The 274125-nt window shown below is 60.6% G+C and overlaps 8 protein-coding genes across 25 annotated transcripts in view; 3 read left to right on the top strand and 5 right to left on the bottom strand.

The window, feature by feature from the left end:
* Window positions 1–4338, top strand: part of LOC142079774 (cleavage and polyadenylation specificity factor subunit 1-like) — a 25877-nt gene extending 21539 nt beyond the window's left edge. Inside the window, exons 30-43 of the mRNA XM_075144520.1 lie at window positions 56–141; window positions 270–322; window positions 415–520; window positions 614–756; window positions 860–896; window positions 1000–1103; window positions 1924–1962; window positions 2073–2114; window positions 2402–2446; window positions 2533–2645; window positions 2816–2881; window positions 2987–3074; window positions 3186–3248; window positions 3478–4338. Coding sequence (XP_075000621.1) covers window positions 56–141; window positions 270–322; window positions 415–520; window positions 614–756; window positions 860–896; window positions 1000–1103; window positions 1924–1962; window positions 2073–2114; window positions 2402–2446; window positions 2533–2645; window positions 2816–2881; window positions 2987–3074; window positions 3186–3248; window positions 3478–3624 — 1132 coding nt within the window. The 3' untranslated portion in view covers window positions 3625–4338. The remainder of the gene's footprint in view (window positions 1–55; window positions 142–269; window positions 323–414; window positions 521–613; window positions 757–859; window positions 897–999; window positions 1104–1923; window positions 1963–2072; window positions 2115–2401; window positions 2447–2532; window positions 2646–2815; window positions 2882–2986; window positions 3075–3185; window positions 3249–3477) is intronic.
* Window positions 4339–5891: 1553 nt separating this feature from the next.
* Window positions 5892–31793, bottom strand: LOC142078462 (casein kinase II subunit alpha-like). Of its 3 annotated transcripts, none has more exons than XM_075141007.1 (13): window positions 31684–31793; window positions 19340–19475; window positions 16985–17096; window positions 15170–15271; window positions 12944–12994; window positions 11875–11934; window positions 10730–10813; window positions 8990–9100; window positions 8359–8460; window positions 7283–7383; window positions 6916–7064; window positions 6514–6603; window positions 5892–6403 (listed from the first exon to the last, which is right to left on the bottom strand). In XM_075141007.1, exons 2-13 carry the CDS (start codon window positions 19438–19440, stop codon window positions 6288–6290), a joined length of 1179 nt encoding a protein of 392 aa, XP_074997108.1. In that variant the 5' UTR covers window positions 19441–19475; window positions 31684–31793; the 3' UTR covers window positions 5892–6287. The 3 variants fall into 3 exon arrangements, with proteins under 3 accessions (XP_074997108.1, XP_074997109.1, XP_074997110.1); XM_075141008.1 differs by having other exon boundaries at window positions 31629–31774; XM_075141009.1 differs by lacking the exon at window positions 31684–31793 and adding an exon at window positions 18840–18927 and having other exon boundaries at window positions 19340–19427.
* A 7313-nt stretch (window positions 31794–39106) lies between these two features.
* Window positions 39107–44965, top strand: LOC142079786 (uncharacterized). 3 transcript variants are annotated; one of them, XM_075144532.1, is made up of 9 exons: window positions 39107–39331; window positions 40302–40357; window positions 40601–40651; window positions 40847–40885; window positions 41056–41091; window positions 41612–41758; window positions 41850–41894; window positions 42293–42337; window positions 42464–42836. In XM_075144532.1, exons 1-9 carry the CDS (start codon window positions 39315–39317, stop codon window positions 42469–42471), a joined length of 444 nt encoding a protein of 147 aa, XP_075000633.1. In that variant the 5' UTR covers window positions 39107–39314; the 3' UTR covers window positions 42472–42836. The 3 variants fall into 3 exon arrangements, with proteins under 3 accessions (XP_075000633.1, XP_075000634.1, XP_075000632.1); XM_075144533.1 differs by lacking the exon at window positions 40847–40885 and having other exon boundaries at window positions 39270–39331; XM_075144531.1 differs by lacking the exons at window positions 39107–39331; window positions 40302–40357; window positions 40601–40651; window positions 40847–40885; window positions 41056–41091 and having other exon boundaries at window positions 41324–41758; window positions 42464–44965.
* A 3121-nt stretch (window positions 44966–48086) lies between these two features.
* HSF1 (heat shock transcription factor 1) lies at window positions 48087–119900 on the bottom strand. 10 transcript variants are annotated; one of them, XM_075140992.1, is made up of 15 exons: window positions 119715–119780; window positions 118902–119187; window positions 100466–100574; window positions 94245–94381; window positions 92246–92370; window positions 70398–70473; window positions 69918–69979; window positions 68406–68502; window positions 64496–64632; window positions 62546–62779; window positions 58812–58898; window positions 53328–53433; window positions 53084–53149; window positions 50074–50143; window positions 48087–49233 (listed from the first exon to the last, which is right to left on the bottom strand). In XM_075140992.1, exons 2-15 carry the CDS (start codon window positions 118905–118907, stop codon window positions 49028–49030), a joined length of 1518 nt encoding a protein of 505 aa, XP_074997093.1. In that variant the 5' UTR covers window positions 118908–119187; window positions 119715–119780; the 3' UTR covers window positions 48087–49027. The 10 variants fall into 10 exon arrangements, with proteins under 10 accessions (XP_074997093.1, XP_074997084.1, XP_074997094.1 ...); XM_075140983.1 differs by lacking the exon at window positions 118902–119187 and having other exon boundaries at window positions 119715–119890; XM_075140993.1 differs by lacking the exons at window positions 118902–119187; window positions 119715–119780 and adding an exon at window positions 110849–110994.
* Window positions 119901–120575: 675 nt separating this feature from the next.
* Window positions 120576–192451, top strand: BOP1 (BOP1 ribosomal biogenesis factor). Of its 2 annotated transcripts, XM_075140979.1 has the most exons (16): window positions 120576–120704; window positions 120889–121056; window positions 135191–135301; window positions 185704–185858; window positions 186118–186235; window positions 186341–186442; window positions 186792–187004; window positions 187602–187763; window positions 188163–188243; window positions 188702–188771; window positions 189930–190062; window positions 190525–190705; window positions 190824–191112; window positions 191274–191358; window positions 191820–191927; window positions 192147–192451. In XM_075140979.1, the coding sequence occupies exons 1-16, from the start codon at window positions 120696–120698 to the stop codon at window positions 192298–192300; spliced, it is 2139 nt and encodes a 712-aa protein (XP_074997080.1). In that variant the 5' UTR covers window positions 120576–120695; the 3' UTR covers window positions 192301–192451. The 2 variants fall into 2 exon arrangements, with proteins under 2 accessions (XP_074997080.1, XP_074997081.1); XM_075140980.1 differs by lacking the exons at window positions 120576–120704; window positions 120889–121056 and adding an exon at window positions 130333–130555.
* On the bottom strand, window positions 166883–177108 carry SCX (scleraxis bHLH transcription factor). Its single transcript, XM_075141005.1, has 2 exons — window positions 176527–177108; window positions 166883–166985 (listed from the first exon to the last, which is right to left on the bottom strand). Exons 1-2 carry the CDS (start codon window positions 177043–177045, stop codon window positions 166947–166949), a joined length of 558 nt encoding a protein of 185 aa, XP_074997106.1. The 5' UTR covers window positions 177046–177108; the 3' UTR covers window positions 166883–166946.
* Window positions 192452–194762: 2311 nt separating the features above from the next.
* MROH1 (maestro heat like repeat family member 1) lies at window positions 194763–255705 on the bottom strand. 4 transcript variants are annotated; one of them, XM_075140970.1, is made up of 43 exons: window positions 255616–255705; window positions 254221–254616; window positions 252043–252188; window positions 251503–251634; window positions 250562–250724; window positions 249574–249672; window positions 244163–244314; window positions 243543–243683; window positions 242705–242797; window positions 241356–241434; window positions 239826–239939; window positions 239394–239467; window positions 238594–238713; window positions 237488–237598; window positions 236307–236451; window positions 236131–236171; window positions 235379–235520; window positions 234977–235029; window positions 234175–234282; window positions 233019–233138; window positions 229529–229651; window positions 228300–228446; window positions 228089–228115; window positions 226494–226616; window positions 223473–223552; window positions 222818–222953; window positions 221497–221592; window positions 220858–220962; window positions 220538–220673; window positions 219891–220003; window positions 218328–218480; window positions 216708–216862; window positions 215671–215836; window positions 214708–214904; window positions 207172–207309; window positions 205667–205781; window positions 203407–203553; window positions 201483–201671; window positions 200137–200289; window positions 199886–200020; window positions 199512–199614; window positions 198469–198534; window positions 194763–195463 (listed from the first exon to the last, which is right to left on the bottom strand). In XM_075140970.1, the coding sequence occupies exons 2-43, from the start codon at window positions 254240–254242 to the stop codon at window positions 195378–195380; spliced, it is 4944 nt and encodes a 1647-aa protein (XP_074997071.1). In that variant the 5' UTR covers window positions 254243–254616; window positions 255616–255705; the 3' UTR covers window positions 194763–195377. The 4 variants fall into 4 exon arrangements, with proteins under 4 accessions (XP_074997071.1, XP_074997072.1, XP_074997073.1 ...); XM_075140971.1 differs by having other exon boundaries at window positions 237488–237595; XM_075140972.1 differs by lacking the exon at window positions 228089–228115.
* Window positions 255706–256657: 952 nt separating this feature from the next.
* On the bottom strand, window positions 256658–261604 carry HGH1 (HGH1 cochaperone). Its single transcript, XM_075140997.1, has 6 exons — window positions 261067–261604; window positions 260871–260971; window positions 260050–260148; window positions 259879–259970; window positions 257392–257514; window positions 256658–257178 (listed from the first exon to the last, which is right to left on the bottom strand). The coding sequence occupies exons 1-6, from the start codon at window positions 261594–261596 to the stop codon at window positions 257005–257007; spliced, it is 1119 nt and encodes a 372-aa protein (XP_074997098.1). The 5' UTR covers window positions 261597–261604; the 3' UTR covers window positions 256658–257004.
* Window positions 261605–274125: the final 12521 nt, after the last annotated feature.

Below are 274125 nucleotides of genomic sequence, written 5' to 3'. Positions count from 1 at the left end.
GGGGGGGGCCCACCCGGCTTTGGGAGCCGGCTGCTCAGCCCCCCCCTCCGCGCAGGTACGGGATCCTGGTGGACCCCATCCAGGTGGTCTCCCTCTTCCTCAAAGACCCCTACAGCTGGCCCTCCCTCTGCCTGGTCATCGGTGAGTGCCCCCCGGCCCCCCCGCGGCCGTGGGGATGGGGGGGGGGGGCTGGCGAAGCCTCCCCGAGTCGGGGCTGTGGGGCCACGGTCCTGCCTCCTAACACCTTCCTCCTCCTCCTCTCTTCGCAGTGGCCAACGTCTTCGTGGTGGTGGCCCTGGCCGTGGAGAGACGGCTGGCAGCGGTGAGCCCCCGGGGGTGCTGGGTGCCCCCTCCCCACGCCAGGGGGGGGTCCCGTGCCCCCCCCTCCCTCCATCTCACCCCTCCCTCCCGCAGGGCTCCCTCTCGGAGGGCGCGGGGGCCGCCCTGCACGCCCTCAACCTCTTGGCCATCCTCTGCTTCCCCGCCGGCGTCGTCCTCGTCGTCACCTCCATCACCCCAGGTGAGGGGGGGACGGGGGCCAGGCTCCCCCCGGGGTGGGGGGGGGCCAGGGTCTGGCCTTGCCCCTCCCTCACCTCCTCTCCTCTCCCCGCAGTGGGGTCCATCTTCGCCCTGATGGTCTACACCATCATCTTCCTCAAGCTCTTCTCCTTCAGGGACGTCAATAAATGGTGTCGGGAGGGGAGGGAGGCGAAAACAGCCCCCCCGGCCCCCGGGGAGGGCTCGGCCGCAGGTACGGTATTGGGGGGGGGGGGGGCAGGGGGCTCGTCCCGCCGTGGGGGGCTCACGGCTCCCGTCCCCTCCCCCAGCTGCCGAGAAAGCCAACGGGGACCTGGGGGAGAACGGGGTCACCTACCCGGCCAACCTCACCTACAGAAGTAAGTGCTGCCCACGGACCTCGGGGGGGGGGGGTCCCCAGGCCCCCGCGGGGGTCCCCGGGGCTGCAGCCGCCCCCCCTCCCCACGCGCCCCCTCCTCGCAGATCTCTACTATTTTCTCTTCGCGCCCACCCTCTGCTACGAGCTCAACTTCCCCCGCTCCCCCCGCGTGCGCAAGCGCTTCCTCCTCCGGCGCCTCTTCGAGATGGTGAGAGCTGGGGGGGGCGGGGGTCCTGGGGGGGGCCGGGGGGTCTGGGGGGGTTGGGGTCCTGTGGGGGGGGTCCTGGGGGAGCGGCCGGGGGGTCTGGGGGGATTGGGGTCCTGGGGGGGGGTCCTGGGGGGGCGGCCGGGGGGTCTGGGGGGGTTGGGGTCCTGTAGGGGGGGTCCTGGGGGGGCGGCCGGGGGGCCTGGGGGGGTTGGGGTCCTGGGGGGGCGGCCGGGGGGTCTGGGGGGGTTGGGGTCCTGTGGGGGGGGGTCCTGTGGGGGCGGCCGGGGGGTCTGGGGGGGTTGGGGTCCTGCTGGTGGGGGTCCAGGGGGTCCTGGAGGGGGCGGCCAGGGGGTCCCGCTGCGGGGGGGGCGGTTCAGGGAGTCCTGTGGGGGTTGGAGACCTGCTTGGGGGTGGGGTCTCTCTTGGGGGTGGGGTCTCTCTTGGGGGTGGGGTCTCTCTGGGGGGGGACCAGGGGGTCTTGCTGGGATTGGACTCCTGATGGTGGGGGGTCCAGGGTCGTGCTAGGGGGGAGTCCAGAGGTTCCTGCTGGGGTTGGGGTCCCCCTGGGGTCCCTGGGGTGGGAGGGATGATGTGGGGGGGATCCCTGAGGTGGGGGGGATGATGTAGGGGGGGGTACCTGAGATGGGGGAGCTGGGCTGGTCCCTGAGATGGGAGGGATGGGGGGGGGGGATCCCTGAGGCGGGGGGGATGGTGGGGGGGAATCCCTGTGGCAGGAGGGGATGAGGGAGGGGAGATGGGGGGGGTCCCTGAGATGGGGGGGCTGCCAGTCCCCCCGCTGACGGCTCCCTCTGTCTTCCAGCTCTTCTTCATCCAGCTGATGGTGGGGCTGATCCAGCAGGTAGGGGGGGAGTGGGGGGCTTCACCCTGCCAGCACGGGGGGGGTCCGGGGGGCTCCCCCCCTCCCCGGGCCGGGGCTGGCGCCGGCTCCAGCCGCCTTTTCTGTTTCAGTGGATGGTGCCCACGATCCAGAACTCCATGAAGCCGTTTCGGGTGAGCGATGGGGGCCCCCGGCAGCTGGGGGTCCCCCAGGGACTGGGGGGGGGGAGCGGACAGAGGCTCCGGCTCCCCCCACCCTGGGGCCTCAGTGGGGCAGAGGCTGCCTGGCCCCAGAGCAGCGCCAGGATCCGGCCAAGCTGCCGTCCCCCCCTGCCCGCGTCCCCGGGGACAGCCCCCGCGGGCCCCCAGCCCCCGCCCGCGCTCCTCCCTGCCCCCTGCCCCTCTTCCCGGGCTGGCGCGGGGTCTGTGGGACAGGGGTGACGGGAGCCGCTGCCTTGCAGGACATGGATTATTCCCGGATCATCGAACGGCTCCTGAAGCTGGCCGTGAGTAACCCCCGCTGCCCCCCGGTCCCCCTGCCCCGGGGTGGGGGGCAGCCAGCCCCCCCCTCACGGCCTCCCCCCCTCCCCAGGTCCCCAACCACCTCATCTGGCTCATCTTCTTCTACTGGTTCTTCCACTCCTGCCTGAACGTGGTGGCCGAAGTGATGCAGTTTGGGGACCGGGAGTTCTACAGGGACTGGTGGTGAGTGGGGGGGGGGGGGCGGGCAGCGCTGTCCCCTCCTGTCCCCGAGCAGGGGCATTGGGCCGTGCCCAGGTGTGGGGCATTTTTGGGGGGGGGTCCCTGCGGTGTGGGGCGGCGCAGGGGCACGGCAGCTCCCCCGGGACAGGGCTCACTGCCCGCTCTCCCCCCAGGAACTCGGAGTCGGTGACCTATTTCTGGCAGAACTGGAACATCCCTGTGCACAAGTGGTGTCTCAGGTACGTGGGGGTCACGGGGGGGGGACTCTCCCGTCCCCCCCAGCCCCGCTCTGGAGGGGCTGCGATGCTCCCGGGGCTCTGTGCTAACAGGGTGCTGCTCCTCAGGCACTTCTACAAGCCCATGCTGAAGCGGGGGGTCAGCAAGTGGACGGCCCAGGTGGCCGTTTTCCTGGTGTCCGCCTTCTTCCACGAGGTCAGTGCTTCCTCCCAGCGCTGGGGGCTGCCTGGCCCCCCAACCCTGCCCCCCCCCCGGAGCTCGGAGAGCTCCCACCCCGGGGCTGGAGCTGAGGCTGTGTCCCCGCAGTACTTGGTGAGCGTCCCCCTGAAGATGTTCCGGCTCTGGGCGTTCATTGGGATGGCGGCTCAGGTGAGCGGAGCCCTGACTCGGTGCTGCTCGGCTCCCCGCGCCCGGGGCAGCACCGGTGGGTCCCCTGGGAGGGGAGGGGGGTGGGCAGCGGCCTCGGGAGGACGAGGGCTTGGAGCTGCAGGAGGGTCCTGCGGCCCCTGAGGTTGAGCCCCACGGGCCGGGGCAGGTCCCAGGCTGCCGCCGGGCTTTGCCGGCAGCCGCGGGGCTGACGCTGCCCTGTCCCTTCCAGGTGCCGCTGGCCTGGTTCGTCTCCAAGTTCCTCAGGGGTACCTACGGGAACGCGGCCGTCTGGATGTCCCTGATCATCGGGCAGCCCATCGCCGTCCTGATGTACGTGCACGACTACTACGTGCTCAACTATGAAGGCAACCAGTGAGGCGGGGGCCCACCGGCCCGGCCCTCCCGGTGCCCCCCCCCCCGCCCCGGGACAGCGGGCGCAGGGGCCCTCGGACGCTGCCAGCGCCGTGGCGGGCAGCTGCCTTGCGCCTTCTTGTTTGTGTAGGGAAGAGCCCTTCCCCTTGGTGTGAATTGAATGTCGGATCAATGCAATAGCCCCCGCCGGGGGAGGGGACGGCCCCCGCGCTGCCCTGGGGACTGCGTGGCCTGGGCAGGAGGGGAGGCAGGAGCCCGCGGCCGCCCCGGGGCTGCGGGGAACCGGCCTCCGGCCCTGGCTGCCCCTCAGCCCCCAGCTTTAAGCGGCCGCCTGCCCGGCAGAGCCTCCTTTAGGCACTTTAAAGGACTGTCCCTGGACTGTGACTGTCCCACCCGTCCCCGCCACGCTCCCCCGGGATGGGGGGGGGGTCTCGCCCCAGCTCTGCCGCCGCCGGAGGCTCTGGGTGGCCGCGGCACAGTCCCTGCCCGGAGCTCACCGCCGTGCTGGCCGTGAGCCCCGGGCCCTGCCTGCTCCGTCCCTGGGCAGCTGCCCACGCAGGCAGCTGCCCGTGGCCCTGCCCTCTCCTTGGAGCGGGGCGGCCGGGTCCTGCTGCTGCCTCCGGCCTCGCTCGGGTCTCACTCAGCCACTTTTTAACCCTTCTGGATTGTATCTGTCAAGCGCCCAGTGATTAAAGTGTCTTTTTTTTTTTTTTTTCCAGCCCTGTTCCTCCCTCCCCTCCGCTCCCCGCAGCCCAGGACCTCCCCCCGCCAGCCCTGCTCCCAGTGGGGCTCAGCCCTGGCCGGGGGGGGGGCTGGGGAGCAGTTTCTGTCCCACCCTGAGTGGTTCCCCCCACCGTGGAGGGCTGGGGAAGCCAGTTTGGGGCAGGGGGAGCAGCTGGGACAGGCTGGAGGGTGCAATGTGTCCCCCCCTCCTGTGGTGCTGGGCCAGGGCTGATTCGGCTGCCAGGGCTTTGCTCCCAGGGGGCTTCCAGCTGCAGCCGGAGCCTGGCCAAACCCCCCTGGGAAGGAGCCCCCCCCCGGCCCCCTCCATGTAGCTCAGCTGCAGGGGAGAGGGAGCTCAGGGCCCCGAGACCTCCAGAGCTGGGAGGAGCAGCCAGGAGTGAAAGCAGCAGCAGCTCCCACCCCCTTGCTGCCAGCATCTGGCTCCCCCTCGAAAGGTCCCCGGGCTCTCCTGGGATGGTGACACCACAAGAGATGGGTGACACCACCGGGACCTTCGCTGTGCACACAGCCCAGCTCACCGAGCGGCCCGAGTCGCCCTGCAGGCAGCTTGCAGCCCCAGAAGCTCCTGCCCTCGCCTGTCAGAACCGTTCAGGTGGGAAGGGACCTCCAAAGCTCATCCAGCCCAACCCCCAGCGTGGGCAGGGACATCTCCAACCAGATCAGGGTGCTCAGAGCCCCGTCCAACCTGGCCTTGAATGTTCCCAGGGATGGGGCATCCACCACCTCTCTGGGCAACCTGTGCCAGGGTTTCACCGCCCTCAGCGTAACAAACGTCTTCCTTGTGTCCAGTCTAAATCTCCCCTCTTTTAGTTTAAAACCATTCCCCCTTGTCCTGTCGCAACAGGCCCTGCTAAAAAGCCTGTCCCCACCTTTCTTACAAGCCCCCTCTAAGCACTGAAAGGCCGCAATCAGGTCTCCCCGGAGCCTTCTCTTCCCCAGGCTGAACACCCCCAGCTCTCTCAGCCTCTCTCCACAGCAGAGCTGTTCCAGCCCTCGGACCATTTCGGTGGCCTCCTCTGGCCCCGCTCCAGCAGGTCCACGTCTGCCTGGTGCTGGGGCCCCCCGAGCTGGCCGCAGTGCTCCAGGGGGGTCTCACCAGAGCGGAGCAGAGGGGGAGCATCCCCTCCCTCGCCCTGCTGGCCACGCTGCTCTGGGCGCAGCCCAGGAGACGGGTGGCTTTCAGGGCTGCCAGCGCACGTTGCCGGCTCACGTCCAGTTTGTCACCCACCGGAGTCCCCCAGTCCTTCCCGGCAGGGCTGCTCTCCATCCCCCCCTCCCTGGGGCACGGCCCCGACCCTTGCGCAGGACCCTGCGCTTGGCCCTGCTGCGCCTCCCGAGGCTGAAGGCCCCCAGCCTGTGGGGAAGCCCAGGAGGCGAGCGTGGCGCGGAGCCCACGAGCCGCTGCCGGCCCCCACAGGCTCGTGCCGAAGGCACCAACCCCACCCCCTCGCCCCCCCCCGGGGGGCACCTGGGTCCCCGCCGCCTGCTGCCCCCACCCGAGAAGAAGCTGCTGCTCCTGCCGTCCTGTTAGGGACATAGAAAATAAATTTTATTATTCATTTTAGATCTCTACACTGTAGTTGCATCACTAACCATGATCCTCATGAGAAGAAGGCAGCCAACTCCGTACCCCGACACAGACACAACAGAGATCAGCCTTGGTCCATCGCCAGAGCGCGCGATATTGTTACTGCACAGAGAAAAAAAAGGAACCTACATTTTTTGCTCTTTCTCTTCCATACTCAACAGAAATAAAAATAAAATTCCAGAGTGCCCCCCCGCCCCCCACCCCGGTGCTGCCTCGGGGCAGGGGCCGCCGGCGGGCGGCCGGAGCCCGTGGCGCCGGAGGGGCAGGCAGGAGGGCGGAAGGCAGGCGCGGCCCCGGCCTCGGCGCTGCGGGAAGCCGGCGGTCGAGAGGCGAGTTCAGGGCTGCACGCCGGCGGCGGCGGGGACCGGCGAGCCCAAGGCGTTGGGAGAGGAGATGACGGGCGAGGCAGCCAGGCTGCCGATGGGCTGGGAGGCGGACATGGAGGTAATACCTGCGGCGGAGAGAGCGAGCGGGTCGGCAGGAGAGCTCGGGGCCGGCGGTGCTCGGCCCTGGGGGGGTGAGGGGGTCCCCCGTGAGAGCCCCGCCGGCTCCAGCACCCACCTGCCAACATACTGGAGGAGCTGACGGGCGTGTTACCGGCAGAGAGCCCAGCCGAGGTGCCGATCCTCGCCGGGTCTTTTGCTATGGGATCTGCGGGGGCAGAGGGGAAGGCAACAGGCGTCAGCGATGGCCCCCCGCACGCCGAGGGGAGCGCGGGAGCCTCGTCGCCCCCCCCCGCCCCCACGGCCCCCCCAGAGATGGGGCAGCAGCCTCACAGGGGGACGGATGGGCAGCCAGCAAGGACGGAGCTGCGCCACGGGCACTGCCCACATCCCAATGGATGAGGGGAACCGTCGGGGTGGTGCCGGGCAGCGAGTGGTGCCAGGAGATGGGTCCTGGGCAGAGGGAGGGGAGCCGGCAGCCCCTGAGGGGCCGGGGAGGCAGGAGTGCGGGCAGACGTACAGAAGTAGGGGTGCTCCATGGCGTCCCGGGCAGTGAGTCGCGTCTGGTGGTCGTAGCGCAGCAGCTTGTCCAGGAAGTCGAGCGCCTCGGTGCTCACGAGATGCTGGTTCTCGCTGTGCACAAAGCGCTCCCACCGCTTCCGAGAGTGTCTGCGAGGAGGAGGAAGAGGAGGAGGAGAGAGCTGCATCAGCGGCGTGCCCTGCCGCTCAGCTCCCACGCCGCCCTCTCCTGCTCCGCGCCCCGACGTGGGACCCCACCAGCCAGCGCCGGGCCCGTCCTCAGCTCCGGGAGGAGCGCGGCCAGGCCGCGGGGAGGGAGGATTCGGGGAGGAAGGCCGAATCCAGCTCCCCGCTGGCCGTGCACCCACCTGCCGAGGATGTCGTTGAAGCGGGGATCGAGCTCGATGTTGTATTTGTCGATGTAGTCGTACAGGTCCTCCGTCCCCAGCACTTTGGCGATGCGCACGAGCTGGCGGAAGGGTGGGAGAAGCGGCAACGCTGAGGGCGATGGCGGAGACGGGGCTCCTGCCAGCCCAGCCACAACCCCGCAGGTCCCGGCCCCCCCGCCGTCCCTCGCTCCCCCAGCGAGGACGCAGCTCAGCGGAGCTTCGTGGCTGGGGAAGGATGCACTCCCAGTCCTCTCCAGTGTGAAAGGTGAAGGCAAGGCCTCGCAGCCCTTCCCTGGGGCAGCTGGAAGCCATGCGGAGGCGTGCCGTGCTCCTGCTCTCTTGGCAGGGAAGGGCGAGGCGCTCCGGGGCTGGCATTCCAGAGCTGGAGCGGAGCCAGAGCCTCATTTCCCCTCCTCGCCCCGAGGGCGGATGCAGCGGGGGAGCCCGGATCCCACAAACGCGGGTTCCTGCAGGCCCTTCTCGGGGCTGCGGTGGGGGCAGGGCCCGCCGGGCACGCTGCGTTCGCTGGCTGAGCTCGAGGGAGCCACACAACCGGGAAACTCCAGCCAGCTCCGAAGCCGCATCCCACGAACCCCACCGTGGCTGCGGCATCGTTTGGAGTAACCGAAACGGTGCGCGCTGCTCCTGCAGTGCCTGAGCTGCACCTCGGCTACTCAGCGCGGGGGTCAGGCAGGTGGCTCCTGTTAGCACCTCCCAGTACAACCAGTGCTTTGCTCCCCTGCCCAGTCACCCCCAGATTCAGCTCCCAGCTCACCCACTCCTCCCTCAGACAAAGCAGGGGGACAGGAGGCGCGGGGAGCACCGAGACCCGAGGGGATGGAGAGACGGGGCAGGCTGCCACGCCGGTTCGGTGCCGCCGGTTCGCTTCATGGCGCGCTCTGGGCTCGCCCAGCGCCCCCGGGAGGGTCTGCGGGAGGAGGGGGCGACGGGGGAGCGGGCAGGGGAGGGTCTGCGGGAGGAGGGGGCGACGGGGGAGCGGGCAGGGGAGGGTCTGCGGGAGGAGGGGGCGACGGGGGAGCGGGCAGGGTGCTCACTTGGTCGTAGTTGTCGTGACCGTGGAAGAAGGGCTCTTTCCGGAAGATCATGCTGGCCAGCATGCAGCCTAAGCTCCACATGTCTAAGCTGTAGTCGTACATCTGGAAAAGCCGAGAAGAAAGAGGGGAGGTCAGCGAAGCTCCGGGAGCCAGCAGGCTGCTGGGACGGCCCAGGAGGGGGGAACGCGCCCCGAGCCCCCTCCGAGAGGAGGGCAGAGCGGAGGGTGGGTTTCCGGAACGGCAGCCGGCAGGTCCACGCTTTGCCCAGGAGCGTCCCCAACGCAGGCTTCAGGTTCAGACCCTGAGCTGCGGGCGGTCGCGTCGGTCACGGGCAGAAAAGGCGACCGGGCAAGCGCGGCCACCCCAGGGGCTGTTTGGAGGACGGCAGATGCTCTCTTTTACTCTCACCTTCCCCAATTACTTCACCCCTGGGCACAGATTCACCCCGGGCAGGTTACACCGATTGCTCAAGAGCCTTTCCAGCCAGCACAAGCTGTAGCCGGGCCGTCCCCCGGCTGTAACCCAGCGGGGCGCAGGAAAGCGGGAGGCTGCAGCCGCAGGACCGCCAGCCTGCGTCTCCACACCCAGGCTCCGCTGTCGGCACGAGGGGCCGGGCCCTGCCGGGACGTACCTGGTAATCTACCAAGAGCTCGGGTCCCTTGAAGTACCGCGAGGCCACCCGCACGTTGTACTCCTGGCCGGGGTGGTAGAACTCGGCCAGCCCCCAGTCGATCAGGCGCAGCTGGAGAAGGGGGGAGAGCAGATGGGGCAACCCCGCAGGCCCCAGGCCCGCCGCTCGCCTCCCCGGCAGCCCTCCAGGCGTTTGCAAGCACTAAGACGCCTCTCCTCACCCGCCCCGCCGCCCCGACACGCAGCGCTCTGCTGCGGCGGCGCCGCGCCACAGCGACGCCACGCCGGGGAGAGGTGACAGGCGCACCTCGGGGGCGACGGCACGGCTCACGCGGTCCGGCGCGGCATCCTCCCTCCCGACGGCACCGCTGATGCTCCCCCCGTACCCTCACCCGGCTCGGGGCCCTGCGACGCCCGTCCTGCGCCCGCCCCCACGACTTCTCCTGCCTCCGACTCAGGTTTTGCATTTGCCCCCTCAGGAATTTCACCCCGTTTTTCAGATCTTTTCTCAAACTCGTCAGGATCGCTTTCGACTCCAGGGGACTTGCCGCCCTCCCCGGTTTCGCCCGTTAAACCTGCGGACAACGCACGCTCTCTGCTCCGTCAGCCAGGTCATTAACACTGACGAACACCAGGCCTAGGACAATCCCCGTGGAACCTGTGCCGCGCTGCCTTCCACTCTGACAGCAAACCACCGATAATTACTCTCTAATTACAGCTTTCCAGCAGCTTTATTCCTACCGTACAGAAAAGGCATCTAAGCCCGGTTGGCTCATGCCAGAAGACTTATTAAAATCGAGATATATGACATCTACCGTCCACAAAGAGCCTCTCCGGTGGTTTTAATGTTAATGTGGGGAGAAGGAAAGATTGGCTCAGCTCAGATGTCTGCCAGCATGGCGGCGACAACGAAACGCAGCCGGTTGGACGCGGGGCGACACCGGGCTGCGACAACAGAAGATTTCAAAGGGCACGGCGCCCAAGGGGCACCGGGGGGTTTGGCCGGCCCCCCTGATAACGGGGGCGTTCACCGGCTGCAAGAGGCTTTGCCCGTGCCGCGGGGAGACGCCCAGCCTCCCGCTCTCCGAGCAGCCGCCTTTTGAAGTCCTTTTTATTTGAGGTCCCAGCTGGCCAGCTGCTAGAGAGGTGCTGGAAGAAATCTAAAGTAACATTTACAAGCCTAAGTTACCGACAAGCAGGTGGCAAATAAAGGGAGTTTACTGGACGCAGGTGCGGGTTTTACGGTCACCTGTGTCTCCAAACAAGCAGCTGCAAATTCAGCCCCCTCCCTGCACTGGGGTCTGAACCTAACGAGGGGGCCCAGATCTAACGAGGGCCGACCGGGATTTAAAGGCGACGCTCTCCGGCCTGAGTAAGGGCTCGGGAGCGCTGCTGGAGATGGGCAGGACCACGCGGCATTAACTGTGCCGGGGAAGTTTCGCTGTTGAAACCGCAACCGTCCGCAGCAGCTGAATGCGGGATAAGTCTGTGCTGGCCTGCAGAAACAGGAGCACGAGGACGCGGGTAAAAGCTGGTTCTCTTGCCAGCGAAAAGGCTCTTCGCCAGGAGCTGAGCGGCTGGGAGAAGAGCTCACGGCCCCTGCTCACCCCTGCCGGGGCAGCGAGAGCGGGAGCTGGCACAGCACGGCTGACCCTCTCCCCTCCGAGAGGCAGAGGCAGCCCAGCGCTGCCCCGCAGCGTTCCCCTCTCCGCAGGGAGGCGGATCCGGGGCCTCGCCGTACCTTTCTGTGCTCGTGGTCAATCATGACGTTGTGCGGCTTGACGTCTCGATGCATGACCCCCATACTGTGACAGTAGTCCAGCGCCTGCGGACAGAACGGGCGCCGTCAGAAAGCCTCCCTCCGCCTGACAAGGCAGCGGGATCGGGCAGAGAGCCGGCAGCCAGAGCCGCGGTGAAGGACAAGACCCAGAGGCTGTTCTGGGACGGAGCCAGCCCAGCCGCCTCGGGCAGCGCCGAGGTCAGTCTCCGCTTCGGTGACGCCCGTCCTAAAAGCTACGGGCACGGACACGTTCCCCAGGGATCACCTCGGCCCTCTTCCAGATCCAGCGCAGTCACCTCTAGCGCGGACCCTCCCCGGTGTCCAGCACGCACCGTCACCTCTCCTGGGAGGAGACCGCCAAAATCCCGCCGCACAGGTCTGACCAGCCTGCCGCGCCGCAGACCCGTGCGCCGGGCTCTGCCCCCCGGCACAACCCCTTGAAGCCCAGCCCAAACCCAACGGCTGGAGCGTGACCGAGCGGCGGCGAGGCGGCAAACCCCGTCTCCCTGTGCCAGCCCCGCCGGAGGAGACCTCGCACCGAAGGAGACCTCGTTCGAAGGCCGCCGGTTCCCTGCTCCAACTGAAGCCCCGCGGACGGGACACTGCAGTCCATCCCGGCCAGTCTCTGCTGGTGGGGATGGCTGGGACAGGCAAGGAGAGCTCTGGGAGAGGGTTTCGGCGCCCTCGGACCCCCCCTGACCACCCGAGCAGGCTCCAGCACGGCCCCGGCCCCAGAGGCAGCTTCCAACCAAAGCCACGTCCAATACCAGGTCCCAGCGGAGGCCGAAGTCTTGCAAGAGGATGCGGGGGAGGTAAATAAGACGGCTTCGGCTTCTCAAGGACACGGTGACCTTGCACTCCGAGCCGCTCGCTAACACACTCCACAGCCACCTGCCTCTGGGCCTCCCCTCGCGCGGTGGCCCAAGAAGCCATCCCATGTGGACGGCCGGGCAACGGTCCAGCAGGGTTCAGTAGCCAAATGAACTCCACCCTCCACCTCCCACTTCTACGTGCAGACTCCCCAGGGGAGATTTAGCAGCCGGTCTCTGCTTGAGCGAGGATTTTCTTAGGGACTGCGGATTTCTCAGCCGTCCCCGGGAGCTTACCTTTAGGATTTCGTACATGTAGAACCGTATGTCAAAATCGGATAGCGTCTGGTACAATTGCTGGAAGAACGAAGGCAAGAAGCAGATTAACAAAACACAGCACGTTTATCCCCTGCTCCTGTGTCCAGGACCCGGGCTCCTCGTGGAGGCACCAGCCGTCTCTGCCGGCGCAGAATAGATGCTTGCGGAGCCACAGCTCGGGCCCAGAGGCACCAACCAGCCAGACAGCGCGCGGGCAGCTTTGTACCCCGAATTTCCCCACCTGGGAACCCCCAGCACAGCACAGGGAGCGCGCATGTGCCCTCCCTGCTTCCACCCAGGAGGGGAGCAGGGAGCTCCGAGGCCGCGCTGAGACCCAGCGCCTGGAAGGATTCACTTTCCCATCCCGAGGACGGGGTGAGGATGACAGCATGCCTCACCGCCCTCGCAAAACCCAGAGAGCAACTCCCGAGGCAGCCCAAAGCCAAGCTCTTGTCCCTTCTTTGGGACACGAATCGGGTGGGAAAAGGGTCACATCAGGACTTCCAGTGCGTTAATTACTCACTGAAAACAGACCTGAGCAGCCACAGGCAAAGCAGCTGCTGGGTCGCTAACTCCTGCAGCCTGTCTCGATAACCCTCCTCATCGCCCTCCGCTCAGCCCAGGCTCCGGGGACACGAGGCTCAACTAATCCAATGTTTCAGCCAGCAAATTGGCCAACACCAGATTGCGAATACAAGCCAATGTGGCCAACTGCTGGAGCAACGTGGCCGGGAGGAGAGAACGTGGGGGACAATCCCTAACACCAGCACTGTGCCCCTGGCTCTGCCCTTAACTGTGAAATGCGGAGGAGAGCAGCTGGCTGCAGCCCCAAATCCCCTGGCCCCTCTGAGACAGCGATGCCAGGCACTTCTGCGACGCCGTGCGCCTCTGAAATAGAGGACCGTTCCCTCCCCACCACGCGACAGCGTCGGAGCGGGTCGGGAATGCCTCTGGCAGGCAGGGCGCGATGCCTGCTCTGCAGCAGAGCCCAGATACTCCGCACCATCGTCGGATTCGGGAGGTGTCTGCAACGGCGGTGGTCGCTCACCTTGAAGTCTGTGTTGTTGACATGCTCAAAGACCAGGGCAGGCGTCCGAGACTGCAGGGCAGCGGCATCAGTTCGAGAGGCAGAAAGAAGAGAGAGAGGTTTAGTCTTCCTCAAGGCGGGAGAGTGCAGAGGGGGGCGGGCAGGCGGGCAGCTGCCCTGCGTCCAGCCCAGGGCCCTCCGGCACCCGCCGGGAGCTCCTGCCCTCGGCACGCCGGGCCCTGCCCGTACTGCAACACGCACGGCTGCAGGAGCTGCTCTCAGGAGCGCTGCCCAGCATTCAGCCGCATCCAGCGCGTTGGGGGCAGCATCTTTACACGGCCACACGCGCACGTGCTTTGCACGTACCCATTCCAGGGGCCTGATCGATGCACCCACCTCTGGGTGCTGAATGGGACCCAGCGAAGCTGGGTCAGGGCGAGACGGGAAGCAAGGGAGCTCTTGAGGTCTGGTTTATAAGAGCGGTGCCTGCCGGCATCGCTGGAGCGAGCTGCGGTTATCCCCTGGGAAGGGGCTCCCACGTCTCGCCTCAGCTGGCAGCAACCCGATCTCACAAAGACCTCGCAGAAACTCCGGCAGAAAGGAGGAGGAGGCACAGCCCCGGCCACCGCACCCCTCCCCGCTGGCCCGGCCGGGACTGCCCGAACTGCCGCAGCCGAGCAGCGTTTTCGGAGACGCCGTAGGTGGAGGAGGCGCGCAGCCCCCCCAGGAGCCGAGCGAGCTGCTGCCGCAGGTCTCACGCCACGTTTTCTGGCTTGTTTTTGTAGGGCTTGTTTTTGTAGGGCTCTCCCCACCCCTTCCCTTCGCCTTTGATCTCCTCCTCGCAGCGGGACGCTGGACCTCCGGGCAGGACTCCCAAGGTCTGCGTGCGGGGAGAACCCCCCCTCCCCGTCTGCGCAGCCCCTCCCGAATACCCGCAGGAGACCGGGTCAGCCCTTTTGGCCAGAGACCACCCTGAGCGCTTGCGCGGAGGCCGTGCCCTCAGCAGCCCCGCCAGTCCTCTGGCCCGCTGCTCCCCGAAACAGCCGCCCGCCCCGAGGCGAGAGCCTGCACCCCAGCTCCCGAGAGCACGGCCCCGCTCCCCGGCCGCGTAACCCGCCCGCCCTCCTTCCCCACAACGTGATCTGTCACCTCGAACGTCACCAGCGTTGCAGACCCCGTCTGGAAACGGAGCAGCGGAGCGAGAGCCTGTCCCCAGGGTCCCCGCTCGCCGCTATCTCCCCACAAACAGCTGCCTCTCACGGCCCGTCAGAGGATTAAGCCCGGCTCGAGTACGCCCTGCTAATTCGTCCTAATGCCGCTTTTTAATCAGAACGGCAGGCGGTACGAAGTCACGGGCCTTGGAGAAATTCAGCCGCGCTACACAAACACCACGGCTTTTATCAGTCTGCCCGTGTAAAGCCCTCGCCTCCGCTGCCAAAAGGGGGTTTGCCAAGACCCTCCGGGTGCTGCCGAGCACCGCCTGCCCCCCTGCCCGACTCAGGGCAGCAGAACTGACCCGAACTGGCAATCCTGCCCGGATCACACCCGCCGGATTAGAAACCAGCGGGGACAGTGGGATACCCCGGCTCCGCAGGGATAACAGAACTAAAAGCCACCCCTGGGCAAGAGCCGGGAGACCGGCCAGCGCCACGAAGGGAACGTCGTCTGTTTTTGGGAGGAGTGAGGGATCTCAGCACAGCGCAGCGCAGCGAGGCACGAAGGCGGAGGAAAGCCTCCCTCTGCCTGACGGGTTTGACGACGGCACAACCCCAACCTCCTCCCGCTCTCCGCCGGGCTCACCCACATCGGCCGCTGCCCGTCCTGCTCCTCGGCCTTCGCAAAGGCACCCAGCAAACAGAGAGCAGCCTGATGGTGCACGAGGCCAGGGTGGTTTGAAAGCCAAACAGCCCCCGGGGCAGAAGGCATCCCTTGCTCCCAGCCGTTTTTTCGGGACTGAGAGCAGACGGCGCCGTAGGCACAGCCCTCCTCCACCTGCCGCTGCTGGGTCAGCCAGAAATATCTCCTTCCGTTTCTACCCTCTCCTCTACTGTCTCAGCAGCGCTCGAGCGGGGAACACGCGCAGAGGTCTCCCCGGGCTGATTTCAGCTGCCGGGAGGATGCCAAGTGGGCCGGGGAGTCAGCCCGAGCTCAGAGGGAGACGTAACTCGCGGGGTGGGACGGACTCCGAAGGGCTCCCTCGCACCCGGCCAGCTGCGGGTGTCAGAGCTGCCCCTTCCCCTTCCTTACCACAGGGTCTTTCACTATGTCTAGCAGGCTGATGATATTGGGGCCTCCTCGGAGATTCTCCAGGATCTTAATCTCACGCTTGATCTTCTTCTTTTTCACAGGCTGATAAAACAGAAAACGAGAGCCGTTACCAGCAGACAGACCCCTCCAGCCGCGCCGGCACGACGGGCTGTACACGCAGCAGGGGACGGCGAAGGCGCGCGTGGTTCTTCGGTCGTGCAAAAGAAACGGTGATGAGCGGGCACCTTCTCCAGGTCTGCACAGCCCGCGTCCGACCCCCAGCAGCGCAGCCTCTCCCCTGAGAGGGCACCCAGCGTCACCCGGCCTCGCGCCAGCTCCGTGGGAGAACGGCGGGAGCGTGATTCCATGCCCGAATCACCCACATCACCCCGGAGAACGGCATCCTGTGAGCTCGTCCGTCTAACAGCTCTCCGCTTCCAAAGGAACGGAGTTTCCTGCGTTTGGGAGACCGTTGGGAGATTATTTTACCACAAAAAAACCCTGTTTTAAAGAGCAAGCTTAGTTTCTCCAAGTCCCGGGTTAAATCTTTGACTGAAACTTTGGAAACGGTTACCCAAGAAAAGCATAATCCAGTGAAAGGCCTCTAGCAGCGCGCCCCTCCCTGTCTCCGTAACTCCTCGGCGCTGCCTCCCACGCAGCCCCCAGCCCGAGCTGCCCCGGGAAATGCCCCACGCTCGCAGAGCGAGCGTAGGGACAGCTCTGGGTGCGCTCAGAGACGCCGACCCGAGTCTCGCTCCTGCCTCTGACGAGGGGATGCTCTTTCCGCCTTTCGAGCTAGCTTTCTGCTTCTCCATCGCAGGCTGGGCGAGATACGGGGCAAATACGTCAACGAGGACATTTCTCACGCGTAACCTGCCCCGAGCTTTTCTTCTCGTGTATTTCTGTTGTGCTCCTTATTGCCGTTCTCCTCCACCTTCGCTGCTCCTCTTGCAAAGGCAATGCCCTCAAGACCGTCCCCACGCTTGGCGACTCACGCATCCTACAGACTGTAATTACACACGGCTTGGTGACACCACAGAAATTAGCTGGCCACCACAAGCTGACGAGCCTAAACGCAGCTTGTGAGCCTAACGAGTGACGAGACCGGAGAAGCAGGACGGCCGGCTGCCCGTGCTCCGGGGAACCCGTCTACGCCGGGCCCAAGCTCCCGGGACACGCGGGAATCATCCCCAGGGCAGGAATCGGCTCCAACTGACAGGCTGAGACATCACGTGCTGCAACGACCTCCGCTGCAAGATGCTGGTCTGCTCATCCCGGGAAAGATCTCTGGGGTCCCGTGCCCTCGCTGGGGCGGGGAGCTGCACTCCACGAATCCAGCACGGGAATTTTATGAACTTGGATCAGAACAAGTACTTGTGCTGAACTGGTGAGATTGTGACCTGAAACGGGCCCAAGGAAAGCCTATTCCCTACAGCATCCCTACTCCCGGAGCGCCGCTGAGACGCAGCCACCTGTCAGGAGGTCGCCACCCACCGCAACCTCGCAGCGGTGACACCAGCGGGTGACAGAGAGGGAGGGCAAAGGGGACGCACGCAGAACGTCCGCGTGAGGACTTTCCTTCTGCCTCCACGGCACGTAGGTGATCCCCTGCCCGCCTGCTCCGATCTCTGGCTTGCTTGGGAAGGAGCCAAGCTGGCTGAAACTTTTGCCGTGGGGACTGACGTTTTCCTCAGCTAAGAGGAGATCACCCAAATAGCAACAGCGCGCTTCAAAGGGAGAGGGCAGGAAAAGGCGAAGGAGGGGAGGAGGCAGAAGCACCGGCAGAGGAAGAAAACGGTGAGCAAACACACCTACCTTGAGGATTTTCACAACCACTTTCTCATTGTTGGTGATGTTGATGGCTTCAAAGACTTCACTGTATTTGCCACGGCCGAGTTTCCGCACAAGCTGATAGTCATCTTGGTTGCTGTTTGAGAAACAGAGAAATAAGAGATGAAGAGATTGCACCTGGCTCAAAAGAGAGCACTGCTCGCTTTAGAGACACCACTTCTCCCACGGGAAGGTCGAGATCTGGGGCTCAGCCTACGGCAAACGGAGAGCCGGCAGTTTACCACGGTGCCCGGGGCTGGAGAGAAGCAGCTACCACCGCAGAGGAACACGCGAACGACCGGAGAGCACCGCTGGAGCGCAGCGCTGCCGGCAGCACGTGCGGCAGAGTGCTGGCTCAGCGGTTTCCACGCGGAGATGGACACCAGACCTCACGGGCGTTACGGGGAGCGCGGGGACATCCCCCTCCGTTTGCAGGCACCGCAGCCCTGCTCGCAAAACCTTCCGGCACGCCGAAAATGCCTCTGCCAACTCCCAGCACGGGCACGCTCCCTCCCAGCCTCAGCTCTCCTCCCAGCTCTGCTACGGGTGGTGCGGAGACGATGCCTTTCCACCTTTCCCTCTTCTCAGTTGCGAAGAGAGGCGGTGGGCGGCGAGGACCAGCTCGCCTGGAACTCCAGAGCCCACCAGCAGTTAGCTAATGGCAGAGACTGGCAAATTACCCGACACAAGAAGTCCCCTAGGACCCCTCCTTTACACCGCGGTGCCAAGGATCTCGCGCACCCGAGGATTTGTAAAAGTAACTATTCCGTACAAGCAATCGGAAGAAAATCAGGCAGCTCTCACCCGTCAGACCTCCGTGTGTTCCAAGGCACTAAGGTCTAACCAAAGTCACCTGAGGGGACCGAAGGGAACAGCAGAAGTATCGGCAATTATTTCTGCTACACCAAGGAGGGAAGGCACAGGGCCCCCGGGGATGTGATAAGGATAAACAAGTTGAGGAAAGAAAGGGAATTACAGGCTGGAAAGCTTGACTTCACAAGCGCCTAATTAGCAGAGACAATACAGGAGATGACTTGTCAGCACCTGAGGAAAGGAAGGAGAGTTCAAACGGGCAGCGGAGCTGCAGCGCAGCCCGCCCGCGCCAGGCCGCCTCGCCGCTTCGCCCGAGGTTACGCTCGGCAGATGCGCAGAGAGGGAGCGCGGGGAGCCGCGCGCTGCAGATGGGGAGGATTAACTCATCTGCGCTCGGAAGCAGACGGGAAGGCTCGGGGTCAACGTTAGGGAAAACATTAACTGCAAGGATTGCTTGGGTGAAAAAAAATGCCAGGGTGCTCGCAGAAGACACGGAATTACCGTCCCGGAGAGACTGCGCTCTGCCGGGCGCAGGGGATTTGGAAGTGGATAAAAAGCTTTTCATTTCTAGGTCACCGGTACCAGCGACCGGCGCGCGTTGCAGCTCGCCGGGGTTTGGGCGGAGGGGAGGGAGAGCACCGGGGAGGGCTCCGGATCCGGCCCCGGCAGCAACCCCACCGACAGCTCCTCGGGGCCCAGGCACCGGCTGACGCTGCGGCCTCAGATAAAAGCCTTATTTTACAGATTTTACCACAACTACCGAACAAAGAGCAGCCTCTGTCCCTGGCGGGCAGCGTTCCTTCAGCCCGAAGCGCGGGGCGCACGGCTCGGGAAGGAGGGTGCTCTCGAGCAGGGAGCGTTTCTTGCTGACGAGCGCTACGTTAATACCTGAGAAGTCAAAGCTGGCCCTTTGCCCAGCCCGGTGCCAAGCCAGCTGCCACAGAAAACAATCAACTGGTCGTCTTCCAGTGCTCAGAGACTCAAGTCCTCAGGGGAACTCCAAAAAAAATAGTCACGAGACTTTCACCTTCGTCCTTTCAAACGCCTCTTCACTCCAGGGCCACTCCCACGCTTCCCACCGTTGCTCCCCGTTACTCCCATCAGCGCGGAGCATCCTTCCCAGCGATAAAAACCAAACCCTTATCAGGCTTCGTTAATTAAGCGCTTGCTTCTGTGCTTAAAGCCAGGCACCCAGCTTTATTTTAAATGCTTAAATACAAGCGGCTCCACTTGCAAAGCTGCCAAGGAGCCGCAGGCTCGAGCCCGGGGCTCCCCAGGAAATCAGGCCCCCGCTTCCCACCCCAGGCAGCGCAGTCCCCTGGGCGGGCGCCGGACGGCAACGCCGAAAACCAAAACGCCGGTCCCCGCTCCGCTGGGTGCCACCCTCACACCGCGGCTGGAACGGAGGCTCCGCGACCTGCCCTGCTGCCTTCGGAAGGGTGTTCGTCCCCGCGCCGCGCAGGAGAGCGGCGGCAGCGCTCGCGCACGGGCCCTGGCGTAGGTCCCCCTCCTATCTCCCAGGCGTACCCCCATTCCACGACGTGCGACTCGTAGTCCCAGTACTCGCGGGGTCTCTGAGTGTTCACGTCTGCATAGACCCTGGCCCGACTCGGCACTGGCCCCGACATGCTTCCACGGCCAGAGGCGCAGTACCGCAATCACCCTAAAAATACAAACACACATGAATTGGGATGAGACCAAGGCACACTTGTGAGAGAAACAGGGAAAAGAGGGGGCGCGTGTCGGGGCTGCCGAGTGGAGGGGGGGCTGCAGGCAGCGAGGGCGGGCGGGAGGCAGCTTCTGACGGGCTCTCCGGCGCGGCTCAGCCCCGCGGGGAGCAGCCGGCAGCACCGCAGCCCGAGCCACCGGCCCGGTGGCAGGTCTCTGCCGGCGTCCGCGGAGCCAAGAGTTGGGCCGTCCTCTTTCGCGCCCCTTCCCAGCCCGGTCCTCTGCCCCCCCAAAACCGCGCTGCCCGCTCTGGAGGCCGCTTAAGCCGAGGGCAGAACCCCCCCGCTCTCCAGCTCCGAACGGCCCTGCAGCAGGGAGCAGCGAGCACCGCCAGGTCCTCCCTGGAGCCGCTAGCTTGGGCCTGCGCCTGCTTCCCCGACGGGAGGAAAATGGTAAAACAGAGACACCAAGGGAAGAAGTTGGCAGTGCCAAGACAGGGCCAAACGCCACAGAGCCGGGGGACGCACACGGAGAAACCAGGCCCATCCGGGATGGGGAAGGGAGCTCTGCCCGCCGGGAAGGCTGCGCCGCCCCAAAACGCAGCGCGGCTTTCCCGAAGGAGCAGCCCACAGAGGTACGGGGGCCGAGCACGGCCCCTCTCAGCCCGCGGCTGACGGCGCAGCTCGAGCCGCTCCTCCCCGGAGACGGCTCTCAACCCCCCCAGGAATTTCCCCACGTTCACCCCATCTCCACGCAGGAACAGCATCGGCTCAGCTCCTTCCACCCGCCGCCCCGGGCCGCTCCCCGGGGACCCGGCGGGGACCGAGGCAGCTCTCGGCGCCCGGCACGAGCAGAGGTTAGAGCCGGCCCTGGCAGAGGCCAGGGAGCTCCGTGCCAAACGCCGTCACCTCCCCAAGGACACGAGGACAACAAGCAGGGACGACGCGAGCCACACGGACCCCGCAGCGACACCTTGACCCACAACACCGGCAGCTCTCCAGGAGCCCACCGGCCCCGGTGAGCCCCCGCGCTCTCCTGCTGCTGGCAGTCCCTCCAGTGCACGCAGCAGGGCGGCTGCCGCAACGTGCCGGCGAGCCAGAGCCCTCCAGGCGCAACCGCGCGGTGAAATGCACCGCGTCAGCCAGCTGGGCCACAGAGGAGAGGGCCACGAGTCCCGCCGCGAGCCAGCCCAGCCGATCCCCCTCCTCCGGGCAGCGCCCAGGGAAAGGGGATACGCAGCCGTGGAAGAAATGTTTCGGCTGAACAACACAGGCCGGGAAACATGGGCAGGTGCCGAAACCGCGGCTCCTCTCCAAGGGAGGGGAAGACGCGGTGCTGAGCTGGCAGACGCCCGGCAGTCGGGCCGGTGGGCTTGGGAGGGACGTCCGGCCCTCCCACGACAGCGGGAACTAGCCTTACAGTCGGTCTTTTACCCAAAACAGAAAATATTCTGACACAGCAGCCCGGGCTCCGCTCCCGCCGTAGCAAAATCACCCGCAAGGCACGTCGCAGGACGGTCGGTGAGTCTAAAAATCAATACGGGCGCTGGCCAGGGAGGAGCACCGCGTATTTATACAGCCCTTTTGCATTTTTAATGCAAAAATGCCCAGGCTGCCGGCAGCGCTGGGGCTGGACGAACAGGATCCGGCCCCTCCGCCGCTGCAGAGGCTGCCCTGTGCTGCCCGACCCAGAGGGGAGGGAGCAGAGCTCGTTAACCCAGGAAAGGAGGAGTTTTCTGCCAGGTTAATGGGCTGCCACCAGCCCAGCCAGGACCCTGCAGCCCGGAGCGGGGTTTGGGGAGGGTGGAGGGGTGTAAAAACCACTCAGAAACTGAAAATGGAAAAAATCCACAGGGTCCCATCTGCAGCTACTCGGTGAAATGGCGTGCGCACAGATCCCGGCAGCGAGCGAAGACGTTCTGCTCGGCAAAGAGCAAAAAGAAAGCTGTTCGGAGGTAGAAAGAACATCCTGCCGTTCCGCTCCCCGCACCCAGCAAACATCCCAGGAAAGGCACGGCAGGAACAGCACAGGCTCCGAACGGACCAGGAGAGCAGGGGGCCAGGGAGAAGGGAGAGCCAAGGCCGCTGACTTCAAAGAGAACGTGCCGGGGCGCACGCAGCGTCGGCCGACGGACGCGGCGTTCCCATTTATCCTCCCGCAGCGCGGCGAGGGAGATCAGCCGGCACCGAGAAGCCAGCGCGAGGGGACGCGGCACCCTCAAGGCCGGCAGCGGGCAGGATCGGGCCTGCCTGCAAGGCCGACTCTGGCAGAGAGGTGACTTCTCTGCTGCGGCACTGCTGGCGTTGCGGATCGGGGTGAAAAGTGCTGACGGGGAGAAGAGAACAACTGCAGAGACGTTAGAGAGGGAGAAAAAAGAGCAGGAACCCTCCTCGGGGCAACGAGGCAGCGGCCGAGGAGACGGGCACAGCACCGCAGGCTCGGCACGACCCTCTGCTCCACGCAGGGGAAACCCACCCGCGACGCGCGGAGAGCAATCGCAGGGGCAGCTAACGAGCCTCGGCTCGGGGGCTGGGGTCAGCCCGGGGCGGGAGCGCTTCCCTGCTCCCATCCGCTGCAACACCGCTCACGTGCCGGCGCCGTCGATCTCCCTGCCGGCCAAAGCGGGCTCGCTCCCCGCGGCACGTTCTCCGGCGCCCGAGGCTTTCACACGTGAGGCTGGCGAAATGCGCCAGGAATCCTGTCATCCTGCCCCACTTTTCAAATATTTTTAACCTGAAGAGCTCGGGGAAAAAAAGCCAACCTCTCTGTTCTGTGCTAATTTCAGAGGGTTTTTTTCCCTCTAAAGGCTCTAATGGAAGCGGCGCGCTCTCGGGCAGCTTTCAGCTCCGTGCACCCCGGAGATGTCAACCACAGCTGGGGGCTCTCGGGCTTCCCGCACTTACCGCTTTTAACTCAAAACCACCGGCAGCAGCTCACCGGCTCCCCGTGCTTCCCCAGCACGGAGTTCGCCCCGGCTCCCCTCCGCAGGAGGGGATCTGTTGAGGATTTTTAAACTAAAATAACAAAGATAAGCGGGACGCAGCGTTCGGTCTCTCGTTAGAAGGGTGACGTCCTTCATCTTTTTTGGTAGCGCTCAGCGCCATCCCTCCTTCTCTCGGCAGCACGACCGAAACGTAAGGAGCGTTATCGGAGAGGTGTTGAGGTGCAAGGAGCCGGCGCACCTCCCGACGCTGGTTAAACTGCCCTCTGATGAAACGCGGGCAGAACAGGCAACACCCCTGCCTGGGCAGGCCCTTCCCCTCAGCACAGACACGTCCTGCGGCCGCCGGTTCCTCTGCCCCGGGCCGGCTCCGGTGCCCTCTGCCCGCTCCAACCCCCCCGTGCTCCCCAGAGGTGACTGGGTGGGTGAGACGCCGACTCCTCTCGCCCCAAATCCCCTCCACACGCGCTCTGCAAACGGGAAGCGGAGCAGCCCGAAACGCAGCGGCTCTCTGCCGTGCCCAGGTGGGTGACGGCACAACCCCGTCCCCCCAAACACCCCCCCGGGGCAGCGCTGAGTCCACCCCGGCTCCCCAACACGAGCTCTGGCAAACCGGTGACCTGTCACGCGCGGGGAGCTGTCAGCACGAAGCCGGGGACGAAGCTCCGTCCCCTCTCCCGGTCGCCCGCCCCGTCCCACGGCACACACCACCGCCCTCCGGCTGGCCCTGGCCGACCGCCGGTGGTGGGGGGAACCGGCACAGCCCTCGCCGAGGGCGCTGCCCTGAAATCCTCCCCGAGCTCGTCTCCTCTGCAAGGCAGCGTCTCTCCAAATCCCTCTTTGCTGGGCTTTTCCTGCTGCTCTCCTCGGCCAGGACCGTGCCTTCCGGGCTCTGGGAAAAGCCACAAGCCCTCATGGCACTAAATAACCTCGCAGCCAACAGGACTTCGGGAGGAGGCAGCAGAGAAGGGCGAGCCGAGCGTGCAGACACGGAGAGCAAGAGTTTGATATCCGCGTTTCCAGCTCTGGATAACAAACCGGAGCAACTCGGTGGACTGAAATGACGAGGGAAGCGGCTGCAGCCGAAACCAAGAGGACAGAAGCAGCCTGGAAACGACAGCCAGGCTGGAAGCAGCTCATTAACTGCTCCACATCCAACCTCAAAGCCTGGCTTCTCCGCTCAAAGGCAGGCTGCGAGCAGAGGGGAGGATCGGAGAAAGCCCGCTGCTGCCTCCCTGCCCGGCCGGCGCAGCTCCCGAGTGCCGCAGGCTCCGGGACCCTCCCAGGTCCTCCCCAAAACGAAGAGGAAAAGCCCTTCCCCACAGACAGGAGAGTTCCCTCTGGAAGCGGCCGCAGCCAGAGCGGCTTCCAAAAAAGCGGCAGCTGGATCCCACCACCACCTAAGGCAGGCAGCCGCGGCGAGGGCGGGCTAGGCGAGACCCAGCAAGGCTCCCCGTCAGCCCTAGCCCTGCGCGAAGCCGCGGCTCAAGGCAGGCGACGTCGAACCGAACTGCAGCACCGAAATACTCCTGTGCACGTGGCTTTTGCAATCTTGGGGCTGCTCTGGAGGGAAGACACACGGTGGCTACAGAATCACAGAATCATGGAGGTTGGAAAAGACCTTTAAGATCATCGAGTCCAACCGTTCACCCAGCACTGCCAAGTCCCACTACACCACGTCCCTAAACACCACATCTACACGTCTTTTGGATACCTCCAGGGATGGGGACTCCACCACTGCCCTGGGCAGCCTGTTCAGTGCTTGACAACCCTTTCGGTGAAGAAATTCTTCCTCATATCTAACCTAAACCTCCCCTGGCGCAACTTGAGGCCGTTTCCTCTCGTCCTATCGCTGTTACTTGGGAGAAGAGACCAACCCCCACCTCACTACAACCTCCTTTCAGGGAGTTGTAGAGCGCGATGAGGTCTCCCCTCAGCCTCCTCTTCTCCAGGCTGAACACCCCCAGTTCCCTCAGCCGCTCCCCATCAGACTTGTGCTCCAGGCCCTTCACCAGCTCCGTTGCCCTCCTCTGGACACGCTCCAGCACCTCCATGTCCTTCTTGTGGTGAGGGGCCCAAAACTGAACACAGGATTCGAGGTGCGGCCTCACCAGTGCCGAGTACAGGGGCACGATCACCTCCCTGCTCCTGCTGGCCACACCAGTTCTGATACAGGCCAGGATGCCGTTGGCCTTCTTGGCCACCTGGGCACACTGCCGGCTCATGGTCAGCTCCCACTTTCCAGCAGCTCCAAGGGAGCACGCATGCTCCATCCCGGCCGTACTGCCGGCACAGGACTGTCCACACAGCCGGCTCAACGCGGGCACCTGGATCCGAGGTCGGCGCAGCAGGCACTGCCCTCACGCTGCCGAGCCGCTCTCCGGTGAGACTTTAATAAGCATGGAGGCAAAGAGACCAACTTCACGTCCTCCCTTAAACTCATCGACAAGTTAGGAATGCTCTCGGGAGCATCTTCCACACACCACGCCAAGGGAGAATCCATGAAAACACTGGGAACACGATGAGCCAGGGAGGACGCAGGGAGAGCGGAGGCACGAGCAGGGCACGGGCGGGGAAAGGCAGCTTGGCCACAGCTCCTCGAATACCCGGTGGTGGGGCAAAACGGCACTGGCCAAAGCCCAAGGGCAGACGGCACAGCGAGAAGAGGAAGATGAAGGCCACCTTCCCCTCTCTGGAGGTCAGCACCACTCTGGTCTTGCCTCCTGCCAGCCTCAGGAGCTTTCAACTAGCCCCTTGACAGATTTAGTGGCCCCGTGGCACGCTCGCCCTCAGGGTTTGTGAGGACAGCCACCTCTGCACGCCCCAGGGAGCCAGGAGCCTCACGAGAGCCCGGGTCGCATTCAGGGGAATCCCGAAGGAGATCCCTGGGCTGCGGATGCTTTCCGATGCCACCATCCCTGCTGACAACCTGCATTAGGCTGCGATACAGAAACTGCTCAGAAACCAGCCGCTTGCCCCCAGGAAGGCGAGATCACGGTACGGAGGAGCAACAGCGGAGCCTCACCGGTTTGTATCTGAGCGGCAGAGGCAAAACGCAGCAGGAAAAGCGAGGACAGCTATTCCCAGGAGAGATGCTGCTTCCCCAACGGGGCCGATCGCTCCTCCTCCCGACTCTCCGGCTCCCAGATCCCGGAGCGGTAAGGAGCAGGGAAGAGCAGGGAAGTCCCTGCCCCGCGGCTAGGGAAAGGGAGGGTCACCCGCAAAGGAAGAAGCGCATTTGTTCTTCAAAGGGATACAGGGCTGATATTCAGCGCAGGAGTTAAGGATCCGGATCAGATCCGGCCCGTGGGGACAGAAAGCGATTTTCCTTCTCTTCCCAGCCGCTGCGCTGGCCTGACACACCAGCGGCTGCGGCGAGGGCACGAACGTCCTGCTTCTCCCACGTAAAGGGATTGCGCCCCGATCACCAATTAAAAACACTTAAAACGGCCACAGCATTTTTAAAAACCTGCCAAAGCCTCTCCTCAGCACCGGCTACTCAGGAACGGCAGGTTCGGGGTACGGGGTATGGGTAAGCCCTCGCTGGGCAATTTCAAGCCCCAACGTGGGAGAAGACCGTAACCTTTCTCTCCTGGAGCTCACCACCCCCAGCCACCTCTGCAAAGGGCTCACCCGACCTCCCCGCAAGCTGCTCCCCGTTTTTAATGCCCTCACGGTCCTTCTGGGGTCTTGAGAGAAGCGGCCGGCCCCGTCCGATGACGGGTAAGAGGGCTGGGGCTCCCGGCTCTAAATGCGGGCTAGGTGATCCCCCACCCGAGGTGGTCAGCAGGCCCTTGGGGACAAGCAGAAGAAAAGGAGCGTCCGTCCGGTTCCCATCCGCCCGCTCACCCCATCGTCGTGCCCTCAGCAGGGACTGGGGCTTCAGAGCCCTGTTTCAGCCCCAATTATTCTAAAATTCAAAGCTGCTCAACTCCAGAAGGGACTGCCAGACTCCCAGGCCTGTCCCCTCCTTGCTCAGCGGGCACCGCGCCCCCCTTGTCCCCTGCGCCGAGTAAAGCGACTTTTGTCAGGCTACAGCTTTCGCTCTCCGGGTGACAAAATTTTGCAGCCACAGCCAGAGAAAGCTGATTAAGCTTAATCCCGCCGGAGCCCTTGTCCCTCCCAGTGCGTCTCCGGCCCCATCGCTTCGAGGAAGGGCAATGTCTCTTCCCTCGCTCCAGCCACTAATCGGGCATCTACGCTGAAGGCACAGGCACGGTGCAGGCAGGGCAGCGCAGGCAGAAAGCCCGGCCTGTGTCTTCACCCGAGGCCCCGGGCAGCACCACCTGGATCGGGACACGGGACTGGGAGCCGTCTGGCCGGATCGGGACGCGGGCCTGGGAGCCGTCTGGCCGGATCGGGACGTGGGACCGGGAGCCGTTTGGCCGGATCGGGACACAGGCCCGGGAGCCGTCTGGCCAGATCGGGATGCGGGCCTGGGAGCCGTCTGGCCGGATCGGGACGTGGGACCGGGAGCCGTTTGGCCGGATCGGGACACAGGCCCGGGAGCCGTCTGGCCAGATCGGGACACAGGCCCGGGAGCCGTCTGGCCGGATCGGGACGCGGGCCTGGGAGCAGTCTGGCCGGATCGGGACGCGGGCCTGGGAGCAGTCTGGCCGGATCGGGACGCGGGCCCGGGAGCCGTTTGGCCGGATCGGGACACGGGACCGGGAGCCGTTTGGCCGGATCGGGACACGGGACCGGGAGCCATTTGGCCGGATCGGGACACGGGACCGGGAGCCGTTTGGCCGGATCGGGACGCGGGCCCGGGAGCCGTTTGGCCGGATCGGGACGCGGGACCGGGAGCCGTCTGGCCGGAGCGGGACGCGGGACCGGGAGCCGTCTGGCCGGAGCGGGACGCGGGCCCGGGAGCTGTCTGGCCGGAGCGGGACGCGGGCCCGGGAGCCGTCTGGCCGTTAGCACACCGCCGCACTGAAACTCCGCAGCCGAGCTGGCTGACTGCAGCCGGCTCAGGATTCCAGCATGAAATCCCAGCGCTGGCACCAGCGCACGGAGGGATGGACCCGGCGTTCCTGCTCGCCCAGGCAGACGTGCCCTTAGTCGTCCTCTGGACAGAGAAGCCTCTCGAGCCAGGCACTCAATAATGTACTTATTCGTTTAAATCACTATAATTGCTTCGTTACGTCCAAACCCACAGCAGCGAACCGTCTGGAAAGGCAACGGTTTAGGGTGAAATGGCTCCTTTGCCTGGACAGGGTGGGCTCAGCTGACTCCGTACACAAATATTGTCACGTTCACCCCATCGCTCACGAGGAACCGTGCCCCCTCTCCCACGGGATCGAGTCATTGAGGTCGGAAAAGACCCTTAAGATCATTGAGTCCAACCGTTCACCCAGCACTGCCAAGTCCCACTACACCACGTCCCTAAGCGCCACGTCTACACGTCTTTTGAATACCCCCAGGGATGGGGACTCCACCACTGCCCTGGGCAGCCTGTTCAGTGCTTGACAACCCTTTCGGTGAAGAAATTCTTCCTCATATCCAATCTAAACCTCCCTTGGCGCAACTTGAGGCCATTTCCCCTCGTCCCATCGCTGTTACTTGGGAGAAGAGACCGACCCCCACCTCGCTACAACCTCCTTTCAGGGAGTTGTAGAGCGATGAGGTCTCCCCTCAGCCTCCTCTTCTCCAGGCTGAACACCCCCAGTTCCCTCAGCCGCTCCCCATCAGACTTGTGCTCCAGGCCCTTCACCAGCTTCGCTGCCCTTCTTGGGACAGGAACCCAGCACCCCCGCGCCCACCCACCTCCAGCTCAGCTCCCCAACCCGTTCCCCCCCGGGGGGGAGCGGGGAGGGAGGCTCAAACGCCAGACCCCATCAGGCAGGAGCCGGCGTGGGACCGATCGCCTCTGCCTCCTCATCCTCCATCCCTCTTTCCACGTCCCGACCTGGACCTCTCGCCTCAAATCCTCTCCCTCCGCCCCGACCTCGCTCGCCTCCGGCTCCTCGCATCTCTCCCCGCTGCGTTTGTAACCACACGTTCACGCACCCTGCGGAGCGAGGCCCGGCGAGGCGCTGGGACGATACAAACCCTCCCAGCCCCGAGGAGCGGGAGCCATGCGAGTTGTCGCCGCATTTCGGCATCGTTGTCCCGTTGCCGAAGGACTTCTCCAAAGAGCCACGGGCACCGGAGCCGCGGGCACCTGCTGCCGAGTTTGGTCAACGCCGGATTTGGGGGAGGAGGGGAAGCAGCAAGGGGTTGATGTCCTAAATCAGACATTTCCACATTGCACGGCGAGTTTCAAGGCGGCCGGAATAAGCAGGGAGATTTCAGAGGAGGAATCGGCTAAAAGCTGTGGCAACGGCACCTTCCGCCCCACCAACGTCTCCCGCGGCCAGCCGGGAACCCCGGTCAGACCACAGACCGACAGCGCGGCACCCGTCAGGGCACCTCCCGGCAGCTACGGCTGCGTTTCGCTAACAGGTCACGACCGACCGCGCCGGGAAGGGCCCGGGCGGTCCCCAAAAGCGAGGTGCTGCACCCACCCCCCTGCCGCCCGGTCGGAGAGTAGAGTAGAATTTTTAGAGGAAAAGATGAGAATCTGGGAAAAGTAAAACACGGCGCCGGCCCCGGCCCGGCCGTACCGCGCTCGCCCGCCCCGGCCCCTCTCCTGGCAGCCGGCCATGCCCACACGCCATCGGCCGGCACCGACCGCTCGGCAGGACAACACGCCAGAGACACGCGTGGAGCCTGGCAGGCGCAGGCAGCGCAGGCAGGTGCAGGCAGCGGTGCCAGCTGCCCGTCCCTCCTCGCAGCCCCCCACGGTACCCCAGCCCCAACACGCACCGGCGGGTCACCGCCTCACCCGTGCAGGACAGGGGCCACCGCACAGTGCCGGGCACCTCTGCCCGCGCCACCCCCCTCCCCGCAGCGCTGCTGCCCTGCCCCACGCCCCCCACGACACGGGGCACCTCCCTGCCCACACCTCACCCAGGCGAGCCTCTCACGAAGGGGACCCCAAGGCCTGGCGGCCCACAGGGACCCCGGCAGCGGGGCAGGGACCCCTCTGACAGGGCCCCTGCACACGGCTGGGCACACCCAGACCCACACCCCCCCAGGGCTGGGCACGCCGGGACCCCTCGGAGCACTGCCCACGGGGTGCCCCCCCAGCGAGCCCCCCTCCCCACACCGCCGTGCCCCCCTGCCCCCCCGTCCTGTTGACACCCAGGTCCCACAGCCCCTGGCGTCCCCCCACCCCTGGGTGTCCTGCTGATGCACCCATCCCCTGTCACCCCCCTTCTGCACCCCCAGCGCCCCCTTCCCCCCCACACCCCGCTGCCCCCCACGCCTCCAGCGCTTGCTGCCCTGTCCCACACTCGCCCGCACACGCGCCCCACACGCACCCACACACCCGCCCATGCTCACCCTCACACCCCCCATACGCACCCACACCCACTCACGCTCACCCTCACACCCCCCACACGCACCCACACCCACTCACGCTCACCCTCACACACCCCATATGCACCCACACCCACTCACGCTCACCCTCACACCCCCCACACCCACCCACACCCACTCACGCTCACCCTCACAGCCCCCACACCCACCCACACCCACTCACGCTCACCCTCACACCCCCCACACCCACCCACACCCACTCACGCTCACCCTCACACACTCCACACGCACCCACACCCACTCACGCTCACCCTCACACCCCCCACACCCACCCACACCCACTCACGCTCACCCTCACAGCCCCCACACCCACCCACACCCACTCACGCTCACCCTCACACCCCCCACACCCACCCACACCCACTCACGCTCACCCTCACACCCCCCACACCCACCCACACCCACTCACGCTCACCCTCACAGCCCCCACACGCACCCACACCCACTCACGCTCACCCTCACAGCCCCCACACGCACCCACACCCACTCACGCTCACCCTCACACCCCCCACACCCACCCACACCCACTCACGCTCACCCTCACAGCCCCCACACGCACCCACACCCACTCACGCTCACCCTCACAGCCCCCACACGCACCCACACCCACTCACGCTCACCCTCACACCCCCCACACCCACCCACACCCACTCACGCTCACCCTCACAGCCCCCACACGCACCCACACCCACTCACGCTCACCCTCACACCCCCCACACCCACCCACACCCACTCACGCTCACCCTCACACCCCCCACACCCACCCACACCCACCCACGCTCACCCTCACAGCCCCCACACCCACCCACACCCACTCACGCTCACCCTCACACACCCCACACCCACTCACGCTCACCCTCACAGCCCCCACACCCACCCACACCCACCCACGCTCACCCTCACACCCCCCACACGCACCCACACCCACTCACGCTCACCCTCACACACCCCACACCCACTCACGCTCACCCTCACAGCCCCCACACCCACCCACACCCACCCACGCTCACCCTCACACCCCCCACACGCACCCACACCCACTCACGCTCACCCTCACACACCCCACACCCACCCACGCTCACCCTCACAGCCCCCACACCCACCCACACCCACTCACGCTCACCCTCACACACCCCACACCCACTCACGCTCACCCTCACAGCCCCCACACCCACCCACACCCACTCACGCTCACCCTCACACACCCCACACCCACTCACGCTCACCCTCACACACCCCACACCCACCCATGCACCCCCATGTTCACCCTCACCCCCCCACTCACCCCCCCCAAACACGCGCTCGCACACCCCATCACCCCACCCCCGCACACCCCATCACCCCCACCCCCCCACGCCCTCACACTCGCCCCCACCCACTCACACTCACACCTGCAGTGAGGCACCCCCACGCTCACACTCTCCCACCCCCACACTTTCACATCTCCCACCCCCACGCTCAACCCCCCCCCCCTCGCCCACGCACACCCCGCTCACCCCCCCCCACACTTTCAATCTCCCCCCCACGCCCCCCCCCCACGCTCACACCCACTCCCACACCATCCCACCCTCCCCCCCCGCACTCCCCCTCCCCTCAGGCCTTCACTCCCCCCGCCCCTCCCCCCCTCCCCTCACGGACCCCCCCTCCCCTCACACACGCGCTCCCCTCCCCCACTCCCTCCCCTCCCCCCGCTCACGCCCCTCCCCCACCCTCCTCAGCCCTCCCCCCCCCGCCCCGGGCGCAGTCCCCCCCCTCCTCCCCCGCGACGCCCCGCTGTCCCCTCACCGGTCGGGCCGGGGCCGGGGCGGGGGCCGGGGCGGGGGCCGGGGCCGGGGCCTACCTGGCCGAGCGCGGCGGCCCGGCGCTGCGGGGAGGGGCGCTGCCTCCCCTCCGCTGGGGGTGACAAGATGGCGGCGGCTCCTGGCGGCGGCGCCCTCGGACGGGCCGGGCCCCGCCGGGCCGACAGGGGGCGCCACCGCGCCGGCGCCTCGCCGCCAGGACGAGGCCGGAGCGCCGCCTCCCGCCCGATGCCCGCGCCGCGCCGCCGCCCCCACTGCGCCTGCGCGGGGCTCCCGGCCGGGAGGGGCGGGGCCGGGAGGCGATGGAGGGGCGGGGTCTGCTCCCAGCGCTCCCAGCGCTCCCAGTGCTGCCGGGTCTGGGACCAGTGCTCCCAGCGCTCCCAGTGCTGCCAGTGCTGCCGGGTCTGGGACCGGTGCTCCCAGTGCTCCCAGCGCTCCCAGTGCTGCCGGGTCTGGGACCAGTGCTCCCAGCGCTCCCAGTGCTGCCGGGTCTGGGACCGGTGCTCCCAGCGCTCCCAGTGCTCCCAGTGTGCCGGGTCTGGGACCGGTGCTGCCAGCGCTCCCAGTGCTCCCAGTGTGCCGGGTCTGGGACCAGTGCTCCCAGCGCTCCCACTGCTGCGGGGTCTGGGACCGGTGCTCCCAGTGCTCCCAGTGCTCCCAGTGTGCCGGGTCTGGGACCAGTGCTCCCAGTGTGCCGGGTCTGGGACCAGTCCTCCCAGTGCTCCCAGCGCTGCCGGGTCTGGGACCGGTGCTCCCAGTGCGCCCAGCGCTCCCAGTGCTGCCGGGTCTGGGACCGGTGCTCCCAGTGCTCCCAGTGCTCCCAGTGTGCCGGGTCTGGGACCAGTGCTCCCAGCGCTCCCAGTGCTGCCGGGTCTGGGACCGGTGCTCCCAGTGCTCCCAGCGCTCCCAGTGTGCCGGGTCTGGGACCAGTGCTCCCAGCGCTCCCAGTGCTCCCAGTGCTGCCGGGTCTGGGACCGGTGCTCCCAGCGCTCCCAGTGCTCCCAGTGTGCCGGGTCTGGGACCGGTGCTGCCAGCGCTCCCAGTGCTCCCAGTGTGCCGGGTCTGGGACCAGTGCTCCCAGCGCTCCCAGTGCTGCCGGGTCTGGGACCGGTGCTCCCAGTACTCCCAGCGCTCCCAGTGCTGCCGGGTCTGGGACCGGTGCCCCCAGTGCTCCCAGTGCTCCCAGTGTGCCGGGTCTGGGACCGGTGCTCCCAGTGCTCCCAGTGCTCCCAGTGCTGCCGGGTCTGGGACCGGTGCTCCCAGTGCTCCCAGTGCTCCAAGTGCTCCCGGATCTGGGACCAGTGCTCCCAGTGCTCCCAGTGCTGCCGGGTCTGGGACCAGTGCTCCCAGTGCTCCCAGTGCTGCCGGGTCTGGGACCAGTGCTCCCAGTACTCCCAGTGCTCCCACGGCTGCTGGGTCTGGGACCAGTGCTCCCAGCACTCCCAGTGCTCCCAGTGCTGCCGGGTCTGGGACCAGTGCGCCTAGTGCTCCCAGTGCTCCCAGTGCTGCCGGGTCTGGGACCAGTGCTCCCAGTGCTCCCAGTGCTCCAAGTGCTCCCGGATCTGGGACCAGTGCTCCCAGTGCTCCCAGTGCTGCCGGGTCTGGGACCGGTGCTCCCAGTACTCCCAGTCCTCCCAGTTCTGGGAAAAGTGCTTCCAGTACTCCCAGTGCTCCCAGTGCTCCCAGTGCTGCCGGGTCTGGGACCAGTGCTCCCAGTGCTCCCAGTACTCCAAGTGCTCCCGGTTCTGGGACCAGTGCTCCCAGTACTCCCAGTACTCCAAGTGTTCCCGGTTCTGGGACCAGTGCTCCCAGTACTCCCAGTACTCCAAGTGCTCCTGGGTCTGGGACCAGTGCTCCCAGTGCTCCCAGTGTTGCCAGTGCTCCCGGGTCTGGGACCAGTGCTCCCAGTGCTCCCAGTCCTCCCAGTTCTGGGAAAAGTGCTTCCAGTACTCCCAGTGCTCCCAGTGCTCCCAGTGCTGCCGGGTCTGGGACCAGTGCTCCCAGTGCTCCCAGTGCTCCCAGTCCTTCCAGGTCTGGGAAAAGCGCTCCCAGTGCTCCCAGTGCTCCCAGGCCTGGGACCAGTGCTCCCAGTGCTCCTGGGTCTGGGACCAGTGCTCCCAGTGCTCCCAGTGCTTCCGGGTCTGGGATCAGTGCTCCCAGTGCTCCCAGTGCTGCCGAGTCTGGGACCAGTGCTCCCAGTGCTCCAAGTGCTCCCAGGTCTGCGACCAGTGCTCCCAGTGCTCCCAGTACTGCCGAGTCTGGGAAAAGTGCTCCCAGTGCTCCCAGGTCTGTGACCAGTGCTCCCAGTGCTCCCAGTGCTGCCGAGTCTGGGAAAAGTGCTCCCAATGCTCCCAGGTCTGGGACCAGTGCTCCCAGTGCTCCCAGTGCTGCTGGGTCTGGGACCAGTGCTCCCAATGCTCCCAGTGCTCCCAGTGTTCCCAGTGTTCCCAGTGCTGCCGGGTCTGGGGCCAGTGCTCTGAGTGCTCCCAGTGCTCCCAGTACCTCCAGTGCTCCCAGTGCTGCCGGGTCTGGGGCCAGTGCTCCGAGTGCTCCCAGTGCTCCCAGTGCTCCTTGGTCTGGGAAAAGTGCTCCCAGTGCTCCCAGTGCTCCCGGGTCTGGGACCAGTGCTCCCACTGACTTGCGGAAACAATCCCTTGTCTCACCACTGCTCCCAGTGCTCCCAGTGCTCCTAATACTGTCTGGGACACCTGCTTCCAGTACTCCCAGTGCAGCCTAAGACCAGTGCTCCCCATCCTCAGTCCCACCTCCCCTTCCCCATCTCCTTCCCCCATCTCTGTGTCCCTGCACCCCTGTCCCCATCCCTGTCCCCATGTCCCCCTGTCCCCATCCCTGTCCCTATGTCCCCACCCCTGTCCTCATCCCTGTCCCCATCCCTGTCCCCATGTCCCCCTGTCCCCATCCCTGTCCCCACCCCTGTCCCCATGTCCCCATCCCCATCCCTGTCCCTATGTCCCCACCCCTGTCCCCATGTCCCCATGTCCCCATCCCTGTCCCCACCCCTGTCCCCATGTCCCCATCCCCACCCCTGTCCCCACCCCTGTCCCCATGTCCCCATGTCCCCATCCCTGTCCCCACCCCTGTCCCCATGTCCCCATCCCCATCCCTGTCCCCACCCCTGTCCCCCTGTCCCCATGTCCCCATGTCCCCCTGTCCCCACCCCTGTCCCCACCCCTGTCCCCCTGTCCCCATGTCCCCATGTCCCCATCCCTGTCCCTATGTCCCCACCCCTGTCCCCATGTCCCCATGTCCCCATCCCTGTCCCCACCCCTGTCCCCATGTCCCCATCCCCATCCCTGTCCCTGTGCCCACCCCGTCCCCATGTCCCTGTCCCCACCCCCACCCCGGTGTCCCCACACCCGGGGGCATCCGGGGACCCCCCTGGCAGTGAAACCCCTCAGGCGCCAGCACCCGAGGGGGGGACCCGTCCCGACAGCGGGGGGACACGGGGACGCCCGGGGGACGCGGAGCAGCACCGAGGGGTCGGGCACTGCGGGGCCGCCCGATGGCACCGGGGTGGGGGCCCCGTGCTGGCACCGCTGGTGAGGGCACCCCACGGCGGGGCACCCCCCGGTCTGGGGCCCCCCAGCAGGCGCTGGCACCCCCCCCTCGCTGGGACCCCTCCCCACACCCGGTCCCCCCCCAGCACCGGGACACAGCCCCAGTGGGGACCCCCAGCACTGAGACCCCCCCAGGCACTGGGAATCCCCCCAGTGGGACCCCCCCAGGCACTGGGAATCCCCCCCCAGTGGGGACCCCCCCAGCACTGAGACCCCCCCAGGCACTGGGAATCCCCCCCCAGTGGGGACCCCCCAGCACTGAGACCCCCCCAGGCACTGGGAATCCCCCCCCAATGGGGACCCCCCAGCACTGAGACCCCCCCAGGCACTGGGAATCCCCCCCCAGTGGGGACCCCCCAGCACTGAGACCCCCCCAGGCACTGGGAATCCCCCCCCAGTGGGGACCCCCCAGGCACTGGGATCTCCCCACAGGGCCCCCCCTCTTTGTGCCCCCCCACCCCCCCGGGCCCTCCCGCGGGGCTCTGGGACCCCCTGGGGCCCCTCCTGCCCCCTGCCCCGCTCTGCAGCACCCCGGGGTGCCCGGGGGGGGGGCGGCTGACGGCCCCACCGAGCACCCACAGCCCGGGGGGCCGTGGGGGAAGCACCCCGGGGGCGCAAAGTGGGGGGGGGCAGGAACCCGGGGGGGCAGAGCGCACCCCGAAGAGGGGACCCAGCCGGGGGAGCGGGGTGTCACCAGCAGAGCCCCGCTGCGGGGGGGCTGCCACCGCTGGCTGCCCGGGGGGTCCCGGCTCCGCGTCCGCCCGCTTTGATCCCCGAGGCGGCACGGAGGTGCACCGGGCCCCGGGGGAAGGGCCCTCGCCTGCCGGGGGCCGCTCCGCCAGCACCCCGGCACCCGCCGCGGCCGGGGTCCTGCGGCACCCACGCAGCCGTGCCAGGCGTTGGGTGCCCCAGGACCCCCCGCCCGTGGGGGCTGGGGACGGGTCCTGGGCATTCGGATGGGTGGGCTCTGCCGGCTCACCGGCTCTGTGCCGGCTCACCAGGGCTCTGCCGGCTCACCAGGGCTCTGCCGGCTCACCAGATCTGTGCCAGCTCACCGGGGCCGTGCCAGCTCACCAGGGCTCTGCCGGCTCACCGGGGCCGTGCCGGCTCACCGGGGCCATGCCAGCTCACTGGCTCTGTGCCGGCTCACCAGGGCTCTGCCGGCTCACCAGATCTGTGCCAGCTCACCGGGGCCGTGCCAGCTCACCAGGGCTCTGCCGGCTCACCGGGGCCGTGCTGGCTCACTAGGGCCGTGCCGGCTCACCGGGTCCGTGCCAGCTCACCAGGGCCGAACCAGCTCACTGGGGCCGTGCCAGCTCACCGGGGCCGTACCAGCTCACCGGGGCCGTGCTGGCTCACCAGGGCCGTACCAGCTCACTGCGGCTGTGCCGGCTCACCAGATCTGTGCCAGCTCACCGGGGCCATGCTGGCTCACCGGGGCAGTGCCAGCTCACTGGGGCCGTGCCAGTTTACTGGGGCTGTGCTGTGTCACTGGGTTTAATGGCTCACCAGGGTCATACTGGTTTACTGGGATGGTACCAGCTCACCGGGACTGTACCGGCTCACCGGGGCCGTACCAGCTCACTGGGGTTGGATCGGCTCATTGGGACCATTTTGGCTCACCAGGGTTTTACCGGCTCACCGGGGCGGTGCCGGCTTGCCAGCGCTGTACCAGCTCACCAGGACTGTACCAGCTCACCGGGACCGTACTGGCTCACCAGGACCATTTTGGCTCACCAGGACCATTTTGGCTCACTGGGACCATTTTGGCTCACCAGAGCTGTACCAGCTCATCACCACGGTGCCGGCTCACCCCCGTGCCGGGGCGAGGGTGCTGGTGCCGGGTTTGGGGGTGCAGGAGAGACCCCCCATCCGGGGCAGCTCACCCCACGGGGACGTGGGGCTGGTGCCGGTGCCAGGGACGGGCGATGCCGGATGCAGGACGTGGCCACACGGCCAGATTGTTCCGGTGCTCGGCGGCGGCACAAAGCCGGGATAAAGGCGCATTGTGCCGGCGGCAGCTGGGGCGCTGCCGTACCAGGGTGCCCCAGCGAGGGGGCCGGGGCCGGGGGGAGCGCGTGGCCCCGTGGCTGGCAGCACCCCAGCTCCCGCGGCCGCCCCGGCGCTGCCAACCCGCACCCCGGTGGGAGGGGGAAAGGGCCGGGAGCCCCCAGCCCCGATGGGACCCCATCGCCCCCCGGCCCCACCCGCAGCCCCTGCAACCGGAGCCGGGCCCTCGCCCCCCGCCCCAGCCCCGCAACCGGGGAACAAAGGGGCATTGAGCCGCCACAAAGGGCCCCTTGTTCGGGCGCCGGGGGTGCGGGGCAGGGACGGGACCCCCCGGCTCCACCCCAATCCCACGAGCCCGCCTGGGGGGCTGTGCGGGGCGGGGTGCCCCGGGAGGGGGGTGCTGCCTGCCTGGGGGAGCCCGGCGGGGTGGGGGTGGGGGTCCCCCCACAGCAGCCCAGGGGGACCCCAGGGAGAGGGGGCTGCAGCGAGGGGGGCTGCAGGGGGGCCAGGGCTGGTGCCCAGCACCCACAGCTCGGGGTGCCCAGCACCCTCACAGCCATCCCCAGCACCCCCAGCATGCCCAGCACCCAGCACAGGGTGCACAGCACCCACAGGAGGGCCAGCACCCCCACAGCCGTGCCCAGCACCCCAGCATGGGGTGCACAGCACCCACAGCAGGGCCAGCACCCCCACAGCCGTGCCCAGCACTCCAGCACGGGGTGCACAGCACCCACAGCAGGGCCAGCACCCCAGCACGGGGTGCACAGCACCCCCAGCGGGGCCAGCACCCCCAGCATGCCCAGCACCCAGCACAGGGTGCCCAGCACCCACAGCAGGCCCAGCACCCCCACAGCCGTGCCCAGCACCCCAGCATGGGGTGCACAGCACCCACAGCCGTGCCAGCACCCCAGCACGGGGTGCACAGCACCCACAGCAGGGCCAGCACCCCAGCATGGGGTGCACAGCACCCCCAGCGGGGCCAGCACCCCCAGCGTGCCCAGCACCCAGCACAGGGTGCCCAGCACCCCCACAGCCATCCCCAGCACCCCCAGCATGCCCAGCACCCCCACAGCTATGCCCAGCACCCAGCACCGGCCCCTGGCCCTGGCAGTCCATGCAGGGGTGCTGGTCCTGCTGCCCCGTGTGGGGGTGCTGGTGGCCCCCATGGTGCTGGGCCTGGGGGTCCCTGTGGTGGGTGCTGGGGGTCCCAGGTGTGACTCTGGGCCTGGGGGTCCCTGAAGTGGTGCTGGGGGTCCCAGCTGTTGCTCTGGGTTTGGGGGTTCTCAAAGTGGTGCTGGAGGGTCCTGGCCAGGGCTCCGGCTTTGGGGGGTCCCCAGAGCGGTGCTGTGGGACTCAGCTGTGGTGCTGGGACTGGGGGTCCCCAAAGTGGTGCTGGGGGTCCAGCTGAGGCTCTGAGTTTGGGGGTCTCCGCAGTGATGCTGGGGGTCCTGGCCATGGGTCTGGGGTCCCCGAAATGGTGCTGGGGGTCCCGGCCATGGCTCTGGGGTCCCCAAAGTGGTGCTGGGGCTTTGCGTTGGGGGTCCCCGCAGCAGTGCGGGTTTGGGGTGCTGGTGTCAGTGCGGAGCCCGATGTGGAGCCGCAGTGCCGGTGCTGGTGCCCGGTGCCCGGTGCCCGGTGCCCGGTGCTGGTGCTGGTGCAGAGCTGCAGTGCCGGTGCCCGGTGCCGGTGCCGGTGCCGGTGCGGAGCCGTGGTGCCGGTGCCCGGTGTCCGGTGCCGGTGCCGGTGCGGAGCCGCAGTGCCGGTGCCCGGTGCCGGTACCCGGTACCCGGTTCCGGTGCCGGTGCCGGTGCGGAGCCGCAGTGCCGGTGCCGGTGCCCGGTGCCCGGTACCCGGTGCCGGTGCCGGTGCCAGTGCGGAGCCGCAGTGCCGGTGCCGGTGCCCGGTGCCGGTGCCCGGTACCCGGTGCCGGTGCCGGTGCCGGTGCGGAGCCGCAGTGCCGGTGCCGGTGCGGCGGATTGGCTGGCCCGTTGCCACCTGGCTCCTCCCCAGCCCCATGCGGCTATAACGGCCCCGGGCGGCGCCGGGCCGGCTCCCGCAGCGCCGCGTCCCCCGCAGCCGCAGGCATGGCCGTGCCCCGCAGGTGAGCCCCGGCAGGCGGGGACCCCGGGGACCCTGGGGACAGCGGGGACCCCGGCTCTGCCGCCCCCGCCCCGGGCACGGGGGGCGAGGGGAAAGGGGGCACTGGGACCCCAACACTGCCCGCTGCGGGGGCCCGGGGGGCTTCTCCCGGCAGCGCCGGGGGGTCCTGGGTGGGCATCTCCAAGTAGCGCTGGGGGGTCCTGGGTGGGCATCTCCTTGGCAGCGCTGGGGGGTCCCAGGGCATCTCCCGGCAGCGCTGGGGGGTCCTGGGTGGGCACCTCCTGGCAGCGCTGGGGGGTCCCAGGGCATCTCCTGGCAGCGCTGGGGGGTCCTGGGTGGGCATCTCCTTGGCAGCGCTGCAGGGTCCTGGGTGGGCATCTCCTTGGCAGCACTGCAAGGTCCTGTGTGGGCATCTCCTTGGCAGCACCGGGGGTCCCAGGGCATCTCCCGGCAGCGCTGGGGGGTCCTGGGGGCACGTCCGGGATGTGCCCCCCTGCAGTTCTACTCCATACCCTAATGCCAGGCTGCCCCGCCGCTCCCCGGCTGGTTGCGGGGTCCCCTGGCACCCTCGGTGCAGCCGTGGGGCCGCAGCGTCTCCTGCCCGCAGGCTCGTGGCCCCCAGCTTGGCCCAGCTCCGTCGCAGGCAGGGACAAGGCCGGGACACGGGGTCCGCCGGGGCCGGGGGCTGCGGCACGGGATGCTCTGTAAAGGGGCCCCCTCCTCCAGGCACCTCGCGTTGGGTCCCCTCCAGCCGGGCAGCCCTGCCCGGAGCTGGGGTGACGCCAGCCTGGGGACGGGGACCACGGGGGCTGCAGGGGCCCGTAGGAGGCAGGGAGGGGTCCCCAGGAAGGGGCTGGTGCGGGTGCTGGGGTGGCCAGGGGGGCCCATGGCGGGAGTCTGTGGGGGGAGTGGGAGCAGTGAGGGGTGCTATGGGGGTTCAGGGGTCCCCAAATGCTGTGTCTCCTCCGCAGGGCCCCGGCGCTGGCTGCGGCCGTCCTCCTGGTCCTGGCCGCTGTGACGGCCGATGGTAAGGGGGGTTGGGGGGCCGTGGGGAGAGGGCTGGGGGCACCCTGGGTGCCCAGGACAGGGGTCCCGGGGTGTGCTGCTCCCCCAGCAGCTTGGGGGGATGCCCATCTGGCTGAAGGGAGGGGGTTCGGGCTGTGTTCACCCCAGAGGGCTCCTGGGGACCCCCACCCCGTCCCCAATCCCCCGGGGCAGCGGTGTCCGGGATGTGCTCCCTGGCCCGCATCTGCCCCCCGTGTCCCCGCAGAGCCCGTGAGCACCCTGGACGTGTCCCTTTCTGCAGAAGGACAGACGCCAGGTAGGGGACCGGGGCTGGGCCAGCGCTGCGGGGGGACCCTGCCCCACGCAGCCCCCCAGCGTCGCCCAGCCGGGAGCTGGGACCTGCCTGCTCCGTGCCTCAGTTTCCCTCCCAGCCAAGGCCTGGAGGGGGCTGGCAGTGGGGGGCAGAGTGTGGGCGCCCTGGGGCTCAGGTGCCCCTGCTCGTCTCTTCCAGAGCCCGTCAGCCCCGCCAAGCTGGAGGCCTCCGGAGAGAGTGAGTGTCGGCACGGGAACGCGGGAGCCGGATGGGGAGGCAGCCCTCGGCGAGCGTCCGCGGCCTGCAGAGGGCAAGGGGCGGCCGGACCCCGGCTGGGCCACGGCTGGGGGGTGGGACCCCAGGGTCTCTGCCCCCCGGCTCCTCCTGACGCCCCTCTCCTCCCCCAGGTGATCTCACCACCTCGGCACAGCGCCTGGGCAAAGGTAGGGCTGGGGTCGGAGTCAGATGGCACGGCCGGGCACCGGCACAGGGCTGTGCCATGCGGGTACGGACCCTGCCCAGCAGGCACAGACCCCCTGCCCTGTGCACCGGGACCCTCCAACATGGGCACAGACCCCTGTCCTGTCTGCAGAGACCCTTGCCCTGTGCACAGGGACCGTGCAATGCAGGCACTGACCCCTGTCCTGCGTGCCCAGACCCCCGCCTTGTGCGCAGGGACCATGCAACACAGGCGCAGACCCTTGCCCAGTGTGCACAGACCCCCGCCCCGCGCATGGCGACCACGCAACGCATGCACTGACCCCTGCCCTTTGCACAGAGAACCTCCAACACGGGCACAGACCCCTGCGCCGCATGCGCACGCTTCCGCCTTGTGCACCGGGACCGTGCAACGTGGGCACGGACCCCTGCCCGGGTGCGCAGCCCCATGCACCGCACACAGGGACCATGCAACGCCTGCACCGCCCGGCGCGCGCAGCCCGGCCGTGCTCGCCTCTCCCGCAGGTCTGACCTCCGTCAGCTTCGAGGGCGCGGAACGGTCACCCGCGGACGACGTGACGCGGGAGTCCCTCAACAGCGACTCCTCCAGCCTCGACACCCTCAACAGCGGCTCCTTCAGCATGGACGCCCTCGCCGGGGAGGCCCGGGGCGGTGGGTGCTGATGCTCCACCCCGCGCGCGGCCTGGGGGTCCCGGCTCCCATCCCGTCGGGCGCTGACCCCGCGCTCTCTGCCCTCCTGCAGGTCCCATCGTGGATGTCCCGGCCCAGTCCCACGAGTCGGAGGAGGGTGAGGCCCCGGGGCTGCGTCCCCCCCGTCCCGGTGCTGCCCCCGACCGGCTGAGCATCCCCTGGGGCTCCCTGCACCCGGCCCAGCACCCAGCCCAGGGCTGCAACGGGGGGGCTCGGAGCCGGGGACGTGGGGCCATCCTGAGCCTCCTGGGAGGGGGGGAGGTTGTCCCGGTCCCCTGTGGGTTGCTGCAGTCCCAGGGGTACCCCGTTAGCCAGGGGTGCCCCATCGGTTGGGGGTGTAGCATTAGCCAGGGGTACCCCCTTAGCTGGGGATACCCCATAGGCTGGGAGTGCCCCGTTGGCGGGGGATGCCCCGTTATCCAGGGGGCTGCACCATGGGCAGGTGGGGGCCGTGCCGGCGCCTGCCCCAGCCCCGGCACCTCCGCTTGCCTGCAGGAGTGGACCGCGACGTGGACTCGGAGGAGGCCCTGGCGTCCCAAGGTGACCGCGGGGCTGGGGGTGGCGCAGGGTGGGGCGGTGGGAGCGCTGCTGGCGCTGGCCGCGGGGACCGGCGGCACGTGGCAGGCGCCGGCTGCGCGGGGGCTGACGCAGCCTCTCCCTCCCCAGGGATCTGAGACGGCCGAGCCTCGCCGGAGATGCCTCCTGGGACGATGTTCTCTCCCGAGCTTTCCTGCTGCCTCCCCATGTCCTCCCTGCCCCGGGTCCCTCCGTGCCCCGCCAGTCCCCGCCGCGGCCCCCGCAGCCTCGCCCCAGCCCCACGGCCCAGCCTGCACCCCGTGGTGGGGTGACCCCCCACTCTGCTGGGGGTTCGCTGGGGGGCTGGGGGCTGCGGGATGCCCGGGGAGCGGGGTCCGCTGCGGGGCAGGGGCCGTGGAGGTGGCCGGACCCCTCCATGCGCCCCCAGGGTGGGGGCTGCGAGCAGAGCAGCCCCCGGCCGCCCGCGCCCCTCCGTCCTCCCCCAATAAAGGTCCCTGCAGCAGCCGCGTGGTGTGGTGGAGCGGGGCGCTGGCACCCCACGGCCGCCTGGGGTGGGAGCAGCGTGGCCGCAGCCCCTCGCCCGGTCAGCACCCTGGGGGGATGCACGGGGGTGCAGGATGGAGGTACTGGCCCCCCCCGGGCATGGAGCTGGGGGTCGGATGGACACGGCTGCTTGACACCAGCTGGTCGGGGAGCAGCGAGGTGGGGTGCTGGGTGCAGCCCCCCCGGCGAGGCCCCAGCTGCCGCCGGCACGGCTCCGCTACGGCAGGGCTCCCTGTGAATCCATCCTGCGGCCGTGGGAGACTGGGGCTGGCTCTGCCCCCAGCCCTTGGGCGATGGCACCGCGGTCCGTCATAGTCCCCGTGGCTCCAGCATGGTCCCCAGCAGCCAGCCCCCCTCCCGGCGGGGGCACCGTCCCCTCCTCAGCACGTCTCCCCTCCGCTGCGAACGCCCCTGCCCCAACACCGGCCCCCGGCATGCTGCGCCAGCGCCGCTGCATGCGTCGCACCAGGGGAGCCCCGGCCAACGGCAGCACTCGTTAACGGGCTCTTCTGCCAACACCTTTAATAAAGGTGTGAAACCCCATCCCCGCGAGCCCCCCGCCCAGCCGCGCCGCCCGGGCGCTAATCCCCGGCCCCTCCGGCGCAGACGCCCGTTCCCCGCCGGCAGCAGCTCCGGAGGCCGCCCGGCCCTGCCCTGTGCCCGCTCTGGATGCCAAAAGTTAACATGGGTTCAAAAAAAACACGATTAGGAAGAAATTTGGAGGGAGGGGGGGGAATCTATCAAGGGCTATTAAACACCTCGGTCCCACCTCCGGCGCGGGGCCCCGGCCGCCGTTTGCTGGAGGTGATGAAGTGTAGCGGGGAATTAGCGCCGTGTGTTTGCATTTCCCGCACACCTCGCCCGTGGCGGTGGCTACCGGCACGGCTGCGGTCGGGGCCGCACCAGGGCTCATTGCCCGTGCCCCTGACGGCGCCCGGCCCTTTGCCCCGCGCCGGGGATGCGGCTCTGCCGTGTCCCCCCGTTATTTCTGGGCCCCAGGAACCGTTTGCTGTCGCTGGGGCTGAGCTCAGCCCGGCTCTTGGCAGGTCCCTCCCCGGTGTCGTGTCCCCGCTGGCTGGGGCCCTTCCCAGCCCCCTCCCGGCTGCCCTGGAGCCCTTCCCCGGCAGGGATGTGTCTCCGTTACCTGCAACTTGAAGGCCAAAAAAGCTTTTTAATGATTTTAATGACGCCACCTCGGTCCCTACCCCGGCTGACGCAGCCCCCACTGGTGCCTCCCCGCCCCACGCTCAGCCCAGCCTTGGCTCCATCCGCCGGGATTTTCCACAACCATTTTCCAGCGTTCACGGGGGCCTGGGTGGGGATGACCCCCAACGTTGGGGATGGTGGGATGAAGGTTACTGAGGGGCCACCCCCGTGCAAGGGGACCCCCAGAAGCTCCTGCGCTGCCTCCGAGCTAAACTGGGGGTTCCTCATCGGGGTCCCCTCCCGGCACCGGGAAAGTGCCACCATCCTCCCCATGGTGATGGGAATCACCTGGGGGACCCTGGGGACCCCGCGCCCCGCAGGGCTGTAAGTCCGTGCAGGGGTCCCTGGGGGGTTACTGAGCAGCCCCAGCGGGTCCCGTCCACCACCGGTACCCCCAGCCCCATGTTGCAGCCCCTCTACGGGACCCCCTCCTGGCCGAGGGTCACCCCAGGGCCGAGCGCGGTTCATCGGGGGCGGCCCCGCAGCAGCAGCGCGAGGGGCCCCATCCCCCCGCACCTCATCAGCAGCTCCGTCCCCCACGGCGCTGCCGGCGCGGTGCTCGGTGGCTCCGGTTACCGCGGGCTGGAGCGGGCGCGAGGGGGATGCAGGCGTCTTCAGCGGCGGGTGATGAATTACGGGGGGAAGTTTCCAGTGGCGGTGCTCAGCCCCGCCAGACATTTACCTCATTAGGCGGGATGAGATCATGCGAGCTGGCCGCCTGTGTCACACACGATTAGTTGGATCATTACGGCCCGCCTGGAGCGAGGGGCTCCCGCAGCACTCGGGGGACCCCCAGCCCCGGGGCTGCGGAGGCGCCACTGCCCCCAGCCACCCCCTGCACCACGCAGCCGCGGCGGCACCACCATGACCCCCCATCCCGCGGAGAGCAGGGCCATGGGAGGGAAGAGCTTTACCCCAGATGTTGCCCCCAAATGTGGTGGCACCGCTGGGACCTGCCCAAAGGCTTCCTGACCCTTCGCGCTGCCCTCTGCCCCCAGCAGCACCCGGCACCCAGCCAGGAGCAGAGCCTGCCCAGGCGGGTGCCGGCGCCAGCATCTCCGCCATCTCCCATTCCAGCCGACTGCCGGCTCCAGTGCAATGAAACCCCCCAGCCGCGGGCACCCACCGGCGCACCCGGCTGCACAGAAGGACCCTGCCCGAGGTCCAAGGTGGGGAAAACCCCAAAACCGCCAAGCGTTGTGCACGGCATCGCACGCTGCAGCCACCCACGCGTCCTGCCGAGTCCTGAGCACAGACCACCCCTGCTCCCCGCTCCCCACCACGTCCCCCCACACTGCAGCGGCTCCGGGAGCTGCACAAGGGCCACCCCGAGCTGGTCCCACTGAGGTGACACTCAGGACACCTGGGAAGTGCCCGGTCTGGAGAGAGCGGGGAGCACAGAGCCGTCACCCCGGGCACCCTCGGGCAGCTGACGGCGTCCGAGGGGAGGGCACCGACCCACGCCAAGCCCAAGCTCCTGCCAGAAAGGCGGCCGGGCCGGGCCGACGGCGTCAGGGAGGCAGGTCCGTCACTCCAGGAGTCAAACACCGCGGCGTTGGAAACCCGATTTCCCGCGTTGAACTCGTCCGTCTTTAGCTTCCGGCTACCGGTTCCTGCCCCGACGCCCCGGCGCAGGCGCGAGCGCCGCCTCCCTCGCGACACCCCGCGCGGCGGGCAGCCCCTCGCTGGGAAGCGTTACCCCCAGCACGCAGTAATTTTGTTGGCTCCTACACTTTCTCCGTGTTTATAACGACCTTCCCCAGGAACAGGATCGTTTCCAGCCGCCGCATCGATCCTGAAGGCAGGGCACGATGCTCCCTCGCCCTTCTCGCCACGTGCCCGTGCAGAGCGGCTTGTGCGGCTGCTCCTGCCGCGCGCTCCGTCCCGCGCCCAGATGTCCTCCATCCCGCGGGACTGTCCACCTCCCCATCCCTGGCACCCCACTGACCGCACGGCGGCCATCCCCGCGGCTCCCTCAGCGTCCCCGCGCCCCTGGTCCGTCCATCGGTGCGACCACACGTGGAAACGCTGCACGGCGCGGGCTGAGCCCCGGTCCCCGCAGGGCACCCCTCCACGTGGACGCTGTCACCCAGCCCATTCCCAATTCCTTAATTCCGCCCGGGCCGTTGAAGGAAGTTGCGTTCTGCTCGTCGCCAGACACACGACTCTTGGTCGAGCACTCCCGCACGCCGCAGAAGCAGGCGTTGATCCCGCAGAGCCGAGGGGCCCCCGCGCGTCGCCCCGCTGTCACCACAGCGGTGAAGGGCGGCAGAGCCACGGGGTGGGGGAGCGGGCCGGGGCCCTCGGCCACAACACGGGCCGAGCTCGCGGCACCACGGACCTGCAAACCACGCCAGTTTGGGGAAACGCACCCACGGGTCTCGTCTCGAACGCGACATCCTCCTCTGGACGTGGTAATTCCCATCTCCTGGCACAGCTCTTGCTCCCGAGGATGAAGCCAGCGCTGGCAGAGCAGACGTCCCCGGGGTGACCAGTTCGGTCCTGTGGGGTGGACAACCTCGGGGAAACAACCGACAAACCAAACCCAAAGGCAGAACTTGGAGAACGTCGGAAGCGGAGAGATTTCAAGCGCTGATGGAGAGGAGGAGGAAGGGCAAGCGTCTGGCATGAACGGCAGGGAGGGAATGAGGGAGACGGGTGTCCCGGGGAAAGGGGGCTGGCCCAGCGGCTGCGGGAGCGGGAGGTGTCACCTCTCGCCCGGGAGAGGCGGCAGCGGACCTGAACGCAGGACAGGCCACCACCATTCGGAGGGGACAACACCTCTGAGCAGGCCAAGCCAGGCCAGGTTGAGCTGGAGAGGGGGTCCAGTGCCGAACGTCCCCCGCCCCATGGGATCGACACTGCTGTGCAGGGACATCTCTGCCCGCAGCTCAAAGGGTAACGGCAGAGCGGGCACCGTGACTGCCCCGGAGCAGGCGGCACGTTCACGTGGACAGGAGATGCTCAACGGCACGAACAACCAACCTGACTCAATCCGACACGATGGTGCATCAAGATACGCTGGCGCCGTGACACATCGCCCTGTCCCCTTCCCTGGGTCAGACCCCGAGCAGCAGAGGGGTCAGCGACAACTCGGCCCCAAATCTGCTTTGGTGCCTCACTGCCGAGTGAGGGACAGCGGGGACTTCACCTACGAGCCGTGCCTGGGGCTCTGCACCACCACACCGGGTCCCCGACGGTGCATTTCAGGGTGTGCGTGACACCCGCGGGACCCCAGCACGCCCGTCCCCCCGGCAGGCGGGGAGTTCCGGACGCGAGGCACTGCCTTTCGGGCAAGGTCACGGTGACCGGTTGACCCAGCGCGACTTCTTGTCTCGTTGGGGAGGGCAGTAACCCGCGACGGATCTCGGCTAGACCGGCTCCGGGACGCTGCCACCGCGGCCCTCGAAGACTGAGCCCACGCGGCAGAGGCGGCGCTGCGGCGGGCACCGGCTTCTCCCGACGCCCACCCGGCGTCAGCCCTCACCTGGAGCACGGCTACGGTCGAACCCCAACGCCAAGAGGCCTCCGTGCCTTCGAGGTGACCAAGCAGCACGTGCGACCCCCCCAGAACGGAGGAGAGCGGGACGGAGGGAGGTTCGAATGCTCTGAACGTAACGATGAAGATTTTTTAATTCCTCTTATAAAACAAAAAAGCACCCCTAAAGGTGTGCACAGCGTCCACCACACCTCCGCGCGTCAGCGTGGGCCCTGCTGCAACCTCCTCCTCTGAAACATCCCGGAAAACTCAGCCCCGGAGCCCAGCCCCGGATTTAGGCAGGGGAGCCCAGGATTCGAACACCCCCACGCGGTGGTGGCTGCCGCGGGAGAAGCACGGCAACACCTCCACCTCCCGCACGGCCGCCGCCGGCGCGGGCACCGGCACCGGCATCCTCGCCCCACAGCGCAGGGCGTCCTGAAGGGCAATTCCTGGGCCTTTATCCCATCCGCTTCCCGAACAGATGACAAAAATAAAGCTTCCAACCATAGAAAAGCCACCAGGTGACAGACCATTTGTTTTATATATATTTGTATGTATATATATAGAGAGATATTTATATATATATAGATAGAAGTGGGTTCTTCTTCTCTCATGTAAAAATTCAAAATACAGTTTTTACTATTAACAATCTGAAGTGTAAATGTACAAATTTTTACTGCTAAGCAAAAGGAAAACAAAACCAAAGGAACAAATAAAAAGAAACACACAGAGCAAGAGGAAATAAAAAGAGAAGATAAAGCCGGGCTTCGGGGCGCCCCGGGGCAGACGCACACACGGAGACCCTTGGGGACCAGACCGCAAGGCAGAGACCACAACGGGATCCAACCCACCGGCGCCAGATCGGCAAACTTTTATTTCTCTTTTAAAAACCATCGCATCCGCCTCTCCGGGGGCGAGGAGGGAAGGGACAGGGGTGGAGGGGGAACTCCCTTCCTCAGAAAAGCTACCCCGCCTGCACACCCGGCGAGCGCCCCGCTCCCCGGCCGGGAGGAGCGCCCCGCGGCCGTGCCCCCGCCGGTGCCTCGCGGGGGGCACGGCGGCCGCCCTGGGCAGGGGCGCGAAACGGAACGCAAACGTCACGGAGCGGCCGGCTGTTCCGCGGCCAGCCGGGCTCTCCTGCCCGCTCACCGGCGCCGCGGCGGTGCCCGTCCGAGCCTCCGCGGCAGGTCGGGCGACGACCACGCGACGGGGGGCTCTTGCACGGCTCGGCCCCCCGACGGCCGCCAAACTGGAGGAGCGCTGGGTGGCTAGAATCTAAAGCAGATTTCAAAACACCTCATTAAGCACACACACACATGAAATCCTCACAGTGCCGGGGGAAGCAAACATGAACCAGAGGGTGTTTAGAGCTTTCAATGTCTGTGCAAAGCGAGGAGGCTGACGGCTGGATTTCCCTTTAGTGCGTATTCTTTCTCTTCCTCTCTTTCACCCTGCCCTGGGCCTTAGGATATCGCAGGGTCCTTGGGTTTGGACTGCTCAGTCCCCGACAAGAGGGAGATGGTGGGATCTTCCGAGTACTCGTCTCCGTCCGTGAAATAGGGCCCTTCCCCCAGCTCGAAGAATATCGGCAGGTCTCCGCTCCCCATGTCGACAGCGCTCGAGTCCACCAGGAAGAGGGGCTGGGCTGTGTAGTGCACCAGCTGCTTCCCTGCAACGAGAGTTTGCGCCGGGGCAGCACCCCGCGGGAGGAGGGCGGCCGGGCTGGGCCGCAGGGCCAGCTCACCGAACGCCGGGCGGAGGAACAAGAGCGACAAGGTTCCGCTCTTGAAACCGCCAGCATCGACGGCTTCCTCGCTACTTGCAAGAAGAGCTCCTCGCCACTCAGGCGATGAGACGCCGGGACCCGGGCAAGGCCTTTTGGCACATCAGCGAGGAACAAGGATTTGGCCGTAGCAGGTCCCAGCCCACCCTTTGGGACACGCAGTGAGGGACCAGGGGCTCTTCTGTGCCTCCGTGGACACACAGACAGCACAGGGAGAGCACCCGGACCGGGCTGTGAGATGCAGAGCCCACAGCTGGGTGCCGGGGTTGCTGCCACGAAGGAAGAGCAGCACCGTGACAGCCCACGCGATCCCGCGCAGACAGGAATCCCGCGGGCTGGGGCCGGCAGGGACCTGGCCCGGGCAGGGTCAGCGGGAGCAGGCTGCCCAGGGCCGTGTCTGAACACCCCCAAGCCTCCCCGGGCAGCCTGTGCCAGAGCTTGACCACCCTCAGGGTAGAAAAGCGCTTGGAATTTCACGTGTTTCAGTTTGTGCCATGGCCTCTTGCCCGGTCCCTGGGCACCGCTGAGGAGAGCCTGGCTCCCTCTGCCTCGTTCCCTCCCGTGTTTGCACATACAGCCAAGATCCCCCGCCACGCTTTCTCTTTTCCCTGCTCAACAGCCTCATCCCTCTCAGCCAAAAACGCTTTTCGGGAGGAGAGAGTATTTTGCCACAGCCTCAATTCTCGCGCCACTGAGTCACTGAGCGCCGAGACGGCTGCCTGGTACCTGTGTCTGCTGTGCCGGCCTCTGTCTCCGTGGGTTTCTGCTGCTCCTGGGATGAAAGGAGATCCTGAATCTGCAGAGAGAAAGGTTGGGTTGGTAAGAGCCTGCACGGGTCAGACGCGCGTGGGTCCTCCCTGTGCCCACCTCGGGCGGACCCAACACAGGCACTGCGCAGAGCGCGCCGTGGTTTACAGTCTCGAAGCCGCACTGAGGCAGACAGCGCCGTCCTCGGAGGTTTACAAGGTTGTCAGTGAGCCCGCAGGGACCCCGGTGCGGCCTGTGCGGGGTGCTCCAGCTCCCCGGTCGCGACCGCGGCCGGTTCAGGCAGCGCACGGCTCCCCGGGGCCAGCCTGGTTTCGCCATCCTATACGCAAAGGTCCTGCTCTGCAGCGCTCCCTTTGGTCACAGCATGAAGCTTTTCCGCATCTCGGGATCTAAAATCCCGGGGAGAGCCTTCAGGACACATTTGTAATGAGCCGATTTATTTTTATTTATTGAAAGTCTTATCGCAGCTAAAGCGCCTGAGAGCTGCAGGTCCCGGCGAGCTGCCAGAGCGACCCGGGCTGTGGCTGAGGACACGATCCCGTTCCACGTCCCTCTCCCACAGGCACGACTGGGCTGGAAAGGCCAAGAAGTGAGTGTTAAAGGGAGAAAAACTTTGGAAGCAGGAGAAACCGCTCTGCCCGCCCGAGCAGCGCCGCTCACTGCGAAGTCAGGAGGGAAGCCCCGCCAAGCCCCAGAGCTACGTCATCCGGGGAACACGGCGCTGAGCCGAATCCCAGACCGCCGAGCGGGATTCCCCACCGGTGCCGCTGGGAGGACAACGCTTGAGCAGAGACTCTCCTGCAGGATCACTTTCCCTCTCTGGATTTACAGTGAGCTGATAATCCCGTGGCTATTTATTACAGCAACCGCTGCCATGGAAAAGTCACCTTAGCAAGTGTTTAAATGCGTACCCAGCATTTTTTGTTAGCGCGTAGCAACTGGCGCTAAGCGAAAGCAGACCACGCGTGAGCCCACAGACCGTCCGGCCACAACTGGGGAACCCTGCAGCTCGACCCACCGCCAGCACGAGGATTTCGTAGCGTGAAGCCCGGGTGAGGACAAAGCCCAACAACACGCTCCTCCCACCATGACAGAGAAGAGAAAAAGAACAGACCAGCGACCTTGATCCAAACACCACCTGAGCTGAAGAGCTCAGCTGTGAATTCCACAGGACACCAGTTAAGACTCCTTTAGTAAATCCTGCTTCCAGCTTTTCTACGGCGTAACTCTCGGCTCAACGACATGAAGTAATTAATTTTTGAATTCCTGAGTCTTCACTGTCCACGCTCTTCTCCCAAATCCCGCTAATCCCCTGTCCTGCTCTCCCTGCCCAGCCAGCCCCAGCCCCGGCCGCTGCAGCAGAGCCTCGAGTCAGTAGGAAACTCGGTTAAAAACTCGGAGGGTAGGTATTTGCCTGCACATGTGTAAAACAGTACCCTGCCCCTTTGCACTCCCCCTGCAGCCCTTTTTCCCTGCCAAATCCCAAGAACTTGGCTAGCCATCGGGCGTCTGCGCCACGCCACTGGGCAGCAGGAAGAAGCAGAACGGTAGAGAAATGTCCAGCAGGAGACGCGCACCAGAGCTGCTGCAGGATTGTAACTGTGAGCTCCTGTTCTGTATTTCACCCCACATCCCAGGGAAGGTGTACCCCAAAAGAGCTCGTGGGAACTGTTTTGCTTAGGGAAAAGCCACAAGGTCTCTAAAGGTGTTCTCTGGAGAGGGGCATGGTGCTGTCCGTGCTCTCCCTGCTCCGAAAGACCGGCATTAACACCTTCTTCACAGCATCCCAGGAGCGCACGTTGTATCACCTGTGGGCCCACAAGGTCCCCAGCAAGGAGACTGTATTTGGGCTTTCCTGTTGTGCAAAAACTTTCAAGATGTTTCCTGTTCTGCACTGGGGGAAAAAACACAAGATCCCTTTGTGCTTTTTCAGATAAAAAAAAAAAAAGAAGCGGGGAGGAAGAGGGGTTAGAGACTAGCCGAGGTCTCTCGCTCGCTGTATCAGCTGGAGCAGGACGCCCCTGCTCGGTCTGACCTGGACTCACTCTCCTGCGCTCACGGCAGCATCCAAGCTGTTGCTGGTCTTGGTCTCCCTCTCAGTTTTTCTCACAGAGTTGTTCCATTTTGTGCAAATACCGACACACGTCCCAGGGCGGAGAAAGGCCAGCGCCGCAGCCCTGGAGCTGGAGCGTGCGCGGGGCTGGCACAACACCGGGGCTGCCGACGCTGCTCTGAACCGGGGCAGGGAGAAGGACTTGGCTCTGCCCCAGCCCGGGAGCACTCCAGTCGTCAGGCTACCGGCTACTCTGAGGGTCTGGGACCCTCCGGTTTTGACCGTAACTTCCACCCTGCTGCTCCAAGCGCCTTCTCAGTGCAGCCACAGAACGCTGTGTTTGACTAATCATCGTTATCTAATGAAAAAACCATTTTATCAGGCAACACTGGCTCTCGCAAGGAGAGTCTGTATTAGTGCCTTGCACAGCATTCAGCGCTGATGATACGCAAGTAAATAAAATAAATAACACAGCAGATGACGGAGCTTGCCTTGAGAAAACCCCCTGACAATTTAAGAAAGTCAGAAGGAGGGTTTATGGAAACCACATGCAGCTCTCCAGGCTTCAGTGCACTTCCACGTTCAGGGGGCAGAGCTCACATGAGAGATGGAAGTCTCAGCACCTAATTAACCGAGTATGAATGATGAAGTAGCCCTGCTCTCTGTATGAGCTGCTCAGAGAAAGCCGCAGTGCTAATTGAATTATTTCCCCCCGGTGGCTCCCCAAGCCTGCACAGGGCTCCGCGTTCCTCCTCTCTCCCACATCCCCTCCCTTCGGGCTGGGGCTGGCCTGGACACTCTTCAGAGCCTGTCAGAGCCTTCCTTTAATCACACGGAGAGGCTGCTGCGGAACAGCAGGACACACTTCATTCTGGCAGCTGCGTGTGCATGGAGGGATTTTTAACAGCTACTCACACTGGCAAGGCTGCTGTCCAGGTCGGGAAGGTTCATGTCTGTAACCGTCATTGAAGGGCTAAACAGCTGCCAAAGGAAAGAATGATTAGTGCAGGGAAAGAAAGCAAACCCAGGCGTGCTGTGGAAATTCATGGTTGAAGCTACCGTGGTCCATCTGCCACCGCGAGCCACACGCACATGGTACCGCGAGACGCAGCTGGGGCCCGGCTCCTGGAAGGACGGGCAGGAGGGAGGAGGTACTCACGTCCAGCAGCGCGCTTGTGTCTACGCTGAAGCCGTGTGTGGTCAGCATCGTCTGAAGGTTATCCAGGTTGGAGTCGATGGTGTCCAGATGGTCATTGAGTTCATTCCTGCGCAAAAGAAAGAGCGCAGGCGATGAATGCTGAGAAGCCTCTCCCAGGTCCTGGGCTACTAAGGGGAATTTATCCACCCACGGACTGCAACCCCCCTACAACCCGAGCAGGCGAGCGGGGCTGGGATTCCTGGCTCGGCACGGGTGCCAGCGCCAGCTGCCAGCGAGCGCAGGTGTGCTGGTGCGACGCTGCAGCGACGTGCTCGTCCTCCGCCCTGAGCCCGGGGACACCGCGAGGACTCTTCCTCCCGAGAGGTCCTGAGCGACCCAGACGAACGAGGCACAGCGAATTCCTTACGAGCCCCGGGATTTCTGCAGCCGCTCAGGCTCTGCGCTTAGGGTCTTGGTAACCGCCAGCCACCGTGGGCTGGCAGGGATCGCGGTGCAGCTGCGCCTTTACAGTAGGTAGCTTTGGACCCTTTTTCAGTCCAAACGCAAGGACCGCCTCTGCTTGTCACATCCCGGTTGCGGACACGTGACAAAAAGGGTAACCAACCTTCTTCCCCGCAGCAACTTCTTTTGGGGGAAAAGTTTCAGCGGGCTCGCTGCTGGCCAGAAAAAACCTTCACATCTGAACTGGCAATGGGGAAAATACGATTTGTTTATCGAGAGATGCGGTTTCTCGTAACAACGGAGAGAACTAAAGCTGCTTCCGTGTACCTGGGGAAACAAACCTTCCCACTGCATCCCGACCTGCGCACCTCCCTGCACGGCGCCGGCAGCCCCGGAGAGCGTAGCTCCGCACGGTGGCACGGGGGAGGAGCACCAAGCTCCCACGTAGGTCACGGCTCACTTGCCGGCAAACAGCTAGTCCAGGAGGAGGACTAACGGTGTAATTCATCTCAGCCACCAAAAACTGGTGTTTTGTCAAAGCCAGGCTGCCTCTACAGCCACCTGGAAACCGGACACTGTGCTGGGATGGACGGCACCGAGGTGCCAGCCCCACAAGCCAGGCCATAGGACAAACCAGGCTCCGAGGACACGGCTCGTTCCCTCCCACCGAGCTCTGGGGTAACTTCGCAGGCCAAGGTGGATGGCAGAGCATGAGCAATCCTGGCGAAGATTGCTTTTAACTGGCTTAGGGCTGCGAGACTGAGCCCCAGAGAACGGTCACCTGGATGACAGGAGGACAGCAAGGGCTGCAGAGGTGATGTGAGGTGGGGAACTGACCCCACACCCTCTTACTCGCCAGTTCCACGGCGCTCGTGGTGCTTGTGTTCATGACGCTTCAGAAAGCAGAAGAAAAGCGGATGACAAAAACCTGGTGGTGCTACCAAAAAGCCTACAAGGCTCTCTGAAGAGCACTCGTGGGAAAAGCAGTCATGTTTGTTTGTTAGTAGCCTGGGGTCTGACCCATGAGAAGCCCCCGAATTTGGCAACGTTAGCAGCAGCAGGATCAGTTTATTGCACAGTCGTCCGTTCCGGCGTGGCCTCACGTTCCATCCACCGTGTCCTCTGTCCTAGAAAGGCTCTTTTTGGCTACTGAAGGTGCTCACGAGGGACCAGCGGTGCAGGTCCCACACCGGGAGACCCAGAACTGGCAGGTGAAGAGGAAGACGTCAGAGAGGCACAGGCAGACGTGCACAAGCACAAGGCAAAGTGAAGCTGCAGTTTTCAGTCTCACGTTAGAAAAAGATACTTTTTTTCTTGGAGGGTCTGTACCTGCTCTGGACCTTGTCCCCCCAACTACCGCTGCCACCGGCATCCCGCAGCGGACGTTCCTGCGATGATCCCTTTGGGAGACCGACCATCCCCGAGCCCGCGCGCTGCTGCAAACACCCGGCTGCGGGGGTGCGGACTCAGCCACAGCCCGGGCAGGGCCAGGTCCCCGGCCGGCTCAGCTGCCCACGGGCCGGCACACCTCGCAGGAACCCCCCGGCTCGCCACGCCAGAGGTTTTACATGCTCTCATCCCACAGCAGCAGCAGGAAGATTACAAAAGCAAGTCTATTTTGTCATTGCTGCAGAAAACGAGCAGAGGCCGCAAGGTCACGCTGCAGCTCCGAGCGCCTAGCAGCAGAAACGAGCATCCTGCCAGAACAACAAATATCCTCATTCTGGGAATACTGTGCTTGGGGCCACAGGAAAGCTGGCTGCAGACACAGCCCATGAACACATTCCTGCCTCACCTCTCCCGTGCAGGCAAGCGGGAGCTGCAGAGATCTCTAACTCGTTTTTAGAACTAAGATCCACGAACATACTGCAGATAAATTACTTATCCAAGTTTGTGCTTTTAAATGACTTCCGAAGTCCTCCCTGCACAGCACCCGAAATGCTCTGATGGATTCAAGATACTTTCAGCAATCCCACAATTAGGAACACCCAGCGGCGTGGAAGGGACCAGTGCCAGCCAAGGTGTCATTAGAAACCCCACCTGTGACAAGCTGGTCCTTCCACCCCAAGGGGACGGCGTCCAAGCAGGGGTATGACCCAGATCACGCAAAAAGGGACACTGGGATTAGACTACTTACAAACTCCAGACCTTCGAAGCAAGTCTCCCTGTTTCTTTGCAGAAGGAGAGAAGGGGCCCCTGAACCACTGTTTTCGACGTTGAACTGGAAATTGGTAGCTGCTGCCTGGCTCCCAGCCCTGCTGGCAGGTAACTCTCCCCGCGGGTCCTGCTCTGCTGGGCTGAGCTACGCCCGACACCAGGCTAGGTCTGCCGGCAACAAACACTCGCAGAGCAGGGAAAAAAGAGGGAGCGCGGTTCTCGGGAGCAAGACAGTTTTTCTTAACTTTCCAAGTGCGTTGTGGGTTGAAGCAAGAGGAACCAGTGTCTCCAGGAGAGATAAGAGGTTGCTGCACACGGCATTGAGATGCAGGGGGCTGAGGGCTCCGTAAGGTCTGCGCGCGCGTCCCTAAAGCCCGGCAGCCCCAAAGGAGCAGCCCGAGCCAAGGGCGCTGAGGAGGGAGGCCAGGAGCTCTCCGTTCCCCCGCGACAGGCCAGGCTCTGAAGGCGAGGAGGCCACTCCGGTGCTGAGAGATCAACACCTTCTCTTCAGAGCCGATACTCCAGCAGAAGGCCTTCCCGACGCCTGCAGCCCACGGAAGAGCAGGGCATGCTTTCTGGGAACGGAGGAGCCAGCAGCAGCACGTGCTGCAGCGCCTGCCGCCCCGCAGCACCGGGCTGCGTCGACCGGGGGCAGGGACAGGGAGCTCTGACACGAGGGTCCCGTCGGATCGCTGTGTCTCGCCTAACCTGCGTCGAGCCCCGCAAACTAACAGCAGCAGCCCTGGAAAACGTGACGGACGCAGGATTGATGATACAGGATGGGTGACTGACGCAGAAGAGCTTTGCCTGTCCCCAGGTACGTGGATGCGCACGGAAAGGGTGACTGGAAAGCTTTTGGAGAATAACCCTGTCCGAAGCGCACGCCCTGGCTCTGCTTTCCCTGTCACACCGGCCATGCCCTCACTCAGTGCATCTTTGCGGAGGCTCCCCGGGTCTCGCTCCGCTTTCTGGCTGCCAACCACCTCGCAAGAATAACAAGCCCCGGCTACGCAGCGCGCCTCGCTCCAGCGCCGCTTCCTCGGCTCCCGGGGCGGCCCCGCGGAGCACGGGCTCTCGCGAGACCCTCGCCGTCTGCGTTTCTATCTGATGAAGTGATGAAAGTCAGCCTGCGCGGTGTGGTCTCGCCCTGTGTGGGCTGTTTTACAGTCTGAGAAGTAGCTATGTAAAAATAGCACCTTCTTACTAAACAGATCTGCTCTCCGTGGGTCTGCCTCTCTCCCCCAGCAGAAAGATGGGTTTCAGACCGATGCCACGGCGGCCCCGGACACCGGGCGAGCGAGCCAGGGCACGCTGTGCCAAACCCACTGCCAGGGAAGCCCGATCCTTGTTATGACTGATGGAGGCACCAGAAAGCCCGCGACCTGCCTCTCCCTCCGCTGCGAACCAGTTGAGCTGGCAGTCAGGAGCAGCAGCTTTTTCTTGAGGAAAAGGCACATTTTGAAATGGATGCTGATTAGAAAACTCCATCTGCCAGTCCCTCGCGATGCCTCCAGCGCTGCCTGCTGCTGCGCCTGCACGTGCGTTATGGCAATGCGGCTGCCTGCAAGCCCAGGCACTGCCCAGCACCACTGCTCGCGCCAGCGTGATCCACGGCCACGAGGAGAACATCCCTCCCAGGAAGGACCTGGAGCTCCTGTGGAGCTCCTGAGCTCCAGTGCACGATTCTCGGGTCTCCATCAGCCAGTGCTGCGGCAGAAGCAGCTCCCAGCGTCACCAGCCTGGCTCCCCTCCCTACCAGAGCTGCCCGTCCCTTCTGATCCTTAACCCTACCAAGTACGGGCTGCTGGCTATTTCCTAAAACAACTGGCTGGGCACCAGACACTTCTAGGCGACAAGCAACGCCCAGTCCTCTGAATTTGAAGCACTGAAGATGCACAGAGCTGTTTTTCTTCCCTGTATTGCTTTCCTTTTCAAACGTTCCATTTTCTAAAAGCAAGAAGACAGAGCAGCTTTGCAATGATTACCACGTTTACGTAGGGAGAAAGCAGTCCCCTGGGCTCTCTCGGGGCCATCATGCGGCTGCCTCTTCGTAGCTGGGAAAGGGGCTCGGGGTGTAGGACAGCAGGGCCCAGGTCCCACCAGCCCGCAAACAACAACCAGAGCAGTAAGCAACGATTCCTGCAGTGACCACCTCTGGCGTAACCCTTGGGGGGGGCGAGACACCAATTTAGAAATACATTTTAGCTCAAGACGTATTACATTTGTCTTTTGCATTATTCTGTACGTTAGCTAAAAGCATTTAAGGGTCATAGTTCAGACGGTTTTTCCTAGGCTTCTGTGGGAGACAGGATACTGGCCTAGATGGATTTTGTCCTGATCGGGGATGTTTTTTATTACGGAAAAGCTTTATTAGAACAGCATCTTGGTGCGCAGTCAGGTTTGCAGTGGGAAGTTTCATTGTTCTGTCATTATCATAAAAACGGAAAATGCATCAGAAAAGTCGTTTCAGCCCTGAGCTCCCATCGCTTTCCAATGCAACCCTTTGTTACTGAGGTGCGTGAATTTTGTGCTGGCAAGAGATACCAAACCAACAGCTCTCAGGGCTGAAGTTTCCATTCATCAAAACCAGGTACAGCACGGACAACAGCAGAGCAGACTTCCCTCCCTTCCCTGCCAAGACCACCTAAAAGGATGAGAAGCAGTTTAGCCTCCGCTGGCCACTCAACATTTTTAGTTGCTGCCTTGAGTTGGCCAAGAAGTCTGCCACTCGGTGCCAATTTTGAGAGTGAGCTTTCTCCTTGTTGATATACTACCTACGAGGTCGGGAAAGCTACTTCGGTGCTCTGACAGCTCCCTGCTTAGTGTTCCCCTGCTCTCTTGCCCAGAATTGCAACGCTTGGGGACAGCGGCTATTGAAATGCTAACCCTTGCTGTGATCTGCAATGGAGTGAGGAAGAGGAAGAACTGGGGCAAAGACGAGTGACCTCTGACATCTGCGAAGTGCGAGTCAAACTGAAAAATACAAACAGAAGAGGATACTAGATTCAAAAGACTCACAATCAGGCACTTTCAGGCATGAAATGTTTGTTATGTTCAAAGGCAAGAACAGTTAATCGACCATGCTCCTGCACTTGAAGCGGCACCGCGCTGCAGTCACGGCGCTGCAGCGCCTTCGAAGCGGGCAAGCGGTTTCAGGCGGGCAGAATTGTTACCAACAACAAAAAACAAACACGAAAACAAACAGTCCTGCAAAAGCAAGTGAAGACAGCACAGGTTCTTTACAGCATAGCCAAGCTCAGTTAGCAGTTTCTCAGCAAGACAAGCTACTTCTGATGAGGGTCTGCTCATGTTAACTTCTGCAGGGTGGCACTGACGGGGACCGCAGTCGCTGTCACCTCTCACAGGGTGCCAAAGCTCTGGGAGAACTCAGGCGCTGGCACACAACGCTCCGTTTAGACAGACAGTGACCTGCTGCTCTGAGGAATATATACGTTATGTTAATAATATAGGTGTCAATGTTTTTCAGCACGTAGTGGGCTTTGGCTCTTGTAAAGTGGCTAACGTACGTCCCCGGCTGGATGGTGGATAATGTCTGGGCAACACCGTCAAGCGTTTCCATGCAAACATTCCCTTTTATCGCCTGAATCTTGGTACTGTCGCCTGCTGCTGAAATGCTGTGGGTCACACAGAGGTAATTCTCAGTTCAAATGAAATTCCCTTGGACAAAGGATGTCTTGTAGATTAAATAACAGCCCGCGTGGCTCACAAAGAGGCACTGCATGCCACGACCTGCAGTCTTACGGGCTGCTCTTCTCCGATAAATTTGAGAACACCACCACGTGAAGCATGCTTCACGTGATGAAAAACAGGTATCGCTGAGACTCCTTGGCAGGCTGTCAGTGCCTGGGTCAAGCCCTCGGCGGTTGGGCACCCCTGCCACACTGTAAAGTCACCTACCGTCAGTAAACCCTTATTAGCTGCATCTCAAAACCATGAGCAAACTCCTGGGGATTGAACAGAAGCCTCAGAGAAAGGGCGCTGCACAGCGCCACGTCCTCGGTGCAGCGCACCAGGACACGCAGCTCCTTCGGTCCCAGAGCCTGAGGAGCGAGCACCGCGTGGTGAGCTCTGACCGCGGGATGGGGCACACGGAGAGGCTGCGTCCCTCGCCTCGGGGCGCTGAGAAGACTCGGAAGCAGGGTCTGATACGCCCCTGGGGACGTGGCAAGCAGCGTGCTGCCCATCTAAAGCAGCGCATTGCCAGCACTTCCATCAGCAAGGCATCCTTTCTGCCTGTCCAGTATCTCAGGGCAATTCACGCTTCCCACTGGGTACCTGCCACTGCCGGCCAGCTTCCACTCCACTCAAGTGGATGCGGAGTAGCTCCAGTGACATCGGGAAAGGAGCCGAGTCCTCGGCACGCTGGGAATACCGACCTCCTTCTCTGAGTTTATATTCCTCGTAACATAACAGGATGCACGGAGTTCTGTAACCCCAACGAAAAAAACTGCACGCGGAGCTGCTGAGGCACAAAGCTAATACCATCCAAACCCAGAGAAGAGCGGAGGCTGGGGAATCCTTTTATTATTTACACTTTGCCTTCAAATTCCCTGGGGCAGGGACAGATTTCCTGTTAAATGGTTACGCTCTGTCCAGCACTGCGTGCCCACGGGGTCGACCACAGTACGCTACAGCTCCTCTTTTACAAATTCATGTGGCAAACAGCTAGGAGCTGAGAGATGGATACAGGGCTTCTGCACGGCTGGGAATCCTTACTGGCCAGATTCCTTCCTTCTGGAATGCCCTCTAAAGGAACTGCAAATAGACGAGAGAAGCACAGTATTGCTTCTAAAATGTGGGAGTAAGAGAGCACCAAAAGAAGAGGAAGCACAAGCCCTTTCTTTTAAATGGTTCTAAGAAGCTTTCTAAGATAAAGCGTGGAGCTCAGTCTCCGCAGAGGCAGGGGGCAAATCTTTTCTGCGTCCTTTGCCTGCTTCTGCACAGCCGAGAGTGCTTAATAATTCAGAGACGCTCTCGACAGCGCTTTTTCTTTTTCTTTTTTATTACCTTTTAAATGGCCAGATTCAGCTTCTGATGAGCTGTGCAATAAAATCTGTCTCTTTTTAAGGACAGCTGGTATCGGCGGGATGGATTGCAGTGCCCTGGACAGGTCTATAAATAGGTGAAGCTACAGACAAACATCTCCTCCAAGGCCAAGAGGAAGGAGTGAGCAGGCGTCTCCTGACTCTGCGTGACTCCGAGGCGTAGAGACAGCAAACCCTGCTCCGTTGCGCTGCCAAGAGGCTACAGACCCTGCTGTGGTGGGCCAGCCTTCTGCGCTCACTGCGTAATGCTAAAGGAAGAGGGCTTCTTCCACAGGGTTTGTCCCTTCTCCATCTAAGCTATGACACTACAGCTCTGAGAAGTGACAGCTAACAGAATTAATTAGAAGGGAAGTGCACGTCACACTATCATCACCTTGGGTGTGTGAGTCCATAGAAGCCTTCCTGCTAAAGGAGCTCTCTGCTGCTTTCCAGGACCCTGAAACTAAATGTGTCTTCTCCAAGTTGCTTTTATACTTTAAGGACAGAAAGTCTGTCCTGGCATTCAGAGGGAAGACCTTAATTCCGATACTCCGTTTTCCCCAGAACACAGGGAGAACGGGAAATGGCCGAGATCTGAGAAGTGGCTGAGATCTCAATACGGTCAAGGGAGAAGTTCTTGGCAGTTTGATAAGGACAAGCAACTTTCTAGTTTTTCATCCCAAGACTCGCAGTTGCATCTGTGAGCACCGTGTGGTGATAAAAGACGTAAGACTACACATCTGATCCCTGATAAACAGCTACCCATCAACTTTCAGCCTGCCATCCACTGAGTCCAGCCCAAGTTCGATGCCAGCTGTGTCCTAGTGAGTAAAGAGGCTGAGTGGGAGAATCTATTCACCAAGTCTAGAACTAGGTGGGCAAACAACAGTTTAATGCAAAGCTTCCTCCCTTATTAATTCGGAGGGCAGCTGGGACAGGCAAAAGCAGAGGACGGCACAGGGCAGTGCTATAGTGCACGCTGCCAGAGCGGGCTCATGCAGAAATGCTGCCCACAGCGGTTCCAAGTCTCACCTACAAGTAAACCCACTGGGATTAAAGCTTCTAGCAAGCAATACTGGAAGCTGCCTGCGCTGTCAGCTGCCTTTGGACTGCAAATACAATGCAGAAGCTTTTATACCGTGAGATGTGCTGGGCCTGAGATGAAACAGCTGATCGTACACTGACTCATTCCTACGCTGGAGGAGCAGGCAGTTTGAACGAGCCCTTATTTTTAGCACGGTAATTTTTATCCGTTCTTATTTTGGTTTCCCACGCGGCCCCTTGCAGCAGAGTGTTGGGTCCCCCACCCAGGGGGTTTGATTCTGTGCCTGGCGTCGGGTGGTGGGATACGCTCCTTGCTCCAAGCAGAACAGGAATGGGAGAACAAAGTATCTACCCCGGCACTTGCAGGAAGGGCTGCGGTCAGAGCCACGGGCGAGCTCCTTGGACAAATGACCACATTGCTTCCAAAGCTGGCTGGAAGCCCAGGTTGCTAGCATCGTTAAAGCTTCACAGTACAGAGCGGCGGGATGGCTGGCGAGACCTGAGCTGGGCCGGTCTCAGCACGGCACTTACTTGTCGAGGCAGGCAACGCTGAGGCACTTTTCCTGGGGCTGAGGCTGTGTGGTGCTGTCGCCGGCTGCAGCGGTCGTAGTGCTGGGTTCATTCTCCTGCAGGATGGAGTCAATGAACGTGGAGGGGGACAGAGGAGTTTCAACAGCAGGAGGGTTCCCTGGGCTGGCCTCCTCTATCTGCGGGCTGCGGGCGGGACTAGGGGGTTCTTCTTTGATACGGACCACAGGACTACTCCTGAGAGAAACGGAAAGAAAACTGGTAAAAATCTCGCACTAACACATTCTTGATTTGTAAGATCTGCTTCCACACAAGAGGGCAAAAAATCCTGGTGACTGCTGTTGCCTTTTCACATAGAAAGCCTCCAGAGTCAGCTACAAAGATGAGGTTGAACGAGTACCTAAATATTTCTTCTCTGATTCCGATGCTAATCAGCTCCCCTGACACATCAATGTCTTGCGCTGTTACTGCAATCTCAGCGTGTTTCTTGTGGCTAAAGGTTTGTGAGGCTGCTCAGTCCAGGACCTGCCATGCAGCCAGCTCTGTATAGGTAAAGTTATTGGAAGGAGGGTGTGATTTTTCTTGTAAGAACACAGTTAAAACAATACAGCTTTTGATGTGGACATAGTCTAAGCAGGACAGAAGTAGCATGGTGTATATACCCTTTTTTAAAGTCACCACTGAGACGTGCATGACATGATCACCACCACAGCAGAGGCTGTAGTGTTTTAACTGCTCCCACAAGGTCAGCGGAGCGACTCCTTCGTGCAGGCAGCGCCTGGGATCGACCTTTTACATAAGCACCCAGGCATTTTCAGACGCGCTATTTTTACGGGAAGGGAAGATAGCTTCTTTGGTCAGCCCGAATTCTACCACCCAAACTCACCGATTTGGGGGTGTAAGAGGCGCAATTAGTCCTACTGGAAAGGACAGCAACTACAAAAGGACAGAGAGAAGGGCCATTAAGCAAACATATGGCCTATATTTAAGAGCCAGTGTTCCTGGCAGAGGGTATTAGAGGCAATAAATGGCATTTGTGGGTGATTCAGCACCTCAGGGGAGGTGCCAACGCCAGGAATAACCTATTAAAGAGGAAGAAAAAAGGAGTTGGGAGACCACAAGGTGCTAAGGAAAGATGGGCCCTTCTTGCCCGGGGAGGCTCAGAAAGTTCCAGAGCCGCTGACGCTTGGTGGGAGCGGGGCTGCAGGGAGTAAGGGCTGAACAGCGATGCAGCGAGAGGCTCCCGCTGCTGCGGGATGGCGTCGGCAGAGGCACACAAGGCTGAGCATTACCTACGGCATCCGAGGACAGCGCTCACCTCTGCCAGGGCCTGTGATCTGGAGGAGTGGAAAACGCGGCTGCAGGGCGGCTGAGCCGCACCTGATACAGTTCTCAGCCTCCTCACCCCTGCTGCCTGGGACAGAGCTGCCGTCGTTATTCTCGGTTACTTGAGAAGGAAGCTGCTTTCTGCACCTCCTCCTCTGTGCAGCAAGTTTTAAGGGCAGGGCAGGGCTAACCCTGCTCCCAGGACGTCGGTAATTTCACAGGACGGAGCAGACGGCTTCCCCTGGGGAAACCAAACCGTGACCCACCCCGGGCAGGTTCACACTAGACGGGGCAGGCAGAGGAGCGAGCGTTGTTTGGAAAACAGAATTGAAGCTGAACAAAACCAACCAACCAACCACAAATCTGCTGAGACGGCAGCGTTCTGAACGAGACTATCCTGGAGGGACAGGCCAACTTTCCGTGAAGTCCTGGCAAGGCAAGCAGCATCGAGTTCAAACACCCCGAACGTTCCCTGTACCACCGGGAACTGCGCTGTTCTCCAGCTGTCGCTCACGGGGGATTCTTAACCGCAGAGGCACGTTATAGCGGCATTTGACTACTCAGCGCACTGGGAAACACATTCTCCCTACGCGGATAGCTTCAGATTTTACGAGAGCAGCGGCATACCTTTCATCGAGACTGCCGCTGGGAGATGCTGAAGGGCTGGACTGGGCTAGCTCGGTCACGTCAGAGATAATGGGACCAGAGTTGGCTGAAGAATCCGGGGAATACAGGTTGGAGCCACTATATGCTGGGGAAGAAGCCTGAAATGACAATCACAGCATTCGCGGTGTGAAGCACCAGGCACGTACCGTACGCTGTCCCACGTATGGGAGACGGAGCGGGAGGAGGCACATCAGAACAGTCCAAAACCTGACCCACCCGAGGAAGCAGGCAATGTGGGACTCAACACGATGCCTGGAAATACACTGTTGCCAACCCGAAGCACTACTAAAAAAAATAAAATTGGAGTTCTGTTCTGTAAACTTCATTTTCTTGGAAATAATGGAATTTTAAAAGTAAAAATATTGGATTCTTTTTCTGGATCATTCAACACGTGGGTTTTCAGAAGCCCAGATTTTCAGCTTTCCCCCTCCACTAAAACTCCGTTCTTTTTTTCTTAAATGAAAGCTGAAATTCATACGACTGAGACCTACAGATAAACAAGATTTCCATGCTGGTAACAGCAACATGGAATGGCTGCATTTTGGTATCGATCTTGCTAAGGAGCAAATTAACTGAGACATTTGAGTGAACCTGAACCCCCTTCCTCTTTGTGTGCCAGCGTTTGTCAGTCCAGGACACAAAGCAAACTGCAGATTGAGGATGCACCCAGGAGTCAGAAAACCACGGGGGACGAGGAGAATACAGGGTAAGAGATTCTGCTCAAATTCTCACAGCTGCCCTGAGCTTCGAGCTGATCCATGACCGCACTCACTCTCCTCCTCCGGAGCGACCTCCTGACGCTTCAGACAGTGATGGCCACACTGAGTGGTAGCCAGGGAAAACCCTGGTCCGTCCTTCCCTTCGGATAAATATTTGACTGTCTCTCCTTTAATGCTTGCCTGTACTGCACACACAGTAATTAGGCTTACGCCAGCACCACGTTAACCTTCTTGATCACCGCTTAGCACAGACAAGACCACAGCGCAGATACGCCCCCTCAGCTCCCTCACAATTAAAAAGAATACTAGAGAATAACCAAAAATAATTCCATCTCACTGCATGCCAGGTGGTACCCAGGGGCACGCGGAGATGCTCTGCAGACGCTCTGCCCGTAGGCTTGCTCCAGCCTTGCTTGAGAGGTTGGATGCCCACCGCCGTTCGCACGAGCCTCCTGCCCAGTGAGGAACCTGTCCTGCGAGCAGGAGCACTGCTGCCTGGCGCTGCGCTCACCGGCACATCAATAGAACAGGCAGCCACCGATTTGGAACTGCTATAAAACCCGAAGTGCCGGCAGCGCGCAGCCTGTGCGCTGAGGAGCGTGCAGACAGCACGCTGTCCTTGTAACGCGTGATTGTGCCCTGTTCCGGACCGTGACTTTTGGGCTACCTGTTGTTTCTGCAAGTCTGAGGTTGCGTTCTTGAAAAAAGGGTGTGATGATGTGGCAGCAGTTACACAGATGCAGCATCACCGGGGGCACGGAGCGAGCTGCTGCTTTGCAGCAGCGATGCGAGATAAGAGCCGATGAGCGGCGCAGGACTGATCTCGGCTACGTCACGGTCAGGACTGCCCACGCCTCACCCCCACTAAGGCCTTATGCCACGTTAACTGTCTTCTTGTGAAAACACCATTTTTTTTTTCCCTGCCGAAGCAGGGACTACGGCATGTCAGGATCCAGCGAGTTGGCAGCTCGCTCTGAAAAATTGCCCAACTATCGTTCCTCAGTTCTGTTTGGAGCTGACAATCATAAACACAAAAGTATGAGAAAAGGTGACCACCTGTGTTTCCCATAATTGGGACAATCCGGTAATACCTGGAAGAGCTCCCGGTGGTTCTGCGTAAGTATTTGCTGCATGCAAGAATAAAGGCACTTTTAAGAAAGAGATCACAGGATTAGACGGGAGCTGGAACGGGAACAGAGCGCTTCCACAGAGGGTGGTCTAACTGCAGGAGAGCTCTTTAATGGGGCTTAGCTATTTTGGTTCTCTGCTAAAAAATTCATCAGGATGACCTTGGCACACCAGGGCAGCTCGATGTCAGGAGCCAGCGGCTTGAATCCGCTGTCCCAAACAGGACGTCCCTGCAGCAGCACGGGCAGGATTGTACCCTGGAATTGGGGACAGCTTTTATTTTGCTGCAAACAGCTGGTATGAAAGCTTAGCTATGTTCCCAGCTGTAAAGCCTTGCTCCTGGACTACGGCCTTGCCAGAGGATCGGCATAAAGCAGCACATTGATTCACACAACAGCTCTGGCCAAGAAACACCAGCTGGCTTTCCCATGCCCGGCAAACAGGGGTGCCGCAGACCACGAGAGACGCCCCGAATTTAAGTGGTGCAGTTTCCCAGGGCGCACACTGATAGGAACCACATCCAACAGAGCATCTAAAATGAAAACAACCATGTCAAGGCATGAGATTTAGTGGATTAGCATAGGCCTGAGGTGACTAAAAGCAGTGACCAAATGTGTCACACCTCTCCTATCAGCAGCAAGCGCTGAGCCAGCCAGCTCGCCCTCAGGGAGCGCCACGAACGCGGCTTTTCAGCTCGTAGGGCACGGGATGAGTCTTCCAATCCTCCTGGTAAGTCGGAGCCCGCAGTTTGCAACCTGCACGGCATGAAGACGGGCAGTTCTCGGTATTCAAAGCATCGTGCAGCGTCACGACGAGAGGGCTGATGTGCGGGCACGCTGCAGCTACCAGGTCGGAGGGGAAGCAGCAGTATGAGCCACCCCGCGCCGCTCCCCGGCTTACGAGGCTGAGCAGACTCACCACGCACAGGCCGGGAGCAAGTCCGTAGCTCATCGGCAAGAGGATTCAGGGCCAGCATTAACGGGTTTGGAGGAGACTCCGTGTGTCCACTGGCCATGGAACAGTCAGGGGAAGCAGCTCACCAAAAGGTGCGTAGAAGGATGGGAGAGTATGGACAAAACCTCAGGATTCATCGGGACCCAGCAGCGATCCGAAGGACGGTCCGGAGCACACGTTTACAGACTCCTCCTGTGACGCCGTGTCACTGCGAGGCCACCTCCGGCAGGCACGCGGGTGAGGTGCGCCCTGGAGCGCACCGTGGGATGACTGCATGGCATTCGCCACCGTGACGAGGCCAAGGTCTGAACAACATCCACATCCAACTACGAACTCGTTTCTTCTGGACTATACATTGACGACGTCTTGCAGGAGATCCCTTCACCGCAAAAGCTGCTGCCTGCTCTCTCACCTCAAGTCTTTAACACCACACAACCTGACTGACTTCGGGGATTATTCTGTGCACAAGCACCAGCTGGCTTTGCTTCGCTCTTCCCACCTCGCTCCCTGCCTCCACGGACACAATTCAGCTCTGATCACTTGGGTCTTTGCTACTTCAGGCCTGTGTCTCAGCCGGGCTCTGACCCACGGCACCTTCCCTGACCGAAAGGAGGCTTCTTTGCAGGAATAATGCTAATTATGCATGGTCACACATTAATTAGGCAATACGAGCGAATGTTTAGCCGGGATTGACTGACATCAGATGCGTTTTGTTTGTGACAGAACCAAAACGTGGACCAAGTCAGCAGATGTAAGCTAAGCCAGAAGGCACCACTTCAACCCATCTCTGCTTTCCGCGGAATTCAGGTAACTCCTCGCTTGGTCTGCAAGCCAAATCCTCGGCCCCATCACAACTATCGTTGGGAATTACTGGCTAACAGCTCTCTCCCCGTTGGCTAAGCTAGAATGCAGCTGCCACCTTAAAATACTTTGCCAAACAAAACAAAGAGGTTGTGAGCAAACGGTTGTACAAAGGCAAGACCAGCTGGAGAAGAGCCTAAAACGGGTCCCTCCCCATGAAGCTGTGTCCTCGTCCCCCTCCCCAGTTCCAGCGGGCACGGCACACTTACTGCGTATGGGGATGAGCCGTGGACGTGCTCCAAGGAGTACTGGCGACTGTATTTCGGCATGGAATGTGCTGAACTGCTGTCGTTCAACATCAGGGGGCTACAAAAGATTCCCAAACACCACAGGAGTTACCGCGCTGCCGGCACCGGCTCTCGGGCACCACCTCTCCCCCGCAGAGCCCACTGCCCCAGCCCAGAACTGGGTACTTGCACCACCCGAGGGGCCAACGCACAACCGCCCCCAGGCCTGGAAGCCCTGGAGGGTCCAGCGGCCACGGGGGGGGTTGTGTCAGTACGGCAGAGCAGGCAGCCCCACCGCACAGAGGAACACATGAGCCCCCGTGACAGCCCCTGGGCTACATTTGGCAAGTCTATTGAGCAGAAATGTAAAACCTCAGGCCTCAGAGGACTTCTTTATAGTCCCCGGTCACCTCCTTCCGCAGGCCTGTATTGTCAGTGCTCTGCTTGGCTTCACTTCTCCATGGCCAACTGCTCCAGAGATGGATTACTTGTGGTCAGCTGTGACACAACCACTTCTGTGGCCCTTTTCATGTACTTGAGTACTGTGGAGAAACTCTTTCTCCTTACAAGATAAATCATTTCAGCATGTCTTGGACATTATCACCATATAAACCACTATCTTCATTAATAATAATCAAGCCTGCTGTGGTGTTGTCTGCCATATGGTGCTGCCGGGCACTGTTCAAACACAAAAGGACAGCCTCGCAATTCGGCAGGCAACACGGGACAAGGTGGGGGAACAGGCACACGCAGTGTCTGCCAGTTCACATGTGAACGAGTGCAAGAAGCCCGGCGGAGGAGGAGCCCGTCTCACAGGATGACGCTGGACGAGCAGGGCCCGTTCAGCCTAGCGGAGTGTCAGATGAGACACAACAGCAGAACCATCTGCAAAAGCTAAGGAGGGAAAAGTAACTGTGCCGCAGCACAATCCCGGGACAAAACCGAGTAACTATTAACTGGCCAAACCGAATCAGCCTGGAATTGTTCTTAATCGCTTACGGTACTTGAGTACCAAATGGTCATCCAGCACAAGTAGCTAGGGGCAAAATAACGCACAGCACATTTGAGGACAGGCTTGATTAGTGTGTGAAGGCGTCACAGCAGCCTGTGACAGCCGGAGGCTGGTCTGGATGGTCCAAGGTCTGCCTTGACGTACACCGACAGAAACGTCACGGCAGTGCCAGGAGACTGCTTTAACAGTGCAAGGCCCCAGCCCCCACTGCGTACGCTGCCACAGTGCAGTGGTTAGGTTCTGCACGGGCTTAGGTGGCCTGGATCGCAAACCCTTCTTGATACCAGTTGCATAGCAGCGTTAGCTGGTTTTGGCTGGAGCAAGTACTTGAAGGCTCACATGATCCCAATGACCGCTGTCCAGTCCTACCCCACTGGCCAGGCTGCTACAGAAGACAGAGATCTGGGGGACCCACTCTGCTGATCCTCTCTTTATTCTCTCAGACAGGGAATCTTTATCTGGATGTAGAAATGCAGACTTACATCTTCCTCTTCACCCCAAGAATACGGTTGGATTGCACCAATGAAATCAAAAACTGGATAAGCTGTGAGGAGAAAAAAGGAAAAGCTGTTACGGTGCGCACAGTACTTAGGTAAGCACGGACAGAAACAGCTCTGGGACCACTGGGTCCCTGTGCTCAGAGCCGAGCCAGAGCTGGGCACGGGGGACGGGGCAGCGCGCTGACTGCAACTCAGCAGAAAGGTGAAGGCCAGGGGTAAAACCATTACGTGGCAGCCAACTGCATTCTGCACTGCCACACTGCCAGCCCGAATTTAGCCTCTCCCCGCTGGATTTCCAGAATCTCATGGTAACAGGAAGAAAACACAGTCATCAAAATTATTCTGAAACAGAATTAATGCCACTGCATCCCACCGATCCCGCAGGTGCCCAGCCTGGTCGCTACATCACCGCATGCACCAACACAAGATCCCAATCCCTCCGTCTGGAGGACCAGGATTTACCTTATTGACAACTTTCTGCTGCTGAGCGTGCTTCTGCCTCAAGCTGGCTACTTCCCTCCACAACGCCTCATTCTCACTGCAAGAGAAGAAAAAGCCATCTGAGAAAAAAAAGCAGCCTCTCAGGCAGAGCAAATAAAGCACGGGGCAAGCTGGAAAACTGCAGCAGGGGATTTGCCGACATCTCCAGATACTGGCTCATTTACAACCTCCTGGGGCTGCGGGTGAAATTGTGTTCATTAACTTTGCTTTGCCATCATTTTAGCTTGCACGGCTCCAGGAACAGCAGCTATTCACACGTGGGCAGTAACACAGAGCCTCACCCAGAGAGAGCGAGCAGTTCACATCTGCTACAAACCATTACTGTGCCCTTGTGGAAAGGCCCCCGGTGACCGAGCTCAATCGCCTTGATCCAGCCCAGGTGCACGCAGGGCCGGTTATAAATCGGCTTCTCTAGAGACGGGGGGGGGAAGCCGAGGAGGAGCAAGCTCCGCACCCAGGCAGAGACCTGGGCTGCGTCGGGATGGAGCGCGGGCTGCGCAGCCATTGCACCGAGGAGCTGCACAGCACCTACCCCTCGGATTTTCTCCTGCAGCTGCAATTCCCAAACTCTACACACTTTTTAGAACTCCGTATTTGGCTTTTCTATGCATATAAAATAGCAATGAGTGGGTTTGTGCGTTCTGTGAACATAAAAGACAATGGAGAAATCAGCAATAAACCTGCAACGTTTTCTCTTGCTCTTAAAGCTACCAGAGCTCCAAGGAGCTCATAGGTGATATTGTTTAAGTTTTATGCTTATGTGACCGCAGCACTGATACGATCTCAATGCCAGAGAGTTACTCCGCAAGCAAACCAGCCATTTCAAGCTTTTTTTGGGGAACACCCCCCACCACCTTTGTGGGATCCTGACTGCTCAAGCTACGATCTCCCTTTCAGATTTTAATCAGAGACTTTCCCCTCGGGAGGGTTTTGAGCTAGCGGTGACAATCCAGAAGGGGCTAGACGGCTTCCCTTGGACTTGAGGGAAGAGGAGCAGGACGATGGCGCCTGGCAGAGCCCACCCAGAACGGGGCAGCCAGAGGCCCCCGCTTGTACTCGATTACGATACAAGGGCAAGACGAGCCCTCGGCAGAGCAGAAGGGTGGGTGACAAACACCCAGAGAGGGAAAACGCACAGGGAACCACTCCAACTTTCTCAAACCAGGCTATCGCTCGCAGACGCATCAGAAACGTCTGAGCAAAGAAAGCGTTCCCCCTCGGAGGGGACAGCCACCCCCAGCTGCCCGCCTGCCCGCAGCAAGGGGGGAGCTTACAACCAAGGGGCTGCGTTTCGGCTACGGCGAGGAGCGGTCGGTGCTTTCGGCAGCAAACCCAGGGCGTCCCTAAAGGCAGCGCAGCAGCCTGGGGACGCGAGGGGCCCCGGGGGTGGGAGCCGGTGCCTGGCTGGGGCGATGGGGCTGCCCTCCTATCGACGGGTACAGCTGCGGTTATCTCAGCTGCACCATCGCTCCCCACGCACCAGCTGCCAATTACGCGCACGGAGGATTGCTGCTCCGGGCCCCAGCGGGGATTTGGGGAGGTCTGTAAATTAGCCAAGCTTTCCCCGGCACAGACCATCTGAACACGGCTCCTCGATTCGCCTCGGGACAGAAAGGCGCATCGAGAAATTGCCGGGCCCCGGTGTTAGAAAGGGAAGAGCCGCAGCCCTGCGCCCGCTGCCGAAATCCCGAGGGTCCGAGGCAGAGATGGAGCTGTCCTCGCAGCACCGGCCGCTGCCGTGCCACACCTGAGCCATGCGGAGAGGTCGAGGTCTGGCGGATCAGAGCCAGCCATGTATCATGAAAGGCAAAGAAAGAAGGTGGTAACTGCTCATTAGGCAGCGGGAGAGAAACAGCTGGACACAAGGTCCCCAAAGGGTTAAACTGATCTGAGAGCAGCAAAAAGCCCCTTTAATACTTTTTTTAGCATACTGTTTTATGAGGCAATTAAATGCCGGTGAAGAGTTTACAAGGGCCGGTTTCAAACATTTCATTTCGGGAGTTATTAAAAGATCTTTGAAGCGTTTTGTTTATACGATATTTTACAGGACTGCATAAACCGGACCCCGCTCGCACCTGCCTCTCTTAAACCGCTGCTCCTCGGGGACACCCGGCGCGCCCTCCCTCGCCCTGCGCAGCCGGGACATTTCTGAAGCCGGGGACGAGGTCCGGCAGCCCTAGGAAAAGGTTTGGGGCTCGGGTCCACGAAGGGGCACGCCTCTCGAAAGCAAAGACAAGGGACCCCTCTCTTCTGCAGCGCGTGGGACCGGGCGACGAGCGAAGGGCTGCCTGTCCCCGGCGCCCGCTGCTCCTCCATCCGGAACAAGCACGCGCCCACCTCGGCTGGAAAGCTGCCTGGGCGGCTGCGCGCTGGGGGAGCACGGGGTCCGCAGGCAGAATCCCCAGCTAGATGCGTATTTTCCCCCCACAGACAACCAGTCTCCCCCAGTTTGAGACCGGAGCTGATGCGGGGCCGTTCCGAGGGAGCGGGCGCCTTCTCGCCGAAGCCCAGGGGCTCAGGACGCCCGCGCGCTTCTGCCAGACAGAGAATGACATTTGTTATCTCCCGAAGCCAGGAGAGACGCTCATTTATCACTGCGGCTGTACAAGGGTCCTCAGGAGAAACGTCCATCCTGCTTGAAAAACAGCCTTTCCAAAGAGCTTTAATTACCAGTATACACTCAGGAAAATGGTCGTTACTCTCCTTTCAGATAAAATTACTCTCGGTAAAAGCCGCGCTTGACTTCACAGCTAGCAATTTTTGAAATAAATGACTATTTTTTATCCAATACTTTGCCATTTAAAGAAAATGCAGTCTTGCAAGCTGTCACACTCCCATCGGGGCTGTGTTGCTGCTTGGCATTTTTCTTAAAACCAGGGTTTTACAATCAGGTAACTACAGGAGAGAGCCATCTTATTCTGTTTGAAGGTAAACTCCAGTACTCAGCTGCAGAAAGAAGGTCGCACCATACACACTCACCAAGAGCGTGCATCGGAAAAAAACCTCAATTCAAGTTTCTTAAATCTCCTGCTCTGGGGGTTTGAACCCTGGAGACTCACGCTAGAAAATACATGATTTTCAACTGCGGCATGCGATCGTGACCGTATAGGAACACACTTGAAGCCCACAGAGTTTGTACTTGAGCTTTTTTCTGTCCTACAATATTTTTATCTCCTGCCACAAGGTTCTTCAGAATTTATTTAGAATTGGCATTGCAGCAAGCAATGGATGCCTTCACCATGCAGTACACAGATGTTCTAGTACTTCAGACAACAGTGCGGAGAAAATAAAACTGGATTTTAATCAAGCAAACCAATCAAGATCTGAAGGGTCCTGCTACATCCATATTTGCTTGAAAAAACCCAAATGGGCAAAGATCTTCATTTAGGCGTAGTATGGGTCCAGAGCAAAGTTTAGGGTCACAGATGCTACGGCCTCACCCAAATTTCAGAGGAGCGGCGGTTTTCCAGCCCTCTTCATGCAACCTGCGTTTCCACGCAGGGCGATGCATCCTGTACAGCACTGCGCCCTGCCAGTGACTTATTCAAATGGTTTACAGGCCAGAACGACGCGAGGGTGGCTTTAGCCTTTGAGAGCAACACTGAACCCCCTCATTGGGGCTCTTAATGCACACCCGTGGATGATCTCAAAAAGGGCAGAAAGCCGGGTAATCTATGTTAGTTATGGCAATAAAAATGAGTGAGAGCAATACACTGTGGCAGATGAAAATTACCCGGAAAAATATGAAGCGGCACACATACGGAAAACCACAGCCCTGAGCGGAGCGGTGCTGCGCAGCGAGACGACCGTGACACGATAAATGAGCGGTTCTGTAAAGCACCGACCCGGTGCCCCACAGCAGTGAAGTCAAAAGACAAAGCGAAGGCGAACAGGCAGCAACTGTTCCCTCTCCCTCCTGATTTGAGGCTGGGGATATCAGCTGAAGTCAGCAGCTGGCAGATTCAGTACAAACAAAGGGACACGGTTCTCCAGACACCACGTAATTAAGATGCAGACCTCTGCTGCCAGATCCCAGGAGTCATCGGACAAAATCACACAAAGAAAAACAAATCTACTGAGGACCATTAAGGACCAGGGCATCACCTGTATCTCAGGAAGCCCCTAACCCACAACGCTGGTGCCAGGAGATTGCTCCAGGAGAGCAGCGCGACGTGCTCGCCTTGCTCCTTTCCTCCTGCCCTTTGCGAACGGCCTCGTCAGAAACGGAGCTGCAAGATCAGGACCTTCGATTCGACCTTGTAATTTTTAAGTCCTTACTCCACCCCTGCGTAACTCCTGCCTGCAGTTAAATCCTGACTCGGACCCTTCCTGCGGCGTCTTGCAACCTATCACTCTTCTTTGCTGAAACTAATTTTTAGGCTATCGTTTGAAGATCAATACTTGAGCTGTCAGTTCCTGGGCTTTCGGGACTGTGCTGCCATCCGCGATACCCAGAGGAAGATGCGTCGGGCTACGCAGGCGAGCGCAAGAGGGCAGGGTCCAGATGCCTCGAGGTACAGCACCTCCCCGGGGAACAGGCACGAGAGGGAAGGGGTCAGAGGCAGAGCTTAGGGCAAGCCAGACCAGCAAGGCAGAGCTCGGGATGCGCAGGATGAGGCACCGAGCAGAGACGCTCACTCCCTGCGATACCGGTTGTCCGGCGGAAGGAAGCAGCTGTAGTTTAGTTCGCACTACGTCAGCTACTAGACTAAAAAGCCATTTTGAATCGTGGCTCGAGTGCTATCAGCCTTTAACCTCCAGCAGGAATGACCTTTGGGGGGATTCACTCCTGGAAAAGAGTGAATAGCTGTAAATGGCTCTTGCTTTAGAGTCTGGAAATAGCTCAGGAATATGGAATGTTAATGACTGCCCCCACCAAGAGAGATTGTCTGCGTTCTGCTGACTAAACAGGGATGCAAACCAAACACAGCCATCAAACGGGTATCAGCACTGCTTCTGCCTTCTTTTTATTATCCCAGTGAGCTTACAAGAGAATGCAGCATTTCATTTCTGCAGACAACCGGGCTGCAAGTAGCAACAGACCGCAGAGGAAGCAGGTGTTGCAAGCAGCCAAGTGGCAACAGCACCCGCAGACACCACGGGTTTCCCAAACCCCAGGTACCTTGAACGCTGCCGCAGCAGGGAGCGGTGGCATCAGTAACTAGAGAGAGAAGTGGTTTTCAAAGCGTGTAATGTAACACACCCAAGACACAGAGAAAAGGTTTGGTTTTGAGACTGAGTCGCTTCCAATAGCAAACCCACTTCGGAGCAGCGAGAGATCCTGGCTTCGTGTTTGAAGTCAGTGCCCTAATACCTGCTGCCTAACGAGCCAGGCACAAAGACACAATTTTTTGTTGCTTTTCAGCAACATGAGAGGAGAGCAAGAAGACCTGAGCTTAAAGGAAAGTCTGACCTTCCTAATAAAAGTGATTTCCCTGTCTTTTACACTTCTTTCCTTACCTGGTTTCGCATTTGGTTGGTACCCACAGCGTCCATTACTGCAGCAGACCAAGATTTCTGGACCACGGGCTCAGGGAGCCTCTGATCTCTGCGCTTTCTCAAAGTATTTCGTTTCAGTTTTCCCCGCGTACAAGCTGGCATGGCCCCTGAAAAGCCACCCCGTCGTCTCGCCAGGGCACCCTCTCCTCCCTTACGCTAAGGCACGCGTTGAAGCCAAGAAGCGGGTCAGGGAACGGCGCAGGGTGTTTTGCTCTGCACGTCCACGACAGCGAGGACGGGGGATCGCTGCCTGGGGCCGCTCAAGGCTTTCATCTCTCCGGTGCCTGGCGTCAAGCTGCCCACTTCCATCCTCAAGAACACGTCCCGCACTCAGACATAAGAGAATAAAATATGATAGGAAGTTGAATTTCAAGGACCGCGAGCACGCGTACGTGGAGAAGTTCAGATCTGGGTCTGCAGAGTCCCCCGCAAGAGGGGACCCCGAGCCCAGAGAGAGCCCGGCCGCACCTCCCTGCTGCCAGCCCGTGCTGGAGGACGTCGACTGCAGCAGAGTTCGTAGAAGCCGCTTAGCCCACCTCGCAGTAACGAAGAGAGAACGGTGAGGACGGAGGAGCCTGCGGCTGCAGGTGACGGCATGCGTCCACGCGCGCTGGGAAGGGAGGTCTGAAAGCTTTTCTCTGGGAGGAGGGAAAAACTTACTTAGGTGGCCAAGAAGGCCAACGGCATCCTGGCCTGTATCAGAACTGGTGTGGCCAGCAGGAGCAGGGAGGTGACCGTGCCCTGTACTGGGCACTGGTGAGGCCGCACCTCGAATCCTGTGTTCAGTTCTGGGACCCTCACCACAAGAAGGACATGGAGGTGCTGGAGCGTGTCCAGAGGAGGGCAACGAAGCTGGTGAAGGGCCTGGAGCACAAGTCTGATGGGGAGCGGCTGAGGGAACTGGGGGTGTTCAGCCTGGAGAAGAGGAGGCTGAGGGGAGACCTCATCGCGCTCTACAACTACCTGAAGGGAGGTTGTAGCGAGGTGGGGGTTGGTCTCTTCTCCCAAGTAACAGCGATGGGACGAGAGGAAATGGCCTCAAGTTGCACCAGGGGAGGTTTAGATTGGACATTAGGAGAAATTTCTTTACTGAAAGAGTGGCCAGGCCTTGGAACAGGCTGCCCAGGGCAGTGGTGGAGTCCCCATCCCTGGAGTGGTGTAGATGAGGCGCTTAGGGACATGGTGTAGTGGCCATGGTGGTGTTGGGTTGACGGTTGGACTTGATCTTAGAGGTCTTTTCCAACCTTAATGATTCTATGATTCTATGATTCTATACTCTGCTCCTTTTCTCTTAACGAGACAAACCTTGTGTTCCTTTCACGGAGAAGGACACAGCTGTGGTTTAAGTGCGGTTCAGAAACTTCAGCTACTCTTTGCAGCCACAAAGGTTCACTCGTTTTGTAGATTTTTCTAAATACCGAGACATTCAGCGGTCCCCAAAAAGTGCCTGTTCCCAGTTTACCAGTTTCCACTTTTTCAAGACGCGTAAAGATAACAATTTAAAGAGTTTTAACCGCCTCTGCTCTACCACAGAAAATGGCATTTACTTTTCTGAGAGCAATGAGATAGGCATTTTTATACCGTATTTACAAGAAAAAATACTTTTTTGTTTCATCGAGGCTCAAAAGTCACTGTCTTCATCACAATCTGAATATTATGTAAAAAACTAGTGCCACGCAGCAACAGGTTGCGTTATTAGGTTGCTAGCTTGACAAATAAAAATCTATAAATAAGCTTTTTAAGTGTCTACGTAATTTTGTGGGGAGTTTAGATAACAATAACATCCTTTGATTATAGAGGCAAAAACCTTCTTCCGCCCTCCTCACTGATCAATCATACGAAGAAGTCGAAAGCAAAGGCGGCCAGGGAAAGAACAAACGATACCAGCGAATGACCCCCCAGCGCACCAGTATCCGAACACCATCCCCTGCTGTCATCGCTGTCGCTGATGTCGTACGGACTGAAAGGTCAGAAACCAGGGTGATGCGGGCAATCTCTGCAAGAGGAGTGACCACAGAAATGAGGGTTCTTCAGGCTTGGAGAAGAGATCAAAGGGGATATGTCAGAGCCCTATAAAATAGTGAATAATACGGAAAAAAGTTATTTGTTCACCGTTTCAAAATACGAATGAAGAGTCACCTGACAATAAGTTTTAAAAGAAGAGTATTTTCACTGCACAAGGCAATTTAATTGCAGAAGTCACAGCCCTCAAAAGTTTGCATCCACAAATAGGTAAACTAATGTATTGCAGGAACGCCAGAAACTATGAAACGCAGGTGCAGTCCTTGGCGCAGCAGCCTTTGAAGTGCTGGAGCTCCCTGAACAAGGCAAGAATCCTCCTCCTCGCCCCGACGCTAATACGCTTTCCCTACACATCTGTTGCCAAAGAGTTCCAGCAGGTAAATACCTGACCAGTAAACCTATTATACCCATAACTACTTCATGTTTTGAATTCACTAATTCTGTGGAAATCAACAGAAGGTTCAGAGAAATGCTGATGTCAAATCTGTCAGTCCTACGGCCAACACGGGCAAACAGACGCACAAAATCTGTGAGGTCCTCCTGGAGGAGTCTAAGAGAAATCATGAAGACTCTTGCTGCAGAGCAACAGTTTTCATCACTGCCCAGCAAGGATTTAATCTCAATTTTCAAGCAAAACATCTTGAAAGAACTCTGTGACATGCTGCAAACCGCCCAGGAGAACCTCTGTCCCAGGCAGAGCTGGTGACGAGAACAGGTCTTACACGGGACGTCTTCAGGACTAGTCACAAACCGGCGCCGAGCACGACAGCAAAGAAGTGTTGGTCCGGGTCACAAAGCGCAACGGGGGCAACGCCACGGTTCTCCAGATCTGCAGAAATCAGTGGATTTTTTCAGAAAGGTGACAGACAGATGCTCTTGAGCGTGAAAGGTTACTCCAAATAACAGTCTCTCGCTCATTAAGCCTGGGGTCTCGCAGAGGTGGATGGACTGATTTGGTATTAACTCACCTTTTAAAATAATTTTAACTACGGCAGAATATTCAGGTAGCGCCATTTCATCCAACCAGAGGAAGAGCCCATTCTTCTGGTCAATAAAGATGAACTGTCTGTCCAAATAAACTCACAGTTCAATTAAAAAGCTTGTATCTTGGGATCCTGGCACATTATCTTCCAACAGCCAAGAGCTCTCGGACTAAGCCAGCTACGGGCAGAGTGGCTCTTACACCACATGAAGCTTTTTAAAGAACTGATCCAGAAAAAGCAGTTCATGAAGACCTAACCAGGGAGATTCTCTTCAGTCCTGAGCGCAGGGTTAAGCCATGGTTGTGGCGAAGTATTTAAGATCCCTGTAGTGACCCAGCATAAAGACAAGCTTTGAACTTCAGCCACAGCAGCAGTAACACCCACTAGCACATTACTAACAAAATATAGATATAAATCCGACATCAAACCCCTTTTATTTAATACTGCACTCTTCCTCCTTTCCTAGTGAACCAGCAGAATCTGTTTCATTCAATACGTTGTTCTGAACCATTTCAGATGAGTATGGGCAGAGGGAACTGAATGCAGTTTTTAACTGTTCTCTGCTTTTCTTCTGAAAAAGTAGAGGATCGAGAGAAAACCAGACCAGTTTACTGCTCCTTAAGTGATTACGTGAACAGCGAAGTGACCTACTCCTGCCCGTCTCAAACCACCATCCCGACAAAGGTCACTAGAAGACTCCGAACAGCTCTTCCTCCAGAATACCTGGAAAAGCAAATCAGTGAAGGTGAGGCACGGAGAACAGGACAGCGCCGTGCAAGAGGCAGCCAGAGACGGTGCGAACCTGCTGCCGAAAGCCGGTGCCTCCACAACGGGCGAGACGCCGGCGCCTGCTGCCCAGCTGCAGGCACCCCAGAGCCCGCAGCGAAGAGGGTAAAACCCTGTAACAGACCGTATACAAACTGCTAGAAAGCAGCTTACGCTACGAACCAGGGTTAAGAGATACCAGTTGGGTTGAGTTATTTTAACATCAGTATGTCAGACCATAGCGGTAATTAATTTCAGATTTAGATCACTGCACTGAAAAACGAGTACTCCACAGGTCTTTAACCTATGGTTTGGAATGACCAATAAAACTGACTTCAGATGATCTCAAGCAGTGACTAAGCTCATAAAAAGCAGCAGCGTAGATAAAACACACAGATCCCACATTATACTCAGCATTATAAGCCATCAAAGCAATTTTAAGATCAAGCTGATGTTTGACTCTGAGCCAGCCCAGGTCCCCCAGGACCAGGCTGACATGTGGAGGCCACGGCAGGAGAGTTAGTGTTTTGGCCCCCATCTCTGAACAGCTGGAGCCTGTGCAACCTTTGCACAGGAAGGCCATAAAACAACACATTACAATTGTCCAATTTAGAGGTCATAAAAGCGTGGACCACAGTCTCAGCGCAAGGCTGGAAGAGCCAGAGTTCAGCCAACAAAACTCAAGCAGCGAGCACAAAAACGAAGAACAGCACACTTGCAAGCGGGGATACACGACAGGCGCTGCAGACCGCAGAAACCTGGCCCTTCCTCCGGTAGCGCCGCAGCCTTGCCTGCAAGTGGCCAGGTCCAGACATGCGGGTATCCTTTTCCTTTCTGGCTCTTGGGAAAAATTTAATTATGCACAGGCAGTCTTCTTTCCATAAAACCGGGCTTAATGGTAACGGAGCTCCAGGAGCCTCATTTCCCTTCCACTGCAAAAGCTCTTGCCACCTCCTTTTTGAAGTGGCAGATGCTCCAGCTGACGATGTTGGTAGCACACCTGCATAAAGGCAAGCCTCAATTTTGTTACTAGCGAAACCAAAAAGAGCGGCCTATCACCACCACCTCCATCTCCTTGCTCTGAGCGAGGCTGGGGACCATTTGTGGTAACAGATGGTCCTTCCTCCAAGCACAACCCAGGAACCGGGGCTCTGGTGAGGCTGAAGTCAGAGGTAATTGTTTCCTCAGATTACTGCAGCACACGAGGAAGCGGGACGATGGAAACCCTATTAACAGAATACAGCTGCTGGAGAAGACCACTTCAAGCACAAGCGTTCTCAGATGCCCGCTCCTGCAATCCCACCCTCGAGCGCGGGGAGCCTCTGCTGCACCCCCCAACCAAGACACTGCCGTGCTTCAAGATTTACTGCAGCTCGACAAGAAACCACTGCCTTGACAGTGATGTCTCACTCCCAAATCCGAACCAGGAGTACATCATTACTTAACTCTGCTCGCTGCATTCTCACATATTTTGAAAAGGAAATTCAGCAACAAAGTAAAACCGTAATCTGTTATTTCCAGACGGGTACCAGTGAAGTGAGAAGCAGAGCCCCCACAAAACTGCTTGATACAGGTTCTCGGCAACAGCTCTGTAATTAATCCTAATACCACTTCTTTCAGTAGGAAACAGCCAGTTAATAACAAGCAGAACACCACGGAGGAGGACACAGACCCTCGAACAGGAACACACAGATGCTGTCCAGCTGCCCGACCCTACAGAGTGCACAAAGAAAAAAGGCTCTTTCTGTGCAGACAGACATCCACGGCTGCTCAGCTGCACGGGGATGAGGCCCCTGAGGACAAGATGCTCCTTCATCTCGTTCTGATTCCAGCAGGCAGACCTGGTTCACAAGAGAATATAGATCACTACTGCCTCCAGAAGACTCTTTTGATAAAGAGGTTTGGCCACCCCGGCTGCAGACAGCAAAGGCACAGTCACATTTGTTTGCTGACAGCTGAGTATCCCTTCCTTTTTTTGCCCACGAGAAGCAGAGAAAGCATCCAACCCGCGCAGAGCGGCAGAAGGAAGGCTTTGCACGGTGACTAAACCACACAGAGGGGCGGAAAGCTGACTGCCTGGCATGCTTTCCTAGCGTTTCATGAGGTTTGGGGCAGAATGATCCATGGGCTGCCTCTTTGCCAGCTGCCTCTGTCCTGTCACCACGGACTGGATCTTCCTAATCGGCTTGCTTCCCGCTTCCCCGCAGCTCTGGGCAGGAGCAGGGTGCATGAGGAAGAGAACGCTTCTTGGAGGCAGTTTTTCACAGGAGAAGAAAATCGTATTTGTGGAAAAAGCCTTGGATTTATCGTATGGTGCCTACTCCACGTGGAATTTGCCCTGAACAACTGAAACTGCAGGACGCACCCCAGCACCGCGGTGACCAACGCCGAGGGTCTCAGACTGCAGCACCTCAGGTTTTGCGCGGCCGGCAGCCGGGCTGCAGCAGAGGCACGGTCCTGGGCTCAGCTCAGCTCGTCTCCAGGCACCGGGCGTTAGCCTCCCGTCTCTCCTAAGCGCAGCACCTCCAGCGCTACTCCGCTAGCTCAGCCTCCACGGCAGGCTCCCCTTCCCACGGTACATCCTTCGAAGCAGGTTCACTGCCCACAATGAATCTCCGCACGTTCGCTTGCGCTGCTCTTCCCTAGCAAAGATGCGGCTCTTTCCTAGCAAAGATGTTGTTAAAAAACACATACGCGAGAAGTAAAATGTTACTTGCTATCACTGCCCTAACCGGCACGGCTTGCTGGGACGAAGCCAGCGGGGTCTCTGAAGTACCTCGCATCGCTCCTGGGTGCTATTTCGAGGTAAAGGTCAAGTTTGCCTGTAAACTGCCTTGTGTATAGAAAACAAAAAGTGAAAACTTGGTTCAAACGTAGAGGGCACAGTAACCTGCAGTGCAAGCTCAAAAAGCGGCACAGAGATTCCAGTTCCGGCTTAGGAGACCACGTCCCCTCCTGCTCCGAAACACCGCGCGCCGCTCGGCCAGGCTGCAGGAAGAGGACACAAGATATTACGGACTCATAAAGCACGGTGTAAAACACAGAAAGTACCTGGCCAGCAACTTCACAGAAGATCATCTTACAAATTTTACGTCTTTGCTATATAGACTGGGCCTCATGTTTTCCACGCCAGGACAGACGTGCAGAACAGATATGCAGAACAAAACAGTTGCGCTCTCAGAGCTATTGAGGAGAGGTGAAGAGAGAAGCAGGGCTGCAAAGTTCTGCCTAATTCTAAGTCTAGGACTAAAAGCCATGCAGTTACTCATCTCCCAGACGACTTTAAGCAGCTTTTAACCAGAGCACCTTACTCCCCAAAGGTGGGAGGGCTTCTGTTAATGAGGCTTTTCTGAGTACGGTGACTAAACTTGGATATCACCTAGTTGGCTTCATTATGTCCTAGCTCAGCTTTTCTCTCACCTAACACCGATGAATTCAATCTTTTCAACAAATGTTCTAATGCAAACTCTATCCCCTTAGGTCAGTGTCAAACGATAATATATATGTTGCTTTTGGAACCCTGAAACCATAAAGCAAGCTACACGGGTCAAAATTATTTGGTATGATTTACTGGGGGTTTGCATACGGTAAACTAATTCTGGTAAAGAGGAATTATACTGCAAAAGGCCAAGTTCTTGTGTCTGTTTAGATTTATTTTTGTCAAGAGAAATTTTAACTTTTAAATTCTGTTAGCAACTGGGGCCTTGTAAAAGCGGCGGGGCCTTGTAAACAGAGCCTGGTCAGGAGGAAGTGCTCTCAGCGTCCCACGGCAGAGCTTCGTGCGCCGAGCCAAAGCGAACACAATCCCTGAAGGAGGCATGGAGAAAACCGATAAAAACAGGTGCAGACACCACGGCTAGCTTGCTGCTTTCAACAATCTGTTTAAAATTAAACTTACGGATACACTTGGGCTCCCACCGGACTCGAGCAGAGCCGATGAATCACCGGGAAGTGACAGCCTCCCCGTCTCACCTTCCTGCCCGCGCCTCGCACAAGGGCAGCAGCGCCCGGCGAGCTGCGGCCGGGGAGCACCGAGCACGGTCACTGCCGGGAGAGGCAGGCAGGCAGAGGTCTCCTTCCTCCCCGCAAAAGAACTCGTCAGGACAAGTATTTCCAAATCAAGAGACAACGTCTCCTTTTAGAGCGCTGGTTTGGTCTCTCCACCCCCCTCACGCAGCCAGCGTTCAGGCTCATTTTGTTACGCCTGTAAGGTTGGTAATTACTGCAACGCTTTTCCAGGCAATGCCACAGCTGCACAGAAACCCGTTGCCTGCCATCTATTCCTGCAGCAGACGCACACAGATAAAAAGAAGTCCAAGTGTTGTCTTCCCGAGTTGTTTACAGTCCGAAAAGACAAGCGTGCTACCGCACCTAAGGTTAAGCTAAGACCCTCTCCTTACAGAGCCGCAGGCAGGTCTCAAGAGATGAGGAATCGCAGAAAGACAGTGGGGCTGGGAAAGAACATTACATTCAGTTAAATGTCGCTGTACCTGACAGCTAATGCGGCACCACGAGAGCCAGCTTTAATTGCAATTGTCAGTTTAAAATCTAAACAGTTCCAAGTTAAAAAGCCCAGAAGAAAACATTTGGCTTAGATGAGTCACTGCTTCAGAAGCTAAGAAAGCAGAACGGAAGCCAAAAGAAACTGCAGACATTCTAGGCCAGTAACCTGCTCAAAATTTAGTGTAATTAATAACCACTCTTTGCTTGAAGACATCTCTGGAAGGCAACGGCCTCCCAGCCAAAGGGACGGAGTTCAAGCGGATGCCGTTCCCCCCCAGCTGGAGCCGGAGTGCCTATCCTTTCTCCCATGGTGGTTTCTGATGACTTTCCAATTTTAAAATACTAAGAGATAAAAGCAATCAGAAATAGAAAAGATATTAACAGTAACGCCTTTAACACAAAACTTCTCATGTGAGAAAAGCGTACTGGCTGTCGGTAAATTAAGCACGCAAGTTACGCAGCACCCTCTGATATGAAGGTGACTTATTAGAGTCAACCCGTCAGTAACTGTTCCAGCAAAGCCCCAGCGCCGATAAGAAACTGCGGATGGTGCTGCAGCGTAAAAAGCAATACTTCCCAAATATCAGCACAAAGAAGTTAGAGACGATGTTAAGTAACCGATGCTTAAACTGGGCAGTAATTATGTTGGCCCTGGAGGGAAAGGCGGCAGGAGTTGTACCGAAGCCTCGGTGCCCCAGCTCTGACAAGGCTCGCAGCCTTCGCTGGTCACCTTTGCTCTTCGCTTTTGGAAAAAACAAGTGTTCAAACTTGTCGTGGTTTAGCCCCAGTTGGCAGCTAAACACCACACAGCCGCTCGCCCACTACCCCCCTCCGGTGGGATGGGGGAGCGAATTGGGGAAAAAAAAAGTAAAATTCGTGGGTTGAGATAAAGACAGTTTAATAGAACAGAAAAGGGGGGGAAAATAATAATAATAATAATAATTAATAATAATAATAATAATAATAACAATAATGACAGAATATATGAAAGAAGTGATGCACAAGTGCAATTGCACCGCCTGCCGACGGATACCCAGCCAGTCCCCAAGCAGCGATCGCTGCCCCCGGCCAACTCCCCCAGTTTATATACTGAGCATGACGTCATACGGTATGGAATACCCCATTGGCCAGTTGGGTCAGCTGTCCTGGCTGTGCCCCTCCCCGCTTCTTGTGCACCTGGCAGAGCATGGGGAGCTGGAAAGTCCTTGACTATGTAAGCACTACTGAGCAACAGCTAAAACATCAGCGTGCTATCAACAGTCTTCTCATGCTAAACCCAAAACACGGCACTCTACCAGCTACTGGGAGGAAAATTAACTCTACCCCAGCCAAAACCAGGACAAAACTGCAGGCTCTTTCAGCCGCCGCGACCCCCGAGGAGTCCGCATGATGACAGGCTGCAGGACTGCCAGGCTGCGCGGTGACAGTTTCAAAGAATCACTGGACTCGCATGAGATACCACGCCTTAGAGAACAGGAAAATGACAGGGATGTGTTAGAACAAGCTGTTTGGAGTAGAGTACAAAACGGAAACCAAAACTCAAGGCCTCACCGTGACTTATTTAATCTGTACAGAACTGCCTGAAGGGGTTGTCTTCATACGCTCCAATAAATTTCACTTCATGATAAACAGGGAAAAAACCAAATCAGCAGAAGAAGTAATTTTCAGATGGTTAACTATCTGAAAAAAGCAGCTGAGAATAACAGAGGAGCACAACGAAGCCCCGTGACGCACTTTCAACCTCGACTCCAGATCCTCCCTTAGCTAGCTGGAGCGGGTGAAAGCTCTGCTGCAGCACCGGTGCCAGAAGGAAAGGTGACTCCTTGTTTCTTCAGCAAGAGGCAAGGGAGCCTCAGGCTCTACGTTCCCCAGAATGAGATGATTTGCTCTTTTTGCACATCTTGCTCCATGAGGTAACTAGAAGGACAAAGAAATCTGATGCAATGCAACCCTTAACTCCAAAAGCCAGAAAAGGCAGGAGGCCACAAAGAGCATTAAAATCTTCCCTAAAGGTCACGGCCATTTCAGACACTTGTTTCACCCGCAGCTTGCTTGCCCTTTTTTTTTAAAAAAAGAAATAAAAAATCTCTGGAGGCCCATAAAATACCTGGAAGAAGACAAGGGACTTCTGTTTTCCAGGAGAAGCCAAAAAACCCACCCTAAAACTAACAAAAAGCCCCCCAAAATATGTCAGACTCGGAGCAGAGAAGTGCAGATTAACCAAACCTAAACAGGTGAGATTCCCCCGTGCTCCAGGGAAGCGATGTCCTGGCTCACAAAACCTCAGCCCCTCGGGAGCACTATCCAGTCCTGCTGAAGGAAGAATAAATATTTTCATATCCAAAGTTCAGTTTATCTACTTTCCATCATTTGCTGCCAGCGCTAGAGACTGACAGCAAATTATCCAGACAGGCGTTATGACGTGACAGCGTATTGCTTAGTCTTTCAGGCAGACTTTTTGAGCTAAGCTGAGTCAATATGAGATTTGAGAAGGTCTGTTCACAGCTGCGCGATAAAAAGACATTTGCTATGCGTGTTATATTGGATATGCCAAAGATGATATCCAATTCAAACCAGTAAAACCCTCCAGAACAACGTTCTCTCTCCTAGCTTCAACCCATCTGCGTTTTCAATACGCTCCAAAGATCTTACTTCGACAGAAGACAAGCCGTGACCGTAAACGTTTTTTTATGCCAACAAAGCAGCTTAATATAAATTACACCTGGTGTGTTTAGCTAAAGCGAAGCCCCTTCCCCCAATTCAAAATACACCTTTAGACAGAAAAAAAATAATTAAGAACGGAGTGTTTCAGGCACTAAGAAACAGCTTTATGCTTCTGGCACCCTCTTCCCTTCGGAGACGACTGTCACCGGTTTGGGTAATACAAACCAGTTGTAATTTCCCACCACAACCGTGCAGAGACACCTCACCAGACGCAGGAGGCAGGCTGAAGGCTTCTGCGCTCAGCCTCGCTCAGACATCAGAGCTCTGTTGGAGGAGGATGACCGAGCAGATGAAGAACAGCGGGACTACAGACCCTCCTCCAGCTGCCACCTGCCCACCTGTGCAACGGGAACAACTCCCCGCTTCCACCGGCGTCCCCGCTCTGCAGCCAGCGGCGTTTCACAGGAGTGACTCCCGCGCTGCGGCGAAAGCACAGGTCTCCTCTACAGCAGAGCAAGTTCAGATCCAAGTTCAACACGGAGAACAAAGTCACGTTTACAGTCAGCTCACGTTAGTGCCTACTGACATACCCGTTCAAGGGGAAAAAAAGGCTTGGAATTGGATTCCTCAAAAACCTGCAAGATGGGGACAGGCCTATCGGCGAGGGGGAAGGAGAAGAGCGCTTGCAAGACACCAGAGACCGAAACCTTTCCAGAGCATACTTTCTGGCACCAGGTTTTCAAGCCAAAAAACCCCAGAACACTGTAATCATCCGGTCGGCAAAGCACAAGCCACAGCACTCACATGCGTTCATTCCTGCTTTGAACTCCAGTAGCTGTGGCTGAAATGGAGAATCTTGGATTCACATTTTCAGTGGTGAAGAAATCAACCGCAGTCTGCCAGGTATTATTCAAACACTTCTTTTCACTTAAGAGCACAGACCTTATTGCCACTCTAATTTTATCTATTTTCACCTCTGTTACTGCATGAAAAATACTCAAGCTACCGTTCCTCAGGCTGGAGTTACCTCCAGAGGTGGCACATCAGCATTCACCCACCTCCCTTTTCAGTAAAGACGGCGGAGCTCCTCCGGTCACTCGTTACTTTGCAAGTTTTCTATCACTTTAGTCATTCCTGCTTCTGTTCCTGAAGGTTGCTCAACAATTCAGCATTCTTACACTGCTGATACAAGACCTAGACACGCTGCTCTGGTTGTGGGCAGACCCACGTCTTTTACAAAGCCAACAGTTAACTGAGATCTCCCACCTATAACCATTAGCAGCAAAAGAGAATGAATGCAGGATCTTTTGGTCCCCTGCAAGCTCGTTTTCAGAGCTACCACTCCTCATTCATAGAAATCTTGCACTTAGCCAAACAAAAATATCCTGTTTTTACAGCAAAATTAACCTGCTTCTAACTCACAGTTGGAAAAACCTCAAAGTTCACTTCACACAAGTAACTTCGGCTAATCCACTCTGGCGTTGGAAGGCTTGGTGGTTTTCTCAGAAGTTAGGGCGTGTAAGACCAGTGCAAGGAAGTTTGAACCGCACGGTGTATTTCTGTGTAGAAAAACTTCAGGAGGTCACAGTTGCTAACCTTCTCCCTCAAAGACCAACGTGCACCGGAGGTTCGCCGACAGCTGCCCTCCTCCCCAACGCGTCCGAGCCCGCTGCAGCGAGCACGATTTTTTTTTCCAGCTCCCCCGCACACCGGTGGCTGCACAGCAATAGCGGCAGTCGTGTGTCTGCGTTAACAGCCGATGAAGCAGCAGGTCTGGAAGTTCTGCATCACGACTGAAGTCTCTTCCATCTCGTGCGGATACAAATGGTTCCTGTATTGAGCCATTAACGTATTTCAAGGCTTCACGCTGGAGCATTAAAAGCCATTATTCCCACGGAATTTGCAACAGAGACCTCTGCGCACTTTGTGGTGCGGTTAAGGCAGGAATCCAACAGGATTCTGGCTGCTGCCAGCTGCAGTGATTCACCGTGAAGCGGCAGCACAACAGGCACAAGCTGAAGGTCTTAATCCACACCATTTCACCTATGAAATGATCGCAGCTGAGCAGATGCTAGAGGAGGCTGATGTTGACATTGGTGTGGTGAAGGGGAAGGAGAAGAACCTGGAATAACCCTACTGCAGAGATGCAACATGATGTAAACCAGCAGGCCCTCAAGAACATATAAAAAACTTGTCAAGAAAACAAGTGATGATGATATGGTAACAACCAGCTGATGCTTTGAAGCACACCACAGATCCAGAACTAAAAAGACTAACTTAAGTGAATTGGATGTATTATTATTCAAGAAGCAAGAAGAGAATTTTTAACCACAAGTTCCTGAGAAAATGAAGACGTGAAAAACGGCTTGCAAACTCTGCCCTCCAGAAAAGGAACAGCAATCCAGGTACCGGGATCCGGTACTAATAATGGCGATGGGAAAAATTAAAGATAATGAAACACAGACCCAAAAGCTGTGTTTATTGAGAGATGCGGAGAACCTGCAGAAGACCAAAAAACCCAGTTACTACTGGCTGTGAAGGATGGAGAAGTAGCCAGGAAGAACGGAGTATATTCCAGCAAGAAGAGGGTATTATGCTATTACAAGCTACGGAGAGCTTGCAGCTGGATGTTCCATCCGCAGCCTGGCAGGGCCCCCACGCAGCTCGGCCCCGCAGCCTGTCAGGAGGAGCGGGGGTCCCTCTGCCCCGCGCTCCCCGACCTTCTGCTGAACCTGCCCCGCTCACTAGCCCCCCAGTTCTTTTTGATGGATCTTTTCTGTGGTGCTGGCAACCAAACCAGCTCTCGTGGCAGAGCGCCAGAGCCAAGGCCGGTACGGAGCGGGAGCACTCGCGCGGCGGCCGGTACGGTGGCGGGCAGCCGCCCTTCCGGGGAGCAGGCGGCTGGCTCAGCTGCTGCGGCACTTCTTCCAGGCATCCGTCTCAAGATGAAGACCTGCTAATAGGCCGCTGCACACCACTCATAGTTGACACAAATCGTTCCATTTTGATTGTCTTACAGGAGCCTATTCACTTGATAAGCTTTCAAAAAGTGCAAACCACATTTTTTATTAATTGGTCAATAACTGCCTTCCTGAAAGGAGGGAGGAAGCTTCTCGCTTTGAGAGAGGCTGTCGGTTCTCTGCTATTAGTAGAGCTCAAAGTACTGCTGTAGGCACTCCACCTAGTGGTTTACAGACCATTTATAATTAATAATGCTAATGTTTGCTTTAGTGAGAGCCAATGGAGCCGCCAGAATGCAGCCTAGAGACCTATAATGCATTTGTGAATGCTCTCATCCTTAATACAGGGGTACAACCCTAGACACTTAATCTCAAAACATGCCACAGGACTGCAAAAGCCATGGAAATTTAGATGAGCGCCACGCGCTGGGACCACAAGACTGGCAGCTGGGCTTAAAGATGGCTCTTGATCTTGCTTATTCTTCCTGCAACGGACAGAAAACAAACGTGCAAAAGCAGAAGCCTCCCACACGAACTTGTCGTGATAACGGCTGGGACCAGAGCTGCCAAAAGACACGACGGTGAGTGGCAAACTAATCGTTCTGATTGCTTTTCCTGGGAAGTGGAAAAAAAGGGCTTCCAATCCAGGGACACACAAGTTTATCCTGTTGTGGAGTTAACAGCGGGTTCATTACTGACAAGTCAGCTGATATAACTTGTACAACTGCCGGAGGACTAATGAAGATTTTGTTTTGGTTTGTTTTTTAGGAAAGGAGGGCAGCTGGCTACAAGGATATTGAGTATGCTTTGCTAAGGCAGCTTTTTGGTCACTCAATGTTGGCTGCACGTGAGTTTTTCATTCAAAGCCATGCTAGGCAAGTCACTTAGCTCACTTGAAAGGGAAACCAGAAAGAGCCACCTCTGCTGCCTATAGACCCATGAAACTGCAGTATCGATTATGGTGCACAAATCTTTTACCTGCCGCCATTTACCAACGGGTTAGAAGGACAATCTAATCAGTTTTTCTTTCTCCCCTTGCAAAGAGCCTGAGGAGAAGCACAGCCTAGATGTAAGGCTGGGCGCTCATACCTGGGGCAAATAGAAGATGAAGAGAATCATCTAGAATGACCTTGGAGACGAAGCAGGTTCTCTCCCCTCCCATGAACACCAGAGGTGCTAGAGAAGTGATCTGCAAGCACAAGACATAGTAATGAAATCCAAGAAAAGGGAGGCTTTGGAACACAGTGCGGAGGAAATATTTTTCCACTGTGAAACTGTCCCTTCGAAATCCCCCACCCTGCCTTCCTGCTTCATCAGCAAGAACGGAGGGCTGCGCGCTCCATTTTCCGTAAGACCCAGAACCAAATTCCTTAGAAACAATGGCAGAGATGAAGAAGCTAGGCACAAAACAAACTTCGCTGCTGTATGATTCACTCCACTTTGTGGAGAGGTAAACAAAAAAAAAAAAAAAAAAGAACTTTAAATCAAGATCTATAAAGGTGCCTAAGGGAATCAGCACCCACACCCCCATACCCATTGGCCTCAACAGGCATCTAAACTTGAAGACAACTTTGAGTCTCAGCGCAAGTCTGACGACTGGCAGATTCTGCACAGATCCTGCTGTCGGGGAGCGCAGCCAGCTCCCGGCGCACCGCCCGGAGGTTCTGGCTGGGTGACATTAACTAAATTCTTCTGTATGACCACCACGGGAAAAAGTCACCTAAGGGTGAGCAACAGTGCCCTGACCATCTCTAAAGGTAAGGCAGTATTAACTGGTGGGACTCAAGATCACCCGTTTTGCCTCCCAACCCAACAGCCATACTGGGTGAGCAGTATCCAGCGAGAACTGAACTGGGTGCAAGTAAGAAGTCAAGAGCCTGGAGGAAGAATACAGTATTAGAACAGAAGGACAGCAGACATTATCCCAAACGACTTGAATACCCTGGTGCAGCGTAAGACAAGACAGAATAGTTGCGCTTTGTGGGAGGAAAAGAAAACATCACAAGGAAAACCCAGCACCATGCATTGACTGAAATTTCAGACTGTCACCCCCGCGGCAGGGAAGGAAGTTCCCAAAGTCTTCACAGCCTTTCCAGCCGATACCTCCAAGCAGAGCTGTACTCCAAAGAAGCTTTACACTGGGTTTGGGGTCACAGCTCTGCTTGCCGTGACACCAGGTCTTTAATGGGTTTTAATCGTGTCCAAAAGGTCCCTCCACCACCCCTCCTGGCCCTAAGCAGAAAGCCTCTTAAAGCCCAGGCTATACTCCTGAGACAACTGGAAGCTGGGACAGAGAGCAAGCAAGCAGCAGCCAGCCTTCTCTCAGATGAGGTCTTAAAAATAACGTGTTCAGGAAAGAAATCACTGAGCAAACTCTCCTGCATTTGCTGCCACCCCCTCCCCACATACATACTGCTTCATGGCTATCAGCTTGGAGTCCATGCTCTCCTGCTTTCCTTTCATCACCTGGATGTCAGTCAGTAACTTGGTTACATTGTCTTGCCGAACCTTTATATCCTCATTCTTTATACTGGATACCTGGAGACAGAAAGGAAGATGTCAGTGATGTTTCCCTCCTACAAAATGGCTATTTAAGCTTCAGAGTTGATACTGCAAATAATTCATCTGCCCTCTCTAGACCAGCCGCTGCATTCACTCCTGGGCGCGTTGTGTCAAGGGACTAACACCAGCCGTCACAAGGCAAGTCTCCTGCAAGCACACTGCTATCTGAAAACATCAAATTCTGTCGCAGCCTAAAAAAAAATATCTTTTTGGATCAGAAATACAGTGCTCAGGTAGAAGTGAAGGCCTGCACAGAGCTGTTTGCCTACGCAAACCTTCAGAAAGGCAACGGGCCAAGAAATTCTGATCTATGACAATCCTAAAACTAAAACTTCGCAGCCACCAAGACCAGGGAGCACATTTGCACTGACGATAGGAAACAAACATTCTTCTCGCACACTTTCAAAAGGCTCTGCTGCGTGCAGTGAACTGAATATCGGTCTTAGCAATTAAGAAAGTCATTGGCCGATTTGAGAAAGAAAATCAGGAGAAAAAGGGCAGAGGAGCGCGCTGCAGCAGGAGGCCTGCAGGCGGAACGGGAAGCCTCTTCCAGAGATCCCCGAGCAGCAGCCGGTGGCTCGACATCCTCATCATTTCCACTACAAGTGTTAAAGCAGCTGAGGAGAAGATTCCGAGCAGATGATTTTATTTTTCTGATAAAATACTCAGGAGAAATGACACCTAGGCGCGCTTCACAAGAGCTGTACCACGTGAGAAGACTATGAATCTGCCAACCATTATAGGGGTTAACACATCTCACCTATTCAATAGCAGCTTCTCTCCACTTCACTTGCCAGCAGGTCATATATCTTTAAGATCTCTTTACATCCTTCTAACGCGTGTGCCCACTGTGAAAACGGCTAGAGGAACTAAATGCCTCAGTGAAAATGGCACTTACAGTTATTTGAGAGCACCCTGGGATAGACAGAAGAGTGAGCTCCTCTCTCTACACATTGCTTTGATTAATATTTGGAAAATAATGACAAAAACATGTTTCTCCAGCCCACGCTTCAGGACTAATAAATTAGCCTGGGAAGTTCATAAGCATTTTTGGAACTCCTGATACCAACTGTTGCTATGCCATGTCTTCAGTACGTGTACTGCAATTCTGTATTTCAAGAAATGGGGGCATATTTCTTAACTCACATCTGTGAGTTTAAAGGGAAAATGCATAAGTTTTTATTTGGGATACGCTGGAGGTTAACACATTTAAAATAATTCAGGTACCTTATGCTTCCTTTTCCTCCTTCCACTACTACATCTGACATGTCTTCATGTGTCTGTGTCTGTACGCATTGTATGGACGTATTTTTCATTTCTTGAGGCATTTTAAGTAAAGACTGCAGCTCAGCTAGTGATTACTCTCCCTCCTACTGAAAGGTACAATTGCTCTTCATTCTCTCCAGAGGACACAGCAAACTTCCCTCCATCAAGCTAAACTCAAACAGATGCTACTTGTTCAGAAAACCAGGAAAATTATAGTGACCTTTTTTACTGAACTCAGAAACAATTTGGTTTGCAAGGCCGGAGTGCTGGCTGCTTTCTGTTGGTGGTGTGGGAGAGAGGGCAAGTCTCGAGCAGTGCCAGAAAGAACCTAATGCTGAAAACGTTGAGAAAAAGACCCACGAACAGCAGGGGCTGGTGCCAAGAGCCTGACGCCAGCTGGCCAGCAGGACGGCACTGCAGCTTGTACCTGGTGAGAGGGCAGAGACAGCAAGAAGCGCTGCTGGCATAAAAGAATAACCGATGACGCCAATGTCCACCAACCCTTAGAGCACACCGATGCTTTTCAGATTAATCCTCTGTTTTTAAACAGTTTATCTAGAGCAAGATCTGTTGTATAAACTTACGCTGGTTACTTTCCTCTTGATGTTCTCCAGGAGATGTTCCTGGCCTCGGATGAAGTACGGATGCTGGAATTCAGTATCATCTTTCTCTGGCTTCACCAGTCCTCCCTGCTCAATGTGGACAACCTTTCGAAAGCCATCTGAAAATCAAAGGGTAGATATTGGAGAAAAGCTTAACAGGCTAAATGTGAACTTGAGAAAGCAGAAACTAGCACAAGTTACCCTGGTTTGCTTAAACACCCCGTGCTCTGTCACTGTGGTATTCCTTTCTAACCGATCTTACCCTAAAAATGCTATGTGGAATGAGAAACCCTTCCTTAAATCGACAGCCATTCGGACAGAGGCTTATGCTGATCCTCTCTAAACGGTCTGAACAGCAAGTGGTACGAGTCCTCTCCAGCCACCAGATCCTTCCCCTGCCTCGGTTTCTCCCCAGGAGAGCAGAGCCAGGCCACTCCTGCCTGCAGCCACAGCTCGACCCAGACGGCCGAGAAGATGGGATCCGCTTCGACACCCCAGAGTCATTTTGAAAAACACCTTTTGCTGCTCTCGCAAAACCAACTTATGCCGATGTTTGGCTGATAGCATGGGTCAGCAAGAAGAAAGGCTGAAATTACTGGAACTAAACCAAGAGTCTCTAACCTCACCATTCCTGATAAAAGCCCTCATTCATGGGGAACCGTGCTGTTCCATGAGTAAACAGCACCTTGCCTTTTCAATGCGGAGCAAGATAAGGAAAGACGTGTATTTCAACAAGACTCTTTTCAAGAATGCCACCAAAAAGAGACTCAAACATTTAGCACACGCTCCATGGAATCCCACAGGGCTTTTATTTATTCAGGGAATAAAATGGTTTCTGAGATCCCTGGAAGTATTTAAAAGACGTGTAGATGAGGCGCTTAGGGACATGGTGTAGTGGGCATGGGGGTGTTGGGTTGATGGTTGGACTTGATGATCTTAGAGGTCTTTTCAAACCTTTATGATTCTATGATTCTATTCTATGATTCTATACTAATGAAAATAGGAACACTTTGGAGACAAAACCATGCAGGTGTCCATCAGCACAATGGGAGATGAGTTTTTACTGCATTTAATTGAACTCCCAAGCCCCTCTGTTCTCCATTTCAGGACACTGATCCCTTCTTCTCGCAGCAGCACGTGCTACCTCACCCTACAAGTCCACGATGCAGACTACTGTAGCACGCCTGTAATAAATCTGCACATCCCAGGCACTGTAGGCACTGATCCTTAACCTGAAAATAAGGAGCAATTTTCTTATAGTAAAGGAGAGCCTAAGGCGCAGAAGGTAAATAAATGATTTCCCAAAGGCTTCAAAACCTTCCCAGAAAACTTCTTCCCAAGGGAGCTGTACCAGACTACTAAGACAGAGCTCACATTCTCTGCAAACAGGGTTACTGTCCCGAAGCAGACATTCGAGTTACCAATCTACTCACCTTTACGTTAAAGCCCAAAATTCTCTTTTTTACCAGTCTACTCCACCTTAAGAAATATAAGCCCACATAGTTTTTCTCGTTCTAATATATGATGATTAAAAACATCCTGGCTCCAAACAATTCCCCAGAACTACTGCGACATTTGTTATTCCTGCAGCAACACAACCTTCTGGTGAGGGTGACGGAGCAATTCCTCTGCTGCGCGGGGAAGGGAAGGGCAAGGCATGCCGGAAAGTGCTTCCTCACAGTTCAGGCAGAAGTTATGCACCAAAGCCTTCACAGGTACTCAAAACACCTAAAAGCCACTTAAGAACAGAGTGTAGCGCATCAAAGTATTTTTGGATCGCAGCATTTCTGTAAACCGCTAGGATAAATCAAGGGTGTTTTTTGAGTTGCTCAGACCACAGCTGTGGTAAAAAAAAAAAAGCTTCCTGCACTTGCAGCAGAAAGTGATTTAGAGAAATTACACATTATTGTAGTGATATTAGCCAGTTTTCGGTTATTCAAGTGATCCTTGAAAACTAAAGGCCCCGGTCACGAAGCACAGAATGTGCCCCACAGCTATTCAAAGAGCTGGTGTTGAAAGGTAATGAAAATGTCATCCTTTCTAATAACATCGGAATGCTCTCTGCAGCCCACATCTGGAGCATTAAAGTTAATCCCTGATATAACCTCCACGTGAGAGGCGTATGAAAGGCATCCTTTATGCTGCTGCCTATCACAAGAACCCGCAGCCAAAACGTAAATGCAGATCTGCGTGCACGGGGAGGAAGCCGAGCAGACTGCCGTGAAGCAACGTCTCTGGGATAATCCCAGAACGTTCCCGCTAGCTGGCAGGGAAGAGCAGCTACAAACGCACCCATCAATCTCGGAGCATTTACACAGTCAGGCAGTTCTCAATTTCCTCGCACATCCGAAGGGGAAGAGGAGGATTAAGCAGTGTAAGTTTGGAAAACCGGGAAGAGGGGACCATGGAGAAGAAGAATATTGCTTGATTGGTAGAGGGCAGGGAACTGGCAGCGCGGAGCTACTCGGTCAGAACAGCAAAAGCTTTGGAGCGTCCTGCGTTCGTTACTGAAGGGACCCACCTGAAACACCAACTCGGATTCAGTTTGCTCGTACAGCAACCAGAACAGGAGTAGAGGTGTCCCCAGACAAAATTTCCGTCTCAGCTCGCAGAGATTACTTTTTCCGCCCTCTGGGTGTGCCCAGAAAGGTGACCAAGGCTCAGCACACGCCACAGAACACCGGTTTTAGGGAATTTCATAACCCTCGCTCAGGTTTCGCATAGGGATCCACAGGCTGAAAGCCAGCTCAGAGGCACAATTCACGTTACTGGACTATTCACCCAGCCAGGATCATGAACTCCAAATTTCCCTGTGAACAGGCACTACAATTACGCTAAACACGAAGCGATTTGAGAAAAATGCAACAACAACTGCACAGCTGTACTATAAACAAGCAAGTCCCAATAAACCAAGCGTAGAAAATCATGTTCCATTTCGGGTATCTTTTTCTTTACTATATGTCCTTTAGCAATCCCTGTTCTTCAAGCAAAGAGGACAAGTAGTGCAGGGACAAACTCTGAATTTACTTTCAAGTTTGGCCATACATCTGCCACGTCACTCAGCTCTAAAATAAACTGAAATCCTCAAACCACCGCCAACCACAAGCTAAGAAATCCCCTTTATAATTCAAGTAAATCAAAGCCTCTGTAACACAGACTGGGGAGAACACGATCAATGTTAAAAAACAGATTAAGCATAGAAAAAAAAGTTATAAACACCTCAACATGGAAGTTACATTTACTCATTTTCTAGTGCAAGACGTGAAGCCTAGCTTTCCGTCACCTCAATACTGCATCATACTACCATGGCAGTGTAAACGAACACGTAAGAAAGACCCAAAAGTCTGGTCAAGGGCAGGAATTTTGTTTGGAGAACCCAACTCTCGAGGTCTTAAAAAAAAAAATAATCTCAGTTCCATTTCTGATCAGAACACCTTTTTTTTTCCAGAAATACTGAACCACTTGGGAAAGGTGTTGTTAGAAAGAACAGCCCTTCAGCCCTGTCTTAGCTTGGTCTTGGAGATTTATTACTTCTTCTCCCCCCCTTTTCAAAAGAACACCTTACCACTCAGATGTGCTTTTGTCCGACCACCTAATTCTGTCCTAGCTCCTCTATCCTGCCATTGGAAGGGGGAGCTGACACCCGCAATTCCCCCTGCCCTCCGCTGCCCCGTTAACATGACACACAGTGAGAGGGAACCGACCAGACAGCTTTCGTCTTCTTATCCCCAGTCACAACAGGGCCAGCCGGAGGGGCAGCCTCTGCCTTACTTCACCAGCTGATGCTCAGGTTGATCTTATTCAAAGCGTTCCAGGACACGCAAGTACTGCAGGCACCTGCGGACACGTGCTTCGGAGGGAAAGACCACCCTCCTCCCCCCAAATGCAAGTCAGAGGTGGTGACGGGACGGACGAGAGACGTGCAGCTGGAAAGGTCACTCGGCAGGGAAGCAGAGCTGCCGGAGGAGCCGTCCTCCTGCGGGGTCCCTCCCGTCCCCGCCTGCAGGCGGGCGCTGAGCCTCCTACCTGCCGGGAGAAGAGCGGCTTCTCTGTCCGCCAGCAAAAGAAACAGCAAGCAAGCCGAAAAGCACCGGAAAGCGACGTTCTGGAGGGGTCCGGCTGCCCCGTGCCGAGCTACACATAAGTACCCAACGACACCCTTGTTCTCCCGGCAGGTTTTGATATTTTGGGCGTACCGCTCCTCCATGTGATGGGAAATGGAGTATTCCCTAATTCTCTGGGAACCCTCGACCCTTCTCAGGGGGCTACGCAAGCAGGTGCCACTTTTCACGTACACACGTGCATAAGGACGTAAGTATACGTCAGTGTTATGCACGTGTGCATAAGAAAACCCCCAAAACAAAAACCAAACCAAAGCAAACCCAGAAGACAAGAAAAGGTCAGGCTAAACCAATTTAATTTTCTTCCATGACAGGCAGCAAGCTTTATCAAGAGAAAAGCAGCAGACATCTCAACCAAAGCAGGACATCCTCAAAGCAGGAAAATCAGCAAGATGAAACTGATACAGCATGGGTGTAAATCCAACAGAAAAAGCCCTGTTTAGGGAGCAGTTAGCAAAAAATATTCTAGTGCTGTGTTTAAGAGTGCGGGCATTGAGGGCATAAAGGACTGAACCGAGCATGTTTGCTAAACCGGCTGATAAAACACAGCTGGGAAGAGCTGCAAGGATGTTGAAAGACGCGACTGCAATTCAAAGTGATTTTGACAAGAGGAATGAAAGTCACCACCGACAAACACAGGGGACCGCTCTGAGGCAGGAATACAACCAGGCAAATAGGAGAGGGAAAGCCACTGGGTAGACAGCAGCTGAAGGTGATCTGAACGCTGTAGTGGCTCATGAGCTGAACCTAAGTCCACGTCACACTGCTGAGAAAAAGGCCAACGCCATAATGGTATCTACACAAAACTATCACCTTCAAGACACAGGAATTACTCTTTTTGTTCTATCCAAGGTGGTACACCCAACATTGGCCGCTGCACTTCAACAAAGAGATGGAACAAAGTCAGTTCAGAAAGGAATGCAAATGATTAAAGGCTGGAGAACAACATACAAGAATTAAAAAAACAGTCTGTTTACGCTAAAAAAAAAAAAAAAGAAAGAAGAGAGGACTGAGGACAGGTATCAAATTATCGAAGACACAAAGGCTGATGCAAAGGGAAAAGGAATAAATCTCTTTATATCGATAGCAGATAGGAAAGAAGTGGAGGATTTAAACTGTAGCTTGGAAGGTTTGGGTTAGACATAGAATCATAGAATCATTAAGGTTGGAAAAGACCTCTAAGATCATCGTGTCCAACCATCAACCCAACACCACCATGCCCACTAACCATGTCCCTAAGCGCCTCATCTACACGTCTTTTAAAGACTTCCAGGGATGGGGACTCCACCACTGCCCTGGGCAGCCTGTTCCAAGGCCTGACCACTCTTTCAGTAAATCAACATTCAGCAATCAACTCCACTGCTTCACTATCCTTACATTAACAGCGTTTCCTTGAGGAACTTATGGAATCTTGATTACTGGAGGCTTGGAAAAAATAGGTTAGATGCAAAGTCATCAGGAATATCACAGAGGTAGTTGATCCTGCCTTGAAGCAGAGAATTGGACTAAATGATTGTGAGGTCCCTCCGGCCTTATTCTGCTATGATTCTATGGATTTTTTTTTTTAAATAATTGCTGTTTAGAAGAGCAAGTTCAGACAATGCCTGCTCTACATGATGCTGGCAGCAACGTCCCCTCAAGAAAGTGAGGGGCAAGAAAGTAGAAAATGAACAAGCTGTCAGACGTGGGGGTCCCGCCTCGCCGGAAGCATTCCAGAGGAGGTCCTCCTTCAGGAGACAGGATGGCAGAGAGTGCCGCCGTCCAAACGTTAGTGATGGGCGAACACAGGGAAAGCATTCAGAACTCCTGCACTAACAGCCAGGGAATAGCTAGATAAAAGAAGCCTGAGAGTCTGAAGTTCTTTATATATAGCAGAAGTTTCTGGTTTTAGAAGTTGTTAATTCCTCCAGCAGAGGCCAAGCTTAAAACTACCACTGGTCCCCAAAAACTGAGAAATTGCAAAACTAGCAAATACTCCCAACTCAATGAAATGTCCCCCACATTAAACCTGGACAGAAGAGGGGAACCTTATTTCAGACGAACTTTACACTTTGCACTCCGAGCCGCCCAGAAGATACTTACACATATTGAGCTGCCGTACAAAGCTGGCCATGTTGTTATGTTTGAAGTACTTTGGAAGCACCTCCTTGGCAAATTGGCCTTGGTCAAACACATGGAAGCTGTTTCCACTCTGTCAAAAAACAAAACAAAATGAAACATTACCAACTACCGTTACACAGAAAGAGCGAAGCCCATCTGCCTTTTCACTTCACAAACATAAATTCTACGTCGCTGTGGGTGAGATCGGTGACGGCCCCATCTCGTGGAGTCCCTTAGCTGTAGGTAAGAACGCAGTATTAGCTTTGTTTGAAGCTGTTACCATCCGACGAACACAAGCTCCCTCCATTGGAGGACCTCAGCTGCACCCTTCAGCTCCTGCTGCAGTCAGCGCTTAGCGCGTCGCTGCGTCTCGGCGGAGCCGGGGTAGCTGCCCGCAGGAGCACGCTCAGCCAACGGGGGCTAAGTCACATTGGCTTGCACCCGCCCCAGAAGAACAACATGCATCGAGAACGGCAGACAGCCGATGACCCTTCACGCTGTGACCAAGGTACCAATGTGGAAGAACCTGCAGAGCACAGCTCCCCAGAGATTTAAAAATACAACCCAGGAGGTTCAGCGGGCGACAAAGATTAAACCTCAGTTTGCACAACTGCAAATCTATTAATTCCCCAACTTGTCCCAATTAACTTGTTTTCGTGTCTACAGCAACAGCCAACGATCTTCTGAGCAAATGAAGACAACCTGGCTAGTCTGACTTTAAACATCACCATCTGCAACCAAACGAAGACAATTCTGTGTCCCCAGCCTCGGGCAGCTCGCCGTGCCCATGCAGACGAGGTCCAGAGCAGCTGAAAGCAAGACGTGCTGTTGCTGGCAGAGCGAGAGCAACACTAACTAATGAGTTTTAATTTTTCACTGTGACTGATAAACATTTTCTATATGTTGATTTAAAAAGCAGGAATAGGTAGGAGACAGGAGGAAGCATTCCTGCCCTGCTAAACCCTGAGGTGCTTCTGCTGTCACATTTTGGAAAACGAGGGACATCTAGTTATTTTGACTATTATAACTACCTTGACTAGTAGTCAGGATCACATTTCAGCCACTTAGCTTTCAGGTCTGTGGTGCCATTTTATCAAGTGTGGTTTCTATTACCTTTCTGGCACGCTGAGCAGGAATTATACTGTCAACATAAGCATCTGCAAAAGAAGGGATTTTCATGCTGGCAAAGCGACACAAGAACTCCGAATGCGTTTTACAACCCGGATTTTCTTCCACGGCAAAGTCCTGCTCCTGATCCATCCCCCTGCTAATATCATCCCACGCACCACCCGCACGCAGCGCTGGCAGGAGCACCAGAGGACAAGATACTGACAAGTCACTGCACGGCCATGAAGCAATCAGGCTTTTTAGTTCAAAAGAAGAGCAGCAGGGCCAGGCCAGACCACCCACACGACAGCGGAGGGATGGCGCCTGCAGAGCTCCGAAGTCCCCTCAGTTCATGAGGGCGAATCAAGGAAAGGACCTTCACGGGCAGGAGCTGCTGCTCCGACATTAGACCAGGTCGCGCTGCTCGGGACGGTGTCTCCTGGCAGGCAGCGCCCCTGCACAAGGTCAGAAGGGCCCCCGCGCCCGTTACCGTGCTGAGCAACAAGACGAACACAAACCCACGAGCGCTCTGCAACCTCCAGAGTCAGGTCAGGGCTGCAGCTAAACCCCAGGCGCATCGGCAGACAGCCTCCGCGTCCCGGCACGAACCTCCCGGGGAAGGATGAGGTCGAGGTCTTCTGGACTGACTGGAGAGCACCAGACCAAATATCCACAGGACGTGATTTTCAGACACGTCTTACTTTTAAAGTTACTGGGCAAATTCAATGTAGCGTTAATCCTAAAGAGTTACTACTAAAAGAACCCCTCAGACTTTAAAAGAACCTGCCTGCCAATTAGAAAACCAGGTAAGGGCTTGTTAAAAGTTGACAGTTTGGGCTTTTTGGTCCATGGATGAGTTTCTTTACGCCTTCACAGGGTTCACCTGCATTTCAACCTTGTTTTCACTACGGTCCTTTACTCCTTATCCAATACTTACAAGTAACCTGAGTTGATTCTAATAGCAAAAAATGCAACGGAAAGATGGCAATGAAGGAAGGATGGGAACAAACTTCTCAGCAGGGCCTGTTGCGACAGGACAAGGGGGCATGGTTTCATACTAGAAGAGGGGAGATTCAGGCTAGACAAGAGGAAGAAGTTTGTTAAGCTGAGGGCGGTGAAACCCTGGCACCAGAGAGGTGGTGGATGCCCCATCCCTGGGAACATTCAAGGTTGGACGGGGCTCTGAGCAACCTGATCCAGTTGAAGATGTCCCTGCTCATGCTGGGGGTTGGGTTGGATGAGCTTTAAAGGTCCCTTCCCACCCAAACCATTCTGTGATTCTATGAAGGAGGCGCACACTAGCCGTCTCCCTAAAGATGGCAACCCACAATAAAGGAAACATCTCTGAGTCCCATTCCAAGCCTTTTTGTTTTGCTGGAGTTGTTCCACTCAAGAGTTCTTGCTTTTTTGCCCCCTAAAATAATGAAGTTTGCGGGTGGTCTCCTCTGGGTGCCCCACAGCACTACAGCCACGCGGTGCACGTCGCCGCACCCAAAATACTCTGCTCCCTTTACCTACGTCCAGATGCCCCAGCCTGCCCCCCACCTAACCCCGCTCCTGCCCAGCCCGGTGAATCTCCCCAGGTTTAGCTGCTCCACAGGGCTCTATCCACGCTGCTAACAAGCGTAACAGATTTTTCCCGTTTTCACAGAAGGATGGCTATTATGTCCATCAACTTCAAGGAGTTTCACCCAAGCCTCAACACAGCATCTGTTCCTTCCAGGAAGGGGGGAGGAAGAGGGAACTGAAGACAGGCTCTCAGCCTTCAGACATAATACTACCAGAAGCACCACATTGGTGATTTCCTTCATAACGTTGTTTGAGATTCATCCTAAAATTTGTATTTTTAACACTGCACCACTTAAGCATTTCTCTCCGCAATTACTAGAAATACTCCCATTTCCAGCTGTTTATGGCCGGCTCACACACATTTTCTTGCACTCACACCAACTACCTTCCGCTTAACCAGCTCTTCTCCCATCCTGGTGGGATGTCCAATGCCAATCGGCACGCACACAGGCCCAACACGCGGCTACCGCTGCTCAGAGCGGTAGAAGACTTGGGAGTAAGCTGGAAGGGCAGAAGTCTAAGGTATGCAAGAGGCTTACGGGAAAACCAACCTGAATTAAATTGTCTGTAAGTGACAGGATTATTTGCACAGTTAGGACTAAATCAACCCTGCGCAGGCGTTAACCAAATTCTGCCTCACTTCTATTACTCCAGTTCTCAAGGTCATCTGGTTTCTTCTGCGCGGCATCCCAAATCTTTGCTGTGTTAACAAAGCCCAACAGTGTTTTGTGAAAATTTTCTCAAGGCACCTAATGTGCCAAAGTCATTACAAAAACCGCATTCAAAAACTGTTCCAAGATTTCATCTTCGAGCAGCTCTGCCATGACCTCTCTCCAGACTGGAGCGACCCTCTGAAAACTAACCGTTGTCTCTGCTTTAGCCGGTTCCTCCCCCACAATTCTTGTATTAATCCTCATCTTCTCCACTTTCATTTATGATTTTCCACGTGGCAGAGTATCAAATGCTTTGCAGAAGTCCAGACACATTAGATCTGCCCCAATTCCTTTTTCCAGAAAAGGATTTCACATTCAGAGGAGAGGTGAGGAGGTACAATCAATTTTTGGTAAATCTATGTTGTATTTTATCCCATTTCCATTTACTTCTATGGCTTTAGTTATTCTCCTCTTCAGAATGATCTCCAAAGCACTTCAAACCATCAAGGTCAGACTAGCTAGTCATTAACACTCCTCTTAAAATCAAATGGCTTATACAAATGAGGTTAAGCATCTTTCTTGGGGTGACTGCTTATGTTGCAGAAAGGGGGCGAGGGGCCTCCTGTTCGAAATCCCACTTCTCCCTCACTGTTACGGGATGCAAACACAAGGATCTCAGCTGCCTGGACTGGAAGAAGCCCCCCCCACGCTGTTGGACACCTGCTCGCTTTGCTTGCTGGAACCACGCTCGGTGTCAATGATGTGACCCAAAGGGACAGCGCGGGAGTTGGACCATTTCCCAGCAGTTATCAGGGTTTGTTGAACGGGAAGAAACAATGCAGGCAGATCTCTTCACAAGGTGCTGCAAAAGTTATGACAGTAAATGAAATACAGCTTATCTGGCGTAATTTTGGTACACTTTCATCCTCATGTGTTCCAAGTCTAGCTCAGACAGCATCAAACACTTCAGCACAGATCAGGTTGTTTTGTCAAAAGCCTCAGCGCTCCCTCAGAGGGGGACAACATGAAGTCAAAGTGACTCATGTAACACTAGACATTTTCAAGGCGTTGGCCAGCACCATGCTCACTCCTAGTCTAGTCGGGCTCTGACCACCCACCGCACGCTCCAGGTCTCCGCTGGCACCCTTCCGCTCTTCCCGTTCTCCTCCTGCAAAGCCTCGCAGGCTTGAGACACATTTATTCTTCTGGCGGACAAAAAAGGGGGTGCCCCCAGAGGATTTTCTGAAACTGATGCTAGGGAAGGAAAGTCAGTTGATTAGGGAAAGCGGCTGAGTTTAGGCTTGGTGTGGAGAAGTCTCCTTCCTAGTCCGGGCGGTGCTTACAAGCCCCCGCGCACTACTTGCTTCTCTCCCTGCTGCCTGCACGGGCTCTGTAGCAGGACATTTAACAGAAACCCTCAATGACCTTTTCAGAATTAAGATTGCAGAAGAGCACTTGTGTTTAGCAAACATCTTTTCACCCTGCTTCAGCAGTAATAGCAGTTCTATCATGCAGCAGACTGCTCAAACCTGTTAATCGGTTCTTGATGGCACTTGAACGGCTGAGGTTAAGGGGCCAAAAATTACAGAACTGGACTGAGGATGAAGGCTGTAAGTTTTTTCACAGACAGTTACAAGTAGAGCTACAAATCTGAAAACATTAAAGCTGCCCACAGGGTGAGACCCCTCTGCAGCCCTCCCTTCAGAAGCATCGTGAGCCCCCGGCCCCAGAGCTGCCCCGAGCCCTCCCAGCCCCTCCAGCTCCTGGTACAGTCCTGCAGTTTCAGAGGTTTCACACCAAAATTTTGCTCTGTACCTTCTGCTCCTTCCCTCAGAGCATGTCATTTGCTATCTACGACAAACGGAATGCCCAGAGTAATCTTTTAGCCTATTCTTGCTGCCTCTCTCTGAACGGCCAGCTCCTCCTCTTCACCACCTTCACGCGAGTCCACCAGGAGCGGTCGGGCAGTGTCCCCGGCGCAGCAGCGGCCAGAACAGCGATCCGTCCAAAAACCAGCTACTGAAAAGCTACCGTCTCCTCCAGCTGACAATCCTCATCATCTGGCTTCTGCCTTTCCATCCTCCACGCTGTACGTGGAATTAAAGACACTGGACAGTGTACATTTAAGTACTTGCAGGCGTTCCCTCCCCCCCGTCAGACTAATTTGAGGAATCCCTCCGCTATCTGTCCAGTCGCTAACCATCACGTCTTCCAGCTCCTCTGCAGATAACAGGCTAGAAGTAACACTGCTCTAGAAATAACACCTATCGCCATCGGCAGGCAGGCCTCAGTTTGAAAACTTCTAAAGAACCGGTAAGGTTATTTTAAATATTTCTGATTACTGTACTGCTGAACATAAATTTTTTTCAAAAATAATAGAAAACCAGAAAGTTTAAAAAAATCCCTGCAGCCCTGCCCAGGCGAGCTGGAAGCTCCGATAACCCTGATTGCTCTGAAGCCCAACACGAAGCTGGCTTCAGCTCAGAGCACCGCAGAATCTGGGTCGCTTACCGCTGCATCGAGACAGAAAGAAAATCTAATTTCTAAAGTATAACTTAAGATCTTCTACATATCTGTACATTCAGTTTATAAGAGACTTAAGTCTGTGCAACAAGCAGGAAAATCCAGGAAAATACTGACTTTAGAGCCACACAGAAAGGTTCAATACTATTTCCCAACACCTGACACGCCAGACCTATTTTGAAAATGGAAATCCTGATCCCTGTGGTGCAAGCGTCGCTGCGTAGCGAAATCATCCAGATGGGAGGGACAGCAGCAAAACCATGACTTAGCACAAAAGAACCAAGTAATGTTATCGGAGTCTCATGAAGTCACACCAGAAAATGAAATCCTTACAAAATGAAAGCTGATCAACTATGGCAGGTATTTAAAAAAAATGGGATGACAATCTTAGTGTTTATTTTTAAAAACTTAATGTTCGAATTTGTGAGACTAGCACGAGATTCGACAATTCTCAAACACCAGTTTAAATCTCATCATTAAAATTATGAAAACCTTTATAGCTATCATCTGAGATATTAAAACAAAAAAAGAAAGAAAAAAAAACCCCAGGAACTTTCTGGCTCCACCACTGTTGACAGCAAGATTAACCCCATGAACTTCTCTTATGTCCCAGCAATGAAGATTAACTAGATGTTCCTCATGCCTCTCCAACAATGGAGTGACTTCGTTTAAGGCTTGGAAACCCAGGCATTAGAAAAATTTACCTGCTTGTTTCACCTTCCACCCTAGAGATGAGACACACTGTGAAGCCGCACTGTTCTGGACTGATTCAGAGCACCCCAGCTCCAGGACAGCTGTCGTTGATTTAACAACATTTAGACCCAGAGGCACGCAGGCTGCGGGGCTCCAGCCTGTCCGCAGGACACTCCCTGCCCGTTTCACGCGGGTACCACCTTACCGATCTCAAAACACCGCGTGTGACCCGCCAGGGCGCAGGCTTTGCGTCACAGGCAGCTCAGCCCTTGGACAGGCTGTCCCCGGCCCCCTCGCCGCGGGTCGGGAGCCCCGGGCTCGCACGGGCACGGGCTTCCCAGGCGGATGCTGCTGGAGGCAGCTTGCCTTCCCCGGCTCCTCGCCGCCGCCGTAGACCGGGCATCCTGGAGGTGCCGCCGAACCCAGGCTGCAGAAGCAGCTCGGGGAGTGCCCCGGCAAATGGAGGTGTTGGGAGGGGAGGGAGAGGGAAGGGAGGAAGGAAGCCATCTCCAGCAGAAGGACCACCAACGGGACGGAACAATCCCTTTCCCTGGCACAGCAACGGCACAGACTACACGACCGCAGCCTCGGGCACCGGTGCCAGCGCGGCAGGATCCAGACTGGCTCAGGAGCTTTCATCCCCTCGGGTTACTCAGCGTTTGCACACCTCAAGTGCCAACTAAGAAGCTCAACCAAACCAGAGCACCTGAAGGCTCCCGCAGCAGCGAACTGGTTGCCCGCCTAAAGCGGCCAGAGCTGACGGAGTGGGCTTCCCTGGGCTTCTCAAGGGACGTACAGACAGTTTCAGAGATGTTCAGATCACAGCTCGCGGGGGAAAAGGCTGACACCTCCTGCGCCACGGCCCGCGCCGCACACCCGGCTCAGAAGCACGCGACTGGGGGCTTCCCAGGAGGTGCAGCTACGACTGCCAGGGGCCAGCGAGGGAGAGAAAGCTGAGGAGACGAAACCCTGGTCCCAAGGCCAACAGCGAGACTTCCCAAGGAGGGGTGGAAGTGGCGGGAGCGAAACTGCGGGTTCTGGTTCCTGTTCCAGGTTGCTCACGTATTAATAAGCATTTGGATAAAATGCGTGGTGCTGGGGCCAGAGAAGACTCACAGTTTGCTGGGTGTCACTCCAAAACACCTATTCCTCCTGTTCCAAATACAGCAACTTTTGTGAGAAATCCAGCCCCGGGAGCCCGGCACTAACTGCTCTGTCTCACCAGAACAAAGCAGTTTGTCGCGCTGGCCCCGGCTGTGTAGAAGACCTGGGGGTCCCGGCAGCGAGCCCTTGCAAGAGGGAGGGGGCCAGCGGCAGCCTGGGCTGCACGAATCCACAGCCTGGGCAGGACAGGAGCGCAGCCAGGGGATCGCGGGAAGGGATCATCCCCCTCTACGCAGCACCCACCCAGTAACGCGGGTGTAGAGCCGGGGGCCCCAATACCACAAAGACACGGATAGACTGGAGCAAATTCGGCAGAGGTCACCGGGGCGGTGATGGGGCTGCAGCTCTTGCTGGAAAGGGGAGGCTGAGGGAGGAGGGCTCGGTCAGCCTGGGGAAGAGACCGCTGCGGGGCGTCGGGGAGCAGCAAGGACCAGCAGCTCTGCGAGGGAAGGCGCGACAGGAGCAGAGCACAGTTGTGAGGCAGGCACAAGCGGGGACCTCACCTACAAGGTGCTGGGATACAGAGGAGCAAGTTTGGGTCAGGATCAGAGCAACCCGGTTTGGCCCCAGAGCAGATCCTGCTCTGAGCCGGAGCTGGGACTAGAGACCACCACAAGTTCCTTCTCACCTGAATTATTCCATGATCTAAGTTTTTTGTCTAGTTAGTTTTAACCAGGACCAGTTCCCCAGCATAGTTACATGTGCAGCCCCACCACCCTGTGTCGGTACGAGGGTGAGTACAAACGCTGCTTTGAGCAGAAATGCTGACTTAACGCAAAATGAACTGGCCTCATTTTCCAGTAGATATGAGTGTTGAAAGACACACCTTTTAATGCACAAAAAATAAACCTTTCTGCTATCAGCACCTATGTACCTAGTTAAAGACGCCCTTCGTACATAGTTAAAAGGGGGAGACCCACCTGCCAACCACAGCACGGCTGCCGTACGCAGCGTTGGACTGGGAAACGTTTGTACCCAGCTGGGCTGGAGATGGTCGGGGAGTCGCTAGACCCAAGCAGCAAGAACCAAAGTGACACAATTAGAAGTACCTCACCACGTGCTAAGAACTGTCAAGTGTAGCACATTCACAATTTCATAAGAACTAATCCGGAGCGGAACTGTGTCTAAGCGCTCCCGCGCTGGGGCTGCCGAAGCACTGACGCGTCCGCAGTGAAAGCCAGCCTTCGTGCGACCTCCCACACCGCTCATCGGTACCCTACCTTGGGTGACTGCGCCTGCAGCCAGACGCAGGACCGTCCTGTTACAGCTGCCTGAGAGGCAAGGCCGCACAGTGATGCCTATCCTTGCTAACACTTACATACTTCTGCCTACAAATACAAAATTCAGTGCGTAAAGGAGATACCAACCGTGGCAGCAGAAGCAGGCCACTCCAACGAAGGAGCTGGAGGTCCCGGCGACGGCTGGCACAGCCGGCTAGCGCGCTGGGGTCTATGCACATCACCGTATTTAGTTTCAGGATGGGATAAGGCAGGATGAGCAGAACCTCTGCATCACTGTGCTGTAACCAAAAACTTGTCCTCCCTCCCCTGTCCCTTGATCTCAGCTGTATGCTCTCATCACCTTGCACAGACCACGATGCTCCACAGATTCCTCTCACTTTCTCCTCCAAGACCTGATCTAACTTACTACTTCAGCAGTTTCCTGCGAGGCCAGACAGCTCACAGAATCATAGAATCACAGAGTATCTCAAGTTGGAAGGGACCCACAAGGAGCTGAACCGGTTCATAGCCCACGCGATAAGCGCTGGAGACAGGACAAGGAGGGGCTGATGGTTACACTGGCTCAGCTGTTCCAGAAACCTGCCGTACAATCACCGAATTTCAGTAATCCAGACCTCCGTGGCCAAAGGTGTTCGCCACTGGTGTTCGCCTCTGCAGGAAGCAGGTTACAGGCTCTTCATTTGGGAAACAAGTCATGTAATTCTAGGAAAGAAATTCTCCTTCCCTACCACCGTACAGAAAGAGCATGTGCTGCTGTCGGTTGTGTGCGAGCTCCGTTCAATCACTGCACTATTTCCAGCTTCAGCGCAATGGAAGGAGAATCTGCTCCAGTCCAAAAATCTGAACAAGTCACCATTTCCAGCATGGAGATTCAAAACTTGACTTTTCATAAAGCTCACTGTTAGACACCCATCACCACTGGAGTCTGACTACACTCTTCTTGTGTGCACAGAATGGCGTGGAAGAGACGAGCTTTAGCTCATCAAGAAAAAACCCAAACAAATCTGTAAGGTGCTGACAATCTTATACACAAGGGGACTTAACGCAAGCAACCTCCAAGGTGAAATTTTACCAGTTTACCAAGAGTTGAGACATCAGCAGAGCAGGAAGGAAGTTTTCTGACAGATAGTTAAAAGCAGACTCCACCAGAAAATCCCACAGCACGGGCAGAACCAAGGTCAAAGCTGTTGATCAACACTGGGCCTTTTTCTAGCAACTACAGACAAGCTACCTACCGATCGGATCGATCTAAGACCAGGTTTTTTGCTGTTCACCATAACGCTGTTTCTTCAGCTTACCGGCCCCACTCTGCTCGGCCCCTCTCCTCCTTGCCTCTTCCTGGGAAGGCAAGAATGAGAAACCCCGCAACGGACGAGCTAGCAGGGTGGAAGGTAACAAATCAGCATCTTGCTTACCCATGCAGCGCAGGACGAGAAGAGACCTTGTGGGCGACCAGGTTCAGCCCCCAGCTATCGCAGGGGACCGCAGCATTTACACATTTATTCCAACTCCACCTTGAAACTTCTTTTTTGACGCCACAAGGCCTTCTAGACAGCGCAGACCCAGAACCCTCCTTATTTTTCACTTACAATTTTTTGTTAAGGGAAGTTCATATTCACATGATCCCACCCATTTAGGCTTTATCTTTTTCCAGCCGTTGTTTTGCTGGGCTAAGGAAACGTAACTTTCAGACCATGGTTTCGTACTGCTAAACTACATCAAAGCATCAGCTTAAGGTATTCAGGCACCACCACCGCTTGTTCCTGACTCAAATGCAGCGCTGCCAAAACCCAGCTGGTTTCTGGGGGCCACGCTGTGAACCACATCAGGTAACTGAGCTCACACACGCACGGGCGTAAAAAAAGCATAGAAGTGCGGTTTTGGTTTTGAAGCAGGAAAAGCACCCTGATCAAATTCATACGAAAGAAACAACTATTTTCGGGCATAGCTAATGAATTCCCAGAAGACAGCAAAAATCGCTCACTTGCATGACTCTGCGTTTCACACGAGCAGGGTCATGCCACTCCTGTTCGCAGCTTTTTCAGGACTTACGTAGTCTCCCTGCAAGATAAGGCTCTGTGATGCTGACGCCTTCCTACTTTATTCACGTCACTTCACACAGATACCCCTTTTTTATGCCAACGTCATTGAAAGAACTACAGCAGACAGACCCCAAGAACCTTGAGGAGCCCAGCTAGTGACTTCAGCTAAAACTAAACAAAAGTATTTTCAAACAACACACTTCCCTTCTTTTTTGCTGGCTCTTTGCTTGCTTTGCGGATCTTGCGTTAGTCCTTACCTGCCTACGGGTAATACATTTTCTGTGCAGCAGTTACTGGAGTCAGGTAGATGAGAGCTTTGAGCTGAGCAGAGATATCTGCACTTCTATTTACAAAACACATTAAAGGTAAGAGAAAATACAGCCTGTGAAAAATACATTGCTAATGGAAAAAAAAAGACAAAGAAGGAACTTAAGCGTATACAAAGGGATTTAAAATTAGCTATTTACCAGTCTCTATAACCGAAAACACGCTGTGCTGGAAGTGGCATCACAAGAACAGAAATCCTCTTGGGCTAGACTAGGGAGCCCTAAACCTAGAAAAAGGCAAGGAATAATCACTCCTTTGTGGGTCAAACCAGAAATTTTCATTGAGCGAGGCTGAGAAAATTCCTCAGCCTCTGTAATCAAGAATACTGGGCAGCAGGATGTACCAAATAGTTCAGCGGGACCTGCCATAGGCTCTATTTATCCAGTAATTGATATAATTACTAGGGCATCCAACAGAGTTAGATTTTTAAGTTCCACAGCAGATCAACTACTGAATAATTTATTCGTGTTAATCACCAGTTATAACCAATATTTTAGCATTCCGTGCACTCAGCACCAAATGCCCATGTGCAGAGTTGACAGCGTTGCTCCTCTTCGATGAACGAAATGCAGAAAAACAGGGAAAACTGTCAACATCTACCAGGATAAAGTTTCTTCCAAGCTCTGCATCAAGCTGTCCCAAACCCCGATTGCGTTGTTTTGATTAGCAACTGCAGCCGACGTCACCACACGCAACATACCACGTTCTCGCTCACACCATTCATTTGAACCTCCCTCCTGCTCCCCAGAGGTTACGGTTCAACGAGGCACCAGGAACTCGGGCACGGCTCGCCGCTGCGCAGGGAGAGCGGGCGGCTCTCCCCCCGCTCCCCGTCCTGCACGTCCCTCAGCCAGCAGCAGCGCCCATCGAACACCTCCGCGAGCAGCCTTAACCCCAATTTAGCAGAAAACGAAGAAGATCAGGTATTAGCGTGTTCAGGCGGTCCATAAAAGGGTCTAACAAGAACCAGAGTCAGCGTAAGCACGGGGCAGGATCCTGCAAGCAAAACCGAGCGATCCCGTGGCAGAGGCTCGTGGTTAGGTCCGCACGGCGGGGCAGAGCGGACGCTCAGCAAGGAAATGAAGTGCCCGGCATGAACGAGCGTAGAGCAAGACCGTGGAGGATCACTGCTACACAGCCTTCGGCCGAAAAACATCGCTGTACTGGAAAACTGCTCCTCGAAGCGGTCCAAGAGCTCCTGCGCCATTCGGGAAGAGGACAAGCAATGCCATCGGTATTCAAGAAGTTGGCAAAGCTATTTAAACGGGGAAAAGGTATGGTCGAGGCAGGAACCTGAAAGGCCTACATTTCTAAGGACAGTTTCTGAATATTCAGTTTTGCAACGTGTCAGCAGAGCACCTTCTCAAAGCCAGCTCCAAGCAGCATTTAGAGCAGTTCCAGGCTTTTTGGCTACCAGCACTCTTCAGCTCCAAGCAGAGTTTTTCCCGTTAAGTGCTACCTCTTGAAGCTCTTAATAAGTCCCTTACTTTAACCTCCTGCCTAACACTGGACCCTCACCTTGTGATTCTAAACAAACCTTTTAGCCTGACTGAGATTAAAAACCCAACCTTTAAAGGCTCACATTCTTGAACTTAAATTCAATCGGAAATCCAACACGATTACAGCTACCATTGCCCCGTAAAAATACGCACTTTAGTTTGATCGCCATGCTTACCGGAGTAAGTTTTATTTTGAATTTGCATTGCTAACACAGAATTTGCAAATAAGTAATTCAAACATAACAGCTCTGAACAATGGTTGAATTTTATTTTATTAAAAGCCCACTGCCTTATTTAACAAACCCTCACCCTATATACTAGACCAGATCAACTTCCCCTTGCAAAACCATGAAAGCTGCTATTATCTACGCATGTGAGGGATTAAATACAAGACAAAACCTCACATTTCCCCTGTCCACTGCTTGGCAGCTCCAAACCCTTCCTCTTCTCGATTCCTCGATTTTTAGTTAACGTTCACAGACCATAAATCAGAACTCTTTAGAAGCATGCTGGTATCGTAATTCTTCTGCACATTCCTCATTTCCAGCTGCATGTTCGGATTTTCCATACAGTACTTCATCAAAGCAGTACCTTGCCTTGAGATAACACGGGTTTTGAGAACAGCGGGAAGGTAAGTGGTGTCTCCTGCACACCAAGAGTTAAGCCACCAGGAACCCTGTTCTTGAAGGACCCAACTGGTGACAGACAGTTTCAGCAAAGAGTAATTTTCCTAGCGCAGGCGAGGACCTCGGCACTGACCTTAAGAGAGCTGGCCTTGAATTTGGCAAGCTGTGCAGAAAGCGTGCACATGTTTACAGGCAAAACAAGCTGCTGATGAGGTTATTTCATGCACTCTGCTCCCCTCCACTGTCCAAGAGCATTAACGGAGCCATCAGACTGCAACACGACTGCATGGAAACAGCACCTCACTCGTACTTTGCTTAAGACCAGCGTGCCGTGGAGGGCTTGCTGTTCCACGTGTGGTTGCTTTCCAAGTCTGAGTCACCCCCTCAAATAGCCCAGCCACCTCTCTAGGTCTAAATCAGGGCAAGCCTCAGGGTCACTTACGTGCTCACATTGGTCTGGACGGTAACAACCACGGCCTTGCTGGAGCACCCCCTGCCTCACCACACGGACTTTCCTGTACTGGAATCCGGGCTCCTGCTGCAGCAGAAATGGGTCCATGGGGTTTGCCAGCAGCGGGTGGTTTCATTTAGACTGCTGATACAGGGACTGACGCTCAGGCTCCACAGGCCTAAGCTCAGCATATTCTAAATTCAGGCTTAAGACTTGGACAAGATTGACTGTCTGGGTAGGATACCAAATTTCACGGCTTCCTCCTAACTCTACCTGTCAGGAGCTTCTTCATGTTCTCCCACGCCCTCCCTCCCCACCTCTTTTGTCCCTGTTCCCCAAGCAAGGAGAACCGAGCTGATGGCTCTGAACCTGACGCTTCCTTCAGGATGAGCAATATAATAGCAAAGTGTCGGTGGCTGGTTTCCCCGAGCCTGTATCCCTTCCTCTAACAGGGCATGCGCTGAAGGGCATGACTCCACCAGACGCAGGGCCAGCCAAAAACCAGGGAACAGCTGCAAGAAAAGGGAGGTCTCGCTCCGTCCCGCATTTACCTTTTGCTATTTGCAGCCCCCTGGACCCCCCTGAACCAGCTCGGCTCTTTCACTTCAGCAGGTGGAAGAGGCTCAGCAGAGGGTCCAACGACCACAGGGTGGAGAGGACAACCCGGGCGGCGCAGGAGAGAACACACCCCTCCTCACCTTGCCCCCACGCTCTCGCATCTGCAAACCTCTCAAGGGGTGGCACCGCACGCTGCAGCTTGTGCCGATCTATGGACTCGCCCCCACCAAGGGGAGGCCCCGACCCTGCCCGCTCCGGAGCCGGCGTCTATTTGCCTCTTCATTCAGGTGATTTAACTTAGGAGGGGCCAAAACTACCACCAGACCCACTGTAGCTAACCACCGCAAGGTGAACGCGGCTATCTCGCGGACCTTCACCGTAAGCCACAGTTTCACGTGCAGTCACGCCGATCTAGCACCCTGCGGACGCCGAGGAGTGGCCCTGACCCACCTTTGCTGGCCCTAACGCTCACCCAAGCCACAACATGTCAGTCCATGGCAGCAAAAGCAAACCCATGTTTCTGCCAGTCGTACAGCTCCCTCTGGATCCAGGTGAGACTCAGGGCTGCCACGAGGGAAGGGGAGAGCATCAGATCATCAGCAGACAGCCCGAGGTGTCACGCCCGAGCCAAGACACTGCCGCCAAAGGGGGCTCAGCTTCCTTCCCCTGCCCTCCCGGCTCCGGCACTTCTCTGAGCTTTTCACGAGCTCAGTTCACCCAGAGCAGGGCAAGCGCCACAGCCAGCACGAGGGAAGCAGGCGGGGAAGGTTCAGCGTTCACCCAAGAGCTGCCTACCGAGCCAGAAGAGAGGTCTACGTGTGACAGCAGCCAACAGAAGATGCCTAAGCAGGAGCTTCTCTAGGAACCGAGCAAATGCAGCGCTGCTTCCTCAGAGCATCCCCCGGCCTCCGGAGATCCACGAGGCGTCCACCCTTCAACTAACTCAATGGAAGCAGGCTGCTACCTGCAAAGGTTGTCCCCCTCTCCCTGCCACCCCAGGTGCACCGTCCCAGCAGTCACGCGGCAGCAGGATGAGTCACTAAAACTCAGCAGTTCAACAGAAAAATATCCAGGGAAAAAAAAACAACCCGTGGAGGACAAAGAGCTGAATCAAGTCGCCAAGGCCCCACGATTACTAGTAGAGACGCAAAAACGGTGCCAGGGGCAGGTCTGCACTCTTTGGCAGCAGCTAACTTCTAGTTGAGGTGAGTGTGTGGCTTGGAGAGGGAGGTAAACGTAGCAAATAGTGTCAAAAATAAACTAGTCGTCAACTAGTCATATTATTTGTATCCCAAATATACTTCAACTTGGTTGTTTCAATGGAGAAATCTGCTGCAGACTTAACAAGACCTGCTGTCCCATGTCAGACTAAGGTCCGGAGAGACAAGATGCCACCCCACGTGCTTGGGGAAAAGTCTGAGCAAGACAACATCAACTTTCCCTAACAAACTTACACCAGCAAACAGCAGTCTTGGTACTTTTGAGGGCAGAAATTATACCCAGACCTTGTGTTTTATAAGAAAACAATCCATCCTTCTTGAGCTCTTCTCAAATTCTCCTACGGTTTTGGCCTGCGCGCCATCATTGTGGGGAGCGATTACACAATCCGTGAGCGACATTACGAGATATCTGCTTTTCAAACTCGCTGCCCAGCAATTCAGCTGGGTGCCATCTCATCTTCGTATGTGAGAAGCACTGACCGATTTGAAACAATGAGGAAAACGCATTTCTATCTGTGTGCCCTTTGGAAAATCCAGCTCAGCAGGCTGTCCCCGAGGCCGAGGAGAGGCTTTGGGGAGAGCGCAGGAAGAGCGCAAGCAGACTGGGGGACTTTCCCAGAACACTCCTCTGTGATCAGCAAATCCGAGAGTCTCTGAAGGGAAAGTGGAAAACAGGGCGGGATTCATGGATGAGGCAGGGCAGAAGCCCGGCTGTCACAGCATCTGATGCTGAGGATGCGATAAACGCCTAAAAGCCGTCCTGCCTTTCAGACTCGCAGTGACTACACGCGGGGGGAGGTTTCAGTCATTAACGTTAGCTGTAGGGATGAGAGAGAAGTTTCCAAGATGAGAAAGTTGTAAAAAAAAAAAAAAGCGTGTCAAGGAATCACAAATAAAATTTGAAGACTTTACCTTCAAAAGAAGCCAAATTAGAAGTTATATATTTAAAAAAGCATATTCTGCTTCTTTATCTCCCCCTTATGTTTATTTTCCTGCTTTCTACTGAGATGATTTCTCCTCAAAGACACGTAAAAGATCCCTTTCCTTACTCCAAGCACTTAGAGATCCATATTCCCGAACCCCTGCTGCTTATTTCTTCTACCTATCGTTAAAGGAAATTGAAAGAAAGGAATTAAACACAGTAAGCTGAGAATAATCAACTACTGATTACCTGAGTAAGCTTGAGGATAATCAACTACTTTGTTTCTGTATCACAGCCTGTACTTAAAAAAAAAAAAAGGCGAGAGAACTACTTAGGGGAAGACCCAATCTTTCCACAGGTTTTCACAGATTCCATCGACTCACAGAACATTTACTTTCAACACCAGGAATGACAAGGAGCTCAGGCGCCTGACATGGTGATTCCACACAAGCAGAACCCTGCTTCTGAAGTGAAGATCGTCAGGATCTAAGACTTAACAATAAATTTTAAGAGCTGTATCCATCCAGACCATGCTCCCTTAGCTCTTGCCAAGACCTAGAAGATTTGTCCACCTACCAATAGCCTAAAGGGGTTAAAAAAAATAGTTATTTATCAGACTGGCAAAGTTGCTTTGGAACAAAGTTTCGATCCAGGCTGAACCTCAGCGCTGCAGCTGCCCACGCTATCGCACTGCTCCTCACGCACGCTGTTACCCCACAGCAAACATGCAGTAAATAAAGGTAGTTTGTCACTCAGTGAACAAAGCAGGAGACCGCACGTTTAGCACAGGCCAAGAACACGTACCTGGACAGCTACTGCGAAGCAACCTCACCCAGCTCACTGCTTCATTAGACGCAAAACCAGTGTACGAATCTCCCTGTCCCACCTTTTCACGCCCACCTCCCAGCAGCGGCTTGCTCGCCCCCCCCCGTGGGCTGGGACAGCTCTGGGTAACCACATTACAAACCAAAACGGTCCCGATGAGCGATAACCCCAAAGAAGAGTGGGCAGCGAACTGCCGAAGGGATGGAAGCGAGCAGTCAGGGACTCTGGCCTCAACACCAACACCTCCTTCCTCCTCCACTCAGGACACTTGCAAAAATCTTTTGGACAAGGAGGAATGTAAAGATGTAGGCAACTTTCTTTACCTGTCAACATAAGCAGAGTATATATACCTACTTGCAAAAGCATGCCTATTTGCGTGTCAATACTAATTCCATGGATATTACTCCACATTCCCAGTGGCACAGCTTAATTTGAACACTGTCTAAACAGCGAATCTGTTTGCATTCAAACAGAGGCCCAAAGTTTTCACAGTGTCCCCCAAAAAATCTCTCGCACCCACGCCCAGGAGGAAGGCGACCCGCCTGTGCGCTGCAGCTGCCAAACGCATGGGGAACGGGGTAATGCCATTCATCCCCTGCCCCTAAATGCAATTTCTCAGGGCATTTCAGCAACACAAAAATGAATACAAACTCATTAAACACAAGGCGTTAAATCTTTGTTTGCTCTAGTAACAGGACGAGGCGTTTGTTGGGAGGCGATGACTTGCAAAGTTAAGAGCAATGCAATATCTGCAGCGAACAGACAGCGCAGGTCTTTCATCTCATTACTGCCACATTGAGTCAGATAAGCAAACAGTTCGAGTTGGTGGAGAGCAGCTACGATCAAGGGTTACAAAAAAACATTCCCAGCGCATTTATGCTTTTATTTTGGTCCTTATCTTTCACGTTTTATTACGCTGAACAGCAGTTCCACTCGCCTTAGCTCCTCACTCTCATCTGCAGTTAAACCTCTATACGACAGTCCCTTCTCGCTCTTACCAACATTACCGCATTTCTCTTCCCTCAATAGTTTTGGTAGCAAACGTCTGATCTGCGGTCGAAGCAAGGCGATACGGTGATACAGGAGACAGAGCAGTCCCGTATTCGCCAGAACTTATTTCCACTTAACTGCTTGGTCTGCCAGGCCAAGAACAAACAGCAAGAAAACTTCTTCCGTTCGATTTCAGGTAAACAGTGTAGATGTAACTGCCTCTGAAAAACAGCTCGCGGCACGTGGCTCCGGACACTACGATCTTTTAGACAAAACTTAAACTTCCCCAAGCGGCTAGAAAAGATGGGAAAAGGGGACTTGCGTGACTGGTGCGACCAGATATCAGGCCAGCGCCATAGAAACACGCCAGAAAAACAGCACAGCGGTTATAATGACACGGCGAAAATCCGCACAGCATCCCCTACCATGGAAACAGTTAGAGGAGCGTCTGCACGCTGCTTTTTTTTTTCCCCTCAAGTACACGGGATAGCTCATTTTCCCCTGAGGTATTGCGGCGCTGGGGTAATGAGGTGCACGAGCGGGATAACCACTGGGGAAAGACGCAGCACCTCTAATTAAGAGCGGGCAAGAACGACTGCGAGGCCTGGGGAGAGTCAGAGGAACCCGCTCCCATGTTGTGACACACCGGTAAAGAGCGAGGGCCAGGCCCGCGGCTGGGAAAGTCACTCCGGAGCCCGGGGGAGGCCGCGGACACGCTCGGGCTGAGGCCTCGGGGCCCGGCTCCCGTCAGCGGGCATCCGCCCGCTGACGGGAGCCGGGCCCCGGGGCCTCGGCCGCGTCGCCCCCTCACCGGGACTCACCGGGCTCCAGCAGATGAGCGAGTCGGTGTCGGGATCCTCCACCAGGGTCCACAGCTTGGTGAGGAAAGCGGGCACGTTACTGCCGCCGGGACCGGCGCCCACCGCCGCCGCCGCGCCAGGCCCCTCCATGGCGGCGGCCGCCGCTGCGCCCTGAGGGCCCGGCTGCAGGCCCCGGGGCAGGCCGCGGCGCGCCGGCGCCCTCCCCGGGAAACCGCCGCCAGGTGGGGTGTGCGGCGGGCCGAGGCGGGCGGGCGGCGCGGGGCTTAGTGCCGCCGGCGGCCGCCGCCGCGGGGCCGGGCCGCTGCCTGCGCACTGCAACCCCCGGGGCCCAGCATGGCCGCCGCCATCTTGGGACGCCTCCGAGACAAGCCCCCCGCGCGAGGCCGCTAGGCGCATGCGCGGGACCGCCCCCTCCCGCGCCTGGGGCACGCCCCCCTCCCCGCTGCCGTCACGGCCGGGCGCGGAGCGGCGCGGTGCGCATGCGCATCTCAACGAGCCCCCTCCTCGGAGGGCGTCCCGCTGCGCGCATGCGCACTTCTGCCCATGCGCCGGCTGAGGGCCGCTCCTCCGCCGCGGAACCGCCCGCCTATGCGCATGCGCATCCCGCTGACACCCCCCCGTGCCTCCCTATGCGCATGTGCCCCCCCGCCGACACCCGCCCGGTGCCTGCTTACGCGCATGCGCCTCCCGCCGGGAAGGCGAGGCGGTGCGTGCTGCTCGTGCGCATGCGCGCCGCGCACAGTCACCTCTCCCCTTTGACCCCTCCGCTTTTATTCCCCGCCGCCGGGAGTACGGACCCCCCCTCCCCCCGCCCCTCTCCCTCTCCCGGGGGCGGCGTGTGGGCGCTGCGGGGGGGGAGGGGCCGGGGAAGGCGGAAAGGCGGTGGCCGGGGGTGCGGGGCGGTGCCGTGACCTCTGACCCGCGCGCACGTGGTGCGCGGCGGGGCCGGCGGCGGCGCACGCGGAGCCGCGGGACGGAGCCATGGAGCAGGTCGGGGCGCGCGCCCGCGGCGGGGCGTTGTCATGGTTACGGGCGCTGCGGGCCCGCTGAGGGGGGCGGCGGGGCCCGGCCCGGCCCCGGCGGGGCCCTGGCAGCGCGGGGGCCCGGTCCCTGCGGCCCCTCCGTCAGCGGGGCCGCCGCCGTCCTGACACCCCCCCGTCCCGTTCCCTTCCAGCCGCGTCCCGCCGAGGAGAGCGAGGAGCTGACGGACAGCGAGGAGAGCGTCTACTCGGGGCTGGAGGACTCGGGCAGCGACAGCACCTCGGCGGGGGAGGAGGAGGAGGAGGAGGAGGAGGACGACCCGGAGGAAGGCCCCGGCGGCAGCTCACCCCCCCGGACACACGTAAGGGCTGAGCGGCCACGGGGGGCCCAGGAACGCGGGGGGGTCCGCCGGGAAACGCCGTTTCAGCGGGCGGGGGGCGAGGCCCGGCCCCTCCCCGGGGGCTCACGGCCTCGGGGCGGGGGTTGGGGCAGGCGGCTGCGGGGGGCCCGTCCCACCCCGCCGGCCTGCGGTTCCTCCCCGAGCCGAAGCGCAAGGTGCGTGGAGGCAAATCCGTACCGGCCGCCGGCCACCACTCCTGCCTGGAGGAGGAGGCACGGGCGTGAGGAAGCACACCCCGCCCGGTGCCCCCCCCGCCCTCGGCCGGTGCGGTGCCCGCCCACCCCGCCCGGTGCCGGTGCCCCTTGGTGTGGAGAAAAAGCAAAATCAGATCTGTGTGCGTAAACCATAGCGAAACGTCTGTGAAGAGGAATCTTGTTTAGACCTCCAAAGTATCTGGATTGTTGTTTTTTTAGCTGTTTTTCCTCAGCTGCACAAGCAGGGCCGCAGGCTGGGTTGGCGTGAGGAATCGGAGCCGCACGTTGCCTAGAGAGGCCCCAGAGGTGCTGGGAAGATTCAGGCAGGCGGAGTGCCCGCGCTCCCGTCTCCTGGGAGTCGGGGATGTCTGACCACGCCAGGTCAGCGAGGAGGAAACCGTACGTACGCAGAGCTGGGTGGCACTTCTGCTTTTGTGATGAGACCCAGCGTAGAGAGCTGTAGCACTGCTGGCTTGTTAACAGGAAAACAACTTCCATGCCAGTTTGCATCTCTAGAGTTGGTATTAGTAGTGATGCTTCTCTTGTAGATAGTAGATTTAAAAAAAAAAAGACATAGCCTCACTTCTGTTTCAGAAGGTGCAGGCACAAAGATTGATGGAAAAATTCATTCTCACATTTGTCTTGAGATACTGATGTGCCGATCCCTGGTACTTGGGGCACGGCAGCTCCTTCGCCCTGGGTCACCCCTCAGGCTTGTGAACAAAAAGTGCCTTGTTATTATCGTGGCTATCTAGGTCTGTGTATTTATTTGTTTGTTTGGACGATGGTAGAAGCTTTAGCAAGGTGGAAATGTGGTAGGAAGTTCCTCTAGTAACCTGCTTAGGAGTTCCGCGGGGTGCCTGGGGCTGCGGCGCTGCTGTTCAGCAGCAGTCCTGCTGGGGTTGTCTCCATCGACAGCCGCTCGTTCCCACCCTGACGCCGCCTGCGTCGTCGTGCTTCAACAGCTGCGTACGAATCCACGGCGTGGGCCAGCCCAGCAGTCGCTCTGCGGAAGCCAGGCCTGTTTTTGTTCTGCTTTGCTTTTCAGAACAATTGGTCCCCGAAACCGCGCAGGCATTTTGGCTGGTAGTGGGGGTTGTTTTCCTTGGCGTTGGCTCTCGGCTCTGTTCTGCCACGCGGACGTGTAAAGCAGTAGGACGCTTGCTTAAGCCAGGACTGACTGCCAGTGCATTGTGCGTCCGTCTGTCTGAAAGCTGGGGCTGGTTCTGCGCCCACGCCACCTGATTCTTCAGCCTTTTATTCAGTGTCCAAGTGCGCAATGCTATAGGTCCGTAAGAAAGTATCCGCAGATAGCGGGATCCATCACTGTCTTGTTGCAACCCAGGTCAGGCTGGACACGGTGCTCTGCTCCGCGCTGGAATGTCGCATGCTTTGTGCAGGCAGCGCAGCACAAAGTTACAGCAGTAACAGCAGAAGCCGAGGAGGTCGGGGGGTCTTTGATCCCGAATGCCGTTTCCATTGCTGTGCAACACGTCCCGTTTTTGGCCTCGCTGCTGCTTTGGGCAGGGAGAGCCGGTTGGTTTTGTAGCCACATCTCGGTGAAGTCAGATTTCCAGTTTCCTTTCTTGCTTTGCCTTCTGCCTTTGGGGTCTTCACTGCGCAGAAGGAGAGGAGCTCGTGCCGCTCCCGCCGCGCAGGAGCCTGCGTGCTGCTGGGCTGCGTGGGGGGAGAGTGGCCTGGCACAGAGCGCAGCTGTCCTGAGCAGGGGGCGTTGGAGACGGAGCAGGGACCTGACTGGAAGGGTCCTGAAGGGGTTTCACAGAGGGAAAAGACATCAAACACGCCGGACTTGGCCAGGAGTACATTTACCTGTTGTTTCTGTTTGGAAAAAAGGAACGCTCCTTGCAAGGGCATCACTTTCCCAGTGCAGAGTTTAACAGAAATTTGGTTTCTTCAGACCTTTTTCTTCCCTGGCGTCCTGTGAGGAAGTAAATCTACTGTCTGTGCCTCTGTCCTTTTTGATTTGCTGCACCCCTGAATGCTTTCTGATGGAGCTGTGAACCCTGCGTGGTGCACTGCAGCCTCCTGCAGCTGGGTTTTCTTCTCTTCCTTCCTTGCAGGGCCTTTGCGTAACACCATAAGTAAATGGGTTGAAAACTGCTACATTATAGTGTTAGAAGCTTCAGCGGTTCGGGCAGCTTTTCAGAGTGATTTTGTGAGGTGTGTGCAGCTTAGAATTTTACATTGCATGGAAACTGCCCAGGAACTTGAGGAAAGCAGAGGTAAATTATGAAGTAAGAACGTCCCAGGAGCATCTCGAGTCTTTCCTTGGCCGTTGCTCTATGCAGCATCCCGCTTCCGCTCTTAGCTTTGGAGCGGTGCTGGCTGCTTCACGGGCGGGGAGCTTTGGGGAAGAAGATGGAGCCACGCGCAGGCTCTGAGGAAGGAGTGCTCGCAGGACAGCTCTGAGCCGGGTTTGTCATCGCGGCGCTCGGTGTCCTCCTCCGCTGGGGACAACGGCTGGGTCAGCAGCGGAGGTGGCGGGCGCAGGGAACGCTGATGCTATTTGTGTAAAACTCACATTTAGAAATGGACTTATGGCTTTGGGGCAAGAATGAAGAGAACTAGCTTCTGCTTAGAAAATATGTCACTGGCTAGCGTTGGAGAGTTGTTTATTTGCCTTGGATAGATGTGTTTAATTTTGAACGAGATTTCTCAAATCCTGGTCTCTTAATTGCAGACTCTTAAAACCTTTGATTTCTGCTCATCGGCTCTACAGTAGGCAAATCTGCTTAATTTACTAGGATTTAGTTATGAAAACATTGTTAAAAGGCAAACTAAATTTTCACTTGGATTGGTTGTGATGGCAAAACCTGCTGGGGGGTTATGTTTTGTTATAAGGCAGGAGGGTTGACTGTGGTCATCTGTGGCTGCATCTAAGGGCTTGTCAAGCGTGGGAGCCACTGTTAGCGTGACGGGTAAGAAACTGAGGCCCGCTGCGAGCTGCAAGCTGCCACGCCGCAGTTCCCTCTGCCGTGGGAGGACCTGCCCACGAGACCTCGCTCTCCGTTGAGCTGGTATTTGTGGTATCAACTGGTGCCAGCTCTTCCGCTCTTCGGTCCGTGGCCTCTGCACACTGCCTCCCCCGCTGCCCCAAACACCCACTTTTTGTTTAAATTTTTAGTTCACTGTGCTCTGGAGGAGTGGCTTAGCCCAAGTGATGTGCAAACCCTAAACAGTCTTCAGGTGCCACCGAACGAGTTTTTATTCTGGCAGAGCAGAATTGTCAGGTTCTTAGGTACAGGAACACAAAAAAGAGAAGAAAAGCACTCCAAAAAGAAACACAGAGTGTGCTTGATGTTAATCCGTGGCTTTGGCGGCTCGTTAGGATCTCCTCCAAGCTATATTCCCTGTCAGGGAAGAGAGGACGCTGCTACCCAGGGCTGTGCCCCTAAAATGTTCCGGGGAGACCTTGTGGGGCTTTAACCCTGGTGAGAGAGGACATGGTTTAACTTAGAATCATAGAATCATACAGGTTGGAAAAGACCTCCAAGATCATCGAGTCCAACCGTCAACCCAACACACCATGCCCTCTACACCATGTTCCTAAGGGCCTCATCTACACGTCTTTTAAATACCTCCAGGGATGGGGACTCCACCACTTCCCTGGGCAGCCTGTTCCAAGGCCTGACCACTCTTTCAGTAAAGAAATTTCTCCTAATGTCCAATCTAAACCTCCCTTGGTGCAACTTGAGGCCATTTCCTCTTGTCCTATCGCTGTTACTTGGCAGAAGAGACCAACACCCACCTCGCTACAACCTCCTTTCAGGTAGTTGTAGAGCGCGATGAGGTCTCCCCTCAACCTCCTCTTCTCCAGGCTAAACAACCCCTAAACAACTTGCACCTCTGTTAGCAGTCTTTTCAGACGGGGGCCTGTCCCTGCTCCTTTGGGGGGATTTTAACGCTTGCCTGAAAGTTTTTAGTGGGTTCTTAGAGGTCTTTTTTTGTTTGGTAGGTTGGCGTGGTGACTTTGGCACTTCTGGGAGTGTGGCTGAATGACGATTTGTGGCCTGCCTGTGAACAGGTATCTCTGAACAGCAGGCATCTCTGGAGGCCGGTCTCTTCTGCCTTTGTTTAGCTCGTTCTCGGAAATTTAATTGATTTTTAGCCCTAAGCTTAAAATATGTTGCAAATTATACAGCATTCATTTCCAATACAGCGTAGCACTGTCGGAGACGTGATGTGTAAGTGCCAAAAGCAGCCGTCAGCTGTAAGGCAGCGCTGTCGTTATTACGTGTGGCGGTGACAGCCCCCAGCTCTTCCTGCTCCTTGCAGTTAGGTAATAAAGTGCAAATAGAGAGCGCGGACCCTCCCTGGCAGCCTCTCTGAAGCTGTGTTTTCACAGCAGGCTAACGGCTTCGCAGTCAGCAGCTTCTCTCAGGGCTGCCAGAGCGGGGATGTTTCCCTCCTCCAGCCTCGTCCTCTCCCTTCTGGTTCTGCTGCGTCTCAGAAGATGCTTCCTTGAGCCAGGTCACCTCGTCGGCGTGACCGAGAGCTCTCTCCTCCTGCTGAGGTAGTTTCCCTTCCGTGAGGCGAGCGGGTTGAATCGGCTCCCCAGGGAGTGTGTCAGGAGCCGAGCCGGCACACGGGGAGCAGCAAGAGGAGGGTGGGAGCGTAAAGACCCCCTTTCAGCCGCAGAGGTGCTAGGTCAGCTTGCCCGCTCTTAGAGAACCAGGCCTGATTTTTACAGTCCTCGTGCGTGTTTTGCTGAGCCTGCTCGTTCTGGCCCGGACACTGTCCTCTTGCTGTCCCTGTTTTTCGAAACTGAAGACCTCATTCTGTCTCATGGGGATTCACTTTGAAACTGCCTTTAGACCTCCCAGCTGATGCCAGTTAGCTCCAACATCATTGTGCCTTGCCAGCAGCGTGGACACCTGAGCTGGTGCCGGAGAAGCCTCCTGCTCCTCCCCGTTGGATTTTCAGCCTTGATGTTAAAGTTGACGTTGTCCTCTGGGAATGGCCGGTCACTGTGCACGTCACTCGAGCCAGGCCCTGGAGCGCTTTCGGAGGGGTTTGTGCATGTCCTGGGTCTCTTGCTTTCCGTATCTTCTGGCTGTCCAGCAAGTTAATCGAGGTTGGTGAGGATTCCCAAGCGGCTTCTTCCAGAGGCTTCTGGACTACACGCAGGAGAGCTACACGCATCAGCTGAATGCGTACAGCACTTGGGAATCGACAGGAGGGTCTCCTGCTCTGCCAGAGAAATGTGGAGAGCATCAGGGAGCTCATGCGGAAGGATGGCGTGTGGACGGAGAAGGGAAGGGAAGCTTGCAGATGTTCTGTGATTACGCTGAGGTTTCCTGCAGAGAGACCAGACAGCAAGGAGCCTTGCTTGCTCAGGTTGCCAGAGCAGACTCAGCATCACGGTCCTCACGGAGGGGCCTGTCTGGGGCTCCAGGAAGAGCTGGGAGCTCTGACCCACAGACAGAGAGGACACTCTTAATGTCACACCTCACAGCGAGGGGCTGTGGTGCTGTTCTGCCACCTGACTCCTTTAATTGTGGTCTCTCACTGCTTCTGTAAAACCTGTGATATTCTCTTGGTGAAAGCCGATGATTTGGAGGGTGCCGACGCCAAGCCGATACTCTTCGGCTGGTCTGGTCTTAGTCTTTCCTGCCCCATCCGTGGAATCGGTGGGTCTGGCAAGGGAGATCCCTTTAGATACAGGGCGGGTGTTACTGCTCTCTGAATGTTTTGGTGTTTGAAATATTCTTGCCATTTGTATTTTTATCTTGTGGGGTATCCCAGTTTGTGACTGTTTGACCGTTGTGTTTGACCAGCCTAGAGCAGTGGTGGGAAGACTGCCGGCTCCTGAGATGGTGAAACACAAACCCGTTTAGGATGTGTTAGTCTCTGTGCAGAATTCAAGCATAGAGGGTGGTGGGATGATGAGGTGCCTCTCCAGAGCTGTGCTCCTTCTCACGATCCTGGTGGTTATCTGCAGCTCTCTCCAAGAAGATGCTTTTAGGAAGTTGGAGTGTAAGAAGTCTTGCCTTCGGGGCTTAAAAAAACCCACAGAGGAGTAAAGGCAGCCTCTCTTGAGGAGAGAAGAGAGAGAGGTACTGAACTGTGAGCCAGCGCTGGCGCCTCAGCCCGTGGAGAAGTGTTAATCCGGTCTGAGCAACAAGGTGCTGAACTGAGTTGTGCTGTCCCAGCTCCCTTGGGGATCCCGGAGCGAGAAAGGCCACTGCTTCCACCACCTGCCTGTCAGCAGATTGCAAAGCCCCGTTCTTAGTGCCTCTCTAGCTCGCAGGGCTGTGTAAATATTAGGCTGTCCTTGTCGGATTAGATTTCCTCTTAATGACTTCCAGCGTTCTGACAAGCTGTGCTTTCTTCCTTGGCAGCCCCGGTGCTGAGCTGAGCCGCCCGACTCTGCTCTCGGAGCCCCTGGGGAAAAGCCCGGTGGCCTGCAGTTGAAGGCCAGGCTGAAATGTTTATTTTCTGCTTTTATAATCCAGGAAGCCCCTTCAGCGCCGCTCTGTCAGAGCGTCCCTGCTGTGGCACCAGCGCCTGAAGCAAGTCTGTCCTGTGCGGGTGTAGGCATCGGGGAGGCACTGCCCGGCAGCGAGAGCCGCTTAACTCTTCCCTTCCTGCAGGGACTGCGCCAAGACCTTGTCTTGCTCGTCTCCGTTCAGATGCACAGCTCGCAGCGTCCTCGCAGGGCTCAGTACCGTATCCAGCTCCTCTCTGCTTCTCTGCCAGCGCCTGCCAGTGAGCCTGTGCTCATTTTCCTTCTTCTTAGCGGCTCCGCGCTGCCTTCGGCTCAGCACCGCGCAGCCGCAGCAGCAGGACCCCAGCTCTTTGGGGTTGATACATTCTCATCAGCCAGAGCGTGTGTGTGGGGGCTGGACAGAGGAGCCCCTCGGTTCAGTTCTTCTCTCTAGCCCTGTATTGCTTTTTCTCCTCTCCTCTGGATTAACTTGTACTTGTGTTTGTCACAGCGGTCTTAAATAGGAAAGCAGCTGACAAATTCTTTTGTGGTGGCCTGATTTCTGCAGACCCTTCTTGCCTGTTGTCCCCTGGGACGTGTTTCTAGCAGTCATGGAAGGAAGGAGGCCGCTGTTCGTGCTAACAGCAGCTCGTGGCATCAGTGGAAGTGCTGCTTCTCGGCACTTGGTGCCCAGCGTGCCTGTGGTGCCTTGCTAAGTCACCGCACCAAGAGAGTGGTGGGATCTCGGCGTCGCCAGCCTGCTGCACCGGTCCCTGCCCCAGCCCGGTGTCGGCGTTACTGGGGTGCGGAGGGCTGTGCGCAGCTGAGAGCCAAGGTCGGCTCCGTGCTCCTGGGGGTGACAAGCCAGCTTTCACGCACACAGTGCTACGCCCTCAGGACAAAAGCTCTGCAAAGGAAAGCCGAAGCAATAAACAGCAAACCTGAGTTCGCCGGCACTCTGGCAAGCTGTCTCTGCCTTTAGATGTGTTAGTTCTTGAGTCTGGTGTGTGAGCGAGACTCTCTTGCCACGTCAGGCTTCCTCTTTTTGTGCTGTTAGCGGTTCTGTCAGCCCCATGAAATGGAACAAATTGATGTTTGCCCACAGGGTGAAAAATTTCCGGCTTGTTACTTGCGCTGACAGTCTTAGCGTGAGTTACCTCTCCCCATCCTGAGGACTTCAACTCTCACAGGAATACAGCTTACAGAGATGCAACAGGCTGGCTGATCAACACATCGGTACTATAAAACAGTGACTTATGTAGAGCCAGGTGACAGGAGAGAGTTAGTAGTAGCTGACTTCTTCAAAGCACTGCATGTGATGTGGCCTTTGTGGTTCTGTCTCCTGGTTTTAGAGCCGTTAGTGGAAGAAGACTTGACTGGGTGGAAACGAGGCAACATCTGCCCTGCCAAAGGCACTGGGACGTGGAAAGATCGCTTTGTCTCCGACTGCGATGGGGACCTGCTGTCAGTGTTGGCCCGACGTCACTCGGTTTGTCCTGCGGGGAGGATCCACGTGAGTTCCTCCCCGGCTCCCAGCAGCAGGCGTGTTCCAGAGGCTGCTTGTGCAGACTTGGTTGCATAGTCCTGGTTCTCCGAGGCTGTCTGAGCAGATCCTGGCCGTGGCAGAAGCCACTTTACTTCCCTTGTTCGGAAGGTGTTGATTTGGATCTTCTTGCATCTGAGCTCGAACTTGAGGTGTTCACTTAGCCGTGGGCTGCAATGGCTTGAGATGCTGCTATCTTGCAGCTTGTTGCTTGCAAGAGGTTGCCTGAGAATGGAAAGCTCTTAAAACGCAACAGCTAATAATGAGGTAAACGCGTGTTTTAAGCCCTTAAACAGCCGCTGGGCTTAGCTGGTCTTACAGGCTTCCCGGGACCTGAGACCCTACTCATCAGAAGGAATTATGTGTCTTCATCTTGGCTTTCTTCACAAGCCTAGCACGTTGTTTGTCCCTGAATCAGCAGCAGTTGGGGTAGAGGCACTGGGACAGCTGGAGTTGCTGCAGGTTGGTGTTTACGTGTGTGGAGGGGAGGTGGAGGACAGGTCCTGGAGAACAGCCCACACGAGTACACTGTAGCTCACAGAGCTGTGAATTTGGGAATCCTGTTTCTAGCCCTGTTGCAAGCTAGATCGCTGCTGCTCCTTTAGGTATCGTTTTTCCACGTGTAAAACTGAGGATTTAGTTGTTTTGCCTCACAGGCTGAGCAGAGCAACTGACAATATTAGGCCCAAGAACCATCTTGCTTTAGCAAAGGAAGAGATGACGTGTGTGCGTTGGCTGTTTGCTTTTCCCCACCTTGACCGTACGATCTTAGCAAGGTCTGGGCTTGGCACCGATGAGCAAGATTCTCTCACAGCTTGTGTGCACATCCCGGCATCTGGTAAAGCTGAGAGAAACCTCGCAGCCCCTCTCCTGAACACGAGGGACAGTTGCTTTGGCTTACGTAAGTGTGTGCTGTTGCCACAGCTCCCAAACCCGTCTGCTTTAGGGCTGCTTCCACGTTAGGGTCTGTTATCTGTTCGCTCCAGCCGTGGCTGGCACGTCTGGTCTTGCTGCTGCCCGTCCTCCCCCTCACCTATTCAGCTACTTGTCACCCAACTCTGTCTCTGCAGCAGCAGCACCCGCCTAGTGCACCCCTTCCTCCAGCTTCCCTGCCTCTGCAGCTCCACCGAGGAAATTCTGCTCCGCTGTAGCTGGGGATCGCTGGGACAGCAGGGACCTTTCCCCCTTCCTGCTGGAAAACTGCAAGCCAGGAGTTTCTGATCTTTTCTCCACAACCAAGGAGGAACTGCATGGGAGCACTTTGAGAGCTTTACGGTGGGAGGCAAGCAGGTTTTGCTCAGGGGAAGGGGAGCCAAAGGAGCTACTGATGTTTTAATCCAGCTTCCAGTGGCTCTTGGTTTGGGGAGGAAATGGAGGATCTAACTGGGCCATTAAGATGCTCTGATGCGTATTTTACGGACTAGCAAATGCAGTGGGGGATGCTTCCTTAGCGAATCAGCTAGTCCAGGCAGCGGCCAAATGGTCTGCCCTGCTGGTCTTTCCGAGGCTGTCTGGTAAGGGTGCCACAGCAGCGATAGCTTGAGGATATAAGCAGGACTGGTGTTGGCAGAGGTGGTATCTTCTATTACGCAAGTTTATCTGGCTGGAGGATGTGGAAGAGCTCTGGGATAGACAAGCCTTCTGCAGTTCTGCTTCTCTTTCACGCCTGAGGGGCTTGTGTTCCTGAAAGCGTATTTCCTTTCTCTAATTTATGACTAAAGATATTGCCTCTCCTTAGCATCTTTGCTGGTGTAAGACTTTCTTTGCAGTCAGGTATGCGATGTGCTTTTTGCAGCATAACTGGGGAGAGCCGCTCTGCCTGTGCTGGAGAACCCTGGCCAGGACACGGAGAGGCTCGCGCAGCTCAGCGGCTCGGCGCTTGTGTCTGACCGAGGGTGGTTTGCCTGCCATCCCGCACACCTTTTTGATGGTGTAAAGTGGAATGCTCTGAGGACGTGGCTCTCCTCAAAGGCTGCTGGCAGTATTCTCCCTCTCCTTTTTGCCTGTCTGGTTTGTGTTTTAGTTTAGATTAATCCTTTTTACTCGTTCCTCTGAACTCTTCTGTTGAATTTATCTGTTGGGGTTTGGGGTAGAGGAATCCCAGCTGATCCGCACGTGGGGAGCAGGGGGTGCATTTGAGAGGGAGGATGTTGCAGGTCTCACTGGTGTGGGAGGCTTCAATCGTTCTTCCCTTATCCCCCTGGTTACAGCTAAACCTGTTCTCAAGTCCTGCCTGTGCTGTTGAAACCCACCACTGCCCCAGCTCTCCCCTTCAGCAGCAAAACTGCCAGAAATGGGGTTCGGCGATGGCTGTCGGTGACGCTCAGCGCTGCCCGACTCCCCCCTGAGCCGAGGTCTGGGGGTGCTGATTCCTGGATCCCCGCTAGCCGCGGATGCCCAGGGGGGCCAGGCGGTCCCCGTCCCCGAGCCCTGGCAGCGGCTGTGGTGGGGGGTGCCGGCAGGGCAGTTTTGAGGGGTTTTGCAGGGTTTTGCGGCGTGTCCGGCATTGCTTGCCGCCCTCTGGTGGAACGAGCCTTCCTGCACGGGGCTGCCTGGGCGGCGGAGCAGAGCTTCGGCTTTACTCCTGCGTCCCAGCGCAGCCCCCGCGAAGCTGAGGGGACCAGCCTGTCCTGCCTGCCCGGCTGGCTGGGACCCCCGCTGACCGACACCCAGCTGCGGGGAAAAAGCCTTTGCGTGCGTCAAGGGAAACGTCCCTGGAAGATGCAAGAGGTGTTTCCGACAAGCCTGCAAGAGGAGTGAACGGTGACTCCCCAGGTCTGCTGGCCCCCCTGCTCCTGGCACCTTGTGCTTATCCTGAAGCCCTTAGAGCCCTGTCTGGTAAAATGTTTTTAGCGTTCACTGTGTTTACTGTTGCCCAGTTGGGCTTCAGTCAAGTATGATAGGGTGCTGGGCGTGTGATTGATGTCCTAGCTGAGGTCTGTCTTATTTTCCTGGCGAAGCTTTCTTGAAGGGTTTGAACCTGCCGATAGATGTCTAATCGCTTGACGCTGGAGCCTGGTTCGCTTTGCAGACGTGCCAGCCAGCGTGAATCTCTTGCAAGAATCCTGTGCCAGCTTGTGCCAGCTCTCAGAGTAAACTCAGGACCTGGGGGGCCTGTGGGCCTCTGTTTTTCTCCGTGACAGCGTGGACTGGGAGGCCCAGTGTCACAGGGGTAAGAGCAGGATGCTGGAGCAACTGTGTGCCACCTCCTGGCACGGCCTTCGCTCTCGAGGACACTGGCAGCTTGTAGCACCAGCAACCCAGATTTGCGGCGCAGGATCCTTCTCCGGTCTCATCGCGGCGGCGGAGAGAGGGGGGAAATGAGGGAAAGATGGAAACTCAAGTCCAAAGCCATTGTAGCGCCAAAAGCCTGGAAAAAAACTTATCTCCAATCTCCCTTTTTAAAAATTTTTTAATAAAGCCTTTTGTTTTTGCAGTAATCTCATCCTCTTGCCGGCCCAGTATTTTCCAGGCTCTCTCCCACCCCTCTCCCTGCGGCTCGGGGGAGCTGCGCTGGTGTGTACGTACAGCAGAAGGTGATCACACACTGTGCGGATTTTACTGCTCCCGCGAGGGACGTTTTCTGGGGCTGTTTTTCCGATTATTTCACTGAATCCTCCCGTAAACCCGATCTAGCCAGGGTCCCCATTCTCCCCCTACCCCCACTCCGAGTGGCGCGCGGGGGGAGAGAGAATCTCTTTTCCAGGGAAGGATCTGTAGCTTATTCGGCACCCACACAGCAGGTCAGCGAGTGGGCGAAGTCTGATGTTCGGTGCTGTCTGATTACCCGTGTCTGAGGAGGGGATTAATTCCCACCCGAGGCATGCCCCGTGAGTTGTCTCTGAGGGGAGCAGAACGTATGGTCCGTGTGTCCGCTGCAGGTTCTGGCACGGAAAAAAATTTGGGATAACCCAAGCCATAGAGGCTGCATTCGGCTCCCTGTGAGTGAGGTTGGTCCCACCGCTCCTGACGGGTAACCTCAGTTGGACGCATCTGGCGCGGCGTGCGATGGTGGGACTCTCTTCATCACGGTGAGGTTGCCACCGTGGGGGCTGTGTCTGCAGCCTGTTCCTGGCCTGTTCTCCACCCAGGTCTCTTCCAAAGGCATTTGGGGTTCAGAGTGGCTCCAAATGTGCCAGTCACTTTGAAACCCACCAGTAACTTCAGATTACGCGGGTGAGGTGGTTGTGTGCTTTACCCAAACTCAAACACTTTGTCTGGCAGCTCTGGAGTCCTGAGGGCAAACGTGGTGCAGCCCGTCGGTAGGTAGGACCTTTGCTCAAGTTCAGCGCTGGGAAGAGCCGCTCTTGTGATAGCGTCGTGGTAGGCACCAGAAAGCTCCGTGCACTTGTGCTGCCAGATAAAGAGAATGGTGCTGCTGGGTCTGTCCTTACCTGAGAGAGCAGGCTCTAGGATCTGTTGGGGATCTGCTGGAGGGCAGATCTGCCGTTCAGAGAGACCGTGATGAGCTGGAGAAAATGACTGGCAGGCACCTTGTGAAGTTCAAGGATGAAGAATGTGAAGTCCTGCACTTGGGACAGAATAACCCCGTGCAACAGGGCAGGCAGGAGCTGAACGGCCAGGGAGCAGCTCTGGAGGAAAGGACCTGGGGGTCCTGGGGACAGCCTGGGAGTCAGCAGGCGTCCTGAACAACACCGACCGACCGCAGCTCGGGCTGTACTGGCAGGAGCACAGCCGGCAGGGCTGGGGATGGGGTCCTTGGTCCTGCACCTCTCTTTGGCACCTGAGACCCATCCAGGCTTGGGGTCCGCTCTGGGACTCCCCAGAACAACACAGTGACAGACAGAAACGAGCCTAGTGAAGGGCACCGAGATGGTCGAGGCTGGAGCGTGGGACATGAGGAGGGTCTGCGAGCTGGCTTCTTCAGCCGGGAGACAGGACAAAGGGGGATCCCTTTGCTGTCTGCAGCTGCAGGAGGGAGTGCGGAGGAGATGGAGCCAGGCTCTTGTGATGCCTAGGAATGGGATGAGAGGCAACAGGAACAAGGTGCAGCAAGGAAAATTCTGGTTGAATGTAAGGTGTGTTCTCGCCCGCAGGAGTTGTGCGGTCCAGGGAGGACCCGGAGAGGTGCTGAGATCTCCATCCTTGGAATTACTCAAAACTTGACCAGACAAGGTTCCGAGCATCCTGATCTAACTTTGAAGCTGGCTCCGCTTTTAAGTGGGAGGTTGGACTAGGGACCTCCAGAGGTCCTTTCCAGCATAAATGTTTGTGTTTCCATGATCTGGGTTTGTGTGGTTTCGGATGCACTCCTTACCTCCTGAGCCTGTAGCCACACTGGCACCTCATCCTTGGCTGGTTATGTTCTGACTGACGCTCGGAGGAGGCAGCGTTGCTGGGAAATGCTTTCCCCATTCTGCCTGTCCTTGCAGGTTGGGTTGTTGCAACCTCTGCCCTGGTTGTGTCTTTGCGTGGTCTCAGTGGCATCGAGCTCCAGGGGAAAAGAGGGACAGAGAGTCTTGAAATAACTCTGGAAGGTGGCTGGGATATGGAAGCTGCAGAGAATAATTTCGGGCCCAATAAGTGAGAAAGTAATTCGTGTGCGAGCAGAGCAGCTCCCAGAGAGCTCAGGCAACCTGTCCTCAGAAGGGAGGTGACCGACTTTCTCTTTTTGCAGTCCCAGGTGAATGTAAGTGCATGCTGCTTAATGAGCCCTTCCCTTCCTTCCCTCTGTGTCCCAGAGGATCTAAGAGTGAGATGTTGTTCTGCACAGCGCTGTCCAGGTTGGGGCATGAAGTGCTCTGTGGTGGTCTTGGACCTGGCAGCAGACTAGACATTGGTGGCAGCTTCAGATTTCATTGCCCAGCCAAGGTTTCTGCTGTAGTGAACACAAAAATGCAAAGGTTCACATGATGGGATCTTACTAAGCTATTTTTTTCTGTCTTTCAGGCCAAAGGGGCTCCCAGGAAGAGCAAAATCTTGGAGAATGATTCATCATTGAAGGAAAACGAGGGCCTGCTTGCTCAGAATGAATATGAAGACGACAGCTCAGATGAAGAGGTAGGACCCATTACAACTTTTTCTTTTATACGTGGATATGAGATAGAGCTGATGGATTTCCCTCTCCATGCTGGATTTCCCTCTCCGTGCTGGCTTCTCTGCGAACTCGAAGGGAGGGGATATGGTCAGGCAACGCTGTCCCTGAAAGGGAATTGCCCAGACTGCTCTTTGCTGCTAATGCATTGCAGGCCAGAGGCACCGAGTCAGGGCTCTTAAGGAGACTCTTGGTGAGGGTACATTGCTCGGTGCACCGCTTGGAGCGTCTGGGGCAGCCGAAAGGAATGTCACATCCACCTCGGAAAGGACAGTGCTTCCCGTATGGGAAGAACCTCCCTTCCTCCCTGGCTTAACGTCACACAACAAGCACTGTCTTTGCCCAGCCAGAGCTGGGGCTTTCAGCCCAGGTGTCAAGGGGGGGGTTGCTTCAGCCGTTCAGAAGGTGCCTGAGCCTCACCTGTGGCTCCTGGGGTTACGTCCGCTGCCCAGGGGTTCTGCCCCGCTCTCAGAGGGAACCTCTCCGGGTTCCGCGCATTGGAAAAGTCTGGAAGCTCCTTGTGTAGAAGATAGCAGGACTCAGCAGTAAAATGCCCCTAGGGTTTGGCTGTTCCAGACAAACTTCATTGCCTTTCTTAATCGTCTGCTAAATCAATTAATGCAATTGGCGTCAATCAGCTGTTTCAGTAGAGCCCGGGGTCGGGGTGGAGGGATTGCCAAGGGCTGTGGGGGCGTTTGGATCTGGCCCTTATTGCTGGGATTGAGGTTCACCTGAAAGGGTACTGGGTAGCCTCATTCATGACTTGGACGAATGCTTGGAGGAGCCTCCTGGGCGCCGGTTAGGTGGAATATTTCAGGCTGTCTCCTCCTTAACGCTGAGAAGTAGCAGAGCACAGAAAATCCTGCGTGACCAGGCAGGTGAAGAGCCAGCCGGTGCCTGCTGCACGCTGCAAGCGCTCTGAACGAGGAGCTCCGACAGCTCGCTCGCGTGGGGCGCCTGGCCGCCGTGGAACGGCCGTGGGCACGGGGGGGACGTCGGGAGTAACGGCAGCGTAGCACCCGGGGCTTGGCTCGGGAGTTTTCTGAGCGGGGGATGCGAGAGGGCCTCTTGGCTGCACACCCAGCTTCAGGAGAGCTCTTTGGCATCACTGAAGCTCAAAGGGCCTAGGCTTGCGTTTACTGGTGCTTTGAGGGGATGCGTCTGTTCCTGCTCTAGTCCCAGCGGAGGGGAGGGGGAGGATTGGGTGCCTGCCGGCTTTCTGGTCCAGCGAGGGCCCGAAAGGTTAGATGTTAGAGGCCCACCTGGGCTAGCGCTGGAGCTGCCGGCTGTCCCTGCCCCCGGGTCTGGAATAGAGATTTAGAGAGAGGGGAAATATATGACTATAGAAAACATACACTTGTGTAATGTCTCCAGCATAACCCAGGAAAAAAACCCTTTCATGCAGGAATTCAAGGTCTCTCTCTCCCCAGCTGGTCCTGCTTCAGGGCCCCGGTGGGGGGAGCGCTGATTCAGAACCTGTTGACATCAGAGCAGCTTCCAGTGGCTTTGTTCCTTGTTCCCCGTTCCCAGCCCCCTGCCCTCCCTCTGTAATTGTATTTATCTCTCTTCCATAAGAACCCTGATGCTTCTGCTTCCTGCGGCTGGGATGCGCACACTGGGTGCTTTGTGCTCGCCTCCACGAGCATCGCCCAGCGCTCGTCTGTTGCTTTGTGTCTCGGTGGCCCAGAAGTGCTGGGAGGGGAGGGCAGCATCCCCCGTCCAGGCAGGGGCAGCTCGGGCGCGAGTAGGGCCCGGAGCACACTTTCTTGCTGTGAATAGGAGCTGTATTTTTTTTATTCTTCATTGTCTCTTTTTTTTTTTTTTGAGACCTCGCTTGCATTGCAGCCTCCTCCCAATTAATTTGTAGCCTCGTCCTAACTGAAGTGTTCATGAAACGCGATGCTTTAGGGCGTTGCTCTTTAGGAGGGCGCTGAAGACCTGTACTTCCATTCCTCTGGGTTGCCGGTGCACAGCCCAGCCCCACCAGCGGGCACTGGTGTTCTCCCGCAGCCTGCGGTTTCGGTCAGCCTGGCCGGGGTGGGAACCGCGGCAGCCGGTTTCAGTGCTGGGTGTCGCTTCGTGACCCCCTCGCTCGTCCCTGGTCCGCGGGCCGGCTGTGTGTCGGGGGGTGGCCAGGTGCAGCACTGGGCTTCGGAGGGTGCGCAGCGTGCCGCCTGCGTCCTCCCACCACGCTGACCGTGCCACCAGCCTCACGCGGGTGCGTTGCTTCACCGCCTCTAAGTGAGCCGGCAAACGGCAGTGGTTTGCAAAGAGACCGTGGGCTTGGGGCGGAACACCTCCTGGGTCTGCGGCCCTTGATGGTGGGGGGTCCAGATCCACCCTTCTGTGAAACACAACGTGATCCCTCTGGATGTCCCAGCCCAGGGGTCAGCTGCGTGGTGCAGCCTGAACCTGGCACCTTGAGAGCAGGAGGAAGCTGGAGCTGGCGTGGCCCCAGCACCCCCTTTGCTGCCGGATTGGGGGTGCGTTGGGGGCCCTGCCGGGGTGCGGCGCAGAGCTGCGGGAGCAGGTCGTCCCGGGGCTCTGGTCACTGCTGGGGGCTCTGGGGGAACACGCAGACATTTGGCAGCCTCTGGGTAGAGACTAAGCCTTGTGCTCCCTGACTATATCTATCTCCGTGATAATTATCTCCAACTTGATTGTTACCTTTAATGGTAGCAGCTCTGAATGTTATTGATGATAACCCCCCTGTGCTTGTTCGTACTGCTCGGCAGCAGCGAGCTCCAGCAGTCGGGTGCTGCTGTGGGAAGGTGCCCCTGCCGCTCTCCCTGCCGGTCACGCTGGTGGGTGCCGCTCAGCGCAGACCCCAGCCGGGAGCACCCTGGGTGCAGCTCGGGGTGCTCCCCAATTCCGCTTTGCCTGGCTTCGTCTGCAAACCTCTAACCAGGCACCTGCGTCCGCAGCTGACCGTGCAGCCTGCCCCATCGCTCCGCTCCCAGCAGTGCCCGCAGGATCGCTCCCTAAACCAGCGGCAGCTTGGGAAAACATCCGGTGCCACCGCTGGCACGGCCGGTGCCCCGGGGCGCGCTGCCGCTGTGCCGGCTGTCACTCACCCGCCGGCGGCTGGCTCTGAGCTTGCGCACTCTCCCCTCCGCCTGTGCGTGGGCTTCGGAGCTCTTTAATAAAGAATAATAGCTCAGACCTGCTATGCCCCTGTGTTTAGCACAGACTAAATTTCTTCTAGCTGTGCTCCTGCTCACTTGGCAGCTGCCGGCGCTCAGCCTGGCCGGGCGCCCAGGCCGGTCTCTGCCGTGTGCTCTGAGCAGAGACACAACAAAATAAATTGGTTTCCTGGCCGGGGCGGGTAGGGGAGCCCATGTCGCACGCAGGGCCCTTTCCCGGTGCCCGGCGGGCAGGGTCCCCGCGCCGGGTGGCACGAGAGCCCCGGCGCACGCGGGCTGGCCGCCGTGCCGGTGCTGCCGGGGAGCCGGTCCCCACGCCAGGCCCCCCAGTGATCCCTTCGGCGCTCGCCGCGCAGCCCGAGCGTCCCTTCCTCTCGGCCGCTCGGAGATGAATGGCCGTGAGCTGCAGAGGCTGTCAGGGCCTCGCTGGGAGGAAGCAGTTTGGGGCTTTTGTTTGGTTCTGTTTCCTCCCGCAATGACTATTCCATATGTCAGTGGATAATGAATGAAGGCGCGTTGAGTGCTCCTCGGTGAGCCGGCGGCTGTTCCAAGCCCACTTCCCTCCTCCGCAGCGCAGCTGACCCAGGCGGGGGGGCTCAGCGGCTGGCCGGGCTGAGGGAGCTCTTCTTTCAGTAGCTGATTAGCCAAGAGAGAAAAAAAATCCTGCAGAATGTGCTGCTGGCAGACAGCTCCTTCAACTCATCGCTCCGTGTGTGTGTGCGCGGCTGTGCGTGCGCTTCCCGACCTGCCTGGCTCCAGCAGATGCTCCAGGCTTCCCACTCGCCGGCTGCATTAACCGCTTAGCAAATCTCCCCCGCAGGCGTGTCTGGCCGGGCAGCCGCGCGTGCTCGGCCCCGTCTGATGGCCACGAAGGTGCGAAAGGAAGGGCTGCGAGGAGCCCGGGACGCGGGGTTGGAGCGGGAAGGGCGGCAGTGCTGCCGGGAGGCAGCTGAGCAGGAATGAGCCAGGAGCGGAGCGACCCTATGGGTGCTTTGCCACCAGCCTGGCGGGCTTGGCCTCTCGCTGGTGATGTGGCGGGAACGTCGGGGCTCCTTCGCTCCGCTCTCTGCCCTCACGGCTCTGCAAAGCTCGTGGCTATCCCGGGGCAGAGCCCAGAGGGGCTCCGGCCCCAGCCCGGCACTGCCGGGCTGTGCTCGCCACCGTAGCCTCCCCTGCGCCCCGAGGCAGGGAGCCCCCCTCCAGCCTGCCCAGGGCAGGGACATGAGAGCAGGTTCCCAAATCATGCCGGCTGCTCGGCAGGCAAGTGTTTCTGCTGCTGAATTCAATATTTTTTATTTTCCTGCCCTTTTCTATTGAGGGGAAAGTACATCCTAGTGTTGCTGCGTCCTTTCCAAAACGTGCCTTGTTTGTCTTGGGGAACGCCGATGCGCTGCGGTGGTTTTATGTGCTGAGAAGGGAGTAGGGCAGGGAGCTTTAGAGAGAGCCTGCAAATCCAGATCGCCCTAACCCGCCCTGTCCCGTGCTAAAGGATGTGGCTGTAGGGGCTGTAGGGGCGGCACGGGCTCCTTCCTGGGCTCCCAAGTAATCGGTCGCTCACAGAAACAAAGTTCTTGGAAAGTACCCGGTGAAAGTGACTGCTGCTGTGCTCGGCGTGGGGAAGGAGCTGGAAATGGGATGCAAGAAGGAAAGCACGGAAGGCTTCGTTACAGCCCGTCAGTGAGGTCCTCCAGCTGCAGTGCCATGCCCCATTTCCATTATTCCGTTTTGAAAAGAAGTAGGGAGAGAAAAAGGAGCTCCAGAGATGGATAGCCGTGATAATTGGTGGCTGGGGGGAATCTACAGATGAAGAGATGTGAAAAGACAAGATTTGTGTAGTTTGGAGGCGAAGCGGAGTCTGAGAGGACACAATAACAGGATGTAGAAGGTAGCACGGGGGGATATTTGACAAGATGAAAAGGCATCGGATTTAAAACTGAAATGGCAGGAGAGGGACGCGCACACCATGCAGGCGGATTATCTTACACACCCCTGGCCTGCAGATTTCATGGCCAGTGAGATGCCGGTGGTGCCAAAGGCTTTGCAAACATTAAGGTTTGCAGATACTAATGTGAATAACAAGAACATCTGGAGCTACAGCATTATAAAATTAAAATTGACGCTCTCAGGACCGTGTGGATCAAAGCGTGGTCCCTAAACCCTGCTCCCTGGCGAAGCTCCCTGCCTGTGCCCGGGGCAGCTGGTGCTGCTGGGCGGTGGGAGCCTCCTGAGCAGGCTTGGGTGACGGGGTGAAAACAGCAAAAGGCAAAGGACGGGGGTGTCCGGGAGCCATTTCGTCTCCAGCTCAGAGGAGGGGAAGGAGGCCTCTGCAGTGCTGTTGGCAGCGATCTTCTCTCCAGCCAGACCCCACCAGTCTTTGGTCAAGTGCCACCACCGAAGGTGGTCTTCCCTGCTGACCGGGGCGTTTGGAGTTCCTATGGATTTCCCGACAAAAGGCATCGTACGGGCTGGTGTAGAGACCTCGGCTGCTGCACTTTATGCTTTAGGTGCCAGCTGGACAGGGCCAGAGGGGCCTGAGCCTGGCTTCCTGCCCTTGCCTGCGTCTTTCCCTGCTCCCCGGTAAAGAGGTGGGAGGTTTCGGCACCGACCCTGTGCCTGCGTTTCGGTGCGTGGTGGCTGTCCTCGGGGCCCCTGCGGGACGGCAGGGCTCACCCGGGAGGGGAAACGTCAGCAGCTGCGAGCGGCTCGGGCACTCGCTTGGGTTTTTGGCATTTGCAGCCAGAATGGAAAGTTTCCGTGCGACGGAGGGTGGGGGATCCGGGGCTGGAGCTGCCAGACCGCCGGCGCGGAGGCAAGCCCCTGCCCCACGCTGCTGCCGGCGATGGATCGGCCCTCACCGCACGTCCCCCGGCTGCGTCCTGGCCTCGCTGGGCTGGCGCGCGTGGATGGAAAGTGGGCTGGCTCCACGCGGCCCCTCGGCGTGGGACCGTCCCCGGCAGGCTGGCCTGGCGAGGGTTTCTCTCCAGGTCAGGATCAGGAAGACCTCGAGGTCCAGGCGAGGCTGGTGGAGAGCAGAGGGGAAAGCCACCAATTAACGGGTGCTGATACAACCGTAAAAAAAAGAGCTGAATTACTCTGTCTTTTGGCTGCCCCAAACTTGATATTTAAAGCGTTTGTAAAGCAGCTCAGTTGGGGCAGGAAAGGCTTTTTCCTTCTGGAAGGAATGACATCACCAAATACACTTAAACGATCAGGTCCTTGACCCAAAGAGAGCGAGAAACCCACAACAACTTTCGGCTGATGAGTGGAAACTTTTCTTTCTTTCTTTCTTCTTTTCCTTTTTTTTTTTTTTTTTTTTTCCATTTGCTTTCCCCCTCTGCGTGCTGGGTCTGCGCGCCCTGCGGCAGCTCAGCTTACGGCCCGTCCTTTCCAAAGCGAGCTGACGTCTCTCCGAGCGGGCTCCTGCCATTGGGGCGACCTGGGAACTGCGGGGGGGGCCTCATCCACCCCTGCCCCGCGCTTCTCCCTGGCCCAGGATCCTGCTGGGCGTTGAGCGGCCGCGCTCCTGTTCGTGGGGCGGCGTGGCAGGGCCGAGTGCGAAGGTGCGCACAGCCGGCGGGGCATCGCGCCGAGGCTGCTGCTGCGGCGTGAGCTCACCGCTGCCGGTGGCACCTGCTCGGTAAGGTTGAAGTTGCCTTTTGGCGGTGCTGTTTGCGTTCCGTTTTCCCTCCCGGGGCCCGGCCGCAGCATCGCGTTCCCTTTGCACAGGGCTGCCAGCTGCTCCGTTGGCAGTGCGGGCTCCCTGCCAGGTACCCACAGCTTCCTTGAGCAGGCGGCAGAGGCAGGGATCAGCCTGCCCACAAATCCGGGATGGACAAGGCTGAGTGTTTCCCTGGCCCCAGATTAGGCAGCGGAGTCCCGCACCACCTCACCCGTTCTGGCAGCGTCCCCTGCCTCTCCCGCTCCGGACAGCGTTGGCCTGGTGGGACTTGCACCACGGACCCCCCCCAAACTCGGTATGACCCGGACCGTTGGTGCTGCGCTCTGGTTACCCGCAGTGCCCTGCTCCAGCCGTGGCATCCAGAGAGCCAGCGAAAGGCGCGCCAGCCTCCTCGCTGTCTGTTCCTGCGAGGATGGCGAGTGCAGCGTGCTCCCCCCGCCGTCGCTGAGCACTGATCCCTCCGCTGGCTCGGCTGGCAGAGCCTTCCCCCCGGGAAGCCAGGGAGCCTGGTTGTAGTTCAACCAACATCTTGTCTCTTTCTGGAGGAGCAGCCTGTCTGGGTGCCTCGGAAGCGTGGCCCTCGCCAGAACCCGGGCGTTTCCCTCTGGGCAGGGGCCCGCACGGCAGCCCCGGCGCAGGGGTCGCTGCTCCGCTGCCCCGAGCTCAGGGGCTGGCCTCAGCCTCCCTCCTCCTCAGGCGGAGGGGTCTGGGGACATGTGCATCTCCAGACCTGAATCGCTGGCCGCTGTTCCAATGTCCCACTTCATTAGGCTCGGCTCCGCTCCGGGTACTAGAGAACGTGCAGAGGAAGCAGGAGGCTTGGCCAGTTCAGGGGACCGGGGTGGGTTGGTTTGTTAGTCCAGGCCTAACGCTCCAGCCCAAAGATTATTTTCCTCGAGCTGTAACGCGCCGAGCAGATCCTGGCTGCCCGTTTAAACGGACGGTGCTGATATTTGCTAACAGAGACACACGCATCTCCAGCGGGGAAGCCTGTTTTCCGCTCCTGGTGACAGCGTCCAGTGCTTCTTGCCCCAGTGCCTGCGTTTGACCGTGCACCTCCTGCTCATCAGGTCCTCGCTACCCGGCGCCTGTTGGCCGAGCGTGGCTTTGCCTGCGCTGCCCGCCCGGCGCGGAGGCAGGCTGCCCTTCGTCAGAGAGCGTGCCTGTAAGTCGGCACCCTCGGCAGCACCTGCGGGGAGAGAGCTCCTGCACTGCTCACCCGGAGTTTTGCTCGGCTCGTACAGCCCGGGCTGTGTCAGGGAGCTATTTGGGAAGATTCCGGGGTTTGCTGTGGTGACTGTGGATTCCTGAGATAGCGCTCCGAAATGTGGGTTCATATACATACGTACGGAAGGCTCTTTGCAAACTGATACTTCACTGCCAGACTTGGGGCTGACGGCTGGCTCCCAAGGGAGCTTCGGAGCGGCCTGTGCCCGCTGGGATTCTTCTGGCGCACGTCAGCTGGGTGTATCTGCAAGCTTAGATCTGAGGCCAGAAAGGAGATACTTTGGAGTTGGCGAGAAAGGAGAAGTGTCCAGACAGTCAGGGCTGTCGGGAAGAGAGGCGCGTGACTCAAGTGGAAAATGGCACGGGCACCCTTATTTTCCTGAGACGTGTATTGTCGAGCGTGGACGGGCAACCTGGGGGCGAGCGGGGCATGGAAACAATTATTTGGACTTTGCCTTCAGAGAGTTGTGCTCTCAGAAGGCTTTTAACATACCAAAAAAAAAAAACCCTGTTGAACTCCCAAGCCATAAACAAACTTGACAAAATAGCTCATAATTCAGTGGCAGCCAAAAAGCCCCAAAACAACCCAAAAACCAAGCGCTGGCTACCCTGGTGATGATTTCTTCCTCGATGCTGCCTGAAGATACTGCAGGGGCACTGGGAGCAGCAACCACGTTGAAAATCGGGCCTGGTTGGTTTTGGTGGGGTTCGGGCTTCAGCCGCGAAGCGCACGACGGTGACGCGGGAGGAGGGAGGGGATGTGGAAGTCATCAGCTGGCTGTGGGACAATCCTTGGGATTTGCAGCTACAGCAGACCTGCGTGCAGCGAGCACACAGCGTTGCTTTTAAGTCATGGCAAAGGGAACTTTGTGGATGCCTGGTGAATTAAAATCCTCATTCAAAGCCAGCCAGGTCAGTTTATAAATTCCTAACCGTCTCCTGGGGAAAAGGCAGGAGACCTGCGCTCGGCAGGCAGAGCCTTTAGAGCAGAGCTTGCAGGTGAGGAGGAAGGGTCACCGCGGGGTTGAGACGCTGCCCTGGGAGCTGGAGCGGCGAATTCGGCTGGTGGTGTTGGTCTGCCCTTGGCTTCCTGGGAAAGGGCAAGGTGGGAAAGGGCTTTCCTGTGCAAAGCCTGCAGCTCCTTTCCCTGTCGCTGCAAGGGTGCTAATGCTTCCCCGGTGTCTTGCCTCTTCTCAGGCTGTCTTTGGGGCCAGACGTTTCTCTGTGCTCTCTGGGTGCTGTCACAATCCCAGTAACGGGTGATCCAGGAGGAGCTCAGGGAAGCTTTAGCTCGGCCGCGTTGCCGTGTCCTTGGGGCGAGAGTGCCGGCGCTGCCCGGCACGGGCTGCTGTGTGCCCGGCTCTGGGCAGGGATGCTCCGTCGCTGCTCCGTCGCCTCCAGGCTGGGGGCAACGCAGCTGCTGTAAGTGCTGGGCTTGCAGAGCTGCCAGGGCCCTCCTTCCTCTCGCTCACGGTTCTCTCACAGGCTGGCCTCACTGGTTTTTTTTCAATTTTTTTTTTCATCTTTCCCTATCGAGTAGCACAACTTGTCCAAAAAAACACCGCTCAACTTAACTTCAATTCCTGGAAAAACTCTGGAACAAAATAATCAACCCCTTTGCAAACCTCTGGAAGATAGCGAGCAGACTTGTAACTGCCAACATAGACAAGTCTGTCAAAACAATCTGGCTTCCTTCTGCAACAGGGGAGCGACGTCGGCGCGGGGCAGGGCGGTGACAGGAGCCTCGGGAGCCCGCTGGCATTGCCCCCTGTCTCTCTCTCTGTGGCTTCGTGGGTGCCCAGCTGGCAGTGACCCTTCGTGGGGCATCAGCACCCGGGGTTCGCGGGGAGGGTGGCGGGATGCGTTCGCTGGTCCCGCAGGGGTCTGCACTTGTCTGTCACCTGCATCTTGCCTTTTATTGGTGACTGCATGGTGGAGTGGAGGGTCCGCTTATTAAAAGACACGCTGGTAAATACATGAGGAATGAGGTGGAGGACAGCAAGTGCCAGCTGCACCAATATACTGCATCTCAAATCCTGTGTTCAGTTCTGGGCCCCTCACCACAAGAAGGACATGGAGGTGCTGGAGCGTGTCCAGAGAAGGGCAACGAAGCTGGTGAAGGGCCTGGAGCACAAGTCTGATGGGGAGCGGCTGAGGGAACTGGGGGTGTTCAGCCTGGAGAAGAGGAGGCTGAGGGGAGACCTCATTGCGCTCTACAACTCCCTGAAAGGAGGTTGTAGCGAGGTGGGGGTTGGTCTCCTCTCCCAAGTAACAGCGATGGGACGAGAGGAAATGGCCTCAAGTTGCACCAGGGGAGGTTTAGATTGGACATTAGGAACAATTTGTTCACCGAAAGGGTTGTCAAGCCTTGGAACAGGCTGTCCAGGGCAGTGGTGGAGTCCCCATCCCTGGAGGTATTCAAAAGACGTGTAGACGTGGTGCTTAGGGACATGGTTTGGTGGTGGGCTTGGCAGTGCTGGGTTAATGGTTGGACTCGACGATCTTAAGGGTCTTTTCCAACCTCAATGATTCTGTGATTCTATAATTCAAGATGTGCTGCTGCCACCGGGTAGCTGTGTCCTGCAAAGGAGAGCACAGGCTGGTCGCGAGCAACAGCACCACGCTGTTGTGAGAAAGGCAAACGCTGAGCAAAGCCACCCGAGCACCTCTGCTGCGGCATCCACGCAGCTTCTGCTCTGCTCAGCATGGGCATGGTCTTGGCTGGAAAGGGAGTCCTGCTTCTGTGCTGCTCCTCGGGAGAAGGGGGCCCTGGTTGCAGAGCATGAAAGCAGGCACTGAGAAGTCCTCCCTTGGGTTTCGATCAGAGGTTTTTAGCCCCGAGGGGAGATGCTGAGAGCCCACACCTGGAGCGCTGTGTCCAGTGCTCAGCTCCCCCGTACGAGAGAGACGTGGACTGACTGGAGCGAGTCCAGCACAGGGCCACCGAGATGCTGGAGGGATGGGACCATCTTCCATAGGAGGAGAGGCTGAGAGGGCTGGGACTGTGTAGCCAGGAGACAAGGATGTGCGGCGGGGATGTCCTCAATGTGGTAAATCCCTGATGGGAGGGAGTGAAGTCGAGGGAGCCCCGCTCTTCTTAGGAGTTCCCATGGCCAGGGCAGGGGCCAAAGGGCATAAATTCAAACTTGTGAAATTCCGTCAGAACATCAGGAAACACTTGTTGACTGTGCGGGTGACCGGGGTTGCCCAGGGAGGTGGTAGAGTCTCCATCCTTGGGGATATTGAAAAGCTGTCAGGACACGGTCCTGGGCAACCGGCTCCTGGTGACCCTACCTGAGCGGATGATCTCCAGAGGTCCCTGCCACCCTAAACCAACTGAACCCTGCTCAGCGGGTCTGTGAACAGGCTAGTTCCCGTGTGCTGCAGGTGCTTCATGGGGGGGCAGAACAGGGAGAAGGAGACGGGTCACCTCGGCTGAAGCACGTGTGTGTTCACGTGTGCGCTTGTGTGTTCTGACGTGCTCACAGCAGCGCTTTGGACAGACGAACCCCTGCGCTGCTTCTGCTGCCTTTCCTCTCTGCTGCTGTTGCTGTTGCTGCGTTGGCTTTCATTTAATCCCGATATACAGCATTTGGGGTTTTTTCTCTCAAGCGGGGGTAAGATTTTGGAGCTTGGCTGTTTGGCTGGGTGATTAATGAAGGTGGGTTGGGGGGCCGCCTTCCCCCAAAGGGGCCATTTCCTAGCCATGCCCATTAATGGGGCAAAGTCAGCAGTTGCTGGCTCTGCTGCAAGAGTGCTGTTGGGCTTCCAGGAGCCAACCCTGGGTTTTTGGGAGCCCATGGGGGCTCTTGGACATCTCTCTTCCATCCCCGGAAGAGGTGGTTAGCAAGAATTTTTAGAAGGACCTTCTGGTCTGCAGTTGGGCTGGGTGTGGGGGATGTGGGGGGTCAGCCGGCAGGACCCTTCCTGTAGCCCACGCCTGGGGACACGCACGGCGTGCCGAGGCTCAGCATCTCTCCGGACAGTCACTGGGGGCGAGGGAGGGGTCTCCTCCCTAGCAGAAGGGGCTGCACCTGCTTTGGGAAGGCGCTGGCTCCGCGCCTGGGGTGTCAGCACCGCTCTGCAGAGGCAGGAGGTGTCTCGAGCAAAATCCGGGGCTCTGCAGTCCTCGGGGATGGTTGTTCCCCAGTCAGAAACACAGGGCCTGTCCAGGGGGGCAAAGGGCCAGACCCTCGGCCCGGGGGTTGGCAGTCCCCGAGCTGAGCCCGCTGCGCTCCAGCCCCTGCAGTAGCCGCGCCGCCGGGACCCCGGCGCGATCGGAAGCGTCGGCCTGTGCCTTGCGCTCGCCTCCGGGGCTCGGCTGTAACTCTAGAGCCTGCGGAGCCGCTGCCGAGCGCCTGTTTGTGTGTCCGGGAACCACGCATCGCTTTGCTCTGCAGCCAAACGCCGTTAATGGCTTCTGCCGGCTACCGAACCGACAGCTGCCAGAGGACTTGGCCTCGGCCCCCCGCTCCCAGAGCGTGTCCCCACTTCCCTCTGCATCCCACCCCAGCTGCAAGGCTCGCTCGCAGCCTGCGCTCTGGCAGCGGGGCTCTTTCTCATGTTTCCTAAGCTCCGGAGCGATCCCTCTTTGTTTAGGAAAGCGCCTCTCCCGATGGCCACCGTGTCTTGAAAATCGCTCACGGCCGAGGCTCCCCGGCGGGCTGGCCGCTGCCCTTCGCCCGGGCTCGGGGGCTCGCCTCCCCCCGCCCTGCCTGCCGGCTCTGGGGGAGCAAACTGACCCTGAACCCCCTTTTGCTTCGCCTGCCCCCGCAAGGGTTCGTCCCGTCTCTTTCCTCTCCCAGCATCAGGTTTTCCTACCACGTCGGGTTTTCCCATTACGCGTTACTCAGGCGCGGTGGATGTGGGTGACAATCAGACACTTTATTTCGTAGGGGCGCGGGTCCATCTGCCTCCAGGAGGAGAGCGTCCTGCCCCGCCGAGGGGCTGCTGCGGGGGTCCGGCCTCCTTCCGGAGCCGGGCTCGGATGGCAGGAGGGGGAGGAGATGTGCAGAGAGCTGGCTTTGGAGGAATGTTTCTTTAAGGGACTTGGGAGTCATTAAAACCTGTCTTGCTTTTTGCTTAATGGCCCGGGCTTGTGGACGGCAGCCCCAGCAGGGAGGCAGAGGCATCCTGCGCGGCAGGGGTGGCCGGTGGGCTTCCAGCGCGCTTCGGGGAGCGGCGACCGTGGCATCGCAGCCCCTGCCTGGAGCTTTCTGTCTCCCCCAGCTTCTCCCGCGCTTGGGCTTTGCCCTCAAAGAGAGAGGCCCTGTGCAGCTCAAACCACACAAGTCCCATCCGCTGGAAACGACTCTCTGGGCTGTAGTGAAGCGGGTGCGAATGACGTGACCTGGGTCTGTGCGCTGCGGTGGGGAAGGCTGGGCTGTCGCTGTGAGGACGGAGGAGAAGTCCTGGCCCCTTCCAGGAGGCTCCGGTGCCTCTGCTGCAGCTCAGGAGGCCGGCAGGGCTTGTGCCGAGAGCCAGCCGGGAGCACCCGAGATCCCATCGGCTGTGCTCAGGACGCACGCGACTGACTTCTTCATTTAAAGGAGATGGCAGAACGAAAGCCTCCCCTTCCGTGGTGGGAGCTTGGGCAGAGAGCTGGGCCGTGAGCGCAGACCCCGAGTTTCCCTGGGCAGAGCCGTTGCCTTCTGAAGGTGGGGAGAGCAGCAGCATCGCACGTCGCTTGTGCTCTCTGACGTGCAAATATTTCATCTGTAAGCACTGGAAGAAGGGCTCTGGGCTACGGTAACAGAGGCTGCACCTCATCTCGCCTTTGCCAAGGGTTAGGTGGCCAGAGGCTCCAGGAGAAACCTTGTTGTAGAGCTGTGATGCTTTTTGTGTGCCCTTTTTTCCAGGGGAGCTTGTTTTCTCTTGCTGTTCCTGTTCCCACAGGTCGCTCCAGGGATCTTTGCCGTTTTACTGCTCTCGGTTTGCTCAGCTCTGCACCGTGCCCTCGGGAATCGCAGTGCAGCGATGTGCGGAGCTGCTGGGCGCGCGACCCTGGTGCCGTCCTGCTGGAAGCTGGTGCTTGTGCTGGGCAAACCGAGACAAACCCCTGTCGTCCACAATAACGCGGTCCAGTTTGGGGGTGAGGGCAGAGCCCCTCACGTGCCTGCGGGCTGGTGAGGGCTCAGGACAGTGTGGCTGCAGGCAAGGACCAGGTCAGCAGGGACTGGGACCAGCCTCCAAAAGGGGCCCAGATCAAACGTGCCTGGCGTTGGCCCCATCCCTCCTCGATGCTCTCCGTTGCGTGACTAAACCTGTGATACGGCCAGGACAGTGCGGGGAAAACCGTCCCGTGGGGCAGGAGGAAGACGGAGCTGGGGAGGCTTCTGAGCAGGACAGCCCTGCGCTTGTCAGAGCTGTTTCTCCTGGTGTGCGATGCGGAGAGGGAAGCTGGCACGGCGCGGGATGGAGATGGAGCCGGAGCCCTCTCCGCTCGCTCCTGACTACATCTCCCCGCCTACAGAGCATCACCTCTAGAGATGCGGAGGAGCCGCTGGCCCTTGCCTGGGGCCGGCGCGGCGGCCGTCGGTCAGTCGTACCACGCATCCCTGGTCTTGGCCGGGCTGCGGTACCTCCCTCTGCTTTCTCTCCACCACCCGGCAGGAAATCTCTCTTTAATAGGCTATTCAGGGGAACGGGGCCGTGTTTTCCTAAGCAGGAGGAATGTTGACATGGAAGACTCTGCTCTTTCTTTCTGGCAGGTCCCTGGGAGCAGCAGTGCTGGATCGCGTGCTGCTCCTGCTGCGCCGGCTAATCCTTCCTTGGGTTGCGGAACGGGGCTTGGGCGAGGAGGGGGAGCTGGGGGGGATGCAGGTGCGTATCTAACGTGTTGGAGGGGGCGGCCGGGCGAGAGGGGCTCTCTGCCGCCTCTGCCAGACCCACCGCCCGTCATTCTGCAGGGAGGGCTTGCACAGGGTTTCCTTTCATCCGGGTTTAGCTCTGCTCCCAGATGGTTGGGAGAGAGGGTCCCGGGAGGGGTTTGCTGGGCATGATGAAAACCAGCTGGAGGATGGAGCCCGCCTGCGTCTGGCTTCTTCCCTTCTCTAGGGGAAACTTGGCGTAAGGGACAGCAGGGGCATCTCTGAGCTCCCCGAGAGGGGGGGAAGCGTCGCTCCCCAGTGCGAAGCGTGCGCTTTGCCAGTGGGGGCTGCGCGTCCCCAGGGTGCTGCTCTCCGGCCGCCCCGGGCTCGTGGCCCCGTCGCCCCGTCCCCCTCTCCCATCCCCCTTGCCCTGCTTGGGAAGGCGCCGAGGCAGGGGGCCTGCGCTCTGCCTTTACATCTCATAATCTTTAACGAGCTGGGCCTGCTCTGCACAGAAGCGAGATGTGGGCGGCTCCTTTATAAGGCAGCACTTAGCAGTGGGGAGGGGGAATCTGTTCACAGGCCAGCGCGAGGTTTTGGCATCCCCGCGAGGGACGAGGCAGCACCTCCAGGGCTCCGGCACTTCTTCAGGTCCGCAGTCCTCGGCATCTGGAAGGAGCAGAGGGTGCGGCGGCTGCCTCTTGCCCTCCGTTGGTGCTGGAGGTGTTTGTGGGGCAGCTTGCAAGTCGGCTTAACCACAGGTTCCCCCGCAAAGCAACTGCTTGCTGTGGTTTCTCTTCCCCCAGCTCTGCTGGTGGATCTCCATGGCCTTCCCTGCCAGACAGCTGCTCCCCGCTTGGAGCCGAGCTGAGCTCCTCTTTGCCGCGCTGGGCGGTTGCCCACTGGGCCAGAGAAGACCACGGCTCCGGGCTGGCCGCTGAAGCGGGACCTCTCCAGACCTACCTGGCTCGCTCCTGAGCTCTGCCAGTAAACACCAGTCCGGGGCAGGGCGGGGAGCGGGTGGCCCTGGGTTTCACTCGGCTGTGCAGCGTCAGCCCTCGTGGCAGCAGCAGCAGCAGCAGGTCCTCCTGGTCCGTAACGGGGAGGGCAGAGTGCCCAGGAAGAGAGGGGGATGCCTGTGCCCCCCCCGGGAACAGCTCCCAAGGTGTTGAGAATGGAAAAGTCCGACCACGGTCAGAGCAAAGAAGGGGACTTGCCAAAATTAACAGTTGATTCGGGTTTGCGGGAGCAGGAGCCAAAACGCAAGGAATCTTGGATTCGAAGAGGGAAACTTTTTCTGTGGGCAGTAAATCAGCACGGAAAGATTGGAAGTGGGGAGGGAGGGGGAGACCGGCCCCCGCACGCCGCAGCCGCTGGCAGCGGGCAGAGGTGCGAGCGTGGGCCGTGGCCGGTCCTGGGGCGGCCCCGCTCCCCGCGGGCAGCTGCCCCGGCCGGTGGCTCAGCTGCAGCCACCACGGCGGGTTTTGCTGCCGCCCTTTGCACGGCCTCCCGGGATGGCCGTGGCGGAGCAGCAGCGAGGGAGGTGGTGTGTTCGGGGAGGAGGCCGGCTGATGAAACACCGTTTGCCACCATCAGGCTCCTTGCTGCCTCCCCCAACAGAACTTATCTCCTGGCACGTGCTGTTGGTGAGAGAGGTCGAGCCAGGAAGTCCCAGGACTTCCCCACTGGCACATCCCAAAACGCTTCCGACTTGCCGGCTGAAGAGAGGTTCCTGGAGCGGTGGCAGGAGCCCGGACCCAGATCTGCCCTGACTGGGGCAATATGTCAGCTGTTTTATGGAGGTTTATAGTCCTTCCTCCTGTTGGACGTGAAGCAGATTTCAGCTGTGCTGCTGGGCCTGTGTGGCTGCAGCAACTCACAGGCTGCCATCCGTTGTCACGTGAGCCCATGTTTACTCTGAAACCTAGTGGTTACCATCTAAATTTCTCGGGGCCCGAGCTCACCGTCCTTGTGGGAGGAGAGGGGTCTCTCTGGGGTCTCATCCCCCGTCACTGAACCCCGGAATGGCTGGGGCTGGCAGGGGCTGCTGGAGCGTGTCTGGTCCCACCCTCTGCTCGGGCAGGGTCAGCTGGAGCAGGCTGCCCAGGACCGTGTCCAGGCAGGTTCTGAGTATCTCCAAGGATGGAGACCCTACCCCAGCCGGAGCTTGACCACCCTCGCAGTAAAAAAGTGTCTTCTCGTGTTCAGGTTGAATTTCACGTGTGTTAATTTGTGCCCGTGGCCTCCTGCCCTGGCAGCGGGCACCGCTGAGAAGAGCCTGGCTCCGTCTTTCTCCTCCTCCCGCACTTAGATGTGATCCCCCCTGCTCCTTCCCAGCCCTGTGCAGGGGGAGGACGGGTCCGTCCTGTCCCCCCAGCCTCTCCAGGTGCAGAGCGGGGTAAAAGCCATCGGCAGGAAGGCCACCGACAGCTGGGTTTGCTAAAGAAAACACCCTCCATAAATCAGGGAGGGCTGGGGCTGGGGGAGGGCACGCTGCAGCCTCTGCCTTCCCCCTCCCAGCCCACGAGCAGGGGAAGCCGGCGAGCGCTTTCCCCTTCATTAACCGCTCCGCGGTTCCTGTGTGCGGTGCAGGGAATCCCAGCCCACCTCCCTCCGTCGCCCTCCGTGCTCTGGCTCGCTCTGCTCCCCGTCCCTGCCAGGGGCAGCAGGCGGATGCTGCCGCAGCGCCCGCAGAGCAGGAGGTAACAGGAGCGCAGGGGTGACGTCCTGCTGCCTTCCCCGCCGGTCCGCACCCCCTTGCTCCTTCAGCTTCGCCGTTCGTCCATCCTGAGGCAGGTCAGGGCCAGGGTGCTCCTGCGCTCCTGCTCCACAAGTGCCAGCAGCATCTTTAGGCATCAGCACGAATCGGGGGGGCTGCGGAGGCTGCTGCCCCCCAGACCGCCCCGTCGCAGGCTGGGTCCTCAGCCTGCTCCCCTGCCCAGCCCAGCCGCGGCTCGTCCCCTGCACCGCAGGAGGGCTGGGGAGGGGACGCAGGGTGACACGTGTGTCAGTGCTCCTTGCAGGGAGCGGGGCGGCTGCCCTGCGGGGAAGGAGGGTCCCTGGCAGCTCTGCCTGCTGCCGCCCAGCTCTGGGGCTTGGGCTGCAGCGGTGCTGCTGCTGCTCCTTTGGGAGGAGGAGCTCAGACCCAGCTCCGTCCATCTGTCCCACCAAGAAGCGTGGAAGTCTCTATGCCTAGCCCTGTGCTCCGCTCTGGGCTTCCTCCCCTGGTAGGAGACCCCCCAGATCCCCCGCTACCCCTTGTAGCCACAGGCTGACCCTCTGCGGCCCGGTGTGCCCCTCGCGGGCCCGGCGTGCCTCGTGCAGGCCAGGGAGTCACAAATCTGTTCTGAATTGTGCTGCTCTGCGCCCTGCTTTGCAGTCCGGCGCAGCTTCTGGGCGGCAGCAAAGATCTTCGAGACAAGCTGTGGCAGGAGCCGGGCTCACGCTCCCAGGCACGCGTTCCCTCCCCAGCCCTCGGAGGAGAGCCGGCCTGGCGTGCTAGAGGGAAACTGAGGCAGATGGGGATGATGGATCGCGTGGGAGGTCTCGGCTGCTTCAGGTGGCCTCCAAGCCCCGGGGCCATGCTCTAAGCTCTTCGTTCTGGGATTTCCCGTTTGAGCACTGGAAGCGACTGGGACTCGGCCGACGGAGGGGGGACCTGCGTGTCTCTGCCTGCTGGGACCCCTCTTGCTGGCTCCCCGTCCCTTGCCCCGGCCTGCCTCTGCTCCCCGCTCGCTCGCCCTCCTCCGTGGCTTCTGGCTGCTCCCGCAGCCCCTTCCCCATCCCGCTCACTCCAATTGGAGCTGACGTGCTCTATTTGTCAGAGATAAAAAATAGCGGAGGAGGAATGGAAAGACAGGAGGCACAGGAAAGCAGTTTGGTAGTTAGAGACAGAGGAACAGAATTAACGTGCAGTGGGGGATTTGGAGCGAACACTGCATGCATTGTAATCCGATAGGGGCAAGGGAAAAAAGAGAGACCGAGAGAGAGAGGCTGACCCCGAATCCCCGGGGGAGACGCGGGGAGAGCAGGAACGAGGAGAGAGTGAAGGATTCCAGAGGTGGACTGGCTTCCTCTTTCACCAGACAGACACAGGGGAGACGGGCAGGGAGCCAGCAGCGTACCTGCACTTCCCATCTGAGCCATTGACAGCTGGAGCTGCTTTGGGAGGGGGCCGGGGGGGGGCGGCGGTGGGGAGGGGGCACGCAGGCCACTGTCGGGGACGGGGAGAGCGCGCGGCACGAACCGGGAGCGATCGCCGCTGCCGGGGAGCGCGGCTGTGCGGCCGAACAATAGGATTAAAGTCGGTGCGGTGGGGGGCGAGGGGGTCCCGGCTCCCCGCGCGGCCCCCGGGGCTCCTGCCCCGCTCCGGGGTGGGGGCTCGGGGCGGCACCTGCCCCTGCTCGGGGGAGCGGGGCCGGTGAGTCCCAGCTGGCAAGCATTCAGCGAGGAGGGCAGGCAGCGGAGCGAGGCGAGGGGGAGGGTGGAAAAAAAGCTAACAGCAACTAAATCAGAGGAAGAAAGGGCTGCCGAGCCGTACCAGCGGGGTCACATGTGTTTCCTGGCAGCCTCGCAGGTGCTAAGCAGGGATGCAGGCAGGGAGCACCTTGTGATGGATCATGTGGTGAGTGCGGCAGCTCATTCCCCCAAGCCTGGGGACAGGTAGTTGTGAGCGGGGGGCTCGCCCGGGCCAGGCTTTCTGCTGCCGCGGCCGTGGGACCCCTCCGAGTAGCCCGCGGTGGGATGGCTGGTGCTGCTCTGGGCCACCCCGTCGGCCCACGGAGGCTGGGAGCCACCGGCGGCACGGCTGCGGCAGGAGGGCAGCACGTCCTTTCCCGCGTGTTCCCAGCCCGTCCCGCTCCCCGCCGTGCACACGGGGTGCACACGGGGTGCACGGCTCTTTGGCGGGGCCGGGCAGGGGAAGGCAGCGTCCCGGCCGCGAGCCAGGGCTCCAGCTCCCGTCCCCAGATTCCAGGGCACTGACGTGACAGACGCGTTAAACACGTCCCAGAGCAAGGGGCTGTCACGCTGACTGCTTTCAGGTGCTGACCTGGCAGTGACTTCCCCGCCTCTCCCGGCCCTGGCTGCCCCAGTGCGCATCCTAAAACCTGCTCCCGGTCCCGGGGGACCTGCAGCCTTGTGAGAGGGGGGTTATGGAGGCGCAGCCTTGCAAGAGGGGGGTTGTGGAGGCGCAGTCTTGCGAGAGGGGGGTTATGGAGGCTCAGTCTTGCGAGAGGGGGGTTATGGAGGCGCAGCCTTGCGAGAGGGGGGTTATGGAGGCGCAGCCTTGCGAGAGGGGGGTTATGGAGGCGCAGCCTTGCGAAAGGGGGGTTATGGAGGCGCAGCCTTGCGAGAGGGGGGTTATGGAGGCGCAGTCTTGCGAGAGGGGGGTTATGGAGGCGCAGCGCCGCTCGCTCGGGCTGGGGACTCCAGCACGGTTGCATCGCTCCATGCAGTGAATGACAGAGATGCGTCAGCCCCAGGGGGGAGCTTCGTTAGGGGGTGCGGACCTTTGCACGTCGGGCACGGCGTGCCCTGGGGAGGGGTCCTGGTGGGGGGCCAGACCCCTCTCGCCCTTCCCACCTTGGCGTGCCCCAGCAGCCCTCCCTGCACACGGGGGCCGTCGGAGCGGGAGAGTGTGGAGCGGCCGGCGCGGCTTCGGCCAGGCTGGTGGGAAAGGGCACAGGGAAACAGCCCGTTCCTGCCCGCGGCCGCGGAGGGGAGAGCGTCCGAGGGCGCAGCACTCGCCTTGCAGCAGGAGGGGAGCAGCCCGCCGTCGGCTTTAGTGAGCAGCAGGAGATTTTCATCAGCGGAGGGCCCCCGCTCGCTCAGTGCAAAGCCAGAGCTCTGCCTTAAGCCGTAAACCAGGAGAGCCGCAGGCAGCCGCTGTTTCGGACGGGGTCGTTCGGCAGCGGGGCTGACCACACAGGGGAGCACCCCGACCCATACCGGCGTCAGGAAGTACTTGTCCCCGGTGCTGTGCAGCTTCCCGGCGGCACGGGGGATGCGGGAATGGCAGCGTCGGCCCCGCCAGACTGGCCGGGCACGGTCCCCTCCCCCAGCCATCTGCGGGTTCCTGCAGGATTAAGCGGAGGAAATCTGGAATTGGGTTACTCTCAATATTGAACCTGCCATTATGATGTTTTTTATTTTGTTCTGTTCCGATCGAATTGGATGCAGCCTCCTTTTTAGCCCTTAATGGCTTGGCTTTGAGAATTTCCTTCAAAATTACACCACTGGCTTCCTGTTTTTAGAGCTCCCCGGAGCCCCGCAGCCGTGTGGAATAGCTGGGGAAATTGATCCCCGGAGCTGAGCTGGAGCGTTTGAGTCCTGCCGTGCCTGTGGGTGTGCGCGGGCATGTTTGGGCTTTCTTCTCTTTCTTTTTTTTATCGTTTCACTCGCCCCCGGGGGCCGAGGGCTGAGCACTCATAAACAGAGTTAGTGCGTGCCTGCGCAAGGAGAAAATCCCACCGCCTGGCAAGGCTGCAGCGGCGCTTTCCTCTTCTCGCTGGGGTGCAGAGGGAGGAGGAGCCGGGGCCCTGCAAGGACGTACACAGGGATGGACGGTGGCCCAGGGAAGGGCCAGGTTCCCCGCTGCTCCTGCCTCTGGAGCTGTCCTTGGGGTGGCGAGACCCATCTCTTCTTTCTGAAACCCGTCTGCGTGCAAATCCAGGTGTGCTAACAGGCTACGGTCTCTCTGTAGGAAACCGGACCTGCAACCTCAAGTGCTTCATCCCTAGTCCTGCCCTCTTGCGCGCGGGGATTTTCCCCGGTGACGGGTTGTCTCTCCTCGCTCCCAAGACCAGCGTACACTTGGGAGCAGAAGCAACTGCTCGGGGCTGTCTTGGGCTGCGCAGCCGGTGCTCGGTGCAGCCGCCTCCGGCTGGGTCAGGCTGTACGTGTGATGCTGCGCCTCGCCTGCTTGCTGGGCTCAGGTTGCTGCACGTGTGATACGGTGCATTTGCCTTTTTGGTGGCTCCCAGCATCCCTCCAGTGGCCCTGGAGGGCTGGCTGCTTTCCCTGGGTGGGCACGGCCAAGCCACCTCCACACCTCCGCCAGCCCGGTCCCTCGTCGAGCCAGCCCCGCTGCGCGGCACAGGCCAGTGCCCAGGCTGGGGAACGTGCTGCTGGTTACTGGCGAGCGCTGCAGCCGGACACGGACCCAGCTGCTCTCAGACTGTGCCAGCTGACGCGGAGCTTAGTTTAGTCACCATAGCTGGGCTCGCTGGAAAGCATTTTTCCAGGCTGCAGACCTGTGTGGCTTTCCCTAGGGATCTGTAAGCAGGTAGAAGACCAGTAAGCAATTAACTGGGGATCTGGAAAGGTAGTGGAGCAGAAAAAGCCAGTGGCATTGCTGCCCCAAAACATCCCAGCTCTACAGCAGTGCTCCCCAGCAGCGAACTCAGCCTCCCCAGCAGCTCTCCCAGCTCCCCAGCAGTGCTCCCAGCTCCCCAGCAGCGCTCCCAGCAGTGATCCCAGCTCCCCAGCAATGCTCCCAGCTCCCCTGCAGCTCTCCCAGCTCCCCAGCAGTGCTCCCAGCTCCCCAGCAGCACTCCCAGTAGTGATCCCAGCTCCCCAGCAATGCTCCCAGCTCCCCTGCAGCTCTCCCAGCTCCCCAGCAGTGCTCCCAGCTCCCCAGCAATGCTCCCAGCATCCCAGCAGCGCTCCCAGCAGTGATCCCAGTTCCCCAGCAGTGCTCCCAGCATCCCATCAGTGCTCCCAGCAGTGATCCCAGCTCCCCAGCAACACTCCCAGCATCCTAGCAGCACTCTCAGCATCCCAGCAGCGCTCCCAGCGTCCCAGCAGCACTCCCAGCATCCTAGCAGCGCTCCCAGCATCCCAGCAGTGCTCCCAGCAGGGAGCCCAGCTCCCCAGCAGTGCTCCCAGCATCCCAGCAGCGATCCCAGCTCCACAGCAGTGCTCCCAGCTCCCCAGCAGCGCTCCCAGCAGCGCTCCCAGTAGTGATCCCAGCTCCCCAGCAGTGCTCCCAGCATCCCAGCAGCGATCCCAGCTCCACAGCAGCGCTCCCAGCTCCCCAGCAGCGCTCCCAGCAGCGCTCCTGGCTGCAGGAGCAGCCCAGCCGCCCCCAGCAGTGCAGGCACGGGGGCTGCCCCTGCCCGTGCTCCCAGAGCCCTGGCCCTGCTTTTTCCAGTGGGCTCCAAGCGTGCTTTGGCTGCCGTCGAGAGCAGCGAGCAGCGAGCACGCAGCCGCTTCCTCTCCTTGCAGCTGAAGCTGGCGGGGCAGGAATCTCTCTGGCACCTGGGGCTGGAGCTCTCTGGAGAGCGGCCGCTGCCGGGCAGGGCTGACCCCGCTCCCTCCCCGAGAGCCGGCCAACGCGCTCCCCTCCGGCTGCTGCCCCGGCAGCTCCCCGAGGCATCGCGCTCGGCTCAGAGGTGGCTGCTGGAGTGGTGCTGCTCCTCCAGCTTTCACCCTGCGATGGCAAAACTCTTCTGCCTCCATCCCCTGGGCGTCGTCGCTGTGAGAGGGCTCCGTCCACCCCTCACCCATCGTGCTGCGCCGTCGGTGCCCCGCAGGGACAGCCCTGGGCACCCCCAGCGCTGAGACCGCTCGGTGCAAGGGGCAGCATCCCCCCCTGCTCGTCTGGAGCCGTTCTTCCTGGTAAATGCAAGACATAAATGGGTTGGACTTGAACCCAGCCAGCCTGGAGCGTGCATGGGACGGACGGGCTCCTCCCTGGAGCGCAGGTTTCTGCAGCATCGGTGGTACGGGAGCGTTTGGGAAGAGCTCCTCCGGGGAAGGGAGGCTTCATCTCTTTTTTTCCTTTCCCACTGGCACAGGCTGCCCGGAGAGGTTGTGGCGTCTCCATCCTCGGAGGTGTTCAAACCCAACTGGACGTGGCCCCGTTGTCCCGTGGGGTCCTGAGCAGCCTGCTCCAGCTGACCCTGCTGCGGCGGGGGGTTGGAGTGGACAGTCTCCGGAGACCCCGCCAGCCTCGGCTGTCCCGTCAGTCCTAAACCCCCGCACTCCCAGTGAGATCGGAGGACCCGTGTCCGCGCCTCGGCTTGGGCTGGCTCAGCACACCGCGGTCACTGTAGGGCCCGCACCCGGCAGAGCTAAAGCTCTGGGACAGGATTTTTCCTGTGCTCACCGTGGCGGGGGGCGGCTGGGCCCCTTTCGAGGAGTAGAAGAACATTTCCCTCTCGCCTTCCTTTTCCTCTCATACCCCGCCGGCCGGCTGCGTCACCTCCTTCGGCGTCTCACCCGCTCGTTCGTTTTCCTCTTCGGCTTCTGGCCTTTTGCAGAACAGCAGGGAGAGGAAAACACTTCACAAGCCCGCTGGGCCGGTGCCCGGTGACAGGCATCAAGGGCCCGCGGGGGTGCTCCCGGATTGTCTGAGCCCCCGGCGGCAGGGCCGGGGCAAGGCAGGCGGCTCGGGGGCGTGAGGAGTGGGCTCGAGACGGTGAACCCCTGCTGCCGTGGCCGGAGGGTGGGTGCGGACCTGCTGGCTCCCCGAGCGGTTGTGAGCCAATGCTGCGGGGAGCAGGGAGGTCAGGAGAGGGGAAAGGGTGCTCAGGGAGCGATGTTGGGGGTCAGGAGAGGGGAAGGGGTGCTCAGGGAGCGATGCTGGGGGTCAGGAGAGGGGAAGGGGTGCTCAGGGAGCGATGCTGGGGGTCAGGAGAGGGGAAGGGGTGCTCAGGGAGCGATGTTGGGGGTCAGGAGAGGGGAAGGGGTGCTCAGGGAGTGATGTCGGGGGTCAGGAGAGGGGAAGGGGTGCTCAGGGAGCGATGCTGGGGGCCAGGAGAGGGGAAGGGGTGCTCAGGGAGCGATGTCGGGGGTCAGGAGAGGGGAAGGGGTGCTCAGGGAGCGATGTCGGGGGTCAGGAAAGGGGAAGGGGTGCCCGGGGAGCGATGTCGGGGGTCAGGAGAGGGGAAGGGGTGCTCGGGGAGCGATGTCGGGGGTCAGGAGAGGGGAAGGGGTGCTCAGGGAGCGATGTTGGGGGTCAGGAGAGGGGAAGGGGTGCTCAGGGAGTGATGTTGGGGGTCAGGAGAGGGGAAGGGGTGCTCAGGGAGTGATGTCGGGGGTCAGGAAAGGGGAAGGGGTGCCCGGGGAGCGATGTCGGGGGTCAGGCAAGGGGAAGGGGTGCTCAGGGAGTGATAGTAGGGGTCAGGAGAGGGGAAGGGGTGCTCAGGGAGTGATAGTAGGGGTCAGGAGAGGGGAAGGGGTGCTCAGGGAGTGATGGTGGGGGTCAGGAGAGGGGAAGGGGTGCTCAGGGAGCGATGTCGGGGGTCAGGAGAGGGGAAGGGGTGCTCAGGGAGTGATGTCGGGGGTCAGGAGAGGGGAACGGGTGCTCAGGGAGCGATGTCGGGGGTCAGGAGAGGGGAAGGGGTGCTCAGGGAGCGATGCTGGGGGTCAGGAGAGGGGAAGGGGTGCTCAGGGAGCGATGCTGGGGGCCAGGAGAGGGGAAGGGGTGCTCAGGGAGCGATGCTGGGGGTCAGGAGAGAGGAAGGGGTGCTCAGGGAGTGATGTCGGGGGTCAGGAGAGGGGAAGGGGTGCTCTGGGAGCGATGTCGGGGGTCAGGAGAGGGGAAGGGGTGCTCAGGGAGCGATGTTGGGGGTCAGGAGAGGGGAAGGGGTGCTCAGGGAGCGATGGTGGGGGTCAGGAGAGGGGAAGGGGTGCTCAGGGAGTGATGTCGGGGGTCAGGAGAGGGGAAGGGGTGCTCAGGGAGCGATGTCGGGGGTCAGGAGAGGGGAAGGGGTGCTCAGGGAGCGATGTCGGGGGTCAGGAGAGGGGAAGGGGTGCTCAGAGAGCGATGCTGGGGGCCAGGAGAGGGGAAGGGGTGCTCAGGGAGCGATGGTGGGGGTCAGGAGAGGGGAAGGGGTGCTCAGGGAGTGATGTCGGGGGTCAGGAGAGGGGAAGGGGTGCTCTGGGAGCGATGTCGGGGGTCAGGAAAGGGGAAGGGGTGCCCGGGGAGCGATGTCGGGGGTCAGGCAAGGGGAAGGGGTGCTCAGGGAGTGATAGTAGGGGTCAGGAGAGGGGAAGGGGTGCTCAGGGAGTGATGGTGGGGGTCAGGAGAGGGGAAGGGGTGCTCAGGGAGCGATGCTGGGGGGCAGGCGAGGAGAAGGGGTGCTCAGGGTGCGATGCTGGGGGGCAGGCGAGGAGAAGGGGTGCCCGAGCTGTGCTGGCCCTGCAGCTGGCCGGCCTCGCAGCTCGGAGCGCTGCCGCATGCCCTGGGGCAGCTCTGTTTCCCCAGCCGCCAGAAAGGTGCGTTTAAAGACCCTTTTCCTTTCTTCCCCAAGACCTCCGTAAGGCTTTACTAGCTAACCTATCGTTTTCACCTGCATTGTTTTAATCGCTTGCCAGCTGCACGTGTTGCTGAAGGGCGACAGAGAAGGGGCTGGGGGAGGTGTATGGAAGCGATCGGGAGCGGCGGCAGTGGCAGCCGCGCGCAGGCCCCCTGTCCTGGGCCCGGGCGATCGTTTGGCTAACGGGTATGGAAGTGCCATAAAGCTGCTCTGCTGGCAGCGGGCCTGGGGTCTCCGCTGTTGGTTTGGAGATCATTGCTGGGACATCCCCGTCGCTCTGGGGAGCACGGGGGTCGGCAGGGGTATGGCCATGGTGGGCAGAAAGCTCCTGCAGCAGGGCTGGCGGCAGCTCGGTCTCAGGCTGCTGCTGGTGCTGGGGTGGCCCGGGTCCGCACCGGCTCGGGGCTACAGCCGGGGTTCGGAGGGGTGCAAATCCCGTGGAGGTTGTAGCCTCAGCCTGCGCCGTGGGACGGGCGAAGCTTGCTCTGTGAGGGCTGTGACGGAGGCAGCATCCATCCATTCCTGGTTGCACGAGGTGGAGCGGCTTGCTGCGAAATGTCTTCGTGCCATCTCATCCATGTGTGCGCTGGGTGCTGTTGGCATGGAGGGCGAGGTGCCAGAGGTCTTCTGCTCGCTGAGGGGGGCCAAAGCGAGCGCAGCGCAAAGCAGCCTTCAGCGGAGCTCTGTTCGTGCTAGATGAATCACATCAGCGTGCCTCGTCAGCTCCTGTCTCTCCACCGGCGGTAGTTTTGATGAGCGTTTCTGCCTGGAGGCGAGGAAGGTGGCGGGGAAACGGGCTGGTGCCTCCCAGCCTCCTCCCCGCCTGCTGTCGAACGGCGGGGCAGCGCCGTGGTGGGACGCCGTGGGCTGGGTCCTGGGCAGCAGTGGCGGCGCAGTCCCACGGCAGGCTTGCTGGGTGTCCCTCGTGCTTGGGAACTGGGAGCTTTGAAGGAGGGAGGGCCGTTGCCCTCTGCGTCAGGGGTCTCCTGGGCTCGCAGCGAAGGCAGGAGCTGCAGCTCTTGTCCCTTGGAGCACGTCTCGGGTGACCGAAGGTGGGTAGCACCGCAGGGGCTGCCCGTCAGCCCCAAAGCCCTCCGCTCCTTCCTCTGCATCCAGCGGGAGCTGGGCCTTGCTCCTGGATCTTACAGCGCGGCTGCGGGCTGGGCACCACGCTGCGGGGCACATCCGAGGCGCTGAAGGCAAGGGCTGGGCTGGAGCAGGAATTAAGAGGAGAGCTGCGGTGCCCGGGGCTGGCAGCGCGGGGCTCGTGGGAGCCTGCCCAAGGCTTGCTGCCAGTCCCGCGGGAGGCGGTTGCCGAGGGAGCTGCAGCCCGTCTCCTCGTCCCCCCGAGCCAGCAGCACGTCCTGGACGTGGGCAGACGTGCGAATCCTGGAGCTACCTGTGACTTCACAGAGCAAATATGTGGTGGAAAATTGCTCTGCACCCGGGCAGGCCCTATCACACAGCTGAGAGTAATTGCCGCACGGCTCTCTGCGGATGTCCGCCCGTCCCCCCGGCGCCAACCGGCGAGCAGAAACAGCCTCCTGAGCCGGAACGCTTTTCTGCTGGTCCTGGGAGCTTTCACCTCTTGCAGCCTGGCGCGTGCCCCGCGTGAGTCGGGAGCGGGACAGGGAGGTGAGCAGCTGCACCGGGGAATGGACCTGGCCGCTGCCTCCGCTCACGGGCTGTGCCCGCAGGACGCAACCCGCCTGCGCTTGGCTTTGCGCAGAGCCCGGTGCTGCCAGCAGCGCAGCTGGTGAGTGCTGTTAAACAGGGGGAAAGCTGCATCTCCCGCAGCTGTACCTGTGCAAGCACGTCCCTTCCTGGCCGGCTCTGGAGCTTTGTCCCCGCGCCGCCTGGCCAGAGCAGTGTCTGCGCGGTGATGAGCTGGGAGAGGAATGCGTGGCTGGAAGAGGCCCTGTGGGATCCGGTGGCAGCATCTCGGAGCTGCTGCCTGCCAAGGTATGCGCAGCGTGCCGTCTGCCAGGGCACTGCTGCTCCAGCCCTCCTCTTCTGCTGTCCGCGGCTAAAACCGGTGCCTTCTGCACCTTGTTGGTGCTGGGCTGCGGCTCGGCAGCTTTGCTTCGGCTCGGATGCTCCAGCAGTGCAGGGACCCTGCGGATCGCCAGCACCGTTCTGCCAGGCACACGCGAAGGCCAGCTGCACTGCCTTGCCGTGTTTTTGTTTGCTTGAGCACCAACCCCCTGTCCCTGCATGACCGCAGCAGCCTCGGTGTGGGTGGGGACAAGTTGGCAGCATCCCTTGGAATTGGTGAAGCATCATTTAAGTGTTGAGTGTTACGACCTCATCTGTAGGACTCGAAAGGACTCCGCTGAATCGAAGTTTTCCTCCCCAACGCCTCCAAATTTCATTTCAACAGTATCCGTCACTGCTTTTGTATACCTTTGAGTCCTGCCTGAGAGGCAGGGAGGCTTTCCAAACCTCTTTCTCCAGCTTCGAAACCACTAATATTGAAATTAAAAATATAAAAATTTCCATCTCTGTAAAGCGGAGCACTTCCAAATCCTTACATGAAACCCCTGCGCCCAGCCGGGCTCCCTGCGAGTGAAGCACCAGACGTGTCAAACCAGCAGCGCTGCGCTCGAGCCGCTCGGGACCTCTGAACCGTGCGGCGTGAAGCAAACGGCCTCTTCCCGCTCCGTTAATGCTGGGGAGCGAGGCCAAGCCGTGCTGCCGCTCGCCCGCCCTGGCGTGAGCTGCCTCTGACGTTCCTGCGTCCGAGGGCCGTGCAGAGCGGTGGGGGAACCCTCCCGCACCTCCCGGCCGGGGAGCTAGCACGCCTCGCGGCTGGCAGGACCGCCGATGCCTGCGCTGAGCCCGGCTGGGGGACGCTGCCCCACCCCAGCCCGTGGCTCGCCGATGGCAGAGGTCCGTATTTCCCGACCTCGGCTGAACTGGTGTGTTTGGAAAGAGGAGCTGTGGACAGTCATGCCTGGCCAGCCCGACGGCTTCCCAGTGCTGAGCACCCCTGAGTCCTGCTGCTCCCCCCTCGCCTTCCCTGCTGCAGAGCGTGGCCCCCAGCCCCCCCGAGACCCCCCCGCAGCCCTCGTAATTCATCCCAGGCAAATTGCAAAAGCCTTTGGTTATCTTCGGGGAACGCCTGCGACTGGCATGGAGCAGCCCTGGGTCCCAGGGGACTGGGCTCTCCGGGGCTCACAACAGTTCCCCTCTTTCAGAGACCGTGTCCCACGCACAGCCGGGCACGAGGTGCGGGGTCCCCGGGGGCTCGGGACACTGGCTGACACCTCTCCGACTTCCCATCTCGTCTCAGCTCCCGGGGCAGTGGCTGGCTCCGTGCTGTGCTGAACAGGGAGATGCTTCACGGCACATTTTAGCCATCAAGGCTGGGCCCCTCTGCACCGCGGGGACTCGCCAGCGCTGGCAAGGGGTGTGCCCTGGTCTGCTGGCTCCCCATGTGCTGGGGGGTCTTCTCCATGTTTGCGAGGAGGAGCACTGGCTGTGGCCTCCTTCCCCCTGGTGCAGCACGTGGAGCCCACTGCCCCGGCGCCCTGCGCTGCCTCCCTCCTTCTTCTTCTCTCCTCTCCATCCCCCTCTCACCGCATCCTCCCCCAGCCCTCCTGCAGGCACACGGTGCCGGCGTGCCTCTCCCTGCTGAGCGTGGGCATCCCCCGGGGAGCACCGCTCTGGTGCCAGAGCACCCCGTGTCCCTCAGAGGAGGGCCGGGTACCGCTGGCAGGGCAGAGAGAAGCCAGCGTTTCTGGTGCGCGCGGGCTGCTTGTGTCTGCGGCAGAGCCCAGAGCCCCAGCCCACCGGGGCCCCACGCTTCAGCAGCCATTCAGCATCGGGGCTCACCCCCGTTGGGCTCCCGAGCCGCGGGACGGAGCGAGGAGGGGCCGGCAGACGTGCTGACAGCCGAGCAGCCCCTCACCGGCTGCTCGCGGGGGCCGGGGCCCAACCTTTACTCCATCTCGCGCTTTTTATAACCTCGGGACGCCGAGGTGACATAAGAAGGAGCATTTCATTGCCCTGCAGCCAGAGGCCCGTGAAGTCTCAGAGCGAGTGCTGCCGGAGCAGCGCCGGCCAGCGCTGAGATGCTGAGGCGTACCTGTGTAATTTATTTCCCCAGGAAACTCGGCTCAGCTGCAGCATCTGGTTTTCACCGAGTCCCTGCTTTTTACCTGGTCCTCCAGCTGGGTTTGAGCCTGGCAGACGGGGTCGGTGCTCGCCCCCGGCCACCCTGCGGGAAGGGCTCCCCCCCAGGACCCTGCGCTGGGGCTCAGTCCTGAGGGCAGGGGGCTGTGCTGGGGGAGCAGACCTGGAGTGCAGGGGCTGCGCCGGGGGAGCAGACCTGGAGTGCAGGGGCTGCGCCGGGGGAGCAGACCTGGAGTGCAGGGGCTGCACCGGGGGAGCAGACCTGGAGTGCAGGGGCTGCGCTGGGGGAGCAGACCTGGAGTGCAGGGACTGCGCCAGGGGAGCAGACCTGGAGCGGAGGGGCTGCGCCGGGGGAGCAGACCTGGAGCGGAGGGGCTGCGCCGGGGGAGCAGACCTGGAGTGCAGGGGCTGCGCCGGGGGAGCAGACCTGGAGCGGAGGGGCTGCGCTGGGGGAGCAGACCTGGAGTGCAGGGGCTGCGCCGGGGGAGCAGACCTGGAGTGCAGGGGCTGCGCCGGGGGAGCAGACCTGGAGTGGAGGGGCTGCGCCGGGGGAGCAGACCTCGAGCTGCAGCTCAATCCCTTGCTGGCCGGACGGTGTCTAAAGCCAGCGTGGGTGAGGGTGAAACCAGAGGTTTATTGCGTGAGGGGGTTGGGGGCTCTGGAAGGAAGGAAGCTCCTGCCGTGAGTCTGAACCATATTCATTTTTAATTATACAAATTGCTCAGGCTTTATATTATCATATCAATGACATGAAACACCAGCATGTATTGATTAAACTCAACAAATGCAGCACCCCAGGACTCAGAGTTCAGGGGATGGAGTGGCTCAAAGCTGGAAGGGGACGGGGAGAGCAGGGTGTTTCCGTAAGCGGTTTCACCAGCGCTCCTCAAGTCAGACCTGGGACGGGGCACGTCCGAGCGCCGGCTCTCCCCCGGGAGCAGCCGTGCGTGGCTTCCGCAGACACTGGGGCAGGGACTCCCCTTCCAAGGAGCCCCAGAGCAGGTCCCCTGCCCCTTTGGCTCGCCAGGCAGCGGCTGCATTGCCTGCGCCGTCGCGGAGCGTCCCTGCGCAGCGAGCGTTCCTCTGAGCCGCCACGCGCGGTCCTGCAAAGTCCTGCCGCTCCCGCGTCCGTGTTCGCCTCCCGTCTGCAGTCACCCCTCCGAGCCGGGAGGACGCCCGGCCTCTCCCGAGGCGTGTGTCCGGGTCAGGGCAAGGTCCTCCGGGTGACGCCGTGCAGCTCTCCCCAGCAGCAGGGTGAAGGCAGGAGTGTCCGTGGCTGTGGTTTTGTGTGTGTGGCTTTTCCATCCTTCCTCCTTCTGCTCCTCCTTGCTGTCCTTCCTGAAAACGATGATCATCTAGCTCCGAATCGCCGTCTTCCTGTCTCGGTCTTTACTCTGCAGAGAAGAAGGAGAAGGCGAAGTTAAAAAAACACACCTGGGGCTGGGAGTTTTGCCAGCGCGCTGGCTCCAGCCCGGGAGCCTCTCGCTCCTCCCCGCGCCGGTGCTTGGCAGGAGAGTCCTGCGGCAGCTCCGCTCCGACAGCTCTCGGGAGCTGTGGGGCAGCTTTCCCGAGGTGTCATCGTCATCCCTCCGTGTCTCTCTGGGGCTCCGGAGGGGTCAGCAGGAGCGGGAGCTGCATCTGCCCCAAAGCCCTGCTCCTGCAGGTGCCTTCCCCTGCCCTGCCCTGGCCCTGCCCTTGCTGCCTCCCCTCTGCCCTCCTCGGGACGCCCGGCACGTCCGCCCCGTGCGCCGTGCCCCCACCACGGTCACTCGTCCAGCCGCCGGCCTCCCGAGCCGCCCCCCGGACTGAGGTAGCGGTAGGACAGAAACCCTCTACGCTGACCAAACTGTCGATACCAGCGCCCGGTTCGGGGCTCTCTGGTCCCTCTTCTGCAGCCTGAGTTCCTGCCGGCAGGCCCTTCGCGCGCCCTGCTGAGGCCTTGAGGACACTGATCCGCCCCGTCCGACCGGTCGCCATCCGCGGCCTGCAGGAAACCGTCCTGTGCCATCGCAGGGTCCTCCCGGCCAGCCCCTTGGTGACAGCCACGCTGCGAGTCAGGCTGTGCTCCCCGGGCGCCAGAAAAGCTCACCAGCACCACCACCACCAGCACCACCACTGCCACCACCACCAGCACCATCACTGCCACCACTACCACCATCCCTGCCACCGCTGCCACCACCACCAGCACCATCACTGCCACCACTACCACCATCCCTGCCACCGCTGCCACCGCCACCAGCACCATCACTGCCACCACTGCCACCATCACTGCCACCACTGCCACCACCACTGCCACCACTGCCACCACCACTGCCACCACTACCACCATCACTGCCACCGCTGCCACCACCACTGCCACCACTACCACCACCACTGCCACCACTACCACCATCACTGCCACCACTGCCACCACCACCAGCACCATCACTGCCACCACTACCACCATCACTGCCACCACTGCCACCACCACCAGCACCATCACTGCCACCACTACCACCATCACTGCCACCGCTGCCACCACCACTGCCACCACCAGCACCATCACTGCCACCACTACCACCATCACTGCCACCACTGCCACCACCACCAGCACCATCACTGCCACCACTACCACCATCACTGCCACCACTACCACCATCACTGCCACCACCACCAGCACCATCACTGCCACCACTACCACCATCACTGCCACCACTACCACCATCACTGCCACCACCACCAGCACCATCACTGCCACCACTACCACCATCACTGCCACCACTACCACCATCACTGCCACCACCACCAGCACCATCACTGCCACCACTGCCACCACCACCAGCACCATCACTGCCACCACTACCACCATCACTGCCACCACTGCCACCACCACCAGCACCATCACTGCCACCACTACCACCATCACTGCCACCGCTGCCACCACCACCAGCGCCACCGCTGCCACCACCACCAGCACCACCACCATTACCACCAGCACCACCGCTGCCCCAGCCAGGTGTGCGCAGGCAGAGCTGGTGCTTTTCATTTCCAGTTTGATGGGATTTGTGGCCGTCTGGGGTTTGATCCCAGGTCCCAGGGACCAGGTGTTAGGTGACGTTTCCACCTCTCCTCTGCTGGCCTGTGGCTTGCCAGCGTGGCCCGGCCGAGGCCACGTCCCCGGGCTGGTCCGCAGGACTTGCTGTGGTGCAGCCTCCCCCACGGCTGCACGTGCGGCCCCTGCTCTGACTCTTCCTTTGTTACCGGGGGTGGGGAGGGGAGGGGAAGGGGAGTTCAGCTCAGAAATGGTAAAATTAAATTTCCCAGATGTTCAGGCCCCAGGAGTTCTTGTGCTGTCTGGAGAGGAAATGGGGATTCGGAAAATCCCGCCTCATATTTTTTCCCCTATCACCTTGCCTTTCCGCTGCCATTAAGTGCAGCAGGAACAGTAAATTACAGGGCTGCGGAGCCGTCCCATCTTGTAGATACCGTGGGGGGAGCGGGGGGACGGCGCTGGGGCGAGGCACTGAGCTCCTGGGCTCTGCCCGTGGCTCTGGGCAGCCTGCCGCCCGCTCATGGCTCCACGCTTGCAGAAGGCTTTTGGGGGTGTGCACGGAGCCCTCTGCTCCCCAGCACCGTCCCTACAGCCCAGCGCTCCCCGCTGACGTGCCGCCCCGTGCCCAAATTATGGGTCTTTTCGCACAAAACCTGCAGGCGGGTCCAGACTCCGGTCCCCGCTGGCTAATGCCAAGCCCTGGCTGTCCCGTGGGCTTGGTGCCAGGGTGACCCTGCTCTGGGTCGCGGCGGGAGGGCCGTTGTGATGAGGACACTGAGCTCCGCAGCTCTCCTTGCTGTGCCTGGGGCGAGGGCGGGGGGGCTCGGCCATGGGGCCGGGGAGGCTGAGCCCTGGCGCTGCCCCGGGGTAGCTTCACCCGCGCCTGCGCTGGAGCCCGGAGCGGCTGCTCTGAGTGCGGGACGGCTCCGGGTGCCGTGCAGCTCCGGTCGCCTCCGCAGACCCGTCAGGGCAGGGCACTGCCAGCCACGGCAGAGCGAGGGCGGCTTTCCCCGTGCTCTGCGCAGAACACCCGGTGCGGGGCTCGGCTCAGCCCTTCCTGCGCTTGCCAGCGGCTGCATCCAGCGTGGCACTCTGCGCTGCAGGAGGGGTGGCTGCCAGCAGTTTTGCTACAACAGCAATAAAACCCAGGGGTGCAGGCAAGCAGCGGGTGACAGGATCAGCTGGTTCTGCCCAAACCCGTCATCCCGCTCCTCCTCTCCCCCTCCTCCCAGCCACTCTTACCCCTTACGAGGGCTGCGAGTTCCTCCCTTAGTGCTGAATCACAAGCCCGCTCGGTCGAGGCTGCCCTTAAAAACCTTTGCCAGCATTTTGCCTCCCGAGGGACAGAGCATTAACAGCCAGCGGCGACCCGCTCTCGGAGCCGCTCGGCAGGTCCGAGCCAGGCGCCCGCGGCCGCACGAGGTCCGTTCAATGAAACCCCCTGTGACCTGCCGCCTCCCTCGCCCGCTGTGCCTACGGCGGGGGCTGTCGGTGGCGGTTCAGCCGGATCCGGCATGCCAGCGCTGCCTTCCCAGAACTCGGCTGCTGCCCGCCTTCTCCGGTCCTGCTCGGCGCGGTGACACCGCTGGCTCTGGCAGGGCTCCTCACGAGCCCCAGCCCTTTTGCCAAGCCCCACAGGTCCCTGCAGGCCAGGCTAACCCCCACCCAGGCCCCCGCCCGAGGGTCCTGTCCTAGCTGCACAGAAACACCTCCGGTCCTCTCATGGCTCTGCTGCAGCCCTGTGCCCTGCTGCATTTATCTCTGCTGAGAACTCCTCTCTTCCCCTGGGACCGGAGCTGGTTTGGGAGATGCTCTGGAAGAGTTTGCTGCAGCGCTGCTGCCACACTTGCCCCATGTGCCCCCGGCCGGGGCAGGCACCGTGCAGGAGCGGGGGGTCTGCACAGCCATCGCCCTCCTCCCTCCCCTCTGGCGGGGAGCGCTGTGGCCCCTGTCCGCCCCGTGCCTGTTCCTCTCCAGAAGCGTACGTCGGCTGGGGGACGGCGAGGCTGGACCAGCCTGCGGCACCTGGGTCTTCCCTCCCTGCCTGCCTGCTCTGCCCTCAGGGGTAGCAGCGCGACCCGGAGCTGCTCCGGCCCCTTGCACAAAGCTGGCGGTCACCGATCCCCTGCCTGCACCCCTCCGGCTCCTCTGCGCGGGACGGGGCAGCGTGCACGCACCGCGCGTATCCCTCCGTACCCTCCCCTCCGCTCTCTGAGCAGCGCCTGCCCCGCGGGGCGGGCAGGGGGGCCGGGGGGCCGCAGGGGTTGTTTCACAGCCTTGCCGTGCCCCAGGCTCGGCTGCTCCTTTCTCACACGTCACCCGGCTGGTGGTGCCGGGGGATTAACGCCACGTCTGTGCCGTGACCCCGGCCTGCCCTCTGCGGGGGTCCCGGCTGCCTCCAAAGGGCTGGCGGGGGCGGGCGCGCTGCCCCGAGATCAGGAGAGGGCCCCCAGCGAGGGGCTGCAGCCCCCGCGGGGCGATCCGGCTCCCCCAGGGCTGTGTGGTCTGTGCGGGTCCGGGCTCCCAGAAGAGCCTGTCCTCACCCATCCTGCCCTCGCATTGAGGGGCGGCTTCAGCACCGCTCTGCCTGCGCCCCGAGGTGGAGGCAGGGAGCCCCCTGCCCACAGGGAGGGCAGGGATGGGACAGAGCCGCGAGCTGTGTCCCGTGTCCCGCCAGCTTCTCCCGAGGCCCCTGCTGCGAGCTGTGCCCGCGGGGGCAATGGCGGGAGGCAGACGGCTCTGCTTTGCCGGCTGGTGTTGGATGCTCTGCTGCCGCTGCGGCTTGGGAAGGGACGGGGTGCCCGTCGGCACTGTTCCTGCCCCACGGGTGACGGGACAGGTCAGCCCTCCGGTGAGCGGGGCGCTGGCAGCCTTTGCTCCCGCCGCACGGCCTGGAACGGGCTGGGGGTTTCAGCCGTGGTCGCTTTTGCGACACGTTTTGGCTCCCCGGTGGTCTCGGTGCCCCCTCCCCAGTTTGCTTTCCATGCAAATGCGTGCTCCCGCTCCAGAAGACAGGGTGGCCGATGCTGGACACTCGTCCCTCGTCACTTTAACTGCCGTGCAATCCCAGCACTGACTGCTCGGGGTGACCCCCCCTCTGCCCCCACGTCTCATGTCCCCAGGCCCGCTCGCCCCGTGGTCCTTCACAGCTCTACGCACCGCAGGCAGTGGGGACGAGCGCGTTGTGAGGGCTGTCGGCACACAGAGGACGCTGTGCGGGTCCTCAGTTTCACCAAGAGGTCTTGCTTGGATTTGGGCTTTTTGGGATTTAATCAAGCGGGTCTGCAAGCTGCCCCGAGCCGTGGCTGTTCCCAGCAGCTCTCCCAGCCGATACGGTCACTGGAAGAGGAACGTCCTATTTTTTCCCCACCAGCGCTTGTGTGTCCTGGCGGGGACGGTGACGCAGGCAACAGCCGCAAAGGAAAACCTGGAGAAGCACAAGTCCCATCAAGGGCTGGCAGGGATGGGGTGTCCGGGGCACCATGGCCCTGGGCCCCCCTCTCCCAGCGCTCGCTTACGGGAATGGCACGAGCCTGCTCCCTGGCAATGCCGGGGACCGTCCCGTCCGTCACTGCCACCCGCCCACACGTTGTCCTGCAGCGCCTGTGGCAAGTGTGATGCTCCCTCCTGCCTGGGGCACAGCCCAGGGCCTTGTCCCCAGGCAGGTTTTCAACCTCTTGGTTAGATCGGGGGGAGCTGGCACAGCCGGAGCGGCCGCCAGCCTAGGCAGCCCCTGCAGCAGAGCTCAGCCTTTCTCCGGCGGGCGGCAGACACCTACAATGAGTCATTTCAAAGAAGGAGCTTTCCAGGGAGATGGTGTTGGTTTCAGCCCGATATGGGAAAGTCCCCGGGATAAGGCGGCGTCGGGACGCCTGGGTGCGAGGCGAGGCTGAGTCATGCAGCGTGAATCTGGGCAAGCCCCTTCGCCTGCCGGGGTGCTGCTCGGCCAGCAAAAGCGGGACAAGGCAAAGGCCCGGCTAGGAAGGCTCGCAGAAAGTTTGCTGCCCTACTCGGCTCTCCCTTGGGGTGCCCGCAGCAGCCGGCAACCCCAAACGTCCCACCCGAGCTCTGTCCTGGGACCCCTCTCACTGGAAAGAGCCTCTGCACAGCAGCTCGCGCCTCCCGCCCCGTTCCTCCCCTCCCTGCGGCGGGTCCCGCTCACAGCGACCGCACGTGCGCTCCCGCAACTTCCCTGGTGCTCCTGCCTTCCCGGCCAGGGTGCCTGGGGACGGGGTGGCATCTGGCCTCTGCCCACGCTGTCTCGCGGGGCTTCAGTGCCTCATGTGCCATCTCCTGCCTCTCTAGAGCATGTCAGGCTTTTAACGAGGGGAGCCGTGGCATCGGCTTCTCCCTCGGAGTCACGGGTTGAGCGCAGCCTCCCACGGCTCGGGATGGAGACGGCGTGCCCGGCACGGATGGAGGCTGCGGAAGGGCTGGGAGCTGGGCAGGCTCGGCGCGTCTGGGGCCTTTTGGGAAGGAGGAGGTTTTAGAGAGCAGCAGGCGCCTGCAGGCCGGGGTGTCTCCCACCGCAGGCTGGCCGGCTCTCGGGGGGAGCTGCACGGCACGTCTGGCGCAAAAAGGTCGGGCAGAGTTGGTGACAGAGGGGCAGAGGGTGCAGGGGCTCGCCGGGGGGGCACCGTGAAGGGGATCCCTCACGAGGTTACCCTTTCTTTGGCAAAGCCTAGAAAGCCGGAGACGGACAGAATCACGTACTACAAGGTCGCATTGGTTGAAACAACATCATTACACGTGAGCAAAAAGACATGGTGGAAAAGCAGACCTTTCGGATGGGGGTGGGTGGGCTGTTTTGACCTGAGCACCCAGCAGCGCAAGACAATTTATATTCTCAATATGATCGAGCTGCTCTCCTCTAAGCTCGGCATGGAGCAAAGCTGTGCGTGTGCGTTTGGGAGAGGAGAAGGGGCTCTGCCTCCTTCCCTCGTGGGGTGTGTGGGTGGGAAGGGGGTCTCCGAGGAGCTGCGCGCTGTCGCTGGCTGAGCGCACAAGCCTGCAAGCGCCGAGGCGAAGGGCTGGAGCTGCCACGCACGTTGGCGCTGGGTCAGCTTTGGGCGCTCAGCAAGGCGAGTGGTCTGGCGTGGAGCTGGCTTCTCCTGCACGGGACGATGGCCATCTGGCTCTCCGGAGCCAAGGCAGGGTCCCTTCCACCCAACGTCACACAGGCTGTGAGATCCCAGCTGCGCCGTGTTTGCAACTCCAGAGGAGATTGCTTTCATTTCCTCGCCATTTGTCAAAATACCTTCCCGATAAAAGATGGTTTATTTTATTCCTTTAGCACACAATAAAACCTACGGAGTTGTTATCTGGCTGTAAAATCTCAAGCACAGCCCAAGTGCGCTGCTTAGGCACGGTCTGTTTGGTCCCCTTCTCGCAGCATGAGCCCAACCTAGCTTCTTTCTCAACCAAACCAAAGTATCTTGTCCGCTTTGACAGCCGCTGGGGATCTAATCTTGGGGAGGTTTATCCAGAAGAGCTGCAGGAAGGGAGGTGGCCCATCTTGGCCCAGGAGTCCCGCACGGCTTAGCCTTTCCACGCGCCTTGGCACAGACGTGCCTGTCCTGGGGTTTGCCCCCGCACGGGAGTCTGTGCTGGGAACTGATGCACAAGTGGCAATGGGAATTTATCGGAATCGATGCAAAAGTGGCAATGGGAATTTATCGGAATTTATGTAAAAATGGTGATGGGAGTTTACTGGAATTGATGTAAAAGTGGCAATGGGAATTTATCGGAATTGATGCAAAAGCGGCAATACCAGCAAAAGACAGAGAACTTGATCTTTGAAGCTGCTACAGGAGGCTTCCGAACAGGCTGGTAACTGGAAGACGGGGGAGTTTTCCAGTTCAGCCCTGTAGGAGCTTCCCCACCTGCAGTTCCTGTTTTTAAACTGGGATAGCACTGGCTTGAGCAGTTTGCTGGAGCACGAGGGGACTTTACAGCCTGTGGTCTGCATCCCTCGCCCACTGGGGAGAGTTTGACACTGGTGCTCATGAAAGCTGTGGACAGGGGAAGCGCTTGGTCTCCACTGCCCAAGCGGAAAGCGCCCCGTGTATTCGTCTTTGAAGACCTAAGATTTAGCGGTGTAAATCCCAGAGATGCAAAGACTCCTGACCCTCCCTCCTGCCCGCTGCTCCCAGCTCTGTCGCCTTCTCTAGTGAATTGGAAAGGACGTGCAAGGGGGATTAACACGGGCTGGGGTTTTCCTGCTCTGAAATGCTCAAGCTGTCAGAGTTTGCTCGTGACTGGTTTTACCGCCACTGCTTCATGCTTAATGAGCCTTGAATCCTTAACAAAGACTTTTCCCTCTTCAGGGTGTTACTCATTGGGGTTAAACGGGTTCAAACGCTGGAGCGTGCGTGCATGGCCCCGGCTGCCATCCCGACGCCTCTGCCTCGGCTCTTGCACTCTCTTTTACCTCTACCCTGCCCGAGACCATCTGCACCGTGCAGGAGACCAACAGGTTTTTAAAACCCAGCCACCCAGGGCACAGCCTTCTTGAGCAGGGCTTGAAGCTCTTGGCAGCCACCTCCTCCCTGTCCCCCCGCTCCCCCGTGGCTGCGTGTGCGTGGCAAGAGCTGCCCCGTACGTCAGGAGAGCCCCGAGAAAGGCTGCAGCCCTGCACCGCATCGCCGCTCCCTGCGGTGGGTTTGCTTTCCCCACACCACCGGAGAAGGTCTGCTGGGACAGGCAGGGCCGTGCCGGCGAGGCAGCCGCTCTCGGCCTCTCCCAGCCGGTGGCAGTCGCGCAAACGGCCTCCGGAGCCTCGGCAGAGCTGCTGCTGAGGCTGGATTTTCCTAGTCTGGCTGCTGGAGTCGTGTCCTACTCCACCTGCCCCCTCACCCTTCGTGGGCAGGGGTGCCCACCCCACCGGAGCCGTGGGCTTGCATGGCAGGCGTTGGCCAGTGCCGGTGCCAGGCGGGCAGGGAGACAGCCTCTGCCGGAAGGCTGGTCCTGGCGCGAGGTGGTGCTGCCTGCCGGAACGCCGGGAGGAGAGTGCTCCCCTAAAGGCACGGGGTCGAGAGCTGGGAGCAGGGAACACTGGGTGAACCTGGCTGGCCGGGACGTAACGGCTCCTGCTCGGTGGTAGAGACCCGCTGGTGCCTTTGGCAAGCTGGGACAGCTCGTGGGGCAGAGCTGCTGGTCCCCGCGATCCTCCGGGGTGCTTGAGGGGCACCTACGTGCCATAGCGTTGGCCTCGGCTTCCCCCCATCCCTGTCCCGGCACGGCTCCCCAGGACACCAGGCCCTCGGCTGGGTGTGCAGAGCCAGCACAGCCCTCGCCCAGGCAGATGGACCAGCCCGGGGAGCCGGCCCTGCCGCCAGCCGCCGGCATCGGGGGGCTGGGAGCCCCGGCTGCAGCCAGCCCTGCGCCCAGATCGCTCTCGCCTCTCCATTTGCTGCCTGGACTCTGCCGGGGGGGAGATGCAGACTCTTTCCAGACTCTTACTTTCCCTGTGCCTCTGATTTCTAGCTCCTAAAATCTGTTTCTCGCCCTCGGAGGGTTTCTCCTTCTCCTGTCCCTTTGCCTTTCAGCAAACGCATGCGAGATTCGGACGCAGCTGCTGGGGGCTTTGGGCAGCACATCTAGACAAGCTAAAGGGAGGCACCGTATTTTCCACACCCGAGTTTCAGGCTCACCGACGGGGTCTGGCGTGCTCTCTGGCTGGGTCGATGCAGCTCCCACCGGAGCTGCTTCGTCTCTCCCAGCCATCCCACCTCCCCCTCGGCTCGCACCGGCCCGATGGCAGCGGAGCCGTAGCCGGCGCCCCGGCGCTCCCTAACTCCCTCCTCGCGCGGCCGTGGCTGGGGACACCCGGGGGTCCCCTGCCACAGCCGGCGCAGCCCCCTCCAGCCGAAAGCCCCGCGGGGGCGGCGCGAGCGGCCACTTACCAGCTTCCTCTGGTTGCTGAGGCAGAAAGTGCAGATCTGTTTGGGCTGGGAGTTCTCGGTGTCACGCGCGGGGGGGCTGCTGCCGCCGTGGTGGTAGAAGGCAGGGGTGGTGTGGCAGGGCTGCCCATCCCCGCACGCCTCCCCCACCAGCAGCACGTTCCCCAGGTGGGAGATGTAGCTGGAGGCCAGTCTCAAGGTCTCGATCTTGGAGAGCTTTCTGTCGGCCGGCTCGGTGGGGATGAGCGTGCGGAGGGCGGTGAAGGCAGTGTTGACGCTGTTGGTGCGGTCACGCTCCCGCGCGTTGGCCGTGTGACGCTGCCGGGGCTCCCTGTTGATCCGGTTGGGTTTCTTGCCGCTCCTGCGCTTGCTGGCCTTGATGCCGTAGCCGTCGGCGTCCAGGTGGTAGGGCTTCTCGTCGGAGCCGGAGCTCTCGCTGCCGTTCTCCTCGTCCTCGGACAGCATGCTGATCTCGGGGTACAGGTACCGGCTGGGGGCCGAGCGCAGCATGGCAAAGGACATGTTGGGCGGCGAGGGGACACCGGGGAAGCCGCGTGGGGACCGCCGCGCTCTGCCGACCTCCTGCTGCAGGCGGCCTCAGCTCCAGGCTCTCATGCTGCTTCCTCCGCTGGGGTCCGGGGAGCCCCGGCTCGCGTCGCCCTCCCCGGCAGGCTCCGGCTGGGAGGTGGTGCGGCGGGGGGTCCCCCTCCCCAGCTCCCCGCCGGCTCTCTCCGCGCAGAAGGGGTTAAGGGCTGCTCACAGGCAGGGCTGCCTGTTTCCTCTCCCCACACATGTGCATCTTAAGACGCTGAGTGTGGCAGGAGCGGGGAGTTTTATAGCAGCAGCAGTGGTCAGCCAGGCCCCTCCTCCGGCTCCGGCAGGCAGCCCTGCTCCGGCTCTGGAAGTGGGAGCCGAACAGGCTCACGCCTACCTGAGCTCACCCTCCATCCCCGCAGGGGACTTAACCCTTCAGGGCTCGGCCGGGGGTCCTGCCCATGGCCGGGGGTCTGCAGCCAAGCTGGAGAGGACGGGAGCGCTCGCTGCGGTTCACCTGCCAGCTGCGGGCCTCAGCCGCCGCTGCCGGCCCAGCACGCGGCGGGCACATGGAGGCTCGAGCAGCATCCTCGCCCACAACCTGTGCGGGCTTGGGTGGGCACCGCGCTGCCGGGGAGGTGGGCACTGGCAGTGGGGTCCATGGGGGCTCCCAGAGGTCCCCAGAGGACCCTACGTGCTGGGGCGGGAGGGAGGCTCCCCCGGTCCCGTGCCTGCGGGGTTCAGGGGCAGCCTGCGCCGGGGACAGGGCTGGGGACAGGGCTGCGTCACCCCCAGGCCGGGGCTGGGGAGACGGGCTCCTGTTCAGGATTAGTCCCTGCAAAGAGAACCCCTGAGAGTGCTCCCTCCCCTTCCCGCAGCATGACCAAATCCATCCTGCTGCTGCTGCTGCTGCTGCTGCTGCTGCTGCTAATGGGGTAGAGAGGAGGAATTAACCCTTGCGGAGCTGCCCGCCAGCACACCTCCGCTGAAGCTCCTGCCTGGTGCACGCCTGCTGCTTTAATTTGCTTTAACTTCCTCCCCAGATATCAAGAACGGCATTTGTGTCCCTCTCAGTCTGATAGGTGTGTGCGGGTGCGGAGCCCGCTCCTTCCCCGTTACGTGTCCCCGTAACCGCGCCGGCTCTGCTGAGCCCGCAGAAACCAGCACCTGCTGGCAGGGTCGACTTTGCATCCTGCCCCAAACTACCCCCTGCTCCCCTTCCCGCGCCGGCCCATCGTGCCCACGCCCGCAGCTCGAGCAGGCTCCTCTGGGGACAGAGGGCTTGGGGGGGCCAGCAAGGGTCCCCGTGGGTCCCCAGCAGCTGCCGCTTCGGCAGGGCAGTCCTGGCTGGCTGTGCCCAGACCCGGGACCAAAGGAAACCGAGGCCTTTCTGTGCTCTGCAGGTGAGCTTAGGGGCTCGTGCGGAGAGCCCGGCGACCCAGCCCCGGCTTTGCTCTGCAAGGCTCTTGGCTCGGTGGCAGCCCCAGGCAGGCAGGCTCAGAGCAGCCCCAGGGCCGCTTGATTTCATGGCGTAGATCCTGGGCCCGCAGCCACGGAGGTGCTGCAAGGCTGCTCCGGAGCTTGCTGGCCCAGAGGCAGGGGGCCGCAGAGGGGTTCGGCCCTGGTGAAGGCCATCAGCCTCTTCCTCTGGGGCCAGGCACGTGGGAGTCCCCACAGCATCCTGGGCCACAGAGCTGTCCCCGAGGTGTGGAGCCGGGACCCCGCACCCAGGATGGCTCCAGGGAACCTGTGGGCCTCCAAGCACCGGAGCAGGTCGTGCCGGAGCCGGCAGGGAGTTGCCTCAGCTCTGGGCTGCCTTGCCCCAGCCCCGTACCTCGGAAAATGTGAGTTGTGGCAGCGGGAGCTTGCCCCCTTCGGCTGCGCGCTCTGCCTTTGCGCATCGGCGCCTGGAGAAAGCCTGCTCTTGCCCCAGCCCAGGCACATCTCCCACCCGGCAGAGCTCCTGCCGCTTGGCCCTGCTCGGGGGTCCCTCAGGGCAGCGTCGTCCCCTCGCAGGGCGACTGCAAACCCCAGCCTGGGGAGCTGCAGCAGGGTCGGCCAGGCTGAGCCCCATGGACTGCGCTCCCCTTGCCAGCGGGAGGGCACCGGCTGCTTTTGGTGAGGGGGGCACTGGCAAGCCCCAAGAGCGGCAGCTCCAGCCCTGCCTGCACGCAGCCCCGGGGGCAGCCGGGCGAGACCTTGCTGCTCCGCTGGTACAGCCGCGTCACGGCCCTCGAGTGCACTTTGTGGTGTGTTGATAAGCGGCGTTTTAACGTGGCCAGAAATGGGAGCTGCCATTTGCTGTGGAGTCTCGGGTTTCCCCTCCGTTTCGGCGGTGAGCAGTGCATCCCCCCGAGCGCGCTCCCCTGCAGGAGCTCTGCGCGGGGTGTTGTCACTCCGAGCCAGTGTTTTTCACCTTTGCAGTGTGCTACCACAGTTCATCAGCAGTCTCAGCAGCTTCTGAAATCCAAGCCACTGTCATCTCCTTCCACAGCGCTGGGCGCTCACCATGTGTGCTTTGGAAACCCAGGCTCCTGTAGGCATCTGCTTTCGTTTAGCTCCGCTAATGATCTTGCTTTTCTCTAGCACCTTCTATCCAAGTGCAATCCCCGGGCTCTTTCCCTGTGCTGTCCTTCCTGGGGAGACGCACGTCCGTCTCCCTGCGGCCCAGCTCCTCCGGTTCCGGACCGGGATGGAGAGCAGTCCTGCGTGCAGGTGACGCTCAGCCCTGGGTCGGGCCGGAGCACCAGGCCTGGCACGGGCTCGGTCTTAAATAAGCAGAGGCATTTGGCGCTGGAGATCGCAGCGTCCCGACCCCTGGCTCTGCGGCTCTCCTGGCTTCCCGGAGAGCTTCCATGATGTCCCGATTTGGGCATCGTCTTCCCAGGCCTGGCAGGTCAGCAGAGCCTGGTGTGGGCGCCTTCTCCTGGGGAGGCCACAGCTGCGGAGCCATGGCCGAGAAGCCTGAAATTCCCTGCTGCGATCCATCCCCTGCCACGGCTTTATTACCTGGAAGCTTGGCCTGGCTGCCTGCAGTGACGCCACTGCTGCGCTGCAGAGGAGGTGCTGCCTGCAGCGGCTGCCTGCTGCCCGCAGCGGCTGCCTGCCTCGCCCTGCTCCCTGGCCCGAGGTGCTGGGCCGAGGTGCAGTTGGGCTTTCCTGGTCCCTTTTAAATCTGCCTCTCCCCGTCTTTGGGACCTGCCCTCCCCAGCTGACAGCCCTGCAGAGCGTGGGGTGCTTGGGGTGGCTTAGACACCTTGACCCCGGGCTCTGTAGAGCTTCCCGCCCCACAGAGGGTGCCCGATGCCCATGCCGGGACCCCTCGAGGACCCCCCTCCTACGGGAAGTGCCACTGGGGGTGCAGAGCCCTCTCCAGCACTGCTGGAGTCTGGGCTGCGGTCGCCTCGGGGAGCACATGAGACGTCCTCCTGCCGTGGTCCCGGGATCCCCTGCGCCCCGCCAGTGCCCGGGCACGCTGCCGTGGTCTCCAGGGTGGGGGGTGGGAGGGCTGAGCTTGCCCCGTCCCCTTTCTGCTCCACGTGGACCGGATATTTTCAAGAGAAGAATCTTTCCTACGAGGCCCTCCAGCTGCCAGGAATGTGCGTCTAGGAATGCCCAGGGCCCATCCAAGAACAACTTCCAGACGTGAGGCTGAGTGACGGCAGTCCCTCGCTTCGGGGCTCCAGACTCCCCCGCGCTCGCTTGGAGGACGCGGCTCGCCGGAGGCGATGTGTTAACGACACGGGAGGCAGCCGCGCCGCCCGAGTGGGTGGGTGGGAGGCGAGCGGAGGGGAGGGACGGGGTTGTTGCTACTGGGCTGCTTCAGCACCGTTAAGAAACTCCGTCTGGGAGGAATTTGCTCCTTCCACTGCACTGTGGGGCTGGGGGGACGTGGATCCCACCGCTGGGGGTTGGGCTGGGGGAGGCCGTGGATCCCACCGCCGGGGGTTGGGCTGGGGGAGGCCGTGGATCCCACCGCCGGGGGTTGGGCTGGGGGGACGTGGATCCCACCGCTGGGGGTTGGGCTGGGGGGACGTGGATCCCACCGCTGGGGGTTGGGCTGGGGGAGGCCGTGGATCCCACCGCTGGGGGTTGGGCTGGGGGAGGCCGTGGATCCCACAGCTGGGGGTTGGGCTGGGGGAGGCCGTGGATCCCACCGCTGGGGGTTGGGCTGGGGGAGGCCGTGGATCCCACAGCTGGGGGTTGGGCTGGGGGAGGCCGTGGATCCCACCGCTGGGGGTTGGGCTGGGGGAGGCCGTGGATCCCACAGCTGGGGGTTGGGCTGGGGGAGGCCGTGGATCCCACCGCTGGGGGTTGGGCTGGGGGGACGTGGATCCCACCGCTGGGGGTTGGGCTGGGGGAGGCCGTGGATCCCACCGCTGGGGATTGGGCTGGGGGGACGTGGATCCCACCGCTGGGGGTTGGGCTGGGGGGACGTGGATCCCACCACTGGGGATTGGGCTGGGGGGACGTGGATCCCACCGCTGGGGGTTGGGCTGGGGGGACGTGGATCCCACTGCTGGGGATTGGGCTGGGGGAGGCCGTGGATCCCACCGCTGGGGGTTGGGCTGGGGGAGGCCATGGATCCCACCGCTGGGGGTTGGGCTGGGGGAGGCCATGGATCCCACCGCTGGGGGTTGGGCTGGGGGAGGCCGTGGATCCCACCGCTGGGGATTAGCCCCGTGGGGGAGCCGCAGCCGGCGTGTACAGCATTTTGTCGGGGCTGAGACCCTGGTCCTGACCTACCCGATGGCTCTGGGGTTTCCTCCCTGCCCCAGAACAACCAGAGCTAGGGACGCCCGGTCGGGGCCTCTTCGTGTCCTCCCCAGCAGTCACTGGGGTGTCTGTGCCGGGCACGTAAGCAGCGGGGATGGGACGAGTGCACGGGGCATCCTGCCGGCACTGAGCCCATCCCTGCCGGGCCATGCCGGCAGGTGCTGCCTGGCCGCTGCCGCATGGGGCATCTCCCCCTTCGAGGTCCGGGCTGGGGCAGGAGGTCCCGAGCACCCTCGCAGCGTGCAGCCGGGGTGTGCTCCCGCACGGCCAGCACGGGACCCTGGGGCTGGCGTCTGAGGGGAAAATGTTCCAGGCCTGCTGGGATCCTGTCTGTGCTCCTGGCAAGAGCTTCGCCCAGGGATTCCTGCGTCAAGTCCGCAGCTCCTGGCGGAGCTGAGCCGGCCTTCGGGAAGAGACGCCCAGTCTGGGCTTCCAGGCTCCAGGCAAGGCAGCGCTCCCTGCGCAGCAGCCCGGGGTGTTAAAAATACTTGCTTGTCTCTGCGCTGACTGTGTCTCTGCAGCTGAAGGCTGCAGCTAGCCCTGCTCTGCCACGGCTGGAGAGCCGGCCCCGCTCAAGACTTTCGTGAGTGGAGCTGTAACGTGTGTTCATCAGGGTGACGAGAGCATCCCACAGGGTAAAAGGGCAGGGAGGGCAAAGCTGCTGTGATCCCCCGGCCACAGAGTCCAGAGAAACAGTTTGTATCCCCGTACCTGTGTCATCACCTGGGCATCCGTGCTGCCGACCCTCTCGTGCCCTCTCGCTCTCTGCCCAGCCTGTCCCTGCCCAGCCTGTCTGCATCCCCGGAGGTGAAGCAGAGCGGCTCCAGCATCGCTGCCTGCAGGCCGCACGGGCAGGACTGCTGCGTCCCCTCCCCTGCTTCTCCCCAGAGGCTCGGTGCCGCGTGTGGCTGCTGAACTCCTGCTCTGCCGGGGCCTTGCGTCCCCGGCCTCGTCGCTGCCGGTAGGGACCCCTGCAACCGAGCGAGCGGTGCAGCGGTGTGAGCACATGAGCACGCTGCTCCAGGAGCAAGTACTTCTGCTAGAAACACAGCGGGGTGCGGCTGGACGGACAGCCGTACACCTCTGCCTGGCGAGCGTGCCTCGTGCCGCCCGGGAGCGTCGGTGTCACACTCGGTGCTGCGAACAGGAGCCCGCACCAAGTGGCCGTTGTCACTGACCCCGTCGCCGTTCCCTCGTCCTGTGCAGGTCCAAGGCGCTGCTGTGAGTGGGCAGTCGGATGGAGCCGTCCCTGTGCCTGTGGGGGCTCCTGCCTCTGCCTGGCAGCCCCTCGGGGAGCTGGCGGCTGCTGCCCCGTTGCTCTTTGCAGAAATCCCAGCTCCAGCCCCGGCAGACACGGCTGCAAGCTCCTGCCTGGCCAAGAGCTGGCACCACCGCACAGGTGGTGTGGCTGCCTGCGGCCAGGAGAGCTGTGGGTGTCGGGCACCTCACTGGCGTCTCCTGGGGCCGTGCTGGGGCGTCCCAGGGACGGGTGGGTGCAGAGCAGCCTGGGCCGGGCTCCCGGAGGCCTTCTGGATAACGGCTTTCCCGCTGCCAGCCGCAGGATGAGGCTTCCAGAGCCTCGGCATCCCGCTGTCTGTCTGTCTGCACGGGCTCAGCTGGGCAGCTGCAGAGGGCAGCGACCCCGGGGAGCTCAGCCTGCAGATGCAGGGGCTCTGCCAGGTCAGTCCCAGGTGGTCCAGGAAGCCCCCGGGCTCTCGGCTGTACCCCAGCAGCACGCAGCCTCCAGCCAAGTGCAGCAGCGGCTTCCCGGGACCGGGCCGGCCCTTGCTGATGCCGAGGGGAAAATTCCTGCCCAGATCCCCCAGGGAGGTTGCGCACATCCTGCGCTGACTCTGCTCAGAGAGTGATGGATGGGTCCGGCATGGCCCCGGGGGCTCCTGCCGGCTCTGCCTTCCATGGGCTCCAGGCGCCTTTCCGTGGGAGGCTCCGTGTCGTTTGCAAGTGTTTATGGGGACCAGATGGTGCCGCGGGGCGAGGGTGACCCCTGACTGCGGGGTGTACGGGGCACAGGTCGCCTTCACACCTTCGTCCCTCTGTGGCTGTAATTGGGGACGGGATCTCTGCATTCTGCAACGCGAGGGCAGCTGGGAGAGGCTGGAGGGCTCTCGCTCCCCGCTCCTGCCCGACCCGGCCAGCCCCGAGGGGCAGGATGCGGCCGGGGCGGGCGAGGAGCAGGGGCTGGCGCTGGGGGCCAGGCAGGACCACCTGCCCGACACCCATCGGGTCGCACCCTGCCCTCGTGTAGCTGCAGGGGCTCCGTCCCCAAGGCACGCCGTGGGTTTGCTGTCAATGGTGATGAGTCTGGAGGTCTGCGTTGCCCACAGAAGCGCCCAGTCGCCGCCGGGACTGCCGTGGCCGCGAGCGCTGCTGCCGGGCTGCGGGTTGAGTGAGAGCGATTTTGAATCTCCCCCCTTTCCCTTTGCCGAACGTCCCCTCGCTCCTGTCCAGGGGAGTGCAGAGCGAAACCTCCCCGTCTGCCCCCTCTCCGCCTGTGGGCTTGGCATCAGGCCCCGGTGCCCAGATGAGCTCTCTGGGGCCTCTTTGTCTCTGCCGCTCCTCTCCGAGCCCTCCGAGCCCTGCGCTGGGGCAGCAGGTCCCGCTGGGGAGCCGGAGCTGGTGGGAGTGCGAGCCCCCTCGGGCTGGTTCCTGCCCCCAGCCTCACGAAGGGAAGCAGAGCAGCTCCGATGTTTCCTCTGTCCCCGTCTCCTGCAGCCTCCGTCGGTCCAAGGACCACAGCAGGTCAGGGACAGCTCATCTCCGCAGCGTGTCCCCATGCGAGCTGCTCGTGGGGACTGGGGCAGCCGTCCCCCACACTCCCCACCGGTGTCGGGGACAGGAGATGTGGAGCCCAGCAGCATCTCTGACACGTGCCCGTGGTGGCGGCTGGCCCGCTCCACCAGCGCGCCGTGATGCCAGGGGCTGCTCCTGCCCCGGGGCTGTGGGACCCGTGGCCACGTGCAGACCCCGGTGGCCACGGAGCCAAGGGGAGGGAAGAAGCCACCGGTGCGCTGGGGGCAGCTGCCTGCTGCCGGTACGGGCAGCCAAGAAAGGCAGCGGCCGGCCAGGTGCGCGTGTGCCTGCGCGTGCGTGCGTGTGCGGGGGGAGCAGGCCTGGCAGCTGGCGATCGGAAAATGTGAGGCGCGCTCCTGTCTGCGGGACGGACGCAGGAATGTGCTCAGCCGCGGCGCTGCTGACCGCCCGCAGGCCCCTGCCCGCGCGCCCCAGCAGGCAGCTGAAGCCTGGCTGCAGCCAACGCCGCGCTCCGGCGGTCCCACTCATCGAGCCATGAAAAGGTTTTTAAACCCTTCCTGCTGCGGTAAATGAGCCCAGGCGCTGCTTACCTTGACGCTTGCGTCCTCTGCCTGGAGGAAGGGGCTGCACCCCCCTAACGAAGCGCAGCTCAGTCGTGCAGGGTGCTGGGGTTGGAGGCGTGCTCGCAGGCCAGACCTCCGCACCCCACTGCAGCTTTGGGGTTCAGTCATTGCCCTCCCAGCCTCCCCCGTCCCCGTGCACCCCGCTCCAGCCTCGTGCCGCCCCAGCCGCCTGCAGCGTGTGGGTGCTGGGGCAGCGCAGTGCGGCAGCGGGCATCGGCAGCTCGCAGCCGGGGTTTGCTTGGCTCCTGCTGGGAGGGCTCGGGCCGTCCTGGCTGCGAGGCGCAGGCAGAGCCCCTCCCGGGTGCCGTTACTGCTCTTCAGTGCCTGCAGATGGGGAAGGGGGGGGCAGCGCGGTTCAGCCCTCCCTGGGCAGGGGGGCAGACATCACACGGCTTTCCTGGCACCCAGGGGTGCATCTGCTTGCAACGGCGTCCCCTGCCCTCCCCTCACACCACTTCCCTCCGCTCCCCTCCAGGACATTCGCAACACAGTGGGCAACATCCCCATGGAGTGGTACCAGGACTTCCCGCACATCGGCTACAACCTGGAGGGCAAGAGGATCTACAAGCCCATCCGGAACAAGGACGAGCTGGACATGTTCCTGGAGAAGATGGAGAACCCCGACTACTGGTGAGCACATCGGGGAAGGCCGCGTCGGTGCACGGTGCGACGTGCTCGCCGCGCGGAGTGTGTGCGTCCGCACACGCGCACACCGGGGCTTGAAACACCCCGACTCCCCGGAGCGCAGGGCTGTGGAGGTCTCCCCGTGTGACTCTGGCGTGCGGCTTCGGGAGCCCGGGGCTTCACTTCAAGGTAGCGGGGCTTGTACCACCGTCAGGGACGGAGGCTGCAGTCCAGCCCTAACCCTGCCCCACTTGGTTCCCTGCAGGCGAACGGTCCAGGACAAGATGACGGGTGCAGACATAAAGCTGACAGACGAGCAGGTGGACCTGGTGCATCGGCTCCAGAAAGGGCAGTTTGGGGATGTCCACTTCAACCCCTACGAGGTAGGGTCATGGCACACCCGCTGCGCTTGCTCCGAGCGCTGGGTTGCCCCAGGATGGGCAGGGGCAGCGCGGCCGCCGCTGCCACACGGGTCTGTGTCTCCCCAGCCGGCCGTTGACTTCTTCACCCACGAGGTCATGATCCACCCGGTGACGAATCGCCCAGCGGACAAGCGGAGCTTCATCCCCTCCCTCATCGAGAAGGAGAAGGTGAGCGGTCTGACAGCACCTTGGGTGAGCTGGAAGCACAAAGCCAAGCTCTGCTTGTGACTGGAGCCCCCGTGCAAACAGCAGTGCTGAAGGCTGCTGACTGCGGCTGTTCTCCTCTCCGGCAGTCCCTCCTGTCCCTGCCATGGCCCACCCACCCCCACGACTGTTCCTGCTGCAGCAGTTTGTGTCCCCGTGCCAAGTCCTCCCGTCCTGCGCAGCCCCCCCGGGCTCCCAGGGCTGCAGAGCTGTGCTCGGCGGCTCTCGTTTCCATCCTCACATCCCGCACCTCCTCCTCCCCAAGCCCGCAGAGTCCTGTGGCTCCTGGGGTTGACCTCTCCCTGCCCCACAGGTCTCCAAGTTAGTCCACGCCATCAAGATGGGCTGGATCAAGCCCCGGAAGCCCAAGGACGACACACCTACGTACTACGACCTCTGGGCCCATGAGGATCCCAACTCCATCCTGGGCCGCCACAAGATGCACGTCCCAGCCCCCAAGATGAAGCTGCCTGGGCACGAGGAGTCCTACAACCCCCCACCCGAGTACCTGCTCAGCGAGGAGGAGGTAAGGGGGGGCCGTGAGCGGCCAGGAGCCACAGGGGAAAGCACTGGGCACACGGGGGGCTCAGTAGGTGCCGGGACCCGAGGGAGGCTGTGCTGGGGAGGGCAGCGGGGGAAGTGCTGCACCTTGGAGGGGCACCCTAGAGACCACGTCGTGTCGAGATGAGTCAAGACCTTGCAAGGAAAAGGAAAGCAAAGGTTCCTCAACCCCCTGAATAAAAACAGAAGTGGGGCCACCTCCCAGGGAGCAGGGTGTCCCTGCGACGGCAAGGTACAGCCTCCAAGCTAAACTACTGCAGGGTGTCCTGCTGTGGGGTTCATCCTGGCACGCTGCGCCCAGAGGCCCGTTCAGCCCGCGGGCGAAAACGGGCAGCAAAACCCTGGCAGGCTGAGGAGGGCTCGGCTGGAGGCAGCCGGGGAGCGTTGGGGCAGAGGGGGTAAGCGCGGTGTCTCGCGGAGCAGCACGGTGCTGGCCGGCGAGAAAGCAGCTCGAGGATGGTTCTTGCTGGGCTCGGGGGGATGCGTCGGGGCTGGGGCAGCGGCACCTCGCCATCCGGGGGTCCTGCCAGCCCTGCTCACCCGGGTCCCCTCCGCCCTGCAGAAGCTGGCCTGGGAGCAGCAGGAGCCGGCCGAGCGGAAGCTGAACTTCGTGCCCCAGCAGTACCGGTGCCTGCGGGCAGTGCCTGCCTACTCCCGCTTCATCCACGAGCGCTTCGAGCGCTGCCTGGACCTCTACCTCTGCCCGCGCCAGAGGAAAATGCGGGTGAGGGCTTTTCCTACCCCGGGTGGCCTGGGGACGTTTCAGAGTGGCCTCTGCTCGAGCCTGTGTATGCCCCGATGCCACCCAGCTGGTCAGGGGACCACGATGCTCTGGGGCACAAACTGCTGCTCCTAACGCCCTCTTGCCCCTCACCTACCTGCAACGCCAGTCCCAGCTCGCTGCAGAGCTCCTGAGCTGGGACAGGGCCGTGCCCGTGCTTGCAAAAGCGCTGTCCTGTGACCCGCTCTGGCTCAGAGCCCTGAGCCTGGGCTCTGCAGCCGGAGCCTGCCCTGGGGCTGCGGGGCTGTACAGCCCCTGCACGAGGGCACCAGCGCCGGTGCCGGGGGAGCGCCGGGGGGCCCGGGTGCAGCCTGGGTGTGTCTCACCGCCTGCCTCTCGCAGGTCAACGTGGACCCGGAGGACCTGATCCCCAAGCTGCCGAAACCGCGGGACCTGCAGCCCTTCCCGACCACCCAGGCCCTGGTGAGTGGATGTGCGGAGCCGGGGGGCTGGTGAGCACGCCGGTGGCAGCGGGATGTGCCCAAGCCAGCCCTGGTCAGACGTGGCATGCCCTTGTGCCCGTAATGGCTCTTCTGGGCAGAGCTGCTGCCTGCTTGCCCCGGAGGGAGAGGACCTGCCCTGCAGCCCGTGCTGGGCAGAGCCAGGCGGCAGCGGGGTCCTGCCTGCAGTGGTGAGGCAGGGCTGGGATCGGCGCCGGTGCAGATGGGCAGCGCAGGGGACCTGCCCCAGGAAAAGAGGAGGGGCCCCAGGTCTGGGCACGCAGGGCGGTCGGCGCATGCAGACCTCTGCCTTCCTCTAGACACAAATGACCCCAGGCCTCCTCTCCCTCCGTGAGGAACCCGGGGCAGCGGGGAGAGGTCCCCACAGAGGAGCCGCTGGGCTGTGTGGGGCCCTCACCCGCCTCCCGTCTCCTTCCCCAGGTCTACCGTGGGCACACCAGCCTGGTGCGTTGCCTCAGCATCTCTCCCAGCGGGCAGTGGCTGGTGTCAGGTGAGGATTCGCTTCCCCAGAGCGGGGCATCCCGATACGCCGGGCTCTGCTGGCCTGGCCCCAGCGCTGGAGCTGGTCCCAGTGTCACCCCATGCCAGTGCGGGGCTCGGGGCAGCCAGGCTGCCACCCTGTGCACGTCTGAGAGCTGGCGTTCCCACGAGCCGTCGGGCGCCAGGGAGCCTGCCCGCCCCCTCCACGGGTGCGCAGCTGTGGGGGAAGCCGCGGCAGGAGGCTGGGAGCATCCCTGGGAGTCCTGCGGCTGCCCAAGCAGGCAGCGTGTGTCCCCCAGCCTGCGGGAAGGCGCGTTGCCTCCAGAAGGCTCCGTGGGTTTTTCCAGCCGCTCTCGGGACCCCACCCAGGAGCCTGCGTCCCTCCCGCTCAGCAGTGGAGAAAGTGAGGCTGGAGGAGTAAACGCGGAGCTTTGCGCGGCCGGCCGGAGGCTGGAGATGGAGAGCAGATGGCAGTTTAACAGCCCACAAAGGCACATGTGCTTTTTATAGCGCTGGAGTTTCCAGGCTGCCAGCTCCCGGTGGCCGCGGTGTCGGTTGGTTGCACAACGTGGAATTCCTGGCCCTGGGCTGGGAAAGTGGCTGAGATCAGGCGTTAAAAATAACCCAACCTGCGGGGACACGCGCACGCCGCCGGCTACCTGCTCCCGCCGTGCCTGCCCGGGGAGCTGCCTGCCCGGGGAGCTGCCTGCCTGCGTCTCGCAGCTAGACAGGGCCGCGCCATGCCGTGCCGAGCTGAGCCAGGCTTGCTGCCAGCACGGCAGCTGTGCCGGGAGCCGTGCGCGTCAGGAGGGGGGACCACGGGCAGAGACACGGAGCTGGAGGGAGCGGGGTGGGGGCCTGTTCTCTCGGCAGCAGCCCCTGGTCACGTCTCGCCTTCATGGTGCTGGAGCCGCTGTCCTGCGGAGAAGCTGCTGGGGAGTCGCGGGCGCGGGGGCATTGCTGCGTCCTCTTGCTGCTCCCCGTGTTCCTCCCCAAAGGCTGCGAGCAGGACCAGTGCTGCGGGGCACGGGGCTGCTCTCCCCTCTGGCCTGGGGATGTGCCCTGGAGCCCCGTGCTGCTGAGCCGAGCCATGGCAGCCCCTGGCGCAGCGTCCCTGGGGGGAGCCGTGCCTGGCCCTGGCCCTGGCCCACCCCGTCCTGTCCCGCAGGCTCCGATGACTGCACAGTGCGGTTCTGGGAGGTGTGCACGGCTCGCTGCATGAAGACCCTGCCCGTGGGTGGCGTGGTGAAGAGCGTAGCCTGGAACCCCAACCCCACCGTCTGCCTGGTGGCCATCTGCGTGTGAGTGTCCCAGCGTGGCCTTCGCGATCCTCCAGCCAGGAGCTCCCTGCGCTGGAGCGGTTGCTGGACGTCCTCTCCCAAAGCCTGTCCAGCCTCCCAGGACCACCTGTAAACCTGTGGCATCCCCAGCAGCGAGGATGGCCCTGCTGCATTGTGCAAAGCCACCTTTGCTCGCTGTGACCCTGCCTCCCGCTTCGTTTGGTGGCCGTCATTCTGCTGTGGAGGAACCAGTCAGTCCCCAGCATCCTCCCTGGGGCATTCAGGCTATGAAAGAGCTGCCCTGTATTCTCCCTCTTCTCTCTTTGCTGGCCTACGGAAGGGCCTGACCGCTCACCCAGGCCCACGCGTCCCTCCCCGTGGCCCTGGCCCTGTGCTGGGGCCGTCCCGTGGCAGCACAGGGCTTGCAGAGGGGTCTCCTCTCCTCGGCGGTGCCCTGACCCATGCACTCGTCCCCCACGGCAGGGAGCAGTCGGTGCTGCTGGTGAACCCCTGCCTCGGGGACAAGCTGCTCTACGGGGCCACCGACCAGCTGCTCGAGTCCTACGTGGAGCCGGAGGAGGAGCGGGTCCAGCCCGTGCAGTGGGTGATGGCCACCGTGGAGGAGCACAGCAAAGGCGTCCGGGTGCTCGTCCAGCACAGCAAGGTAGGGACGGGGGGCCCCCGCGGGAGCCAGGCTGGCCGGGGGCTGCTCCCTGGGGAGGCGTGGGGCCGTCCCGCTGATGGCTCTGACCCGTGGCTGTCCCCCTCCCCGCTCTCCGCAGGCCGTGAAGCAAGTGACCTGGCACGGCAAGGGCGACTACTTCGCCAGCGTCGTCTCCGACAACAGCAACATGCAAGTGCTGATTCACCAGACCAGCAAGCGCTGGAGCCAGAACCCCTTCCGCAAGAGCAAGGGGCTGGTGCAGTGCGTGCTCTTCCACCCCATCCGGCCCTACTTCTTCGTGGCCACCCAGCGCTACGTCCGCGTCTACAACCTCCTCAAGCAGGAGCTCACCAAGAAGCTGATGACGAACTGCAAATGGGTGTCCAGCATGGCCATCCACCCTGGAGGTACGTGGCCTGTGTGCCCTGAGGAGCTGCCAGGTCTCGTAAGCCGGTACAGAGTGTCCTGCTCAGGCAGGCTGCCTGGGGTGCAGGCAGGGCTCTGGGTGCTGGCAGGACACTGGGGGGGTTCGCTGGCAACCCCAGTAATACCCCGTTCCCTCTCACAGGCGACAACATCATCTGCGGCAGCTACGACAGCAAGCTGGCCTGGTTCGACCTGGACCTCTCCACCAGACCCTACCAGCTGCTGCGGTGAGCCCCGGCGCCACGGCCGGCCTCTGCCTGCTCCCCATTAACCTGCCCGCAGCCCCCCCAAACCCCATGGGGCCTCTTCCCGGGGCTGTTCCCTGTCCTGGGACCTGGCAGCAGGATGGAGCCCATCGGGGCTGTGCCAGGAGCAGCCATCCCTGCCCACAACCTGTTGGTGTCTCACGGCTCTCGTGTGCCGGGGTGGGGGATGGTGACCACAGCTCTCCTGGGGCCCAGGGCAGGTCAAGGCGTCTACAGCAGTAGGTGCTGGGCTGGTTTGAGTTGCCCACAGCTGGTCCCAGTCTGTCCCAGTTGCCCTCTCACCTCCCATACATACGGTTATCACAGCAGAGCTTGGGGTCCATAAAGCCTGGCCGAGCGCAGACCCAGGTGCCCCGGCCGAGGGTCGGGACGGGGCAGAGCGTTCACCCCGTGCCCTGACGTCGCACCCGCCGTCTTTGCAGGCACCACAAGAAAGCGCTGCGGAGCGTGGCCTTCCACAAGCACTACCCGCTCTTCGCCTCGGGCTCGGACGACGGGACTGTCATCGTTTGCCACGGCATGGTCTACAAGTACGTGGGGGGGGAGCCACGGGGGTTGGGTGCCGGCTCCCCTCTCCTCCGGCAACTGCGGCACGGCAGAGCCCTGGAGGAGCTGCGGGGCAGGGAGGGTGCGGTGCTGCCTGCGCCTCGGGCAGGGAGGCAGCGCTTGTGGGGTGACTTTGGGGGTACCGCAGGGAGGTCGGAGGGAGGGAGCCAAAGCCCTGCATTGACCTGTCTCCTCCACCACAGCGACCTGCTGCAGAACCCGCTGCTGGTGCCCGTGAAGGTGCTGAAGGGCCACGTGCTGACGTTGGACCTGGGCGTCCTCGACGTGCTCTTCCATCCCACCCAGCCCTGGGTCTTCTCCTCCGGCGCCGACGGCACTGTCCGGCTCTACACGTAGCTGCTGCCCAGGGCCTGCGCACCCCCAACCCAACACCAGCACCCTGCGGGCGAGGGGCAGCACCGGGACCACCGCGCTCTGCCGGGAACGTCGCTCCCGCTCCTGCACACAGACTCCTGGGGCCTTTCTCATTAAACTCTTTTGGATACAATCCTGCGCCCCTTTGTCCTGCATTGCAAGCTCAGCCCAGGCTGGACCGAGGCCGTTGGGGACGCGTGGATGCGCCTGCCAAAACCCGCTTGGTGCTGCTGCCTCGCCCAGCGCGGTGCCCCCTGGCCGGCACGGCTGCCCTTCCCCGGAGCTCTTGCGGTGTTCGCTATCGCTGCCGCGGCCCCGGCCAGGAGAGCTGCTCCCGCACGGTGGTACTGAGCAGGCAGGACCCGTCCTGTCCCAGCCCCGGCTGAGCCCCGTCCCTGTGGGGAAGCCACCCCGCCACGCTGGCTGCGTGCTGGAGAGCGGCAGCCGGGCTGGACGTCGCCATCCCTCCCTCCCCACGTACCCCAGGTGGAGGGAAGGGGGGTGGGACAGAAAGGGAGGGCCAGGTGGTGGAACGGACGGGTGGAAGGGTGGAAGGGCGGGCAGAAGATGGGGTGAAGTTGATCCCAGCCCTCCCCAGGGTCTCCGCTTGCCCCCCCAGTTCCAGCCTACTCACACCCCCCACTGCCATGGGGGGCTGCAGGGGGGCATCACCTGAGACCTGCAGTGGTGCCCCCCGCAGTGGGCACATCCCGCAGTACCTGGCCCAGCCCGGGGCTCCAGGCTGCCCCCGCCATGCGCCAGCCCCGGGGGGATGGTGGCTCCTGGGCTGCAGCAGCCCTGTACCCGGGCTGGGGACATGCAGCAGGGCTGGCACGGGACCTGCACCCGCCAAGAGGATCCCCGACCCCCCTGCCCCACAGTGGGCCCCATGTGCACCTGGTGCAAGGAAACAGCGAGCAGCCAGCCCCAGCCGTGCCCAAAAGGCTTTAGGTCCCCACCCCCAGCACCCCTCTAACCCCAGCATCACCCCCACATGGTCCCTGGGGTCACCCCAGGTCGGGGGCAGAGCCCCGGCTGCCCCCTGCCCGTGGTCCCAGCAGGGGATCCCCACGTGCTACCCTCGGCACCCTGCGGTCCGACAGCCACCGTGAGCTCATCCCGCGCATGAGCTCAGCGCTGGCCACAGGCCAGGGTGGCCACGGGAACCGGCCCTCCCCACTGCGGGCCTGGGGGGATCCAGCCGGGCCTGGGGGGATCCAGCCGGGATCTCTGGTCCACACACCCACGTGGCTGGGGGCTGCCGGGAGCCAGCACGGCCCCCGGCACGCAGCACCCTGCGGGACCCCCACTGCGGGGTCCCACATCGCCTGGGCTCGTCCCAGGGTGGGGCCATGGGCCAGGGCTGGCTCCAAACCCAGGGCAAAGAGCCCACCTAGGGCTTCCACTTCCCAAGTGGAAGGTGGCTGGAGGGGAGGGAGGGTGTTCCCCCGGTTGCCCCCGAGGCTGGCAGGGGGGGTGGGAGGGCCTGGCACAGCCCCAGCCCGGGTGCAGCCCAACTCCCTGCCCACTCATCCCAGGAATCCCCCGCCACGGCAGAGCTGAAGAGCTGGAGAAGTTGTGAGAGCTTTCAGAGCTGTTCTGGCCCCGCGAGCAGGTAGGGCTGAGGGATGGTCCCACAGCAACGGGAAGGCCCCGGCAGCCACCCGGCCCGTGCAGAGGCAGCAGCCGAGGCAGCGCTAGAGCCCACGGGCACCGCTGTCCTGGGCCAGGGCCAGGAGCTCACAGGACACCTCCTGCCACCAAGCCCCGTGTGGCCTCTCCACCCTCCCTGCAGCACTGGGCACAAACCACTCCTGCCTCTCTCACAGCAGCTCTTCTCTGCCCTGGCTTGTTCACTCTGAGCCCTACTGACACCAGGACTACCACCAACACTGCAAGCCCTGCTCGATGCAGGGCACAGGTGTCACTGAGTGCTGAGGAGGAGCACTGCTAGGAGGATGGTGCCAGTTCATGCTATGGGACCACCGCCACCCCACACCTCCCTCGGCTGCTTCTGGTTGCAGACGAAGTGCCCACGGAGGCACCTGCCCAGCCCCCTGCCCCCTATATCACATACATCCCAGCAAAGGAGCCCAGGGAGCAGGAGGAACTGGAAACAGGATGAGAACCCGAAGGAGAAAAAGAACCTGGAGGTGACCAGAGCAGGGAGCTCCAGTGTAGGGACGGGAGCTCGTGACAAGGAGCAGGGGAAGCCGGGGCGGGACCAGCTCGGGGGGGACCCCATGAGTAGAGCCAGGGCCAGCGCTGGGCCTCCCCTTTGGCAAGGGGGGAGAAGAGACCCAGCATCTTCCGCCAAAGGGGAGCCCTGCGCAGGCGGCAGTTTCCCCTGTGCCGCTTGCTCCCCACAGGCCCCCCAAACCCCCCCCACGCCCCCGCTCACAGAGTGACGGGGGCCACCCCTCCCCTTCATCCCACCACAACGCTTGAGGAGCAAAGAGCTTTATTTAAAAATACGTTTATGTACACGTGTGTCGAGAAGACGCTCACATTCATTGAGTAGGGCCCCAGGGGGGCAGGGCCCCGTGTTCAGCATCGGGGAGCAGCAGGGTGGGACGAGGGGCTGGAGGCAGCTGGGGGGGCTCAGGCTCCGTCCCGCTCCTGGCTGAGTGGGAGCCGCGCAGGGAGCCCAGGGACGCCGCCTGCCCGCGGCTCCAGGCCCGCTGCGGCCCCTTCTTCCCTCCGCGTGCTGCCCCCAAGGTCCCCTGGCCAGGACCCTCATCCCATGTCAACCAGGACCCCGCAGAGCAGCCCGTGGAGAGGAGCTGTGTGCCCACCGTGCCCTCCAGCCACCGCAGTACCGCGGCCAGGCCGAGCCAGTCCTGGAGGAGGGTGGTGGAGGCGCTGGGCTGGGTGGGCTCCCGCCGGCTGGCGAGAGCGGAGGAAGACGATGGGGCTGCCGCGGAGGCGGGCGAGCTGGGCCCCAGGCGGGTGCTCGATGCAGGAAGACGTGGCAGTGCCCGTGGGCGCCCCAGGCTGTGGGGCTCGTGGCGAGGAGCCGACCCAACTATTGCTGCGGTGGAGCTGGAGTGCACCGGGGCTCACAGGATCCTGACGAGGCGGCCCAGCGTCTCTGCCACCTTCACACGGACAGCGGGGACGGGGTCCTTCAGGAGCAGGTTCAGAGCTGGAAGGAACAGAGCACAGACATGCCAGGGGCCACGGGGCCAGGGCCATCCACGCCTGGCCCCAGCCGCGTCCTGGCTTCGCTCCATCACACAAGGAAGGAAAAACTCCACTCCAGTCGCAGGGATGCTGGGCCCCTCTGCTGGCCCCCTCCCTGCTCCAGCCCCGCCACACACCCCAGGGGAGAACAGGCACCCTAAGTCCTGTTCAGCCCCCCAGCAGCCCCTCAGCTCTGCAGCCCAGGGGACCGATGCTGTGGCAGCAGGATGGTGCTGTGGGGGCTGCTGGCCCTGCCTGCCCTGTGCCCTGGGGTGGTGGGACTGGGAGGGCTCCCTGGGGCGCGGGGCTCAAACTGGGGGAGCTCCTCCTGCACTGCCCTGGGGAGGGGGTCAGGGGCCAGGGAGGAGAGCGGAGCCGGGAGCTGAGCCCCCGGGGGCCCGCGGGGCCGTGCAGACACTCGCTGGGCCAAGCCTCCCCTATCAGCGCGATTTCCTAATGCCTGGAACAGCTCCCGGTAGTAAGAAAACAATCCAGGTAGTTTTTCCTAGCAGTAAAAGTATAATAATATTTTTCCAGTAGCTTGTTTACCCGGCGCAGGAGAGCCCTCGCCTCCCTCCCGATCCCCCCGCTCCCGCGGCGAGCCAGGCTCCCCTGATTTATGCGCCCGCTTGCTTCCCGCTCGCGGCATCCTCGCGCCTCGCTGGGCCCGGCCGTGGGGGTGCCCCGGGGCGGGCTGCAACGCCGAAGCCCCCCCAACCCCGCGCGGCCGAGCCACTCAACACGGGAAGCTCACGCAACCCAATCCAGGCCTGCTCGCTCCAGCGATTACTCACACGCGGGCAGATTATCTTTCACTTGTTTCAAACAGACAGGCCTCTTTCTTCTGGAAGGGCTCAGGGAGCCAACGGAAAGATAGTTTTTCCTTTTTTAGTGTTTTTTAAGCTCCCTTGGAACAATCCAAAAGTTTCCATGCATTACTATATACTATGAGGTCACTAGTGACAGGGAAAAAATCCCTGAAATCCAGGAAAATTACTTAACTCTGCTCCAAAATGCCACCAGCTTCAAGTCGACTTTTTATTAGCCCTTCATAACGAGCTTTAACTCTGCCTTTTAACGGTTAACACGTTACAAACAAACGCTGCGAGTCCCCTCCTGCTGACGCTAAGCCACTGCAAATGCCCCGCGAGCCGCCGGCCGAGGACCAGAGCTGGCGGTGCAGCCCGGTGGGGCCGTGCTCGGATGCGGGGCTTGGGGTTCGCTCGGCACCCACCAGCAGCGCCCCGCTCCCGGGTGAGCTGCAACCTCGGCCCCGGGATGCCCGCAGGGTGCAAACCAAATGCCATCTCAGTATCCCCACGCCCACCGCTCGGCCCCTTGCAGCACCTTGGCTTCCCAGGCCCCCCGAGTCTGCTGCCCGCAGGTGCTGGGCTATCTCGGCCATGGGTCTGGCTTCATGGGCCGACCATGAGGTCATAGAATCATAGAATCATACAGGTTGGAAAAGACCTCTAAGATCATCGAGTCCAACCATCAACCCAACACCACCATGCCCACTACACCATGTCCCTAAGCGCCTCATCTACACGTCTTTTAAATACCTCCAGGGATGGTGACTCCACCACTTCCCTGGGCAGCCTGTTCCAAGGCCTGACCACTCTTTCAGTGAAGAAATTTCTCCTAATGTTCAATCTAAACCTCCCCTGGTGCGACTTGAGGCCGTTTCCTCTCATCCTATCGCTGTTACTTGGCAGAAGAGACCAACCCCCACCTCGCTACAACCTCCTTTCAGGTAGTTGTAGAGCGCGATGAGGTCTCCCCTCAGCCTCCTCTTCTCCAGGCTGAACACCCCCAGTTCCCTCAGCCGCTCCCCATCAGACTTGTGCTCCAGGCCCTTCACCAGCTTCGTTGCCCTTCTCTGGACACGCTCCAGCACCTCCATGTCCTTCTTGTGGTGAGGGGCCCAGAACTGAACACAGGATTCGAGGTGCGGCCTCACCAGTGCCCAGTACAGGGGCACGATCACCTCCCTGCTCCTGCTGGCCACACTACTTCTGATACAGGCCAGGATGCCGTTGGCCTTCTTGGCCACCTGGGCACACGGCCGGCTCATGTTCAGCCGCTGTCAACCAGCACTCCCAGGTCCTTTTCCTCTGGGCAGCTTTCCAGCCACTCTTCCCCAAGCCTGCAGCGTTGCCTGGGGTTGTTGTGGCCCAAGTGCAGGACCCAGCACTTCGCCTTGTTGAACCTCATACATTGGCCTCGGCCATCGATCCAGCCTGTCCAGGTCCCTCTGCAGAGCCTTCCCACCCTCCAGCAGATCAACACTCCCGCCCAGCTTGGTGTCATCTGCAAACTGACTGAGGGAGCACTCGATCCCCTCATCCAGATCGTTGATAAAGATATTGAACAGGACCGGCCCCAGTACTGAGCCCTGGGGAACACCGCTCGTGACCGGCCGCCAACTGGATTTAACTCCGTTCACCACAACTCTCTGGGCTCGGCCGTCCAGCCAGTTTTTTACCCAGCGAAGAGTGCACCTGTCTGAGCCGTGAGCCGCCAGCTTCTCTAGGAGAATGCTGTGGGAGACAGTGTCAAAGGCTTTACTGAAGTCCAGGTAGACCACATCCACAGCCTTTCCCTCCTCCACGAGGCGGGTCACCTGGTCATAGAAGGTCGGGGACATTCCCCGTGTCCCCCAGCTCACCCAGGGACGCAGCCAGGTGCTGCCCGGGGGCAGCGCCGGATCTCACCGCACGGGCGCATCCGGGAGGGAGCGGGATCCCATTGCAGCCTCGTCCCTCTGCGATGGCCTAAAGCTGCCGGTCCCCGGGGGCCCGCGGGAGGCTGCCCACGCGCCGGCCCCGAGCGCCGAGCAGGAGCCTCAGGCACAGCAGCGCCAGGGGTTGGGGAGCCCCATCTCGCGGGGCTGAGCTCCTGCTCCAGAGGGCAGAGGCGAGGCCCCGCTCCCCAGCGGCGAAAGCCGTGGCGGCAGCACCTACTCACCCGAAATGAGTTGGTCCAGGTCCACTTGCTGGCAGTGGTCTTCGTCCACGTGCAGCACGAGGAAGCCTGAGGAAGAATTTCAGTCAGGGCTTGGTCTGGATGCCCCTGAGGAGCCCCACGCCTGAGAAGACGGGTAACGGCAGCGCGCCGCTGGGCACTGGGCCACTCGTCCCTGCGTCGGCGCGCTGTGCGCAGTCTCAGTGGAAGCCCCACCACACGCGCTCAGATGAGGACCACCGCCGGCGTTGTACACACAACTCCGACTCGTGTGCACCCTAAGGAGTCGACTGCCAGCGTTTCTGCCTCCTGCAGCTCTGGTAACTCGTCCTAAAGCACCGCTGGGCACATCCCAGCACAGCGCAGCTCAGGTCTGCACCGAGAGCGGCAAAACCTCCCCCCCCGCGCAATCTCCGAGGGGTAGAAGCAAGGCTGGGCGCTACCCACCCTCCTCAGAAAGGAGGGACTGCAGGAACGCTCTGAGCTGGGGGCGCGGGGCTGAGGCAGCTCTTCTGGCTGTGCTGCTCGCCTCACCGTAACCGCACCCGCATGCTGCACCCCGAGCCTGGAGACCTTCAAAGTGATGGACCGAGCTGGTCCAGGCCCCTGACGGGCATCGTCTGTGCAGCCCACAGCAGCCCACTGCTGCTGCAAACCAGGCCTGTACGGGCATTGCCCACGGTGGTCACCCACACCGTGGCATGACCTGGCCACCTGCTTTCTACCTCAGCTGGTCACAGCAGACACCGTGCACCGAGCCAGCACTAGCGGCAGGAGGCTGGAGAAAAGTTCCTGGGGTGCTGGCACCGCCTGGGGACATCGCACGTGTGCCCGTCCCCAGGCCTGGGCACAGCAAGGCGCAGGTCAGCGCTCGGCAGGACATGGAGGCACCACATGACCTGGCCGTTTCCAGCAGTGCCCTCCCGGCAGAGCAGGGACCGAAAGCATTCCCAGGACAACAGGGACGGGCACACACCCCTTCCGCGGAGAGGGCAGCAACGCGAGGCCTGAGGCGCGGTTTGGGAGCAGGACGCCAGCAGCCTTACCGATGAACATGGGTGCGGCGGCTCGGATGTCCACCCAGTTGCTCTTGAAGTAGAACAGGTTGGTTAAGATCAGGCGGTTCAGCATCTCTGGGTAGCTCTGCATCTAGGAGAGAAACAGCCGCCGAGGAAGTCACGCGGGACACGAGACCGGCTGCCTGCAGCGCTGGCACCATCTCCTGGAAGCCCGGAGCTCCAGGGAGGCCGAGGTCAGGCCAGGAACACACCTGGGCTGGGGGGGACTTGCCCCGTGCGGACACAGGGGCAGGACCCAGAGGACCTTATGGACCAGCAGCCCCCGCACGAGCCCCGCGGGGCTGCGCCGAGCCCCGCGGGCAGCGCTGGCACCGGTGCCACGGGCTCTGGCAGCCGCTCACCAGGTGTTTGCAGACGTTGTTCATGAACTCCCCATAGTGCAGGCTCCTGTCCTCCCGCAGGTGGTTGAGGAACATGTCGCAGAGCCCCTCGCAGCCCATGTTGGGGCCACACATGCGCAGAGCAAACTTGCAGGCCTGCAGCACAGAGAAGGGAGGCTGCAGCGGGCACTCGAGAGCTCGGCACCTGGCAGGATCCCCACGCCGAGGCGGAGGACCCCCGTTCTTGCCGGCCAGGGCAGCAGGGCACTCACTTTGACAACCTCCGGCTTTGGGTCCTGGAGGTGCAGCAGCAGCGTCACCAGCCCGTTCAGGATCTGCTCGAAGAAGACTTCGCAGTTGCATTCGCTGAACTTGGTCAGGTTGCCGAAGAGCAGGATGGACGACTGGCGGAGGTCGGACTGCTCCTGCAGGCAGAGGGGACGAGCAGGGCTCAGCGGGGACCGACCCGCGCTGGGCATCTCCCGCCTCGGGGGACGCGCCTGGCAGTGCTGCTCCCACCACCCACCGCCTCGCTTCTCAGGCTAGAGGGCATCGGAGCAGCAAGAGAAACCCTGCCTTCTGTCCTGAACCCTCGGCAACTCCTTCCCAGGACGCCCCGGTCCTCAGCTGCAGGACTTCAGCTTTTTTTTTGGTTTTTGAAAACCATTTTAGGTGATTCTTCACCAGGAAATAACAAAACCACCCATGGGCTGAGGACAGGCTCTGTTGGGGGTGTAAATTCACTCCCTCCCATCTAATGACTCCACAAAAACACGGCCCCCCGCCTCTTCATCCCAAATCTCAGCCACCATCATCCCCGTTCGCTCCTGCTGGTCCAGAGCCCCCCACCAGCCGGCAGGGAGCACCCGGGAGGTGCTGGGGTCTGAGGACGGGGGTCTCCACGCTGCACCCTCCAGCCCTCCGAAGGGGCAGCGCAGCCGCACAGCTGGGGAGGGAGCTGGGGAACGCCTGGCTGCAGTTCCGCTCAGGCCAGAGGGAGCAGCGGAGAAGATGACACCCACAAAGCCGGAGCGTGGGGCGCAGCAAGGGCCTGGCCAAGGGGGGATGCTCCCGGCGGGACAGGAGCAGCTCAGCGGAGGAGCAGAGGAGAAGGCTCAAGCCCAGGGCCGGGCTGCAAGCTGAGCAGGAGACGCACCAAAGCGCCAAGCTTCCCCGCGGTGATGCTGAGGGGTTTTGAGGATGAACAGAGACTGCTAAAGGCAGCAAAACCCCCGGGGACAGACACCCACAGAGGACTTCCCTGCTCCCCCCGGCCTCACCCTGCCCTTGCTCCTACCCCGGGGCACCCCCGTAACCCAGCTCTGGCTCAACCCCGCGTCCAGAGCCTCCTGCTACCCGGGGGGAGCCGAGGTCCAAGCAGACAACACAACAGGCACCGCCGCTTCCCAACGGCGCCGTGTCCTTACGCAGCCTGTGCTGAGCTCCCAGCCGGGGACACGGCACCCCAACCTCCTTCCCAGCTCCGCAGCGCTGCCTGCACCCCGGGATGCAGCACCCAAGCAGACTCCTGCTCCTCCCTCGCACCCCCCTGCGTTAAGCAGGCTCTGGCTCGGCAGACGAGCTCGGCCTCCCTGGTGCAGCCAGGGCGCTGCCTTACACTGTCAAAGAAGGGCCGGATCCTGATGGCGATGTGGAGGAGCATGGACTGGATATCCCTCTCCTCCACGTGATCCAGGAGCTTGGAGAGACTGGACATGGCCTCGAGCGCAACCAGGTTGTGGGGGTCATCTTTGTCATCCATGCCGTTGACCATGGACGCCAGGAGCTTGGCCCCGTGCTTCCTCACCTGCAAGGGAAGCGGCGAGAAAAGCGGTCCCCGCGGGGCCAGCCTGGCAGGGGCGCGTCCCCTGGGTGCCCTGCAGCAGGCTCCTGCCCCACGCCGCGCTTCCAGCCAGAAGGAGCTGGAAGGAGACTTAAATTACGACTGCCGCGGGCAAAGTGTCTTCGGCACAGGCCAGTCATTGCCCGCGGTAACTGCTTACCGCAGCCACCGGTTCCCTCCCGCTGGAACCATCAATGCAGGATTTCTCTGTGTAATTAGAGCTGGTGTACACACAGCAAAGGGGGAAAGTGAGTTTGCATAAGCCACGTTAAGTCTGCCGTCACTTAATTCTGAGCGCTCGACTCTGCAAACTACGCCGTGCTACCCAGCGTGTCTCAGAGAGCCCGGCTGGGAAGCGGCAGGGACGGACAGAGGGACGGCTGTCCCTGAGCCACCCGGGACGACAGGCGCCCTGGAGCCCAGCGCCCGCCCAGCCTCGCCGGGCTGGCATCGCTCCGGGTTGCCCCAGCAGATCAGGGACAGGAGCACCCGCAGCACGGTCGGGGAGGCAGCTCTCCTGATGGGCTGGAAACCCGGCTGCACTCACTGTGCCCCCGCTGGGGCGAGCGGAGGAGCCGGCAACAGCTCGTCTCTGCCATCGCCCTAATTGCACGGGCTCGTCGCCACCCTCCTCATCCTCGCCGGGCTGTGCTGTCAGCACTGCTGGTTTCTTGCTTACCCGAGGCAGCGCTGCGGCTCGCGCAGCCCAGAGCGCCGGATGCTGTGAGAGCAGCGGCTCTGACCGGGCGATGCCAGCACAACGGTATTTTTAGTAGCTACTTATATTTTAGCAGCAGATCACGGTAGCGTATTGTCTGTCTCGGGGCTGGCCCGTCCGTGACCTCTTCCCGGGGTTTGGCGTGGGCAAGCAGAGGAGCGGGGCGCCTGCCAAGCCCCCACGCTGCCGCCGATCAGCTGTCAGGTGAGGAGAGCTGCGGGGTCAGGCCGGCAGCCCCAGGCAGCCCGATGCTCCCGCGCCTGCGGGGTTTGCGGCATCAGCTCCTCTCCCGGGCAGGAAAGGGGGTTTCAGCCGCCGCTTCCCGGCTGCAAGGTGCGTCTGGAGCCTGGCGGGGACCAGCCGCCCCTGCGCATCCTCAAGGCGAAGAGCTGCGGGCGCAGAGCGCCCTGTGCCTGCCCTCCCCGTGTGCCACTCCAGGACGCGCCTCCGGCACAAACCACTGCGACCGCAGCGCTTTGGAGAGTGGAGATACCGACTCCTGCCTACCTGAACCCCATCATCGGGATCAGGGGATCACTTTGCTTTTAAGGATCCATTTGTCAGCCGGCAAAACCACCAGAGCAGCAGGCAAGAGCGATGGGCTCACAGGTCTTGCACAGGCGCGATGCTGCTGCCCGTGTGGGCAGCCCCACAGGCGACCCGGCTTCTTCGGGCCAGCCAGCCTCCCCCCGGGACGCCAGGCTTCCCCCCAAAGCCAGGCTTTTACACAAGTGTCTCCTAAAGCAGTCAGAACTCTGAACCGGAGCAGTCCCGCAGTGCCTGCCTGCGGCGGCGACGCGCAGGACAGCTGCCACCTCCGTTTTGGAGGTGCCGTCACCAGGGCGAGGAGGTGGCCGACTGTCCCGTCCGGAGACCCGCCTGGTCTTGGACGAGCCGCATCTCCCGGTGGCTACGTGCTCCCTCCTCCCACCCAGCCCTGGCCAGGACTCTCGGGCCGAGCAGCGCGGAGTTCGCACTCACCTTTTCCGGCGAGCCGCAGGCGATGTTGCCCAGCCCCCGCAGAGCCAGCATCCGCACCAAGATGCAGGCGTCCTTCTGCCGCCCCGTCACGTTGTCCATCATGGTCTCCAGCAGGAGCAGGTCATTCACCACGTTACTATTCAGGAGCTAAAGCAGAAGAGAGCCTCAGCATCGACAGGACAGGGGCCCCGCGAGCCACGAGGGAGATGATGGCTGTGTTTCGGATGCTCTTATTCCTTTACGCCAGCGAAGAGCCCCAGCAGACTGGATCTGCCCCCCCCGTAGGGATCTGCCCCTCACCCCATATCCACGCCATCCAGAGGCAGGGCTAGGGGAGCCCTCAGCCCCGGCACCCCAAGGCAGGCACTTGGATGTGGGGAACCTGCAAGAATTTGTAAGATGTAAATTGAGAAAACTGAGGACCCCAAGTTGGGAAGAAGCGGGAAGCCCGGGCGAGCACCGACAGCCGGGAGAAACCCACGAAACCCACACAAAAGCCAAATCCTGGCCCCCGAGACCCCCAGCCAGGCGAGATGAGGTGGGCTGTGAAGAAGTCGGGGCATTTACAGGGATGGAGGCCCAAAGCGCATCCCCTGGGCTGCGGATCCCAGAGCAGCCACCGTGTTCCCCGAAGCCCCCGGGAGCATCCCCAGCGGCTGAGCAGCAGCAGAACCGGAGCTTTTGGCGAGCGGCTCCTCGTTCCCGGAGCGCTCTGAGCGGCGCTGGGAGGAGCCGGCCAGGCAGAGACTCAAGGAGACTGATGCAGGAGACATGGCTGGAGGGAGACAGCAGGGCTGCTCTCCCGCTGACCTTCCTAACCGAGCCCCCGGGTCGTGGGGAGAGCCACGTACGGAAGCGGGCCGTGCTCCAAGGAGCGCTGCTGGCCCTCCCCGCTGGGGCCCGGCTCATCCTGCATGGATCAGGCTCCGCTTTATGGAAAGGAGGTTTAACCGCCGGCAGCAGCGGGGTCGGCAGCAGCCCAGCGCCGACGGGGCACTTCTGGGTTAACGACCACCGGCGCGGCTGCCCGGGGCTTTAGCTCCTCTCGGGCAGAGCCCTGCTCTCTGCTGCTGCCCAGACCCAGGGCAGGGGCCGGGTCCAGGCTCCAGCCACGGCGGGGGGCTCCCCACGTGCACCCGCTGTCACCTGCCACCCCTGCAGCGAGGGCAGGAGCCCTGGGGCTGAGAGGGACCCCGGGGCCGAGAGGGACCCTGCGACACGAGACCCAGCACCCCGGAGCCTGATCCACATACAGGCAACCGAGAGCTTGGGCCGGATGCCCGTGGGCAGCGAGGGCTGCCGGTAGCCACGTGCAGGCCCCGATGGCACCCCAGAGCTGCCCCCGGGTCCCAGGGGCTGGCACGGAGCCCCCCGCCCTGCGGGGACGAGGCAGCGACAGCCATCCTGGGGCAGCGGCTGCACCTCTGCTGCTGCCCGGGGGTCTCCGCGGAGGCCGGGGGAGCAGCGGCTGCCGCACCCCGGCCCCGTGCTGCCCGTCTTCCTGCTGCTCCAGTGGCCGTTCCCCTCCTCGCTTCCCCTCTGTCATCTCCGTCACTGGCACGGCCGAGAGAAAAGGGACTGAGCTCTCACCTCATCAGTTTTGAGAGAGGGAGACACAGGCATTTGCTTCCTTCCCCTCCAGCTCCACGGTGAGGCAAAGCTGCTATTTTAAACCCTTTAAGGATGCAGAGAGCCAACCACACTCCAAAACTAAAGCAGATTCTGGGACAGGCTCCAAGAGCCGGGCCGGCAGCTCCCCCAGCCAAACAGAAAATAAAAACAGTGCCTTAATCCCAGGCTGCTTAAGCAGCTGAGAATTTAAAAGGTGGTTTATAAGGGGGGATATAGTTCTGCATTGTTGGCATAAGGTGCTCCTTTATGTAACGAAAACTCCTCGAGTGGCCCAGGGCTTTAAGGTGGTATGTACGGAGAGATAGTGTTACAGTCTGCTGGCTGCGCTGCGGCGAGGGGAAAGGACTTGAGTCACTTCATTCCTTAGGGTGGTACGTAAGGACGGAGTTACGGTTTGCTGGCTCATGGCGGTGATGTGTTCAGAGTTGGACTCCTGCAAGCGCTTCTCTGCCATCCCCTCTACCAGAGGGTCGGGAAGCCGAGGAGGACCGGCAGAGCCTGCTGCAGGCAGAGCCCTGCCGCAGCCTAACCCTCATCCCGGCCGCTCTCCAGCCGGGCAGGGAAAGGCGGCCGGCCGGCCAGGAGCTCAGCCGCGCCGCTGTGCCTCCCCGCGACACCCCCTGCTCACCTCGGCGAAGAAGGCGGTGGTGGTGATCCTCTGGCTCTCGAAGACGCTGCTCAGCGTCGGGATGAGATTCTTCACGATCAGGGGCAGCCGGGGGCCGGCGTGTCGCGCCATCGCGCTGCGAACAGAAGCGGCACGCGTCACCCGTGCCGGCTGCCCACACCGGGGGCTACAGGTGGCCCCTGGACCCCGGGGGGGCTTCAAGGAAGCTGGCGAGCCCCTCCGCCCAGGGCTCTGCGAGCCACCAAGCGCAGTGAGGTGCTGGCACCGAGCCCTGTGCCGTGGGGCTGCCACAACGTGCCCCTGCTGAGCGCCACCTCCTCCTGTGCCACAGGACGGGCAGCCACAGCCCAGGGTGCTTCGGGCACCGTGAGCAGCAGCGGGGCCACGGGCAGCCGAGTGGGCAGCGCACGGGAGCTGCCTGCGCTACCCGTCTTTCACGCTTCTGCGTCCTGCTGCTGCGCAGAACCAGCAATTTGATGTCCAGGACGGAAAAGCCGGTGGCCCTGGCCTGACATCGTCCTCTCCTGCCACGAAGCGCAGGGCAGGACCGAGCCCACGCCTGGTGCACGCCGGGCACCCTGGCAGGAGCCTGCTCCGGCAGACCTTGGCCAGGAGGGACGGTTTTTGTTTTGGATGAGACACTCTCAAGTGTTTGGGAGGTTCAATAAAGCATTTTTGCAAATACTGGAAAATCCCAAACCGCTTGTCTCCTCCGCAGCCGTCCAAGAGCTATTAACGGCACTGGGTGGAGGGACAGCGAAGTCCCCGGCTGAACCAGGCTCCACCGAACCGGACCGTGGGCTGCGGCCGTCCCTCGGCCTCGCAGCCTCACGCCAAACTCGCTGCCTTTGGCACGAGGTTGCGCAGCCGCCGCGGGAAGGACAGGCAGCTGCCAGCCAGCCATCTACAGAGGTTGGATGCTGCCACAATACCCGATGAACCGCAGGGAGATTTCAGCAGCAGCGAAAGGAAAAAAAATTTCCATCCAAGACTTTTTGGTGTCCGTCCTACCTTGGTCAGACGGGAACAGCGAGCCTGAGCCCTGACAGGAGCGCAGCGAAGCAGGTGATAGCAGCAAGGGTTTGGCTGACGTGCCTGAAGAGCTGCCGCACAGCCCAGCGAGGGGCACGCCGGGCACACCGGGCACGCCGCAGCGGGGCACGCCGCAGCGGGGCACGCCGCAGCCGCCAGCTGCATCCAGCCCCACCGCGCTCCCAGGAACACCGCTCATCCCCCACCCGGGCTGCTTCCAGCGAGCTGGGGACAGAGCTGGCCACCCCGTGGCGGGCAGCAAGGCAGAGCCCCACCGCCAGTCCCTCGGTGATGCTGCGGGAAGCCAGTGGGACCCTCCACGGGCTTTGATGCATCGCAGCTCCCCCGGGACACGGCGCACCCCCTCCCCGCTGGCTGCGGGGTGCCGTCCCGCTCCCAACGGCCGCAGCGCAGCTCTTGCACCGAAGCTAGAGGAGATACCGGAGAACCAGTGCGCGGCGCAAGCGTCTTACCCGGCGAGCACGGTGATCCCATCGTGGTGCCTCTCCGGAGTCGCCATCAGCTCCCAGCCGCCGGCGCTGCCCACGGCCCTGGCGACCTCCTCGCTGCCCCCCCGGGCCAGCATGACCTTCAGCGTTTCCACGGCACAGCTGGGGAGAGAAGCACGGCGGTTCGGTTAGGGCAGGCTGCCTGCCCTGCCTGCAGCCCTGCCCGTCCGGCAGGTCGCAGGACGGCAGAGGAGGGACCTTCTTGCCCGGGGAGTGCTGGGACACGCGGGAGGTGTTCGGGTGCTTGAGGACGGGATGAGTTATGCGAGGGCTTTAGCTGGAGTGAGACGAGCCCATAACTCACTGCTACTTCCATTTACACCATGACGTTTGCCGTTAAAGTGATCCAAGACAATAGACTGAAAAGTAAAGAAGTCCAGAACTACTTTAAGGAGGGTTTTTTTGCATTAATATTTTATAGGTAGGGATTATTTTGCTGCAAGCACAGAGCAACATATGGGAAACATACATTATCCTGTCAAAACAAAACAAATATTAGCAATGGATAAATCTTAGCCTTCAATACAAGCAAGAGGAATGTAGTTACCACACACACAAAGAAAACATAATTTAGTAAGAGTGTCTCAACACGAGGCTTTCTCAGCTTATGAGCTGGGTTCCTGCTATTCTGGCTTCTCGTAGGGATGGGCCACGCTGTGGTGACAAGGGACAGGCGCTTGGAGGGACCCTCACCCCCGCCGAGCCCCAGGAGGCTGCAGGGTCCTCCCAGCCACGTCCCCCAGCAGCTGCAGGAGCCCCAGAGAGCCCGGCTTGTCTTAACGAAGGAGATCCCCGATCACGCCTCTCGCACGTCCCAAGTTGAGACTAACAATGGGAAATAAACACTGACCCACCACACGCACAGAAAACACTCCCTGCCGGGCCAGCCCCGAGGCTTTCGGCAGCGTGTGCTGCCCTTGCCCGCACACTTTATCGGGAGCCGGGGCTGGGTTCCCCCAGGGAGGAGTGTCCGGAGGAACTCACACAAGCGGAGCATCCTTAAGGGCCAAAGCCGAGCACCTGCCCACGGCAAAAGCACAAGGAGCAGGAAAGGCGGCACGCAGAAGAACGCAGGTTTGCTTTTCTGCTTGGCGCAGCCACGTCTAGAGAAAGCAAGAGGTCTCCGCTGCGTCCCCCGGGAGCCTGAGCAGACGCTGGCGGGTCCCGCGCCGCGCTCACGCACGGGGCACGCAGCGGCCGGTCAGGCAGCGCAGCTCCGGACCCGTGGGGCAGACGGTGCAGAAGCCTCAAGTCTGTCCTGCAAAACCCTCCCAGAGGAGCCCACCGAGGAGCCATCGAGCTGGCTCCGTTAGTGACGGCAAACGGAAAAGCAGGACGACGAGCGCTTGCTGAGCCAGCTTGCTCAGCTCTTGTGAAAAGCCCAGACCGGCGGAGAGTCTTTCAGCGTGCTTCAAGCATCCCTGCACCGTGAAGACTACAGGACAACACGGAATTAATTACTAATTAAAGAAAGCCTTAGGCAGAAGTATTCTTCCACCGTCTGTCCACGCCAATCTGCCGGTACACGTAACAGTCCTAGTTTTACCGTTTTCAAGTGCGGCCACACAGCCCTTTGGAGTTTTTCAGCTAGTTTTCAGCTGGAGACCGCCCAAGCTGCTGCAGCGCGCGCAGCTCCCCGAGCCGGCTGCAGCGGTTCCTTCCCGAGAGCCGTAGCCGAAATTACTAAGTGACGTGCAAGAGTCTCCATTTAGAGAGGCCCTTCCACAGAGCAAGTCTCTGACCTCGAATATCCCTTCCAGCAGCCTGGAATAAAACCCAGGCTCCTTTTTCATTACAGCAGTCGGTTCAGCGGGGAGGTACAGCGTCCGCTTCACGAGCTCCTGCCCATTTGGAGCAGGAGACCCAGACACCTGCCAGCTCTGCCAGCCCGGTAGCGGGCAGCTCAGCTCCCCAGCAGCCGAGCATCCACCGCCAGCCTCGGCCGGGGCCGAGCACGGCCCTGCAGACTGGGTCCGACACAGCAGAGCTCTCCACAGGCTCCGGCACCGGTGCTCAGCAGCACCTCTGCCTACAGGTGCCCATCCCCGTGCTCTCGCTCTCCCTAGGGCACAAATCATCACCGCACACTGCCACAGCACTGGGCATTTACCAGCTCTCGCTCTGCCCAGCCCCAGAAGACCGAGTCAGCCTCCCCGCCCCACGACAAGGTTGACCGAACCCTGCCGTGTTTATACGGTATCTCTCCAGCCTCTCAGCCCATTCCTGGGGTTCTCGCCCTCACTGGCAGGGAGCCCCCCCGCCCCAAAGCCAACCTGAATCGCACTTCAGCTTTGGTGCAATGGAGAACCCCCTCCTGCAGCATCGTGAGGGCCACTAACATTTCTGCAGAGCAAGAAAACTCCATAAGCCTCAAAACTCAAAGCTTGCACACAGGTGAACCTGTAATTCAGTCCAAGAAAGTTGCAGTGGGATTTAATTTCTTGCAGCATAAGAAAACAGCAACAAAAAAGCCTCCTGGCAGATGCTCACGGACAAGAGAGGCCAGTGAAGGCCGAGGAACTCCCCACCAGCTCCTTGGTTGTGGACAAGGTCTGCCAGGCAACGTCCCCCACCAGCCGGGTGCTCGCGGGTGGCTCCTCAGGAGGGACCGCTCCCGACAAAGCCCCCGCGCCGGCTGCGGGATTCCTGCTCCGCTCGAACCTCCCCGAGGTTTCGGCTCCCAGCCCGCAACTCCAGGCTCTCCCGCTCCTTACCAGGAGCTAAAAAGCCTGGAGCGAGCGCAGCGGCTTAGCCCCCACGCAACCCGCGGCTGCTCCTGCAAGACAGATGGTTCAAGCCGCTCATTCACAAGGTTTGCTTTTTCCACAGTGTCCTATAGACACTTCCTTCCTTTCCAACAAAAGCCCGTGTCTTCCAACCTCCCTTTCCTGCCAAGCTATCATATTCACCTTTACCATCTCTCTTTGGCATTTAAATATCATGAAGACTTAGAATTCAAAACGCGTACAGGAAATTACTTTGATATTGTAACCAGCTCCTGGGACAAGGCTGGAATTTCACATCCCCGCGGTTTTTCTGCGCGTCGGACAAAGACTGTTCCCCCTCCATCAATCAGCGATGACTTCATGGACGCGCAGCCACGGCTACCTGCCCGCACCCACGCGCGGTAGGAACAGGGCTCGCAGCAAAACCACGCGCCGCTCCCCGCCCCTCCGGTCAGTCCCCAGAGATTTCTGGCAGGGGCCGGCGTGAGGCAGCCCCCCTCCCTGCTCCCCAAATGCAGGCGACGTCACCGGGGACTCACAGCTCCGATGCAAGGCCAGGACATGGCTGCTCTGTAACAGCTGCAAGATCAAGTGGAGATTTGAGAAGCGGCGCTGAGAAACCCAACGCAGCGCACGCGCGCCGGCCGCGTCTGAGGAGCGGCGATGAAGGAGCCTTTTTCCCTCCTTGAGGACACTGACGCCGCGTGTGTCCCACCGCAGCGAAGCGGAGCATCGCCAGCACGCCCGCGTTTGGACCAGCCCTGGCGCTGCCAGCTGCGAGCTCGGACCAGCGAGCAAGCCCCTCCGGTACAATCCTGCCCAGCTTCACCCAGCAAAGCCCAGGACCAAGGTGGCCGCCTCGACCAGCGGCAGCAGGAGGGAGCCAGCCTCCGGCAGCGCCGCTCCCCGGGGGCTGCAGGAGCGGGGCCGGGGGGCTCCCCCATCCCACATCTGGGATGCGGGTGTCGAAGAGCTGCTGCCTGCTCCCAATCTTCTGGCTGGCACATCGGCTCTCCCTGCAACGAGGATCCAGGGACTCCCGCATCCCGAAGGGTCACTCCTGGGATCGACAGCTGCCTTGCTGCCGCGGGAGCGCCCAGACAGGAGCCTGGGGAGGCACGTGGGCTCACCCAGCCCCAGCCCCGCTCCACGGACGGAGCTGCGGCCCCGGCCACAGTTCAGCACGTTCTGGTTTGTGTCCCCAATGCTGTTTGGAGCCCAGACACTTCTGGAGGAAGAGCAGTCATTTCTGGCTCCTGCGTCTCCTTCCCTGGGAGGCAACCAGTTGCTTTGAGTTTCCTTCGGTACTCCCTGTGTTACGGTACGGGGTCTGGCTGGGATCTGCCCGTGCCTCCCTTCCAGGAGTCGTTAAGGGGGAAGAGCATGACGAGAACAGACAGTTCTGGCTGCACGAGCCCAAAGCCACAAAGGCAGCGCGAGCGTCCGCTCCCGTTGGGGGGATCTGCACGAAGCCACCCCGAACCGCAGCCGCTGCTGAGCAAAACACCCCGAGGGGACGGGGCAAGTGCCACAAGTGACACGGCCAGCGCCAGAACGGCCACGGGGCAACCCGCGCTCGGCATTAATCAGCCCGCTCCTCCAACACATCGGGTTTGTTTAATTTTATTCTAACATGTGGTCTAAATAAAACACTAATCAGATAGCAGCCCTGCCATCCAGCATAACAACCTGTTTCCACTCATTACATCTCCCTGCTGGAAAAGTCACCCTCTGCGTGAGCAGCAGCTTTCCGAGATGAAGACAGGGCCCACCACGGTACGGCGGCAGATGGGGGGATATTGCTCGGTGTGCCCAACGCCGCCGTCCCAGTCGCTCCGCTCGGGGTAAGGAAACGGCCTTTCTTCACCACTGGGATCTGACAAATGAATTGTCAGGTGATGCTAGAGCCCTTTTAGCTCGCTGCCGCTTTGTCTGCTTTGTGGGCTCCTCCAGGCTTTTTTTTTTTTCCTCCCCCCTAAGACTAACGATAGCCTTTAAAAAACCCAAGTCTGGAAACCCCCAGAAGGATAAAACTGAAAATCGGGGCACAGCTCCCTCCCCGCGGGCCGACCCAAGTTCCAGGAGAACCTTTACACATGGAGCTGGGGGGGGCAGGCAGGTGGCTGCAGAAGCAGCTCCAGAGAAGGGGTCCCTGCCCTCCGATCCCCCCGTAAGCCTGCAGCACCTCCTGCCATCGCTGCCTCGGGTGTGGTTTAACCCCAACATCCCCATAAATTTAAAGCGCTTTAAATCTAACGCAGGTACTGCTCGTCAGCCAGACCATTTGCTGCAGGACGAGGGCACCTGCGGTCGCAACACCAGGGCTGCACCGCGGCAGACAAGCCGCCAGAAGCGGGGCTGAAGGCCGAGGGGCACCAGTGCTGTTTCAGACACTAAATCCAGCGCAGGCAGGGCGGACAGCCGGGATGGCTGGTGCCCGTCGGCACCCAGCCCAGCCCCGGAGCAGCTCCATGAGGGTCCCCACTGTGTGCGGGAGCAGGGCTGTTTGCATCTTATTCACAGCCACACCACCCATGGAGGCTGCAGAGAGAAGCCCTGGTCCTTTCTCCTGCAGGTCAAGGCATCCCCCAGGTAGCCCAGAGGTGCAGGAGAGAAGAGCAACCCCTTCGTGCTGCTCAGCACAGGCAGGCTCCCGCAGAAGCACTGGATGGAGCCGTGCAGGGCACGGCCAACGGCTGGAGCAGCAGCACTTCACACCCACCCAGCGCGACGCCTGCAAGAAGCTGGGGACCTGCATACACCGACGGGACACGTTCACGGGTCCGGCAGCACCGCCACACCCCGGGTTACAGCCTCACGCTCCCGGAAGGGGACGCGCCGAAACCCAGGGGCGGGAGAGTCCTGCAGCTTGCCTAACGTGGGCTCTGCCTTCACAGCACCCCACCTCTCCCAGCACAAAGGCTCTGCTGGAAACGTCCAGGAGCTGACGATGCTCAGCAAGTCAGCCAGCGCGGCACTCGCAGGCTCAGAGCGACGTGGAACGACAGCCTGCGCTGGCTGCGGATCCCGCAGACCCTGGCAGAGGGGTGCAGCGGTCTCCTCCTCCTCTGCAGCCAGGGGAAAGCCTCACTGCAGAGGCCCTTTCAGCATCCTCGCTTTCTAAAGGTGACAACAAAGGGCCAACACAGGTGCTGCTCCGCGCCAGCAAACACCCTTCGGTGTTCGAACCGGGCTGTCTGCCTCGAGCAGAGGATTATTTAGCAGCTGCGGCGACTCTCACCTCGGTCCAGCCATTGGCCCTTTGGGGTTTCAGGGGCTCTCACAACAGAGAGATCATTTTTACAACACTCTTTTAAAATCCCGAAGAGCCAGCCCCAGGGAGAGGCCAGGACCTGAACTCACCTTTTAAAAAGCTGCTGATCGCATCCCGCCAGGTCGGGCAGCGCGGAGGCTGCTGGCGTCGCAGGTGGGCGGTGCATCACCCCACTGCCCGCCCGGCGCATCGCCGCTCGATGCGGCTATTTGAAGGCGTTTGCCCAGACCAGAAGATGCAGTGACCCTACGCGCCGGGGCAGGGCAGCTCCTCCGGGGCGGAGCACGGCCCTGGCAGGCAGATACCCCAGCCCCGGTCGTACCGAAGGGGTCCTGCGAGGCCCCATCCTTTCCAACGTGAGCCAAGCCCGAAGCGGGCCAGGGTATTTCTGCCACCGACCTTTGACACTGAAGTGTTACTGTTGGGTACAGCCTTGGCCGGAGGTAGCCAAACCGTTACGGTTTTGCTCAAGTTGGGATGCGGCGGGCAGAGGGCAGGGGAAGGCGAAGCTGCCAGCAGCAGGTCCCTGCACGTGAAGGGAAGTCCCACCTTCGGGGAGATCCTCAGCACCGCAGAGGCACGCACAGGCTTGCAGGTCGTAAAGGGAAAGCTCATTAAAGGCTGGTGACAGGCAACACCACTAATTTCTAAGCCCCCTGCCAGGGGAGCCCCTCAAGCAGGAGCAGAACAAGCCAGAAGCGTCACAGAAGCAGGGGCCGGGCAGCTTGCCACAACCAGGCGGGGGGCACAGCGCCTGGAGAGCGGCTGTTTGGGACCCGAGCCCTCCCCGCCAGACCCCCGGCTCTCCTCAGCGGTGAGGGACCCCATGGCTGAAAGCACGGAAGGAGGACAAGGCAGATGAGGTGGCTCGGCACTGCCACCTCTACGTGGGGGAAGACGGCATCGTGGCCCAGCGCTGTTCGCTCAATGGGCAGCAATTCGGCGCGACCGAGACACGCTGCAGCCATCGACGTGACGAAGCCAGAAAGTTTGCTCTTTCCAGCTTCCCCTCCTCATCCTTCACGGAAGCGGAGCCATCCTCCCTCCCCAAGAAACGCTCATCCGCCCCAACGTGCCCAGCAAGCCCCGGGGGGCCCCGCCGAGACGCGCTCCTGAAAGCCAGCGGGGCTTTTTCGGGAGGCTGCAGCAGTAACCCAAGCCGGCAGGGCTCTGGCACTGTGGCTGCCCGAGCTCTGAAAAGCACATCTTTCACTGCAGAGGCTGCAGAGGCGGCTGATTTAATGCTTCCCAATTTAGAGATTGTGTTCTGCAGAAGAGAACACACCAAAAAAAAAAAAGAAAACCAAACCCCCAGAGCCCAAACCGCACCAGAGGTCAGGCCGTCATACCTAAGGCGTTATGGCCCGGGTGTTATTACCCAGCCCTCCGATTGCAGACGCAGCGCACGCTGTGGTGTTTGTACAAACAAAAATGAGTTCCACATGGCAGGTAGGCGCGTTCCCTCCGCGCCGGCCGCCCAGCGCCCCGGCTCCGCCGTACCTGCAGGGATGGAGGCTCCGGGGGGCCGGGCCGTGGCTGCTGCTCCTCCTCTCCCTGCTCTGCAGGTTCTTCGGTAGCTGAACACCCACGGTGCAGCTGACGCGCAGCAGGAGAGTCACAAACAACGGCGGGTAGAGTCCCAGCACTGCTGCCCCAGACTCCGGAGCAGACATGATCTCATACAAAGCACATGTGGCCTGGAGAGAGAGCGAGCACGCGGGAGAAGAGGATTAGGAGGGGATCTCCCACACCACGCTGGTATCTGTTAGTAAATAACGAGGCAGCGAGAGGGTTTTTTCTCCTTCCCGCAACACCGAGTCTAACAAAGCGTCGGCATCTACGCCCAGCGCAACCTCTCCGTATCCCACAGGCAGCTCGGACGGAGCTGAGGGGCTGTGGAAAGCACCGCTCCTCGGGAAAGCTGGGTGCTCCCAGCGGGGGGAGGTTTGAAGTCTGTACCTGGGGAAGGAGAGCAGATCCAAGAGCTCGGGTTTTATGGGCAGGAGGACAACGCACACACAGAGCCCTTCGCAGAGCCCTATTCCGGTCAATTTAAAACGCCGTAATTACACGGCACAATATAGAGGGGTGTTAAAAACAGAGCGGGGAGGGGAGGAGGGTTTGCTTTCAGTGCGGCTGGTTCTGTACCATCTGCATTTGGTCCTTCAGAGGAGGAGGAAATTTTCACAGCTGCTTTACTGCTTAGAAAGCTGCCAAGCTGGGTTTATTTTTTCTGAAGGGATAAAATGCAAAGTGGTCTCCCTTGAGGATGGACACCTGAGAGGCTTTTTACGAGCCTGTGGATTAGCTCTAATAGGCATTACACAGCGATGCGTTATTTCCAGAGTCCACCCCTGGCACAAACCCCCGAGCCAAGGAAATGAAAAAAAAGCATTCCAGGTGTTGGTGTGGGGAACGGCATCCTCCGCGGGGCCGGGGCCGGGCCGGCAGCGGGACACTTACGGCCAGGGGCAGAGGGGTCGCGATGCGTTCGGATCCGCTGCCCAGCAGGAAGCACTTGCTCTCCTTGTACGGGACGTCCCTGTTCACCTTCTCCAGGAGCTGCTCCAGGATCTGCGAGGTGAGGGTGGGCTCGGTGGCCAGGGACCTCCACATGGTGCACGTGTGGCTAGAGGGGAGGAGGGAAGGGAGCGCTGCTTTGGCATCGGCTGCTGTCATTAACTCGCTCCCCGGTTTGAGGAGCGGCAAGCGTTGGCCCCCTCCCCAGGCCAGGGAACACCTGGGTCACGTCACCCACCGCACAGGAACGCGGGCGAGGAGTGCGTCACCGCCGGAGAGGAGCCACCTGGCTCCGCAGCTCCGCTGCGACGGCAGCTAGCGCCTCGCTGCCGGCAAAGCCGGCACAGAGAGCGGGAGCCTGCAATGGCGGGAGAGCCATTGGGTGGCTCAGGGGAGCTGCGTGCAGGGAAAGGCTCTCACGGCAGCCTCCTGCGATAGCGGAGGCTGTGCCGTGCGATCCTCACCCAGTGGCTGCTCTTGGACAACACCCAGAGCCGCCCTGCAACCCCAAAACCCCACGGCTCCCCTAAGACCAGCGGCCAGAGAGCCCCTGCCTTGCCCCGTGCACTTTGGGAGCCTGCGTGCCGTGGTAGGAGCGGAGCGGCCGTTACGGTACAAGGAGGGTGACGACGTCTGCTCAAGGCTTAGCCCAGGGCTGGCGCCGGCTGGTTCAGCAGCTCTGGGGTAGGCGGCCTGCTCCGCAAAGCGGCACCGAGCACCCCAGCCACGCTCGGCGCCCCGGGGCCGGCTTTGCTAGCTCCTGCTGCCAGCGCCTCTAAGCCCAGCAAGCCCCCCGAAAGGCAGCTCCGGCAGCAAGCAGCCGTGCGGCTCCTTGAGCGCGCAAAGGAAATTCCAGCAGGGTCTGGTTACGGGGGTAAGGAGCCAAAAGATTAGCTGCAGCTTAGGCGAAAGCTGCTCGGAAGCCCAGGCACCGCGAGAGCACGCGCAGGCCGGGCCACCGTGGCAGAGCAGGGCAGGACCTGTCAAAGGGCAGCGAGCTGCCCAGCAGGCTGGACACCACCACGCTCTTGTGCTGGGAGGCCAGGATGTAAACCGTCTGCTGGGCCGCCTTCCGGATGTGCTCCTCGTCCACCTCCTCCAGCTTGCTGTGGATGATGCTCATGATGTCGGGCACCTGAGGGAAGAGGAGACGGCGGCATCCAGCTGAGGGCCAGGACGTGCCCAGCGCTCGGGTCACCGTCAGACAGCCCCTGCAGCCAGGACACGCGTGTCCCTTCCCCTCGATCGCAGCCCAGGCGGTAACGGACTTCAGGAGACCGCACGGGTGGGCAGACCATCAGGCACAGCAGTTTATCTTCCCGGTTGAGGGAAGTCTCCCTGCATGCAGAACCACAGACCGCTCTGGAAGTCAAGGATCCTTCCCCACCCTGCCACCCCGGAGACGGAGGAGGCTGCAGGGTGTTCCCAGGGGAAAGAGGACCCGGCAAGGACACACTCAACCCCCCAGCCGCAGCCTTCTGGCAAGGAACTCGCGCTAAGCCCCAGCCTCGACACGGGTGCAGCGAGAGGAGCTCAGCAAGCGAGTTCCTGCGAGGAACTCAAGCTGAACGCAGGGAGACACCTCAGCCCTCGCTGCGAGCCATAAAACGCACGTTAAGACAAATAGGAAGTTCACGCACAGACCAGGCCTGGCAGCAAATTCCCGAGATTAAGCGCAGAGCAGCCGAGCGCTCCGTCCCCAGCTGCGCTCGGGTCTGCCCCACAGACTCCGAGGCTTAGCATCAGTTCAGATTTCAGGATCTGGGCTGGACTGGATCTGACCAAAAGGTGAGTCATGTAAGCTGGAGCAATCCCATGTAGAATAGAGGCTAATAGGTAGCGAGCAGGACTTTAGCAGAAGCTCCAGCGCAAAAGAAAGCCCAAGGAGTAGCTAGAGACCTGGTGTTTCCAATTACTGCACGAGAAAGGGGGAGCTTAGCCCTAAAGGTAGTGGATTAGACAAAAAAGCCTTCTGTGTCCAGCACCTCTAAGCCCTGCAAGCATTCAGACTGGCTTCCCAGCCAGGAACCCTGGGCTCCCCCAGAGCTTGCAAAGGTTTCACAGGGAGCCCGAGCCCTTCTGGTAAAGTGAGCTTCTCTGAACTCCTCAACCCAAGCGAGAGCCAGACCGGAGCCGGCCTCGCCAGCAGCCACCGCCTCCTACCACACAGCAGCCTTCCCCGACCACGAGGACGCAGGAGGAGAGCGTGAGCACGCGTGCCCAGGGGAAACGAGGAGGGTCAGGAGCGACAGCCCCCGAAAGCTTTGGGGCAAGCGTTACCTGGCCAGAAACGCAACAGCAACAGCTCATGCACAGCCCCTTCAGACAGGGGTTAAACGCCTCCCTTCCTCCATCAGGGCTGACCCCTCCCTGTGCTGGGCATCACCCTCCTGCCAAGGGCTTGCCCCGTACTGGAGCATCCCTGCCTGTACCAGAGAAGCCCATCACGCCCAGCAAACCAGCTGCTGGACCTGCAAGTGGGAAGTTATCAGGCTACGCACGTGGGAAGAAAGGGAGGCAGCGAGACCCGGCTGGAGCTGCCTCTCTAAGGCTGCGCTTGGACGCGGGCGCAGTGCCGAGGCCAAGCAGCAGCAGCTCACCTTCTCCTGCAAGACGCCTCCGCGCTCCTTCAGAAGGGAGTTGATCATGACGGTGGCTGCTCGGGAACAGTTCTTATCGGGGTCCGCCAGCCCCTCGAACATGGCGAGCAGCAGGCTCATCAGCTGGTCCGGAGGGACGCGCTTCCCAATCACCTAAGGAGAGGGCAAGCGGAGTGAAGCCACAGGTTTTTGTCACTCTCTGAAGAGAGCAGTGCCTTCGATGACACCGGCAGAGCCCGGACGAAGGGCCCCTGCGCAGCTTCCCCAGCTGCAGGCAGCAGGAGGGCCATTCCTCGGCTCAGTGCCCTGCAGGAGCATCAGCCAGGAGCCCAAATCGGTGGTAACGGAGGGGAGCAAGGGCCAGGCCACAGCCCCGAAGGAGGCAAGAGGCCACCTGCCCCACGCTGTTGGCCAGCATGGCCAGATAACCTGGGGATCTCTTGGGATGGGTTGGGACAGCACAACCAAGCCATTAACTCTGCTCTGGCCACCACCCAACTGCCGGGAGGACGCTCCCCCAGGTCTCATCACGCTCTCCAGACCTGACGGTGGAATAAACTTAGTGGGGGAATAAAAGTTAGTGGGAGGTATGTCCACTGGAGTGACAACATTTGAGGAATGGCAGCTTCTCCAGGACAAAGCGATACTACCAGCTTCTTTACAGATCCAAGTCCTTCTGGAGCAATGCTTGCAGAGCTCTCAGCATAGAAAATGGCCATCAAGGAGGAGTTGACCCATGCAACTCTCAAGAGCAGAGTGGTCACCCCCTATCCCATCCCTCACCACAAGATCCCAGATGCTGTCCACATCATTCAAATCACGGTGGTTTGAGAGCCACATTTGGACCCTTTTGGGTGTAAAGTTGCACTGAACAGCTTCACCAACACCACTGCCATACTGGGAGGCAGCCAGGAGCCCAGCAGCTGCAGCTCCTGAGCCAACCACCTCACGCTCCACAGGAGAGCGCAGCCAGCAACAGGACCTCAAGGGCTTCCTTTGGCCAGCAGCTTCCATTGAGGAGCACGACGTACCAAAGTCTCCACCCCGAAGCATGCTGAGGCCCCGTGCAGGTCCCATACGGCTGAGCTAGACCACCTCCACCTTTGCTTTTGGATGACACGGACAGAAACTATTTGCATTATCTACAGCGAAGCAAGTTTTCAACCCCAGCACTGGGAGCGTTGATGGCTGGAGTTCAGGCTGCCCGTCAGACCCCTGAACGGATGCACTGAGCCACAGCACAGCCAGCCATGAGTCCCTGCCTGTGTCCTCTGCGTCCCCAGAGTGTCTGCACAGACGTCCTCGTTGGGGCTCTCATGCCCCGAGCGGGGACCGCCGGGGGCGAGATGCTCTGAGCATCCCCTGGCCAGGCAGGGGAATTCTCCGGCTGGAGGAGCAGACTGCACCGGCTTGTTTCCCAGTGCAAGACTGGGGCTCCCCAGCAGCCTCCACACCGTGTGGCTGGTCAGGACAGACGAGGCATCAAGTCCTCTGCAGCTCCTGCTCCACAGCTCCACCACCCTGCAAAGACCAGGGCCGTGCTGGATTTGCCTTCCACCTTACCATGGCAATGTTGTTGCAGGTATGGAAGAGAACGGTGAAGTCGGGCTCCTCCAGGCCTTTCTTCAGAGCTTTCAGCCCCTCCACCATCTCATCTCTGTGATCCCGGGCGAAACCTGGATTCAGAAGGAGCATTCAGTGAACAGCATTCCTCATATTTTACACCCACGTGCTGCAGAGAGCTGGGTTTTACTTGCGAGCTGGCCCAGCTTTCAGGAAGGAGCCAAGTGAAGCTGCTGCCAAGGGCCAGAAGAGCTTCCCTGCAAGGAGCCACACTGCTCTGGAGAGCAGGAGCCGGACAGAGTCCTCTCCTGGCGCTGCAGGGGCTGTGCTTCTCTCAGTGCCTCCATCTGAAGTGGAGGACTGACCTCTCCTGGAGAGAGGGAGAATGCCAGGCTCAACGGCAGGCTCCGAAACCTGCTCGCCTGCACCCAAGCGTTGGAGAGAGCCTTTGAAACCCAAACGCATCAGTGGTGCTCTCCACCAGCCCTGCTTCTGCAGCAAACCGCGTTTGCAGGTCGCTCCTTTGGGATCGCGGACAGGGAGGGATGGGATGTGCACCCCTCCGCCCAGCTGCGGAGAAGAGGGCTCCTGCTGCCGGCACCGACCGCCCGGGCGGCGAAACCACCCTCCACCGCCCACGCGCCCACCTTCGTAGCACAGCTGGATGTAGAGCAGGCAGTAGACGCAGTCGACGGCGTGCTGGCGAACGCTGGCCAGGGAGTCCGAGCAGCGCGGGGAGAAGAGCGCGATCAGGACGCCAAGGTTGTAGAAGGGGATGACGGTCTGCAGGGATGACAACGACAGGCGACGCTAGCAAGGAGAGCACGGGGACACTTCTGGCAGGTACAGCATTTCCCGACGGCCGCGAAGGCCACCGCCACACCCCCGCAGGAAGGGAGGTACGCAGGAGCGGCAGCGAGGCTGACAGCAGGAGGAAGACAGACGCTCGAGCGCGGGGGTTACTTACGCTGACGTTCAGCTTGCTCAGGTAGAAGTCCAGCAAGGCGGCGCTGACCTCCACCGCTCGCTGCCGCTCGTGTTCCTTGTTCGACTTGATCCAGGGCCCTAAATGCTACAAGGGGAAAAGCGTCAGAAAGGAGAGCAGAAGCTCGGCTGCTTTGCCGCGTGCAGGCAAGGTGTCCTTCAGCCCAGTGAAGGACACGCGTGGGCTGTGGGAACTACGGCCCCGACCCCACCAGCTTCCCTGGCTCATCTTCAGGACAACACTGGGTCTCCGCCTCCTGGTGAGGCTGCGTGTGCGTCCCCCCGGCTACCAGAGACCCCCTCATCAGCCAGGTGCTGGCCACCCTGCTCGGGCACCAGCAGACGTGCCAAAGGGGCACTCGCGTGCTTCCTCCCCTTGAGCTTGCCCCCACCAGGCAGCACGAGCACCACACCAGAGCAGCCATGCTGCGTGCCCAGCCTCTGCGGGAGGGGGACTGGGGTCACACTGGACCTCACGTCACATGGAGAAGCAAGGACCAGTCTCACTAATTCCCGCTCTGGGTGCAAAGCTGTCTCTGCCTCGTGACCTCTGCTCGGCAGGCAGGCACCGCGGTTTCCCTGCTTCTCCCTGAAGAACCCACCAAAGCCAGGCTGCACCTACCGCAAACATGTCCTGCAGCCCATGGGGGGTCAAGTTCCTCTGCAGGAGGCTCTTCAGCAGGTCTTTAAGGGCACTGATGGTGTCACCATACAGCATCTAAGGAGGAAAGACTGATCACAGGCTATGCAAGCACTGCACCTCATCCCACAGAGCCAGCCCAGGCACACAAGGAGGGAAAGATCTCTCTCTGCACCTATTTTCGGCTTGTAGGACTCTCCCAGGTGTTGGGTGCCAAGATGCAGCCACCTCCAGCCTAGGAGGAAAATGCAGCAGGGACTGAAACCCAGTTTGCAAAATCCACCTTCACTGGAAGTGCCGGGCACAAGGTGGGAGTCATGGCCGTGATCTGCACCGAGTGCCAGCCAGAGCCCAGCGCCCTAGCACAGATGCTTCAGTGCAGACTTTCCAGAAGGGAATTTGGTCCCTCTCCCGCTTGGGGATAAGTTCCAGCAAGCCCAGTCTGAATGAGCCCTTTGAAGATGCTCACAGTTTCCTTCCAGGACTTATTTTGGGATAAACTCCAAAAAATAAAAACTACAAAGCTTCATAGGATGGAAGGGAAGAAGGAAAGGATTATTAACTTAAACTTTTAGGCCAGATGCCTGCAAACACTAGCCGGGGACAGGCAGAGCCCCAGGATCCGGCTCTGCAGCTCGCCTCGAAGGAGCCGCAGCAGCGGCAGGCGATTCGGCGGAGCACAGGGCTGCTCTGCAGCCACCCAGCAGCTGCAACAACTTCATTAGCAGCATGTTATTTTCATTCATTAAGCACTCAACCACAACTGAGAAGCAGCTGCAGCCTTTCAAAAGCTAGTTATGTAAAGGCCCCTTCTACCCTGCAGGGTTTCCAGGATCATTTGATTTTTTCCCTCGAGGGAGTTCATGCTCTTATTAGCAGCATTTGGACTTGCTGATAAGCTCGTATTTTCTCACTTGCTATCAGAGCACAGAAGGGCCAGGCTTTTTCAAGAGATAAGCGAGCAGAGGAAACGGCGCAGCGTGATCCCCCCGGAGGTGCCCAGCTGAATTGAAAACAGGCCTTTCCCACGGCTGATCTGCTGCCAGGGCGGTGCTGGGGCCACGGGACCCGACAGCTCACGGGACTGTGAAAAGGCATCTGTGCGCTGCCCCGAAACCAGTGTCCCAGAGCGGCCGTGAGCGCAGCTCCTGCGCCGTGGAACAAAGCCGTATCACCCCGCCGGGTCGTGAGCGACCCCACGTTAGCTCCGCATCGACCCCAACGCTAGCTCGAGGCAGGCAGGCGTGGGAGCAGCACGGGCAGCTCCTGGCCTGCCTCAGCCTGCTGGCGCTGGATACCGCACCTCCTTGTGCAAGGCATCGCCTCCGTTCTCATCCCTCTCCTTCACCAGTTCCAGCGGCGGCAGGGCAAGCACGCTAGCGAGGCAGGAATCAATCAGCTCCGTCCTGTCGGGGTCACTGAGGTGGGGCTCCAGGATGCTGATCCCAGGTTAAGGAAGCAACACGGATGCATCGAGCGCTACGGGAGCGCCTTTCACCTGGGTAAGCAGGGAACAAGGGTTTTAATACGCGCTCCTGCTGACTTGACTCCATACTAAGTGGCCCCAGCTTTAATCGGAAGCAGGCAGAGTGTTCCCAGCATCTGTGTCAGGAGCTGTGACGTGCTGAGTATTTTTAACTGGAGCTCAGAAGTCATCTTTGCGTAACTGAGAGTGCAGTGCCCTTGGCTCTGGTTTGTACGAAGAACGTTTACTGCAGAGCCCAACGAGAACGGAGCCCGAGAGCGCAGGGGAAGGCTAGCTGGCAGCCGTGCCAACCGGACTGCCCAGTTTCACTGTGTCTAGCTCAGCTCTATTAACGTGCCACCGAGGGAGAGCGCCTCGGCTCTGCCGTCAGACCCTGGCAAACCAGGGAGCGGGGTCAGGCTCTGCGGGTGCAGCAGCTCCGGCCAGCACTGCACGCAGCATTCCCGCAGGGATGGGCACAGAGGAAGGATACACCAGGTAAGTGCAGGTGATCATCGCCCGCTGGCGAACTGGCGTCCGCATCGCCTCCAGCGGTTCTGCTTTTATGAACTCCTGGAAAGCAGAACAAGGTGATGGTTATGGTCACATCCCCCTCCATCCCACTCTGGGCACGGGACAAACTTTAGGGTGACTGCTGCCTAGAAGCCCAGCCTCCCCAGGATAGCAAGCCGGGAGCCACAGCGCATTAGCCCAACACCCCAAGCGCTGCACAACAACCCCACGCCTTGGGCAACGTGGCTACGGAGATGCAGCGCCATTGCTCACTGCAAGTCTGCTTTTGCTCGCAGCAAGCCATGCTCCCACCGCTCAGCTCCCTGCTGGGACCTGCCCTCTCTTGAAGGGGGCAGACTGCAGGTCTGCAGCTCCATGGGGTCAGCACCCTGCCCCAGCAGAGCCCACACTGCAGGTCTGCAGCTCCATGGGGTCAGCACCCTGCCCCAGCAGAGCCCACACTGCAGGTCTGCAGCTCCATGGGGTCAGCACCCTGCCCCAGCAGAGCCCACACTGCAGGTCCCACAGCTCCATGGGGTCAGCACCCTGCCCCAGCAGAGCCCACACTGCAGGTCCCCAGCTCCATGGGGTCAGCACCCTGCCCCAGCAGAGCCCACACTGCAGGTCCCACAGCTCCATGGGGTCAGCACCCTGCCCCAGCAGAGCCCACACTGCAGGTCCCACAGCTCCATAGGGTCAGCACCCTGCCCCAGCAGAGCCCACACTGCAGGTCCCCAGCTCCATGGGGTCAGCACCCTGCCCCAGCAGAGCCCACACTGCAGGTCCCCAGCTCCATGGGGTCAGCACCCTGCCCCAGCAGAGCCCACACTGCAGGTCCCACAGCTCCATGGGGTCAGCACCCTGCCCCAGCACAGCCCACACTGCAGGTCCCACAGCTCCATAGGGTCAGCACCCTGCCCCAGCAGAGCCCACACTGCAGGTCCGCAGCTCCATGGGGTCAGCACCCTGCCCCAGCAGAGCCCACACTGCAGGTCCCACAGCTCCATGGGGTCAGCACCCTGCCCCAGCAGAGCCCACACTGCAGGTCCCCAGCTCCATGGGGTCAGCACCCTGCCCCAGCAGAGCCCACACTGCAGGTCCCACAGCTCCATGGGGTCAGCACCCTGCCCCAGCAGAGCCCACACTGCAGGTCCCACAGCTCCATGGGGTCAGCACCCTGCCCCAGCACAGCCCACACTGCAGGTCCCACAGCTCCGTGGGGTCAGCACCCTGCCCCAGCAGAGCCCACACTGCAGGTCCCACAGCTCCGTGGGGTCAGCACCCTGCCCCAGCAGAGCCCACACTGCAGGTACCACAGCTCCATGGGGTCAGCACCCTGCCCCAGCACAGCCCACACTGCAGGTCCCACGGGTCCATGGGGTCAGCACCCTGCCCCAGCACAGCCCACACTGCAGGTCCACAGCTCCATGGGGTCAGCACCCTGCCCCAGCACAGCCCACACTGCAGGTCCCACAGCTCCATGGGGTCAGCACCCTGCCCCAGCAGAGCCCACACTGCAGGTCCCACAGCTCCATGGGGTCAGCACCCTGCCCCAGCACAGCCCACACTGCAGGTCCCCAGCTCCATGGGGTCAGCACCCTGCCCCAGCAGAGCCCACACTGCAGGTCCCACAGCTCCATGGGGTCAGCACCCTGCCCCAGCAGAGCCCACACGGCAGGTCCCACAGCTCCATGGGGTCAGCACCCTGCCCCAGCACAGCCCACACTGCAGGTCCCACAGCTCCATAGGGTCAGCACCCTGCCCCAGCAGAGCCCACACTGCAGGTCCGCAGCTCCATGGGGTCAGCACCCTGCCCCAGCAGAGCCCACACTGCAGGTCCCACGGGTCCATGGGGTCAGCACCCTGCCCCAGCAGAGCCCACACTGCAGGTCTGCAGCTCCATGGGGTCAGCACCCTGCCCCAGCAGAGCCCACACTGCAGGTCCCACAGCTCCATGGGGTCAGCACCCTGCCCCAGCAGAGCCCACACTGCAGGTCCCACAGCTCCATGGGGTCAGCACCCTGCCCCAGCAGAGCCCACACTGCAGGTCCCACAGCTCCATGGGGTCAGCACCCTGCCCCAGCAGAGCCCACACTGCAGGTCCCACAGCTCCATGGGGTCAGCACCCTGCCCCAGCAGAGCCCACACTGCAGGTCCCACAGCTCCATGGGGTCAGCACCCTGCCCCAGCAGAGCCCACACTGCAGGTCCCACAGCTCCATGGGGTCAGCACCCTGCCCCAGCAGAGCCCACACTGCAGGTCCCCAGCTCCATGGGGTCAGCACCCTGCCCCAGCAGAGCCCACACTGCAGGTCCGCAGCTCCATGGGGTCAGCACCCTGCCCCAGCACAGCCCACACTGCAGGTACCACAGCTCCATGGGGACAGCACCCTGCCCCAGCACAGCCCACACTGCAGGTCCCCAGCTCCATGGGGTCAGCACCCTGCCCCAGCAGAGCCCACACTGCAGGTCCCACAGCTCCATGGGGTCAGCACCCTGCCCCAGCACAGCCCACACTGCAGGTCCCCAGCTCCATGGGGTCAGCACCCTGCCCCAGCAGAGCCCACACTGCTGGTCCGCAGCTCCATGGGGTCAGCACCCTGCCCCAGCAGAGCCCACACTGCAGGTCCCCAGCTCCATGGGGTCAGCACCCTGCCCCAGCACAGCCCACACTGCAGGTCCCACAGCTCCATGGGGTCAGCACCCTGCCCCAGCACAGCCCACACTGCAGGTCCCACAGCTCCATGGGGTCAGCACCCCGCCCCAGCAGAGCCCACACTGCAGGTCCCACAGCTCCATGGGGTCAGCACCCTGCCCCAGCAGAGCCCAGCAGACACGCAGGGACAGGGCTCAACAGGGCAAACTCATACCCGTCCTTCCCACAAGGCTCCGGATGGAGCCGCTATGCCTACGCTTAACCCTCCGCAACGTGGGTTGGGAACCTCTCCCAGTGTCCTCTAGACCAGCCCCAAGCCAGGCCACCCTCCAGGGCTTGCTCTTACCACCATCTGGGCCACAAGCTCAGCTTTGCGGGAGAAGATGAAGTCCCCACACTTCACACCGTTGTAGATGGCTTGACTGATCATGCAGATGCTCCGGATGAGGCACAGCTTCAGGGTCAGGTCCTGAAAGCACAATCCAGGGTGAGAAGTGAAAACCAGGCTTACCACACAACCGTAACTTGTCATCCCACCCAGCACTGGTGTCCCTCCAAGAAAACTGCTGCTCAGGCTGAGCCCAACAGCTTGGCCTGTGCTGTTAGTAGCGTGTGGGCTCAGCTCTCTGCTCTTTATCCATGTTAGGGGCTCTCTGGTGACCGGGGAGCAGAAGGGCACCCTGTCCCAGCTGTCACAGACCAGCGGACACCAGGAGCCTCTGCCCTGGCAGCACGTCGAAGAGGACGGTCCTCAGGTCTCGCTCCTCTCCACCGAGGCAGCACCCTGAGCATGCAGATGCTCAAGGCTACTCCAGAAGCTGGCAGGAGCTCTTCCTCCTACACAGCTTGGGGTCTAGGACAGTTGACACGCGGTCGAGAGGAGGCACCCCAATTAAAAGCACTCCCCTCGTCCCAGCCCTCAGGTGAGCCCCTCAGGAGGGCAGGGAGCCAGGGGAGGGTTTGGGTGAGAAGGTCCCCAGCTCGGGGGCCGGAGATGCTCTGCGGAAGCTGTTAGTGCCAGCGGGAGCCCAGAAGGAAAAGGCATTAGTGGAGCCCAGAGAGGGAGTCCTTGGCCTGACAGTTCAACTTGACAAATGCCATTTTTCTTGTTCAGCCTTTGAAAAGGGAAATATAAAAATACAGCTCCTCGTTGCCCCCAGGACAGTAATCTGGATTTTAATATCTGCCCATTGAATGACCGTTCCAAGGGGAAGCAGGAAAATTAGTTTAGTGGATTTTAGCCGAGCTGTGGGTTGCAGCTCGGTCTCTGGAGTCCCCAAGCTTCCCAGCGAAGCACATGTGTGGGGAGGCGGAGGGGCTGCCTGACCGCCCTCTCTGCGGGCAGGGGAGGCGAGCACCGCACCGCACCAGAGCCCGGAGCGGCTCCGGGGAGGGAACCCCAGCCCTCGCCTCCCAGGGCAGGCACAGCTCGTCTTGCCACGAGTGCAAAACCCAAACTGGCTCGCTCCCTCCTGGGGACGGCTCTGCGACCTCCAGCCACGCAGAGCTCGCAGGAAAGGCACGGCCTCAGCAGAACGGGTGGAAGGCGACAGGCTCAGGTCTGCCCGCGGGCAGCAAGCTCGGCCGTAGGCACCCGTGGGAGGCCAGCGCGGCCTTTGGTCAGCTCAGCATTTCACCACAGTGGTGCCCACCCGAGCCACACTTTCACCTACGGCTCCTATCTTGCCAGAAAGGCATTTTTCTCTCCCCCTCTGCTGTGAGTTTTGGCACTTTCAGGCAACGGTTCCAGCACAGAGGTCTGGGCTGGGGGGCTCAGGGCGAGGAGCAGCAGCTCCCGCAGCTCTCCCGATCCCCACGGGCAGAGGAGAGCTGCTGTGAGTGCAGCACGGGGCTGCTCTCAAGGGGAACCCAGAGCAAGAGGCAGACAGAGACAGCAGGAAAGAGCAGAGAGTAGTTCAGATTTAGTGCCTCACACTGTACCTTGGTTTCTACCTTTATTCCCAGAACCTGAACAAGTAAAAAAACAAAACACGTTAGCAATGCACGAGTGAGCAGACTCCGCAGTGAATGACCCCTTCCCAGGGGCTGCCCGCGGGTCCCAGCAGCACCCGTCAGGCAGAGCAGTGGCTGCTCCAGCTCACCTGGGTACGCTCTCCCTCCCCGGGGCGGCCGGGGCATCCCAGCGGCTTACCTTGGTGTTAAAGTACTGGAAGATGTTCTTCAGGATGTCTGCTTCGATCCTGGACAGCACCAGCTCCTTGGGCGCATACACAGCTACGTATCCATAGCAGAGGATGAGAGTGCTCTTTATTTTCTCCACTTCGTTGTCACTACGGTCCTGTTACATCAGATGAGAAAGTTAATGGGGGGAATGGTGGGGAAGCCAGGGCCAGCTCTTCCCAGGTCTCACGGGGAGGTGGTTTCTGCAGGGTCTGCCTGACCAGCTGAAGGTGCCCCCAGAAGAACCTGGAACCCCTCTGAGTGGGTTTCAGGCCTTCGCTTCCCATCCTTTTGGTGGTGGCAGTCACCTCCAGAGCCCGACAGAGCATCAGGCGTCCGAGCACGAGCTGCACTACCAGCACGTCTCTATCCGAGGCACGAGCCCCAGTTTGCCATCAAGTGTAACCTGTCAGAGCCCTGTGGGGAAGTACGTGAGCCCCGGCCTGGCCAGGTTAACCAGGTTAACTGCTGGTTAACTACCGTGCTAGAACCAGCATCCACTGCCCCTCAACCAGCGCTGCTGAAAGATTTCACCTGCACCGTCCCGGGGAGCAGCTCATGGCCGACCCCTCGCACCACGGCCCGAGCGGCAGGGCAGGGACAGGGGCTGCACGAGGGCTTCCTCGGCCAGCTCCCGAGCACCTTTCTGTCGTGGGCCAGGGCCTCTTCCATGTCCGCACAGCACTAATCCCGTCCCTCAAACATCCAGTCTTAGGGACTGGGAATTAAAACAGCCTCCTGGGTCAGAAAATTTGAGGAAAGGCTTTTGCTGCCAGCGCTCAGGGCACAGAACTCCCCCGTCTCCTAGGGCGTGCGCACGGCTGCAGGAGCCGCTTCGGGGATCGCTGTCAAGGAGCAACGTGGGTGACAGCCAAACCACGCTCCACACCAGGCCGGGGTCCCCCGATGGACACAGAAGCCAAGTTACAGCTTACCCGAGCCCACCCAGCAAGCAAGCCGCTCCAGCGGGACTGAGTCTGCAGGAGCGTACGGCTGAGAGCGAGGAGCTGATGCCGAGCAGCCTCTGATGCCAAGAGCAGCTCTCTGGAGAGGCGGAGGGTACCCCAGCCCCAGCCAAATGCACCGAGGCAGGAAATTAACTCCTTTCCCGAGGACCGCTCCAGCACACGCCGTATCTGAAGAAGGCTGGATGAGCCTTTTGCTGCTGGCTGTGTCGCAGCAGGGGCCCTTGGCTCTTACCTTGAAGATACTGAACAGTCCCACTGATTTCTTGAAGACATCAGACCTAACAAAATCTTCCAGCTTGGCCAGAGTTTCCTCCAGGTGATTTATTGCACATATCCCAAAGCAGGAAGCAAGTCCCTGGAGGAAGCAGAGAAAACACATTAGCAGAAAGCTATTAATTCACCAGCCCCAGCTGACACTCAAAGAGGGCCTGTTTATGGGTTTAATTCCCAGCACCTGAGCCGTGCCCAGCTGGGAGCAGTCCTGGCAGCCAGCACTCCCCTCTCCCAGGGCAGGGACTTGCCTCCAGGGGATACAGGGCACAAGAACGCTGTCCTTGTCTGCGTGACAGGCTGGGACACGGCTCTGTCCTTGTCTGGGTGACAGGCTGGGACACGGCTCGAGAGGAGCCACGGGGGCCGGACAGACACGGCACGCTCTCCAGCGGGCAGATGTCAGCCGCTCTGCGGGAGACGGGAGCCCGGTCAAGCGCTCTGGCTGGAAGCAAGAGCAAAGCAGGCTTAGCAGGTCCTGCCTTTCTGCTATACCTCCAGGAGGTCTAGCAAGCTGGGCTGAAACTCCATAAACAGTTTATTCAAGAGCAGCCCTTGACGGCGTTGCATAAGCTGGAGCAAAGCCAGGCACCGTTAGCTGGTGTTTGCGCTGCACTCAAAGGCAGCTGCAGGCGGGGGGAGCGCTCGGCGGCCGGGCCATCGAGCCGGGCAGAGCAACGCGGTGCAGGATCCCGCTCGGCCGAGTTTAAAGGGAAGCCAGAGCACGAGTCTGGCCAGGCAGGAAGAGCTCAACCCCGACCTCGGCTCCAGGGTAGCAAAGGAGGGTCTGAGCTGGCGGCGAAGAAAACGCTGCAAGCCATCCACAAGCAGATGACTTTTGATAGGGCCTGTAGCGACAGGACAAGGGGGAATGGTTTTAAACTAAAGGAGGGGAGATCTAAGGAAGAAATTTTTTACAATGAGGGTGGTGAAGCACTGGCACAGGTTGCCCAGAGAGGTGGTAGATGCCCCATCCCTGGGAACATTCAAGGTCAGGTTGGACGGGGCTCTGAGCAACCTGATCCAGTTGAAGATGTCCCTGCCCACGCTGGGGGTTGGACCGGGTGACCTTTAAAGGTCCCTTCCAACCCAAACCGTTTGATGATTCTATGACTTGAGCACATGAGCTGGAGGTTGCCCAGGGAAGGTGGAGTAGCATCCCCGCTGCTCCAGCGAAGGCAGCAGCAGGTCTGGGGTGTTATGGCGGGTGCGAGGCCCAGTGGAGCACAGCAGAGGAAGACAGAGGTGTCAGCCAAGAGCTGCTGGAGCCCAGAGAAAGGCCTCACCAGGTGGAGATGCTCTGGGGAGCAGGGGGAGACACTGCCGCAGCCCCCCAGGGTGACACCAGCTCGGTGGGCTGCAGCCCAGAGGAGTGGGAAGAAGTAGGTCCCCTCCCTGCCGCAGGGATGGGGCAAGCTTGAGGGTCCGAGGGAGCAAGAGCTCACACCGGAGACACGAGTTAAGGCTGCAGAAGATGGGAACATTTCACAATTCAGCCACGCTAATTTAACAGTTGGCTGTCAAAGCAGGGCGCTGAGCCCATCTGACCCCACGGCAAGCCAGGACAGGCAGCCAAGCCAGAAGAAAACTCCTGCTTTTTTCCTGTGGCTCTGGCTTAACTCCCCAAACCTGTGGGGCTACAGGAGCCCCAGCCCAAGGACAAAGCAGAGCCAAAAAGCCCCTTCTGGCAGCAGGCAGAGGCTCGCTGGGCTGTCACACACACAGAGCCAGGCAGGCTGCCGGGGACAGGACGGCGATGACAGCTCTGCCCACGAGGTGGCTCCTGGCAGCAACAGAGCCCGAGCAGCTCCAAACACATCCCCGGCTGTCACAGACTCCAACCCTGAAACCTGCGGAGATCCTCCTGGCACCAAAGGATTTGTGGGTCCATTCATGAGGTTCAACAAGGCCAAGCGCAGGGTCCTGAAGGGCAACGGAGCTGGTGAAGGGCCTGGAGCACAAGTCTGATGGGGAGCGGCTGAGGGAACTGGGGGTGTTCAGCCTGGAGAAGAGGAGGCTGAGGGGAGACCTCATCGCTCTACAACTACCTGAAAGGAGGTTGTAGCGAGGTGGGGGTTGGTCTCTTCTGCCAAGTAACAGCGATAGGACAAGAGGAAATGGCCTCAAGTTGCACCAGGGAAGGTTTAGATTGGACATTAAGAGAAATTTCTTTACTGAAAGAGTGGTCAGGCCTTGGAACAGGCTGCCCAGGGCAGTGGTGGAGTCACCATCCCTGGAAGTATTTAAAAGCCGTGTAGATGAGGCGCTTAGGGACATGGTGTAGTTGGGCATGGTGTGTTGGGTTGACGGTTGGACTCGATGATCTTAGAGGTCTTTTCCAACCTTAATGATTCTGTGATTCTATGGGTCGGGGCGAACCCCAGTCCCAGCACAGGCTGGGGGATGGAGGGGGGGATGGAGAGCAGCCCTGCCCGGAAGGACTGGGAGACACCGGTGGGTGACAAACGGGACGTGAGCCAGCAACGTGCGCTGGCAGCCCAGAAAGCCACCCGTCTCCTGGGCTGCGTCCAGAGCAGCGTGGCCAGCAGGGCGAGGGAGGGGATGCTCCCCCTCTGCTCCGCTCTGGTGAGACCCCCCTGGAGCACTGCGGCCAGCTCGGGGGGCCCCAGCACCAGGCAGACGTGGACCTGCTGGAGCGGGGCCAGAGGAGGCCACCGAAATGGTCCGAGGGCTGGAACAGCTCTGCTGTGGAGAGAGGCTGAGAGAGCTGGGGGTGTTCAGCCTGGGGAAGAGAAGGCTCCGGGGAGACCTGATTGCGGCCTTTCAGTGCTTAGAGGGGGCTTGTAAGAAAGGTGGGGACAGGCTTTTTAGCAGGGCCTGTTGCGACAGGACAAGGGGGAATGGTTTTAAACGGAAAGAGGGGAGATTTAGACTGGACACAAGGAAGACGTTTGTTACGCTGAGGGTGGTGAAACCCTGGCACAGGTTGCCCAGAGAGGTGGTGGATGCCCCATCCCTGGGAACATTCAAGGTCAGGTTGGAGGGGGCTCTGGGCAACCTGCTCAAGGTGAAGATGTCCCTGCCCACAGCAGGGGTTTTGGGCTGGATGAGCTTTGAAGGTCTTTTCCAACCCAAACTATTCTATGGGTCGATTCTATGATTCCCTGAGTAAGAAGCTCTGCCAACATGCTAAGGGCTGGCAAACAGCACCCTTACACAGTCTGGGGCCACACACCACTTGAGACAGTGTCCCAAGGCACCCCCTGCATCTCACCCGGCTTCAGAGCCCTCTTGCTGTTGGGTTACCGCAGGTGGGCTCTCTTCATTTTTCTGGGCTCATTCACCCAGATGTTGCAACCTGCCCTACAAGCCATTCTCCAGGAGGTACAAACCAGGCATGGTGGAACCGGAAAAGAGAGATCAGCATGGTAGGACTGCTCTCCTGGTCCATCAGGATGTCTCTTGGGATGTTTAGCACAACCCCTCCTCACCTCCCTTTCTGCCTCCTCATGGTATCTGGCTGTTTCCAGGAGCTCCTGGAGCTGCTTTTGCACAAGGTCTTTGCTGGTGCACGCTCCAAGCATTGTCCCGATGCATTTATACAGGAAGTTCTGGAAGAGCAAGAGGAATGTTACCACCTCGTGAAACCCTACCGAGCCCTCGGAGGCAGACTGAGCTTGGTCACGCACAGATTACTCCTCGCAGCATGCTGGAGGCTCGTGCCCTAAAGTGAAGGCGCAGGACAGAGCCCGGCCGTAAGCAGCTGGGACACTCGGAGCACCAGAGTGCACCGGGACAGAAGTCCCACCGCAGAGCAGCGTTCGGTCCAAGGCTGAGCCTCTCCACCGAGGCGCTCTCAGCTAAGCCTGACCAGCAGCTCAGTGTCAGAACGCGCCATTAACCCTGGAAGGGCTCTGAGCCAACTGCATTCACCGGAGCCAGGAACAGGTATAACAAAACCCTTGTTCCTGCCCGGAGAGAAACAAAGTCACCGCGACAGAGGGAGCACAAAGACAGATTTTCCAGCGATGCCTCCACAGCCCCTCGTGACCAGCCAAGCCGGGCTCAGCTCTGACTGCTCCTACACCCCTGCAGAAACACCAAGTCCTTCAGCAGCCACCTCCACGTGGGAGACCTCTTCCCCGCTGACCCACCACAGCGAGACCTCCCCTGTCCTCTGCCCTCGCCAGCCTGGAGGTTACAACCTCGCAGCCCAGCCATGCACGGTGCAGTCAGAAACGGGGTCATTTGGTTCCTTCCCTTCTGGACCAGAGAGCTCTTTGCCTGGTTCAGCTCGCTTCTCGCTCAGCTTAATTACAGGCCCGTTCGCAGCAGAGGTACTGCAAGCTGCAGAGACCACGAATCGGGTCTGAGCAGCGCAGGCAGAGCAACAGCCTGGCCGGGACCTCTCGAGCCGGCGATTCGGCTGTGGACTGACCAGTCTTTCATTTTCAAACCTGCCCAGCCACCTCGCTAACCTCCTGCTTTTTCTTCTTCCCTCCTAACACCCCTTTCCAGCGCCAAGCTGTTGGCAGAACGATGCTTTCAGAAAGCATCGAGGGTCGGATCAGCCCTGCCCCGGCTAACATGCCGCAGCAGGACAGGCACTGCCAGCCCGTCGATCCCTCCGCTCCCCGACACCATCACCTTCTCCAGCGGGAAGCCGTTGTAGCTGTTCAGCTGCCTGCACATCTCCGTGACAAAATGGCAAATCCACGTGTTGTCAGAAACGGCCGCCAGCGTCTCCTGGAGGAACTGCGGAAGGAAGAGCCGTCAGCCGCAGGCTGCAGCAAACCTGCTCCTGGCTAAGCGAGGAGCCTCAGCCGGGAGGGGCGAGAGCAATAAATCAAACACGGGGGGCTCGTGTCAGACGTGCCCAGACCCTTGTCTGCACCGCGCGAGCACGCACCCCCCGGACCACCGCGGGAGGCTGCCTGGCCCTGCGGAAGGCAGGCTGCCCGCCCCGGAGCGGATCCTGCCAGCGCGCCACCGTCCCCCCGACTCCAGAAACGTGCCCTTTTCCTCAGGGTCAGGTCTCTTCCCAGATAACTGCACCCAGGTAACACTGCCATCATCAGAGGAGCAGGATGAGCCCCGACCAGTGTTAATTGCTTCTCCATGCCCTATTTTAAGGCTCTCCAGTTAAGTGGGGAGACACACCTGGGACCGCTGTTCTCTGACCCACCAGCAAGCCTGAAAGCTCCTTTTTAACTTTCCCTGCAGGAACTGCAAGTCACCCTCTGCGCTGACCTGCATCTCCGCTTCTGAAGCGGCAAGACCCGGCAGCGGGACAACGAGTGACCATCTCTGCCACCACGGTCAGGGCGGGCGAAGGGGCATACCCGCCTCTGCAGACCCAGCCCGGCGAGCCCAGCCGAGGGGAGCTCTGGAGCTGGTTGCCGCGTGCCCTCCCACCGCCCCGTTGCCTCCCCAGCACAGGGACGCTTACCAGCAGCAGCTTCTCTTCCCACTCCTTCTGGGACAGGGACTTCTCCGTGTTCTCTAGGAGAAAGCACGTTTTTTTACACTGGTTTCTCATCCTCACTGTACGTCACGCAGCAGGGGCAGACCGCTCTTCAAATGCCGTCTGTCCTGTACTTGACACAGCGGGGCTAACCACCTGAGGCACAGAGGCACTCCTGGTAGGAATTAGCAGCACCAGGGTGATTAAAGTCCTTGATAAAATGGGAAACGGCACTTCTTCAGAGAGCCTCGATGTACCGAGGGTCACCAGGCACGTGGGCACTACCCCACCCTATCCTTGGACACCCCCAGGCATCCGGGAACACACAGTCCAGTTTGGAGAAGGTGATTCCAGCAGAGTTTCTCCCGAGCAGAAGCCCCTTCCTACCTTCTATGTGCTCCACCAAGAGAGGGACCTTCTTGCTCCAAAGCTGGTCCAGCGCGGGGTGGATGCTGTAATGCAATACGTTCAGCAGCCGCAGGGCAGCCGCCCCCCGGCAGTCTCCTACATACGGCTGTGAAGATACAACCTGAAAGTTTGGGGCCGGAACAAAGGGTGTTAGTGCAGAGAAAGTAATTTCCAGGTTGCAAGTTAGAAAATATGAAACAAAACACAGGAAGGTAACGTTGGGGGGTGATTGATATCCACACCTCAACGAAACTACAGCTCCCTCCTTTTGCTCCAGCTGCTGATAGACAAATGTTGGTCAGGAGAGGGTGTCTCCTGGACACATCCCTGGGCGAAGAGGAGCAAACCCAGCCTCCCTAGGGCTGGGGAACAGTTTCTCAAAGCCCTGTAAGAACAGCTGGAGACCTGCACCGCAGCACACCCCATTTACGTGGCTCTGGGTGGCTAACAGGGAGTCTGAGCTCTCACAGCCTAGACGGAGACGCTCCTGTGTGCGGAGGGGATGGGGGTGCCCCCCACCCAAAGGCGCACAGCGGTTCTGGATACGGGCACCTCTGCCTGGAGCAGCGGGGCGAACGGGGCATTCACCCCGCCTGTTTGCTGGGCGGGCTCGGTGCAGCGCAGCACAAGCTGCCCCTTTTCTTAGTCCATCTGGGACAGGCAGGGACGGTGCTTTCTTGGGATGTGCCGGTAACCAGAGAAAGGAAGAGCTCTGCCTCCAGGCCACTTACCAGCAGTCTCGTCGTTAGAGCATAGGGCGAAGGAAGATTTGCTACAAACAGAAGGGAAAAAAGCGTAAGACAGCATCTCCCACCGAGCGCCCACGAAGCAGGCCAAGACTGCCCGGCTGGCAGACGAGCCCCAGGCTCGCACACCCCAGCGTCGGCCGGCGGAGGCCGGCACTGACCGTTCAGGTCGTAACGGATAAGGGACGCGTTTTCTCCCTCCTCTTGCTTCTTCATGGCCAAATACATGAGGCTCTTGCAGAGCGGGGTCAGGGCGTTGGTGAACTGTATCGGGGTCACAAACTCCAGGAGGTACGGCCACAGAACCTGCCGGGAGAAGAGGAGCACGGCACTCGCCCTGCTTGCTGGTGCAGGGCACCCAGCAAGAGCCCGGCTGTGGGATGGAGACCCTGTGCCAGAGCATGGGACCGAGGGAGAGGAGGGGGAGATGCCAGGTCAAAGGCCTTTTGCTGACAGGGAAAATCGCCGAGTCCCCTTATGCAGTGCTATTGCCTGTGCTCTACTCCAGCAGCACCGAAGCTCCAGCCCCAGGGTGTTCCCTTTCATAGAATCACAGAATGGTTCGGGTTGGAAGGGACCTTTAAAGGTCACCTAGTCCAGTCCCCCTGCAATGAGCAGGACATCTTCAACCAGATCAGGGTGCTCAGAGCCCCCTCCAACCTGACCTTGAATGTTCCCAGGGATGGGGCATCCACCACCTCTCTGGGCAACCTGTGCCAGTGTCTCACCACCCTCAGCGTAACAAACGTCTTCCTTGTGTCCAGTCTAACCCTACCCTCTTTCAGTTTAAAACTGTTGTCCCTTGTCCTGTCACTACAGGCCTTGGTAAAAAGCCTGTCCCCACCTTTCTTACAAGCCCCCTCTAAGCACTGAAAGGCCGCAATCAGGTCTCCCCGGAGCCTTCTCTTCCCCAGGCTGAACACCCCCAGCTCTCTCAGCCTCTCTCCACAGCAGAGCTGTTCCAGCCCTCTGATGATTTTTTTGTGTCCTCCTGTGGACCTGCTCCAACAGGTCCAGAACCTTGAACTCAGTCCTTGAACCGAGGACGTCCAGCACCACTGCCTTGCTCCAGCCTTAGAGAAGCTCGCGGGGAGGGTACTTACAGGTCTTTCCCAAACCAAACCTCTGCCCGGCTCTCGGACCCATGGGGATTGGCAATAGCTCCTACAAGGGTTGGGAGTGGCAACAACCCACCCTGCCTGGCATATGGGGCATCCTGCAGGTCGCACGGGTGGTGCGGGCTGTGCCGAGGGCAGTGTGGGACCCCCAGCACCCGGACAGTGGCTCCGGGCCAGCACCGACAGCCCCAGAGGCAGAGATGACTGTGCAGACTCAGACTCACGTTGTTCATCCTGTCAACAGTCGTGCTAAGGAGAAAGAGCGTATTGACGCTGATGCTCTGGACGCTGTCACTAGTGAGGTCATCAGCATCCAGCGGCTGCTTTTTGGGCTGCTGGAGGAGAGGGAAAGCGCAGGTCAGCACGGATGCTGCGGCAGGGCCGGCAGCCGGAGCGGCTCTGGGCGACTCCCTTAGCGAACACGTTTCCCAAGCCGTCGAAATGGCACGCCTGGCCGACAGCGTGCTGGAAGGAACGGGCAGAACCCGAAAGCCTCCTGGTTCATGGCCCATCTCCAGCACGTGCTCCAGCTCAGAGGGACTGCAGAGCTCCTGCAGCCCAAACCATCGCCCCTGCTCCTCTTTGAGGGGGAAAGGGATGATCTGAGCCCCAGGGTGCTTTTAGTCGCGCCCGTGTCTCTGCAGCCCAGCTGGACAAGTGGGTCTGGAGGCAGCCAAGCCCCACGTAAGGGAGCTGCCCCCACTGAGAGGGCAGCAGCCTGACCCAGCCTGGCTACGCGGGGGACACGGAGCTGGCAGGAGGTGGAGGTCCTGCCAGCGCAGCCCCCGAGTCCAGGCTGGCGTCCTTTGGGTGCAGGGACAGCTGTCCCAATGGCACCTCTCCTGCTCCTCAGGTTTGCCCCCGCTCCTCCTTGCTCCAGAGGCAGGAGCCACAACACGCCATCAGGGGAAAGACGGGGAGGAAGCTGCAGTGCTGCTGCATGAGGGCTGGGGCAGTGGGGATGGCGAGGGGGGCATCCTGAGGGTCGGAGGTGGGGAGCCTGCACTGTGGGGGTGCGGTTGGTTTGGACGCTTTGGTCCGAGAGCAACCTGGGGAGGGTGGAGAGGCCGCAGGCGAAGCGAAGCGGAGCATGCAGGCTTCTGCCAGCTGCACCGCTCCGCTGAGGACAGCGGTGGCCAGAGGCTGGATGGGAGAGCTCTGCAGGCTGCACTGCACATCCACGGACCTGGGTACTGGGCTGCCTCCCCCACGGGTCTGCCTAAATTGGTGCTGCGGGGAGCCAGAGACGTGCACAGCTACGGACAGGGACTTGCCCAGTCCCACCTGGGTTCCTTTCTTTAGGAGTTTTACCCCACCTGGATGTGCTTACCGCATCCGAGGGAAGGGCGCACTGGCGGACGAGGAACTCCATCATCGCCTCCCCGCCGGGCTGCTCCAGGTAGCCGTGGTGAGCCATGGCGCTGATCACCTGCACCACAGCCCGCTTCACCTGCGCGGGCAGAGCAGCGGCACCAGCATCGGTGCGGGGCGGAGGGGAGAAGCTACGAGCAGGGGGGTTTCTGCCTGCTGCAGTGTCCTCCTCACGGCTGCCCCTCGCCACCTCCTCCTCCTCGGTAGCGGGGAACGTTATTACGGGTCTTACGTACAGCCCTTCAACTGGGTTTGGGCTCTGCCAGCAGCAGCCGGGCTCCACACCGGACAGCGGGGTCAGCTGCCCACGGCCACACCGCCCACCGCACGCGGTTAGGTCTGGCAGAGCAAAGTTTGTGTTTGGCAAGCGGGACGCGCCCTGCGACCGCGTGAGCTGAGTCACCGGCAGTCTGGTGCTCCTGGCAGCGCCGCGCGTTTTCTTTACACGCAGCGCTCCAGGCAGGGCCACGCTTCACAGCGGCAATACTCCCTGCTGGGCAGGGCTGCCTACGCTCAGACATGCTCTTTGCGCAGGGCACAGACGGAAAACGAGTCCCCATGTGCTCCCCCGTTACTGGGAGGGGTATCTTCTGGGCACGTCGGCAGAACTGCCAAAACCCCAGCCAGGAGAGAGATGAGCAACAGGAGGCGGCGGAGGACAGCCGGGCTGGCAGAAGCAGGGGGCATGGCTGTGCAGGACCCCAGAAATAAACCCCCACCCCTGCAGTAGACCCGCAGAAGAGCAGAAGGTCAGCTTACCTTATTGTTGCTGTCTTGCAGAGGAAGTCTCATAGACGAAAGAATGAAGGGCTTTTTAATCTCCATTTGAGAGGCTGAAAAAAAGACAACAGGCCCTGAAGCTCGGTGATGCTCTTGAGCTGCCAAGGACAGAGCTACTGCTCCCGAACATCCCCCTTCCCCGACAGGGAAGGCTTTGTCCCTTGTCCCCCTTCCCAGCGGGCCGGGCCGCCAGACTTCTCCCCTCACCCTGCAGCCAAGGATGGGTTCGTCTCCTCATCCCACTCATCCCAGGTCCCAGCAGGGGAACGAGGGGACGCGTGGAACGGGCCCCATCGGAGGAAAGGGAAAGCCTGCCTGGAGCCCTAAGTGCACAACCTGCTCCGCGCCCTCCTGCTTCGCGACCCCGACAGGGACCGTGGCCGGCCGGGTGGCAGCCGCCCCGGTACTCACGGGCACTGTTGATGATCTGCCTCATGATGAGGAGCGTCCCCACACGGGTCCTCTCATTGCTGCTCTCCAGCTTCGGGAGGAGGAAGGCCAGCACACGGTCAGGGAACGAGCAGGCTGCGGGAGCCAAATCAACCGTCACGGACACGCGTCATCCCGGGGACGGCACGCAGCCCAGAGATTCGGGATGCAGGCAGCGCATCCCCTACGTGGTGGCATCCCGCCCCGCGTATCCCCACGTGCGATCGGGGGCTGCGTGCCTGCTACACGTGCAGGGCTTTGCCTGCCGCATCAAACGGCGGGGAGTTTGGAAAGCGCCGCTGCTTCTCTCCCGGCCGTGCGGGGCGGGCAGCTCCCCGGGAAGCAGCTGCTGCCACGCCACCCCGCGCGCCAGGCTAACCAGCCCATCCTGCTCTTCACATCCAGACCTGCGCTCTTCTCGGGCGCTTTCAGCAAATTCCCTGTGCTCTCTAGGGAGCTGAAGGAGTTTAAATTATACCTTCCAACAAGTGCTGCCCCGTCTGTCAAAACATTTTGATTGTTAAAAATAAAACCAGTCTATGGATGCTGAAACTGGAGCAACACCCGTGGGCATTTGAGAGGCGTGTTTGGGGAGGGGTGGGCTGCTCCGCGGCAGGGTAGCCTGAAGGTTGCTCAGGCAAAGGCAGCTCGGCTGCAGTTTTGCCTTCACGAACGCTGGCAAGAAAGGGACATCACCCAACCGTGACTCCGCAGCGGTTTGTCACACCACTGCTCTGTTTCTGGCAACTGCACACGTCTGTGCCACAGCCATTCGGTGAGGAGAGCCAGAACTGGGGGAGACAGGGCTCCAGCCAGAGCTCCACGCGCAGGCTGGGAACACTTCAGCTGCAGGTCAGCCCACACCTCCTGCTCCGTCCGACCAGAGGGGACCCCCTGTGCTCTGAACGTTTGCAGCAACCAGCGTTAGCTGTACACAAGATACAGCAGCAAGGAGTACGGATGAGCAGGGCACCCCCAAAGTCAAACTACATCCACCACAGGCATGGCATGCTGCAGACCCTGGCGCCTGGAGAGGTCTCAGTGGGCTGGTACAGCCCAAAAGGCTCTGAAGAAACCTTTGGAGCCCAGGCGCTTTGGGAAGGTCCCTGGAAGGGGATGATCAGGCCTGAGGCAGCAGTGAGCTCCAGGGGAGCGGAGTTGGCCCCATGCTCTTCCTCAACGAGCTCCAGCGAGAGATGCTCTCCCTGGACGCCAGCCTTCAGGGACACGCAAAGCTTCTGCCTTCCGCAAGCCTGAAGCCATGGGCTAGAGCCAGGACAGAAGCCACCACCCTCCCCTCCCTCGCGTCTCCCCACATGGCTAAAAGACATCCACGATATCCCCCAAGCCCAGCCGAGACCAGGGGGAACAAACCCCTCCATTCACCACGCACAACTCCTCGGAGAGGACCATGGAACACCAGGTAAACCCCAGCCACAGGCAGCACACCCACACCTCTCCAAGGGCTCTGACCTGCAGGCTTCGGGACAGCCACGCCACGTCATCCCTTACCCAGGACGGTGAAGCACCGAAGAACCTCCGTGTGATTTTTAACAGTCAGGGGGACAGATGGATCTGCAGGAGCACAAATCTGTTGGAGAAACAGCTGGGGTCAGGGACGTTACCCGGAACAGGCGCTGGCAGGCTGCAGACCCAGCCCCGGAGAGGCAGAGCTGTGCTCGGCACAGGCGCGGCGCCGAGATTCGGGACAGACGAAGCCCTGGGCTGGTGGGTGACGGCATCCCAGGACAGGGATGCCCAGAGCGGTGCTTTCTGCCCGCTGCTGGCCGAGCAGAGCTCTGCCTGCGCTCCCAGCAGGTTAAGTCATCTCAGGGAGACCGCTTGGGAACACGGTGCCTGCTCAGGAGCGGCGGGCTCCTCTGTTGTTTAAACATGCCCCACCACCCAGCCGGGACCACTGGCTGCCTCCTCTGGAACATCTTCAAAATGAGTCAACCCTTCCAGGTGCTATTAAAATAATTCAGGCTCTTAATTCAATTTACGTTGCAGCAAGGACAACGTGCATCTGCTTACTCTGGTCTGCCAAAATGACACTTCGGTCTGCAACTGAGCCAGAGCTGCTGTGTGAGGCCAGCCGCATCCCGCAGCCCCAGAGCCCCAGAGCTGCCGCTCTGCAGCCACGAGCGGCTTTTGCCTGTCCAAGCCCGTCATCAAGAAGCAGCTCCTACAAACGGCACCGTTATTGTACTCGGTTGTTATGCATCACTTTGGTAAAGTGTGTATTTTAAAGGACAGCCTCTCTGCTGAAGACTTCCAAGACTCAGAGTCAGTTAAGTATTAAAAAAAAGCATTCAGCCCTGTTTTCAGCCCCTGGAGCATGATTTTAAGCGTTTAGTAATATAACAGACGTCGCACCCCTGCGGCTGAAGAACGGCTGAGGAGGAGCCCGGGCAGCCTGAGAAGGGCTCCTGCACGCTGCTGCACGCTCACTGCCCCGTGGTGAGTCAATGCCCTCGCTTATTCTCAAAGAGCAAACTTTTTAAAAGGTCCATTGATTTTGAGGTGCTTGTTTTCAATCCGCTGCACAACCGTGCAGCCAGCGCTGCTCTCACTCCAGACAACTTGACTGTGCGTGTGACTCCGTCGGTGCATCGCACCCCAGAGCCCGAGGGCTGGCAACACCACCGGTGAGCAGCAGAGAAGCCGAGAGCCTCAGAGGGGCACGACCAGGGGACGGAAAAGCCGAGCAGGCTGCACGCCCTGATCTCAGGCTGATCCAGGGGAAGCCTCGAGCCCTGCAGACCGAGCTCACGGCCAGGCTCCAGCGTTACACCTCACAAGAAGCCCACCTTCCCCCCCAGCACCCTCCTGAGGGCGGCTGCTCTCCGCCCAGCCCTTACCTGGGGGTGCAGGGTGCCCAGGAGAGAGTCCAGCTGCACATCAAGGCTGCGGCTGCCGATGTTGACAGAAGCTTCCAGGATCTGGCAGAGGCTCTGCTCAGCAAGAAACCAGGTCGCCGTTAGCAGCGGGAAAATACTTGGGCTCCAGAGGAGGACAGAGGATCGCGGCCCCCGTGCTACGCCAGCCCCGGGGGACGGACTGCAGGCAAGAGCGGTGACCACGAACCCACCACGGCGGCAGTGAGCAGCACAACCCGTCTTCCACGGGGGGACACAGCTCGGGCGTTCCCGAGAGCTGCCTCTTCCCCCTGCCCTTGCAGGAGGCCAGGAAAAGGCACGCTGGCTGCTGCAAGCCGCGGCTGGGTGCACGGTGAGAACCAGGCACATGGCACAGTGCCAGGAGACGGCAGCAGAGATGGGCTGCAGCCCACTCCGCCCTCCCAGATCACTGGGCACAACCACCCAAGGCTTGGGCTCAGTAGCAAGAGGGATCACGATGCAGGGAGAGGGAACCTCGCATGGAAAAGGCAGTTGCAGCCCAGTCCAGCTGGGCGGAGGCACGGCGCGAGCTGCATGACACCATCGGTAAGGTAAGGACTAAGATCGTTTTGCTGCTGCCACTTTCCCACGCAACCGCACGCTGCTCTCTGGGACGGGCAGAGCCGCTGATCAGCGTCCCTCCTGCTTTCACGGACGGCTGTCGGCACCGCCGAACCACAGCCCAACCCGTGGCGGCAGGCAGAGGTACGCTACCCACCCTACGCCCCAGCAAGGCTCCCAGTGAATAGGACTGGGGACGGGTCCTCGGCCAGCGACACCAGCCCTCGGAGCCGCTTACCTTGGATATGTAGAAGGCCTCCGTGTGCTTCTTGTAGAGGGCGAGGATGCCTGGAATCAGCTTAGGGAGCTGCTCCTCCAGCTTCTCACTGGGCATCAGGTAACTCATAGGTCCCATAGCCTCCACCACGGCCAGTCTCAGCTGCAGGGAGAGATTGTGCGTTAATGGTGCGGTCAAACCTGAACAGAGAGGCCTGCCGCAGCATCGCTCCACTGCTACAGCGCTGCTCTTCCTGATGCTTCTGAGCCTCTGAGCAGAGGCTTTGCCAGTCTAAGAGCAAGAGGTGCTCAGCAGAGAAGGGGGACGTCAGAAGATGTCACTCATGCAGGCAGAGGACAGAACCTGGCCGGCCATCTCCCAGCTCTGGCATATGCCCAGGCTCTCCCCAAAGGGCTGCAGAAGCACCCCATGCTCTGCTTTCCAGCAACGGGGAGCAAGTGACCCGTTCTGCACACGTTATGTACGGAACACGAGGACAGAGGGAACCGAGCAGAGCTGCAGGGCTCAAGAAGAAAAGCATCCAGCCCTAAATCGGAGCTGGGGGCTTGCTCTTCTGGAGGCCACGTCCTTACAAGAGGGCACAGCGGAGACATTGCTTCCCTGTCCCCCCACATCCGCACCTTGGCTTCCCGGTGCTGCAGCCAGTTGTTGAAGAGCACTTCGTACGCACTGAAGATCTCGTTTGAGAAGGTGTCCTTCCTGACCGTGGGGTCCGGGGCCTTGTCCAAGTTCGCCAAGTACTCCTGGATGCTCTCACTGAAGTGCTGCAGAGCTACGAGACAGATCGTAGTTAGATTTTCCACGCATACAAGACGGTGTTTGCTTTAGCCCCTCCAGAAGGCAGATGGCTGACGTGCTGTTTCACTGGGCAGCATCTCAAGGGGTGGCAGATGCTACCAGGACTCTCCCTGGCAGGCTGAGAGACTTCCCGAGAGGTGCCCTGGCTACGAAAGATCCTGGCAGGCATCCATGCCAGAGACACACGCTGCTTTATGCTTCCTGGGCCAGAGCCGATGTAACCGACTCCAGAGACCCAACTCCGCTGACCCATGGCAGCCTGGATTTGCCACACGGGTCATTTCTACGCACTCGTTAACGACTAGGACGGCCAAGAATTACAGCCTCACAGCCACAGGCTGTGCTGCAGCCAGAGCACCGCACCTCAACGAGTTCGTCTAGTCCCTGGGCCAGCAAGCGTTGCGTGTGAGCACGTGTTGTTTTTCCACTTGCGAATTGGACCGGTGACGAGAGCATGTTTGTGTAAAGGCACCCGTCCTGGCTCAGACACAAGGCTCAGCTAGAGACCGCCGACCGCGAGGGGATACCCACCTTCCATCTCCCCCCGATGAAGCCTTCGCCACGGTTTCACAGGGTTCCCCAAGGCTTTACAGAGTTCCTGGGGCAGCTGAGGGATCACCTAACACCAGGAGCAGGTCTCAGCTGACAGCACCCGAGGGCTGCAAACACCCCCTTAGTTTTACGTGGGGAATTATCCAACAGGGGAGCGCGCCGAAAGGGCTCCCAGCTTCAGGAGCTCCTGCACAGGGTGTTGCTCCAGATGCTCAGCACGAACCTCTCCGGGCTGCTGCTGCTGAAGACGGACGCAGCAGGTTTGCCCAAGCAGCGTCCCTGTACTGGTCTTTCACAGGCAGCCCTGGGAAGCGCCGCGCGCTGCAAGCCCTGCCTGGCCACCCTGGCCGCCCCAGAGCCCCAGCGCACCCCTCTGCCCTCGGCTCCTTCCAGCCCCGTCCCAGGACCCCCAGGCACCGGGGCGCACGTGCACAGACCCTGCTTTCCCTCCGCGTGCTGCCAGGGGCACGCCTGCGCTCCCTTCCTTCGCCCCTTACTGCGCAGCGAGGCCCTTCCAGCTTCCTCACCCTCTGCTCGCCGTTCCCTAGCCAGCGAAGCCGCCTGGGGCTTGCAGAGCCGGTAGCGTGCTGCCGACCCGGCCAGGGCCAGAGCCCTGGCTGCTGGCACCGCCATGGGCCACTGAGCACCAGAGTGGGACCTGTGAGAGGTGAGGCACAGGGCAGAGGAGAAGGATCACAGCCTGCTCAAGGGTGGAGGCACCTCCGGAGCCCACCTGGTCCAAGCCCCGGCTCAGGCAGGGCCACCTGGAGCAGCTGCCCAGGACGGGCTCACCGGCCCCTCTCCTGCTAGAGAGGGACGGCTCCTGCGGGCGGTCCTACAGCAGCACCCGGGGAAGGGGCCGCTGCGCCCATGGGGTACCCATGGGACTGAGCCGTCCCTCCCCAGGCACAGCAGCCCCACTCCTGCCAGAAAATCGGTCAGGAGGAGCCTGCTCAGCTCCTCCGGGGAGGAAGGCCTCGCAAGCCACGTCCCGCACTAACGGGGCGAAGAAAAAACCTCACCACCTCCTGGGCAGGAGGTTTCCCGCAGTAAGATCGCGGCAGAAGATAGAAGACCGAAGGAAAGAAGCAGCTGGCCCCGCGTCGCAGGAAGACGCGATGGAGGAGCACAGCGTTTCTGGCACAACCGCCCGGTGCGGTCTGACCGGTGCCCGCGCTACCAGCCGGGGACTGCAGAGCCCGGTCGTGCCTGATGCCTCATGCCCACGGGACCGAGAGGCCAATACGGCCCCCGAGGATGCGAGATGACGTGAGGGCACGCCAGCTCTCCGGGCCCCCGCGCAAGCTTGATGCGCCCACATTATCACACCCAGAGGAGGAAGCAGGTTCCCGCAGGAGGAGGAGGAAGAGAGGGGGCTCCCAGGAGCAGAGCCCGGGACCCTGCCGCCCCACGGCGCCGCGCGCTGAGGCTGACGCGGCAGGGGCAGGGGTTGCACAACCTCCGCTCCCCCCTCGCCTACGGCAGTTGTTTATTTTCAGCCCAGTAGGATCAGAGACGCTGAGTCACTCCGCAACCTCGTCCCAAAGCCAGATCATTTCAATCACATGCCTCCTCTCCCTCGCCGCGACCCCGCCGGCGGCGCGCAAGAAAGAAGTACTGCAAGCACTGCCCTGCCTGCCGGGAGAGACCGCTGCCCTCGGGGCCGAGCCCTGGCCTGCTGCTGTCCTTAATGGGGGGGCAGAAACCCCCCGGCCTGCTCCCCGCGGCTCAGAGGGATGGGAAGGGCTGGGAGGGGACACAGGGATGACGGACCACCAGCAGAAGGGCCTGATGCTGCACAGCGGAGCTTGTGCTGCTGAGAAGCCACCCATGGCAGGGAGGGTCTGGCTGCTCTTTGGGCAGAAATTGTGAATTCCCATTGATGCCCACCTTGGAGGGGTCAGGAAGGTCCCCAGCTCACCCCCATCACACCCAGTGCCTTTCTGGCGCAGGGAGTGAAATCTAGATCCCATCTTCACTCCATCTCCAGGCTGGAGTCAAAACTCCCTGGCTCAGGTTAAGTCCTCCTAAAGTTTCTGTGACAAGTTTGTCTTGACAGAAGTGAACATGTCTAGTCCAAAACACCCACCAGCTTAAAGCCAGGTGGATGTGAGGGCAACGAGCAACGTTATGCCTGGCTTTACTTTCTTTTTGTTCTTTTTTTTAAAAAGCTTGTAGCCAGGAGCCCAGGGGCAACAGCTACTCCAGCCAGCAAGGTTTTAGGACGCAGCTGGGAAGTTCATTCCCTTCCCTACAGCGGGGCCGTCGAGTGCAGCACCACCCCCCAAGTCAGAAAGTGGTACCTTGCAGATTCCTCCGGAGCGGTAAAACCAGGATCACGTCCCCAGATCCACATCTCCATCCCTGCATTCAGCCCAGATCAAGCTCCATGTAACTATCCAGCAGTCTGGGACCTCCTTGTCCCTGTCCCTCTGCACTGGGCCACCCTGGAACAGCAAAACCACCCCAAAAAGAGCCGCCCGCATTGCACAGTTGTGCTGACTCGAGTTACCTCACCTGCCTTTCAGTTACTGAAAACTTTGGCAAAAAATTATACAGAAACCATACGGAGCCAGAAATCCAGCACGCCTGCCCGCGACGTCTTCCGAGTTTCACAGACATCCCCTCCTGGCAGCCCGATTTCGGCACCATGGCCTCCTCGTGCTTTCAGGAAGGTCTGGGGAGGCACGTCCGCCCATGCCCCAGCCCTCAGCCCGGTTTTCCGCACGCTCCGAGGTCAGCAGCGGTCACGAGGGGCTGACCGTGGGCAGGCAGGGGTTTTGGGATCAGGGCAGGACCTGCTCCAGACCCGCACGGGGCTGCTTAAAGATGCTCATCCCCTCGCGCTCCCCAGCGCCGGCAGCACTTTGCAGACTTCATGTGCTCTAGGATACGAGTTAAGAGGTTGCAAGTACTCTGCAAGAGCAACAAACTGACTGTGCCGCAGCGGCAGCAGCTACGGAGTCGTTTTGGGAGGAACACGTGCGGAGCCGGGACGTCACACTTCTCAGGACCAAGCAAGGAGAGAGGGGAGCAGAAAGCCAAAAGAAGTGATTGCTGGAAGCAATGAAGGAGAAAGACCTGCTGATGGCAGAAGGCTGCTCCAGAAAGAGCCACCCCAACCCCAGAACCAAGTTTTACCAGCCCCACGGGCCATGCTGGTCCTCCCCGCCGTGCCCGAGCAGAAGGATCCCCTCTCCGCAGGGCCCGGCACTGCTGCTGAGCCGTCTCGGACAGGAATGGCAGCAGACCTCCCGCCTATAAAGACGTAGCCCGCTATCCGCGATCGCCTGCAGCCAGCCTAAACGACCTGAGCTGCCGACACCAACAACCCCCACGGCTAAACCAGCTCAGGGGTTTGGCTGTACTCGGCCGAAGGAGGATGCTTCGCGTTCAGAGATTGCCTGACCTGGGCTCCGCGTTCTGAGAACGCGCCTGTACAGAAACAGCTTGAGACTCGCACGTTCCTGCTTGGAGCTCAACAGAACAGAACAAGAGCTCTTAAGGTCGAAGCAGCCCCTCGTGTCCAACAGTGTAAAACTGTTACTGGATCCCAGTAACGAGTTCAGACACAAACGGCATTGTTCCCAGGAGAAGCAGATGCTGCTGAACGTAGCCCTGCAGTTTACAGGGCTGCTCGGGAGGCTCCCACTCATCCCCTTCATTCCTTGACACACAGAGCCACATCAGCGTTCCCAGGCCGTGGGTGTAAGTACCAGCGAGAGATAAGAGCGACTGCACCAGCGGCACGCTCCAGCAGCTCCTGCGGTGTCCGTCAGAGCCCTTGAACCTGCACTCCCCCAGACCACCTTTTATTTTGGCCCAGCTACGGAAAGAAAACCACAAATCCTGACGATCCTCTGCTGGATGTTAACAAGGCTGTCATTTCATGCCCGACTGGGGCTGCGCACCATCCTGCGGTCTGAGATGCAGACGCTACCGCCCCGCACTCGGGAGAGCCTCTCGCTGGTGAACAAACACAAAGCGACTCGGGCCAGGAGCCACACCACGGCGGGCCACCACGGGTCAGCTCTGGCTAGAGACCGAGGGACAGCCCAGGAGGCTGTTTGCCAGCTGTGTAAGTGCCGGTACTTCTGCATCAAATCCCGCTGCACAAGCGGCCGCTTTCGGCAAGCCCAGGGCTGGAGGAGGGCGTCACGAGAGGGGAGCCCCGTGACATCCTGCCAGCCCACCAGAAGCGTCACATCCTGAACCAGCTTACGAGAATTACTCCTCACAATTCCTACCAGGGCTGACGCTTGCGCTGCTGCAAGGTGCCAGGTTCACGGTCTTAATAAAGGGACAGCCTGGTTTATAAGAGGGTCTCGCATAGCGCATCCCCGGTCACCTCGACCTGAGTCAGAGCTCTGGAGCATCCACGTCCTCTTCGCCAGAGGAGAAAACGAAGGGCGCCAGTATTCACTGGGCTACGAAATGGGAGTGACAGGGATCAGCTAAGAGATGGAGAAGGACTTTTGCTGGATCCCAGTCACCTAGAGCTGACAGCTATCCATCCCTCCCCAGAGCCAGCCAGGTCCCTGCTCCCAGACATTCCGGAAAGGTCCATCCTAGCCAGCTCTCCAGCCCCCATCCACAGTCCCTCCTTTTCCAGGGAAGGGAAAAAGTCTCCCACAACACATCTAAAATCACTGCAGTCTCAGAAGATCCAGAAAAACCTTACCGTAGCAGAAGACAGACTTCATGTGGTCCTGTTTGGCCATTCCCAGCATGGGCAGCATCGTCCCGAGGATGGAGTTGAGAAAAGGCACCATTCCGAACACTGGGAAGGAAGCAGGAGATGCTCACTGGCAGCGAATGCCTACGTGCCGCTCTGCAGCTGCCCCAGCCTACGCCGGACCCAGGCCCAGCAGGACTGCACAGGCACCCGAAGAAACCCAGCTCGCTGCAGCCAGGCGTTCGCTGCCAGCCAGGAGCCCGATTCTGGCACCCAAGAGATGCCGACAGCCCCAGGTGGGAGCTGGCCACCCCAGCCCGTGGTGGAGACAGCTCTAGCGCAGCAGCAGCTCAGTCCTCCGAGCCCCTGAAGTTCACAACTGTTTCTCAAAGTCGGTGAGCTGCAGGCTATGTCCCACTTGCTGCTGGCATCATCAGATCTTTCTGCAGCCAGACTTCTTTTCAGAAGTCCTATCCCAGAATTATCGTTTTTAAACCCAGTCTTTCTGGGATGGCTGGAAACAAGAGCCCAGCAGGGCATTCTCTAAGGACAAGGGCCAGGCAGCTCCAATTCCTGCTGCTTTTAAGCAGCAAACATTTTAAAGAGATTCAGCTGAGCTGTGAAACCCACTTTTACAGGGACTCAGCTCCTCTGCGCGCTGGGAATTGCCAGGTACGTGCCGGGTACCACTGATCGCGCTCCACCTTGCCATACTGCTCTTTACTGGTTTTTCAGTGCATCTCATCACTAAGTTATTTTGCAGAGCAAACACATCAATTGTTTAGCAGCATCAAGCCTAAGCTGTAAGGTCCCGAGAAGTTTGTTTTGAAGCACGCTGGCTGGCTCAGCACGCACGACGCTGAGGTGGAGGTGCCCCACCGCAGAGCTATTTGGCTACGGCGTGAACCACAGCACCTGAAGCACACGACACTTCCACGGCTCTTTCCAACGCAGACCAGCAGCCGCACGCAGAGACGGCAGGTTGCCAACTCACCGTTCGACACAGAGAGGTTTGCAAACGTCTGCATGACGAAGTAATGCGGCAGGATTCCCGGCTGGAACTTGGTGAGTACCTCCTCCATCACCTTGTTGATGAAGCGCTGCCCCACTGCAACAAGGACGTTGCTCGCGGCTTGCTGCCAGTCCCGGATCACCTCCTGGTGTGGACGAAGGAAACCACATCAGAGCAGAGACTGCGTCAGACACGCGGCCTCCCCATGAGGCCATTTAAATGCCATCGTGCCCGGCTCCAAATGCCGTGGGGAATTGCACAGGGCGGGCTCAACAACAGGCTCAAGGTTCAGACGTGATCTTCCCCCACGTGGGCCTGCAGCCCCTCGAGGCACTGCCTCCTTCCTGCTCCAATACCCGCCTGCCTGTCCAGGTCCTTCTCAGCATTTATGGCCTCAAGTTGCACCAAGGGAGGTTTAGATTGAACATTAGGAGAAATTTCTTTACTGAAAGAGTGGTCAGGCCTTGGAACAGGCTGCCCAGGGCAGTGGTGGAGTCACCATCCCCGGAGGTATTTAAAAGCCGTGTAGATGAGGCGCTTAGGGACATGGTGTAGTGGGTATGGTGGTGTTGGGTTGACGGTTGGACACGATGATCTTAGAGGTCTTTTCCAACCTGTATGATTCTATGATTCTATGATCTGAATTTCATTTAGCTGTGCATGCGTGCCGTGCTGGGAGAAAACCGTCAGCCAACCCATCCTCATCTCTCCCCAGAGAGGAACGTAGCCCATCCCCTACTCCCTCGCCGTCCCAAGTCCAGAAGATGGCACATAACTAGCTCTTCCCTTCCACGAAAGGGGTCCCAGTAACTGCTACTGCCGGGGCAGCCCCAGACACGCAGCATTTACTGCGACGACGGCATCAGGGGCAGAAAAGGGCCCAGCCAGGAATGACAGGAGGAGCCAGAGCTTTCAGGTCATACCTTTGACTTGGTCATTTCATTAGACGCCAGGAAGATAACCACCTTCGCTGTGCTTTTGTCCAAGAGGGCAATGTTGTTCTTCACCACGGTTTCCATTGCCTTCAGGATGATCACCCGGTGAGGGTAGGCCAGCTGAAAAGGGAGGGAGAAAGCAGCCGGTCAGCCAAGCTGCGCACAGGCGCTGCGGCTGCCCCGGGGCGAGCAAAACCTGCGCATCCCAGAGCTGCCCGGGCTGCGAGATGCCTGGCGAGGGACTGGCTAGCATTTCCACCGGGCAGCCTGCACAGGAAAAGGCAATGATTTGAACCACCAACCCGCTTTACTCCGTTTCGCATCCACGACAGCATATTATCGCCATTTCTTCACCTGTGCAACTCCAGCACCTCGGACCAGACTTCTCAGCCGGCTGGTCCAGCCCTCTTTTAGCCCCGATCCTCCCAGGTATCTCCCTTGCTTGCTGACAGAGCCAATATCCCCAGGCCGCTGGGAAGTATTTCTCATCCTGCTGACATTCCCAGGACCGGGCAAGCAGACCCCTACCTTGTCATGCTGCCGGAGGTATTCGTCACAGGAGTTGAGGATCTCCTCCGGCTCGGATTCCCCCAGGTAGCACAAAGCATTGTAGATCTGCTCCTGGACTAGCGGGTCCTTATCTGTGGTGGCATCCATCAATGTCGTAGCAAGCCCTGAGCAAGACAGGCAAGTTGCAAAGATTTTGTATTCTCTGAACATCTCCCGGACCAACAAGAGCAGCAACAGAAGAGCTTACACCTCCCAGCATTTTCATCCATTCTTCCATGAGCCACGTGCGCAGCTAAATTAAGCTTCACCAGCCCTTTTGTTTCCCACTCGACGAGCACCTACCAAAACCCTTTCTTCTGGGCTCACCACCCAAGATAACTCACCTTCAACATGAAGACACCCTGCACGTGGCCCTCCCCTATCCCCCAAGCGCTCGTTCATCCTCATCTGGACACTTCACAGGGTTTTTTGCTGCAGACCCTACAGATACTGCTCAGCACCACGTCAGCCTCTGAGCCAAGGTGAACTTGGCTCTAAGGTTTCTCGCTGGAGCGGGGAGAAGGAGGGATTTATTACACCAGAGATTTTAGACCAGGGCTGGGCACTGGGGGACGGGATCCGCTGTACAGCCGGGCACGGTGCCTGGGGAACCTGCACAGGGCTGACATGACATGGGACCTACCAAGGGCACATCCTTGAGGGTCAGGGGCTGGAGGAGCCCCGTGGTCGTGCCGCTGAATCCCACCACCAGATGAGGCTCTACACGGGTGAGCGGATGCCGTCAGTTAGGAGCTAATATTTGGCGAAGTTCCCCCTGGTATTCCCATCCCTCCGGCCACGCTAACCAGCTGCCACTTGGGAACAGCCCTGGGAGCACAGGTGACGGTGGCCCTTGTCCCCTGGGTACCGACAGCAACGCGCCGTCCCCAAGCACGACACCCTCCGCTGCCCAGGGTTACGGGGCCCCTATTAAAAATCGCTGTCCCAACGGCCGACCCGGCAGCGGGACGGAGCCCACCGAGGTCCTGCCAGCAGCAAACGAGGGGCCCGCATCGCTGCTGCGGCCAGAGCCGCTCCCTCACACCCCTCAGCCAGCCACTCTGCTGCAAGAGCCTAATTGTTATTGCGGAGCAGTGTATTTCTCATCAGGGCCGTTGTCGTAATAAGGTTAATTAGTTTCAGAGCAGAGCGAGCGCTCTGCAAAGAGCCTGTAGAACACCGTGGGGCCAGTGACTGCGCGCGGCCTCCGTGACGCCACGGCCCCTCGTCCGAGGACGTGCCCTCACGCAGAGGCACGAAGACCCACCAGGACGCCCAGCCCCGAGGGGACACCACGCTGCCTCGAAAGCGCCGGTGGCCGTCACTGAGGGTGGCACAAGGAGGGTGACAACGTCCCTCGTCCCTTCCCCTCCTGCTGCAGCCAGTGCTTCCAGGCCAGGAGGAGCTGCCTGTCCCCGCGTCTGCCTGAGCAGCCGCACAGTCCCGCCCCAGGGCTCACCCCCAGCCCACAGCCGAAGGACACCCCGCTTTGGGGGTTTTCATTTCCCAAGGCAGGGGGTTGCGGAGACGTTTGCCATGCTGTCACGTTAAAGCCAACGTGACCTGGTGCTGCTGCTGAAGGTAATTCCTGCTCCCACCCCAATACACCCCTTCCCTGTGGCTTAATTAAACCAGAAAATTCTTTATTGTCTTAAAAAAAAAAAAAAAAAAGAAGAAAGATTCATTTCAAAGCTGGCTGGGATTAATTTAGGAAATGCACAAGGGTTTACACCAGTTTAAACAGTTAGAGACTATTTAAGCTTATGCAATTTGCAGCAGAGACAAGGCCTGAGATTAATTTCTAGGGCAGGGAATTACTGTGCACGGAGAACCACTCCCTCCTCCCGTCCCCGACCAGTACGTCTCTCCAGATGCTGCAGAGAGCTACAGCAGCCTGGGTCCGGCAGCTTTGCTGTGTGCTCCACCGCAGAGCTGAGCTCCCCTCAGGGCAGCGGCAAGGCAATTTAGCCTTATTAGTGACAAAGACTTCCCAACCAGCTCCATCCCCACGGAAGCGGCGCAGAAAAGCTGTGCTGGAGCTGGGCAGAACGAACAGCCCGAGGTTAAGGGGGGCTGCGGCCGGAGGGAAGGAGACTGCCACGGCAGGGCCGGTGCACTGAAGCCCCTTGCCCTCTCCCACCGCGCTCCTGCACTCACGTTTTATCCGTGACTCCGTCATGCTCCGTGTTTTCAGCTTCCCCACCAGCAGAAGGCAGTCGGCAGCTTCCTCTGTCTCAAACCCGGGGATCCCTGGGGAACCTATTTTTACACACTGCCTTTACTTTCACGGAGAAGAGGGTTTGCGGTTCTGGTCCGGGTCAGAAAGCCAACGCTGGGCGCAGCGAGGCGGAGGCGATGCCCTACAGCAGCCACGGGGAAGGAGAAACACCAGCTCCTTGCAGGCAGACGATCGCCTGCCCGAGCTCTGCTTCCGCGGGGCCGGCAGGCAGCAGGCGCCGTGCTTCCATCGGTCCCCAGGACCGTCCCTACAGAGGTCGGAGCCGGAGGGAGCGCATCCTGGGTTCCGCTCCCCGCCGCCTCTTCCTTCGTCACCTGCAAACGAGAGGATGGTTTACATCAGCAAAACAGACTGAGAAAGCTAAACCATCCGACGCGATTTCCCTTTGTGTTATTGCGAGGAATTCGTAACCGCAGCCCCTAGGTTCGGCGAGAGGGCTGATGAGCCGAGGCGGGCGCCCCGTTAGCGAGCCCCGGCGTGCTGCAGGAGGAGCTGAGGCCACGCTCCTAATATTTGTCCCAAAAACCAGGAAGAAGAGCGAGGGAGCGAAGTTTGCAGCGCCTGGGAAGGCCGGGAGCCCTGCCACCAGGGCAGAGGTGGGCTCAGCTCCTTCAGCTGACCTCCACCAGGCCAGAAAAAACACATTTTCAGCAAAATAAGATTTGAGGGCCGACATTCAAGACTTCCCCCGCTGCCCCAAGCCCAGCACTGCCTAGGAAGCCTTCTCCAGCCTGGCCAGGCCAGGCAGCCGGCCGAGCTGGCCACGAAGGGCTTGTGCCCCGGCCGTGTCGCCGGCCGAGACGTCGGCCTTGCCGCGGCACCGCGGCCCTTACAGCACATCTGCCTCGCCTGCGGAGCGGGGGCCGCGCCGCAGAGGAGGTGGAGGGGAGGCAGGCGCTGCCCTGGTTTCCCTCAGGAAGAAACGCAGCCGGGGGGGGGAATCCCACTGCCCGGGGACCACGACCCTCCCGGCTTCCCAGCGGCGGGGGCTCCGGCAACCGGCACCGGAGCTTCGACCCCAGCGGTGGGTCCCCGTGGGGAGCCCCTACCGGGATTATTTCCCCCAGGAGTGGGAAGGGGGGCGCAGACAGCTCACCGAGGGCAGGGAGGGGGGGCACAGGCAGCTCCCCGAGGGCGGGAAGGGGGGGTTACGGGGCCGGGGCACCCCGGTACCGGGCGAGGGATCCGGCGGAGCTGTGCTCCTAGACCCCAGAGCCCCCCGGGCCGCCCTGGGTCCCCGCCGCCCTGGGTCCCCACCACACCGGGTCCCCCTGCTCAGGCCCCCCCGCCCCGGGCCCACCGGCCGCACTCACCGCGGGCGCCGCCGGACCGGGACCCGCTCGGTCCCCGGCGCCGCTTCCGGGTGCGCCCGCCACGCCCCCCTTGCCACGCCCCCTCCAGAGGGGCACGCCCTCTCCTAAAGGCCCCGCCCCACGGGTGACCGCTACGCTGGTGGGCGGGGGCCCGCGCATGCGCACGGACGGGGGCGGTGCCGTTGAGCTCCGCCCCCGTTCGGCCTCGTGTGGCGGCGCGTGCGTGCGCGTGCGGGCCTGGATCCCCGGGGTGCCCCGATACGGGAGGGGGATCCCCTCCCCTGGATCCCCGGGGTGCCCCGATACGGGAGGGGGATCCCCTCCCCTGGATCCCCGGGGTGCCCCGATAGGGGAGGGGGATCCCCTCCCCTGGATCCCCGGGGTGCCCCGATACGGGAGGGGGATCACCTCCCCTGGATCCCCAGGATGCCTCAAAATGGGAGGGGGATCACCTCCCCTGGATCTCCCGGGGTGCCCCGATACGGTAGGGGGATCTCCTCCCCTGGATCCCCGGGATGGCCCAAAACAGGAGGGGGGATCCCCTCCCCTGAATCCCCGGGGTGCCCTAATTTGGAAGGGGGATCACCTCCCCTGGATCTCTGGGGTGCCCCGATACAGGAGGGGGATCCCCTCCCCTGGATCCCCAGGTGCCCCCATTTGCTCCCCGCCTTGTCCCCTCCGCACAGGGACCCCCACCACAAGCCCCCTGTCCCCTTTGCAGGGGCCGACGGGGACAGGAGCCCCCCGTGTGGGGGGGCAGCAGGAGGACGGGCCGCGGCCACGTCTGGAGGCCCCAGGAGCTGGCAGGGAGGCGAGGGGCGTCACAGGGGGGGTCCCGGGACGGGACTGTGCCCCAGGCTGGAACGGGACCGGGGGTGAGCTTGCGCCCCCCCTGCAGCACCCCAGGGCTGGGGCAGGAGGAGGGGGCCTGCTGTGACGGTGGCAGGAGATGCCCGTGCCCGTCCCTGGGCCCCCTTTTTCCCTCCTGCAGCCCACAGCCTCCCCCCGCTCCCCCCAACCGTCTCCTCAGGGGCACAGCGGGTTTGGGCTGGAAAACTTTTATTTTGCAAGGCACCTTGTGGCAGCCCAGCCCTCGGGAGAGCCCCCGGGGTCAGCCGTGGGGCAGCCCCACGGCCACGGGTGGGGAGCAGCGGCCCCTTCCCGGATCTCACCCCCCGCATTTGAGCCTTGTCCCACAACGGGAGCGGCAGAGCTGCGTGAGGCGAGGGGGAACCCTGTCCCGCAGGACCCCAAATTTGCCTCACAAGCAGCGGGGAGGAACAGGGCCAAGCTGCCGCCCTGAGGGGTCGATCACCCCGGCAGCATCCCCCGGGAGCGGCAGCTTGCGGGCGACCCGGCCGCTTGGGAGAGGCCGAGCACAGCAGCCCCTCACCGCGACGGCTCCTCGGGGCACGGCGTCGAGCCCTGCGCCTCCTCCCGCTCCCGCTGCCACCGCTCCTCTTCCTCCCGGTCCAGGCGCTGCAGCTGCTGCTCCACCTCCTCGGGGACGTTCACCTCCAGCAGGTTCTCCATCCCCGGGCCGGGCTCGTCCCCGATCAGCACCTTTTCCCAGGAGGGGGAGGAATGCTCAGGGAAGGGTGACAGGCCGGTGGGACACCCACCCTTCCCCTTCCCACGGCTCTCTGCAAGGGCCCCACGACCCAGCGAGGAGCAGAGAGCGAGGGAGAGGCAGGACAGAGCCATCAGAGCAGCTCCAGGGCAGCTCCGCACCCCGGGACCCAGCTGCCCCCCCCGCCCAGGAACCCCCCTCCCCACCTGAATGAGCTTCTCGCAGGCAGCCAGCACGTCAGGCTCCCGCTCCCAGCGGTGCAGCTCCCGCAGGATCAGGTACGTCCCCTTCTCCCTCACGATGTGCCGGCCGGCCTTGGTGGCTGTGAGCTGCGGAGGAGACAAAGCAGCAGCGTGGGCAGGGAGTCCGGTGCAGCCTGGAGAGCGGTGACAGCAGCCAGCATGGGACGTCGCGGGGGCTCGGCCGGGGGTGATGAAATGCCCCACCGTGTGGGGGGCTGTCACAGAGCCGCTCTGACCCCCCCGTGGGACGTCCCTCCAACGTAGGAACAGGGCTGGAGAGCCTGCCCAGAGAGGGGAGACCAGCTCGCCCTGGGCTGGTGGCAGAGTGGAGCTCGTTGGCCCTTAAACACAGAATCACAGGCTGGTTGGGCTGGGAACTCTGGTCCTCGAGCGGGGACACCCAGGGCCAGGTGCCCAGCAAGACAGAATCACAGAATCGTTTAGGTTGGAAAAGACCTCTAAGATTGAGTCCAATCGTTAACCCAGCACTGCCAAGCCCACCACCAAACCATGTCCCTAAGCACCATGTCTACACGTCTTTTGAATACCTCCAGGGATGGGGACTCCACCACTGCCCTGGGCAGCCTGTTCCAAGGCTTGACAACCCTTTCGGTGAAGAAATTTCTCCTAATGTCCAATCTAAACCTCCCTTGGCGCAACTTGAGGTCATTTCCTCTCGTCCTATCGCTGTTACTTGGCAGAAGAGACCAACCCCCACCTCACTACAACCTCCTTTCAGGCAGTTGTAGAGCGCGATGAGGTCTCCCCTCAGCCTCCTCTTCTCCAGGCTGAACACCCCCAGTTCCCTCAGCCGCTCCCCATCAGACTTGTGCTCCAGGCCCTTCACCAGCTTCGTTGCCCTCCTCTGGACACGCTCCAGCACCTCCATGTCCTTCTTGTGGTGAGGGGCCCAGAACTGAACACAGGATTCGAGGTGCGGCCTCACCAGTGCCGAGTACAGGGGCACGATCACCTCCCTGCTCCTGCTGGCCACACCAGTTCTGATACAGGCCAGGATGCCGTTGGCCTTCTTGGCCACCTGGGCACACTGCCGGCTCATGTTCAGCCGGCTGTCGACCAGCACCCCCAGGTCCTTTTCCTCCGGGCACTTTCCAGCCACCCTTCCCCAAGCCTGCAGCGTTGCCTGGGGTTGTTGTGGCCCAAGTGCAGGACCCGGCACTTGGCCTTGTTGAACCTCATACATTGGCCTCGGCCCATCGATCCAGCCCATCCAGGTCCCTCTGCAGAGCCTTTCCACCCTCCAGCAGATCAACACTCCCGCCCAACTTGGTGTCGTCTGCAAACTGACTGAAGGAGCACTCGATCCCCTCGTCCAGAACACTGATAAAGATATTCAAGATATTCAATCGAACTGGGTATTAAAAAGATATTAAACATGCCCAGATGGGTTTTGAGTATCTCCACGGATGGAGACTCCACCACCTCCCTGGGGACCCTGTGCCAGGGCTCCATCACCCTCACAGTGAAAAAGTGTTTCCTGATGTTCAAGCGTAACCTCCTGCGTTCCAGTTTGCGCCCATGGCCTCTGTCCTGGCACTGGGCACCACTGGAAAGAGCCTGGCTCCTCTTTACTCCCTCCCTTCAGGTGTTTATAGACATTGATGAGATGCCCCTGAGCCTTCTCTTCTCCAGGCTGAACAGGCTCCCTCAGCCTTTCCTCGTAGCAGAGCCACTCCAGTCCCTTCACCACCTTGGTGGCCCTTCGCTGGACTGTCTCCACTGTGTCTGTGTCTCTCTTGTACTGGGGAGCCCAGCACTGGACCCAGCACTCCAGGTGTGGCCTCACCAGTGCCGAGCAAAGGGGAAGGATCCCCCCCTCGTCCTGCTGCGACACTCCTCCTCATGCAGGCCCGGACACCATTCGCCGCCTTTGCCACACGCTGCTGGCTCATGTTCAACGTGGTGTCCACCAGGACCCCCAGGGCCTGTCTACAGAGCTGCTCTCCAGCCCATCGCTCCCCTGCACGTCCTGCTGCCTGGAGTTGTTCCTTCTCCTTGCTGAGCTCCACAAGGTCCTCATTTCTCCAGCCTGGTGAGGTCCCTCCAAATGCCAGCACGACCTTCTGGTGTACCAGCCACTCCTCCCAGCTCGGAGTCATCTGCAAACATGCTGAGGGTATGCTCTGCCCCATTATCCAGATGATTAATGAAAATGTTGAACAGGACTGGACCCCATATCGGCCCCTGGGGCACACCGCTGGTCACTGGCCCCCAACTTGACTTTGTGCCGTTGATTGCCACCCTCTGGGCCCGTCCAGTTCTCAATCCACCTCACTGCCTGCTCGTCCAGCCCAGACATCACCACTTCTCCAGAGGATCTCCTGTCAGACAGCACGTTCTGGGGCAGCCCTGAACACCTTTCTGCTCCCAGGAGCCCTGGCCTGGGCTCTCGCCCTCAGCCCTGCCACGATTTGCGCCAGAGGGACCCACCAGCATGATGGCTTCCAGCAGCATCTTCCGGATGTCAGGTTCTTCCTCTCGCTGCTTGTCCTGGGGCAGGTACTGCAGGTCCACAGGCAGCCCTGGGGGAGAGGCAGCCTCAGGGGAGGCACAGGGCCAGCAGCCCCCAGACGCCCACCTCCCACTCTGACACCCACTTACTTTCCATCTCATCCTCAGGAAATTCCTCGGGGCCTGCTAGAGGCAGGAGGAGGAAGGGTAGAATGTCGACCTCCTCACTCAGCAGCCATTCGTGGTCCTCTGGGGACAGCCTGGAGTCAGAGGAGCCGCCACAGCCAGGGCAGAAAGCCCAGCCTGGCCCGCTGCGGTGGGCTGACCCTGGCCAGCAGCTCAACCCCCACCCACTCCCCCCTACCAGTGGAACCAGGGAGAGAATGGGAAGGGCAAAAGCGAGAAAAACTCATGGTTCAATAAGCAAAGGAAAAAAAAAAATACAGAAAAAGCCCCAGACAACGCAAAGGCACTGATCACTCAGCACAGACCGATGCCCAGCCTGTCCCCACGCAATGGCTGCTTCGGCCCCCTCCCCGTTTTAGTGCTGGCCGTGACGCTGCAAGATATGGGACACCCCTCTGGTCCGTGGGGGTCAGCTGTCCCGGCTGTGTCCCCCCCAGCCTCCTGCCCACCCCCAGCGTACTCTGGTGAGAAACAGAGAAGCCCTTGATGCTGCGTGAGCGCTGCTCAGCACCGCCTAAACCTGGCCGGCGTCGCCTGCGCCGCTAAACCCGGCCGCGTTACCAGCACTGCTTTGGTCTCTGGTCTAAAACACGGCACTGCGTGGGCTGCCGTGAGGAACGCGAGCTCCATCCCAGCCAGACCCAGCACGGCCCAGCTCCCCGGCTGGGCGGGACAGCCCGCTCGCAGCCCAGGGGGAGGGCAGCAGGCCCCGGCAGCCGGTGCCGCGGGCTGGGGCAGGGCTCTGCAGCTCGGGGCAGCGGCTGGGCTCGGCCCGGGTCTCTCACCGTACTCGAAGCAGCAGTTCCTGAGTGCCCCCACGACGCCCCGGCGATGGACAGCGGAGTCCGTGTACTGCGTGAAGGGCAGCAGCCGCTGCACCGAGCACCTGCGGGAGAGGGGCGGTCAGGCCGGGCCGGAGACCCCCCGCCCCGGCCCGGGCACTGCCCCGCCCGGAGGCCGCCCGCCGCCCCGGAGCCGTACCGGGAGCGGTCGAGGAGCCCGCGGCGGCCCTCGGGCAGCTGGCTGAGGTTGCAGAGCAGCGGCCCGAGCTGGGGCGGCGGCCGGGGCTCGCCGAGCGCCTGGAGAAGCGGCGCCAGCCCGGAGCCGCGCTCCCGCAGGCCCCGCAGCACCCGCCGCGCCGCGCCGCGCTCCCGGCAGAGGTTGGCCAGCAGCCCGCAGGCGGGCCCGCCCGGCAGCAGCCCCAGCAGCGCGGGCAGCGCGGCCAGCAGCGGCCCGCGGGCCGCCGGCTCGGCCGACACGTTCACCAGGCAGCCCAGGGCGGCGCGGGCCGCCGGCGGGCTCGGCCCCGCCGCCAGCTCCAGCAGGGCCGCCAGGGCCGCGGGCCGCCCCGCCAGCAGCCGCCGCCCCTCCGCGCCCCCCGACAGCGACAGCGCCACCTCCGCCGCGCCCGCCCGCGCCGCCTCGCCGGCCGCCGGGGCCAGCAGCGCCGCCAGCCCGGCCAGCGCCGCCTCCACCGTCGCCTCCGCCGCCATGGCGGGCGCCTCCAACATGCCGGGCATCACCCGGCAACAGCGAGGACTCCTCGTTATTGATGGGCGTGCCCGGGAGCCAATGAGCGCCGCGCCAGCGGGGCCGCGCCGTGGCTGCGCCAATCTGCTACAGAGCAGCCGCCAAAGGGGGAGGGCCCGGACGGGAAAGGGCTTCTGGGAATGGGGGTCCGCCCGGCGCTGCACGGCCACGCCCTCGCGCCCCGCCCCGACTTGGCCCCGCCCCCTGGCACCGGGGTGCCGACGGGTCCTAGTGCCAGTGGAGAGGACCCGGGTCCGCTTGGGTGGGCGGTGGGGAGGACTCGGGTGCCCGTGGGAGGGCGGGGGGAGGACCCGGGTCCCCTTGGGAGGGCGGTGGGGAGGACTCGGGTGCCCGTGGAAGGGCAGGGGGGAGGACCCGGGTCCCCTTGGGAGGGCGGTGGGGAGGACTCGGGTGCCCGTGCGAGGGCGGTGTGAGGACCCGTGTCCCCATGGGAGGGCGGTGGGGAGGACTCGGGTGCCCGTGGGAGGGCAGGGGGAGGACCCGGGTCCCCGTGGGAGGGCGGGGGGACGATTCGGGTGCCCGTGGGGGGTCATGGCGTGGTGCTGCTCTTTCCCCGTGGCCCTTCACTGGACGCACCCCGGTAAGCCCACGCCTGACCGCGGCCAGCCCCACCATCTCGCGGTCACTGCGACCCTCCGTGGCCACCCGACCCTTCCTCGGCGGGACGAAGGTCGGAGCAGCCCCCGGCTCCCCCCGCACCTCCCCGGGGAGCCGCCCGATGCGCGCCCGGAGCCTCCCGGGTCGCTTCTCCGCTGCCGCGGTGGCCCTCCGGCAGAGCTCGGGGCGGCCAAGCCCCCCGTGAGGACCGGCGTCCCGGCGCTGACCCCGGGGCGATCCCGGGGCGGTCCTGGGGCGGTGCCGGTACGGTCCCGGTACTGACCCCGGTGCGGTCCCGGTGCGGTCCCGGTGCTGACACCGGTGCTGACCCCGGTGTGGTCCCGGTGCTGACCCCGGTGCAGTCTCGGTACAGCCGCGGTGCTGACCCCAGGGCAGTCCCAGTGCGATCCCGGTGCTGTCCCCGTGGCGGTGCTTCCAAGACCAGTTTCTGTTTCTCAGCTCGACAAGTCTCTGGCCAAGAAGTGCAGGAGCCGCTGCGGCTGCTCGTCCGGAGCCGTCCCGGAGCATCCCCGGGGCCCTCCCGGAGCCATCCCAGAGCATCCCTGGAGCATTCCCAGAGCCATTCCGGAGCATCTCCGGAGCACCTCCGGTGGCCTGCCGGAGCCATCCCAGAGCATCCCCGAAGCACCCCTGGGGCCCTCCTGGAGCACCCCCGGTACCTTTCCCGGAGCGTCTCCCAGTGCCCATCCCGGCCCTGCCCAGGCCATCCCTGGTGCCGGCAGCAGCCCAGGACCCTGCCATGGGGTGGCCATGCCCCACACGCAGCCCCGAGGGACGCCCCGGTGAGCGGGACCGGGGCCAGCTGGGAAGGGGGGCTGCTGCCATCCCCACACCCCCCACTCCTACACCAACCCCACTCCCTGCGCCCTCCCTTCGGCCACAGCCCTGGGGCCACGCGTACCCATCCCCACACGGGCCGATGCGACGCTGCGTCCCCCAGTCCCACCGGGGCCTCTCCCCACCCCATGCCCAACCCTGGAGCCCGAAGCGGCAGCGGTCGGCGAGCCCAGAGGGGGACTGGGACGCCCCATACAACGGCTGGCCGGCCCCCAAGCCAGGGCGCAGCGGGGAGCTCCCCGACCTCCGGGGCAGCCCGGAGCGGCTCTGCGGCAGCAGCCCCCCGCAGCTCCTGCCCTTCCTGTGGGACCACGGCTGCTGGCCCGCCGCGGCCTGAGCCTTGCCCAGGTGTACGCGCTGCTGCGGGCCCTCGGGGCCGCCCTGGAGCAGGGGGGCCCGCGGCAGCCCCCCATGCCTCTCCTGGCCCTGCTGCTAACCCGGGATTTCATCCTGGGGGACCTGCTGAGGTTCATCACCCAGCTGGACACCTTCCAGTGCCGGGAGGGACAGGTCTCACGGGAGGTGGTGGGGGACACGGTGGCCACTCTCCACCGCCTGCTGACTGCCTGCCCTGGCCACGTGCAGACGCTGCTCTGCTGCCCCGTCGACCTCCTCTTCTGCACCGTGCAGCGGCTCCAGGGCTGTGGCTTCCAGTTCTCCTGGCTCAGCCAGCATCACCTGCGTGACGCCAAGCGCCGGGTGGACGCGGCTTTCCCCTACTGCCACCGCCTCACCGGCGCCTGGCAGGACGACTTCCACGAGGTGCCGGTGATCCCCGCGCCTGAGGAGCTCTTTGGGGAGGCGGACGCCCGGCTGCGCCCCAACCCACGTCGCGGGGCGCACGAGAGCGCCGCAGCCTACCCGGACCTGCACTTCTGACTGCTGCGGGAGGATTTCCTCAAGCCGCTGCGGGACGGCATTGCGGCGGCGTTCTCCCTTGGCGGCCCCGACAGCGACAGGGCGGCGCTCAGCCTCTGCGGGGGGTGCAGCTCCGTGCCGTGGCCGCCGCGCCGGCCGGCCCCATCTACCTGGCCTGCTTCCCACCCCGCGCCGGCATGGCTGCCGCCGAGTGCCTGAAGAGTGGCTCCCTCACCCGCCTCCTCTCCGAGGACTGCAGCCACCTGCTCTTCGGGGTGCAGGAGCGGAGGGTGGCCCACCAGGACCGTGCCTGGCTGCACATCCAGACTTACGGCCACCGACAGCTCCTCACCCACCTGGGGAGAACCCGCTTCACCATGGGGGAGCCCCTGGCCTTCTTGGAGGCGTAGCGGCGTGTGCTGCAGGGGCTGCAGGAGCTGAGCCCCACCGCCATGCCCTTCGGCCGCTACCTGGTGCACTGCAAGCCCAACATCCACCGCCCTGCGCACCCCGGCACCGACAGGCTCTTCAGCCTCACGTCGCTGCTGCCGGCCGGCGCGGAGAAGGTGGATCATGGTGGGGACCCCCCTGGCAGCGCAGGGCTTGCAGGACCCCCCCAGAGAGACGCCGGCTGCCCCCACCTGTGGCCACAGCTGGCAGAGCCTGGCCGGGGTGCGATGCCGCGGGTGCCCCATCCCCACGCTCGGTTTCAGGTAGCGGAGCCGGCAGCGGACCTCTCCGCCGTGAGCCTGGAGGACCTGGAGATCTGGTCCCCGAAGACTTTCCCCCACTTGGATGAGTCTCAGCTCGCAGCCATCCGGCTGGCGCTGAGCAGGGAGTTCGTGCTCACCCAGGGCCCCTGGGCACGGGTGGGTGCCGGCACCCCAGCACCGCTCCCCCCCATCCCGCTGGGGGTCCGCGGGGGCAGAGCGGGGGTTTCCCTGTCCCCAGCACACGCCGGGCAAAAAACCTCCCCAGGCAAAACCTTCGTTGGACTCAAGATCACGGAGCTGCTGCTGCAAAACCCGGGGGGAGGCGTGGGGGGAGCAGCCGCCCCTCCTGGTGGTGTGCTACACCCACCGCGCCCTCGACCAGCTCATGGAAGGTGCTGGTCCCGTCCCTGTCCCCTGTCCCCTCCCCGCAGACCCCTCGTGCCCGGCGTGGGCTGAGCCAGCAGCGTGCCCGTCCCGCCGGCAGCGTGGTGCTCATGGGTGCCGTTGCTGTTGCCCGTCACACCCCCGCCCCAGCCGGCTGGGGCCAGGCTCCCCAGGGGTGGCACTGCCGCTGCACCGGCTTGCACCGGCCCACGGGCAGGCACAGGCGGTCGGGGGGCAGGGTGGGCATGGCCATGGCTCAGTGGTCAGGGTGGGTATGGCTGTGGGTCAGTGGGCAGGGTGGGCATGGCTGTGGGGTCAGTGGGCAGGATGGGCATGGCCGTGGGTCAGTGGGCAGGGTGGGCATGGCCGTGGCTCAGTGGGCAGGGTGGGTATGGCCGTGGGCTCAGTGGGCAGGGTGGGTATGGCCGTGAGGTCGGTGGGCAGGATGGGTATGGCCATGGCTCAGTGGGCAGGGTGGGCATGGCCGTGGATCAGTGGGCAGGGTGGGTATGGCCGTGGCTCAGTGGGCAGGGTGGGCATGGCCGTGGGTTAGTGGGCAGGGTGGGCATGGCCGTGGGGTCGGTGGGCAGGGTGGGCATGGCCATGGCTCAGTGGTCAGGGTGGGTATGGCCGTGGGTCAGTGGGCAGGGTGGGCATGGCCATGGATCAGTGGTCAGGGTGGGTATGGCCGTGGGTCAGTGGGCAGGGTGGGCATGGCCATGGATCAGTGGGCAGGGTGGGCATGGCTGTGGGCTCAGTGGGCAGGGTGGGCATGGCCGTGGGGTCGGAGGGCAGGGTGGGCATGGCCGTGGGGTCGGTGGGCAGCGTGGGCATGGCCATGGATCAGTGGGCATGGTGGGCATGGCCGTGGCTCAGTGGGCAGGGTGGGTATGGCCGTGGGCTCAGTAGGCAGGGTGGGCATGGCCGTGGGGCTGGTGCGCAGGTTGCCAGCCCGTCCCCGGCACCCTCCAGTTCCAGCCCTCCGGAGCGGTGGGTGTCGGTGGGAAATGCCGAGGCGGGAAGGTGATGGGCTGCTCCCTGCAGCACAGACTCCGCGGGCCGGGGGGCCAGCAGCTGGCGGCAGCACGTGCAGGTTTGGGCAGGGCCCCTCTCCCCCGCGCCCACCCGGCAGCTCCCTGGCCGCGGGGGCTTGGCGCGTCCCGCTCTCACCTCGCCCCAGTGGCTCTGGGTGCCCGCAGACGCGGGGCGCCCTGCGGGAGCAGGGGAGGAGCATCGCCTCCTGCACGGAGCTGCTGGGGCTGCTCCGCCACGGCTTCCTCGCCGCCGGCGAGCGGGGGGCAGAGACCCTGAAGGACGACCTGCTCTTCAAGGTGGGGGTGTAGGTGGCCACCCCCACCCTGCCGGGGGCCAGGGGGCTGGGGCCAAGCTCAGCCCCCCTGTCCCCCCCAGGGCGCCGTGCGTCTGGACGTGCTGCAACGGCTGCGGGTGCAGCCCCCGGTGCCGCCGGAGGGCGGGAGCCCGCGGCGAGGCCGGGACCACGCGGCAGGTGACCCTCGCTGCCGCTTTCGGCCCCAGCCAGGCTCATGGGGGGGGATTTGGGAGGCCACCACCCCGACCTGTCTGCTGTCGGGCACTCAGCAGGAGCGACCCAGCAGGAGTGGGAGCCCCGGGGGGACCCCAGGCAGAGGTGGGGGGCAGGCGTGGAGCTGCCCGAGGGAGGAGGAGGGCTGTCCCTGTCCCCAGGCCCCCAGGGGTGAGGACTGTCCCCCTCCCAGCGATGCTCCCTCTTCCAGCGGGTGATCAACGAGATCCCCCGCGTGCAGCTGCTCTGCCAGGAGAGCCGGACCCCCCGCGTGGGCACCACCACCCGCCCCAGCCGGGGGGCTGCCGCTGTGGCTCAAGCCTCCACCGTGGCCCCGGCAGCACCGCATGCGCCCCGAGATCTCCCAGCTGCTCGTCCCCTTCTACAAGGCGCTGAGGGACCACCCGGCTGTCAGCAGCTACGAGAAGATCAAGGTGGGGGGGAGACCACTGCAGGGTGGGCGTGAGGACGGGCCCGGTCCCCTGACGCCTGTGTGTCCCCCCCCGGGCAGGGCGTCGAGAGCAGCACGCGGGGGCCGAGGACCTCGGGGGCCACGCCGGCAGCTACAGCAGCTGCTCGGAGGCCGCCTTCCTGGTGCTCCTCTGCAAGCACCCGCTGGAGCAGGGCTACGCCAAGGGGCGGCTCACCGTCCTGGCACCCTGCAGCAGGCAGATGGCCACCACCCGGCAGCTGCTGGCCAGGAGGGACACGGCCAAGGTGGCCGTCTGCACGGTGGATGACTTTCAAGGGGAGGAGAGCGACATTGTCCTGCTCTCGCTGGTGCGGAGCAACCCGGAGGGGCGGATTGGCTTCCTCGGGGATCGCCACCGTGTCTGCGTGGCTTTCTCCCACGCCAAAAAGGGCTCCTACTGCGTCGGCGACCTGGAGGGCATCGCGTGGGGCGCTGGTAGCCGGCTCTGGGCCAAGATCCTGGCCACCCTGAAGAACAAGGGCCTGGTGGGGGACGGGCTGGTGCTGACCTGCCAAAACCACCCTGAGGCGACGGTGACGGTGCGGGACGCCTCCGACTTCATGCAAAGCCCCGAGGGCGGCCGCACGTGCCGGTGCCGGATGCCGCTGCCCTGCAGCCACCCCTGCCCGTGCCACTGCCACCCGCGTGACCTCGAGCACCGGCGCATGCGCTGCTGCCTGCCCTGCGCCCGGCCGCCCCGCGAGCGCGGCCACCCCTGCCCCAAGCTCTGCTGGGAGGAGTGCGGCCCCTGCCCCAAGGAGGTGGAGAAGGTCCTGCCCCGCTGCGGCCACTGGCAGCGCCTGCCGTGCCACGTGCCAGCCCAGCGCTGGCGCTGCCAGGGGCCCTGCCCGCGGCCCCTCGCCTACGGGCACCCCTGCCCGCGGCGCTGCGGGGACGACTGCGGCGGGGACGACTGCGGCGGGGATTACTGCCATGGGGATGACTACTGCGGGGACGATTGCGGCGAGGCGGTGGAGGGGGTCCTGCCGTGCAACCAGCCTGCCTGCACCCAGCAGGAGCTGCCTGCTGCCTGCCAGGAGAGGGGCTGGCAGAGCGCGGAGTGAGGACGTCCCTGCAGCTGGTGCCGCTGGTGGTGCGGGGCTGGACCAGTGGTGGCTGCTGCTCGGCGGTCCCCTGCCAGCGTCGCTGCTGGGGGGGCTCCCTCTGGGCAAGAGCCGGGGACTGCGGTGCTGCCAGCACGGTGCTCCCCCCAGTCCTGCTCCCCGGAGCTGTGCCCATCCCAGTGCCTCCCTGGCTCCATCCTGGGTGGCACCTCCGCAAGTCCCGATGGATCCCAGATGGGCCCATGGCTATTCCCAACTCGATCCCTGGTCCCATAGCAATGCCAAACCCGACGTCAGCCTGCGGCAATGCTCACCTTGATCCCGGCTGTGCCCACGGCAAGTCCCAGCTCGATCCTGGCCGGGACCTCGGCAATTCCCAACACGATCCTGGCAGGATCCACAGCAATTTCCAACTCAATCCTGGCTGGAGGCATGGTGGCGCCCCGAACACCCCCACGCATCCCGGTGCCTTCGACAGCCGCTGCCATCGGCCTTGGGGATTTCTTGTGTCCCCTTCGGTGGAGCAGAGGTGCCGTCACGGTACCAGCACAGGTGGCACCGTAGGGAGGGACAAAGCGTCCATCCCCACCCCAGACAGGTCCAGCCTTGCTGGAGTTTGGCTGGATGCGGCTCTCCAGGCTGCAGCGGCAGAACCAGGGACCCCGCTACCCCCCGCATCCCCCTTTAACCCCTGCCTTGCTGCGCTGCTTTGCTGAGGAATTAAAGCCTGACCAAAGCCACCCCCATTTCTGCTGCCCGTCAATCCTTGTGTCACAGCATCCATGGTTCGCCAGGCAGCCCGGCAGCTGGGCGGTCGCCTTCGGCTATCCCCGGCGAGCCTGTCCCCTGGGGAGGGGGTGGTCCCGAGGGTCCCACACTCCCACTGCCGCATCCACAGCCCGGGTGTCGCAGCAGAGGCAGCTCTGGAGCCAGCCAGGCGCTGTCCCTGGGGAGAAGACACTCTCCATAGGGGCCAGCGGCTTCCGTGCCAGGACAAAAACCCTCGTCCGCGCGGGGTGGCACTGCTGCGGCATCCGTAGGTGAGCTCTTGGTCACAGCTGAGGTCTCCTGCCCCAGCCCTGCCCCGGCTCTGGCTCTGCTGGGGACGGATGCAGCCGAGGTGCAGGGGGGTTCCTTCAGAGCAGGGCACCCGGTGCCGACGTGACAGCACTGGTGAGCGGGTTACAGGAGTTCCCGACACGGGTGACACGCCTGGGGGGGATGCTGGCTGCTGGTTAGCGCCACTTTTCTCGGGGAGCACGGAAGAAGCAGCAGCAGAAGGTGCCCAGGCTCAGCCAGGGGGGTTGGATGGAGTTTGTGCGTCCAGATGATCCATGCAAGTTCCAGGTGCCGCAGCCAAACCCCCCTTCCTGCAGAAGAAACAGCAAAAACCTGGTTATAGATGACGGAGCTCCGGGGCTGGTGGAGGTCTCCTGCACGGGCAGCTGAAGCCAAAAGGGACAATGCTCTTCGCTGGGTGACAAAGCGAGACACAGGGAATAAAGAGCCCAACACCAGCCCTTTTGAAAGGAAGACACTGAAGTTGGGCTGATTTTAGTGCTCTGGTCCCAGGCGATGCTCCCTGTCCTGGTTTTGGCTGGGGTAGAGTTAATTTTCCTCCCAGTAGCTGGTAGAGTGCCGTGTTTTGGGTTTAGCATGAGAAGACTGTTGATAGCACGCTGATGTTTTAGCTGTTGCTCAGTAGTGCTTACATAGTCAAGGACTTTCCAGCTCCCCATGCTCTGCCAGGTGCACAAGAAGCGGGGAGGGGCACAGCCAGGACAGGACCCAACTGGCCAATGGGGTATTCCATACCATGTGACGTCATGCTCAGTATATAAACTGGGGGAGTTGGCCGGGGGCAGCGATCGCTGCTTGGGGACTGGCTGGGTATCGGTCGGCGGGCGGTGAGCGGTCGCATTGTGCATCACTCATTTTGTATATTCTATTATTATTATTATTATTATTATTATTATTATTATTTTACTTCAATTATTAAACTGTTCTTATCTCAGCCCACGAGTTTTCTCACTTTTACCTCCCGATTCTCTCCCCCATCCCACCGGAGAGGGGGAGTGAGCGAGTGGCTGCGTGGGGTTTAGTTGCTGGCTGGGGTTAAACCACAACACTCCTAAAACGAGACGCACCAGCATCATCCCTGCCGTGACTGCCGCGGCTCCCTGCAAAGGGCCAGGGAGTCGGGGAAATCCCAAATAATGACGTTGGCTGCTTGGGAACAGATTTATACTGTGTTAAGGCTGTGGGTGTGGGTACCATTTTGGAAGGTAAATGGAAATACCGGCCAAGGAGGTCGGTTCTTCCTCTGTGCCGACCTCTCCGAGCAAGCAAGGGAAGCAACATTTGGTTCAGTGGCTTCACGAGAGAGAATTCTGCGTAGGGGAAGTAGACCTGGATGCACCGTGCTAAAATACTGGAAGTTTTTTAAATTTTGAAGTCTGAAACATAGATGCAATCGTATAATTTCTAAAAACTCATCTTTTACCAAACCCAGCTTTGCGGTGTGGGGATTCTCCTTAGCACGTCTGAGCGAGGCCACGTGAAGAGCGGCTGCAGCACCACTTAAAGAGCTTTCCGAGGTGTAAAACCCAGCCGACGTAGCAGCAGATACGACGTAGAGGAGAAAAAACAAGCAGCATCTGCTCGATAAAGCTGCTTCAGCAAGAGGGGGCTGAGAGCGCAGCCCGGCTCCTGGCAGGCTGGAAAAATAAGTTATAGGAGAGTTCTCAAAGAAACCTCAATTCCACGGCTGTCCGATGCGTGACTGAAACAGGAGTTCCAGGGTCTAAAAAATAAATAAATCAAGGCTTCAAAATTTAACACAATCCCCCCCAAAATACTGTGGTGCTGTGCATGGAAACTTGGAAGGAAGGAAGGAAAGGAAAAACAACCTTAAAAGGGGAAAACTGTGATAATCCAAACCGTTTGTGCCGCTTCAAGCCTGCGCTGGGGTGACGAGCGGCCCGAGAAACCCGAACAAGACGTGGGGGGTTTGGGGGGTCCCCATGAAGGGCCCCTCGGCACCGGGGGGTCCTGCGGTTTGCCTATGCAAACTGCTGGGGGGGGGGGATGACGTATTGACCCACGCATCCCAGGGGGGTGGCTTTTCCTCTTAATTTTATTTTTAAATAGTAATAATAATAAAAATTCTTCATTTTTTCTTCTTCCTTTGTTCCCTTAGCTCCACCTGGGCTGGCACCGGGGGCAGGAGAGGGGGTGGGCGTGCCGCTGTGCCGGGCAGCCGCAGCCCAAGGTCCCGCTCCTGGCTGCTCCCGGCGTCCCTGGGGGCTCCCGGCACATCGCCCAGTGCCGCCGGCTCTGGCTGCAGAGGCGCCAGCGAGGGAAGAGGCTTCACCACCAGACGCTTTATTAAATAAAGTATTTTTCTGCATCAAAACTGCACTGGATGAGCCCCAAACAAGGGCGTTAGCATGGCAGGAGCAGCCCTGGCCGCTCTTCCAAGCGGCTTTTGCTGACGCTGAGGGATGGAGGGGGAGATGCCTCCTCCAAGCCCCGGCAAAGCTCTGCCGGCGCTCGGGACGAGATCCCGCGGGGTCTGTCCTTCTCCAGACCACCCCGTTGCCTGCAGCCGGGCAGGACAGGCAGCGTGTATGCATCGGCACTGGGGGTCTCGGCGCCCTGCCTGCGCAGGCGAGTGCCCGTGAGGCCACGGTGGGCAGCGAGCGGAGGCACGCACCCGGCCCGGGGCACCCTGCAGCGGCTCCGGCAACGCCGGCGCTGGTGCAAAGCCCACTGCCTGCCTCTGCCGCTGCCGTGCCGGCAGCAAGACACGGTCAGCGCATGAACTGCTGCACATCTCGGGAGGGAGAGCTGAGCACGCGTGTGTGAACAGCCCATGATGCACAGAGCCCCCCAGGAGAAGCCCACCATCCCCTAGCCCCCCAGGAGAGGCCCATTATTCCCAAGCCCCCCAGAAGCCCACTGCCCGCAAGCCCCCCAGGAGATGCCCACCAGCCCCCCCAGGAGATGCCCACCAGTCCCCCACGAGATGCCCATCATCCCCAAGCCCCCCAGGAGATGCCCACCAGCCCCCCCAGGAGATGCCCACCAGTCCCCCAGGAGATGCCCACCGCCCACAAGCCCCCCAGGAGATGCCCACCAGTCCCCCAGGAGATGCCCACCACCCCCAAGCCCGCCAGGAGATGCCCACCAGTCCCCCAGGAGATGCCCACCAGCCCCCCAGGAGATGCCCACCACCCCCAAGCCCTCCAGGAGATGCCCACCAGCCCCCCCAGGAGATGCCCACCAGCCCCCCAGGAGAAGCCCATGCCCACCAGCTCTGCAGGAGAAGCCCACTGCCTGCAAGCCCCCTCAGGAGGAGCCCACACGTCTGGTGTGAAATCTGCACCGTACGGCAGGTCATCACTGCGCCGGGAAGCTCCCCCGCTCCCTAAACCACAGCCCGAGCAACGCAGCAGCAACCAACGTCCGTCTTCCCGCTGCCTGGGCTGCAGCGCAGCTCATTAGCGTCCTGCTTTAACGAGGACTTAAACACCGGTCTTCCCCTCTGCATAGGGCAAGCCCACGGGACAAGTCTCACGCCCCAGGGCGACGGTCGCCTCGGTTCCTCCTCGGGGGCTTGATCCCGTAGCAAATTTGTGGCAGTCGGGAGGAGAAATCTTGCTAGAAGTTGTTTTAATACCAAAAACGCGACGTCTGAGGTTCGAGGTGTCTGACAACGGATGGCACGAGCCTGTCTCTGGCCATCGCAGCAGCTGCTGCGATCCCGGTGTTCCCAGTGTGCCGCAGCGCGCCGCGCACCGCAGATTTCGCCAGAGCCGGGATTTCTGGACACAGCGCCAGCCGCGAACATCACCATGAACTCCGGCTTAGAGATCTCCTTTGAAATGAAAGCAGCTCAGCCAAAACCTACAAAATATCCAGCAAGAGAAGAGCCAAAACCCCCTTAAATCTGAGTCAAGAGAGGACAAAGTGATAAAACAGGATAAAGCCATAACTGGAAGCGAAGACAGAGACCAAAGGGCCGGGGGAGCCCGCTGCTGCTGCTCGGGAGGGGGCGGCGGGGGAACGACGCTCCGAAGGAACCCTGCGAGAAATTCCGTGTTTCTAAAACCAAACCCAAACCCGCCTGCTGGGGCGATGACCCCAGTTCCTGCCAGGGTGGTGAAGGCCACGGCTCAGAGAAGTACGGAGCCCCTCCGGCGCCGTGCTCCTTCCCGGGATGTGACCAGGGATGCGCTCTGCTGCGGGGGCCACATCTGGAGGGCACGGGGGTCCCGCAGCCGGGGCTCCCGCAGCCAGGGCTGACCACGCTTGGCACTGCACAGGGCCCGCTGCGCGAGCCCTGGCATGGCGGAACCTGCCCTGGTTCAGCCGCAGGGTTTCTGTGCCAGGAACAGGCGGGCAGAGCCGTTCCGTTGCTCTCTTGGGAGAAAAGCCCCCTCCTCGGTGCCAGCGGAGCCCGGTGAGCTCCTGGCCACCCCTTTCGGGCTCGGAAGGACGGGTGGTGCGGGTGGGCACGCTCCCCGAGGAGGGAAAACGCCAATTCTGCTGCCATCGCTGCAGCCTCTCTTAGTCCGTGCCTGCCTTAACGGCGTTTGGGAAGCAGCATGATGCTGTCAGTCCTGCTGCCGCCAGTCCGACCAGTGGTATTTAATACTTTTATTAATGAAGAAACACAGAGTCTGTCCATTAAACGCAGGACGGCGAGCAGGCTGCGCCCAGCAGAAGCACCGGCACGGCCAGAAGCTGTGGTGGCAGAGGGGACCGCGCTGGGAGGGTGGGGGAGGACCTGCCAGTGGCATGGCATGGGGCAGCCGGCGGTGCCCTGGCCGGCCCGTACGCGGCACCCGCTGGCAGGCACGCGGAGGCAGAGAGCTCCGCGGTGCCATGGAGCTGGGCAGGGCCGGCAGCTGGGCTGGGGGTGCAGGGGGGGCTGTCCCAGAGCCCGTCCCAGCTCCAGGGCTGTGACTACCCTGCGGTGCCCGGGGCAGGCAGCTG

Source organism: Calonectris borealis, chromosome 2 (assembly GCF_964195595.1).
Source record: "Calonectris borealis chromosome 2, bCalBor7.hap1.2, whole genome shotgun sequence".
NCBI lineage: Eukaryota > Metazoa > Chordata > Aves > Procellariiformes > Procellariidae > Calonectris > Calonectris borealis.
Note: the sequence above shows the minus strand (reverse complement) of the source record. Positions and strands in the feature narration are given on the sequence as shown.

Bases quoted from the DNA above. Each gene is read 5' to 3' on its own strand.
- MROH1 (XM_075140970.1), bottom strand. From the start codon at position 254,242: ATGACGGAGTCACGGATAAAAC. The intron at 239,940-241,355 runs GTAAGGGATGAC...TGGCTCCCGCAG, and splicing joins TCGGTGCTTCACCGTCCTGG to CCTGCTCGTTCCCTGACCGT. The intron at 237,599-238,593 runs GTAAGCACATCC...CCTCTCCTCCAG, and splicing joins GCGCCCTTCCCTCGGATGCG to CAGCCCAAAAAGCAGCCGCT.
- HGH1 (XM_075140997.1), bottom strand. From the start codon at position 261,596: ATGTTGGAGGCGCCCGCCATGGCGGCGGAGGCGACGGTGGAGGCGGCG. The intron at 260,972-261,066 runs GTACGGCTCCGG...CCTCTCCCGCAG, and splicing joins GGGCTCCTCGACCGCTCCCG to GTGCTCGGTGCAGCGGCTGC. The intron at 260,149-260,870 runs GTGAGAGACCCG...GGCTGTCCCCAG, and splicing joins GAACTGCTGCTTCGAGTACG to AGGACCACGAATGGCTGCTG.
- HSF1 (XM_075140983.1), bottom strand. From the start codon at position 119,843: ATGGAGGGGCCTGGCGCGGCGGCGGCGGTGGGCGCCGGTCCCGGCGGC. The intron at 94,382-100,465 runs GTAAGTATCTTC...TTTGATTTTCAG, and splicing joins TGTACGGCAGCTCAATATGT to ATGGCTTTCGAAAGGTTGTC. The intron at 53,150-53,327 runs GTGAGTACCTCC...TTCCTTTGGCAG, and splicing joins ACACAAGCGCGCTGCTGGAC to CTGTTTAGCCCTTCAATGAC.
- LOC142078462 (XM_075141007.1), bottom strand. From the start codon at position 19,440: ATGTCGGGGCCAGTGCCGAGTCGGGCCAGGGTCTATGCAGACGTGAAC. The intron at 17,097-19,339 runs GTACGCCTGGGA...TTTCTCAAACAG, and splicing joins TCGCACGTCGTGGAATGGGG to CAACCAAGATGACTATCAGC. The intron at 11,935-12,943 runs GTGAGCGACCAC...TCGTTCTTCCAG, and splicing joins TCAACAACACAGACTTCAAG to CAATTGTACCAGACGCTATC.
- LOC142079786 (XM_075144531.1), top strand. From the start codon at position 41,535: ATGCACCGCACACAGGGACCATGCAACGCCTGCACCGCCCGGCGCGCG. The intron at 41,895-42,292 runs GTGAGGCCCCGG...GCTTGCCTGCAG, and splicing joins GTCCCACGAGTCGGAGGAGG to GAGTGGACCGCGACGTGGAC. The intron at 42,338-42,463 runs GTGACCGCGGGG...CTCCCTCCCCAG, and splicing joins GGAGGCCCTGGCGTCCCAAG to GGATCTGAGACGGCCGAGCC.
- SCX (XM_075141005.1), bottom strand. From the start codon at position 177,045: ATGTCCTTTGCCATGCTGCGCTCGGCCCCCAGCCGGTACCTGTACCCC. The intron at 166,986-176,526 runs GTAAGTGGCCGC...TCTTCTCTGCAG, and splicing joins TCAGCAACCAGAGGAAGCTG to AGTAAAGACCGAGACAGGAA.
- BOP1 (XM_075140979.1), top strand. The intron at 121,057-135,190 runs GTAAGGGCTGAG...TCTGTCTTTCAG, and splicing joins GCTCACCCCCCCGGACACAC to GCCAAAGGGGCTCCCAGGAA. The intron at 187,005-187,601 runs GTAAGGGGGGGC...TCCGCCCTGCAG, and splicing joins ACCTGCTCAGCGAGGAGGAG to AAGCTGGCCTGGGAGCAGCA.